General features: G+C 37.9%; 1 protein-coding gene and 1 long non-coding RNA gene across 5 annotated transcripts; one reads left to right on the forward strand and one right to left on the reverse strand.

The window, feature by feature from the left end:
• Positions 1-6,142: 6,142 nt before the first annotated feature.
• ESR1 (estrogen receptor 1) lies at positions 6,143-240,009 on the reverse strand. 4 transcript variants are annotated; one of them, XM_087939400.1, is made up of 10 exons: positions 239,862-240,009; positions 225,582-225,687; positions 149,422-149,927; positions 111,176-111,366; positions 81,938-82,054; positions 62,221-62,553; positions 30,475-30,613; positions 17,935-18,068; positions 13,346-13,529; positions 6,143-12,339 (listed from the first exon to the last, which is right to left on the reverse strand). In XM_087939400.1, the coding sequence occupies exons 3-10, from the start codon at positions 149,853-149,855 to the stop codon at positions 12,105-12,107; spliced, it is 1,767 nt and encodes a 588-aa protein (XP_087795526.1). In that variant the 5' UTR covers positions 149,856-149,927; positions 225,582-225,687; positions 239,862-240,009; the 3' UTR covers positions 6,143-12,104. The 4 variants fall into 4 exon arrangements, 3 of the variants coding, with proteins under 3 accessions (XP_087795526.1, XP_087795524.1, XP_087795518.1); XM_087939398.1 differs by lacking the exons at positions 225,582-225,687; positions 239,862-240,009 and adding an exon at positions 208,913-208,960; XM_087939392.1 differs by lacking the exons at positions 225,582-225,687; positions 239,862-240,009 and having other exon boundaries at positions 149,422-150,002.
• Positions 147,202-187,132, forward strand: LOC148127698 (uncharacterized). Its single transcript, XR_015744727.1, has 4 exons — positions 147,202-147,595; positions 149,889-150,041; positions 182,963-183,080; positions 186,951-187,132. It is a non-coding gene; the product is annotated as an uncharacterized LOC148127698 (long non-coding RNA).
• Positions 240,010-250,788: the final 10,779 nt, after the last annotated feature.

Below are 250,788 nucleotides of genomic sequence, written 5' to 3' on the forward strand. Positions count from 1 at the left end.
TTTAAAATTAGAGAATTTTTTTTGCAAAAATTATTCTTATATTAATTTTATTTTAAAAATTAGCACTCCAAAAAATTAATACATTCTACCTTTTATTTTTTAACATACTTTGAAAAGATAAATGGCTATTCCCCGGACTAGGAGACAGAAATTGGAGAAAAAAAGCAAGTTGAAAAAATTGCAGTAACCTTTATATTTACAGAGATGAACAAAGAGTAAATTGCTATCACCATTTCTATAATAAAATTGAGTTGATAATCATTGTCTGGAATTCTTCAAGAAATTAGAAATCTTTTAATGCAAGAATGGCACAAAATTATAAATATTAAGATGGATACACATGTCACAGAAATATATTTTCCAGTGATCTGTGAGCAAAGCCATACAGAACTCAGCCAATAAAAAGCAGCGAACAGCATTACTTCTTTTAAAATAGTCTGATCTTTATCAAAAGATCATGGATGCAGCACAATTGTCAACAGTGGGGAACTTTTCTGTAGATACATAAGCTGGATTACTCCAGATTCCAGGTTATATATACTTTAAGGCAAAATCTGGTCAATATTTTGTTTGGGGAACCATTTGGAATATTCAGGACTAGTTACTATTAGAAAAGCTCTTTAAGCCATAGCTTAAAGAGTTGCCAAGAAAACTGAGCATGTCTCTGTAATTATTGGGCATCCAATTCAAGGGAGGAAAATTTTATGTAAAATTAGGAGAGTTTCGGCATGAATAGCACTGTGTTTGTGCACAAAAGGAAGAAAGCTTGCAAGCCACCATTCCTCCCCTGTCCTCTTGCCACACCAAACAGTTTCTAATTATCACTTCCATGTATCTGTGGGAGGGTGTTTACTATTCTTTCTTCCTGCCTAAGAGAACACCACATTTAGCCATATCAGCCATTTTCACTCTGGAAATGATGGCTTAATGGGCAGAGCCTGTACTTTAGGAATAAGACTTTCTGAACTCTGAGATAATGTAGAAAATATATGAATCAAATCAATCATCAAGTAAGGAAACGGAAACAAAGAACTGAGAGTAAAGGGGAAAATATCAGTATCTCTGAATAAAATGCAGTTTCAAAGAAATACAATCTATATATAAGGTTGCAAAACTCATCACTTCTGATGGGGAGTGAAAGGACAATATAGTCTTGTGTGCATAGAGTTACCCTATAGTTGCTTGCAATAAATTGGGAAATCCTTCTGATTAACACAAACATGTAAACATGTCTTTTCTCTTCCCCGTCCTTCCACTGGACCTGTCCACTGGATCAAATGGACCTTCTGCTTCAGATTCAAGAAATCTGAATCAAATATGTGCTTGCCATATGGCTCAAGGAGATTAAAGTACAGGATTAATAAATTCTTCAGAACTAGAAATAAATGCTTAATTAGTTCATCATGTCCAAAGCTTTTTGAATTTATAGTTATTAAATAACATGCCCCAACCCTAATAGCAAAATATTTTAGCTATAAATTATAAGGAACCAACAACCAACATCCTTGGATAAATCACAAATATAGTTCTTTTGATCTTGAATCATATGTTATAATACCCTAAAGGATAGTTTCTGTTATCCTTCAACACGTGGCTGACGATAAACAACAATCTCTTCATTAATAATTCAACTACTTACATGATTTTAAATTTTAAATTTAAACCCCTCTGTTCTAACCATTGCTTAATTATTTTATAACAAAAGGAAATGTTTCAGATTAGACAACATGTCAAGGGACTATACATTTAAGAAAAAAATCATTTTGTCAAACTCTTGCTAAGGCTGTTCAAGACCGCAGAATCTTGGCATGGCTGCTTTTAAAGACCACCTCCTGTTATCTGAATCTCCACAGATGCACAGAAGCAACACCCTGAATGAGTCATGCCTCCCCAAGATCTAACATTAAATCTGTTGAAAGGAAAAAAGCAAGGAAAGGAAAACCTTGAGTGATCTTTCTTTTATTTGTTTACTTTGAAAGCAATTAATTATAAACCAGTTGACTTTTTTTGAGCTTTGCCAAATAAATAATTGTACTCATAAAAAAGTGATAAATTGAGTGAGCTGTTGATGCTATGTCTTGTAAAAACTTCAGTGAATCAGTAAAAAAAGAAAGATAGAGAAGATATAGATCATCATAAGCTGTAACTCACATCAGATCCAGCCAACAACAGGCTGAAAAAAAGCTACTCTAAGGAACAGGATACATAGTGCTCAGTAGAGCAGTCCATGGGGTTATTGTGTCTTTGATGTAGGGGTTCTTTTTTTGGCTCTTGGCAACTGCCTGGACTAATCCCTGCACTTTTTTTGGTAAGAGCTCAGCAGTGATTTGCCCTGGCTTGTTTCTTAGGGCTGAAAATGACTGGGCCAAACTCATCCATCTGGTTTTGTGCCTGAAGTGGAATTAGAAGTCACAGTCTCCCAGTTTCCAGCCTGGTGTCTTTAATCATTGCACCAAACTGGCTCCCTAGTCCAATGGAGGAAAAAATAAAAAAATAAAAAGTGAAGATGGGTGACCACTACCATGCATATATAAAATATATGCAATACTTGTACACATAGGTAAAGGTAAAGATTCCCCTTGCGTATATGTGCCAGTCATTTCTGGCTCTAGGGGGTGGTGCTCATCTCTGTTACAAAGCCGAAGAGCCAGTGCTGTCTGAAGACATCTACATGGTTATGTGGCTGGTATGATTAAACACTGAAGGCACACAGAATACTGTAACTGTACCTTCTCACCACAGTGGTCCCTATTTTTCTACTTGCATTTTTACATGCTTTCGAACTGCTAGGTTGTCAGAAGCTGGGACAAGTAATGGGAGCTCATTCCATTACGCGGTGCTAGGGATTCAAACCGCCGAACTGTTAACCTTTCTGATTGACAAGTGGTGGCTGCCATCTTGACTTTTATAACAACCCCACCCCCACCCCCCGCTGCTCAGGGATTGTATTTCTCTTTGTTAGGCAAGCAGTCACTTCACTAGCTAAGGATCCTGCAGACACCAACCCTTAGAAGTTGGATTCTTCCCCTTGGCCATCCTTTTTTCAGTGTTGAATCTTTACATTAACAATGATCATTTCTTGAACCTGTAAAACTAGAAGAGCTGGAGAATCATTGTTGAGGTCATATAGTCAATGATGACCACCTGCAGCCTGGTCATCATTACTTTTGTATATTTTGAGACTCATCAGAATTGAGAATAAAACTTCTTTTCTTCTTCCCAATTTGAACATGTTTTTAAAGCAATCCCACCATCCAAGTTTGTCTTCTGCCCTTTCCTAATTCTTGAGGTTTGAAGAACTTCAAATATAGCATGTTTTTCTGTGAGATTGTAGTGATCCTTCAAAGAGTTCTCCTACTATATATGATTATATATGCGACTGTTCTTTTTTTCCTAAGGACCAACATGACTAAGTTTGCTTTTTAAAATGCACAAAATGGAACTAATAATGATAATAATATACATTGCTGTGGCTTCAGAAGTCAGCTTTGGTCTATAAAGTACTTATTTCTGGTAATATCACTGATCTCTGTCGTAAAGGAAGCAAAACATGCAACAGAAGGCAAGCTTAAGAAGGAGGCGTCTGTTTGCTAAGAAGTTTTTTTCATCCTTAGCCAGAGTCAGATGCAAGAATATGGCTGGATTGGACAGATGGAATATGAACTACAACATTCGTCCCAAGGCATTAAGTAGAATTCTGCATGACAATTATTTTAATCTTATTTCTTGATTGATTTATTTATTGCATATTATACCATTTTATTCTCTCCAGCCTTTAAATGACTCTGTTTTTAATGTTTTGATTTGATTTCTATAACCGCCCATCTCAACTCTGGGTGGTGTACATCATAAAAAGTTAAAACAATACAAAATAAATATATAGGGTTGCAGAGTAAAACTATTTCCATAGATGTTAAATGGGGCCCTTAATTCACTCTGTTTTACATTGCTACAACTACAAAAACAAACAAGTGAGGAACATTTTTTTCCACAAACTTCCAATTTATGGGAAACCCCAACCAATGGAAGCTATAACCAAAGCCCAAACTGGTCTCGCTATTTCAGTGACAGCCTCTTTTTTCCTGGCTTAGTCCCTACAATCCAGAAAATGAAAAGGCAAAGAGAAAACCTGCTATAAACAAAACAAGCCTCTGCATAAGGCCACCCAGAGAATTATCAAGAAAGAAAAGAAAGAAAGAAAGAAAGAAAGAAAGAAAGAAAGAAAGAAAGAAAGAAAGAAAGAAAGAAAGAAAGAAAGAAAGAAAGAAAGAAAGAAAGAAAGAAAGAAAGAAAGAAAGAAAGAAAGAAAGAAAGAAAGAAAGAAAGAAAGAAAGATGGGTCCCAAGTTATAAACTGTTAGTTCCAAAGCTGATGTGGAATTTGGAAGCATCAGAGATGATGGCTCAACAGTAGTATTAATATGTTGTTTGAAGAAAAGATTCTTGATCTTAATCATAGTTAAGTGATTTGTATACAGCGTTACAAAATAAATGACAACCTGATGAAAGCCATCTATTTAGACTGCCAAATATAAAGTTGCTTGAAAGAGATAAATAAACGGCACGGCAATGTTGGCAGAAGCCAAACTTTGCTATGCGTTGCAAACAGCAGATAAAAATCAGAATTTTATGAAATGGCTCTTCATCAGAGTAGAAAGAAACATCTTAAAGGAAAACTCAAAGTGCTCTGTGTTGTTTTAATGTATTTTATTTGAAGAACCAAGATGTTAAAAACCACTATGTTTGTTCTATTAGCATCAATATTCAAAACTAATAGATTCCAGATGGGATGAGTTGGCGCTTTGGGGAGATGGAACAGGTGGCCTTCTGGAGGTTGCCAAATGACAAGTCTTAGCAGCAGCTCCAGCCAATAGGGATGATGGTGAGGGATGCTGGGAGCTGTTAATTTCATGAATGTTGTGGACCCATTAATCAGGAGGTATATGCAATGCATTCATATCCTCCCAGGCCACCGTTAATTTGTTTAATGTATGTATTAAATTTATTTGTTAATAGCTTCATTATAAATTATAGTTAATTTTATACCAATTTCTCTCCTCTCCTTGACCCAATTTCCCTCTTATAATGCCCCCCCCCCCTCTGTTATTAACTGATCTTTTATCTGGAATTTACTAATGGCTATGTTGGTATAACATCTGAAAAACAAAATATTGTTGTGTGTGTAGCATGGTTAGGATAAGACAAGCAATAAACACTTAACTAATAATCATATTTAGCCTAAAACAGGATTTGTTTTCTTCTTCCCAGTTGTTTTCTGTCCCAGATGTAGCATTAATGGGTGGGGAACATCCTAAAAAGCCGTTTTCTACCACGAAGGATGCTTCTGATCCCTTTGAAATAGTCCAAGTAAAGCTATGAAAAGCTTGTGTGCTCTTGCCTAATTATCTGATTCAGAAAGCATCGTTCAACTGTAAAGGAACTACCTGGGATTGATATTATAGACACCCTAAAGTTAACCCCTTCGGAAATAATTTGACCCCCTCAATATTACCAAAACATTTTAAGCCTGCATGCACAAAGGTTAAAATTGGGATATGCCTCGCCTTAACATGACGTCAATTAATCCAATGTGGATCTCAGCTTCTGACCAAGAAGGGAAAGTCACTTTGACACTGGTACATGTCTGAACTCATACAGACCTCCAATCCTGAACTGTATTTCTAAATCTTAGGCTTACAAATTTGTTTTCACAATTATTGATGGAGTAAGGGACAGATGAAGGATGAACAGCATGGGCTTGATGTGAGTAACTAGAGGGTGATTAGACTTTTTGACTGAAACCAGCCCAAAACTGCATATTTAACAAAATCTGCTTTAAGATGATAGATTTCAAGATTTTGCCCCTTTTATCTATGTTTTAAAACCATTGGGACTTTTTCTTAATTGTGTTTTAATTATTAAGTTATTTATGTATTATTAATAATTAAATATTAATTATTATTAATGATTAAATAATTTTTTAATTATTCCTATCTTTTTCTTCACATTATTAAGCATTCTATAACATTATCTTAGATTCAAAGAGAAACAAATACAGCTAAATGAGACAAATGTGAGTGTGAATTAATTAAGCGATTTAACCCCCTCCGAGATAAATTTAAGAAATCCATTGACAAATCCCATTGGTGTCCTTCACTTTTTTTATTTCAACATCAAAGCTGAGAAAATCTTGACAGATCAAGTATCCTGCTGATTTTTTTAAAAGCTGTTTGTAACATTCTTTCAAATGTGCAAAAAAAAAGAAACAAAGGATTAAACCTTTTTTTTCATTTAACAAAGCAACTCTAACAAAACAGATACACCAATTATGATATTATGTGCTTTAGCAAAAAGAGCAGAATAATTCAACAAATACATTATGGCATATGAGCCTCATAATAAAGGGAAAACTTTACAATGAAAAGGTAATGTAGTGCACAAAGCTTCATTTTAAAAAAAGTACAATAATGTGGCATAAAGTAGCCTGTTGGGTTTATTTTCTAACTAGAATCTTTTGACTATTGATATTTATCATAATCCAGCGGGCACTTCAAGACTGAGGAGCAAACGGCTTTGTTTTAAAAGGTGCATTGCAGAATAACATTCCTACTAAAGACAGATTGGCAGCATGGCAGCATATAAATTCAGGCACATTTGAATGCAAAACAAATAGGTTCATTACAAAAAATCTTTCCAGGACAGTGCAAAATTGTAAAGTCCCTCAGAAGGCAACAATTGTTTACAGAACATCATTCAAGACCGAAATACATCCAGAATTGAATTAAAATGAGAGAATGCACCAATGACAGGAAAAAGGGTTTTGAGCATCAAAAGTATTTTTGGTACCTCCAAGGTTTATAGGACAATTATACTTCAACAATGTTAGGCTGATAGCTTAAAAGCATTGCATGAAGTTCAGATCTTGACTAGTGCTCACTTCAGATCTGAAGGATCACGTTACAAAGCCACAGTGCGTTTGAAAAGAGCTTTCAGAAGAGCGAGCTTTGATTCATTTGACTGATTCTGCAAAAAAACCCAAAAAGCTTGAGATCCAAAAGTCCATGGGCTGAGCAGTTGGCTTCTAACTTAGTGTTAAAAGCAATAGCATTAAGAACATGTGTATAAAATAAAGGCTCAGATTCACACCAAAACATGGCAAACACTAGCATCAATATCCAGCAAGAGTTGTGCATAGGACCACTGTGTGAATGAAGACATACTTTGCAATGTTTATTTAGGTGCCTTTTAAACCAGATGGATGCACTGTTTGGTGTAAATAGGAATGCCCATTTCAGTTCAGGGTGATTAATAAGGCTGTGAGATATATATATAAGTTCGAACACAATACAGAAGCCTGATATGGTGCTGAATCAATCATCTGATTGTCAGGGCAAGAAGGATACGGCAATTTGGTGGTGTCCACTTTCTGTAATTATAGCAACATGATTGATTTTATCAATTTTATCAATCATGTCTCACAATGATTGCACAACCCTCAATGTGAGGGTCTCACATTGAGCCCTCACAATGATTGCAATTTTTTTCACAGAGAAGCAGAGGCTTTGTTGTATAGGGTTATCAGATAGCTGAATGGGGACAAATAAGGGAAAGGATGTCACATTGTTTCACTTTCATGGCATCTGTGACAAAAATTGCAGGTGGGGCGGGGGGGCGACCCATAAGCTTAAGCCTGCGTGTACAAGTATATGAAAATAATTTTCCAACATCAGAAAGACTTGTTTTATCAATTGCAGAACGTGCTAGAGCCGGGGTGTCAAACTTGCGTCTTCTCAGCAGCATCATGTGACATATCGGGACTTTCCCCCCCTTCACTAAACCGTTTGGGGCGTGGCTAGCATGTGACCCATCTGGCCTGAGGGCCATGAATTTGACAGCCCCCTGCTAGAGGCATGTAACTGTTTAAGGTCTTGTCAGTTTCAGATAGTAGCCAAGCCAGCAGAAAGGTATTAATCAAGGTCACAGTGTGGAGCTTATTAACTTGGTGTTAACATTCATTAGGGGAGTGCTCCGCTCTGGAGAGAAGCTGCTCAGAAAGTGATAGCTTGTAGATACCCAAAAAGCCAGCGACATTTGATTTGTAAGGCTGTGCCTGCCAGGCAGAGGACCTGGTAATCTTATATTTGTACTCTTGTTCCAGAGCTGCTTGATGTGTCTTTCTTTCTCCTGGCTATCAAAACATCACAAAAGGTGAATGTTTCTTAGCTGGAGCTTAAGAGGACAATCGTGGGAGGGACTGCCTTATTTGCACAAAACATGGGGCAATTTTATCTCAAGGACTTAAAGAGCAGTAGAATCCCGAGCTTTCTACAGCTATGAGATTGCAGCTGTTAATTTGTGTTCTCACGCCATTTTCCTCTCACTGAGATTCCTTCGTGGTGAAGAATTTCTCAATAGTCCCCAAAATTACAGATTCATATCTGGCTGGAAAAGCAGAATGGCTATTGCCATTTCACTGAAGGGCACAATTCTTCAACTAAGTCTCTTCCCCCAGCAGTCAGTGATCAATCTATTTATAGATGTGTTGTGAGTAACGAGAACTTGACCAGAGGGGCTAAGTACATCTTGCAATGCCCCCAAAGAAGCAGTGGAGATGGTTGGCAAGAAATCGGCCTGAGCTAGAATCCATAATGACACTCAGATTTTAAAAAAAGTTTTGCACACAGAAAAATCGTCCTTATAAAATCCCAAATAAAAATTTACAGCTCCCTCTTTTCTTCTTTGAGCCTCTAAATCAGAGGTGTCTGATTTTGGCAACTTTAAGACTTGTGGACTTCAAATCCCAGAATTCCCCAGCCAGCAAGGTCGGTTACAAACCTATATTTGCCTGCTATTAGGAACCCGTTTGAGTCAATGATCTTTGGATGTGGTCAAAAAGCTAAAAGAATTAGCTGCCATGAAAGTCCGTAGTTGAAGGACAAGGTTTTTTGTGTGTGTTTACTCCTAGACCAAGTGAACACTCTCATATCTCTCAGGAATATAAAATTTGATATGCAGTAATGATTTTTAACAATCGCTAAGCCTTAGGCACACATGATTGCATATGAGAAAAGATAGCTGAAAATGGTTTTTTTCCCCCTGTGGTTTTGTTGTATTTTAACCTGTCGACTGGTTATATAGAAGAGCTACATTCAGTTGTCTGATAGGTGAGCTTTGCATGTGTGTATTATATGCACAGAAACACACACACTGCATTCAGTAAGGTGCTTTCAACGAACAATAGCAATAAGGATAATACAATGCTTCCAGCAAACTAACAATAATGACAACTAGATATTTTTCTTACATTTCACATATTTAACAAAAGCAGTTTCAATTCTCAAGCTGGACCTGTCCCAGGTATGCTGGCATTAAAGCTAAAAACATCTTCCCATGCTAAAGGCCTGTTCCCATCCCTTGCCATCTCTGGCTTTATTATTTGCATCCCTTATTTGCCTGTTACTGTAATTTGTCAAGACAAAATCATGGTTTCTGGTTAGGAAAATGAATGTAGTGTACATTACTTAAATAGACTGAGACCAATTTTAATCATTTGCATTGTATGAGGATAGATAGAAACTGAGTTACGGTTATGCATATCTACTCAGAAGTCTACTCAATTGGCATACAAAGGACCTATTGAGGTCCTGTACTTGAAATGTTCACCATTCACTGGGATGGGGAGGAAAGCTTCCAAGCATTCTTTGTAGGTCGTAGATGGAAGTTCCAATCCAGCAGAAGTGAATGGGAAAAACAACCACCACCAAAGCAACAAATACAATGAAACCTTTCTACCCTTAGGGAACCAGTAGAAAAATAGCAAAAGCGTTTTCCCTTATAAAAATAGAAATACTGAATTATATTACTGTAGCCTGATCCTATGCTTATCTATTCAAAAGTATGTCCAACTGCATTCTATGGGGCTGAACTCCCAGTTAAAAATATCTTAGATTTGCAGTAAACAGCTGGGTACAAATGACTAAAATTTTCTTTCTTTAATTATGGCCCTACAAGAACTCTTTTTGTTGTTAATATATCATGCAATATATTACAATATAATATGAATTATGTAATATATTGTATATACAGAATATATACAGTGTGGGCATTTTTGTCTTATTTCAAAGGATACCTCTGTATCCATATTTGGCAAGGCACTTCATATCAAATGTCAAAACAGGACCATTGATTTTTGTTCTTTTTATGTTTTGAAAATAGGTTCTTTATGGTATTAATAAAAAACAAGGCCACTAGCAACCAAGCTCAGGCTACTAGAAGTTTTGGTGGGAGCACTGTAAAAACCAGAGGAGATCCACAACATTTAGGCATGTATTTGGAGAGGGAATACATTTTAACAAAAGTGGTTGCTGCCGATCATCTGTAGATTTTGATCTGCCCTGTCCTGGATGTGTGCACCTTGCCTTGGAAGGAGTCAACATGTGCAGGACCCAAAGGACAGGATGTGATCTCAGTTGCAGTGCACAACTTTCTTGTCCTTTCTTCATTGTTCTCTCACCACTGGTTGTGCCTCAACATAAAGCTGTTGTTTTGTGTATGGAGATTCTCAGTCATCTAGGTCAGAGGTCTCCAACCTTGGCAACTTTAAGGCTTGTGGACTTTCTGGGAGTTGAAATCCACAAGTCTTAAAGTCACCAAGGTTGGAGACCCCTGATCTAGGTCATGTTTGTCCCAAAGGTGCTTTTTTTCAAGAGGCAACTGGACTTTCTGATTCTTCTTTGAAGACGTTTCACTTCTCATCCAAGAAGTTTCTTCGGCTCTGACTGGATGGTGAGGAGTGGAAGGATTCATCTGAGAAGCCAAACATCTTCAAAGAAAAACCAGAAAGTCCAGTTGTCTCTTGAAAAAGCATCTTTGGGACTCTGTTGCTTTGGCAGATATTAGGGAGTATCACATGCAAATGCAGGACCTTGCTCAAGGAGACAGGTGATTTTCCCTACTGTGGAGCACTGATTGTATTAAATAGACCTGGGATTTTCTGAAAGTTAATTTCAGATACCACCATGTGCAGGTGCAACTCTCCCACAAAGTTACCTTCAGTGGAAAGCAAGCAAGTAGAATGGGCAGACTATTCCATTCCTGGCGGTTGGCAGTTCATATGTGATCTGTCACTTAAGTTATGAATTAGATGGTATAATATGTACAACTGATCAATTATATTTTCAGCCAGAGATCCTTGGGTGATTCACAATTAATTGATACAATTTCATACTTTAATCGGGCTATGGTCTATTAGTAATGGTCAGCACCAAAATTCACCCTCAGGCGGATATGGGGAGAAATCTGTAACATTTGGACCCTCATTGTGAATTTAGCGGGCCGATGAATTGAATTATGTCAGTTTTTTTTTTAAATGATAATATGAATTTTCAGTCCACCTGTTTATCTTTACTATGGAAACCCTGTAGGGCTGAGTCAGCCCCCTTGGAGATACCACAAGAGTTTAGCTTAATCTCACAGTTATTTTAAGTTATTTTAAGTTAACTGAGGGGCTTTTTTCCTGAAATAAACTGGAGCAGCCTACAAAGTTTGAGAGGATAGATTAACCTATTTGAATATTGTATATGTATCACTGAAAGGAATGAATCCCAACAGAAACATCTTAAATTCATATTTTCCCTTCTGCTTTCTCTTAGTTTTTTTTTTTTAATGGGAGTCTAACAGAATCTTAGTCCTTAACCACCATTGCTTTGTATACTGTATCTGGGTGGTGTACTTTTCTTGTATCCACCAGACAGCCAATAAAAATTACATGTAAACATCACCTACTCAACTCAGCTGGGATTTTTGCCCAATTGATTTAAAAATGAAAGATCGTCCAACTTCTCTATATGATACCAGCAAACAGAGTACAGGAATCCTTAAGCTTGTGTCTTGCTAACACAAACACACTTTTTAAAGAAAATGAAACCACCTATTATGTCCAAAGTTATGAATTTTTTTGCCATTAATGAAGTTGACCATCATTGTTTTCGGAATCACTGGTGATTGTTGAGTATTGGAGTGCTTAGACATGGTACCAGTTCATCTAAGCCGGGTGATTTTTTTGATGAGATGCTCAGAATCCTGTAGGCTGTTTGCAATCTGATTTCAGACTGCTTCTTGCACGGTTTCTTCTTCCTGTTTGTTCACATAGCAAGGTGGTAAGGAATGCATTGAAGCAGGTGCCATGGCCAGCTGGTTTGAAATCTCCTCTTCACTGTGAGGCGTGTTCCTAGTGGCAGGAGCATGCAGACGGTGAGCATCCAGCATTTCCAGCAATAAATCGTAAAGTGGGACCACGTTCTTGCACTTCATGTTATACAGATGCTCCATCCCTTTATTGCTAGAGGTTCACATAAAAATAAAATTAAATACAATTATCCCAAGAGATTCCAAGTTTGACTCTACTATTGCTTGGGGATTTGTTCTGAATGATGCAAAGCATGTTCAAATATAGCGATGCCTGCCTAAGTGGAGCAGTAAAACAAAGATTCTGGACTATACTGGAAAAGCCGAAAGCTGACTATGGAGAATTTATGCATGCAATTAATTAAATTTAGGGTCCACCCAATTCCGGATTATTCTGTGTGGCTTACAGTTTAAAGAAGGAAAAAGAATCATGCACGTTCTGGAAAAAAAAATACAAAATCAAGCACCCAGTAGGGGCTCAACACACACCTTCCCCAAAGCTTGGGAGAATAACAGGAATTCAAAGACTTCTGGAATTCATTGTGGGGAGAACTGTACAAATTTCAGCGGAGGGAGATAGTATTGCAGAGAGAAGGCATCAGGCCAAAGGAGTCATCTGCAACCCTCAGATTAATACCCCGTTTTAGGGACAGTGGTACTATAGCACTTTTAAAAACAAACACAGACTTTTCTAAACCCATCTGACCTTTACAGTGCATTTGAAACTACTTGGGCATTGTATAATGGATGGATCTGGAATGAATGAAAAAACTGAAAACATACAACAAACAAAAGAATGCAACGACAGAAGTGTAACATGAAATACATTTGGCTGTCATAATAAAATTAGCACATTTAACCATTGCACTATCTGAAGTAACTGAGGTCAAGCCCATGCACCCCTTGAGAACATCATCTGACCCACCTCCCTTTGCCATTTGCAACACACATGAATGCTGAAGTTTAAATGACTTCCAGCATTCTAGCGGCTCTCGGGGGATTTTAAACATTGGCAGACTTTACCTTGGACTGTCAGTTTCTTATGACTCTTCTCATTCCCTTAACTTTAACCATGATAGCACATTTCAGGAAAGGGTCTCTTTTACGCAGAAGACAACACTAAGCAGCCATGTGCTAAAGGCCTCTGGGTAACCACTCACCTCATGTGCCTGATGTGGGAAAGGATGAGGAGGAGCTGAGCCAAGCGCCTATGTTGCTGCTGTTGGGAAAGGCCAGATTTGGCCATTAAATGCATCAAAGTGTCAGTAACCTTATCTAGAACATGGTGGATATGCTCTTTTTCCTCCAGGGATTTCAAGGTGCTAGAAAGAAATGTGTATATCCCTGTGGGAGGAGAAGAGAAGGGTGGAGGGGAGGGGAGGGAAGAGGAGAGGAGAGGAGAAAAAAGAGGGGAGGGGAGGGAGGGGAGAGGAGAGAAGGCCTAGCATTATCAGTATATTATAGCAGATTTATTGATTAGTCTAATGAACACATCATATAAAACAATGTGATATAAAAACATTCATTTTATATCGTATCGTATATAACATCATATAAAATAATATGGTGATATAAAAATATTCATTTAAACAATCAGATAAGAGCATCCCTTAGTAAGCTGATCACAGTCGGATCTAGATAGATAACTCTGAATTGAATGGCTTTAGCTTATAAATGTGGCAGTCTTTCTTACTACCCATGCATTTGAACCTTGGGGGAAGTATGATAAGATTTTTGATGGGGTCCCAATGGGCAGTCTGGTCAATTAGCAACTTTAAATGCTGTTCTATAAATGCTGAAATGTAATTTTGTATACATGTATCTGAGAGTAAGGTCCACAAAAGTCAATGAGTTATCCTTCTCAATAGGAAGAATGGAACAAATGTTCAGTGCAACCTTCCTCAACCTGGTACCTTCCAGATGAGAATGGGATAACAGTTTCTGAAAGTCTGTTTCTGGAAGTCTGAATCCAAACATATCTGGAGGGCACCAGCTTAGAAATTTTTTTCTCAAACTCTCAGTGAGCTAAATAAATGAAAACAAAACATAAAACAAACTTGAAAAATTGCTTTAACACTTACAAATATTATACAAAAATAATATAATTTGAATGGAGGTTCTGGTTCTGACATATACATATACAATAGAAGAAAATAGCTGCATGACCGCTAGCAAGCCTAGACGTTTTGTGGTAAGGTGTGTTCATTCGTTTGCTTGATTTCTATAGCTGCCCATCTTAGCAGATGACTCTGGGAGGCTTAAAATGCAAAGATGGCATAATCTTTAAAGAGCTCCATGTGAAAGAACATCCTTCCTACTGGTATGTCAGACTAACATATTGAATCACAAATGATCAGCCTATGGCTCAACAAAATGAATAAATCGTGATTAAGTTAATCATAGGTTTCTGTATCACAATGGCTATTATGGTAAGAAAGCACTCTCTCAGAGATAGCCATGTTTGAAACAACAAGCCTTTTATTCAGAGAAGAAAAAAAAAGGAACAGAAAGAAAAGAGAGAACCTAACACAAACATAGATCAATCTCACAATAAGAAAGTCACATTGTCACAGGCAACATGCTCCTTTATCAGATCATCAGTATTCTGGCTATATAGCTCAGAATTTGCAGCTGGGTGCTTGGACTACAAGCTGAAACACATTATCTCCAGATAATTCCTATAAAAGTCAGTCTGTCGCTTTCACAATATAGGAGGGAACAGACTGGAAGCCAAGTTCTTAGTGTCATCAGTCTAAGTGCTGAGTATGTGCATGTTCTTTTTTTTATTTCTCTTCTTCTCTAAAGCAAACAATTTGAAATATACATAAAATTGGGTCTTCAGTTTAATTTTCTGACCTTATTTCCTGGTTTCAAAAGCTCCATTCCAAAGAAAGTTACTTATGTGGTCAAGTGCAAAGAACACCCTACTGGAGATCTAAATCTAGTACAAAATACAATAATTGTAAGGCTTCTAAATAAAATCTAAGTACTTATTTTGGGTTGAGACTCTTGCCCAATCGCTATAACCTATGGCACTCAGAAGAGTCCAATGCTATGTTGCAGAGTTGCTTTAAAATGAGATGGGAAGCAAATACATTAAGTATGACATTTTATTTTTTTATGAAAAATATAATTTTATGTAATTAAATGGGCAATATTTATGCACAATGATCAACATCATGTTTGTTACTGAAATGACATCTTGATTATGCTCATATATCAATGTTGTCTACATACCTGGAGAAATTCCACCGGCGCTGTCTTGATTTATGGAAGGTATGTGTAAAAATCTGCTATATACAGTTCGGGATCCACCACATTTAACCCATTTTAACATCAGCATGTTTGCCAGATTTCTTCCCTCTCTCTTTCCTCAATTTTTAGTTGGACAGGACAGAACAAGTCAAAATGCATAGATGGTGAATTGTACTGTCCTTCACAAGATATTAATTGTATAGATCTGTAAAGTTTTTTCACTTGGGACTGTGAGGGACTGCATTATGGACATTTAAGATACAGTAATTTAGGATTCTCACTAAATTATATTAGTAGGTTGTACTATATTTTTAAAAATTATAAATTGCTTTTAACTGTCATTTATTTTAATTGGAAATAGAGTGTGTTCACTTTGGGACTTCAATAGAAAGTAAATACATTATGCATTATATATGATCATTGTATGTTGGATTTAATCCTGCCTTTTCTTTATTATTATTATTTTTAAGACAAACATATACAAACAAAACATAAAAACCATCTTCCATCTTATATACATACATCCTGCCTTTTCTTTATGAGTTTACATTAATAATGTAATATGTAGCCTGGCTCTAAGGTAATTTAACTGCAATGGTACTATATTGCTTTTGATTGCCATAGTCAGAGATAGCCATTTAAAGTTCATTTTCTGCCTCTTGCTCTTGATTTTCTTAATCACAATAACTGCTGTGAATGCTGTCTTGTCTTCTAACAAATCTTCCTCTTCAAGTAGTTTCTAAAATAAAGTATGCTTCACAGTGCTGTATCTTGTTCTTATTTAACATTAGTGTTGCTATCCTATTTTGTATATATTAATGGTAGTTTTGTTTTGCTTTCTGCAAAACAGAAGCACTTTCTGCATTATCTGTTCAGAATGCTGATGCCACAATAAGTTGTGTTTTCGGTTGCTTTGACTACAGCAGCTTCAATCCACGGAGAGTAAGCTAATGAGAACAAAATGACATTCAACAAAAATGAATAAAATGTTACCCCATAAGCATCTAACATCAAAGTGTTAGTTGTAAACAACAAGGGCCAGTTACTGTCCTAATAAGATGGACTTGGAGGTAAGAATGCACTATGGGAGTCCCTCTTGATTTTACTCCACCAGTTGTTGTCCACTATAGGGGATGGTGCTTATTTCCATTTCAAGACCATTGAGTCAGCGCTGTCCGAAGACATTACTGCAGTCATGTGGGCCAGCATGACATCATATAATACTGTTACTTTCCCACCAAAGTGGTACCTATTTATCTACTCGCATTTGCATGCTTTCAAACTGCTAGGTTGGCAAGAGCAGAGGCTGGGACAGGAGTTTACCCCGTTGCATGGCGCTTGGGTCTCAAACCTGGGCTGCCTGCTTTCCAGCTGACAAGCCCAGTGTCTTAACTGCTAGCCACCATGCCGCCCCAAGAATGCACTATACAGAACAGATTTTTTTGACTATTGTTATTCTAGAACAAGATGGTTCTGGAAAACATAGTTTTAACTCTAAAGACTAGTCACTGTACTAACAACAATCAAAGAACTACACAGAATAAAAATATTTTCTTCCTGCAGTTGTTTCTATGGAATTTCCTATTTTGTTCAGAACAGCCCAAAGATGTACATTGAGTGTGTTTTTCATGGAGCATGGGTGGCAGTGGGGAAGAGGAGAGAAAAACTTGCCATTCTTGAACACCTGAACTACAGTAGCCACTGTCCATGCTACTATGTCAAAGGCGAACCACAAATAAGACTAACATCTTAGAAATTCCTTTGCTCTCTTTCACAACTCAGATAACCTCCCCAGGCATGTGCAGATAGTCCTTGACTTACAACCATTCATTTAGTGACTCTTTGAAGTTACAACAGCAGTGGAAAAAGTGACTTATGACCATTTTTCACACTTATGACCACCGCAGCATCCCATCCCATGGTCACATGGTCAAAAACTTGAATGTTTGGCAACTGGATCATATTAATGATGGTTGCAGTGTCCCAGGGTCATGTGGTCACCTTTAGTGACCTTCTGACAAACAAAGACAATGGGGAAGCCAGATTAATTTAATAGCCCTGTTACTAACTTAACAATTGCAGTGATTCCCTTAAGAACGGTGGCAAGAAAGATCGTAAAATGGGACAAAATTCACTTAACAACTATCTCACTTAGTAACAGAAATTTTGTGCTCATTTGTGGTTTTAAGTTAAGGACTACCTATAGATCATATCAATGATAAAAGGAAATAGAACAGAAACTTGACATGCCCACAGCAGAATGCCAGGGATCAAAGGACTAACTTCACAGAACCATCTTCTGGAATCAATCTTCCAAATAAGAATGGCCTATAATATGGTGTCACCTAATAATGCTAGGAAGAATAAAATGGTTAGTGATAACTGAAGCCACTGAGATATCCAAGAAAAAAATAATTGCATTCTTCTATCCTTCTCCTGGAATACGTCATCCATTAGGCTAAGTTTCAACTGTAAAGACATATGTCTTACTTACCAGAATTGAGTAGGATGATAGATTTAAGGCATACAAATTCTTCTCCCTGGACGTTCATCATTCGAAAGCGAGAAGAAGTGGCCAGCAGCATGTCAAATATTTCTACCATGCCTTCAACACATTTTCCTTGATTCCTTCAAGAACAAATAAGAATCTAAGTGGTATGTGTGTGCATGAGTGTTCAACAAAGAGAGCTGAAATATTCATGGGCCATTTGTCCAAACCCAACAACTTTAAATCTTGTCGACCAGCCTCCTTTCCCAGTTCATTCATAACCATTCCCATGCTGACATTTGAATTTGGATACAGATGTTGGATAAGGTAAAAACTAGATTACAGAACACTATGGGATATAAACATGCAGTTCGTAAGTGCAACCATCCATTTTGAAGTTCCCTTGATTCCAATACTGTAATCCAAATACATATATCTGAGAAAACTCCATTTTCATTTCAAAATTCCAAATACTGAATAACATCTATACAAATAATACCAATTTAATGTTTGAATTATTACGTACTCTTCCTATTCTACATATAAATACGCTCACTGTTTAACTGTTTAGAAATTATCAGATATTTTTCCCTCCAACTATCCGGTCTACAAGACCAGGCTGGAAATTTACAGCATTGCAAAGGCTTTCAGTATTAATCCTGACTACATAGCTGAGATAAAGCCACATGGTTATTAAGTCCCAAAAAATGCATTTAAAAATGCTTTTATAGATTGCTATATATAGAAGATTGCTTAGAAGGAATTTCAGCCACATGTCCTATATAACTTAGCTGTCCTCTTTTGCTTTCAAATCTTGGTTCAAAAATTTCTAAGGAGGCCTATTTAGTGATGTCTCAATGCAACACCTACTGTGAGATGATAAATCACATCATACAGTCAGAGGCAGACAGTTCATCCAAGTGACTGAATGCCTTTTCTTATACAAAAATAAATAGACATATTTTAAGTGTGTGGTTAGAGAAGTTTTACAAATACTTTCTTTCCAAAAAAAGGGGATGATTAACAGCATTATTTATGACTGCTGCTTAGACTTCTGAGCAAATATTCAAGTAAGTAGTCAGCCAATATCTTAATGTTCCTGAAAAAAGTACATTTTTAAAAAAGACTGAAAACAATCTTTATAGTAAATCAATCCCTTTGGAAGGTGTTTCTGCTGCTTCAGGGGGTGGCAACATTTCTCTTGAGTCTTCCAACTAGACCTTATTCTGGTAAATGGTAAAGAAAGTCTGCAAAATACGATCCAAAGGACAGAGATTGTGCTATGTCTGTGTGACCCAATAACCAGGGAATTGGGTTAGGGTTTTCACTCCCCAGTCTCTCAAAAGCAGTGTGAGTCTGATCCCTGAATAGATTCACTTTTGCCTACTTGGGTGCCTGAGAACAAAGAACAACATAATTCTTTCAATTGGTTGACAGGAGAATGTGGGGTAAAAAAAAAACCCTGTAAGCTTTAATCAGTGGTCTGCCTTGCCTATGCCCTGAAAGGATGGTAAAAAGATGCACGTCAACAATTTTGCAACAAGATGATTGCTATTATACTGCCACTCCCCGCGGTTTGTTGCCATTAGGATAGGAGATTGGGTTAATTTAGGATTGGTGGCTTTCACTGCTTTCAGATTCTTGCTAGTCTAGATGTATCAATTTCATGTGTGAAATTGACAATGGTTTCCTCTACTTTTCAGAAGGGGATCAGCCAGTTGCAAAAGGAGGGTTACTGTTCCAGTGGAGTTTTTTTTTCCCCTGTGACTTTGGTCCCAAAAAGAAGAGTAATTGATGCCTTTGATTCAGGAGCTAAGTAGCAAGAGCTCTCACCAACTGGGAAGCCAGATTAACACCAAATACAAGATTTCAAATTCTGCAAAAGAAAAGATTGGCTTTACTTGGGCTTTCAAATATATTGTTGACGAGCATATAGCTTTTTGGCCTATGTGGAAGCTACTTGAAATTGGGTTCAGTTATTTATTTATTTGTCAAGCAAGTATTAGATAACAGGTATAAGTATAAGCATGATTATGGATATGAATAAAAAAGAAACAATAGGACAGGGACAGTAGGCATTATTGTTATTGTTGTTGTTGTTGTTGTTGTTGTAATTATTATTATTCACTTAGTTAGATGCTGCCCACCCATCATGACAATGATTTTCTCCTCTTGGGATTTTTTGCATAGCCTCAAAACTTTTGCCACAAGAGTGTCAAATACAATTTAAAGAGTAAAGACGCTTAAGCAATGCTAATTGTTTTCAAAAGCAAGAGATAGCCTGTGGAGGGAGGGGGTGGTGGAAACAGAAGACTTGCAAACCTCTTTCTGCAGAAAGTTTTTTAGAAAGTGCAATTCCAAGTTCCAAATCCGATAGTGACCAATTTTCACACCCCTGCCACTGTTGGAATAGTAAATACCTATTATCTCCCTATTAAACAAGAAGCAGGGAGAGGAAGCATGAGATTTTGTAGAAAGTGATCTACAATGATGGACTGAACGCGGGGCAGTGGTTTTCTTTCCCCAAGAACTAGTACAGTCTAGTTTTATTTCTTTGGCAGTTCATATGGGCAGCTCATCTCAAATTAAACAGTTCAAATAAAACCTCTCTATCCACACAATGTTTTTATTTTCTTAATAAGTTGTTGGTAAATGGGAGAGCCTACTCATTCTCTTCTTTACATTAAGGAATTAAATTATCAATACTGTGTCCTTTTAGGATTCTGGGGGTATTTTAGAGTTGGAATTAGGGGTCAAGGGCAGTGGTGGGATTCAATTTCTTTTACTACTGGTTCTGTGGGCATGGCTTGGTGGGCGTGGCAGGGGAAGGATACTGTAAAATCTCCAGTCAGAGATGGTATTTGCTGGTTCTCCGAACTGCTCAAAATTTCCGCTACGGGTTCTCCAGAACTGGTCAGAACCTGCTGAATACCATCTCTGGGCAAGGGCAATATTTTAAAGCAGGAAGTCTCTGGAAAGCAAGCATCTCCCATTCCTACTTTAAAGCATTCAAACCTCCTCAGAACAGCCTGAATATGCACCCCTCAAAGTGACCATTTTATAAACAAGTTTCAGTAGCATGGTTTTAGAGTGGTAGGAGGATACAAATGCATGCTGAAGTTGCGTGCAGCCTTATAAAATGAGCCACTTGGCCTGTGAGTATGTATGTAATGCATAGGTGGATATAATCTTGGGAGACTGCAATTAGTCTCTTTTTATACAGGCAACATAAAAAAGGGTAGATTTACAGCACTGAGCAAACTGATGTTAAATAATATGAGATTTTGGTGCCCTCAAATACTGTGTAAATAGCAGGTTCATTTATCCAAGCCTCTAATCCAACTACCCAGGGCTAGATAGATAAATATAGTAACAAAGCAGTTATAAAATCACTTTTCGATCTTTCTGATTCCCTAAGCTTTTGTGTAAATCTAGTGGAATTGTTGGAAGCTACAGGTGCATTCTCCTTCCATTCTTCCCTAGAAAAAGTTTTTTGATTTGATTATGAGAAATTATTTTTTATGCAAATATATACATATAAAAATGAATCGGTCTGCATTAAAATCTAAATGTTTTAGGGGGGAAAATAAGTAAAATGTGATTAGTCTGTGCAATCAGCAGTTTATTAGCATATGATAATGCCATAATTTGGCATTATGTTAGAAAAGCATGAGAGGGTCAGTCAGACATCTTGCAAAGTTAAAAAGCTCAAAAATAACAGATGGATATGTTATAAATGGTTTAGGTAAGAGAATTCCTGGGACTTTTATCAGGTTTGCAGAAGACACCCAGTTAGGAGAAGTTGCTAATATCTTAGATAAAAAGAAGATTCAGAAGCATCTAGACTGGATTGATCACTGACATTTAAGAATATACCTATAAAATTCTGCCTTCTAGATATGAAAAACTAAAACCCTAAGTATAGGTTGGGGGAAAAACAGATTTTGCAAATAGTGCATGTGAAAGAGATCTGGGTGTTTTGGTTAGTAAGTTCAATATGAGCCAGCAGCATGATGCAGCTAGTAAGAAGACCAATGCTATCTTGAATAACATTACCAAGAGCACAGAACTGGGGCCTCAGGGAAGGAATTGTTCCACCTTACTCTTTCCTAGTCAGATCCCACTTGCTGCACCCAATTCAGAGAAGGGCTATGAAAATAATAAAGGCCTTGTTATCTAGCCCTGTCAGGAATGTTAAAAAGATTTTCTTATATAATATATGTTTAACTGACAGAAGAGCTAACTGATGGATGCTATGAGAGCAGCTGAAGGGTTGCCACATAGAAAAGGGAATGTTATTTATTGCCCCAGATACACTGGCTTAAACCAGGGGTCTCCAACCTTTTGGACCTCAGGGACCACCAAACTCATAATTTTAAATCCTGAGGACCACTAATATGAATTTTGACTGACGGTGGTTGCTGACATTGCTGGGAAAGTCGGTCCCATTTTCCAGAGCTGCAATAGTCACAGGACTGGCCCTTTGGTCATCCGGGAGCAGCTGCTCGTCCACCCAAGTGCACCAGCCTGCATCAGCATCAGCAAGCCATCAGCATCAGCAAGCCATCCAGGGGCGGATTTCCTTCCTCTACTGTTGGTCTTACCTTCCAGTTCCAGCTTGCGTGGCTCTATTCAAAGTAGGGTTTGCGCTTGGCGAAGGGTGGGGGCCAGTGGGTGGGCAGGCCGTGTGAGCGGTGCAGCCTTGTGTTCCTGCACAGCCTGGATTAATTGCTTTGGGGGGTGCTTTGGGGGGACATTTCTCTGTGGACCACCAAAATTTTCTCTTGGACCATCAGTGGTCCATGGCCCACCAGTTGGTGACCACTGGCTACAGCAAACTACAACAAAATTGGTTCAGGTCCAATATGAAAAAACCAACAAACCACCATCCAGATTGTATAAATTGTCACCTGGTAGACCAGACTGCCACTTGAGGTGATAAGTTCTCCTTCCCTGGAGGATTTCAAACAGAAGCTGGATAATCATCTGTAAGAGATGCTGTGTGGTGGATCTTACACTGATCAGGAAGTGGAACTAATTGACTTCCAAGATCACACCCAGCTCCATGACTCTCAATAAAAGTGTGTAGGCTAAGGATTTCATAGCACTGTAATGCTTTGCTATAATTGCAGGATCATTTACATGGAATAAATCAATGCACCTGATCAGATGGAAAAATGATAGGTAGGGGATTATTACTGATGAATAGCACAGCATAACGAAGCTTCCAGTTTTCTTCATGACTTAACATGGTATTACGGTAAATATTTTATTGGAGTAATCTTGAATAGACATGATAGCTGGTATATTCCAGATGTGCTGAGATTATAATTTCCAGATTTCCCAACCATCCTGGCCAATGTTCTGGCTGATTGGAAATTCTAGGAACATTATTCCCCACACATCCAGAAGGCACCAGGGTGGGAAAGGATAATATACGTTAATGGGATGGAGCACTGCATCTCCCTGTTTTAAATCAGGGTAGCAAGTTTTCAGTTAAATATATAGCAACTTTTGGCATAAATTAAGGGTATCGAACAAGGTCTGGATTTGGAGTTACAGTCAAAATTAAAGTGGAAAAAAACACTACAGGCTGATCCAACTTTGATGTGATGTCCTTAAAACAAGTCAAAATGAGGCTCAGTAGTGTGTGTGGCCTCCACGTGCCTGTACGACCTCCCTACAACGCCTGGGTATGCTCCTGATGAGGTGGCGGATGGTCTCCTGAGAGATCTCCTCCCACACCTGGACTAAAGCATCCCCCAACTCCTGGACAGTCTGTGGTGCAATGTGGCGTTGATGGATGGAGAGAGACATGATGTCCCTGATGTGCTCAATTGGATTCAGGTCTGAGGAACGGGCGGGCCAGTCCATAGCATCAATGCCTTCGTCTTGCAGGAACTGCTGACACACTCCAGCCACATGAGGTCTAGCATTATCGTGCATTAGGAGGAACCCAGGGCCAACCGCACCAGCATATGGTCTCACAAGAGGCCTGAAGATCTCATCTTGGTACCTAATGGCAGTCAGGCTACCTCTGGCGAGCACATGGAGGGCTGTGCAGTCCCCTAAAGAAATGCCACCCCACACCATTACTGACCCACTGCCAAACCGGTCATGCTGGAGGATGTTGCAGGTGGCAGAACATTCTCCATGACATCTCCAGAACCTGTCACATCTGTCACATGTGTTCAGTGTGAACCTGCTTTCATCTGTGAAGAGCACAGGGAGCCAGTGGCGAATTTGCCAGTCTTGGTGTTCTCTGGCAAATGCCAAACATCCTGCATGGTGTTGGACTGTAAGCACAACCCCCACCTGTGGACGTTGGGTCCTCATACCACCCTCATGGAGTCTGTTTCTGACCGTTTGAGCAGCCACATGCACATTTGTGGCCTGCTGAAGGTCATTTTGCAGGACTCTGGCAGTGCTCCTCCTGTCCCTCCTTGCACAAAGGCGGAGGTAGCGGTCCTGATGCTGGGTTGTTGCCCTCCTACAGCCTCCTCCACGTCTCCTGATGTACTGGCCCGTCTCCCGGTAGCGCCTCCATGCTCTGGACACTACGCTGACAGACACAGCAAACCTTCTTGCCACAAGAAGGCATTGATGTGCCATCCTGGATGAGCTGCACTACCTGAGCCACTTGTGTGGGTTGTAGACTCCGTCTCATGCTACCACTAGAGTGACAGTACCGCCAGCATTCAAAAGTGACCAAACCATCAGCCAGAAATCATAGGAACTGAGAAGTGGTCTGTGGTCACCACCTGCAGAACCACTCCTTTATTGGGGATGTCTTGCTAACTGCCTATGCTTTCCACCTATTGTCTATTCCATTTGCACAACAGCATGTGAAATTGATTGTCAATCAGTGTCGCTACCTAAGTGGACAATTTGATTTCACAGAAGTGTGATTGACTTGGAGTTACATTGTGTTGTTTAAGTGTTCCCTTTATTTTCTTGAGCAGTGTATTTCATAGTAATCATCAAAGACATTTGAGTATTTTTGACATTTGAGTATTCACATGACATGTGAATAAGTATCTTTCCAAGGGGTAATTCTGAGGAAGAACTGATTGTAGAGGTTCTTTCACCCGAAATTACATTTTTTTTAATCCACACAATATGGTTGTTGTCTTGCCCCCCATGGGAAGTAACTCCTTCCCCATGTATATCATGGCAGCTGTAATGAGCAGAAGAAGTCACTTTTAGGAACAGGAGGAAGAGTTGCAATCAATATAATGATCAGATAAAGGAAATTTGACATCAAAGCAAAAAAGTAATTTGAGAAGAGTTCTCAGACTTGATTGTTCCTAGGTTTCTTAAAGATAAAAGCAGGGATAGGGGAAGCATATTCAAAAGAGTTACTTTGAGGTTAGATGGGAGGTCTATAAATTTTATAAATACATGCATACATGAAATAAAGACTCAGCAGGTCTCCCAGAAGAAAGAATTTCAAAATCTCAGAATAATAAACAGTTTATGCTGTAACTTTTCTAACATAAATATCCTTGCAAATGACAGATGTTAGGTGGAGAATTCTTTTTACCAAGCCTGCTGGAATAGAGCATGTGGTGTTTTCAACATGTCAAATATTGCCAAGTGAAGTTCAAGAACAAACCTCCTATTTTCATAACAAGACAGCTGACAGACAGGCAGATGGCCTTCTACACTTTCCTTTTAGGCATCCACATAAAACCATTTATATTTTTACATAAATCTAACATGCTGGATGGAGAAAGTAAGACTATTAGGTGGTAATTTTTATAATAATTTCTGAGTTGGAACTTTTTTTAAAAAAAAATCCACAGAATAGAATAATGGCTCCTGACTTATAATTTAGATCATTTGGAGTTAATGAAAAAAAATATTGTCAAAAGAGAAAAAACATGTGAAGTATTTTTTCTTGCTTTTAAGCCTTTGAGTACAGGCAAGACAGGGGGACGAGCGGTCTGCCACCTCCAAGTGGTGTCCCCTGGATGCGCGAAGCCATCAAACGCTGACCGTAACTGAGAGCAGACCCTCCGACGACAGGCCCACGCGACAGGCCGGCTGGAGTACTCAAATGCCGCATCAACATGGTGGAAACGTCCACTACAAAACACACGTCCAATGCTACCGCATTCGGGGGAACCGACGGGCGCAGGAGACCATTGGCCTGCGCCAAAAATCAATGAAATGGTCCACGCGGAAAGCACGGCGCACCTGCACCATGTGAAAAAGCTATGGCGACTGCGTCCGGGTCCGATGCGCACAGAGACTACCCGATCCGTGTGAAAAACGCAAGCGGGAACAGAGGACTGCCAGACGCTCAAGGTGGCCACCTGGAATGTGGATTCGCTGACTGGACGCCGACCGAGATCGCCAGGGCCATGCGGGACAGGAAGCTGGACATCTGCTGCCTCCAGGAAACTCGCTGGAAGGGCAACAAGGCTACGACTATAGACGGCTACAAGATCATATACACCAGCTGTAAGGAAAACCGCGGCGGTGTAGCTGTGGTTGTCAGTCCAAGCTGGCAAAGTTCCGTCGCAGAAGTTAAGCGCCTCACAGAACGACTGATGATAATCGTCGAGCGACCGAGAGGCAGCGCCTACACATCTTGTCCGCCACGCCCTCAGACCGGATGTCATGAGGAGGAGAAGGATACCTTCTGGGAACTGCTCGACATCCAACTCAGGCAGATCCCACACGAAGATGACATCATCATCTCGGGCGACCTGAATGGTCATGTAGGGCGGGACAAAAACGGACACCAGTGCCACGGTGGGCACGGCACAGGCGATACGAATGAGAATGGCCAGAGGATCCTGGACTTTGCCGACTCCCATGATATGACCATCACGAATACCTGCTTCATTAGGCGAGAATCTCAACTCCTCACCTACCATAGCAGAAACGGGAGCCACCACACACAGATCGACTACATCATCGCATTTACGAAGAGCCGCTAAAAACGTGCTCAACGCCAAGGTGTACCCGTACGAATCAAGCAGTCAGCACAGGCCGCTGATGGCGAAGATCAGGATCAGCAAGCCCAAGACCAGGATTGACAAAAGGAATGCAGACCAGCCACGAATCAAGTGGTGGAACCAGAAGAAGATGGCGGGACCCCTCATCAAACCGGAGCAGTTCCTGCAGATGGTCGACGGGCCACAGGAAGCGTGGTCCATGCTGAAGAGCACTGTTCACACTGCCGGCTGCCAACAGCTTGGTTGCACCAAGCCAGGACGGAGACGCATCGAACGAGATACATGGCTCTGGACACCGGAAGTACAAGATGCCGTACACCTGAAGAAACGGCTCTACAAGGCCTTTCTTCAGGACAAGACCAGCGAGAAGCTCTGCGAATACAAGGCGGCCAAAAAGGCAGCCAAGAAAGCAGTAGCGACAGCCAGAAGCTCCCACTACGATGACATCTACGAGAAGCTGAACACGCGAGAAGGCGAGAATGAGATCTACCGCCTAGCCAAAAGCAGACACAGGAAGACCCTGGACATTGACCAGTTTCATGGGATCAACGACAAGGGGAAATTTGATCGTCAACCCCAGAGACGCTGCATGGAGAGGTGGCGGCAATACTTCGAGAAGATCTCCACCGAGGAGTTCCCACACCCACGAACCCCGCGAGGTGACCCAGTTGAAGGCCCAGTCTCAGGCATTTATGCCAGCGAGGTCGCCGACGCCATCAAGGCCATGAAAACGGTAAGGCAACAGGACCAGACAACATCCCTGCCGACTTCTGGAAAAAGGCACTACCGGGCTCGGCATTGTGGCTGTGCGAGCTGTTCAACAACATCGTCTCCACGGGAAAAGTGCCACACGACTGGTACCGCAGCACCACTGTTCCGATCTGAAGGGAAAGGGCAGCCCAGCGGACTGCTCCAACTACAGACCGGTCAGGTTACTGTCACACACTATGAAGATCTTTGAACGCGCCCCTGATAAGCGCATTCGGGACATCGCCGACATCAGCGCAACCAGGCTGGATTCATCAAGAACTGCGGCACCACCGACGCCATCTTCGGTGTGCGGATGCTGATGGAGGCTCACAGAGAGAAGAAAATCCCGCCCCACACCGCCTTCCTAGACTTGGAAAAGGCCTTCGACCGAGTCCCGCACGATCTCATCTGGTACGCACTGCGAGATCACGGCGTGCCTGAGCTGCTCATACAATGGGTCCAACTCCTATACAGATGTCACAAAAGCCGTGTAAAAGCGGCAGCTGGGATATCAGAGGAGTTTAATATTACCGTCGGCGTACACCAGGGCTCTGCTCTCTCACCACTGCTGTTCATTCTGGTGATGGACACAATTACACACGACCTGTACACGCCCGCCCCATGGACGCTGCTCTACGCCGATGATGTGTTCCTGGCCAACCTGTGCAAGGCTGAACTCGAGCACCGAGTCCAACAGTGGCACGACCGCCGAGCAGTTCGGGCCCGGCTGAACCTAAAGAAGTCCGAATACCTGACCACTGACAATGAAATGACAGGCTCCATCCACGTGAACGGGCAGGAGCTACCGCGCGCTCCACCTTCAAGTACCTGGGAACTACTCTGGGGAAGAAGGCCTACTACAAACTGAGGTGGCAGCCAGGATCAATGCAGCGTGGGGCAAATGGAAGTCCGTCACGGGCGCCCTCTGTGACAAGAAGATGCCGATGCGCCTGAAGGCGAAAATCTATAACTCTGTGGTGCGCCCGTGGCCATATACGGCGCAGAGTGCTGGCCGACCACCAAAGAAGTCAAAGCAGACTCCAGATAATGGAGATGCGAATGCTCCGATGGTCGGTAGGCCTCACCCTACTCGATCGCGCAGGAACGAAGAAGTGCGTAGACGGTTCAACGTCGTGCCCATCCCCACGGTCATGAGGCAGTCCCGGCTACGACCTAAACAACGCTGGATGGACACGATCAAGGCCGATCTAGAGATCGCGAAGGCAGACCCGACACGCGTGGCAGACAGAGAGGTGTGGAAGCAGTACTCAAGGACATTAGCGGACCTCGCCCGAGCGCGAGACAAACGCTGAAGAAAAAGAAGAAGAAGAAGAAGAAGAAGAGTACAGGCAAGACAAACAGAGAAATAGCTTTGAAATATGTAACAAATAATGTATTGTTGCTACACTTCCAAATCAAATATCCTACCTTTGCCTAGAATTGTATACCTCATACCAAGAAGAAATTTTCTCTGAGGTTTGAACCTCAATCTTAGCTGCTTTTGATCTCTGCACTGGATTCTTCTTGTAAATAATATTTTAAACAATATTAGTCTTTAAAATTTGGGAACCACATTTTCTTAATTATTTTAATTGGAATTTTTATAGTTTTGAATCATAATACATTTATTAGTAGTATGTTTTATGAATCATATTGAATTCCTTAGCTATCAAATTGCTTTATACCATATAAACTCAAAAATTGTATCTTTTAATATTGGTTGTAAACTGTCTTGAAAGACTTAACCACGGAAGTGCAGAGAGTGAGACAGATTGGCTAATTTTTTCTCCCCACCATCAGAATTAGTGTTCCTACAGTTCAGGAGACCCAACGAAGTTATTTTGGTCTGTTTCCCGCTTCCTTAATTTCATATGCCTAGGTACACTGAGTTTAAGACTACTACTGGAATATATCTATGAAACTTGAAATTTCAACTTTATTATGGCCAACGGCCAAGTATAAAACAATAGAATGTCAAAGGTTTTTCAAAAGTCACCCAATAAAGAGGGAGAAACATACAAAATCAGTCAGAGTATAGTTGTCAACTGCCATAGGTAAAGGTAAAGGTTCCCATCGCACATATGTGCTAGTCATTTCTGGCTCTAGGGGGTGGTGCTCATCTCCGTTACAAAGTCGAAGAGCCAGCGCTGTCCAAAGATGTCTCCATGGTCATGTGGCCAGCATGACTAAACACTGAAGGCACACGGAACACTGTTACCTTCCCACCAAAGTGGTCCTTATTTTTCTACTTGCATTTTTACATTCTTTCGAACTGCTAGGTTGGCAGAAGCTGGGACAAGTAACGGGAGCTCACTCTGTTACGCGGTGCTAGGGATTCGAACTGCCGACTTTTCTGATCAACAAGCTCAGCATCTTAGCCACTGAGCCACCAATTGCCATAGCTGGCACTAATAATCAAAATAATAACATGTCAAAGCTATGAGAGCACATAATAGGCAAACTAATCTTAATTATTTAAATATTATGGCTCCCCATTTGAGTAGGCTATGGGCGGTTTACAGCCTCCTCAGAAAGATATTACATGAAAATAAAGGTGCATAGACTCAAAATAAAATTAGACCCATTATACAATTATCCTATCTAAAAAATATTAGGTGATGCATAAAATAAGGAAGTAATAGTTCATAAAGTGAATCTCAAAATCCAGACATAAAACAAAAGCATAAATATAAGAAGTGATTTACTATTTGAACCACTATAAATGCACAGATTTGCCATATGCTAAATAAAGTGGCAAAATGGATAGAAAATGGTTGCATAGCGTGACGTTTACTACAACAGCAATAATATTACCACATTGTAGACAAACCTGTCCAACAATAAGTTGGGGGCAAACAGCAGCTTTCCGGGATGCTCCATAGATCTCCACACTAGGCCAATCATCAATATCTCTAACCAGGCACATTCTAGTAGGTGAACTTGGTCATGGAGTGCTAAGTCCACAAAGCCTAAAAAAAAAGGAAAGGCAGGATTTATTCAGTAAAGAGAACAATTTATGAGAATTATGAGGTCTGCAAAGCTTTGGTTGACTCATTCAATTGCAGCAGGTTCATGTATTGAAACGAGAACCACTTTGACGTAGCGAATTGGATCAGGGGGCTGCAAATAATTGGTAAATATGGATGAAGACAAGACTGGCAATTTGACAAGTTGTTGCTTTTCTGCACTTTAAAAAAGTAGAGAAACAAATCATACATATTATCACAGAATCATAGGGTTGGAAACAGTACTGGGATTCCAATTTTTTTATTACCGGTTCTGTGGGCATGCCTTGGTGGGCATGGCAGTGGAAGGATCTCCATTCCCACCCCTCTCCAGGGGAAGATTACTGCAAAATCCCATTCCCTCCCCATCCCACTAACCTGCTTTCCAGCTCCGTTCTCCTATGCAGGACAACAAAAGAAGACCCAGTGGATCAGCTGGGACTCGGGAGGCAGAGAATAGATGGGGGCAGGGCCAGTCAGAGGTGGTATTTGCCGGTTCTCAGAACTACTCAAAATTTCTGCTACCGGTTCTCCAGAACTGGTCAGAACCTGCTGAATACCACCTCTGGTTGGAAAGAACTTTGGAAATCTTTCAGTCCAGCCTGCTGTTCAAGGCAGGAGACCTTATGCCATCCCAGTCAAATGGTTGCTCCTTTATTTTTGAAAACCTCCAGTGATGGAGAATCCACAACTCTGAATGGCAAGCTATTCCACTGATTAATTGTTCTCACGGTCAGAAAATGTCTCCTTTCTTCTGGATCTCTCTTTAACAAACTTCCATCCATTACTATTTGTCCTGCCCTCTTGTGTTTTGGAGAATAAGTTGATCCCTTCTCTATGATAGCCCTTCAAGTACTGGAAGACAGTTATCATGTTTTCCTTAATCTTTCCCTTTGATAGGCTGGACGTACCTAGCTCTCTCAACCGTTCATCATACGATTTCAGCTACAGACCCTTTATCATCTTTGTTGCTCTTCTCTGCACACTTTCCATGATTGTGATGTAAACATTAGAAGGCAATTTCCTGTTTTTATAATGGAACCTTAAATAAAATATGTAGTGGAATAATAGTACTTCTACATTTCAAAACTATTACGTTTTATAATGACTTGCTATTCTAAAATCTTAATCTTCCCTGTATTTGGAATCAAGCATGTATTATATGCAAACACCCAAGACTAACAAGTGCCCTACATGGAATTACGTTTGTAAGCATGTGCGCACATAAAAAATGTGCACCAAAGCAAACAAACAAAAATCCCCGTAACAATAAGGAAGCTCCAATCCAAAAAGAAATCCCTTAGGCAGAAAAACAAATTTGGTCATGTTGCCAACTTTAAAAGCTGATACAAAAATTTATGCCACCAGATAAAGACTGAATGCACCAATTATCACATTAAGCAAGAGGAAAACCTTCTATGCACCAATTCCACCTGCACTTTCTACAATTTTGTAAAAAACAAACAAAAAGACTCAAGATCCATCCCACCCCTGAAAGGACCTAACAGTAAAGACTGTAACGATGACACCATTAAAACCAACTTCTTTAACACATCCTTTGGCTCAGTCTTTGTAAACATCAGTGGATCATGCCCAATATTTGCTAGTCGAACCACAGACAACTATAATGATCTACTACATATAGATTTTACAGAAAATAATGTTGAAAAAGCACTACGCAATCTAAAGCCATCTCTATCTATTTGACTGGACGGAATATGTGCCTACTTCTTAAAAAAGCTATCCACTGCCATAGCAGAACCTTTAAGCATAATCTTTGAAAAATCTTTCAGGACCAGTTCCTTGCTAAACCTATGGTCACTAGCTACAGTCACCCCCATCTTCAAAGAGGGACACCCCAGCCTAGTTGAAAATTACAGGCCAATATCTTTATGCTGCATCACCTGTAAAGTCATGGAATCAATTATTAACCAATTCATTATCCTCCACTTAGAGACAAACAACCTACTCTTTAACAAACAATTTGGCTTCAGAAAAAAAATATCCTGTAATCTGTAACTCCTACACTGCAAAAATATATGGACTACACAACTTGACCAGGGCAAAGCAATTGACACTATTTACATAGACTTCTGTAAAGCCTTTGATTCAGTGGTGCACAACAAACTACTCCTAAAACTAAAATCTTTTTTTTTTGGGGGGGTAAATTTTATTTGACTTTTCACAAAGAAATACAAATAAAACATCTTTTTTGAAAGTAGCGTGATCCTGGGTTACATTTCTTCGCACAGGCACAAATTCAGTTTCATGCTCATTTTTATATTCTATTCCATATCTTATTACTATTTTACATTTTCTACATAGCTACTCCCCTCTTTTAATTTTCTCAATTTTATTTTAATTATCTCATCTCAATTCAAATTATTATATTTATACTTTTTGTCTGCCCTGTTTCAATTTCATATTATCTTTTCTCATTAAACAAAATTTCTCCTGTAGTTACTGATTGGAGTATGACGCCTTTATATCTTTTCCCTAGAGTTGTAACATTCAATATAATACATAACTTCCATTCGGATTCTGCTTGGTACTTTCTTAAAATACACACTGTATTCTTAAAAAAAAGAAAAAATTATAAATGTATATAATTAAAAAAACATTCCATTCCAATTCAATTCTATCATTAATATTAATATTCATTAAAGTCTTAACATCTTTAACATTACTTTTCAATTAAATATCATACTTCTATGGGAACAATTATAAGCTTTCCATAGTTAATTCCGCCCCCACACTTATATTTTATAAAACATTAACTAATTAAAATGTTCCCGTTCCTTCCTAATTCAATTTTCTCATTTATTTTATTTCACTTATTTTATTCACAAACGTTTCACTAAATTATACTAACTATTTTATCCCTCATTTTAATCATACATTGTTTCCAATTTTCTAAAGTTATTTCTATTACTAATATAACAATACAATCTTATGTACATTTACAGAATCCCTTTTTCAGTTATATTTTCACCCATTATCTCTAAATAGGTCATGTTTTTCTATATCTTGCTCCGGTCCTTTGTGACTTCTTTTCCTTTCCTTCTTCCCTCTCTTCTTCTCCCTCCCCTTTTTACCCCCTTGTCTCTCTACTTCTACTTCTCTCTTCTGTATTCCCCTCTTCTGTTGCTTTCCAATATTATACTTATTTTTCGAACTATTTTTATTTTCTTTGGTTGTTTTTTCAAGTCTTACATTTTTCATTCTCTTTCCCCCCTTTCCTTTTTCTTCCCCACATAGAATTACTTGTTCATTAAAGATGGCTTCTTCTTTGTCCCAGTCTTCTTGTTTTGCAGGCGTTTCTTGTTGTTTCTCATAGTTCCAAATCTCCATTCCTAAGAATTGAAAAATGAAGCCAAAAGAACCTCTCCCTTCTTGTGCATCCTCTTTGTACTTTTTAAGTTCCATTTTCCATTTTCAATTCATCCATTGTAAAAAAATTTAAACAACCACCTGATTGATTTTAGTCATTCAAATGCAATACACCAAGAATCCAAGGATCACCAAGGAATCCAAATACACCCAAGCTGTTTCTTTTTGCTTTTTTTTCTCACTTTCTCTTCCTGGGGTTTTACTATTTAGTTGCCAAGTTTAAAATGTATCTTTTAGAAGTCTTGTTGAAGTTTTACTGTAAATTCCTTTTAATTCCAGGCAGTCTCCTCCCCTTTTTCCAGATCCTGCCCTTTTATTCTTTTTCTCTCCTTTCCTACTTTTAAAAGCTTTTAAGTATCCAGAAATCTTTATTATCCCTTTGACATTTTATTTTATTTTCAGCTTAATTGCCTGTTAGTGTCAAAACGGATTTTTTTTTCCAATTTCTTATTTAAGTTTCTTAGCTGTCAGTATAGGGAAAGGGAGAGAAGAAAAAAACCCAGATCCTTTCCCTTTTCACTTTCCTTTGCTGCTTCAGAATCTTCTTTGGGAACAGTGTTACTTTTTTAAAAAATTTAAATTCCAGGGTACCTTAGTTGTTGATTGCAGTTTAACCCAGTCAGCCAAAACTTTCACTTCTTATCTTCCTCCTGCACATTCTTTTCTGGTCGAGTTCTTCTTTGGGGTGGCCATTTCTGACCACCGCTGCAACCACCTTTGGGAAAGGGAGTAATGGCCAGCTGAGGAGGAGAAATGTGGCTCTCCTCAACCCTGCTGGTGGTCTCCCCCCTCTTCTTCACCTCTACGGGGTGGCTTAGCCCCAAAACCAGCCGGCTCGGGGTGCTCCAGCGGCGAGCCCAGATCGAAGCCGCACATGATCACGGATTTCGGTCTGTCACCGAAGAGGCTCAAACCAGAACTCCTAAAACTAAAATCTTATGGCATCTCCAGACACCTGCATAGCTGGATAGGTACATTCCTGTCAAACAGGCAACAAATGGTCAAAATAGGGAACATCTTATCAAATCCTGTACCTGTCAACAGTGGTGTCCGCCAAGACAGCTCTCTTTATACTTTACATGAATGACCCCTGTGATCATATTAAGAGCAACTGTGTTCTTTTTGCCGATGATGTAAAATTATTCAACACCATTGACAATACTGCTACCCTTCAAAAAGATCTTGACTGTGTATCAGAATGGTCAAACAAATGGCAACTTCAAATCTCAACAAACAAATGCTCTTTCCTATATATCAGCAAAAAAAATCAGAAAATAAAATACAAGCTGAATAATCAAGACCTTGTTGATGACCCCAACTTTGTCAAGGACCTTGAAGTACTCATCTCTAATGATCTAAGTGCTAGAACCCACTGTAACTACATAACCAAAAAGGCATTAAGAGTTGTTAACCTAATCCTGCATAGCTTTTTCTCCAGTAATATCACACTACTAACTAGAGCATACAAAACATTTGCTAGATCAATACTTGAATAGAGCTCATAGTCTGGAATCCGCATTACATATCAGATATTAATACAGTCGAGAAAGTCCAGAAATATTTCACAAGAAGAGTTCTCCACTTCTCTACTCATATAGAATACCTTATGCCACCAGACTTGAAATTTTAGATCTAGACAACCTAAAACTATGCTGCCTTCAGTCCGATCTAAGTATAGTACATAAAATTATCGATTGCAATGTCCTACCTGTCAATGAATACTTCAGCTTCAACCACAACAGTACAAGAAAGAGCACACAATAGATACAAACTGAAGGTAAACCTCACCAAACTTGATTGCAGGAAATATGACTTTAGCAACAGAGTGGTCAATGTCTGGAATACTCTACCTGAGTAGAGTATTCCAGACATTGTGGTTTCTTCCCCAAACCCCCAAAATGTTAACCTTAGACTGTCTACTATTGACCTCACCCCTATCCTAAGAGGTCTGTAGGGGGCGTGCATAAGTGTACCGTCCCTGTCCTATTGTTTCTTTTTTATTCAAATCCATTTCATGTATTCATAACCATGCTTATACTTATACCTGTTATCTAATACGTGCTTGACAAATAAATAAATAAAAATAAAACATTCACGTACACTACAGGCTTTATACAATTATGATTTTTAAGAGCTGTGGTGGTGCAGTGGTTAAAATGCAGTACCTCAGATCACTTTGCTGACTACCAGCAGTTTGGCAGTTCAGATCTCACTGACACGAAGTTAACTCAGCCTTCCATCCTTTCGAGGTTGGTAAAATGAGAACCCAGATTGTTGGGGGCAATATGCTGACTTTGTAAACTGCTTAGAGAGGGCTGTAAAAGCACTGTGAAATGGTATATAAGTCTAAGTGCTATTGCTATGTATTATTAGACAATCAGAACTTATTTTTAGCTACTAAAAATATGATTTTTTTTTAAAAAAAATTCTCTTTCTACTTCTTAACACTGTTATGTAGAAAACACATATGTTTGTCTAGAAATGCAGAGAATCTCACTGAAAGAACAACTTTTTAATTAGCTTCTTGAGGATCAACAGAATACACTCTGTGGTTCAAAACAGAAGATATGAATTGTGTTTATATATGTCATATCTTCTCCTGTTTTGAACTATATTCAAAATTAAAACTATTTAAAATTTATACACACACACACACATTCCAGATTCATTCTCTGCCTCATTAAATTCTCATTTTTTTTTGTCCTCAGTCAGCCCACATTTTATCCACATGGAATGTTTTGCTTTCCATTAGTAGCGCCCCTTCGTGTCCACAAGAACTGAGTGGTCTCTAAGTATTGGATTTACTACAATGATCCCACATTCATGGTAGGTCCTTTCCACAGGTGCTTGAATTAAAAACAATCAAAACAGTGTGGAATATTAGAATACAGATACATGTAGTCTATGTCCTGAGCAGAACTTGGATTATTTTGAGTGCTGCTATATTTCCTCACAAAAGCTAATTTCCATGAAGGTAGAACTGTTGTCCATATAGTCCTGTCCAGCAACTGCCTTGTTTAATAAATTTAATTTGCAGTTAGGACTCCGATGAAAAATTATTTTTGCAATCTTCACAGGTTTTTAAAACAAAAGAAAGCTGAAGTAAGATCATAAGCTCACTCACAGTTTCACCTAGTGACCGCTTTACTTAATGACCAAGTTGCTGGTCCCAATTGGGATCACTAAACAAGGACTACCTATGTAAGAACTGAACAAAACAAGTTTGTGCAAAAAGAAAAATAATCTATCTAATGAGACACTAAATAGCCCATCCTTACATTATTTGATAATAAAAATAAAACTTTAAGGGTAAGCCAGAATGTAGCCAAGGCAACAGTACCTCCTACATCTAAGTCTACTATAGATTTCTGCTACAGTTTACACTTGAACATTATGCTGATTAGAAGTTTAATAGGATACCTGTAATTGATTGCTCAAAGCAGTTAGTTGTGCAATTGATTGCTTAGAAAACTCAAAGTTCTACAGTTGATTGCTTAGTACTAAGAACAGGATGCTCTGATTAGATCTGAGAACTATATGTCTTCTTCCTGAAGCTGGAAACAAAGCATTTTGCTTGAGGATAGGAACTGTTCCTTCTTCTATTGGAGCTTAAACTGATAAAATACTGTTTCAACTAATCTGTCCATTCTGGTATATCTAGATAAAAATACAGGTATTCCTTTTTCTTCTTCCCATTCTTTGAAATACAGTTTTCTAGTACAATATCTAGAGAGTGCTAACATTATCAAGAATATGAGAAATAATAGCCATTTAAGGAGACTAATATTTACTTATTCAAAAACCTACAGATTAGCAGTTAGTAATAAAACAGAAGAGCCACTAGTTAAAATATTTGAGGCATCAGAGGTGCCTGCTCATATTTCAATCCTTTGAAACATATTTAAATGAAATTGCAATGTACTCACAACGTACTTAATTTGAGGCTTTATTCTAATACTCCTAGCACATCTACTATGGGATTGGCTATATTTTTGCACATCTATTTGAGCATCCTTAGCGGTCAAAAGATATCAGCCAGTGCTGGATCAAATCTAAGCCAGTTTAAGTCAAACTCCATTCAGCTTCCTCTAAAACAAAATGAGAGATCTCAACTCAATGATAGATGATCCATGTATCTGTCCCAAATTGCTGAGTGTGTGGTGGAATGGCAGAAAGCCACATAGACTTTCTGAGTGGTTGTAAATAAAGTAATATGCTAAGCATTCATGATCAAAGATTTTATGAACGATAAAGGGAGAATGACCAAGAAAGAGCTATAAATAATGCACAAATGTCATTTAAAGAAATGCCCAGTTTCTGAAAATAGTAGATGAACTTTATGAATTTTAAAAACATTATTGAAATTCCACACAGAGATTAAATGAATGCTCATGTATTGTACGGCAACTATCTGACAACAAACCATTCAATCAATGAGTTGTAATAAAACAAATAGCATGTATTCACTGAAGTTTGAATTCAGATTAACATCAGTGAAATTACTGTGCAATGGTTTTGTAAAATAATGAATATATTCAGTAGTATAAAATTGAGTATCAATTATCCAATTAGTAGCATTCATGAAAGGTAATTACAAAGATTTGGAGGGTTTAATAATCCTACATGAACAATATAAGAAAACAACCCCTTATATTTCTGTGTGGTATAGATGATTCTTGTGCTCAATCTTAAAAGGGGCAGATATATATATATATATATATTATATATATATAAATTTGAGCTTAAATATATATATATATGAGTTGGCCTAAGTATATCTATTGCATTGTAAGGCTTTTTATCCAGATCTTCAAATTAAAGTATTTATTACATGATGTTAGAAGATTTTGTAATCTACAATATAAAAATATTATTTATAATCAGCCTTTATAATCTACAAGATACAGATCATCATGATTTATGTAAATTGAAAATTGACAGCATGATTTGGAACTAGTATCAAGTTACAAAGAGAATGATGCGGTGCCATCTTGGCTTCAAGAACTTGGAGCTGCTGGGGAAATTTGGAAGCATGGCATCAACCTAAAGAAGAGAAATGTTCTTGATTCTCAAGTTTTGATGCTTGCAGCAAGTTTTTGACCCCTCTTAAATTCTGTGAGGAGAACACTACCAAAATAAGCTGTTTTCTGACTATTGATGCTCACCCAGATCCATTCAACTTCAACTCTCTTCCAGCCAGCATACCCAAAATAAACTGAAGAGCAACATATCTAGAAAGTGTCAAATTGAAGAAAGCTACCTTTCACTACAAAGTAACATGTTTCTTATCACCAGGAATTAAGGTTCATTTTTTCCCATCAGTACACTCGACTAGATTAAGTAAAATTAAAGAGATCTTTGGAAATTATCTAAATTGCAAAATCAAATGTCAGGATAAACCAGCAAAATTTGAAATAATTGGACTGTCAGTCTTCTGTTCTAAATGTGGCAGTTCAAATTTTGAAATAATTGCAAAAGTTACTTTCTAATTTCAAAGGGAAAAGAAAATTGCACTGTTTAGAAACCAGATTGATCAACAGTGTGTCTGTGAATTTGTATCGGAATTCATTTGTGTTATTCAGTGTATTTCAGTATATTCCCCGTAGCTTCATAAGGAAATGGAGGAGAGAATTCCTTAAATTGGAATGTAGACTGAGAAACCGCCATAACATCACTCCCATCACAAGGACAATGACCATTCAATCTATTTTTGGTATGCAAGCAGGGTTGCATCAATAGCTTTAGCACCACCCATTCCAGTCATCCACCTACTGTACAACAGTATTTCTTTCATTTTAAGCTCAAATTCAATCTTTTGGATGGGCTACCTTTTCAATCTGTCTTCCAGACCAGATGTGGTATTCAAGCAGGTTCTGACCAGTTCTGGAGAACCAGTAATGGAAATTTTGAGTAGTTCAGAGAATACCACCTCTAACTGGCCCCACCCCCATCTATTCTCTGCCTCCCGAGTCCCAGCTGATCAGCTGGGTCTTCTTTTGTTGCCCTGCACAAGAGAACGGAGCTGGAATGCAGGTTAGTGGGGTGGGGAGGGAATGGGATTTTGCAGTAACCTTCCCCCAGGAGTGGGGTAGGAATGGAGATTTTACAGTATCCTTCTCCTGCCACACCCACCAAGCCACACCACACCCACCACGCCATGCCATGCCCACCAAGCCATGCCCACAGAACTGGTAGTAAAAAAAATTGAATCCCACCACTGTTCCAGGCCACCAAGAACATAAATCAAATCTACAACTCTGCAGGAGGAAACACCACATTGTTATAATTGCTGCCCTTTTTCAAATGCATCTTCCCACCAGTACAGATTTTTCTCATGTAATTCCACCAAATGTACAGAAAAGGCTGAACCATCCATCAAAGGGTAAGGGTCCCCTCTTGTGGACTGCATTCAGTGACTACATTCTCCATAAGATTTAGCTTTCAGTTAATGCACATAGAGTTATTTGTATTGTTGGTTTTCCTATGCAGCTATCTTTGGCCACAAGAGAAAAAAAAATGATGACCACTCATTCATAAGGGGATATCAAATGTCCAAACATTGCTTCAATTGTTGCATGTTATGCTTCCTTTTCCACTGTGAAAAGTTGAGACCATTAGTTGTGTGTTTTGACTGTGGAAATAACTTTGCCAGAAATGACAAATGAAGCTTTCTGTATATATACAAGACACATAAATATTTCTTGGCTAAATCTTTCCTCTTCTGAATAACACCATTTTAGTTTTGCATGGTCTAAGCCTAAGCCAGCTGTGGGTTATTTAAGGGATAAAAGTATTGTTGACAGTTTTATTGTGTGTATATCGTTTTCTGAATAGTACAAGCAAAAAAAAGAGAGAGATAGCTTGATGCTATCAGCAAATGCAAAGCTTTTAATCCCCATATTTTATTTTTCCTTGATAGAAAGGGGGGGAGATCAAAATTTATGAGTTGCTTTTTGCAGCGCAGAAAAAAAAAACACATTACTATGGGTTGCATGGCACCTGCCTAATTATTTAGTTTAAGCCTCCAATAGGAATCCAAGCAGAAAAAAAAATTGCAGCTTGTCAAAAGCTGAGGCAACGTGTTTCCCCTATATCACATAAAAGTATGGATTATATCCAGGTTCCAGTGATTGAAGCCATCCATGAATATCCTGAAAATATGGGTGAAATACGGCAAGATGGCAGTAACACCATCCAGTCAAAGTTCTTTCTGTTTTTTTGTAATGTGCATCACACAGATATAAAGTAAATAAATAAGCAGTCCTTCAATTGCAACATCATGGACACTATCAGCTTTTTTCACTCTACCTGAGGGAAACATTTGAAGCTATCTTGACACATGTTTCCTCAACTTTACAGATTTCCTCAATCAGAGTTTAGGACAATATTTGAAACAATCTTACTCCTCAGCAAATATTCTCTCCCAGCTCTTTTCCCTGTTTTCAAAACTGTGTTTTTACTTGTTCTTCCTTTCTTCAAAAAGATTTCTCCAAAATTTCCTCCAAGCTGCTATGTTATATATATATAATATATTGTAGGTCACCCAGAATTGCTATATCAGTGAAATGGGTTGGGGTGTGTGTGTCCATGTGTGTGTGTCCGTGTCCATGTGTTTATGTGTATATATAAATAAATATCAGGTCCAATTACAAGTTTGAAAGGAAAAGAAATGGGAGAAAGAGAGCTAGTGCAGTGTGAAGGAACTAAAATGAAGCAAGTGGATTTTTGTGTAAGTTTGAGTTAGTTATTCATTTATTTGTCTGAGTTATAAATGTCCCACCTTCCAGGATTATTTCTCTTTCCCAACTCTATAGTATTCTGGATACATTTTTCTTCTCTTGTATATCCATGTTCCAAAAGGGCGTTTACACAGTTGACCGTTTTACGTGCTAAAAAGTCCTATTTGTGGAAAATTGTGAAAGATAATTTCTATCTCTATACCACATCTTAGGTACAAAACTCCTGGTGATTATTCAGATGGCAACAAAACTCGGTCTTCTAAGTGCCATCTAGTGATCATCCCGAATGTCTGAGTTCTGGTAGATGTAATAACACAGTGACTTTATTTTGTACATAAATAGTCCTATTTTTAAAGTATTGGTACATGTGTGTGTGTAAAAGTGTCATCTGTGAGTGTTGCAGGAAAAATAGTCTGTTGTGAATTGCTAGCTCCAGAACTCATCACCTTTTTTAATATTAAGGGAGAAAAAATGATATCCCTTAACAAAATTGCAGGGAGTTTGTTTTGGGTCCTTTCCTTTTACATCACAAAACAAATCTGTGCTTGTAGAATGAAATCCTTTAAGCCTAATTATTTTGTAGCCTGCATTAGGGTCCATGATCCAAGATACCACATCTGGTGTTAATTATTTTAAAAGGTCATTTGCTATTATGGACTATCCTATATAAAAGTCAGAAAAAACCTTTTAAAGGAAAATGGAGATAGTATTTACAATTGTAATTATAGAGATGGCCATAAAAATTGTCAACTTTGCATTAAGTCCTCTATTTTAAGGACCATGACAACCATTTTATCTAAACTGGTCAAATTATGACTTCAGAGGAAATTTACAATAATCCATCTGCACAGTGTTCAGGGAGACAGACAGAGAAAGAGAGCCTCTTTATATAATCACATATAATTAAATGATTGCTCGTTTCATCAGGGTACTGAAATATACAGGAAGAAAGGCAGCAGCATCTTTGATAAAGACATAAGCCAAATTTAAGCCAATACATAGTTGCTTTCCGTAACTGTTATAGTTGTACAACATTCTTTAGTTGTAATTTCAGTAGTAACAACTGTTCCTCTTGAAAGAGGCTAGATAGACAGTCAAAAGCCAGACAATATTGTCACAGCAGAAAAAGTCTCCTTAATTACAACAATTTATTGTAATATGTTAATACATATATGTATGTATGCATGCATGCATGCATGTATGTATGTATGTATATATGTTATTCAGCTTTGTTCGGGTATTTTCCCACGTCATTATAGTTGTACTTTTAAAGTTGTAGCGACGTTTCGGCAGAATCTCATCTGCCATCATCAGGCTTGTGTATTGTGTTCGTCTGTGAGTCAGGCTTTCACAGCATATACATATGAGAGAGAGAATTTGGTGTAGTGGTTAAGGCACCAGGCTAGAAACTGGGAGACTATGAGTTCTGGTCCTGCCTTAGGCATGAAGCCAACAGCATAACCCTGAACCAGTCACTCTGTCTCAAACCTAGGAAGAAGTTAATGTCAAGCCATTTCCAAAAAGCTTGCCAAGAAAATTGCAGAGACTTGTACAAGCGGTTGCCAGGAGTTAAGAATAGCTTGAAGGCATGAAAAAAAAAACCAGTACAGTATATATCCTTTGACTTAGATCCTACCACAGGGATGCAACCAGTTTAACCTTTTCTTCACAATTTCACACACATAAACGTCCGTGCAAATGGGAATGTACAGAGGTGGTATTCAGCAGGTTCTGGAGAACCAGTAGCAGAAATTTTGAGTAGTTCGGAGAACTGGCAAATACTACCTCTAACTGGAGATTTTACAGTATCCTTTCAATGCCATATCCACCAAGCCATGCCCAGAGAACCAGTAGTAAAAAAAATTGGAATCCCACCACTGGAAATGCATTAATGGATATTTTCCACACCATTATTCATTTCCTTATTTTCAAAGTTGGGCATTTTTGAAAAGTTCCTATCCAGTATGAGTTAACTCAATATTTGTGAAGCAATCTAGACTAGCAATCTTCACATACTGTACTTTCATGCGTTGTAAATGTTTTGTAGGATAAGAGTTTCACAGTTTTGTATTTTGATCCCAGAATAGTAGGCTAAGCATCTCTATTAAAATCCTAGCATAATTTCTAGATTTTTTTTGGTTAATGAGATGGAATCCTGGGCTACAATCAGTCAGCCTCTCTGTTGCCACCTTCCTTGGCCTTCCATTTGCCTACAAACATGCTTAAGTGCTGTTTTTTCAAGAAGACCAAGTTTTAATCACCTCATTAAGCAATATGATTAGTAGAAGGCAAGGTTGCTTACACTTTCCTGCCAGAGACATGTTGCAGAAAAGACACTGTTTATTTTTGTAGTTGGTAATAAAACAACATTTGAATAAAATCCTTCATCTTATTACTATTATCTTATCACTCTCTGTACCAGCCGTAAAAGACAATAGCTACTGAACCTCTCCTTCTGGCAGACAGCGACTGCTACTAAGGGCTTCATGGGAATTTTCTAATAGACAGATTAGTGTCCAGGAGGATACTATTTCAGAATTTCAAACTGGACTCAGGGCACAAAAAATGACTCTTCTTCAATATTCTCATGTCCTATTAAGAATCAGTACATTTCAGTGATGGTATTCAATTATTATTTTTTTACTATCAGTTCTGTGGGCGTGGCTTGGTGGGCGTGGGGGGGGGAGGATACTGTAAAATCCCCATTCCCTCACCACTCCACTAACCTGCTTTCCAGCTCCGTTCTCCGGTGCAGGGCAACAAAAGACCAGCCGATCTGCTGGGACTCCGATCATCTGGGACTTGGGAGGCAGCGAATAGATGGGGGCAGGGCCAACAAGTGGTGGTTTTTACCAGTTCTCCAAACTACGCAAAATTTCCACTACTGGTTCTCCAGAACCTGTCAGAACTGGCTGAATACCACCTCTCTCTCGTACATTTGCAATAAATTTTATAGCAGAAATTTAAAGCCTTATGTTCAGCATAGAGGAATACAGTGGTTATTGTACTGTACATTAATCCCACTTTTGATGGGTCAGGTCTCATGGGGGAGGATGCCAGCACCTGAGCCAGGTTTCAGCTTCCTTAGAAGGAAGTCCCCAGAGACTGATGAATATTCCTGGGCTGTAAGGTTTATTTACCCATAAATACAGGCTAAGTATAATATGTGACACACAATCAAAAGATCCATCCAGAAGTTTTCTTTACCCCAAAAAGAGTGTTCTGATTTTTTTAAAATCTTATCATCTCCTTTCCAGGGTATGTTAACGTTCCTTAAGATTCTATTCTGTTCTGTTCCGTTCCGTTCCACTCCATTCCACTCCGCTCCACACTTATTTGTATTTCAATCATGAGAATAGCATAGAAATCTCTTTTAAAGAATTCCCTACGTACATTTCCTTTCCATCAACCTGAATGAAAATAACTCAGCACACATTTTTATTGTGGAAATAAATCATTTTTCCGATCTGACTTCTTGAAGAACTTAGACTTTTAGAAAGTTTTGCGAAGAACAAATCCATTTTCTCCACCTTTCCTGATGTCCTTAACAGTGACTGTTCAGTAGCAAGCCAGGGTAGCAGCCACCTCTCTTTGGCTGATGGGACACCTTTCATACAGGTAACTCCTCATCAGAACTCCTTGCTTTGATCTTAACACAAATTCAGTTACCACCTTCCTTAAGGTGGGGATAGATCTCTTCTCCCAGACTGAAAAGTAGCCAAATAAAACTTGACTGACCAGTTTTACTACTTTCAAGCAATTTCTTTTCAGCAGCACATTTTGCAATAAAGAGCTAAATTGCAGGCTGATTTCCCTGAGTTTCATTGCAAATACACAGCGGGGGCAGCAAAAGGTTCTCTTCACTATCTTTCCATAAACATGATTAAGGCTTCAATCTTATTAACTATGAAAAAAAACCACGTTGACCTCACTAATTTTTCTAAATGACATGTGCAGGATACTAACACAGATTTCTATAGCAATCCCTAAATTTGCTGCAAGTTTCTTCCAAGACCCCAAAACTGTGCTGCCTTTACTATATGTGTTAGATCACACATTTATCTTGTAGACATAAAGGGTTTTTTTTTTAATCTATAATGTATACCTGCATACTTTAAAAAAAAAAAACTGATTCTCTCTCTGTGAGGACCTTCATTTCTGAAACCACCTTGCATACTCCAGCAATAGTAAATTTTTCCACAAAGAAGCTTTTCCTTCACCCATAATTTCTGGAATGTCCCTCTCACTGGGCTGGATGATTGTCACACTGACATTCCAGGAAATGATGCAGAAGGAGAAACCTAAAACAAATCATTTAAAACAGATGAAGTAGTAAACCGAATGTACCAAAGAATATGGCATTATGACATAGACTGACTTGGCGAAATGCTACACAATATCGAAGGACAGTGTTGTGACCTGGCAAATAATGTCCCCAGAAAATAAGCACATCCTTGGTAGACAGCAGCTGCTTTTCCAGTAGCCATGACCTGTGAGGGAACTGTCATCTGAAAGAGTTGTAGTTGCAGCTATAATGGGAGGAATGAAAACTTTAGAAGTGTTACAACTGGAAGGGAAGCAGCTAGATATATAGAATTTTGTCAAAGAATTCATAGTGGGAAACACTTGAGAGTTCTGTTTAAATTAGATTCATATTAAACACTAGCTTTATCAAGGAGGGGGGGACATCAGCATGTAGCAACGGATTGCACTTATATTTTCATTCTAGAAAGTATCTGAGAGATTTCCTCATTCTCGACTTTTAAAATATACTGCATGTAAATAAAAATAAAAAGTGTTGCTATCTTGGGAAATTGAAGTTTTAGTTCCTAATTTCAGCAAGAAGCATTCATTTCAAAAATAAATATTAGGGAAATGAAAATAACATTTTAATTGGATTTTTTTAAAAAGTAATTAATGTATTTTTGTAACAGTGATCAGTGGCAGCATATTACATAGAATAGACGCAGAAATGTGATCCTTCTGTTTTTAAAAAACACAGATCTATCATATACTTGAAAGCAGCAGAGTTTGATTTAGAAAACTGGACATTCTGTGCTGTACCAAAGAAATGAAGGATATCTTCAGAGTTCATGGCCTAGTTATTTGTTTAAGTCATTGAAAATTAGAATTAGTCTTTGGCAGAGGCATCTGCAGCTCTTTGGTATCTCCTTACAAGTTAAACTTAACCCTGGTTTCAGAATGGCTAAAAAAATCCTTGAGCAGAAAAGCCTCCAGCAAATTTAGGTGTCTATTGAAACAGTTTTTAAAATGCGAAGAATGAACAACTGAAACTGATGTAGCACAGATTCCCGGTCTGATTCAACATTTGATCTTTTTTGGGTCTATGCCACAGCTAGCTCTATATTGTGGGCATTCTTAAAAGAATTTAACAGAGATTTGAAAGTCTTGTGTTTATAAGCAGTCAAGGGAAACAATGAGCTAGGGTGTCGATTTTTTGCAAATCAGGAGCAGGCAATTTTAAAACTCTAATTAGCCTTCCTTTTTTCTTAAAATTCAACAATGATTGCATAAAGATTGTCTATGATTGTCTTGCCATTGGAGTTATATTACAAGAATTGGAGCATTATGCTCTTATTGTCATACTTTTATTGAAAATTCCCAGGATTATTAATTATACTTCATATTTATATCCTTATTGTTTGGAATATATCAGGTTATTTGGCAGGTAGACAGGATAGTGAAAAAATACATCTACGACTACAACTTATTTGCAACAGCAGATGGTTACATGTAATATTCATCAACATTTGAACTGATTCTTTTCTGTTGGAAAAGTGAGAAAGTGTAATTTTGAGAAAGCTGGTCAAATTTTGTTGAGTTGTTTGGTATATGATGCAAGCTTTCAGGCTTCTTTCTTTTCTATTTTTTTAGTTTTTTTTTAATCATATACGGAATTTACACTGCTATTTAAAAATTCAGATAATATTCATTGTTAGTATTTGTAATATCTAAATATACCTTTGCCATTTATGCAGTATAATTGGTGCAATGATACCATTATTAATCTGTTGGCATTATTAATAAAGCAAAAAAAAAGCAAACTATATAGCCTACTTATTTAAAAGAAACCTGTCAGTTTGTGGATTTATAGATGTAAAGACAGATGTAGCTGTACTTCTATCATTCCTACAGTATTTTAATTACCTTATTTTTATCTGTACAGTACAATGATAATTTCAGTGAATTGGATCAATCAAATATTTACGGGGGGGAAAATCTCAACTTATTCTTTAAAAAAAAAAATTTTCAGGCTCAAAAATTGGAGAAAGGAAAAAGCAAAATAATTTCAGGAATTTAACAAATGCAATTGCAGGAAGAAAATGTTTCCAATGCTCTGTGGGAATGTCACAAATGGATGATTTGTGTTAGGATTATATTATTATTAACTCTTGAAGTGGAATTGAGGGTTTCTAATTTGGACTTTATTTCCTTCTTGAAGAATCAGAATCAGGTAATAAGCAGCAGTTCCTAAAAATCACTTGGCTATAACAAACTTGAATTTGTTGTATGAGATCGACGGTAATAAAAAAGTCAGAAAGACTTAACATTGCTCTTCTACAATGTCTCTGAGTTTGGCTTCTTAACCACATGTAACATGCAAGTTCAACGTAATTGTTGAATTTCAGGTGTCCAACTTTTTCAAGGAACTTTGGGCAAAGGATATAATCCTGATTTAATGAATGCACATTTGTGCACGGTTTCAGATTTAAAGGCAGAAAAGCAGCTTAGAGTCCACAGAAAATGTATTTGGTTTAAGGAGCTGCCGATATCTCCTGTCTCCTCTGTCATGTGTGCTTAAACTAATGAACCCTTTGACTCTAAATCATTGCTCAGCTCCAAGAATTTTTACCAGGATAATCAACTATTTATTTAGATGTTTATCTTATGCAGGGCTCCCTCCTCCTCCCATTCCCCAAACAAGAATCTTGAGCCATAGATTGTGTTGAGAGAGAATGGCTTATTGACATAGTTGTTGTTCCTTTAACATCATGATGAACAAATGATAATTTTGGTGGCATTTAATGATTTGAATGTTGGCCACTTGGGTTTATTGTTACAGTGGCATTCACATGGTACCTTAGCACAGTGTTCCCCAACCTTTCCACCTTTGTGGACCATCGGGGAGGGGGAGAGGGGATAGTTCTGCATAAGCAATAGGCGGGCACACACATGTGCTCCCCCGCTGTTCGCACAAGTGGGGATGCGCACACATGCGCTTGCCTACCAGTTCTGCAGCCTGGTTATGAATAACTCAAGACCCGGTAGTGGGCAATGGCTTAGGGGTTGGGGACCCGTGTCTTAGCAAATTCCTTCTGAGTACATGATATGGCGAATGGCCTGAGGTAATCTTCTGTTTCCCAGATATGACCGAAAGACTTGTGACAATCAAGTCAAGACAACCATTCAAGTCGTTCTACAACTTTGTTCTCTCTATGCTCTTTCGGTATTTGGAAAATAGGAGATATGCTACAGGCCACAATCTCATTGGGATTGCAAAAATAATCTTTCAATTCAAAATGAGCAAAGTCCCCTAGGAGTCCTTTTCTTCTTGGTATTGCCAATAATACAGAGGTTTTAAGGAGGAAAAGCCCCAGTGGAGGTGTGGCATCTTGGATGTGGTTAATTAATTAGACGTGTCCTACCTCCTCCCCATGCATACTTTCCTCTCCATCTTGGTTAATTGAATTTTAACTGAATTTAAATGTATGGTTTTTATTTATTTTTTATATTGTAGTTTAATTGTATGACTGTAACCACCTGGAGTCAGTTCAGTGAGATGGGCAGCATAGAAATTTAATAATTTTAATAATAAATAAATAATTTCTAGGTAGTACAAGAGCTGTCAGACTATGTTTTGTCATGCAGTTTCCTCTTGAGACTTATTTCATTGGAAATCTGTAAGGAAACAAGGATGAATTCATCATCTGATTTGGATTCAAATCAGAAGACTCTGCATGTAGCATAATTTAAAAACAAAAATATGTAAATTTAATCCCACATGAATATGTTATCAGGTCTCTATATTATTCTGAGCATTGGACCTTTTGAAAGAATCCTGTTTGAAAAATTTCAAAGGGAGACTGGGGGAATAAGTCTGTTCTCTCCTAATTTCTGTGAAAGGCTTTCATTCACTCAGGAATCAGCTTCATGTAGGAATACAGATTTTAACTAAAAACATCTTTGGAAAACAACATAACGTTTTTAGGTTCATTCATGGCCAAATCTAGAAAAGAGCAAAACAAACAACTGGCTTAATCTATTGCTTGAATGTGGGGGCAGAAGGATGATTTCTGAAAAACAGTGTAGTGTCACTGAGTATGACAGATGTCACTGAGTATATCATTGAGTATGACAAATGTCAGTGGATAAAAAATAACGATAAGTGCAGAATGGCCTTCGTTTTAGATAATGTAACAGCTAAATAAGATGGAGATAGAAGATCGTCCTACAGGAGCATACAAAAATTAATGTATGAAGATGTTCTCACAAATTTTATACATATAACCTGCATACTTAAATCAAGTCCAGAACTGACTATATTTCAAAAAAAAATTAAGATTTTAGCTTTTAAATCAATTGCTGCCTACCTTCAGGGGGTACTCTAGAATATTTTTTCTAGCGTAGCGGATAGAAATATGGTCATGCTCTGCCATACAAAGAAATAGTAAGCAAAGAAAAGAATGTTCTGCCAATGGAAGAAAATAAATCAGAGAAGATTCATGCAAACAATAGATCTTCGGGTTATTACTAAGGGAAACTCATTAAGCATCTCTGAAAAGTAACCCAGAAGGAAGCAGCATGGACTATTCCAAGAGCAAATTCCCCTCAGGATTAACTAATCCCACTTCATCTGTTATACTGGATCTCACACTGGCCAACAGGATGTATTTGGGAAGCTAACAAGACTGGACTGTATCAAAATAAACTTTTGCACTGTAGCTTTCTAACAATCAGCTCACATTGCCAGGAGTTTGATTCCTTTAATCCTGACTGGCTCAAGGTTGACTCAGCCTTCCATCCTTCTGAGGTCGGTAAAATGAGGACCCAGATTGTTGGGGGTGATATGCTGACTCTGTAAGTCTCTTAGAGAAGGCTGTAGAGCATTGTAAAGCGCTATATAAGCCTAAGTGCTATATAAAGCTGCAGCTGATAGTGAAGAGGTGGTAAACAGCCAGTAGTATTTTAGCAGCCACTGATAGCCTGGCTGTACATAAATCTGCTAGGCTCTTTTAAAATTATGCAAATTGATTGCTGTTCCCTCCATTGATGACAGACAATTTCATAATAATACTCTCCGTGACAAAGTACATTAAATTTAATTTAGCAGTTTAATGGACTCTAGATAGCTCAGAGACATTTTTCACCTGGACTTCACCCTCATTTGATGGACTGATAGCTGTTAAATCATGGTTAAATGCAATTGGTACTATTTATGTCAAATAGGTAATTGCACAAATGATGTAAATTGACACAAATAATACATATTCAAGTGTAACAGACACTCTTTGTCCCAGAACAGTCTGTTAAATTTAGGTTTTACCACATTTTGTCTAGCCTGGAACTCTATGTGTTTCATTTCAATGGATGACCTCAAATTTTAACATTGTGAGGAGAGGAAAACATCAAGCTGCTATTTAAGAAAGGCAAAACATCAATGCAGTTATTCAGAGCTTATTACAAGCCTTTTTTGTCCAATCGTGAAATTATCTATCATGAAAGTACATTTACATAAAAACATGAGGAGAAGAGAGAAGGGGAGGGAAAGAAAAGGGAGGGGAGAGGAGAGAGGAGAAAGAACTGGCTGGAGTGGAGATTTTCATCCCTAAGTGTATATTGGAGATAAGGATCATTAGCCTAATTTCAAAATTACACCAAAAGAGAGATTAACTCCAATCTCTGGAGTGATCTGTGTGATCTCCAGCATTTGATATACTGAAACAAAGGAAAACAAGCTGTTAAAAAAGATCTCAGAAATAGAAAACGTAAAAGAATTGGCGCTCCCATCCTTTATGGCTTTGGTTCTTCCTGTCACTTGTTTCAGTCCTGCCCAATGCTGGTATGTAGTCAAATCCTTCACAGATGATTCCCATGAAAATGGAGTTCTCAGTCAAGCGAAGTTTCCCACCCATATTCTAGACAATGGGAGAACTAAACCAAATATGTTTGCCGAGTTTGCAAGGCAATTTATAAAATTTACTTTTCAGCAGCAAATTGTTAATTCATTTTGCACAATGCCACTAAAAGACATTGACAATGACATTGCTTGCATTTTCATCCTTTATTACAGCCAGAAATAAATTTCTTGTATTTCTACAAATGTAAACATTTCACAGCTACCTAGGCTCTGACTGTGCCTAAATGTTCCTTTCACTATGATCTTGTTAAAACCATCAGCAATTTGGCTTTCACTTACAATTTATTATAAATGGACTTTGCTCCCAGAAGCGAAGTTTTTTCTGGTTCACCTCTTCCCCTTCCCTTCCTCATACAATTTGAACAACTGCAAATCTTACCATTCTCACCTCAAAAGCCAAACATAATTCAGCTTTTTTGAAGTTGCTCAGCAACAGCCTTTAAACTGTAATAATCTGCATTACAGACTGTAAAATTAATAGTAGCCAGGTTTGAAAGTCAATAGCAAAGTCTACATTCAACTGGTTTAGGATTATTGAGACTAAGATACAATTACAGTAGAAGCATGCTTGGAATGTAAATCACCTAACAGCTATTTGGGTTGGACAATATATAAACCAGGATAGACATTTTAATACTGCCTCTTTAAGAAAGTGCAAAAGTGTAATTGGGTGTGGTTTCCTCAAACGTCCATAAGATGGAACCAGAAACCTGGGTTGTTTAGTTCCTGTTCTGGTGTTTCTGGAGTCTGTGTCTTAGTCTTAGTCTGAGAAGAGAGTGTGTCTCAGTGAGTCTCTGTTTTTCCTTCTGTTGGAGAGTATTGCCGTTCTTCCTAATTGACTGTTATTCTTGGATTTGATGTAAGTCTGATACTGAACTGTTTTTGATACTGGACTTTGTTATTGGATTATCCCTGGATGAAAACTGACTGATCTTACCTGTGAATGACTTTGGACTGCTTATTTTGAACTTTGCTTAACATTTCTAAAAGTAAAAAAGCTACATTTACTGTACAGTGTATCTGTGTGCTGTGTGTGTATTATTCAACATTACTCTCACTACATCTCCCTTTATGCGCTCATTCTCCTAACAGGGAATTACCTCAACAGAGCATAGAACACAAGAAGCATGAACAGACAAAAGCAGTGAAAGATAAAATGAAATGACTATAAATCGACCTCTTTGGCATCAGCAAATTGAGATGGAATGGGATGGAATACCTTTAGTCAAAACATCACATAGTTTATTACTCAAGACATGAAAAATGAAGAAGAAATAGTTTTATACTTATGAAGAGTATAACAAGAAGAATACCTGACTACATGTAATCAATGACCAAATAATATATAGTAAACTTTATGGACAATCTTTTTATATGACGATCATACAAATTTACACTCCAACCACTGAAGCACAGGATGAAAACAATGCTCCTCTATGACCAAGTTCAATTTGAAATCTACAGAGCATGTGCGTCTTGTGATTAGAGACTGGAATACCAAAGTTGGAAACAGGAAACAGGAAAATGTAGTTGGATTATATGACTTAGAAAACTGAAATGAAGCAAGAGGTCCATTTATTAATTTCTGCCACTCCAATGATTCATAGCTAACCCTGTCTTCAAACAAACAAAATGATTCCTGAATACATGGATATCATCAGATGAAGCATATAGAAATAAAATTTGACTCCATTATTGCTAAAAAGAGGTGGAGGATGTCAATTATAGCATCAAAGACATGGTCAAAAGTTATCTGTGGAACAGGTCATGAACTTCTCACGTGTGGATTACAAGTGACAGAAGAAAAAAGCCAATCAATTTCTACAATATGATCTTGAATCACCATTTTCAAGGAATTGCTTTGAAGTCCCTAACTTCATTGAGGAATTATGGAATGAACTTAACTAGGTCATTAAGGTTGGATATGAAAAGATACTGCCAAAAATTAAGAAAGAGAAGAAAGCAAACTCAGAGCAAACCATGAAAATTGCCAAGAAAAGAAGAGAATCAAAGCCAAGAAAGATAAAAATATCAGAAAGGAACTTAACGAAGAGTTTTAGAGAGCTGTTAGAAGAGACAAGACAGCATATTACAACACCTATAAAGACACTAAACATGAAAACAGAAATGTAAAAACAAGCAAAGTCTTTGAAAAAAAATCTCTGAACGCAAAAGATTGTTCCAACCTCAAATTGGATGCCAATAGACATTCAATGGACATTCAAATTAAGAGAAGGTGGAAGGAATATGCTGAAACACTATGCAATAGAGAAGTCAGTGCCCAAGATATCTGACAAGTTATTCCTTACTTTTAAGAGTCTTTAATATTAGAAGATGATCGGCACTATGGTCCTTATCAAGTTGGAAGGCTATAGAAACTGATTGGATACTCACTGCAAGCAACAGAAGAAGCATCAGTCAAGTTTGTAACCAAGCTATACCAGCAAATCTGGAGGACACAATGGCCAACTGATTTACATTCCAATACCAAAAAAGGAGGCTTAAGAGAGTGTGCAAACAGTTGTACAATATACTTAATTCCACATGCTAGCAAAATAATGTTTAGGATCATCCAATGCAGATAGGAGTCTTATGTGGAAAAAGAGATCCCCTATTTTTAGGCTGGTTTTAGGAAAGGAGCATGAGATGTTATTGCTAATACAAAATGGATAATTGAGAAAGCCAAAGAATACCAAAAAGAAGTCAACGTTTGTTTCATTGGTTACAGAAAAGCCTCTGATTCTGTGGAAAGTGCTCAGGAAAACTGGAATTTTTAGAATATCTCATTGTCTTCATCAGAAACTTATGTACAGGTCAGGAAGTCACAGTCTGGACAGAATTTAGTGAAACAGAATGATTCCATATTGGTATAGGAATGTGACATGCAGGGATGGGATTCAAATTTTGTAACAACCAGTTTTGTGGGCGTGGCTAGGTGGCTAGGTGGGCATGGTCATGTGACTGGGTGGGCATGGCTTTTTGGCACATACCCCATGCTCTGTTTTGGGGCCTTCTGGGCCTCAGGGAAGCCTCCCGAAGAGCGTTTTTGCTCCCAGGAAGTTTCCCTGTGGTCCAGGAAGCCAAAAAATGGAGGGGGATGAGGGGTGCTGCACCTCCTCCATTTTTTGCCTTCCTGGGCCTCAGGGAAGCCTCCTGGGCGAAGCAGTAAGTAAGCAAGGGAAATTCTGGCACAGCTGATCATCATGAGGGGGGAAAAAAAAAAAGAAATACCTTAAGGAGTGACTGGGCAGGGAAGAACGCAGTCAGTGATGTTGGGCATGTGCGCAATGTTGCACATGCATGATAAGGACTGACTGGGCAGGGAGGGGAGGGGCAGGTGCAGAGGGGAAGAGCCAGCCAGGAGCACAATTTGCCAGTTCTCCAAACTGCGCATAATCATAACAACCAGCTCTATAGAACCGGTACAAACCAGTAGAATCCCACCCCTGGAGACATGGCTTAATATTCTCCATTTATTTATTCAAACTATATGTGGAATATGTATTGGGGAAACTGAATTGGAAGAAAATGAGTATGGTTTTAAAACTGGAAGAAGAAACATCAATAGCCTGCACTATGTATTACCCTGATAGCTAAAAATGCGAAGGATTTGCAAGCCAAAGTGCTAAAGATCAAAGAATATGGCAAAATTAAAATTAAAATTACGGTAAATATAAAAAGACCAAACTAATGACAATAGAACAACTAACTTTAGAACTGACAATGAAGATATCAAAATAGTGGATAGGTTCTACTTTTTAGGATGAACCATTAACAGTAAAGAAACAAGCAATCAAGAAATATTGCATTCCAGTACTCAGAAAAGCCGTCATGAAGATCTTGGAAAAGATACTCAAATGCCATGATTGATATCTGCAAAGATCTGAACCATACAAGCATAGTATTCTTTGTGACACACTATGAAAGTGGAAGTTGGACCTTAAAGAATCAGGATAGGAAGAATATTGACACCTTTGAACTTTAGTGTTGGAGAAGATTCCTGAGAATACTATGGACAGTCAAGAAAACAAACTGATGGTCATTGAACAAATCAACCCAGAGTTTTCACTCAAGGCAGAAAAGACCAGACTCAACTTATTCTACTGTGGACACACTATGCGAAGACCAAGCTCTCTGGAAAAGTCCTTAATGCTGGGAAAAGTGGAAGGAGAGAAAAGTGGAAGAGATGAACAAGTTGACAATGGTGATCAGTGGAGAAGACCTATCTATGTGGTCACTACGAATCAAATATGACTTGATGTCACTCAACTAACACAAATTTCTCAGCCTCTAATAAATAGAGAATTTTATATCCCACCCAAGGGAATCACTAAATTTTTTATTTCTTTTTTTTAACAAAAGTCAGAATTAATGAATTTTCTATCAAACTAAATAATGGTTGTCAAAAGAAACGCAGAACTTTTTGGCATAGGTCCTAATTAGAAATGCTTTGGAAATGATTACTTTACTGAAACAGTCTATACTACTGAGTTATGTGTGCTAATACCTTCATTTCAGAACAGTGAGGGAAAGCAAGAGATGAGGTAAACCTTGGCTACAGAGAGAAAGAAAAACCATGGAGAAAAGCAGAAGAAAATAAATATAGAAATAAATAAAGGATATACTTACACTGAAAAGAAGTGAGTTCATTACATTGCTTTATTTCTCACTAAGTGAGAATAAAATCCTCTTAGCGAACAGAAGCAGCTACAGGATTAGAGGTTTTTTTGTCAAAATGAAAAAAGCAGCATCACATTTTTGTGATAGAGACTGTCCCTTTTATTCATGCATGCAAGAACACATGAACAAAAGGAGTTGTACTGCATTGCACCATAGGGATGCCCTGTTCATCATTTTGTCATCCTTGGCCTTTGACCACTCACCAATGGTTGGTGAAGGAGATTTCTTTCTATCTCCAATTCTCCCTTTGAAGATCTTGACTTATTTAGGGGGTTACAGGTTCTGGTATCTTCCAGCCAGAAAGGCAATCAATCCATCACCCAGACTGAAATTAGAGCTTTGAGCTATAGTTGCACTCAGTCTTCTTTACTAGAGTTGTGCACTCTTAAAAAAAAAAAACCAATTCAGAAGTAATTTGGCTCATAGCACCTCACTGTACTCATTAAAGCACTTCAACTTCCTTTCGGGCTTCTAGATTAAAGGTGTGGCTGATTTAACAAACCAATTCAATTAATATTAACAAGACTCTTAAACCAGTTTTGTAGAAGGCTGAAAAAAGTCACACAGTTCTAGAAACAGCACAGATGTGCAGTGCAGTGCACCAAGGATCAAAGCAGTTAACATATTTTCAAACCCTGCACACTTCTTTTGTTGTACTTCCTTTAACATCCTTTTGGAAGTTTATGACCAAGTCTGCTGTAAACCATTCCACTGCCATTATCTCACTGTAAGCACAGCTGCCTGAGGACATAAGGGAGCAATTGGTGAAGGGATGCAAAATTTCAGAGAGTTTCCACCCAACTAACTAAGAACTGAATTAGTTACACTAATTAGGTGGATCCAGAACTATCACCATCTTCCTGGTATGTTACAGAAAGAAGAAATACATTTTTATTCTTAGGGGTATTTTTTAGCAGAGCTAAAGTTCAAATATCAGTTCTTCTCCTCAAATATTGGAAATATTTATAAATTGCCAGATTCACATCAAACAGTGTGTATATGTACATATGGACAAATATATGACCAAATATTTGCCTTAGGGAAAAATAGCTTGTGTTACATAGGGGTTGGGTAGGTTAGTAATCATTTAAAATCCTGGCAAATTTCACTGTGACAGAAAGGAGGAAGAAAAGATTGTCTACTATCCTGTCATATGATATTCTCTCCCTCTCGCTCGCTCTCCCTCCCTCCCTCCGTCCCCCGCTCTCTCTCACACACACATCACATTTGTGCACATGCCTTCAAGTCATTCTTGACTCCTAACAACTGCCTGGACAAATTCCTGCACTTTTTAGTAAGATTTTGGAAGTAGTTTGCCATTGTGTTCTTCCAAAGTCACCCTGCTGGTTTTGTACCTAAAGTGAGACTAAAAGTCAGTCATCTGGTTTCTAGCCTGTTGCTTTAACTATTACAAAAAAACTGGCTTTTATATAAACTCTACTTATGCGATAACCTAACACTTCAGAAGAACTGGGGAAAAACAGCTCATTTTTTTCCTGTCAGAAAAAGTCTCTCAGCAGGAGGAGAGAGGAGGAATAGACTTGGAACAGAAATAGAAGAGAAATGGCTAGCAAACCAAAATGAAATTAAATAATAGTGGGTTCCTGAACAGATGCAGGTTTCAGGCTGATTTAAGAATCCCAAAGAGGAATCAGCATAGAGATCATTATGCCAGGAAGATAACTACATGGTGTAGGATCTGTCTCCTGGTACTGAGATTCAGAGTGAGAAGTGGCTCTGGAGATACCGAAAAGAAGATTTAGGTTAGGATATGGATGGTTGCCAGCTAAGCTTTACCTGAAAGCTTTGGTTCACTCTCTGGGAAATTTAATTACAGCTATATACTTTTAGGATAGAATGCTGCCACATTAGCAGAAGCAGTTTGGTTAGGCAGGGCACTTACCTTGGAACAGAAAATCACATGGACAATACAATTAGGTCATAAAGCAATTTACCACATTTCTTTAAAAGCAGAAGCCAGAAAGGGATGAGAGCTGAAGTTCTGGCTGTATAATCCTTGTCTAGTCAATTAACTGAAAACAATCGATCAGAGAAACTAATATTTTGTACTCATGAAATACTACAAATAAAGAACAAATTGACCTGGTTCACAAGAAGTTTCTTGTGTGCTTGGGTCTGTTCAATCCTAAAAGTTCACAATATTCACAGCAATGTTGAGTATCCAAGCTGAATTCCACCCAGCATCTAAGACAAAAATATTTGTGTTGCTTTAGATCTTTTCCTGCCTGGATTATTAAATTATGGTAGGACATATCTCTGGTAGTAATTAAGAAGTACACAATATGGATTCTAATCTAAATATTGTGTGAATTATTTAAAAAAAATGATTCCCATAATGACATTCTAGCACTGCATTTAGGAATTGCAACTGGATAATTTTTAAAATTTGTTATAAATGCATCCAAAGAAGTAGTAACTCTCACTAATATTCAAATGACCAAACCCATGGTAAATATTATTGTATCCACTGCAGACCCTACAGAACAAATATCGAGGAGTGCAGGAGGATAAAACTGATTAGTGTGGGCCAGAGTCTCTGGGAGTTGGATGGTATATATAGTTACTAAATTATTATTATTAATATTAAATCCAAGGGGTAATTTTCAATTTTGCAATTTTTAAATCAGGATTATTGATGTCAGATAAAAACAAGTCTATTATTGGTTCATCACAATGTTCTTAATTTAATAAAACTGATGGTCAACTAAGACAAATTTAAAAAGAAACAATGTCTTTAGAAAATCAGCAGGTTTGGCAGCTTTTTGTAAAAAAAAATGTCAGGTATTTATCTTTTCACTTCAGGAAACCACAAAAAATAACTACAATGCTGTGAATAATCTTGAAACTTCAAAGCCTACATGCCCAATGTAATGTTTTAAGTTCATTAAACTACAGAGCTACTATAGTGAAAGTCAATAATTACCCAAGTTCTTTAAGACCAATGCCAAACATTTTGCCTATGATTAACAATAACAAACCTCACCTCACAAGCAGAAATGTTTTTTTCCAACTTCTGTAGCTACTTGTTAGTACACTGAGCTCCCACTGAACATTACTGTCTTCCAAAGAAGAGGACGACAGTATTCTCTGTATGCTTCAGCAACAAATTTGGCTTATACATTATAGTTTATATTGGATTCGAGAAAGAGAAACTATAGGAAGTGAATCTATTTGTGTTGCCTTCTCATAGAGAGAATTCCAGGACTGGATGGATCTTTCTTTCTCCCATAATCCCTGTGCTACTTCCTGTGTTGCTGCAAATGTTTCTAAACATCTAACTGGCCGGAGCTGGTGGGAACTATAGTCCAAATTATCTAACAAGGTCAGTTTGCCTACCTCTGAGTTCAACAGATTGCTACACAAATTCATTTCCAACTTGCTACCCATGAAAACCAAGAACATTTTCTAATTGAAAGGAAAGTTATATAAAGTTGCTAGAGACAATTTAGGCCACCCAGAGCATGACCTTTGCTCTATACTGCTTTCTTAAAACATAATTTAGTTGTAATGCTATTATCTACAATGACATATAAGTAAGTCAAGGTAGTCAGCTCTTAAATTATAGTCCACTATCCCAAAATAAGAATCAGATAATAGCAGTGAGCTGCATTTGGAACAAGAGAAAGAATAACAGGAAGAGAATTTGCATAAAATGACTAAAAAAACCCTTCTGGGTGATAAGAAAAGGAATTTGACATTGCTGAAAGCGCATAAAGATGACAACAATCCTAAAAATGGTCCCTAGGATATGCAGCAAAATTAGCCACAATTTAATTCTTTATTTGCTCTCACCTTATAGACAGACTCTTGCCAAATTAAATCTATATCATTCTAATCCAACAGATGTACCCTAGGAAACTCTGGGACATGGCTATGCTAAATCTCTTCCTCAGACTCCAATCCAGCTTTGGGCTGTATTGTCTCTTGTCTCATCCCCTTCCTTGGAATATGCTCTCTTCTTCCTGGGAAAGTGCTATTTCATGGTACTCCATCATGCCACCTCCTCCTTTGGAGACATAATCCATCACACATACAGTTGACAGTCTATGGTTGAGTAAAAATCTGGCTGCCCAACTTCTCTCTGCTTCCAATACTGTAGATCTTTAAAGAGTTTTAATTGTTGCCATTTAGTTACTGGGCTAACTTCAAAAGGCTTGTTTTAATTTTTGAAGCTTTAAGTCCACAGTGGGGTTGGGGGGATTTTCCAACAACTTCGTTGGCTTTGGCTGGATCTGTTGGAAGTTTATAGACATGCCAGGAAATACAGCAGTTCAAAACAAGAAAAAAACATGCCAAATATACCAGTGGTGGGATTCAAAAACTTTTACTACCAGCTCTGTGGGCGTGGCTTGGTAGTCATGGCCATGTGACTGGGTGAGCATGGCTTTTTTTTGCAGCCCCCACCCATTTTGGGGAGCTTCTTAGCCACAGAGGAGCCTCTGGGGGGCGTTTTTGCTCCCCTAAGGCTCCTCTGGGGCTCAGGAAGAAAAGGAACAGAGCATGGGAGGGGCACGCAGCACCCCTCCAAGCTCCGTTTTGGGAGCTTCCTAGCCTCAGAGAAGCCTGGGGGGGGGGCATTTTTGCTCCCCTAAGGCTCCTCTGGAGCTCTGGAAGGCAAAAAATAGAGGGGGGGGCTGAACTCCTCCCTCCATTTTTTGCCTTCCTGGGCCTCAGTAAGGGGAATCCCGGCACAGCTGATCGTATCTACAGCTGATTATTGGGAGGGAAAAAAAGAAAGAAATACCTTAGGCAAATGTCAGGCAGGCGGGTGGGGTGAGCGAGCATCGGGGGGAGGGCGACTGGGTGGGGGGGGGCATGACCAGCCAGAACTTACTAACAGTTCGGTGACCCACGCCAAATTCTTGCTACTGGTTCGCCTGATGCGGTGTGAACTGGCTGAATACCACCACTGAAATATACACTGAAGTCCAAATGTATGGTAAAGTAAGATAGGCCATAGCTAATGGCTGAAAGCAGTATTATGCAAAAACAATTGAAGCTACATTCTTCCTACACCACCTTATCAAGTACACAAAGCCTGTTGAGGGCAGCAGTTCCTTAGTTTTCTAGTTATTATTGCACAACATTTATATTTATCTTTACCATGTGATTTGCAATATGGATTCTGCTTTACAGACCATAACCCATTTTAATTACTAATGTTGATGCAAAGATGTGAAACAAACATCTTATGCTGCTATATACCATATTGTAGGGGAAGGCAGAAAGAACATAGTAAAAATTAGTCCTACATTTACCAAACTTCGGTTGCAATAGATAAAATTTGATCCAGATATCTCCTTGAAGTGGTGGACAACTCAATTGCCTCCAAAAGATTTTTGACGTGGAAGTTAAATTTGAATTAACTTCATCTTAATGCTATGATATCCACAATGATTTATGTCATTTTGAACATGATGAAAGCGTTGTCATTTGTCAAACAGGTGTCAAACATTCATATTGTTCCACATTGGAAAACGTATTACAACATATAGACACATGTGTCTATATGTTGTAATACGTTTTCCAATGTGGAACAATATGAATAGTTGTTCAAATTAGTATTTTGGTAGTATTCTTACCTGGAACTCTTTTGGCCCAGTTGATCATATGAACCAGTTCTCGATCAGCAAGGTTGGTCAACAACGTCATCATTGAAGCTTCATTGAAGGGTCTGTTAGGATCATATTCTGAATAGACAATAGGAGGTTCTGCCTCTAGCAAAGCAGAAACCATCTGATCTGCAGAGAGGGAGAGGGCTGGGCTGTTTTTTTTACTATGTTTGATCATTAGCGGACTTGGCCAGAGATTTGGGCCCCTTGCCTCTGCTACTGTGCCTATATTTCTGCTATCGTGTTCTTCTCTTTGACGTTTGTGCTTCAGTATTCGGCCACCTCTGCGATCTTTTCGAATTCCTGGAAGAAGATATAAATGAAAATAATACAGATTATCCACTGACTTCTCTAATGTGACAGTATTGGAACGTAAGTTTGGAAACTATGCAATGTTTATTTAAGCAGTCCTCAGAAATAAGACAGCCTGAAATTAACAACAGTCCGTTCATAGCATCAAATCTTACAAAACTATCAGCATCTGGATCAGGAGTCCCCAAACTTGGCAACTTTAAGACTTGTGGACTTCAACTCCCAGAATTCTCCAGCTATAGCTGGCTGGAGAATTCGGGGAGTTGAACTCCACAAGTCTTAAAGTTGTCGAGTTTGGAGACCTCTGATCTTGATTATAGAATGCAACAAGCAGCAATCAGAAATCAATTATAGGCATTAAAAACCTAACAAAAGGAGAGAAAATAGAAGGAAACGAAATTCCAGAAAGGAGTAATGAAAAAGAAGGGGGATAGAAATTGGAGTGATAAAAAGAGGGTAAGAATGAAACAGGACCAGGAAAGAAAGAAATATGGCAAGCACATAAAAATGAAATGGAATTGTTTAATTAAAAGACACAGAGATAATGGTTGATTGAAATTTAAAAGATGGGGACTCTGCAAGTATATAAGGCAGTGATGGCTAACCTTTTTGGGCTCCTGTGCCAAAAAATGTGCACGCGCTTACACACTCGTGCTCCTGTGCCAGCACCCAGAAGGCAATGTGCACCCTCCCATGCCCCTACACATGCGCGTGCAATCCACCCACCCGCCACTGCCCCCTTACCTGCACTGTGCCTCACAGCTGATTTTCGGCTGGTTTGAGGCCTTTTTCGGTCTCCCAAAAGGTTGAGGAAGGCTTCTGCAGGCTTCTGCAAGCTTTTTAGGCCAAAAACTAGCCCCGTTTCATCACTTCCTCTTTTTCTGAAAATAACGGATATGACAAAACAGGGCTAGTTTTTGGCCTACATAGCTTGCAGAAGCCTTCCTCAAGCCTTTGGGAGGCCAAAAAAGGCCTCAAACCAGCCAAAAATCAGCTGTGAGGTGTGCACCTGTGCAGTGAGGTAAGTTTGCCTGCAGCTCACGTGCCAGCACAAATGTCTCTGCATGCCACCTCTGGCACGCGTGCCACAGGTTTGCCATCACGGGTATAAGGGTTAGTTTAAATAAATAAGAAATAATAAGTTTGTTCAGAAAATAGTCAATATATATTATTAAGATGGGAGATAGGGACTGATATTGTTCTATTATTGTAGTGTTTGTTAGTTTTTTCTTTTCTTTACTGTATGAAATTAAGAGAGGTAATCAGAATAAAGATATTAACAATACTAAATGAATTAATAACCTATGGCAAACAGAGCAGGAACAATGTTAAAGGGAAAACAATATTAGTTCTTATGAAATGAAGGGATTAATTATGTTGTTTTGTGTATAATTTTCTTAACTTGGATATATCTTTATGTAATAAGAAGGGGAACTTGGAGTCCCAGGCTTAAAAGAAACACATGTAATGTAGTAATTAACAAAAAGTTATTATTGTGGGTTTTTTCTTCTTTTTTTAAAGTGTTAACACAGAATCAAACTCTGGGAATCTTAGGGAGGAATTAATTAGGTGATATGTTAACTACAGGGATGGCAGTTTGAAATTGGCAATAATAGAGGTGTTGCTTTGTTGTTGCTGTTTTTTCTATGTTGGAAATGTGTGAATTTTTGGAATGCTGAATTAAGTATAGATGAGTACATTGCAGACCTGACAGAAAAGAATATAAAATACAATGAATATGAAGATATATAATGATGCACTAAGGATTCTAAGAAATTGATTAAGCAATGTTTTGGAAAGTTCATGAATTAAGATGGAAAAAGCTCGATAATTAAAATGAAAGAAAATATATAAGTAAGATTAAGACAAGTTATCAAATGTGAAAGATGAGTAGGAAATGAAAGTCAAGTTTGTAATGGAAATGTGTTAACCTGGAATTATGCTGTTCATTTAAAAAAGATTTTTTTTCTTCTGTAATATGTGAAAATTGAATAAAACTTTTTCAAAAAGAAAAAAGAAAGAAATCAAATATAGGCTACTAACCAGAGGTGGTATTCAGCAGGTTCTGACCAGTTCTGGAGAACCGGCAATGAAAATTCTGAATAGTTCAGAGAACCCGCAAATACCACCTCTGACTGCCCCTGCCCCCATCTATTCTCTATCTCCAGAGTCCCAGCTGATTGGCTGAGTGTTCTTTTGTTGCCCTGCGCAGGAGAACGGAGCTGGAAAGCAGGTTAGTGGGGTGGGAAGGGAATGGGGATTTTACAGTATCTTTCCCCTGCCCACCCATCAAGCCATGCCCACCAAACCACATTCACCAAGCCATGCCTACAGAACCGGTAGTAGAAAATTTTGAATCCTACCACTGGTACAAACCTAGTTGAGCAAAAAGCATTTTATAGGAGAATTACACTACATTAATTGCAACATTGTAAAGCACTAATTGCAACATTGCAACATTGTAAAGCACTAATGCTTTACAGGAATAAAATGCCTTGGGCCAGTTCTGAAATAAATTATTTCATACCGGTTATTTGTTCATTCAACACCTCATAATGTAGAGTCTAGCCTAATTTTACAGATGATTTCTGGGATACCTGATCAAATCATCTTCTCCTGTACAAAACATTAAAATAGTCATAGACAGCTAAGAATCAATATTCAAATATACTTTCTAATTCTTTTCAACTTTATAACATTTGGTTTTTTAGATAAGTCTTCTCTCAAATTATTCCTTGACAAGGAATAATGAGGAATTAGAGAACAACCTATAGGCCCATGATGGCGAACCTATGGCACGTGTGCCACAGGTGGCATGCAGAGCCATTTGTGCCAGCATGCGAGCCATAGGCAAACTTACCTTATTATGCATGCCCACGTCTCACAGCTGATTTTCGGCCTGTTTGAGACTTTTTTTCGGCCTCCCAGAGGCTGAGGAAAGCCTTTGTAGAGCGAAAAATAGGCTCATTTCATCACTTCCTGTATTTCTGGACATACAGGAAGTGATGAAATGGGCCCATTTTTTGGCCTACAAAGGCTGCAGAAGTTTTCCTCAAGTCTCTGGGAGGCCAAAAAATCAGCTGGGAGGTGCAGTGGAGGTAAGGGGGCAGGGGGGATTGTGCAAACATGTGCAAGGGCATGGGGGAGCATGCATTGCCTTCTAGGTGCTGGCACTTGAGCGCAAGTGCACAAGTGCGTGCACAATTTTTGGCACAGGATAAAGGTTAGCCACCATTGCTATAGGCCTATTTCCTAAATGGGAAAGAACATTGCAGACCCAGACTCAGAAAGAAAAAAATACATTATTATCTGTGAACTTTCTCACAAGTGAAAATTTCATCCAGATTTCTTTCTTAAATACTCAAACTAAGAAAACTTGTTTTATGATTCCTGGAGATCAGGCATAGAAGTTTTATTCAGGGTTGATATTATTTAGTTTCCAAGCTTTGGCATTCTTTTAGAAAATATATTTGTAAGAAAACATATGCCCAAGATCAAGAATGGTTCGATTGTGACAGTCACAGAAAGAAAAGCTAATATTTACTTAAAGTTACAGAGAAAGCAATTCTAAGCTGTATGTATGTCCTCTGATTGAATCATGAAAGATAAAAAAGTCATGAATATCTTGTGAATACTGATCAGAATGTATTATTATTATTAATAATAATAATAGTAGTAGTAGTACCAGTATTATAATTATTTTTCAGCTTCTGAACAGAAAGACTGAAGGTAAGTTTTTAAACTGGTGGGAAATTAAAGGTAAAGTAGAACACAAAGTTTTGTTATTATTTTGATCAGAAGATTAGAAAAATATTTTGACAGATTCTTCTTTGGGAAAAATAGCAGTTCTAAGAAAAGTTTTGGCCTTTCTAGAAATAACTGAGAAAATATGGATGGTGGGTTAAAAAGCTGTATGACAAGAAGGAAATGAGCAAGGATGAAACTCTCCCACTTTCCTGTTTTATTCAAATATTAAGATAAAATCTTTCTTGAATTGATCTTGATTCCTAGTGGTTACATAGATGTAGTCCATGTAGTTCTCTTCAGCAATGATACAGAAATAGACTGCAATTGCATTCTGTGGGAAGTTGTTTACTTCCCAGCTCAATTTCTTTCTTAGGAAATTGGGAATAAATAAATGGCATTTATTTACTTCCCCGTTCTGATAAATCTGTCAGCAAAGGTAGTCCACGGTGGTACAGTGGTTAGAGTGCAGTACTGCAGGCTACTTCTGCTGCCTGCCGGCTGCCTGTAATTTGGCAGTTCAAATCTCACCAGGCTCAAGGTTGACTTAGCCTTCCATCCTTCCAAGGTGGGTAAAATGAAGACCCAAAATTGTTTGGGGCAATATGCTGACTCTGTAAACTGCTTAAATAGGATTGCAAAGCACTGTAAAGTGGTATATAAGTCTAAGTGCTATTGCTATTGCTAGTGTACCAGCAAACTTCAAAGTAGATCCTGGTCTGTTTAGATTTCTTATGTCAGCCAAGGTTTGGCTATGTGTTGTGCTATTAAGAAGAAATTCTAAAAACTAAGGGTGTTGGGAATTGTCATGTTCTTTTGATCAATGGATCATTTATTTATTTGTTGCATTTGTATCCCCCTGCAATTCAAATTTATAGAGCATCAAGGAATATAGAGACAGAACATGTGCCTTTACGGAAGAACTAGTAAAATTAGAAGTACAGGTTGCCTTTGATTTACAACCACACTTAGGACTAGGAAATTTGCTCTGATAGAAGAGCATGGAAAATCACTTTTCTAGCAAAAGTAATTTTCCTCTCTGAAGGAATTCAAAACAATAGTTGTCTTAAGAGAATGTGGAATAAAAAAATAAGCAAGGAGGGAAAATCTGGAAGGAAGAAACCAAGACAGAACAACTTGCTAAATATATTAGCGCATATTTGTACATATTGTTATATTTATGTCCTACAAAGCTACCTATATTGCTTTTCAGTGTGTGTGTGTGTGTGTGTGTGTGTGTATCCAAAACCCAGTTCCTCAAAACAAACAAAAAAATTAGATGAACATAAAATGGTTAGTAAGTTAAGTTCATTATCATTCTTTGTTTAGACTTTGAAACACAAACCCACACTGTTTTAAAAACACATTTTGTAACATCATCATTTAAATAATGCAGATGTCCACAGTTTTCAAGTGGTCCTTAAAGAAAGTAGCTGGGGGTGGGGGGAACCTCTTTTAAAAAAAGATAAACTTTCCTTTGAGATTAATTCTTGATGTCTTCTTTACATTTTTTAAAATAGCAGTAAAGAAGCAGATTACTTCCAGTCTATGTTTATTTTACTTTTCAATCAGTCTTGGTATTCCCTGATAGTGTTCCATACAAGCACTAACCCAGCCTAACTTTGCTTAATTTCTAACATTAGATAAAGTGGGTTGCCTGCTTCTTCCTGTGGAGGAAAGCTAGGCATGAAATATAAATGCCTGGAAAGGATACACATAGAAAATTATTTTTGATTTTGATTCCAAACAAAACACTGCCACTGAATTCATTCAAAATAATCAAACCATCAGGTAAATTATAGATGTCTGCATGGATCCTGAGCTATTAAACTGGATGCTCAATATCTTTATCAAATGTCTACAAATGATCTCCTGCTTCAGCTCTTCAGAACTTGGATGCCAACAGTGGCTTCTGAGAAACTGATTTATTTATTTTTTTGACACTTTGGTTTGCTCCTGTGATTCTCTTATATCTACCCACCCTATCAGGTCCAGAAGAACTAATATGTTGCAGATCCTGCCTGGAATCCAAATGATATGCCTTTTCTACTGTCATCATCTTCCCTGAGATGACTTTAGTCCCATACTTGTTGACCTTTGGAAGCCTCTGAAAATGTGTCCTTTTTAGCAACCTCGCTGTGACCAACTCACCACAGCCAACTTGCCATTGAACACACCCAACTTGCCACAGGACAAGAATTATGCTAATATTGAAGAAATAATGGAATAGAATAATTAAAGAAAGGATGCCAAAAGAGAGACAATTTGAAAGGTAAATGACAAAAATTTAAATCATGTTTTAATTATTTCAAATAATTAAATTGAATTGTTGAATTGTCCCTCAGTGAGTTGTCCCATGGTAAGTTGGTTGTGGCACGTTGTCCCACGACGAGTTGGTCACACCAAGTTGGCTGTGGCAAGTTGGCTGTAGAGAGTTGTCCCCCACCTTCAAACAGCCTGATCACATGCCATGTAGGGCTTTAAATGTCAAAACAAGCACTTTGAATTATACTTTGAAACAGATTGGCAGCCAATGTGGTTCCCAGCACTGAAAGGTAATGGGTCCTAAGGGTACACATGTCACATTTGCAGCCACATTTTACACCAGTTGAAGCTTCCAGATAGGCCTTCCAGAATATATAGAGTACATTAGTAATCTACTCTGGAGATGACCAAGGTGTGAGCAACTGTGAGTAGAGCCTCAGAATCTAGAAAAGGGCATAACTGGTGCATACCTCAAGGCTGTGCAATTACTGGCCATTACTGCCCCTGCTCTTTGAGCAGGAGTTGTCAGTCTAGTAGTTGTCAAACTATGAAAAATTGGGCCACGCTCTCCAATACCAAAAATAGTAAAGCCAGAGATCCAGAAGACCCCCCAAAACCCAGAACCACTCATTCTTGCCAGGATTCAGTTGAACCTATGGTTTCTCACCCAGATTTGTACACCCGCCAAGCATCAGGATAAGACATCAATAGCACGGCATAGTTTATCAGAAGCAGAGATGGGCAATTAGGTATCATTACCATACTGATGATACCTTACCCATTGGGATGAATGATCTCACCTAGTAACTTCAGGTAGATGTCAAAAAAGAATAGAAAGAGTACCAAATCCTGTGCACAAGGAAAATTCTACTAAATCTTATTAAATGATCAGATGGAATTCTCTTTTCTTTTTTCTTAGAGCTAAATCTGTTTCATAGCAAGAAAGAGAGACAAAGTAGAACTATATGACCATTTAATTAATTAGCTTTGCTGCCAATGAGTAATTAAGTAAGAATGCTTAGGTATATTATTTTTTGGACTTATTTCCCTAAAAGAATTTCACCAGCAACATAGACTAAAAGACTAATTCATTTCAAACAATGTCAGATTCTTTATCAAGATTAAAAACCCCAATTACTCATAAATAAATGTACCTTATATTTTAATTACTGTTGGCTTTCCCAGATAGCGTGTAATCATTAGAAAGGAAATACATAAGGTTTGCATATGAATACAGTAAAATGTGCCAATGTGCTGAAAGTTCCAATTGTATAATACATCTCTTTAAAAAAAACCCCACTGACTATTGCCAATGAAACATATCACTGTCTCTGTTTTTCACCCTAGCAAACAAATAAAAAGTTGCATATACTTATAAATTTGGTAGAAATTTCCACTGATAGCTTTTTATGTTGTAATTGTGGGCATAATTTATATATTCCGTTCCACTTGCATCAGCAGTGGAAATGTACTGACTTATAGAAATTTGTATATGCATCACTTGCTCATAAGAGATTTATATGACTTTTTTTTCTTACTCGTTCTCCATTTATCCCATAGAAGGATAGGAAACAAGGAGAGAGCATTATTAATTATCTGGTACTGAAAGGGAGTATGTTAACTTTTTCTCTTGAAGGAAAAAAAAACGAATGTTCCTATTTTTTTCAGTTTATCAAATTTTGTCATGAATTCCTGATATAATAAAAAGAGACAGAACCTCAGCAGCAGACAAGAACAGATTCCTAAAGCTGAAGGAAGGGGCAGCTACTATGCTAGTGAATGAGTCACTTCTGGTCTCTTTTAGCTTTCAAACTGTGTAATTTTAAAAGGGAAGGGAGGGAGGGATGGCAGGAGGGAGGGAGAGAGGGAGGGAGGGGAGGAAGGAAGGAAGCTTTCAATTTTATTTTTTAAAATTGTCATTACCGTATGTTTTGCTGTAATTCTGCTATTCTTAAAAGAAAAACTATGCGAAACTGTTGACTTTAGTTAAACTTTTGCTACTTCTAGGTAAATCAGAATAATTGTTGGACCTAATCAGTATAATTGTTGGACCTAATGTTTTCACATTCTTGGTACAGTACAGTACTGGAATATGTTATAAAAGGGAATTTAAATATAGATAAGTATTAATCAAGTACCTCCTCCAGATTTGCAATTTCTGTTGTTTGTCCTAATAACATTTAGAAATACTCTACAATGATAATCTATTTGAACGTGGTAGTTTCCCTAACATCCATCATTGTCATTACCTTGCTAAATCCAATAATAATATTATATAATTTCCATCTATACACTTTAAATATACGTATAGTTATTCCTTGTTCTCATAGATCTTCCTCGTCTCTAGCCAGCCATAAAATTTATCCCATGTTTTATAGTAATCCGAATCCTCCTTATTTTTTACTTCTTTTGTTAGTTTATCCATTTCTGGACACATTGTGATTTTCCTCAATATTTCCAATTCATTTGGGATAACTTTACTTTTCCAATTCTGAGCAAATGCCATCCTTGCTGCAGTAATTACAGGATCATTAAATACATGTTTTCTTTACCATATTTCCTAACATTAATTCCTAGCAGAAAGAGTTCAGGCCTATGTGGTATTTTAATTCCACACATTTCTTCTATCCAATTATATAAATTTTGCCAATATTTTTGGACCTCTTTGCAACTCCACCATAAGTGATAATAAGTTCCTATTTCTTTATTACATTTCCAGCATGTGGGGGAAAGTTTACAGATCATTTTTGCCAAACTTGATGGGAGTATGTGCTATCTATAAAATAATTTATACACATTTTCTTTAAAGGGTATTGCTAGAATCGTTTTTTAATTTCTATTCCAAAGTGTTTGCCAATTGTCTAAATTTATGCTATAACCAAAATTTTTCATCCATACCACCAATTCCTTTACTATTTCTTCTTCCAATTTAAATTCCAATAAAACTTGATATATTTTTTTATCATCTTCTGCTCTGGTCCTAATAAAATTTCATCTAATTTTGTCCTAGTTCTACTAATTCCCCCTTCTCTCTTATCTTTTAAGTATTTAGATTGGAGTTGCAAATAGGCCCACCATTCCACCTCGATTCCCTAGTTCTTCAACTCTTGTTTAGTTTGTAGCTCTCCTTTTTCATTTAGTATCTCTTCATAGGTGACGATTTTCCCTTGATGCAAGAGGTGTGGATGCATCAATGTTTCCAAGGTTGATAGCCAAATAGGAGTGTCTATATACATTTGTCTTTTTATCTTGTACCATAATCTGTCTCATTTTATGCCTATGCACATAACTATAACCTTTTGATTTCTCTTGCCAGAGGAAGGTGTGCCAACCTGACTGTAAGTTGTAACCTTCTAATATCAAAATTCTTTTATTTTTATGGCTAGTCCAATCTTTTGCCCAAGTTAATATTGAGACTCTGTAGTACAACTCCCAGTCGGGCAGGCCAAATCCTCCTCTTTCAGTAACATCTTGCAGCAACTTTAACTTAATTCTTGTTTTTTTCTTCTGCCATATAAAATTTGTCATTATTCTATTCAAATTGTCAAAAAACTTTTTTTCTAGTTTTATAGGAGCATTTTGAAAAAGAAATAGTAATTTGGGCTGCACATTCATCTTTATTACTGCTATCCTTGCCATGAAGGATAGCCTTAATTTGTCCCATGTTTCCAAATCTTTAGTTATTTGTTTTATTAATGGGTCATAATGTTCTCTTTTGAGTGTTGTATATCTTGCCAAAACAGTAATTCCCAAATATTTGATCTTTTCTACCATTTGAATGCCCATTCTCTTTGCCAATAATTCTTTCTATTTATGTGTCATATTTTTAGTAATAATTTTTGTTTTATCCTTATTAATATTTAGCCCCACAACTTCTTCAAATTCTTCTAAATTGCCTAATAATTTTGGTCCCAAATTTTGTGGCTCCTCTAATAGTAAATCATCCGCGAAGGCTTGTAATTTAAATTCTTCATTTTTTATTTTTAGACTTTTAATTTCTGTTCATTTCTAATTATTCTTGCTAAGACCTTCAATGACATAATAAAGAGAAGTGGTGATAATGGGCATCCCTGCCTGGTTCCTTTTTGAATTTGAAATTTGTCTGTTATCCTCCCATTCACCAAGATTCTGACTTCTTGTTTTTCATATACTGCCAAAATTATATTTAAATTTTTTTGTTCTAGATCCATATCTCTAATTTGCTGCAAGATGAACTGCCGTTTAACATTATCAAAGGCCTTTTTGGCATCTAAAAACATTAATACAATTTGATCACCACTGTGGTCCTCATAATATTCTATAATATCCAGAGTTGTCCTAATATTATTTTTAAGTTGCCTATAGGGAAGAAATCCATTTTGGTCTAAAGAGATATATTCATTTAAAATTTCCTTGAGTCTTTCTGCAATAATTAACACGAAAATTTTATAATCAACATTAAGTAGGGATATCGGTCTATAGTTTCCAGAGTCCCTGATATCACTTCCATCTTTAGGTATAATTGTTATCCTCACTGCTTTCCAAGATTTAGGGATTTTAGCTTCTTCTAACCGTTAAATATTCTAAGCATTTCACTACTTAGCGTATCCTGTTTTGATTTATACATTTCCACTGGGAGACCATCTGGGCCCGGGGCTTTGTCATTTTTCTGCTTATTTATTGCCCAGTGGACTTCTTCAATTGTTATTTCCCGATTCAGGATATTTTTGTCTTCTTGTGAGTCCTGCTTTCTTTAGATATTCTTTTATTTTAACATCTGCTGGATATTACTCCTCTATATATAATTTCTCATAAAATTTTTGAATTATCACTCTTTTTTCTTCCTCTTGGTAGCAAATCTCTTCTTGATCATTTCTTAATTTGGTAATTCACCTTTTTTCTTTTTGTTTTTTCAGTTTATACACTAACCAGCACCCTGGTTTGTTTGCATTCTCGAATTGATATTGTTTAGTCATTTTTAATTGGTGGGCTAACTCTTGTTTCTCTGTTAAGTTTATTTTATGTTTTAATAGTTCCATTTGTAACTTGAGTTGTTTTTCCTGTGGTGTCTCTTGTAATTTCTTCTCCAAAGCTTTATATTCCTGTTCAAATATTTTCCTTTGTTGTTTTTTCTCTTTATTTTTTTTTTCGCCATACATTTTATTGCTACTCCTCTTATCATAGCTTTGACTGTATCCCAATTATTTTGTGGAGAGGTATCTTCCTCTTTATTTTCATCAAAAAAAGTTCTGATTCTTTTTTTCTTTTTGTGTCATGTTAAATATTTCCTCTTTTAAAATTGATCTTTGAAGTGTCCATCCTATACTTTGCTTTTGTCCCTTGTAGCTAAAACTGATCATACTATGATCTGTCAGAAAATTTGGCTCAATACTAATTTCAATTAATTCAGAATTTAATTTGTTGGTCATCCATGTCATATTGAGTCTCGACCATGACTAATGCCAGTTAGAATAGCATGTATATTGCTTTTTCTCCAAATTTCTTTCTCTCCATGCATCACAAATATAAAAATCCTTCCTCAAATCAAAACAACTTTTTGGTAATTTCTTTTTTTCCCTAATTTTGTATTATTTCCCTTATAGTCTAATAATTTGTCAACAACTGCATTAAAGTCCCCCATAATACAAATTTCTTCATATTGCAACTCTTTAATACAATTTTTGGGAAAAAGATTCTTGCAGACCGTTCGGTGCGTATATTACTACCAATAAGATCTTTCTATTTCCTAATTCAATTTCGACCATCAGAATCCTACCCTGATTATCTTTATAAATTTCTTAGCAGGGATCCATTCCTTTCTATAAAATGCTACCCCTTTTTTCTTTTGTACATCAAGAGCAGAATTTTTTTTCCCTAATTTTTTATTTTCTAATAAATATTTTTGTTTTTCTAAGATGTGTAGTTCTTGAAGTGCTATTATGTCGATCTTTAATGCCTGTAGACTTTTAAACAATTTTTTCCCTTTTTACTGGGGAGTTTATGCCATTAATATTCAATGATATCAGTTCACACCTATCCAAATTTTTATTGATTCCTTTGTCTAGTGCTCCTTGTAATTCTAATCTCCTTAGATTCTTTATTTTCCTCTGTGGATTCACTTCTTCCATTCCTTTTTTCTTTATTAATTACTGTATCTCCTTCTATATTTGTTACTTCCCTTTTCCTTCCTTCTCGTCTACCTCTCTCCTGTGTTGCTTCTTCTGTTTCGTCTTCCCTAGTAAATTGTTGATCAAAGAAGTCTTCCACTTTTTCAAGGGTATCCAGCCTAAATCTCTTTTCCTGCCATGTTACCAGAATACCCTCTGGCACCAACCATCTAAAATTTATGTTATATTTTATCAGTTTTGATGTTAAAAACTGGTATGGCCTCCTTAGATCTCTTACCCTCTTTGGAATTTGCTTTAAGACAGTTAGTTGTTTACCCACATATTCAAGCAATTCATCTCTTGTCTTGCATAAAATTTCATCTCGCATGGATTTTTTGACTAACCTGATGTGAACTTCTCATGGGAGGTTAAACCTTCTTGCATAGTTTGTTTGAACTCTATATAGAGTTCATCTATCTCTGTAAATATCTCTTCCTTATCCATCTCTAATATCTTTGCCAGTATATCAGCCATCACATCCAATACATTTTCTCCTTTTTCTTCCTTCAGATTTTGAAATCTTAGGTAATGGGCTGCCTTTTCTACTTCCTCCAAAAAATTAATGACAATAGTGCTATAATATCTTATTTAATCAAGCTTATAAATCTATTAAATAACTACTTTCAATGATTTTATATAATATATACTTTACAATAATAATACTTTTTAGTAATGTTAAACACCTGATGAAACCTCTATTAGCAAGTATTTAAATGTATCAATTTTTCAAATCTCTTAAACAACTTAGCAGTTTTTAATAATATAAAAAAAGAAAAAGAAAAAAGAAAGAAAAAAGGAAAAATGAAAGCAGAGAAGGAAGGAAAGGAAGACAAGGGAAAGGGGAGAGAGCGGACAGAGAAAGAAAAGGAGGGTAATTAATAAATTCAATTTCAATTAAATGATTATTAAAGAAGGCACCGATAAGATTTGTCAGTCTGAGTCCTTTCCCGAAATGTCTTCACCCTGCAACAAAAAAAGGAAGAAAAGAATCGGAAAAAAGAAAGACCCAATCCTCTAGCAGTCACTGTACTCTCCTTTTTTAACTTCGTTGCAGAAAGCTGCTTTTTCCCCTTTCTGCTATCAGTAGATGTCTCCTTTTCAATATAATGTCTCTCTGTCTTCTTTAGATTCACTGTGTCATTCTCCAGCCAGTGTCCATTTTCTTAGGAAAACCTTTTTTTTCTTTTTTCCTTTTTAAGTCAGTCCAAAATCCAAAATCTCAGTCTAAATTCCGAAAAGGAAAAGGAAACAAGGATGATCCTCCAATCCCCCATTAACAATCAATGCTTCCACCAATCACTCTTCTAATTCTCCTGTCCAAGTCAATCTTACTTTCACAGCCTCTGTCTAACAGAGACTACGCTATCAAGTTATTTTCTCACGATCGTATATTTTGATGTCAAAGCAAAACTTAACAGTTAAGCGGCCAGTTGTTTTTTCACCCCCGTCTCTCGTTTGGCTTTCAGTAATCTTCCTCTCGTTCCACTTGTCATGTGTCTCGCAACTCTGTCACCTCCTTAACAAGAGCTGACTCCAATTGCCCAGCTATTTTTCAATACAATTGTTTTGCGCCTCCTCTTAGATTAATTTCTAATTCACTTTCAGGTTGTTACTTTTGTTAGTTTAACTGTACCTTCGTTCCGCTAGTTCACTGCTTGTATGGCCGGCTGTCAAGTGCTCATGGACAGCCATTGTTGGTCATCTGCTCCACCGTCCGCTCGTCCCTGGTTTACTCTGATTTCCACCACGGACCGCCGTCCGTAGCTAATCTTCGGAGACCCCCTCCTTTGGAAGCCCTCCGAGCTTCCTTTAAACTCCGTAGAGTCCTGCAGAATGGGGATAGAGTCCACGTTTCGCAGAGCTACCTCTCACATGTCCTTTCTCCCTGACAGCTGGCTCTGCCCCCATCCTAGCGGCTTTTGTATTGATCCAAATTTTGCTGTTTTCTACTCTGAGTGTATTTGTGCTGTAGACAGTATGCTCTTTATGAAACGTTGTGGGATATTTGTGTTTTTTTCAGAAAAGTATTTCCTCAAGCTACTGTTCCTGTAGTACTACTTAAAATATCACTTAATGCATCATCTTTTTTTTCTATTTGCTGTTATAACATAGGATAATCTGTAGACAATACTATTCAGTCTAGGTTTGTAAAATGTTGCAGAAGAACAGAAGGATAACTTTCTATTAAGTCTATCGACCCTTCTTATTTTTGGGAGCAGTGAGATATGATCAATCATTTTCCCCTGAAAAGATTTTCTCACAAACATGTGTTATTTCTATGGATCTCATTTACAACTAATAGGTAATTATACTGTAAGTCCTCCAAATAAGAATTGCACATCATATTAGAAAGGAGTGATCTTCAGAGTCCTTGGCTGGGTTTCCTAATCAAGGATTTGCAACTTCTGTAAGATCATGGGCTGTATGTAGGCTCCAGAGCCCTCCAAATTTGCACCACTAAATTTTAGAAATGTGGTTTTCTTTTGTCTTATTTTAACTATTTACCTTGTAGAATAGATATATTTGTTCCAGATTTCCTGTACAAATAAGCCAAACAAAATTTATCGTACAAAAATATAAGAAGGGTTTGAAAATTCAGTCTCTTCTAATCTTATATCAGCTATCACACCTCCAGCAGTCCTTGAAAGTTGTGGGTGTTTGTGGGTATGCGTAAATATACCAAAGTGAAGCTGTGGGAAAAAATTGTTCACCTCATTGTAAAACATAGAAGTCATCTAACTTTACTTATAATGGCAAGAATAAACGGATGGAGCAATCTTAGAGACACAACTAAAATGATTTCCCTAAATGTACAGTACCAACATTTCCTATTCTAAATTTTGTATAATCATATGAAAGTAATTTATTATAAACCTGTATGTAGTTAAAAAGATTACAATATTTATTTTTCTTGACCATGTTATCGTGCTGTTCATCCATTCTTGAGTTGACAGAGAATTATATTGACATGAAAATGCTAGGATAAATGTTAAATCACAGTTACACTCAAAACAAAGACAGGTGCTACATATAGTCTAATACCAGCAGGATATAAGAGTTCAGGCCATTCCACAGAATAATTTAAAAACAATTCTAATTGTTTAATATTATGGCATGCATCTATCACAGGAAGCATTAACATGAAAATTCAGGCATATTTACAATCAGCTGTTATTTACTTGCAATAGCATTTTTCTTGTAACCCAGTACAAGGGAGCATCTGTTATTGTGCCTACTTGCAGAACAAGGTGGGAATTGCCAGGAGACTGGCATTTCATACTTCCCTTCAATATTCTGCAGCAGTGCGCAGAAGATTTTCTGAGAAAACTCAGAAAAGATGGTTGTGTAGTTCACTGAAGAGAATAATATCCAAATCCTATCCAGAACAACCAATGGGGTAGCTAAACCATATGATTCTCTGCTGCATGTGAAATAAAAAAAATAGAGGAAGTTCCTAAGGCTGTGGTTAGAATAATGATTAAGTATGCTGCCCGGGGCAGAAGTTGCTTTCATTGCCTATCCCTTATGTGGAGATTGACGATGAGGAATTCTTTCAGCGATAGGTGGATGGATGAGTTATTTTCGTACACAGACCATTATGAAAAATAAGTGTGAGTCCTACATGGAAAATGGATTTAGTTTTGCACATAGACAAAACAACCCCCTTCAAAATGTTTTATTGGAATTTTTCGTTTTGAGTATTTTGCTGGGACAAAATTTGGCATTCACTGAGTTCTGTGGTCCATATAGAACAAAAGCAGGGAGTTTTCAAATGTTCTGGCTACTGGAAACACTGGGAACTCAGAGAAACCCCTTTGCTTATTTCACAGCTACAAAAGAAGCTGACTTCTACTCCCTGCTGATTGTTCCTTTACCACCCAACCTGTCAACCCCAGCATAGAAGGTTAGGGTTAGGCAAAAGAGTTCTTCAACAAACAACATTAACGTTGTACTGGTAATAGCAACAGTTAAGACATTGTATCATTTGTCAGTGCAGTAAACCAAAGAATAAATGCAACATCATGTTGGAAATGCAACATCAACAAGACAAAACAGTATGTTGGTTGTTCACTGTATATATACTAAAGCTCAACAAACCAACAACATCATTATTATAGTCATTGCATTTACAACTTGAAATCTGAAAAGCATAATGATATTAACAACATTTGTGTAATGTACATACTGCAAACAGCCATATTCTCATTGCTTTGCAATTGCCTGATTCTCCTCTGTTTTTTTCCTTATTGTTTGACTGTATATTTTGTTGTTTATTTTGTTCTGTATATTGTATACAATATGCTGTAATCAACTGTTCTGCTTTCTGTTTGAACTATTTGGATGCTATTACAAACCTGTTCTAAAGTTTTCTAAAGGAAATGGTATACAAATATTTAGAATGAATGAAGTTCCCGTTAATAGTCTTCTTCAGCCCCATTGGTGCCCACCACAATTCTGACTTCCAAACCAGCAATCTCTCCCACCAAGCACAACTCTGCAATCTGTGATTTCTCTGCCATTCAGCCCTCTGTTCCTCCACTTGGGAGTGATGGATCAAGATAAGAAATTAAAGATGCAAATTCATGTGATGAATTTGATGAGACTGGATCTGATATAAGCTGTGAAACTTTGATCAAGACAGGCATTTCAAATTCTGTATTTTTATTCTCTGACATCTCCTTATCTGAAAAGGACGATGAAAATCCAGGGCAAGCCAGGAAAACTTCTTACATGGGTCCAAAGATTTAGAGATAGGATTTTCTCTGCTTCAGAAAAGATTCCCTTTACTTCAGAAGAGACTAAGATACCTTCAGAGATATCTGTTTCAATTTTACATTTGGCCTTTATTTAAGAGAGGCAAAGACTTTACTCTAGACTTGACCTTCCTATTCACACTTAATCTCCTAGCCAAATTACACTCAGAGGAACCTTGGTCAGAGAAAAGTGACAAAAGCAAGTTTATAAACACAGAGGCAGAAATGCAAACGCACTCGATCAGCCAGCTGGGTATTTAAAGTAAACGGCTCCCACAAAATACCTTCTGCATTTAGTATATCTTACACATTAGAAAAGTGAAGAGCTGACATAATCATAGATTTTCACTGTGAAGAACATTTAAATAACAAGCACACTCCATGTATGCACAGTTCTTTGAAGGAAAATTTGTTTTGACAATGATGTTTCAACTAATTGGCTCTGCAAATACACAAGTACTGATAAGTGTAATGATGTCCTTTACCTGTAAACCAGTTTGCATTTGAACAGATTTGTTTCATAGATATTATAGAGAGTCAGTTCAGAGTAATACAAATAGTTTTCAGCAGTTTCCTCTTTTACTAATTTAAGTATACTGTAACACTGAAGCATGAAATAATTGAATGGCAAATTAGAATTCTTAGAATCAGTTCAGATGATGCATTAAAATAAATGCATCTGTGTTTCTGGGAAAAAATAAAACATCTGTTTCCTTGTTTTATTTGTCACTCAATATAATCTCATCATACAATGACAGAAAACTGGGAAAGGGTAGATATAAACTTTTGAAGAACTGTTTTCAACAAGGAATAAATGTCTGTCTTTAAAGATAATCCTTGTGAATTAATAGCTAATGGTTTTACTTTAAAACATTTTCACTGAGTTAAATGTGAATCTAGATGTTGCTCTAAAATAATTAATCTCTGCAAGCTTCTACAGTAAGGACTAACCATCATACTTTAAAAAAAAAATTAACTAATAAATGAACCAGCTTCTAAAAGACTGCTTTTAGTAACAATGCTTAAATTTAGTTCTGCTTGGGTAAGATTAAGATTATGATCTTCAGTAACAAAATGAAAACAAATTATGAGTTTACTACTCAGATAGACTGACATGTGACATAGCCTTTAAAAGGAATAGTGGAAAATGTACTAGAAAAGATCACGAGATCGAAGGAATGTTTTCTCTTTCTAATCAAAGTTTATAAAGAATATCAGTTAAATAATTATTTGTAAACAGCAATCTATAGATTAATAATAGCCACTTTACATCTAGGAATAATCAGTCATGTTTATTTTTCTATTATAGAAATTGTATTTCCAGTTAGGGGAAATCACTATTTACCATGTGTGCAACATTTCATCATCAAAAGCTAAAAGGACTGTGTGATTGGTCTTAAGTCATATTCATTTTCACAGCATTTATTGAAAAAGCATTTAATCAAAAGCACTTGTCCTTTTAAAGGAAGATGGTGATCATTAGCCCCATTCACAGTTTGTATCTAGGTGTTACAGAATAGCAGAAATCCTAATATAAATTAGGTCTGATCCAGAATTTACTTTGAGAGGGGAAAAGGAGGGAAGCTATTATATACTCATGTGGAAGCCCATCTGTGGATAAGCCGAACCTCAAATTTTAACAAAAATACCATTAAAAATGTACCATACACACAGTGGTGGGATTCAAATTTTTTTACTACCGGTTCTGTGAGCATGGCTTGGTGGGTGTGGCCTGGTGTGGCATGGCGTGGCATGGCAGGTGTGGTGTGGCTTGGTGGGCATGGCTTGGTGGGCGTGGCAGGGGAAGGATACTGTAAAATCTCCATTCCCTCCCCACCCCACTAACCTGCTTTCCAGCTCTGTTCTCCTGTGCAGGGCAACAAAAGAAGACCCAGCCAAACAGCTGGGACTCAGGAGGCAGAGGAAAGATGGGGTTGGGACCAGTCAGAGGTGGTATTTGACAGTTCTCCGAACTACTCAGAATTTCCACTACCAGTTCTCCAGAACTGGTCAGAACCTGCTGAATACCACCTCTGCACGTAATCCCCTTTTGCAATCGTCTTACAAGCAAAGTCAATGGGGAAATCCAATTCACTTAACAACTATGTTACTGATTTAACAACTGCAGTGATTCACTTAACAAATGTGGCAAGTAAAATCGTAAAATGGGGCAAAACTCACTTCACAAATTTTTCACTTCACAACTTAAATTTTGGACTCAGTTGTGATCATAAATTGAGAAGTTTTCTTTCTTTCCTTTAAAAGTGAGATTACAGAACAACTTCAAAAATAGGAATTCAGCATTAAAGATAAAAGTCAATTAAGCTGTAACCATATGCCAATTTAACTGAAGGTAAATATTACAAGATGCAAGGTGATTAATGAGTGAAAAGTTAGTCACATAGGGGATTTCTGAGGATGGAAAATATTTGTAAAACGGATTAAGATTTATAGGGTCATACATACCACCTTTCATCATTCCAACTTCATAGCATTTTCGGAGCCTACAAGCCTGGCAGCTTTTCCTTCTGTTCTTGTCAATGGTACACTGGTTGGTAGCAGGGCACATGTAGTCATTATGACCTATAAAATCAATGGGGGGGGGGGAAAGATAACATTCTTGTATGCACCTTCACACCTTCTGGTTTAGAATTGGCTGAATAGTTTTCCCTGAAATTCACTATACGTTTGTAAATAAGTTGATTCAGCACTAAATAAACCTAGGACGTGCAATGTTTAAATGCCTACAATGTAAACTGGTATAAGTATGATTGCAGTAGCTTGTTTTTCAGTACCATAAATGGTTACCACATTGTTACTCTTTAGAAGAGCCTAGCAGATTTATTTTTTCCCGATTAGAAGACCATAGCTTATCCAGGTCTACTTACTGTAATTCTTGTGACAATGAATGGTGAATCCCCAAAACATGTACTAGCATTCACCTGAACATTTTAAAATAGGACAGATTTGATTCAAATCAAAAACAAAAAACCAATTTTAGTCATAATACCTTGCTCAACTGGCTACATAGATTAAAGTGCATCACAAAATATTTTACTAGCAGCAGTAATTTTTTTTACCTCAGCTGAGCTGTTAAAGATGATGGGAACTTGACAGAGCCTGAGTCTCACCACATCAAGCATTGAAGCTTTTCTTACTTATTAAGAAACAGAAGTTATACAGCTATCAGATTATACCAGGAACATCTGCTGACTGGCACCAAACAGTGTGAGTTCAATCCTAGGTAGAGGCTAATATTTGGAACAGACTTTCCTGCTTGAGCAGGGGGTTGGACTAGATGACCTCCAAGGCCCCTTCCAACTCTATTATTCTATTAACTTCTACCACTCCCTACTATGCCTGAAAAAGAAACATTCACTGATAACATTTATAAAGCAGCAACAAAATCTCAGAAATTAACATTTCCTTAATATTTCATTCTTGATTTTGACCTATAGTTGGTCATATCCAGCAAAGTATATTTCCCATTTTCACAGGCAAAAAAATCAATATGATGGTTGCAACCACATAACTGAGGTTTTACACACATTTTTGTAAAAAAGGGGGTGCAGCTTTAATCATACAGTCATTCCAATCTTATTGACTTTCTCTTGGATGGCCTTGTCCACAGTGAACAATCCTTAGAAAACAGTACTAATACATAATCATTTTTTAAGAAATCACTGCACACAATGGCTGCTGGTATTCTCTTATAATTCATAAACCATGTGAAGTCACCGATACAAATTCAAAACAAAAATTATATTCCAGACCTTTTTCATAGGTATTGTGTTTTCCACCAGAAGTAACATGTGATTGTAAATAAATGTTCATATCAAATTCATGGAAAGGTTTTTATCCAATACTTGCCACTTATTAATTACTGGATGTAACTCTCTGAGGCTTTTCAAAATTTGGCACCGGATTGTAATCCTTAATTATTAAATGAATGCAGAATAAGCACATTTATTGCTTAAATCTGCTATTTCATCAGTGAAGTCAATGAAACAATAGAGACAATGTTGTGATGTTCCACTTCATTATTAAATCCAAGAGCTGCTGAGGGAAAGGTAGCTTATGAATCTAATGCCTTGATAATTAAGCATGATTGAACATTTCAGTAGAATCATATCAGGCTAAAAGGCAGAAATCTACAACAAAAGTTTTTTTATGAAAGGGGAACAAAGACTCTTCTTGATATTAACAGAGAAATATGGTATACTGCAGTGGTGAGATTCAAATTTTTTTATTAGGGGTTCTGTGGGCAAGGCTTGGTGAGTGTGGCATGGCTTGATGGACATGGCTTGGTGGGCGTGGCAGAGGAAGGATATTGTAAAATCTCCATTCCCTCCCCCACCCCGCTAACCTGCTTTCCAGCTCCTTTATTCTGTGTGGGGCAACAAAAGAAGACCAAGCTGATCAGCTGGGACTCGGGAGGCAGAGAATAGATGGGGGTGGTGCCAGTCAGAGGTGGTATTTGCCGGTTCTCTGAACTACTCAAAATTTCCGCTACCGGTTCTCCAGAACTGGTCAGAACCTGCTAAATACCACCTCTGGTCTACTGTAAATTCTTCCTATTATGATACGGTCAATCTTTTCCTAACAGGAAATTTACTATTAAAAAAATAATTACTCCTATAGACTGCCGTCAATTTCACTTCACAAATCTTCCAAAACATTATAAAAGAGATCTGCAATCCTTTTCAGTCCTGCTGACCTAAAAAAAACCTGGAAAGAGGCGATGAACACCATCAACCAATCAACAATCCTCCCAGTTATCCCATGAGACTATAAAAGAATGCAGAACAACAAAATGTAATCAATATGCTATCCCCTCAATTTTAAAGTAATAAAAATGTCCTTTAAAAAAAAAAGCAAATAAATTAGTAGTGCTTCCCCATCCATTTTTAAGTACATATTGCATCCAACCAATTATCTGGCTATTTATAAATTATATTTAAGACCTATCCAACCACACAGCTGTCATTCTTTCATTTTTTATTTATTTATTTAAAAGCAACTGGGGGCTTTTGCAAGTAAAGGGATAGCTTTGTTGGTACTTCCCAACATGTTTTTTTTACACTGTTTTTAATAATATTTGCTTATTGCAGCTGCATTTTCCCCCCAACAGTTTTCAGAAACTTGCAATTCTGTGAAGGCGCACAGTTGCCTGGGCTAAACAAGAGCGCATGAAATCAATAAGGCTATATCCCAGAGGAGAAACACAAACTGCAAAATGCAAGCTACTGGTTTGACGCCTTGAAAAGATGCATTTTGAAGTTGACACCATAGAAGAGAAAGTAATGGTTGCTCTCAGTTCTGGAGGCAGGGCAAGGCAAGAGTTCATATATTTATTTGCTGCTATATTTTTATATCACCATAGTCTCCAAGGACTCCTGGCAGCACAGCATTAAAGAAATGTTCCTATCGATTGGAAAATCAGACTATCCACAAGCCCACCATTTCAGATGTTGCAAAAGAAAACCCAAAATTTTACTGAATGTCTAATATGGACATTACCAATTGTGCTGTCAAAAAGTCTAGAGCTGCTTTCAAACTGGTGCAGAAAGGTGCACCGCCTTTCAGTAAGATGTCCACTACTATAGATATGTTCCCAAATATGCAAGGTTTTTTTAAAATTAATATTGATTATTATTCACCGTCTTCCTGTCTGTTTGCCATTTGGAGAAAAAAAAAATCAATTTGGAATTCTTCACCATGCCTCCATTATCACTGTCACCATATCAAAACTGAGTTCATTATTTTTATAAAATATGTTATTGATTTGGATCCATTAAGATTTTTATAGCATCTATCTTTTTCCCCCATTTCAGACAGTTAATAAAAAGGCAACATTTCTTTTCCAGATGACAGTGATATATATCTTTTCCTCAGCCCACAAAATGTTGCTGGTCCAATTGGCCATTGGAGATTCCAATCTTGGACTTCTGGCTCACAGTTACGGTATCTTGTCTCCCTTTTCCCATCTGATAGATCACAATTGCTTTCCGTATGTGGCATAGGATCAAACTAACAGCTGGTGTATTGGCGTAAGAAAACATAATTAATCATTCATTTTCATCTTCCCTATGATTACCCTTGAGATCATCCACATTTAAAAAAAAACACATGTGGCTGAATAATAAGTTACATAATTAAGCAGACATGTGGATTGCTTTTCTTAGGTGCTGCTAATGAGTACGTTGATATCTCAATTTTTGAAATGGAATTTGGCATAGTGGCAAAAACGCTACAATAATGTGATTGCCTATAAAAGCTCAAATGGTACAAAATAAATTTGAAGGAATTTACTGCTTATATTATTGTGAATTATTGTACTGATAATAGCATTTTATCACTTGTCAGTGTAGTAAACCAACAGAATAAACTCTATTTTGGAAATGCAACATCAACAAGACATAACAGTGGGGGTGGGATTCTACTGGTTTGGAATGGTTCGGGCAAACTGGTATTTCCAGTGAGCATTTGGCCCCACCCACCCACCCCTGCTCTTTCCTGTGATTTATTTCCTGTTTTTTTTTTAGCACAGCTGATTCACATGGCAGAGCAATTTGCTGAGCATCAGCTGTTTTACTCACCAGGGATGCAGCAGAAGAGAAGTAATTGAATCGAAAATGGGCTTTTTAACATGTAGAGCATGCATGCAAAGTACCAGTATAATTATATAGAATTATTGTGCCTTCGAGTCAGTTTTTGACTTTGGGCAACTGCCTGGAGTACTGTACTCACTGGAGTTCTTTCAGAAATGGCTTGCCACAACTTCTTTTCTAGGACTGAGAGTGACTGATTCAAGGTCACCCAGCTGCCTTTGTGCCTAAGGTGGGACTGGAACTAGCGGTGGGAGAAACAGGCAGAATAGCTAAAACCCAAATGGTAGTAGCTTGCAAGAGTGGGATGCATTCACACAAACGGCTTACACTGAAACTATCCCAGACCTTTGGATGCCTTATTCTCACTCCTGTCTCTTGCTGGTAAGCACATCTCGATCAGATTCCTTTTATTCAGCAAAATCATTTTTTCAGCAGGAATAGGAAGCTGACACACTGATCATGCAATGTCTAAGCTTCCTATTAATTCAACTTTCATTCATATTGTCGTCTTTTCAAGATGTCAGGCAAGAATGATAAGTGAAAGTGGTACACATGCATTTCTTTTTCACATACTGAGGTACTTTTGTAATCGTAAATACACTGGAGTACATTTATTAGAAATATATTATTTGAAAGGGAAAAATTGTATCATAGAATTGCTTTAGTAACAACTAACAATTGTTTGTTGAAGTAAACTTTATCTTATCAAAGAAAAGTATTAGTTTCCTTCTTGCACAAACATTACGAATTATTGAAATAATGAACAATAATAATCAAGCTAAGCATTAGCAACGCTGTTATTTTGCCCAACTGAACTAAACCCTAAACAAAGCAAAAATTGAGACAAATAATGAACATAAAACTTTCTATTCTGAAGAAATGAATTAATAAAGCATGGTGATTTCCCTCATTCTGCTTTCAAATCGATACTTTTAGTTGAATCCCTTTTATCGAGCTGTATTGTTTCCCCACTGATTTCTTACTTTGTGCCATAATAATTTGTATGGCTTCTACTACTGAAATTATAATTTGCATAGCTTCTGATTGTTTATAACCGATTTAACTAAAATTCACTATAACCTTTTAAGTGAAGCAATTTTATGCATACCAAATAAGCACACAAATTGACATCTTACCAAAGAAATGTATAATTTAAAAATAATAGATGTCAGTACTTATGTGTATCTTACAACCAATATGTAGTTTATATTATCCTAAATTAGATAATAACTTGCACCTTCCAGGTAGCTGTTATATTCTGACTGTGTACAAACTAGAAACAATATAATTATTTTATCATTAAGGAAACAATACTAATGCCACAAAACTGGAGTCAAGGTAATCCAGGTGGTTAAACTTATGAGAACAATTATAATTATACTGTAATTCAATAAGGAGGCAGAGAGAGTAGTATCTACAAACTTTATCCCAGATAAAGCTACAGAATGAAAGTAAGTGTGGTGTGGTTATTAAAGTGCTAAACTAATGAGGAGACACATGTTCTGGTCTATCCTTTGACATAGGAACTGGGAATTTGGGACAATTACTTTTCTAAACCTAAGACTGAGACTAGCATGATATATTACAATCAGAGGTGGTATTCAGCAGGTTCTGACCAGTCCTAGAGAATCAGTAGTGGAAATTTTGAGTAGTTCGGAGAACTGGCAAATACCACTTCTGACTGGAGATTTTACAGTATCCTTCCCCTGCCATGCCCACCAAGCCACACCCGCAGAACTGGTAATTACAATCCATAATTTTCAGATGAAGATGACTTTATCCTGCAGTGGATTGATTCAGCCTCCTCCTCCTCCTCCTCCTCCTCCTCTTCCTCCTCCTCCTCCTCCTCCTCTTCTTCACATTGTGTCTTATGCGTGCGCATGCCTTTGTTTTAATCTCAATCTTATCTTCATCTGAATATTCACTAATATTCTGCCTTTCCTCTAGCACAGGGCTGTCAAACTCGATTTCATTGAGGGCTGCATCAGGATTGTGTCTGATCTCAAGGGGCAGGTGGGCATGGCTAGGATGCGCATGGCCGTCAGTCATGAGGGGAGACACCTGTGGGGCCCAAGTGCTCTGCCAGTGAGAACGGGCTTCCGAGCTCCATTTTCAGCTTGGATGGCCCCTCTGCCAGCAAAAATGGAGTTCAGGAGACTGCGTGTGTCCATCCTGACCTCCGTTTTCGCTGGCAGAGGCACCACAGCCAGTCCTTCGTTGTTTCCAGGGTAGCCCTACAGGCCAGATCTAAGCACCCTACAGGCCAGATCTGGCCCACAGCCTTGAGTTTGACACTCCTGCTCCAGCAGTTGAAATCAGTGTATACAATACAGCAATGCCTGATTTTTCCATAATGACCACCCTGACAAATAGCTTAGACTGAAGGCAATAGCTCTGACACACAATGATCTACTGAATTTCCATGGCTGAGGATGGGTCTGTCCAATCCTACTCCAATATATAATTACTACAGTACACCAAGGAGAGTGAACCATTAGGGAAAGGGGAGTGGCTACTGCACTAATTGCATTTTATTTCAGATACCAAACTAACTTTCCTTGAGTCTTATGAATCTTGATCTCATATATAGTCCTGGAACTAGAAACTGCCCTGTTCTCCTCTGCTTCTGAAAACTGTAATATCATTCTAGATTTTCTCCCAAGATTGGGAATTTTTTCTTAGAACAATTGAACAGATATTTGGTACCGTGCTTTTTTTGGTACCAAACATCTGTTCGGGGGGAGGAATATCATGTAGCAATGCCACTAAATCTCCCTAGTTTGAGTTCTGTTCTAAAGAACTATACAATTTAAGTGCAGCAATGGATAATAAAATGATACAACTATTACACAAATTCCGTACTCCAAACCTGACATACAAATGTACAGTGTTGCTTCAGATAAATTTATGAATTATTTGGTTTGCTGGGAAAGTGGCAGGGGAAGAGTCTAATTCAGCCCCTCCCAACTGTGTATATACATCTTAATGCTTTTTAAAGAGAAGGATCCAGGGAGACATGAGTGTTCCAATATTTGAGGGGCTACCACAGAGAGGAAGGGGTCAAGCTATTTTCTAAAACAACTGTAGGCCAGACAAGGAATAATGGATGGAAACTGAATAAGGAGAGATTTAACCTGGAAATAAGGAGAAACTTTCTGATAGTGAGAACAATCAACCATTGGCCCCGAAGGCTGTGGGAGCACCATCACTTGAGACTTTCAAGAAGAGATTGGACTGCCATTTGTCTGAAATGGTGTAGGGTCTCCTGCTTGGGCGGGGGTTGGACTAGAAGACCTACAAGATCCCTTCCAACTCTGTTAATCTGTAAATCTTTTCTTGATATTCTTTACAACTCAGGAGTTGGGATAGAGCATCTGTGCAGAAATATTTGCTTAGCAAAAAAAATGAATAGGGCATTTTTTTCACTCTGTTGGTGCATTCATAGCCAAGGTCAGCCCAAAGATAGATGATATTTAATAAGGTGAGCAATAAAGAGAAGAGTAAACAAACAAACAATAAAAACTAAACAGAACACTTTTCTGGCTAGTGAATTAAGGATTTATTAATATCTCCAAATGGAAAGATATTTACACTTAAGTGAACTAGGACCACACACAATCATGACAATGCTCTAAGAAACACAATCGAGCCTCTTGATGAATTCCAGTTGCCCACTATAATTGCCTTTTGAAATATCTTCCATTAAGTCCCATTTATATTTATTGGCCTAATGTTTTATATCCCATATACAATGACTCTCGGCAAAATATTGCAGTGTTTCAAATTATGTATGTAGCAGACGTTTCCATGAAGAGATCAAATAAGTGATATATTAAATTTTGTATGAAACATTATATGAACTAAATAGAGGCTTTCTATTCTTTACTTTAAATTCGTTTTATTTCCAACCACAAGTTCTTTTATACAGATTACATACTAAATGTTGGTCTGTTGATCTCTACTTTAAGTACATTTGGATGAGGAGGTTTAATTCCTTTTTTGTCCAATGTTGAAAAAGAAGAGCTGGGAGACCGCGAAGAAAGTCCTAATGCCATCCCACGCCTCACCACCACAAGTGTCCTCAGGGCTTTGAGAGCTCACCTGCTGCTCCCCTCTTGAATACTAGGCAAAAATCTGACAACCTGAGGGAGGGGAAGACGCCAAATCATGGCTATTGGATTGTCCAAGTAGTTGGACTTGCAACATTTCTTGAATTTGTGTGTGTGGTGAAACGGGTGCACAAATTTAAGAAATGTTGCAAGTCCAACTACTTGGACAATCCAAAAGCCATGATTTGGAGTCTTCCTCTCCCTCAGGTTGTCAGAACATTTCTTAAATTTGTGCACCCGTTTCACCACACACACAAATTCATGGTGCCATCTTGATATCAGCACTCGGTCCTGTTCTACCTCAACAAGCTAGCACAATTGAGCTTCCTCTCCTTCCAAGTAAGGCAAGTCTAGGTTACTTTTGGGGAATGATAAGGTTTTCTTTCACCTTGTGAACTGTGAATTAAAGTCTTCCTGCTCCTCCACTGAGAGGACAATGAGAAACACCCCATGAGTAAGGATGTTTCTGTGCGTTCTAGTTCTGTCATGACTGTGCTGGGATATAAGCATGGCAGCCAGATCAGGAAGGAGAGCTGAGCTAAAATCAAATCAACGTGGTTGCTATGTTATTGTGCTTCCAGTAAAAAATCAAAAGGATAAGCTATGTTTGCTATCAATTCAAAAACATTCCCCATTTTACATTTAAACCTGCATTTACTGTGGGTGAATACATTATTACTGAGGTACTGTTCAGCTACCATCTCAATTAATTATACCTGTCCTGGTAATTGCCTTTCAAACATCTTGGCAACTTGGTTGTTATAAAGGGGCTTCCTCTCTATCTCTCCCTATTATCTGAAATTAGGAAGTGACAAACAAGCTGTTGGAGAGGGGTGGGCAACAGCCCCTTTACAACCTATGGACTTCAACTCTCAGAATTTCTGAGCCAGCCATGGAAACATGTGTTCAGCAAGGATGGCAGGAGAGCTGAAGAACAGGAAAGACAGGATGAGATGAGATAATGCTGGCTCAGGAATTCTGAGAGTTAAAATTCATAGGTCCTAAAGGAGCTATAGTTACCTGCCCTGCTTTTAGATCTAGAACAGATTCCTTTTTGGCACCATTCTTTGGATGCTGATTCGGATAAAACTAGTGCAGCTCACTTCATCAGAATGCATTGAGTAGCTAAAGTGATGTAAGGTTTAAAATGGGGTAAGGAAGAGGGAGTGCGGACACTGGTTGTTTCTTGAGACTCCTTCATTTGCACCAATGACTATTTGGGATTTGCACCTCTGCTGCACTTCCACAATTCTAGTATGCTTCTGGGATTATCCTACAGCTCAGTTAAGGTACAGGAAGAAATATGGGAGAAAACTTCTGCAGCATTCACACTGGAGTTGCAAGGCAGGTACTTTTCATGCCTAACAAGTGTCACTTCATCCTGCCTTTCTAACTCCTCATTTCTCCTGCCCTCCTTGCCAAAGTCATGTTTCCATGGCACCTCAGCATCATTTCATCACAGCTGTTAAACTGCAGACCTGGAGCAATAACACTGACAAAAGACAAGGGAACGGGGTTGGCGAGAGATACCAGTTTCATTCTCTCTCATTGTCAGCCGGTTGTTCCTAGGAGGACTGAACATCACAAGGTTGGCAAGAGCAGTGAGCAGAGAGAGGACAAATATTTTGCTTTCAGATTTGGGGACATGAAACCAATTACAAACATGCCCTGGGTTCATTTAACAACTTCATTTGGTTGTTTTTTTCTTTCTTTTTCCAATTTTTAAAGGCCATTTGTTCTCTTTCTCCCTCTCCCTCTCTCTCTCTCCCTCCCTCCCTCCCTATCTCTCGCTCTCATATTAATTACAATCATGGCACTATCTGTTTATTATTTATGTTAATCGAAGCTCAATTGTAAAGCTGCTGGCATGGGGAAGATCATCATTCAAGAGAAAGATGAAAAGTGAAAGTGTAAATACTACATGAAATAAATATAGACGTTTTTATATGTGTCTTTCAGACTAACCTTCAGAAACATGAAATTTACATTAAATATATAAGAAAATAAATCAGCATATTGCCCTGTTATTGTATTAATGTATTAATTAATTTAAATTAAATATAAGCTGTTGTCAGACAAGAAAATACTTGTTAATTAAAAATTATTAGGACCTCTAATGTGCGGGTGAGAGGGACAGAAAGCTTTTATCTGTTATTTATTTAACAGAAAACTTTGATTTATTGAATGGGGTTTTAATGATAGCCTTTAATGAGAGGGTATCTCATATGATTACATAAATAAGCAATAATTTATGCTAACTATATTAATGTGAGATGTTGATTACATATGGATTATAAACAATTCATTTTATGAAGCTGCAATAATTTTATACCAAGCATCAATTAAATAGTTATGGATAATTCTGAAATGAAAATAAGAATGTAGCTAGTAATATAGCCATAAGGAAACATTAAAAAAATCAAATTAATAATAATATTATTTAAATTATTATTTAATTAATATTTAAAGATGTATGTGAAGGATTGTTTAGAAAAGTCAACAGCAGCAAATTTATTCCATCTTCCACAGAACATCCTCTCAGATACTTGAAGATATTTCTCTTGTGTCAAAACAGACTTCCATTCTCCATAAACGTAGTCAATACTTCCAACCATTCCCGTGAGTATGTGCTTATCATGTTGGTTGTTTTCCTCTGGACACACTCCAGCTTTCCTGTCTTTCATACAATCTGGTGCCCTGAACTGGATGTGACATTTTAAATCTGGTCTGTCCAATCGAAAATAGAAAGAAAAATGACTTTTCTTCATCTCCATTTAGGTACTCCATTTGGGTTGGGAATGGAAAAGGGAGAAATTAGGAATACCTTACTGTTGGTTTATGTCTTATTTATGATCCACCAAGACACCCGGATCCTATTTGCATGTCCTGCTTCATCATGAGCACACACACCCATGCTGTCTCATGTCTTTGATTTTTCCCGTCCAAAGAGCATTAGACAGTAATTTGCATTTGTCAAGATTTTTTTTGCATCTAGAAGCTATCCTAAATAGTTAACTACAATTAACTGTAACTGTGTGTTTTGTGCAGATTGGATAATTATATTTTGAACCCCTTATTTAAGTCATTTATAAGAGAATGAATATGGTATCATACACGCCCCGCAGTATGCCATTTGACATGGCCATTATTGATATATTCTTGTTAAATACACTTTTGGAACCAGTTCTCTATCTCTCGCTCAGTCTGGAGAGAGTGAAGTTCCCTGAGGATAGGCTCCACCATGAGTCCCAAAAGCTTGGAAGTGTAACCTCTGGTACTGGTGACCAACTCAGATTGGACCCTGCAGATCTCTTTCCATTTAACCATAGCATAATTTAGCCCACATTTTGTTCTAGCAGGATTTCAGGATGTTAGATGCATTTCTGATCTCTATATCCACCACTCTTCTATGGTCAGCTAAACTGGTTCTTCTATCAAAAGAAGGTTAATTTTGATATGGCTCCTGATAAGCAAGGCATTATTTCTAAATGCTTATGAACTGTTAAATAACCTGATCCAGAGTTTTGCTGAGAGAAGTTATTCATGTCCTCTTATTCTCCTTTTAGAAGGCACAGTATTTGCCCTTTTCCAGTCTTCTGCTACCAATCTACCTTCTTTTCCAAATAATGAGCTCACTGTTTGATAATTACACCTACCTTTTATTTCCTCTATGTATTGCTTTTAACTTCACCTCAATCCAAGTTTGCTTGTACAATAATCCAGTAATTTGTGTGACTGTCACATACAAATAAGTGGGATTTTTTATGATTAACAATGGAATGTTTGGGCTTATGAATAATGTACAAAACAGATGTGGGCTGGAAACAGATGTGGCACCTTCTTAGCTGTGACATCTGTGTCTGCAGGATGATATTGGACTTTGTTTTCCTGAAACTTCAGAGTATTGGATTCGTTTGGCTTTCATTCTATCAGCACAGGTCCTGGGTCATTGCCCCTGACCTGGAACATCTGAATAACAATCTACTATTGCCTCAAAAGAAAAGAAAAAAAGGGAAAAAAGGCGCGGGGGTGAATATATGACATACCTTTGAAATCTAGTGATAAAATGGCAGGAAATTATGAACATTCTGTGCTTCTTTTTCAATCAACTGTTTTGATCTATGATTCATTCAGAATATAAAACCATCATTTTTTAAAATAAATGTTGTTATGTCTCATTTACAAAATAGAAAGCTGTTTGCTTTCATAAAATGAATAATCAGTATGTGTTGAGAATATTCTTCATTTTCTGGGCAAAACTTCAACTGTGACTCCAGCCACAAATGTAGTTTTATTTCTTCCAGGAAGCTGTCTTTAAAAAGGGAAAATCTGTCTAGATCATAGACCAACTATTCATGTTCCAACATAAGTGGTAGTTATAAACTACAGCAATGGTTTAAGTACTGTTTGTGATGGTTCCTTTTTCCCTAAATAATTTTTATGCAAAGGAGATTTAATCAAGCAATAAGCCTAAGTGCTTTTGCTTTCTGGCTGCTTCATGGAAACAGCAGCTAAAGCTGAAAACAAACAGCTTTTCCAAAAATACAATGAGATGAATAGAGCAGGAAGGAATAACAAGTGGAATGATGTCTCTAGTTAACTCTGCGGGGCAATAATCAATAGAAACTCAAATTACACAGACTGGCCTTGGGAACAGAGTTGCTACTAGGTTTTCATGCATCAACACAACACAGAAAGGTGCAAGAAAACAATTAAAAATGCTACCTGCATGTTTTGACTTTCAGGAGTCACTACAATCAAGAGAAAAAAGTTGAGCTAGGCATATGACAGGGAACAAATGCAGTCTAGACTAAGCCCTACACGTATTTGAAAAGTTGTTTCCTTTCCTGACATTATTCTAAAAGTCTATTGATCACTGTTCCAGCAAGGAAATGCAAACCAAATGGAATTTTACTTCATTTGACTCATTTCCACTCTTTTTCTCACTGATGCTGTTCTCTAGGATAGCTTTCAATGTCATCCATTCAATTAATATTTTGTGACATTTTGTGATAATAAATACTAATACTAATAAATACTCATCTTTTGGAAGGAGCAACTAAACCTTATTCCCTAACAGGAATGTGAGTAGCTTACATTACAAAATCCACATTCAAATTTGGCTCTTTTGCATTTTAGATATAGTAAGTTATAGGCTAAATTTATTGAATAGTTACTAAATTTGAGCTCAAAAATTCAGACAAATACTAGACATCATGGTTATACAGAGTTTTACAAAGCACATCTGGTACTCTTCTCAAAGGATCACAGCTCCTGCATCTCCTACCAAATTAAGCTAGAATCCATGCAGAAATGATTTCCTAGAAAATTCCAACTAAATCATCAGGAATCATTCAGATATACAGAAGTTTGTGGGACTGCCATGAGTAATTTGGCAACAAATCATAGAATTATACTTCATATATTCCACAGCTATGTTCATGGGAAACAAAGCTATTGTTCTTTGGAGTAAGAAAAACTATCACTTTTTTTTATTCCTGTTCATAGCCCAATCATGAATGTCCTAATACATTTTGCCATGCTTTTGATGTGTAGAAGAGCAAACAGCTTGCTCCCTTCAAATTCCTCTCCAAGTTCTCCACTCTTTGAGAGGTCAGTCAAAGGAGAGATTGCCTAAATAAATTGCTTGCCCCCTCCCCTCAAAGCAGAGACGTTGGGGAAGAGATGTTTGCATAGGCCACCTGCAGCTCCCAAGCTACCTACAGGATCATATTGTTTTCAGTGTGTTCAAGGGTAGACACAGTAAGTAGACACTTAATTATTCTAAAGGGAGAGAGGGAGTAGCTAGAAGCAAACAAAAGCTGAAAGTGTTGAAGAGTTGAAGAGTCTTGTCTCTTTACACCCGGAAAAAATGCAGTCAAGGTCATGTGATTTCCTACTTAGTGACTGCTGTGCTTAGTGACAGAGTTGCCATTAAAAATTAAGCAAGGATTACCTGTTTGCATGCTTATTCTTGGTTGTAAGCCACCCAGAGTTTGGTTTAAGATTGGTGGCTCTACAAATATTTTAAATAGATAAATAAATGGGAAATGACTGAAACGCTTCATTATTTATCATTTGGAGGAAAAGCGTGATCAAGAGAGAGTCTTTCTGCTTCTATTCCTTTCATTCCTTAAATGAAAGTCATAAGAAGAGGCAAAATACTAGTTCACAAAGCTTGTATATTAAAAGTGTTATGTGAGTTAACAAGTAATTTAAAATCTATTGACTTGTAATAATGATGCTAAGAAGGACCTTCTTAGATAATTTTTTTAAAATTATTATTATCATCATCATCATCTAATGAAGTGAGTTGCAGTACAGATGAGTAATGTAATCCGCATTTCACTGCACTGACTTGTGTTAAAAGTGTTTCCTTCAATATATGGTGCATGAAAATAGACTCCGTGTTTGCAAAAGAGTTTTAAAGAATGCAAATGCCAACCTCATTCAAGCAGCGCCAACATTCAAATCCTAGCCCTGTTTCTGCAAAGCAAGAATTTACACAGCATGCATCTTCACACCAAGTGTTGTTTACATTTCTTAAAAACAGAAAACGATGAAAGCACACAGTTGGCAAAAAGAAGAAGTTTTTCCCCCATGTGGATCATTGCTACTACTGTTTAAAAAAAAAAATCACTTTCTAGTATTTAGTATTCTTACTGGATTGTTGTGTTATCCAACCCAAAACTACTTGATTTTGAGAAGATTTTACAAAATTAAACATTTTTTTTCATAGAAGAACAAAATGTTTTCATACCTATGATGTCCATAATTACTGTACAACTCAGCTAAACAAGTGATGTTCATCATCCAACAATTTTTTTAAAAAATAAAATAATAATAATAATAATTAAAAAGCAATAAATACATACATTAAAAAGAAAAAAACATCCTTAAAGGGCAGATTCAATGGACCACTAGATCTTTTTCTACCATCATTTTTCTATGTTTCTATGTCCTAGTTGGGGTGAGAATTGCATTCAGCCAACAACTTTCTCCATGGCTGTTCCACTTGATGTTTATAGGAAGAGAGTTATCAAGCACAATGTAGGATGCTTCAGTTGATGCTCTGTCCCTTTCTATTTAACATTTACATGAGGTCACTGGGCCAAGTTGTCTATCAGTTCAGTTTCAGGTATCATCAGGGGTGGGTTTCTACCGGTTCTGTCCACCTCTGTAGAACCGGTAGCTCTGAAGAACAGCAGACATAGAACCGGTTCTAGGTCTGCTGATGTTTTTGCCCACCTGCCCACCCAGGCTCTTACCTGACCTTTATTTCCTGATTTTTTTCAACTTCAGCTGCCATGCGAGGCACAGCTGCAGTTAAAAAAGCAGGAAAAAAGGCCTTTTTGAAAGGCTGCTTCTCTGCACGCAGCATGCTGATGACGATTTACGCGCCAGCATGTAGGGAAGCACATCTTAAATCACCGAACCTCATAAATGACCGAACTGGTAGTTAACCCTGTCGGATCCCGCCTCTGGGTATCATCACATGATACTCAAGTATAAATCTCATCCCTGAGCTGGCCAAGAGATGCTGTTGAAGTCATGTTCCAGGACCCGGAGACTGTAAGATTTTGGATGGGAGTAACAACTTCAATTCAACCCTAGCAAGACTAAGTCCATGTGAGTGTTTGAGCTACCTGGTGCTAGGGACCTTCTATCTCTAGCCCTGAACAGGTTTGTATAGGTCTAGTGCAAATCGGGGGGGTCCTCTTGGATTTGCAGCTCCTGTTTGAAGAGTAGGAAGCAACTATGACCAACAGGGCCTTTTCACAGGTTCATCTTATGTGCCAGCTGCATCCTTTCTTGAATTGGGAGTTCCTTTTTATTGTCACTTGTTTCTTGGTCACATCACAAATAGACTTTTGCAATGCACTGTAGTTGGAACTGCCTTGAAAACCACAGTTGCTACAGACCACAGTGGCATGGGTGGTGGTAGGTGGGTCACAAAATGTTCATATACTACTAGTGCCCCAAGTACTGCACTTATTACCAGTTTGCTTCCAAGTACAATTCCAAGTGCTGGCTGTCACCTTTAAAGCTTACAAAAGCCTAGTTAACTAAGGGCTGTCTCCCATAGGTACAGCACTCACTGTATGAACTGGCAGTTCTGGCTTGTTTTTGATCCTGTCAAGTGAGCAATTTCATCTAGCAGGACTCAGGAAACAATCTCCATTTTGTTGGCCTTTAAAAGGGCATGAAATTATGGTTTCTCCCCCAGATCTTGAGCTAGGGTGTAGAGCATTTCAATAGAACTATAGAGCCCAGATCGGTGGCTGTGGCTAGCCAATCTTGCCTGATCTTGGAAATTAAGGAGAACCAGACCAGTTGGGGCTTGCATGGGAGATCATTAGGAAAGACTAGATTGGGAAGCTAAAAAAACAAGTGAAGGCAGTGGGAAACAAGGAAACTAAGTCCACAACATCACCAGAAGTTCAGCTTGATAGACGCTTTATCTCTACCTTTCCCCAAAATGTACTTGATGGCAAACACTATTCACGAAAGAACTGCTCAGATTGTCAATGTCTGTTTTTACATAAGCTATGGCCTAATTTTATGTACTATAATAGAACACCTAGAGGATTCTACTCATTGAAAGGATGAGTGCACACTGTCTATTCAGATCTGCACTCGATGGTTTCTATTTTAAGGTTACCTATGTATATCTGCATGAAGGGGAAACTTAGCATGAGTTACTATTATTACTTGTAATAGTTTGCACTTACCTACCACCAAGGCATATTCAGAATAGTTTAAATACATTAACCAGTGGCTGTAATCTTAACATCTGTGCCATAAATCAGAACTCTAAATATTATCTCCATAATAGGAGATTTGAGGAGGTGGAGATGGGAGAAAAGTGTCTTGCTTAAAGTTCCCATTGAACTGGCAACTATCTGATTTTCTGATTCATGCCGCAGTGGCAAACATTGTATTCTATTCTTACCTTGTGATAATTTGAAATCTAACGATTTCAGCGAGAGCACTGTGTACATTTGCAACACTTCATTGCTTATTTCTACCCCTTTGGTTTAATTTGCATCTTTCTGAACTGGACCGAGGAGCCTATTGGTAACCCCAGTGATTCCAGGGATTATCCTGCATTTTATCCTGGGATTAACCTCTTTGTGTTGAATCCAAAGATACTGGGACCAGGGCCGCCAACTAATCAAGTCTATCCTACATGTGGAGACCACTTCAGAATAAGCATTGGAAGTTCCTACGAGATAGATCTGTGTCCAGAAGTATTATAAAATTCAGAACATTCACACATGCAAGCTAAAAATAAACTAACTCTGGCAATACTTCACACTGTCATTGGCTCCAACTCCATTGATAAGACAAGCCACAGTAGCATGACTTAGTGGATGTGGTCTGCTGATATTTGGAATGGATCATCTCTCCTTCCAGGCTTTGGCAGTAAGTTGTATGACTGAGAGGCTTGCTTTTATCACCACTCTTTCTCTCCATGCTTTTTCTTGGAAGACTAGGTAATCAAAATAATAATTATCTAGTCTGATTATCTAGTCAGTAAATCAAACTAACTAGATTTACATAGTGCTACAACCTGTCCCATGAAGTGATCTTTATACATGACTTAATCTCTTTGGGGTTAAATTGGCCGAGTGAATTGACCTCTCCTTTTTGGTAACCCTCCCAGTTAAACACAGTATGGAATGAAGGCCACTGCATATAAAGGATAAGCTGGTTCTAAGAACTTTGAAAAAGAAGGAAGGATACAAATTGGAGACCAACATTGTACATCTCCAGACTTATCTTACCTACTTTGTGGCTAGGTGTTTAAGGCTAGCAGCTCCACCTAACAGAAGAAAGTGATTGGGATTCTCTTGGAACTATGTTCTTGTTCCCACCTGTGCGCACCATAAAAAAGGACTTTTCATCTTAAGGAAGTAATACAGTATATAGTTGAAATATCCAAAGAAACAATGCTAATCATGACCTAGACCAAAGAAAATTACACCTCTTTTTTTTGTAACATGCCAGCTATGTGGGGTCAAATGTTAATTGTCAATGGCCTCTGCAGATGATGAGGTTAGCACAACAGACTCTGCCCTTATTACTCTTGTGCCACTGACTTTCATCCACATTTATATTTTCCACATCAATATGCATTTGCATTTCTTCCTCTCTGTCTCACCCCCTCGCTCGCTCCCTCCCTCCCTCCCTCTCTCTCTCACACACACACATACATACACTTTTAAAATCTATTTGTTAAACAGCACTTGAGCTCAATTGCTAACATAGTGCTATTGTTTTAGCAATACAGTGTTGTTCAAATTATGTCAAATTCATGCCACTTAAAAGAATGCCATAAATTTTCAAAGGAAATAAATTATGCCCCATAATACCAGGCTCAAAATGAGCCCATGTTTCACTGCCATAGTCTAGGTTCTTCCTAACTAAGAGAAAGGAAAAATTATTTCATTCACTTGTTAATAGAAATTAACTATTATTTCAACTTTTCTAGATCACAGTGTAAACCAACATGTAATTATCTTTTCATGTTATTGTTTTTCTGAGTTTTACAGTCACCACACAGCAACAATGGCAAAGTATACATCGAGAAATTTTGCTGATTAAAAAGAAAAAGTGCACAACAACACCAGGCCATAAAAGCGATGCTGTCAAGATTCTAATGGAGGCTATGGCAACACCAGAAATGCAATACATAAATTGACATTTGTTTATGTGCCCTACATAAAAGCAGAAATAACATCAAAAATTATTTATTGAAGTGGGCATTTTTATTTGTTATTTATATGACTGCCTGCTCACTAAGCAACTCCAGGCAGCCAGCTAGATAAAAAGTGACCATAAAAATAACTCTACCTGGAACTCATACAGCATCGTCTCCTGCTTAAAGGAAAAGCAAAGTCTTCAGGACCTTTCTAAAAGCCAGCAAGGTCAGAGACATCCAAATCTTGGGAACAATGCTCATCCGTAGGGCAGGAGCAATGATAGACAAAGCACACTTCATGAGTGCCATAAAATGTCCGTTTACTAGATGAGATTCTGAGCATGCCAGCCCTGTTGGATGTTGTTGGGTGAGGATAAGTTAAAAGGTTTATCAAATATAGCAATAGCACTTAGACTTATATACCGCTTCACAGTGCTTTTACAGCCCTCTCTAAGCAGTTTACAGAGTCAGCATATTGCCCCCAACAATTTGGGTCCTCATTTTACCTTGGAAGGATAGAAGGCTGAATCAACCCTGAGCCTGGTGAGACTTGAACTGCAGGCAGCTGGCAGGCAGCAGAAGTAGCCTGCAGTACTGCATTCTAACAACTGGGCCACCGCAGCTCTTCAAATATCCTGGCTGTGGGCCAAGAAGGGATTTATAGATGACAACCAGGCCTTTGAATTACAGGTAGTCCTCAACTTATAACCATTTGTTTAATGACTGTTCAAAGTTACAATGCTGCTGGAAAACAAATGGCTTATGAACAATCCTTGCGCTTACAACCATCACAGCATCCCTGTACTCTCATGATCAAAATTTGGAAGCATGGCAACTGGCATGTATTTATGATGGTGGTAGCATCCCGGGGTCATATGATCACTATCTGCAAATTTTCCAGAGTCTTCTGACAAGCCATGTCAATGGAGGAAGCCAGATTTGCCTAATGACCACATGATTCACTTAATGGCCATGCGATTTGCTAAACAGCCATGGTATTAAAAAAAGGTCATAAAATCAGACGCAACTAATTTAATGACCGCATCAATTGGCAACAGCAGTTCTAGTCTCAATTGTGATCCCAAGTCAAGGATTGCCAGTATATCCAGAAGCCTAACAATAGCCAGTGTGGCTCATATTGTCATGCACCCATGTTCAGAGTAAGGGAGATGAGAGAAATGTGCAAGAACTATTACCCAAGCAAAGACAGCTGTTACATTGTTCAAGTCCTGAAAACAAGATAATTTTCAAGAGTGGCATGGGTTCCCTGATTCACTGGGATCTAAGAAGGAGGGGAGAGATAGTGTAATAAGACTTGCAAGATTCTGTTTTTATCTCAGTACAATATAGTTCTAGTCTTCCTATAGAGCTGATTTTCTGATCTGGTTCATCTAGTGGAACTGATAACTCAGAACTATCCATGTGCTAGCTGTAGTTTCCAAGCAGTTTTCACAGGTAGCTCCATGTAGAACACATTTCAATATCTGGATAAGAAGTTACCAGGAATAATTGCAGAAATATAAATCCTTCCATTCCATTCTCTGACTATCTAGTCAGAGCTGAAGAAGCTTCTTAGGTGAAGAAGTGAACCGTCTTCAAAGAAAAAACAAGAATATCCAGTTGCTCCTGTAAAAGCACTTTTGGGACAACCATGACCTGGATGACTGAGAATCTTCATATACTTTTAGCTATGCACTTTGGGATGAACTATGAATGGATTTCCAGAAAAATTGCAAAGTACAAGCACCATTTGCACTATTCAGGTGACCCTGAAGACACAGACAAACCTCCAAGTGCCTCAACGACTCTCTGAAAAGATGTAAATAACCAACTGTCTGCAAGTAATACAAATCCTTCCATTCCCCACAATCCAGTCAGAGCTGAAGAAGCTTCTTGGGTGAGAAGTGAAACATCTTCAAAGAAAAAAAACCAGAAAGTCCAGTTGCCTCCTGAAAAAACACCTTTGGGACAACCATGACCTGGATGAATGAGAATCTCCATAAATGTTAACCTGGAATAAGTGACCATGAGTAGAGACTCCCCCTCCCCAAATCCAAGCATAGGTACAATTGCACAAAATGCCATCTTAGGCATGCCTGCCACCTACTGCTAAAGAAAGAACAACAAGTCTAGTAAGACCCAACCAGAACTTGAAATAAAAATATTGGGTCAAATGCCCAAATGACCAAATCAACAACCACTCCCTCCAGTTAGGGTTGAGTCCCAGATTGTTCCTCTCCATTCATTCATTCTGGTGGAAGCTCCATAGCTTTCCCCACAGCAATGGTACTGTGAGTTAGATTGGGCTGAGAGGAACTGGCTTAAAGTCACCCTAAGGTAACTAGAACTCATTGTTTCTAGGTTTTCCAGACTTATGATGATTTGGAGGTTGCACATCTGTAGAACTGCAAAATAATGTCTCTATTTTATTTAGGATTGATTGTTGATTGACTAATCAACCCATTTATCAGTCCTCCAGTATGACTTGTGATATGATAGTTAGAAAGACTATTTGTTCCATGAAACTTTTGGGGGGGTATTATTGTACTGATATTAATTCATATACGTCAATTCTTCAGCCACAGAAAGACATCTCATATGCTGAGTTCTGAAGCTAGATGAAAAATTGCCAGAATATTGTCCCCATGAGAACTTGAGACATTTTACATAAAGACAGGGAAGGAGGGGGGCAGCCTAATGCAGTAGAAAACCAAAGTACATTGAGCAGATATTCCATCTTTCCCTCCTTAATGACTTTTGTAAGCCAGAAAGGCACAAGTAATAAAAAAACAGACAGAAAAAACTAGATATGAAAGACTACATAGATTCCTTCTCCACATCATTTCTTCTGTGAAGAAAGAAGCCAATAATGCATTAAGAATCTCATCCAAAAATTGTTGTGGATGAACTTCATGTCTTCAACTTCATAGTTCAGAAAGAGCAGAAGCATTAGACAGCTTTCAAGTAGAAGCTTTCAAGTACATTAGAAAGAGCAAGATAAATTAGACAGCTTTCAAGTACAGTACTCTTGTTAAATAACTTTTAAGTAACTTTAATATCCATGTCTTGTGAACATTGCAATAGTATTGCCTTGATTTCACAAGTTGTAAGAAAATTGGGGGGAGGGGCAATATGAAGACCCATAGATTGGAAGTACCTCAAGCAACTAATGATTTTCAATTACTTCAGGAGCTGAATAATGGCAGCCATCTTTTTCAGAAAGACAATATGATTGAATATAATATCAAAAAATTTCTTCCATGAGGGTAGAATTGAAACCATGGAGCATACTTCTATAAGGGTGAAGTAATAGAATAATCTGCTCCCTTTTCAATTGCTAAAAACTTTCTTTAAACTAAATTGATGTAAGTACATAGTGACAACAGGTTCTCATGAAATGGTGCTTCTCTACTGTATTCAAAATATTAAGTAGATTATTTATTGTTATTCATTTAATACACGGAAGAAGTGCAGATACACATTCTATCTAACTAAAGTTCACATAGTTTCTGTTTCTATTAAGGAATATTATAGATGTATGTTTAAAAACTATTTGGAAGAACTGCTTCATTTTTGTCATAAGTCACAATCCCTCTGCTCCATATTAAAGCACACCTAACTTTTGTTAGACTTGCAGAAGAATCTGCAAAAAAAGATGCTGCTGTTTTAAAAATTGGATTCATTACAACATTGTTGTGCTGCAACGCAAACAGCTCATGTGGATGCCTGAAAAAAGACATTAGTGCTTTAATAAGTGGCAGAAAAAGTGCTGCACTCATGTGAGCTCTAAAACTTTCTTTCTAAATCATTTTCAGAATGTGCACAATCCTTTCAACATTTTTATTTTTCTCAGGTTCCAGATTTTCAACATGTGCTTCATGAGCTTTCTCAACCCTATGAACTCCATCATTACTGCTGAGTTTATTGCTGAGGTAGGATAAGATATTTTATTTATTTTATTTTTATTTTATTTTATTTGTCAATTGTTTACAAGATAATAAGTATAAGTGTATACATAGTTATGAATACATGAAATGGGTACATATAAGAAAAATAAAAGAAAAATAAAAGAAACAATAGGACAGGGATGGTAGGCACGTTGGTGCGCTTATGCATGCCCCCTAGAGACCTCTTAGGAAAGGGGTGAGGTCAATAGTAGACAGTCTAAGGTTAAAGTTTTTGGGGTTTGGGGAAGAAACTACAGAGTCGGGTAGAGTATTCCAGACATTGATCACTCTGTTGCTGAAGTCGTATTTCCTGCAATCAAGCTTGGTGCGGTTAACCTTGAGTTTGTATCTGTTGTGTGCTCTTGTGTTGTTATGGTTGAAGCTGAAGTATTCATTGACAGGTAGGACATTGCAATGTATGATTTTATATAACATGCTTAAATCAGACCGAAGACGGCGTAATTCAAGGTTTTCTAGTTCTAGAATTTCAAGTCTGGTGGCATAAGGTATTCTACAACGAGTAGAGGAGTGGAGAACTCTTCTTGTGAAATATTTCTGGACTTTCTCAATTGTGCTAATATCAGATACGTAATGTGGGTTCCAGACTGATGAGCTGTATTCGAGTATTGGTCTAGCAAATGTTTTGTATGCTCTAGTTAGTAGTGTGATATTACCAGAGAAAAAGCTACGTAGGATTAGGTTAACAACTCTTAATGCCTTTTTGGCTATGTAGTTGCAGTGGGCTCTAGCACTTAGATCATTAGAGGTGAGTATTCCAAGGTCCTTTACAGAGCTTGGATCATCAACAAGATCTTGACTATTCAGCTTGTATTTTATTTTCTGATTTTTTTTTCCAATATGTAAGACAGAGCATTTATTTGTTGAGATTTGAAGTCGCCATTTGTTTGACCATTCTGATACATAGTCAAGATCTTTTTGAAGGGTAGCAGTATTGTCTGTGGTATTGAACAGCTTTACATCATCAGCGAAAAGAACGCAGTTGCTCTTAATATGATCACAGAGGTCATTTATGTAGAGTATGAAGAGAGTTGGTCCTAGAACACTGCCTTGGGGGACACCACTATTGACAGGTACAGAATTTGATAGGACGCTCCCAATTTTGACCATTTGTTGTCTGTTTGACAGGAATGCTTCTATCCAGTTATGCAGTTGTCCAGAGATACCATAGGATTTTATTTTTAGTAGTAGTTTGTCGTGTACCACTGAATCAAAGGCTTTACAGAAGTCTATGTAGATTGCATCTATTGTTTTGCCCTGATCAAGTTGTGTAGTCCATATGTTTTTGCAGTGTAAGAGTTGCAGATTACAGGATAGTTTTTTTCTGAAACCAAATTGTTTATTGGAGAGTAGGTTGTTTGTCTCTAAGTGGAGGATGATGGATTGGTTAATAATTGATTCCATGACTTTACAGGTGATGCAGCATAAGGAGATTGGTCTGTAATTTTCAACTAGGCTAGGGTCTCCCTTTTTGAAGATGGGGATGACCGTGGCTTGTGACCATAGGTTAGGCAAGGAACTGGTCCTGAAAGATTTTTCAAAGATTATGCTTAGAGGTTTGGCTATGGCAGTGGGTAGCTTTTTTAAGAAGTAGGCACATAATCCATCCGGTCCAATAGATAGAGATGGTTTTAGATTGCAAAGTGCTTTTTCAACATTGTCTTCTGTAAAATCGATATGTATTAGATCATTGTAGTTATCTGTGGTTCAGCTAGGAAATACTGGGCATGATCCATTGCTGTTTACAAATACTGAGCCAAAAAATGTGTTAAAGATGTTGGCTTTAATGGTGTCGTCGTTGCAGTCTTTACCATTAGGTCCTATCAGGGGTGGGATGGACCTTGAATCTTTTAGTTTGTTGTTTACAAAATTGTAAAAAGCACTGGTAGAATTGGTGCTTAGAAGGTTTTCCTCTTGTTTAATATGATAATTGGTGCATTCGGTCTTTATCTGGTGGCATAAATTTTTGTATCGGCTTTTGAAATTGGCAATGTGACCAGATTTGTTTTTCCGCCAGAGTGATCTCTTTTTGGATTGAAGTTTCCTTATTGTTATGGGCAATCTGTTTTTTTGTTTTGTTTTGGGAGTTGTTGTTGGTACATATAGTTTGATGACTCTTTTGACTTCAAGTAAAAATATGTTGTAATGGTCTTCAACAGTATTGCATCCAGTGAATAGAGATTGCCAATCAAGGGATGAGAGATCGTTGTCTATAAGATCATAGTTGCCTTTTTTGAAGTTATAATTGGGGATTACGTCATTGTGGTGGTTTTTGTGTGGACGTATGTTGAGACAAAAGTCAATCATATTGTGGTCACTGCTGGAAAAGGGTTCTTTAGTTTGTATTCCGTAAATTAAATTCAAACTATTGCAGAAGATGACATCGAGGCAGTTTTTAGTCTACTGTTGTTGGTTACTAGTTGTTCCAGTCCCAGATTTGTAACAGCATTGTAGAAGGTTGCGTGTATGGTTTCAGTTGTACATTCATTTAGGGTCCAGTCAATATGAGGCAGATTGAAATCACCAAGAAAGATAAAAGGGTATGGGCAGGATGCTGCCCATGTTAGTAGTGTATTTAGCTTGTTTACATGTTCGATGTAATAATCAGGTGTCTACTGCAGGGTCTACTGAATTCACAACTATTCTATTAGTCCAAGAACCTCAACATTTGTGAGGGAAAGGATAATTATATATAAAGTAAATGTCGCACATAAACAGGATTGCAATTTTCACTTATCCCACATTCTCTTATCTTGAGATCGCTCTCTACATGTTGATGCAGAAAATCAATAAAGAGCAACATGTACTGACATGAAACTATATTAAGAATACACATGGCACCCCTTAGTGGCAATTGAGAAAAGCTTTTGGATGAAACAGAAAATCTTAAAAGCAGCAGTGAAATTATTGTAGCGGAGGGGTGGACTACAACATAAGGAATTGTACTTCCAAAAAAAAAAAAGAATATCTCTGTAACTACAGTTCACTACATGAGAAGCTTCACTTTAAGAAGACAGTGGACGGTAATAGATTCAACTGCAGGAAGCTTTTCGTGAAAAAGGGAAAAGGACTGAGCAATGGGATGTAAGTAGGAACCTAAAGTTATTAATCACAGAAAGGCAGGACTGAATGTGGTGTTGGCAACGATTTGTTCATCCCCAAATCAAGAAACGGTAGTTGGGCTAGTAAGAGGAAGAGAAATGTATGTTTTTATTCTTTCATGGATTTACTTTTTCTTCCATATATGTTCTTTGTTTCTGCCTTAAAGACTTTAAAGCTTTCAGTTTCCATTCATACTGAAAGTCTGCCCAGGATGCTTAGAGAAGGCCAAGAAAGAGGGGGGGAAATGGCAACCCACCATCAAGCTGGTAATACAGATAGTCCTCAACTTTCGACCACAATAGAGCCCAACATTTTAGCTGCTAAGTGAGATATATAAGTGGATTTGCCCCATTTTATGGCCTTTCGTGCCACAGTAGTTAAGATAGCATGATGGTTGTTAAGGGAATCTGGATTCCTCATGGATCTTGTCTGTCAGACGGTTGCAAAAGGTGATCACGTGACCCCAGACACTCATAAATAGGAGAATTGCCAAGGGTCTGACTTTTGATCACGTGACCATGGGGATGCTGCAATGGTCATAAGTCACTTTTTCCAGCGCTGTTGTAACTTTGGTCACTAAATGAACTTTCGTAAATTGAGGACTACTTGTATTTTAGCATAGGAATCTAGTATTTTCAAACATTCTGCCTCACTACCATTAGGACTAAGAATTTTCCAATCAATTAGCTTACTTAACAAATGTTTCCCTTAGCTACAGAAATTTGGGGCTCAATTGTGCTTTTAAGTCGAGGGCTACCTGTAGTAGGTCAGACCAATTGATCCACCCAGTCTAAGTAGTAATTGTGACTACAAACATTGTTGTTGTTTTTTTGGAAGAATTCTTTCTATCCCTTCCTTGAGATGCTGAGGAATGAAATTGGATTTGCTATCTGAAACTTGAAGTGAATCCACTGAGACTGCAAACATTTTCCCCCAAGCATTTTACTTTGTTTTCATTATTTTAGTTGCTCCTATTGCTAACATCATTCTGATAAATGATGATAATTTCATATCAATTCCTATGGATACAATTTATTGAATGAAAACTACGAATAACTGGATACCCCAGATTTAGTTCAGTCAGCTTTAGACTTAGAAGATTTCTAAATCTGACTCTGAAGAATATGTACAATTGGCTCAATATTGGGCGCTCTTTGACTGCTATATAGGTATAAATATTTTTCAAATGAATCCAACTTTTAAAAAACCATTGAGGGATTCCAGATCACAGCATTCATTTTAAGAGTTTCCTTCCTCCCTTCTTTCTTCTCACCAGTATCAATGAATTTTTTTTTCTCCAGTGTCTTATCCTTTGAAGAAAGTTCAGTTGTGGGGAAAACCCATGATACTGAAATTACTTTTGCTATTATATTTTAATTGTCATAATTAAAAAATGCTGATCCATCTGACTATTTCAACTACTAAATTATTCTTTGGATAACACCTCCTCCATGCATGAAACCTGGAACAAATTATCCCTACTTTTAAAAGGTTCTGAGTGGACTCATGTTCAGTAACAATATTTAGAAACTTTTATAAATGTTTATACTTTCAGTACAGGGGCTTTTTTATCTCAAATATTACATTTGATGAGTAGGGAATTCTGAGTTTGCATGTGTATTTGGTTCTGGTCATGTTCAAACATTAAAAACAGAGCTAAGCAATTTTACACCAGGAAAAGTCCCTGATTTAGATATCAACACATAAGAAGTTATGCACAGCTATTTGAATAGGTGGGATCTGGTGCTCATTTCTCTTCTTATGTATTAATTGCTCTGCCAAGACTGGCTATTATAATTTCATTATATAGGAAAAGAGGCGATCCTTTAATTATCTTTATGGTAATTTTTCTAAAGTATAATTTATCAGAAAAAAAGATGGAGATTATGTAGTTAAAGAAAAAAGCTAAATATGTTCTAATTATAAAACTGGATTAAATATGATAATTGTGATACATAAATATGATCCCACCAAATGGTTCATTTGATTGTTGTTGCTGGAGCATGTGGGGGTTGTTATTCCTTTTTTATTGTTTTTATATTGGGTTTTTATCTTTGTAAGCCACCTGGCATCATTAAGAGTGACTTGGGCAACCATATAAATTTTCCTAAATAAATAAATAGTCCAGAGGTGGTATTCAGCAGGTTCTGACCATTTCTGGAGAACCGGTAGAGGAAATTTTGAGTAGTTCAGAGAACCGGCAAATACCGCCTCTGACTGGAGATTGCAGAGTATCCTTCTCCTGCCATGCCCACCAAGCCACGCCCACAGAACCAGTAGTAAAAAATTTTTAATCCCACCACTGTACCTACCTACTACCTCTCTACCTACCTACCTCAGGCTAGCACTTGGGGAGTACCCAACAAGGACCTGGAAGTAATATTCAGATGCCAGAATATCTCTATACCTACAAAGATCAAACTCATGCAGGAAATCTTGTTTTCCCTGAACACTTCACAAAATCAAAGGTTGGATTTTAAAGAAGGAGAATTAGGATGTAGGGTTTCCTGCCTAAGCAGGGGGATTGGACTAGAAGACCTCCAAGGTCCCTTCCAACTCTGTTATTCTATGAGTACTTCATAAGCAATCGCTTCATTTCAGCAAACAGTTTGTGGACTTCTTGGAAGCCTTTCCCAGTTTTGAGTTGGAGTTGGGATTTGTAGGTGTGTCATATTTTAGGGAATCAATCAGAATAGAGCTGGAAGGAACTATGGAGATCTTCTAGCCCAACCCCCTGCTCAAGCAGGAGAATCTATACTATGACAATCATGGAAAGCTTCTCTAGGGAGTCCTGTATTTATTTTGTCTACTATTGTTATAGTAACTGCAACAACACACAACCGCAGGCAAGTATTGAAGAAACAAGCAAAATGGGTATTGGGGGTTAGATTTGTTATTTACAAATCTGAGTCATTTACAAAATACTTCAATACAGATAACAGGCTAGAGTAATCTTTAATTTTAATTTCCAATTCATGCTTACACACTTCAATCTATTCACACTTCATATGTTAAAGGGGAACTAAAGATGCCTTTTCAATATGGTGTGTGAACTATTTATTTTATTTCTTTATTCTAAAAGTTTGATTTTTATGAGCGATATACCGATCCACAGTTTCAATCTGTTCAGTAATAAACAACACTCTCATTGGTTGATGAGAATGAGCATTGAGCAAGATAGTTACATGCCAGGTGTGTTTGTGTTCTATTACCTTGAATGCTCCTTTTAAAAAAGGCTTTGCAGCCCTCGCAGGACCAAACCCCATAATGGTAGCCAGAAGCATAATCATTGCAAACAGCACAATAGCGGGTCTCCTTGGTAGACTCCATAGACAGGTTTCCCCTTTCATTGGTGCTGGTCATTCTCTCTCTGCCATTGTGACGTCTGGTCTCCGAGCCAGGCCTGCAAAAGGAACAACAGTGAGTTCAGCAATGAAGAATAGCTCAGGGTGGAAATACTGGGATCTTAGTAACCTACTTCGGTAATGCAATGTTTGTCAGAAGAAAACCAAACTCAGCCAACAGCAAGATCCCGACATTAGTGAGCCGGTTGGCACTACAAGTCAACACATGAAAATATCATTGTGGTTGGGAGTAAGAATCCACCAAGCTAATTAAATATGATCATTCATTACAAGAAACTGTCAAATCTGGGAGGGGTGGATTGACGCCAACCAAAAACATTAGGCTGTCCCCAGAAGCTGAGTTCATCTCAAGAGAGACTTTACTTACATCTGAAAGGAACTGTGTGCTGAGAACATAATGCAGACAAGACTATTGAAACCATTTCCCCTTTCATGCATAAGCAGCTAAACTTTGCACTTCTATCATCACCGTTACTCTTACTTCCTAATGGTGCATTTGGCTATGTGCTCCTCCAACTTTTTCACACTGATTAATATAATCCAAGGGTCTTGAAACTTGGCAATTTTAAGACTTGTGGACTTCAACTCCCAGAATTCCTGAGCTAACATGACTGGAGGAGGAATTCTGGGAGTTGAATTCCACAAGTCTTAAAGCTGTCAAGTTTGAAGACACCTGATATAACCATTGGAACAATAGATGGAAGAGAGTCCCATTTCCCGAATGACTAAACAAGAAGCATAGGAAGTCAGTTCTTGAATGTCCTGACCAAAATCAATACATTTAGATGGCACCATCATGATTAAGCTTTAGATACCACGACAAGAAGCAGGGGGGATATTGAAGTGGCTATACCATCCAAAGGAGTCCTAGACTTATGACCATTCATTTAGCAACTGTTCTATGTTACGATGGTGCTGAAAAAAGTGACCTATGGCCGGTCTTACCAGACCACTTATAATTGTCACTGTGTCACATGATCATGGTTTGGAGGCTTGCAGCCAGCTCACATTTACAGTGGTTGCTGCATTTGAGGGAAATGTGATTGCTATTTGCAACCTTCCCAATCGGCTTCTGACAAACAAAATAATATTGCTTGGACACAGTTCAAATGGAACTGTGCTTAAAATAGCAGATATTCTGTACTAAAAACATTCTCCTTCATTCCTACCACCTTTACTCATGGTCAAAATATGAAAGTAATGTGCTAATTTCTTATGGTTATATATCATCCTTGGATATCTAATAACTCCACTTGGCCAAAATGAGAAATGTTAGTAATTTCCATTAGAATAAAAAGTAATTTAGTAATCCCAACTAATTTAAAGAGAGATTCATTGTTAAAGAAATTTAAGTACATAATTCTACACATTCCTGGATATAAGTTTCATTGAAATAATTTTGGAGAAACATGTTTACAGTTGAATTTCTACTCAACTCAAATGTACAGTGTAAAATGATACAAACTTCCCTCCCTTTTATTCTTTTTTTTAATCATTAAATTTTTATTTGGGTTTTCACACACAAGTAAAACATCTTTTTTGAAAATAGCATGGTCCCGGGTTGCACTTCTTTATACAGACACAAACTCAACTTCATGCTCATTTTTGTGTTCTGTTCCATATCCTATACTGTTCTACATTTTCTATATAGATTTTCCCCTCTTTTAATTTTCTCAATTTTATTTTGATTATCTCATCTCAGTTCAAATCATTATATTTATACTTTTGTCTGTTCTGCTTCAATTTCATATTATCTTTACTCATTAAACAAATTTTCTCCTGTAGTTACTAATTGGAGTATGACACCTTTATATCTTTGAATTTTATCCATTCAACTCTTGTTTAAACTTCTATATATACCCTAAGGTTATGACATTCAATATAATACATAATACATCCAATCGAATTCTGCTTGGTACATTCTTATAATACACACTATATTCTTTAAGAAAAAGGATTATAAATATATGTAATTAAAACCCTCATTCCATTCCAGTTCAATTCTATCATTAATATTTATTAAAGTCTTAACATCTTTAACATTTAACGCTGCATATCTTTTCACACAAAAAAGGAAGTTTGAGATATAATGGCATTATATGGAACCATATAACATAAGGGAAAGGAATCTAGGAAAGCATCTCATCCATCTCCTTGACCACTACAAGAGCCAATTATTGCAGCATCCCCAAAAGATGGCTGTTCATGGAACGACTGAGAGAAGTACTGCAAAATGGCGATATTACCCTTGACAACAGTAGCTTTTCTGACTCTCCGTACCATTTTATCAAATGATGTCTTAACCTTAATGGAGGAGCCTATCATACAGCTGAGATCTAAGCAGTAGATCCTCCTCAGGTCTTTTTAAACCCTGGAACTTCATGAATCAAAGACAGCACATGTTGAACAATTATACCAACTTGATTGGCATATATAATAACAAACATTTATATATTAAAACAAAATACATTATTCTAATTTAGTAAAAATATGGCATGAAAATAACTACAAGATTGTCCCAAATGACTTCAAAACTTAACTTTTTGTTGTTGTTTTTCAGTTTTCTTCAGAAAAAGGCAAACTTCTTTCTCTCATACTTGGGACAAAACAGAGGTGCATGAATAACTGAAGTGTATGGAGACAGCTCGTCCTCAGCCAAAATACCCAGACGTTTCCCTATTAACTCCTACTCTCAACTCTTTTGAAGAAATATTAGCCTTATTTGCCTAGTTATCTCATTTCTATTCTCCAATGTTCCTGGAAAGTTTCCCACTTTTCTGATACTCATGTTCCTTTGAAGACTGGTTATATAGTGCTGAAAATGGGCTTTTCCAAGTACAATTTTTTAAAAAAAAACTTGGGAAGAAGAAAGATGAAAGACAAAAAAAAAATCATGAAACATCTGGAAGAAAAGCTGTACAAAAAACTGAATGCTCCCACTTATGCTGTGATACACCACTTCGGCTGAGAAATTAGAAGAGTAACCCAGGCATACAACAGGGGTACATGAAACAGAAAGGAATCAGGTTAGCATGTGAAATGAGTTAAATGACACTGTACCTTGTTTTAATCACTGCCCTTGGTGCTCTGTGAGCTTGGTTGTAACTTGGGTAATGAAACGTCTACAAGAGAACAACCAAGCTCTGAAAGCAGCAAGGAGCCCTCATTTCAACCCTGAACTACAAATATTCTTCTTTATTTAATCACTGCATTAGTATTTTACTGTAAAGAACAGTGAAAACACTTGTAGTTCACGGAGAGATTATTCTGTTTTAAAATGTAAGAATAATATGGATTGTCGTTGCTCAAAATATTATCTCTTCTTTCATGAATGGTTTTTAATAATAAAAGATATATTACGTTAAAAATCTTTTTGAGTTTGTGACTGATACCTGTATTTTGGAGTAAGTATCTTTGAAAGTCTTTGTTAGTAAGGAATTAATATCTTTTCTCCCATATGATTTGAATTGGCTTCAAATTTCATCTCAAATCAGTCAATACAAATATATTGACCCATTGAAAGGTAACATAATTATAAGATAAGGATATAGGTTAATTGGCAAGAGTTAAGCCTCCATTTAATTCTCATTATAATTTGCAGAGTAACATGATATTACTTCTGGTAGATTGCAACCTTATGACACAATGAAATTTCTTAGAATTATATTGTAATCATTCATTTCATACTGTCAAGTGCTGCTCTATAAAATCTAGAAAGATTTTGATGATTTAATAGGGGTCATTGTTACAGCTTGTGAAAGAAGAAACTTCTTGTTCAACAGGGACCAATCCTGTTGAAAGAAACTAATCAGGGAATCACAAAAATTATAGTTTCCAAAAGAAACCTGTATTTCTTTAAGTTTCAAACCACTCTATTAACACTGAATTATGTCATGTGTATGAGAAGGGGGAAATCCTTTCATAAAATACATCTATAATTTGATCAGACACAGTTTGTATATTGCAGATTGAAGATTTTCTGATTTATAGATATATTTGAGGGGACAAAACTCTCAGAATTCTGGGAAATTGTGGTTTTTTTTTTTCCCAAAAGCAGGAGAAAAAGTTATTGCTACTTTGGGTAACCACTAGGCTATATAGGTTGGGTGCCTGAACTTTTCCCTGAAAAATTACTCAGGAAAATATCACACGCAGGAGATTGAATGACAACCCAGAGGGGGGACATGGGACATAACAGTGAGCTATAAAGCTGTTCAGTTGGGCGCCTAAGCCTGTTAGATAATTTCTCTGAATAGTATTTTCATCTTTCATGCATTAGAAAATGTGTTGCTCTGCCTAGCAGCTTGGTAGAAATGGGATACAAAAGATTGTGGGGAGATGTTTTGTCAAGAGTTTCTCTTGAAATCCAGAGCTGGATGTGTTTTAAGATGCACAGCCCTCTGATACAAAGTGAATAAAAAGACTTGCTTGAAGAGTATGCATTCATCATATATTATGTCCAGTGGTGGGAGTCAATATTTTTTACTACTGGTTCTGTGGCGTGGCTTGGTGGGCATGGTGTGGCTTGATGGGCATGGCTTGGTGGGTGTGGTAGAGGAAGGATACTGCAGAATCCCATTCCCTCTCCACTTCACTGACTTGCTTTCCAGCTCTGTTCTCCTGTGCAGAGCAACAAAAGAAGACCCAGCCAATCAGCTAAGACTCGGGAGGCAGAGAATAGATGGGGACAGGCCCAGTCAGAGGTGGTATTTGCCAGTTCTCCAAACTACTCAAAATTTCCATTACCGGTTCTCCAGAACTGGTCAGGACCTGCTGAATACCACCTCTAATTATGTCCCAAAGTTGGTTAGCTGACTAGCTGATTTGGAAGGCAGCCTTGAAGATATCAAGAAAATAACTACAATATGTAGGATTGGTCATATCATAACGTTTTATGTGGATAGTGCTGTTTCAGACTGCAAATATGGTGGCATGCAATTAAATGGCTCCATAGCTTTAAGGGCCTTACACCCCACTGCAAGAGTTCCTATGGCTAAGGAAGGGATTAACTTCCCTCATATGCCTGTCATTTATTTTGTGATTCTTGTATATTAGTAGAGGTCCCCATCCTTGGTAACAAGCAATTCTTCCTTCTTATCCAGCACAGCATCTATGGCAAGTCCTGACTCTATTCCCATGTAGTGAGTTTAGATATGATATTTAGGAGCCGTGACCATTCCTGCCCAGAGGAAGGAAAGCAAGTGAGCAGGAAGATGTCAGCAGCTTGTTGTCATTTACCTACTAACTTGGGTTGATGAGTGACCAACAGATAGTTCTGGTACAAGAAAAGCAGCCACGTTGTCTAGGATTCCTGTGAGGCAAGAGTAATAAAATCATCATAGATGGAGTTATGGTCCTTGAAAAAGTGCTCCCCAAAAATGATCCTCTCAAAGAGAGAATCACAGCCTTCTCCTCATTTGTGTAAATATCTTCTCCTTCCCCCTCTTCCTCATAAGAATGTATATTTTATAAAATTAAGCTTCTCAAAAAAATAAACTTCCCCAAGAATGAAATGATATGTTCTAAGAATAATCTGTTATTATTATTTATATACTGTTTCCAAAGTGCTTGGAAATTTACTAAGGATGTGTTCTTACCCTAATCAGCCTACAGTTTAAAATCCAACCCAAGGACAGAGGAAAATAGGGAAGTAACAAGTGGTTTTTCTTGGTAATGCTTACTTAGGCTTACATAAATAGCCTGTTAAAAAGCAAAACTGAAATAAAATTTCATTTATAAAATGGCAAGTATCGTCCACTCTTTAATGGAATGGAGATATTTATACTGATATTTGAACAGCAGGACCAACTATACAGAGAAATTGATTTCATACTACCACATAATCTATTGGTTGTTTTGAGAATCTCTGACTCAGTTATTCCTTGAAATCTGCTACTATGTCTTGCTAAGAAAAGATTAAATTCGGTAAGAACTAGCCTAGAGGCTTTGGAAGACTGAAATTGCCAGGAAATGCAATTTTCAGACATTGAGACATCCTTGATTTCTTCCACATTTACTTATTAACTCCATCCCACCCCCCAATATCTTCTACCCTGGGTTTTCTTTCTTTATTCTTTTAAGATTTCTTCTTCCTTATTAGCAAGAGTGACAGACCAATAGCTATAAAGTACAATTTAAAATCCCAGACATGAAAACAAAAATTGATGTGGTCATCAAGAAAATGTATTCAGAAAGAGAATTTCTCCTTGGGCATCCATTCAGCCTCCTCAAATGTAATAGATTGATAGCAAAAAGTATATTAACAGAAAAATAATTTCTTGTTCAATGTATTATATCTGCATATGTAGTATACTCAGATAATGCTTTTTAATGTCATATGCGCACTCATATACATGAACATCGTTATTTAAAAACCTCTAATCTCTATGCAAATATCTATTATTTAATGCCTTACAACAGTGGTTCTCAACCTGTGGTCCACAAACCCCTGGGAGATGCGGGTTGCAAGATCATCATAGAGGAGCTGTGAAGGCTTGAAGAAATGTTATAATTTCAATCTTTGGTTAAGTCTTGGTGGATCGTGCCATGGTCCCTGACCACAAAAGGTATTTAAAGGAGGTCCATGGTGAAGAAAAGGTTGCAAGCCACTGCCCTACATTGTTTTGATACCTTCAGATTTGAGTTACAAAAAATATGGCCATCAGTTGCTTTAATAAGTACCAAGATAACTCTAAACAATTTTATTAGCAATAAACAATAGCCTGAATATAATTCAATAGCTGGTTTACACCATGAAAAATGCATGTAATTTGTTCTTGATTTGCTTGATTTAAACATTAACAAAGCTGTTTTCCACTAGAGACACTATTTCTTCTCATTTCAAGAGATAAACTAGTTATAGAATGTATGTTACCTCTCGACGGGAGTGACAACTGATAATTCTAGTAAAATCAAGTTAATCACCAGTCTTAGACAAATACTTTATTTTAGGAAGTCTGTGTTTTCCACTCCACTGCCAAGCAATAAAACCAAACATTATGTCTAGACCAAATTTGTGCAAACAAATGCCAAGAAGATCTATGCGTGAATAAAACACCAACCATAAACACAACTTGGAGATGCGGTTCAATTGCATTCAGTAAACCCATCCCACTGGAACTTCACTACCTTCTCACCTGAAGAGTTTACTGGCCTAAGAAACTTTGTTGAAAAGTAACTATAGTGACTAAATGAAGCATTACACAACAAAGTACATGAGACACTTATATAAAAAGAAAAGCGAGCATTTTTTAAATAATGTATTTAGGTTATTTAATTCCAAAATCTTAAAAATGGAAATAGTTGGAGACTATGGGGAGGGGGAGTAACATAATAAGCTCCATTACCTTAAAAATAGGGGTAAAAATTATTTCTCAGGTTGCCAGCAGCATCCAGTTAAGTTTCAAGGCAGAGAGAAACCCCCAAAATATTACAAAATCATACAATGTTGGACTTAAAGGGAATGTTTTGGACAGGTAGAACAAGCCACAATGCCAGCATAATATGTGCATTATTTGTATATTTACAGTTCTGTATTTATCTCATGATGTCTGATGCACGTGTAGGCACTCCATGCTGGTGTTAGGATTCATTACTTTGCCTACCCTGGCTGTAATCACTGATAGTTATGGTCATTGAATCTCACGTTCACATACTGTTTAGTTTGGGAATTCTTTGCCAATAGTTCTCCATTCAGACCTCCTTTGAAAAGCTCAAGTGAGGGAGAAGCCATCACTTCCCCCATTTAACATCATTGCCAAAAAGACATTAAGAGTGTTAACCTTATTTTGTGAAGCTTCTTCTCCGGCAACATTGAGTTGCTAACTAGGGCATACAAAACCTTTGCCAGTCCAATTCTTGAATACAGCTCGTCTGCCTAGAACCCACACTGTATATTGGATATTAACACGATATGTTGAGCAGGTTCAGAGGTATTTCTCGAGAAGAGTACTCAACTCCTCTATAATAGCATTCCCTGTGCCTCCAGGCTTGAAATGTTGGGCTTCGATAATCTGGAACTGCACCGCCTATGGTCCAATCTAAGCATAGTTCACAAAATTGCCTGCTATAACATCTTGCCTGTCAACAACTTCTTCAGCTTCAATCACAATAGTACATGGGTAAACAACGATACAAACTCAAGGTAAACTGCTCCAAACTTGATTGCAGGAAATTCGACTTCAGCAACAGAGTCATCAACATCTGGAACGCCCTACTCAACTCTGTTGTTACAGTCTCAACCCCTCACAGCTTCAGCCTCAAACTGTCTACCGTGGACCTTACCCCTTTCTTAAAAGATCCTTAAAGGGGACATGCATAAGCGCACCAGCATGCCTACCATCTCTGTCTTACTGGCTCATGGGCCCTTCTGGACCACATTTACCACCTCATGTGACCTCCCTCTCATAGCTGCTGTTAACTAGAAAAGGGTACTTTATCTGCACTATTTATTAATGTCAACTATTTCATGTAAAGACAAAGAGTTTGTAAGGATTATGAGAAATTAACCAGGCAGATAAGTTTAAGCAACCCCCTAAGCAGGGATGGGCTGCTGGGGGTTTGCAGGAGTTCAGGAGAGGCCCTAGCTAAGATTCTGTGCAGTTCAGAGAACCCCCCAATCCCACTCCTAGCTGGCCCCTTCCCTCCCAGAGTTCCCACGTGGCCCGTTTTGGATGCCGGTAAGTGCAGGGCGCACATGGAGTCTTGGGAAGGGCAAAAATGGGCCTCCTGGAAGTTCAGGAAGGCTGAAAATGGGCCCGTTTCTGACTTCCAAGGAGCCTCCGAAGCCCTGGGAGGCCATTTTCGCTCAAGGAAAGCCTCTGGTGCCCAGGGAGGGCAAAAATACCATGCCCGCTGTGGTGCAGGAGGCCGACTAGGCCACACCCACAATGGCCATGCCCACCCAGCAAGCAGGCAGAGAATTCTTGCTAAAATTTTTGAAGCCCAGCCTCTGCCCCCTAAGAAACCTACCATGTCCCCACTAAAACTATAGCAGAGCCCAAATGAGAACCATTTCTTTAAAACAGGAGTCCCCAACCCCCAGTCCACGGCATGCCAGCAACCAGGCCACACAAACAGGTGAAGCCCCATCCATGGGATGCAGGCAGCAGGCAAAACCATACCCCCTCCAGTCCAGAGAAAAACTTCTCTCCATGCAACTGGTCCTTGTGCCCCCAAAATTGGGGGCAGCTGCTTTAAAGTATTAACCAGGCCTATTAGATTGGTGTCATCTGTAAACCTAGTTCTGCAAGTATTTTTTTCATTCCATCTCTTGGGTCATTTACAAACATATTGAGGAGCAGCACATACCGAGGATAAAGATCTGGGAAATTGGTATTGCTGTTTACACTGATGCAGAATCATATGTGAATATCAATCAATGTGGTTGTTCAACTAGTGGCAAATCCACTCAACTATATTACCTGCTAGATCCATTTATCATTTTGCCACAAGGATATCATGAGAACTCTTGTCAAATATACTTTACGAAAATGATACATTATATCCACAGCATTTCCTTGGTATACCAAACCAATCTCTATACCCGTGGTGGCGAACCGATGGCACTGGGGTGGGATCCGACAGGGTTAACTACTGGTTTGGTGATTTATGAGGTTTGGTGATTTACGATGTGCTTCCCTGCATGCTGCAGGCGCGCCTGTAAATCGTCATCAGCCTGGTGCCTGGACAGCTGAGCAGCTACAGAGGTGGACAGAACCGGTAGAAACCCACCCCTGTATGGCACACATGCCAGAAGTGGCACGCGGAGCCATTACTGCTGGCATGTGAGCACTCGCCCAGAAAAGGTGTACTGTGCATGTTCATGCATCACCAGCTGATTATTGGGTATCTGGCACACATGTGTGGGGACGCTGTGGCACGCAGGAGACACTTGTGCATGCGCAGAAGCACGTGGCATGCGTGGTGGGGGACATGAACACATGTGCAGAAGCGCGCAGCCTGAGTTCCGTGAATTGCATGAGCATACGCAGGAGGCATGGAGGTGGCCCGCATGCATTGCCTTCTGGGTGATGGCACATGAGCACGAGCAGGCAAGTGCACGGGCAATTATTGGCATAGGAGCCCAAAAAGTTTAGCCACCACTGCTCTATACCTTTCCCTCTCCCCCCTCCCTACTCTCTCTCAAAAAAAAGACAAGATCAGGTATGAGGGGTCTTTGATGTTCTCTGAACTTGGTTGGGTTTTGTTTTTTTTTGCAGACGAGTTACTACCCAAACTAGTTAACATAACCAGTGCCCTGATGATGTTACCTAGTTTGGATAATGAAATGTCAGCAAGAAAACAACCAAGCTCAGAGAGCACCAAGAACCCCTCATTTCAACCCTAAGTTATAAATATTCTCTTTTATTGGCTCTGGATAATAATAGCACAGTGACCATTAAAAGTGCTTGCAAATAAATATGCCTATAGAAGATTGTTCAATTAACTTGTCCCATATGGATGATAAACTAAATGTTTAGTTTAGTTCTAAATTTCCTGGGTGCTGTTTCTTCCCCTTTTGAAATACCCGGAGTCTTCAAAGATTATTATAATGGTTCTGAGAGTTTTAATACATGAAGATGCAGGTTGGTCCTGAAAACTTACATTTATTTGAAAAAAAACAAGAAGGGCAGTGTCACTATACCTTTTTCAATCCTGAAATGTATACTTCTCCTTTTCTTTAGTCATGTTGGAAATCATGTTTTGATAGCAGATGGATGCAAAGAAGTTGTTCCACCTCTTTTATATTGCCTATCATTACTTCTCCACATTTCTTACATGGCAGACCCACAGTCTCCTTGACTCTATTGCCCTTCATATTATATTTGCATTCCTCACCAACCACATCTCATTCAGAGCTTTAGCCTTCCTGACTCCGTCTGTCAAACCACGCCAGGCATGTCAATAAATCTCAGCTCCCAGACTCTCAACCCTATATTCAGGAACATACTTCTGCCAGGAGCTCACATACATGCCATGACCAGTTTAGTCATCATTTTTCTTTCTTTCTTTTCCCCTTCTTCACAAAAGCCAGTTTGGTAGGCCAAGGAAATTCACAGAAATAAAACCTTTACATACTGCATATCTGTTCCAGGGTTTAAATTCTAGGCCTTTTCCAGTCAATGGAAATTTGACCGTCGTGCTACCCTTCTTGTTTATGTTATTCCTTAACTAATGATTTGGTACTGGAAACAGTTTTTCCAAATGCCAGTAAGTCAGATGGTGTCATGCCCTTGGTAGAGTCGGACTCTGAGGGAGAGGAGGAACAGCCAACAGGGAGTGGAGGTGTGGCTCCGGAGGTTGTGGAGGAGGCTAGGGAAAGGTAGAGGCCGGCTGGGCAGTCAGAGGAAGAACCAAGCCCATCCCCTCTTCATCCTAGGACATACAAGGAGGAACGGAGAAGGAAACAACTTGGCTTATGAGAGAAGAAGCGGCCATAATCCCCCTCATTAGTTGCAGCTGGGAAGAATAGTATATAAGAGAGATGATTACAACACAGCATTGCCAGAAGCAAAGTGTGTTTTATTTGGGGCTGAAGTTATCCTGGTTGGTGTCCTTCCAACAGACTGTGCTTGTTATCTCCTTGAAATTGGTAATTACTTATCCTGGTCCATTGTGGAATTTCCTTCATTGTAGTTTGTTTTGGGTTTTTTATTTCACCTCTATCTGATCATTAAGTTCAGACTATATTGCTTTCTTTTAAAGACTATTTTTGAGTAAGTTTTATCTCCAACTAAAAATTATTGAATAGAGGGGCCAAGCTGGAGGCATTAAAGGACATTTATTTACATTTTGGATTTTGTTACATTTGTGTTACACTCCGGGTCATCACAGATGGAGATGATTAAGACAGCATGGAAATGCATTCAATCATTGTACCCATGCAACATCACCCCCTTTAAAATAAAGCTATGCGCATCCTGAAAATTATTGATATTTGATGACATGAAGGGCAACACTGGGTAGGCTAATCTCTTGTGACTTCCTTTACTCAGTTAAGAAGTGGTAGAGGTTTAGCTTTGGCAACAGGATGGGATAGGATAGACTAGAACAGAACAGAACAGAACAGGAGCTAGAAAAGACCTCTTCTAGTCCAGCCCCCTGCTCAAGCAGGAGAGACCAAAGGAAAGTACAAATTGCCTTTATTTCTCTTTATGTTTGATTTAGGAGTTGCACTCACATGCTGGCAGAATGTTATCAAGCTGAAGTGGCACCCTGGCAAAGAAGAGATTGTCAGTGGAAAGTTCCTGAGTGTAGACATACGGCAAAGTGTGGACTTTCCCAAGGGTTGTGTAAATTCTCAGCCTATTTTTGCCAATTTGGGCTTCTACTCCCTCAGAAAGTACAAGTAGGCCTTTTAGGAAAGTTCCTAGATTCATGATGTTATTAGAAACTATTACCAATGGCTGAAGCCCACCTACCTGTATTGGATGCTTCATGTTTGCTTTACTGTAAGTGTGATTTATGTTAGGCTCCTCTTGAGCGTGGTCCAGAAGTTGCAGTCTGTGTGAATACAGCTGCCAATTGGAGACATTGGACTCTTGGTTTTACATACAGTATACCAGTGATGGTTGGCTAGCCAGGTTGGCTACCCACTGGTTGGCTAGCCAGGTTCAAGGCTTTGCTCTTGGAACTTTCTACCCTAAAACCTTACAATGAGGTTATTTGGAAGATCACCTCTGGTCATACAGTTTTGAGTGATCATTAAGATGATCAGAGGATGCATTTCTGGTTGTTGTTTTTTTGTGATGCAATTTTCAGACTCCCGTTTGGTACTTACTTGTCCCTTGATATATTTAAATGCCTCCTACGATGTGTATAAGAGGTCTATCCAAGTTTCCTAGGTAAGTGAATGAGAAAGTAAACTGCAAATGTTTCCTCCTTTTTATAAGATTGTACTTTGCAAGAAACTATTTTGACTGCCATGTTTTAACGTTAGGTTTTTAATATAATGATGTACAACTAATTAAATATTAGATAACGATGTACATGATGTATAGAAATAATATACAGCTAATTACATATAAGATAATATTCACTTTCATAACATTAAATAAAATTGGCATTCCTTAGTATATGAAGCTGTACAATCTATGCATGTTTATGTAAAAATAAGTTACATATATATATATTCATTGGTTTTGTCTCTAATCAAGCAAAGATTGTAGCCTAAAGAGATCTATCTAGACTAGATTTTATAAGGAAAATGAATTCTTGACAAGGAAAAGGGACCTAAAACTACTCACTTCTGACTTACAAAAGCAGCTTACCTCTGCCCATTACAAAACACCAATACTTGGACAATGTTTTTCAAACTATACTGAGGTTCAATAATCACTGAAACCTTACATGAAGAGCCAGGGCCAGAGAGAGTGCGTTTATAAAGATGAATTAATCATTGACTGTGGGATTGGTCTGTCATCCAAAACAAATTAAAAATGCATTATCGAATGTGGATTCTCTGCCAATCCAAGAAAGGCCAATAGATAAATTGAATACTAACCAATGTTTCATATGGCAGAGAGACATATTTATGAAGAGTAATCATAAGTGTAGGGAGAAAAACAGGAAAGAAGGTAAAAGAACAAAAATAGTAACTAAGAAATAAGTTGCATAAAATAATATGGTATGGTATTACAACCAAAATTTTTAAAAAAATATGATGGTGGGGAAGGGATTAATTCAGCCTGATAAAAATTCCAATTTAGAACATTATCATTATTATAACAATTCTACAGTTATTGTAATTTGGTAAATCATTTGTAAATCATCTTTCATATTTGTAGAATTCCACAGTCCATTAAAAATTATGGATACTTGGGAATCCCATATTATATATAGTATATATCAAGAATGAGGATATACTCTTTTTATAACATTTGTTAACATAATTGTTAACCAGGGATCTCACATCAGAGATAAGAGCAAAAAAAAATAGGGTAGCGATATTTATTTATTTAATAGTTGTTAGGCTTATATTGCATCTCTTCTCAATGAGCTCAAGATAGATTATATGGTCTGTCATTTTATCTCCACAACAACCAGTGGTGGGGTTCAAAAATTTTACTACTGGTTCTGTGGGCAGGCTTGGTGGGCGTGTCAGGGGAAAGATACCGCAAAATCTCCATTCCCACCCCACTCCAGGGGAAGGATACTGCAAAATCCCATTCCCTTCCCGCCCCACTAACCTGTTTTCCAGCTCCATTCTCCTGTGCAGGGCAACAAAAGAAGACCCGGTCGATCAGCTGTGACTCGGGAGACAGAGAATGGATGGGGATGGGGCCAGTCAGAGATAGTATTTGCCAGTTCTCTGAACTACTCAAAATTCCCACTATCGGTTCTCCAGAACTGGTCAGAACCTGCTGAATACCACCTCTGACAACAACCCTAACTCTGTGAGGTGGCCTGAACTGAAAGGGAGAATGACTGTCCCAAAGTCATTCCATGAACTCCTGTGGCTAAGGGTGGACTTAATCCCAGGACTCGCCAGTCCTAGTCCAACATCTCTGCCTCACCATGTCAAAGGAAAGGGGATTTCAGTGATAGAATAAATGTCTTTGCAATACCAGTATTGACTTGTAACATCCATTTTACATATTCTAGCTGGAAAACTGGACATTTTAAGAGCTTAAATGATTTATTGTGATAATGTAAAAATAACTAAGTAAATAAGTTTATTTTCCACATTTCCTCTGCTCCTATTACTATGTAAGACATTGTACATCTTGGAGCCAAACCTTATCTTCTCATATTAGCCATCAATAGGACCAGAAGAGTTCATCCAACTGTACCTATTTAACTCCACTGAATACAGTGGAACTTCTCCAGAGTTAAGTGTGCACAGAACTAAAAATAAAATAAAAGATGGCATTTTGTGAATGCTTCCCGCTTCTACTGCAGTAAAATGCAATTAACAGTTATCCAAATCTTTTTAATGCCTCAGTACTTCTGTCATTCCTTTATTATTATAGGTAGCCCTCAATTTACAACAGTTCATTTAGTGACTGTTCAAAGTTACAACAGCATTGAAAAAAATGACTTATGACCATTTTTCCCACTTATGACCATGGCACCATCCCCAGGGTCATGTAACAACATTCAGACTTATGGCCATTGTGCCCATGGTCACATGATCAAAATTCAGATGCTCGGGAATTGATTCATATTTATAATGGCTGCCGTATCCTTTTGTAATCTTCTAACAAGCAAAGTCAGTGGGAAGCCAGATTCACCTAACAACCAGGCCACTGATTTAACAACTGCAGTTACTCACTTACCAACCGTGACACGATAAATAAAATGAGGCAAAATTCACTTAACGAATGCCTCACTTAGAAACAGAAATTTTGGGCTTAGTTGTGGTCGTAAGTCAAGGACTACGTGTCTTATCATGGTTTTGATAAAAGTAGCCTATTGCAGAGATGAACATGAAAAGTCCCATCCATGGGACTTGGCTGGAACTCCATCTTTATAGTTTAAGAGCCGTGGTGATACAGTGGTTAAATGCAGTACTGCAGGCTATTTTTGCTGAATGCAATGTGGCAGTTCAAATCTCAGCAGGCTCAAGATTGACTCTGCCTTCCATCCTTCCGAGGTCGGTAAAATGAGGACCCAGATTGTTGGGGGCAATATACTGACTCAGTAAACGGCTTAGAAAGGGCTGTAAAGCACTGTGAAGCGGTATAAGTCTAAGAAGTGCTATTGTATAGTTAGCTTAAAATGAAATCTGTATGCAACTAGGAGAAAATGGATTATTTATTCCAGGTTGCAAATGTTTACATTTATCTGTAATAGATAGAGAGGAATGACTAAATAAACATGAACAGAGTTCCCCTTTAAACTGTTAATTTTTTAATTGTTCCAAACACAGAGACAGAGAATCCAGGATACTGCTAAAACACACATGTGCGTGCGCGCACGCACACACACACACACACACACACGCACACACAAAACAGAATTTGCAATCCAGCCTTTAGATTGATTTCTGAATCTTTCTCTTGAACTATGTTGAGTACATAGCACATTTCAATATTTATGACAGATTGCTCTGGTATCAGATCATATACCCAAAAACAATTCATGTCTGCCACTAATTACAGGTTGTATTTTTAAAACTAAAACCTTTCCAAAATCTCTTAAACAAGAGGAAAAGTTTCAAAGCCAAGTATTCAGAAGATCAAAGGGTCCATTTTTGTGCAATCTGCTTCCATGTATTACAGTGCACATCTACTGATAGGTAATACACTCCCTACATTCCTTTTGAAATGAGAAGAAAGCTTTTAGCTTTCATACTTTCATTTAATTATTAGTACGGCTTTCCAAGCTTTAGTTTGCTGTTTGTTTTTTTAAATAAAGAAAGTTCTTCCTTCCCCCAGAAAGAGCACGGACAGTTTCTTTAGTGCTTCCTTCCATCCCATCCTTAAAGATTTGCTTATTACTAGTCTGATCCCAGATACACCTCTTAGATATTTTTTCTTCTTATTGTAATATAGAAAGGCTGCCATTTTTATCCGCATATAATGGATATTTTGGTCCTCTCTGAAAGCAACTGCTGCTTTCCAGCTGTTCGAGTTAACTCTGTTTTGCTGAAAGTATATTTTATATTTATTTTTAAAAAGAATTGATTAAGGAGGGGAGGTTGAAAATGATGCATCATTCTTCAATTGACTTGCTAAGATAGAAGATAGCCATCCATTCTTTATTTCTTTCCTCTTATAGAATTTAACTTATGCTTCTGAAGTCTTCTGAAGTCAGTAAAATGAGGAGCCAGATTGGTGGGGGCAATATGTTGACTCTGTAAACCTCTTAGAGACCGTTGTAAAACACAGTGAAGCACAGTGAAGCACCAGACTTGATTGCAAGAAATACGACTTCAGCAACAGAGGGGTCAATGTCTGGAATACTCTACCTGACTCTGTGGCTTCTTCCCCAAACCCCAAAAATGTTAACCTTAGACTGTCTACTATTGACCTCACCCCTTTCCTAAGAGGTCTGTAGGGGGCGTGCATAAGCACACCAATGTGCCTGCCGTCCCTGTCCTATTGTTTCTTTTATTTTTTATTTTTCTTATATGTATCCATGTATTCATAACTATGTTTTTACTTATACCTATTATCTTGTAAGCGACTGACAAAATGAATAAATAAATAAATAAAAAATAAGTATACAATATAAGTCTAAGTGCTATTGTTATTGCTATGCATTCAGTAAACAAATATTTACTATAAAGATTCCAAATCTATAGATTTATATCATTACAGACCTATATCCAGGGGTAGTCTTCTACCAGTTCACCCTGGTTCAGGTGAACTGGTAGCTAATTTTATCATTTTTAATTACTGGTTCAGAGAACTGGCAAATCCAACCCCTGGCTGACCCCACCCCACCCCCTCCCAGGAGTCTCCACATGGCCCATTTTGGATGCCAGGTAAGTGCAGGCCCCAGTCAGAAGCTCGGGGAGGGTGAAAAATGGGCCTCTTGGAAGTTTGGGAAGGCTGGAAACATCCCATTTCTGGCCTCCAGAGGGCCTCTGAAGCCCGGAGTAGGCCGTTTTCTCAAAGCCCGGCTTTGAGAAAAGCCTCCGGAGCCTGGGGGTGGCAAAAGCGCCCCCTCACTGTGGTGCAGGAGGCCAACTAGGCCACGCCTACCATGGCCATGCCCACCCAGCAACCGGGCAGAGAACTGGTTGCTAACATTTTTTAAGCCCACCCTGCATATCCGTTATATACGCAAAGTCTGTCAAAATCATGCCTAACTTTTTCTCACTGCTCAAGACTTCCCATTCTGAAAACTGCATTTGGAGGAGTTTCCTGATTTATACAAGAAGAAAATTAACATGGTTTTGTGTAATATTGAATTCAAGTGTCAATTGCTGACAGAAGGGAGCCACTAGGAGAAAAAGCAGGGGGAAGAGTTGACAGGAGTAAAGAAACATTTGTAAAGAGGAGAATATACCTTCCCACAGGCAAAGATACTGAGTTTTCATTTTTTGGAATATTGCATGTCAATTTGGAAAGAAAAATGGATGTAAAAAAGTAGAGGGGTAGACTGAATGACATACAGGAGGAAGGCCCAGTCAAACTGGCCAGAAAAATATTTTAGAAAATTAAGAAACAGTGTATGTAATTCTTCATGTTTGTTAATAACTGTCCCTAACATGATTAGTCTGGTTTAAGAAATAAAATGAAGCTATGCTGTTATTCTAAATCCTGCCTATTTAATCTCTATTATGACTAAAACCAAAGCTATTTGCATTTTAACTTGAACTGATGTGGAAGGATCTAAGCATGACCTTAATCTTGGCATATTTGAGACTGAAGTATCAAAATACAGGATATTTAAAATGCGTTTTCCATATCTTATCTTAGAAGTTCTACTTTCTAGCAAAGGTGCAGTGAGGACATTCACCAATGTTGTGAAGTTACTTCACAAGTCATACTTCTTTTTGGCTCTGAATCCATATAATTTGACAAGCTGGCCCAGCTTATGGAGGGCACACAATTGACTAACTATCATCACTATCATTTTAGCCATTGTCTATCCACTGCAAGATGAAGGCCTCTGTTGAGGTAATTCCCTGTTAGGAGAATGAGTGCATACAGGGAGACGTAGTGAGAGAAGTTAAGAATAACACACACACAGAACACAGACACACTGTACAGTAAAAGTAGGTTTTTACTTCCAATAAATGTTTAAGCACAGTCCAAGATAAGCAGTCCAAGTCATTCACAGGTAAAGCAGTCAGTGTTCAGTTCAGGGATAATCCAAATATCAAAGTCCAGTATCAAAAAACAGCTCAGTAACACAGGGGTCCCCAACCAATGGTCCACGGACCGGTACCGGTCCGTGGATCATTTGGGACCGGGCCGCCTACTTTGCTTCGGCGCCATCTTGTTCTGACACATCTCACCGACACGCAGCTACAGGCTACTCAGGTGAGTGGCAGGAAAAGGGAGCTGGGCAGCCACAGACCAGCCGTCTCTCTGTCTGACGGCCTCGGCCGAATCTCTGCCTCCCAGCATGCTTGGTCCTCCGCCCGCAGGCTTCCCCGGCCCCTTGCCAAGCGGGTTTTCCACCCCAGCCCAGCAGGGCCCTCGCTGCCTTCTCCTCGCCTGGCCAGCCGGGCTCCTTGGGCAACCCAGCTGCCTCGTGCCGGGAAGCGCGCTGCCAGGCGGGGGCCACGCAGCACAGGGCAACACGCCCCGCCCGGCCCTGGCGAGGGAAAGCAGCGGGCGCTCCCCAGGCGGCGGCCGTCTCTCCATCTGACAGCCTCGGCTGAATATCTGCCTCCCAACATGCTTGGATCCCTCTAGAATGGGTGAAGACAAAATATTTGGGCTGCAGATATTTTGGAAGAAGGGGAATGTGTGGGGATGAGTGGGAAATTGTAGCTATCTGTTTAACATTTTTAAAGTGAAGAGCAGTGTTTCTCAATTTTAAGAAGTCCAGAATGCCGTCTGGGTAATTTTGGGAGTTGAAGTCCACATAATCTTAAAATTGCTGGAGTTGAAAACACTGGATAGGCAAAGGGTTTCTTTGCACTTACATATGTTTAGTGCAATCCTATATATATATATATATATATATATATATATATATATATATATATATATATATATATATATATGACAAATCTTTAAAATGTGTGGACTTGGACTCTCTGAATTCCCCACACACCTTATAATTGTTGAGATTGTGAAAAGCTGAAGACCATATGGGAGATCAAACCCATCCTAAATGTAAAATCTGAATTGCAGATTACTACCTTACAAAACGCTTTTGGAGAAAACATACATGTTGCCAAACATGTATGTTTGTTTAATCATGATCAACTGAATAATGATGACTTTATTGGAGTCTAGTCTTGCATTTATACACATTTTTAGTAATCCTCCAACATTGGTTAATTTTGGTGAGTTGATAGTGTAATAGTAAATAAAATAAAAAATAAAAATAAATAAATAAATAATAATAAATAAATAAAAAACCCTAACCGGTCCTTGAAAAAGTCTTTCTGCGTGAAACTGGTCCCTGGTACAAAAAAGGTTGGGGACCACTGCAGTAACAGACTTACATCAACAATCAGTAACAATCATTAGGAGGATACTCACTGAGACTTGACAACCCAGGTTTCTGGCTCCATCTTATGGCCGTTTGAGAAACCACACCCAATTACAGTTTTAGCATTCTCTTAAAGACATAGTATTAAAATGTCTATCCTAATTTATATATTTCCAACCCAAATAACTGTTAGGTGACTTACATTCCTAACAGCCTCTTCTCCATGTTTCCAACCAATATGGTCTTCAGCTTTCCTTTGCCAGTTGGGCTCAGAATACTTGCTGATGTCATCACTCCATCTTGTTTTAGGTCTCTTTGGTGAGTACCTTTTATCAAGTGGAATCCATTCTAATTGACTAACTATAAACACAGGAAAAGTCTCACCAAAGCAGCTGATGTTTATCTTTAGATCCAACAAGGATCTGCCTGGTGTGAATTTATTAACACACATTAAGGGCAATAATAGAATGAAATTTTTAAAAGTGAGTAATGCAGATAAACAATAATATTGACAGAAATTTGGGAAACGGTCTCGTTTTATGGGTGGGACTGGAGTTTAGAAGGGGAGAGTTTGAATGAAGAACAAGGAGAGAAGTAATCAGCCTCATTCCAGCTGCTTTTCAGTTCTCATCTGAAAATTTCATGGTTACTTTTAATTTTGGGTGGAGAGGGAATCTACTGGGGAAAGGAGATATACAGTTTTATCATGTCTAATTTAGCTCTGAAAATAAAACAGTTGCTAAAATGTTTCTGTGGTTATTTGAATTCCACAGAAATGTTGGACAAAGTCCTCATGGCACTCAAAAGCAGGAAAAAAAACGAGAGTAAAGCATTTCCTGTACCATTGATATATTACTGCTCTACTTTATTTGAACCAACACAATTTGAACAGATGTCCCAATGCATACTTTCATTTTGCTGTCAAAATAACATTATATAACTCCATGCTATATGTTCAGAGGATATAGGCAATTATACCTTTATTTTGTATCCTGGGTAACAGCCCTGCATTGCATATTTAACACTAATATAATTTTTGTATTGTCAATTTTTGAAGTTGGTAGCTATATTGCATCCAAGGTTGGCCACAAGGTCCTGTAAGCTTCAGGAAATGTCCTGCACCCCAAGTGGCACTCTTCCGGTGACCAACTGAAATAGTCATACAAGATTGCAAAATCATGCCAGCTTTCTGAGATCTCATATGAGATTTGCAAAATTCTCATGAATACAGAAACCTCACAAGATGTTGGCATTTCATGAGCCCTCACAAGAATTTTAGGGTTTTAATATTTGTATTTTTATATATCAGATCATAATCTGCATTTGCATAATGGGGCTTGCCATTATGTGAGAGACTGGATCAGTTGACAAATATATTGTTGAGGTCAGTCGTGAAACAGACTCTGTAACCAGGAACCTGCTGGGGTATTTTATACATTCCGCCTAGCAACAAACTAAGGATTGAAAACCTTGACATTGATGCAAAGGAAAATAAAACAAGTGTTTCCTTTTAGTATTCCTAAAATCTTGGCCAAAATTCCAAGAAAACTGGATTGTGAGGGAACCTCAATTTAGACGCAAGGAATGGTCTTGAAAGTCTGGAAGAAGAGCAAATGTCAGATAAAAAGGCCTTGAGCCCAGGCCAGAAAGTAACTTGAAAAAACATCTCAGATAAGCTGCTCCTGAGTTCACATGGAGATAAAGGGAGCGAGGGGGAAAGAACATTCAGACCAGTGGTAGGATTCAATATTTTTTTTACGACCAGTTCTGTGGGCATGGCTTGGTGGGCATGGAAGGGGAAAGATAATGTAAAATCTCCAGTCAGAGGTGGTATTTGCCGATTCTCCAAACTCCTCAAAATTTCCGCTACCAGTTCTCCAGAGAACTGGTCAGAACCTGCTGAATACCACCCCTGATTCAGACTCACAATATTTTGTTTCTATAGCTTTTTTACAATAAAAATAATCCTGACCTATATGGCATTGATTTCTTAGTCTGGTCTACAGTGCTGACATGCAGAAACAAAACATCCATGCCAATTGCAATAGCCATAAGGAAATGCACGTCGCCTCTATTATGAAAAAATAGTAGACAACTTGGCAATGCAGGCATTAGAAAAGATGTGCTAAGTGTAATTATAAAATTGTAAGAGGAAGAAGAAGAAACTAATATTCACTGATAAGTAGATATCAAACCAAAAAAAATGAATTAAAAATCAAGTAATTCCAGGCTGAGATCTCTTTGCCTAAGGGAATTTTTTTATTTGATTTACTGATATGGCTGCCATCTTGCAAATGTAATTCTGAGCAGCTAATAACATGTAAAAACAATTTTAAAAACGGTATTAACGAAGAGAAAAGCCTTCCTTATCTTTTTATAGCTCTTGGCCCAATTGCATCAGAATAAAGCTCAATTGGGTGTGAGAAACAATCCATCTAAAATTATACCACAGGAAATTATGCATAAATGGAACACAAGAGGTTTGGGTTTTCACTCTGGACACAATCAACATACTAATGTTTATTTGTTTAACCACCCATATCACTGAACATTTCTCAGAGATGCACGATTGCTTATCAGTAAATAGCAGGGCTGTGCACTGCTTCAGATTTAATATTGAAAATGTTCTTCAGAATGTGCAGGGGCATGAATGCAGCCTTCACTTGTGGTGAATTAAAATAGCCAGATCTAGCTGCTTTTAAAGCTGACTGCTTCACACTGGGATAAAATAAATGAAATGTTAGGGGGCGTGCATAAGCGTACCAATCGTGCCTACCGTCCCTGTCCTATTGTTTCTTTTTATTTTTCTTATACGTATCCATCTCATGTATTCATAACTATGTTTATACTTATGCCTGCTTGTAAGCAATTGACAAATCAAATAAAAAATAAAAAATAAAAATAAAACTGCTTTCAAACAAACTGTTGCTATCTTTCATAAAGACGCTTAAGGAGATATCAGTATTTGAGGACAAAAAGCCTCCGTTTCAAAAATTCAAGGTGCTAATTGCCAACTTTAAAGTCCTATATGAGTGGGGGCCAGGCTACTTGAAGGGCTGCCTCTTCCCTATTGCACCCACTGACCCACCAAGATGGGAAGGGAGGCCATGTTATGAGTCCCATCAATTAGGGATATACATCTGGTGAGCTCATGAAAAAGTGTCTTCTTGGTGGTAGCCCCTTCCTTAAGAAATATCTTTCCCCCAAGACACAGTTGGCCTCTCATCCTGTTTCTCTGCCCAAAGGTCCTAAAATGTAGATTTGTCAGTAGCCCCAAAATGGAGGCAGAGCCAATAAAGTGGCTCTGATTTGATTGTGTTGTTGTTGCCACTGGGGGGGGGGGCTATAATAAACTATTATAAAATAGTTTAAACAGCCAAAAGTCAACCTATGTAATAAACTATTATATGGTGGATTTTCTAAATCCTGCAAGTACTCAGAGTCACCTATGTGTGAGTCGTGTGGCTACATAAATTTGTTTAATAAGTAAATAATAAATATTTTTTTCCTACTTACATTTCTTTTCCCTACAGAATAGAAATTTCTTCGCAAATTTTACTTTAGTAAGGAATAGAGTTTCCAGTGATCTAAAACCAGCTCAGAAAAAACCCTAGCTTGTAAAGATCACCAGCATCTTAAGATGAGAGACCAGCCAAACCAAAATATGCAAAATACAAACCAAGATTTTTCTATGATATCCAAATCAGATATATTTATCAAGCAATCGCACTCATCGTTGCTCTCCTTCTTGGTCTTCTTTTCTATATTTCATTGTTCTAGACAGAAAACTTCCAGCAGAAGATGTATGTTTCTTAAAAGGAAACATGAAAGAGACAGGCGTTTGAACCAATTTCTCTAGAGTTTATGAGCTCCTCACCAAAACTAGTTTTCTAGTCAAGGTTCTTCAACTTTCTCATGACATTCAGACTCTGAGTAAGTCAAAAGAAAATAGTAGATGATTGGATGAAGATAATCCCATCTCAAAGCTGCAGATCATGCCAGATTTTATACTGTGTAAACACCTTATCTAGGTGTTACACGGCATTACTGAATATACTAACACTTAATTCCCAGAGAAACAGAGTTTTCTATTTCTTTGGGATAGATTTCCTATTCTGCAGAGAAAAAAACATTTAAGAATGATTTCTGAAGACTATTATATTTTTCCAGAAATATCTGGAAAATCTCGGAGTTCAATGCTGCTGGAATCTGTGAATATATATGAGCAGCATTTATTTATTTATTTTGGAGATTTTGCCTCATTTCCAAAAACCAACTAAAGTTTTAGTCAACTCCCCGCCCCCCCCTCTGATTCTTCCAATTATCAATTCACTTTCAGGTGATACATGTTCTCTAATCATAAAATCAGTGGTGGGACTCAATTGTTTTTACTACCGGTTCTGTGGGCATGGCTTGGTGGACGTGGCAGGGGAAGGATACTGTAAAATCTCCAGTCAGAGGTGATATTTGCCAGTTCTCTGAACTACTCAAAATTTCCACTACCAGTTTTCCAGAACTGGTCAGAACCTGCTGAATACCACCTCTACATAAAATGATATAATCCAGGAGCTGCAAATTTAGAACAGCATGTTTCTGAACTTTCTTACATTGTCATAAAATCACATTATGACAATCTTAGAGGACAATTCTCTTGTATTGTGTAACAAACTACTCATACAAGCAATTTTACACACAGCTGAATATGATTTTAATGGTCAGGAATGATGAATGAAAATTCATTGAGGCCTGTATAAACCAATAAAATAGTAAACAACATTTGGCCTTTGATCGTTATTCTCCTCTGTAATCATCATTTCTCAAAGTCTCTTCTATTCCATTGCTATTTTTACTTTCCTTTTTTATTCAAAAGCTATTGCGAGCAAGCCAATGATTGTGCTCTCTGTCACCAATCAAAAAATTCTGGTAACAGCATCTGAGGCAATATCATCACCCAATTAGCTGGCCAAGAAGAGGGTATAAAAATGGCATTCAATCACTGTACTTTCCACTTCATGCTGTGGTTGACATTTGGTGCTTTGCAAAAAAAAAAACACCCTTTTCAGGGATGGAAGCACTGACAAGATGTTCTCTGCTCACGAAATCATTTACAGTAGCTTAATATGTCTGGGGAAGAAAGAGATGTCAGGAAGCAGAATGGGTTCCACCAACTACATTCCACCCATGAGACAATAAAAACCTCTGCAGCAGTCCAGGGCTTTCGCTGGAAACTGAGTCAGAATAAATCAGGTCAACTGCTGAATAGAGACGGATACTGAATTAGTACAAAGTGTGCTTGTAGAAATGTCTTATGTTAATTGCACATTAGTAGCAATTAAGAAGATAGAAACAGTTCACATGTGTATTTTACAAACACTTAACAACCCTTCATCCAATCACTTTGATGCAAGCTGGAGTATGTTTTTCCTTTGAGTTCAGCATGAAGATATTCTTGCTCTAGGGAGTTTTTAAAATTCTAAACTATTTGTTTCTCATGGCTGCATCATGGATTAAGGTCATAATATACAGAAGTATTTAATTCTCATGTTTTAAAAATTTTTAAAACAAGGTCCAGCCTTTTTGTAAGAAAATATTTCTGTGTTCTGAATGTTTTGGGGCTATAGTGAAGTCTACTTTTTCTTCCTGCTATGTTAAATCCTTTTAACATGGATAATCGGTGTAGCATAATTCACTTAATTAGCCTTTAATCATTAATTTAATGAGCTTTAATGTTATTTCAAAGTACTGTATGATTTTATAGGATATTCAGTATCTAGGTCAATTTTAATGAAAACCAAATTTTGTCCATATTTAATTTAAAAATGTTCTCTTGAATTTCCCCACTCAAATAGTTCAACTGATTATTTCCTTCTGAATCAGAAAAGGGAATGTTTTCTTCAATAGGAAATGAATGATGCTGGTCAATTTCAAGTTTATAGATACTATGAAACATCTGATCCTATATAGTGAACTGATAGAAGCAAGCAAATGCATCTGTATTTATAGCAAACAGGCAAGCTATTGAAAAAAAAGAGCTTTTTCTAACTTAATTTTCTCAACATCCATTGAACTACAGTTCCATCAATTCAAAATCCAGAAGGACTCTTGACTTAGGTATCAAGTTGGAGGAGAATTCATTAGTCTAAATTCTAAAAAAAAAAAAAAGCAGCAAGATCCCCACAAGCTTTACCAAATATTGCTGATAAGGTAGTACCCTCTTAAAGATGTAGAGAAGTAATATCTCTTTCAGGCCACTTCTCATAGGATAGTTAATTCAAAATTCCAAAAGCAAGGATAATGTTCTGATGTCTTTGTATTGAGATATATTGAAGTAGGATATATCTCATCATTATGGAATTAGGCAACCTTACACAAATAGATCAGGTGTGTCAAACTCAAGGCTCGCAGGCCAGATCTGATTGAGCTCTAGTGGCGCAGTGGTTAGAATGCAGCATTGCTTGCTAACTCTAACCACAGCCTCGAGTTCGATCTTGACAGGCTCAAGGTTGACTCAGCCTTCCATCCTTCCAACTTCAGTAAAAATGAGAACCCAGATTATTGGGGGCAATATGCTGACATTATAAACAGCTCTAAAGCACTATGAAGCAGTGTATAAGTCTAAGTGCTATTGTTATTGCTGTTTTTAATTCCTTTGACTCCTTTAATGATTAGTCACAATTCTTTCCACCCTCCCTGCATGAGTGTGCACTATGATTTTTGGATTGCTATGTACTATATTTTTTTCTTACTGTAGACTTGCCAAATGTCTACATAAAAATGTGATGTAGACCAAAACAATATTTCAGAACATCAAACTCATATCCATGATCAAACCACCCTGCAGGCATGGAGCCTTACTTAGGACTTGCAATGGAAAAGGAAAGCTAAATAAAGCTGTTTTTTTTTTAATGGATTTGATGCTTATGTTAGGCGGTATAACACCTTTCAAGATTAAACATTTAGCATGAAATGCTCTATTTTTTTAAAAAAAACAGCTATTTTGTGTGCAAAATGGGATGCTTCGAGAATTTGTGAAGTGTTTAGAGCTTGAAACCTCAAACAGCTCACTCACTGCTTCAAACAACCCACTCACTGCTCAAAACACTATTTTGTCCTGGAAATTGAAGCATCTTATACTCCAAATACAAAATACAGAATAACAGAGTTGGAAGTTGTAGGTTATCTAGTCCAACTCCTTGCAAAAGCAGTAGATCCTATACCATTTCTAACAGGTGGCCGTCCAGTCTCTTCTTGAAAACCTCCAGCAATGAAGCACTCACAACTACTGAAGGCAAACTGTTCCATTGGTTGATTGTTTTCATTCTCAAGAAAATATCTCCTTATTTCCAGGTTGAATCTTTCCTTGATCAGTTTCCATCCATTGTTCCTTGTCTGGTCTTCAAGTGCTTTGGAAAATAAGTTGACCTGCTCCTCTCTGAGACAGCCCCTTAAATATTGGAACACAACTATCATGTCACCCCTGGTCATGATAGCAAATAGTTGCTTTGAATTCAGAACAGTTCTGTTAAAATGTTATTCAATTACCTATTTAATTCCAAGCTTTAGAATAAGTAAGCTATATTTCCTGGATGGCTCAAGAGACTTGTTTTTCCCCCCAAAATTGTCATGAATAGTAAGCAAGTTTTGAAGTATTTTGCAGATGTGATCTTAGTCCTCATTGCTGTACAGTATTGGTCCATGTTATGACTTCCATATTACAGTTTGATACTGAGAGATATCAAGCAATATCCAACCAGACACATTCCATACACAATCAATATGTTAAAACCAAAGAAAAAGAACTTCCCAGACACATTAAGGTCCATAGAATGTCCATAGATGGCTAACAAGGTACAGTAGTTTTCTTTCTAATTGCATCAAATATTGTGCCATCATATTTTTTCAAGGGATTCCCTTTTAAGAGTATAGTTAGGCTCAATAGTTGAACGTAATCTTCTTCTGTATAGTTATGGCATCTAGTCTCAACACAATATAAAGAATAACTTATGCATTTAATAACAAAATTTGATTTTGTTTGATTCAACTAAATATTGATAAATAACTTGGGCTTAAAGGTGGCAATAAACATTTCAGCATTTCAGAATGATAAGGAAATGATGCCTGGAGATTTTAGCAATCTTTTTTGAACTGGGGAAGGGAGAATGTTGCCTGGCAAGAAATATGACTTGCTTTGAATGAAGCTGTTAAGCTTCAGATTTATTTCATAACCACCATCCTCGTGCTCAGTTCTGTGCCATGTATGATTGCCAACACTGCAACAGAAAATACTTCTAATTCCAATCATATGGCTTTTTATATCTTTTTATACCAGCTGTCTATCCAGATACACGAGAGATAGCTGGAAACTGAAAGTCGTTTCTAAAGTAAAACAAATGTGGATTGTAGTGCTTTGTTTCCAATTCCCCACATCAAAAGATTTTTTCCCATGTAATATTTTAAGCTACTACTAGTTAAAAAAGAAATTTCCTTGTGACAATTTTATTTCCGAATTCTTTGTAGATTCCCTTCTTCTAGTTGACGTGGAAAGGATGCCAACATTCTAGATTTTTTTAGTGCAACTTTTGAAACACAGCTCTTCACAGTTACTATTTAGTATCTGGACCTCCCTGAAATAACAACAACAACAACAACAACATCATCATCAACAACAACAATAATAATAATAATTCCTGCAATAACACCAGCAGAACTGCAAAAACCTGCTACTCAGTACATCGTACATCTAAAATGTACATTTAAAAAGATACTTAGTTTGATACCTAGGCTGCTGGCTGCAACCCATATCAACCATCAGTTCCAGTCAATGATATTTGTGATACATTTTTAAATGTTCAGTTGGCTGTTTCATCTTTAATAAATAAAAGATATAATAATGTAATAATTTGCTTAGCAGGTGAGGTATGAATCAGGCTGGATTTGATACTTAACAATTATCTCAAGGTAAAGAATCTTTCAGTATTAGTTGTTTTAGGAAGTAGGATTGTCATGCCTGAACCTTTTTCTTCACAATATATTTCTTCTTCTGCTTTTATGAGAACTGGGGCCCAGTTAACATAATTTATTCCTAGGGATTTCAGAGTTGAGTGCATTCCACAACTAATAAATCTGATGGCCCAAATATGTCATCTAATCACAGAGTTGGATGGGATTATTTGATTTATTGGGGAAAGCACTCTTTTTTAATATCACCTCAATGGAACACTTTTTCTAAAGATTTTTTTTAAAAAAACTCATAAGATAAATTTAAGCATTAAAAATATTTGCTCCATATATGCATGCATTGTACACACACCAGGGTCCTGATTACTGCTTTTTTGAAAATTTTCATGAAATGATTTCTTAGGCTGTTTCAATTTGTTTAAAACATTTCTACTTAATGCATTGTTTTATAGAGTTTTAAGATGTGTAGAGCATCCTGATTGAATTAAAGGGGGAAAGTTTAGAAGTTACATTGTTTTCACAGCATTACTTCTATAACCATTTTTCATAACCATTTTTCTATACTTCAAAAGACTTTCTCACCATTTTCATTACATAGCACTTTGGAGGCTAAAGATAATCATGTTTATGTTGGGGGAAGCTCCACAGTTCAATGGGATAAATCCTTAACATCTGAATTCTTAACAGCCAGAACAAATGAATTGTTTGTCCATATAATAAATATATACAGACTTTTACTTTCTGCTAATAGTTAATTTTTGCAGGGGTTCGGAAGATCCCCTAGCTAAGATTCTGCACAATTTGAAGAACCCACAAATCCCACTCTTGCTTGGCCCCGCCCATCTCACCCACCCCTCCCAGGAGTCCCCACACAGACTGGTTTGGATACAGGTAAGTGCAGGGCACACATGGAGGCTCAGGAAGGGTGAAAAACGGGCCTCCTAGAAGTTTGGGGAGGCCAGAAACAGGCCTGTTTCTGGCTTCCAGAGAGCCTCCAGAGACTGGGGAGGCCATTTTCACCCTCCCAGAGGCTCAAAGAAAGCCTCCAGAGTCCAGGAAGGACAAAAACACCCCCACCACCCCCACCATTAGGTGCAGGAGGTCAACCACACCATGCCGACCATGGCCATGGCCATGCCCACTGAACAGAGAACACATTGCTATTTTTTTTTGAAGCCTACCCCTGGTTAATTATGATTCCTCTCCAGGAACAGATGCATGACAAAGATGGAGAAGAATACTTCTACTGTGAGCTATGATAATTCCCCATGCATAGGCGTTAGTTTATCTATGCTTATAGTATCACGTATGCATATTATTCATACAGTATATTAAGAAGCTTTAGCCCTACTGCAAAAACTGTGAGTTGGGGTATAGGAGAGTTATGGGGAAGGAGGAGAAAAAAAGAAGGGGGGAAGGTTCTTTGCTGTTCAGAGAAGAAAGTAAAAATATAATTTGTGCCTTTTGCATTGTGACAAATTATTTGATGCTCCACAAATTGTGCAATCTAAACTATAGTGGACACTGCAAGCAAAATCGTATGCTTAAAATCTTGGCTGAGCAATGCTGTTTCAAAGCCCAAGTGGTGGAACTGGGAACAGGTCAACTAATACTAATATTCATTTTGCTAATGGGCAACACTATTAAATGTTAATTATTAATGAGCATATATTTTGATCAATGTTGTGTAGCATATTGGTAAGCCAAATATCCTGACAAAGGCACCTGCGTTGATATTTTAATAAATACTAATGAGTGGAAATTAGCCCAAACTCCAGCCCAGTTGAGCTTTTTTTAGTCTTATTAGCTTCAGTGGGACAAATGTAAGTAAAACACTGGATTTTAAAATGCTTAATTCTGTTTCAGTTATGTCCAGTAACAAGTTTAAAAATAGGCATTTGGCCATTTCAAACTGCATTAAATGTTGCGAAAGACAACATTTCTAAATAAACAAAAGTGATCATAACTTTTAAATACAGCAGATTCTTGCATTGTTTTCACAAATGTAATATAATGAACTTGCACTAAACTTAATCCTATTAATTAGAGCCCCATTCAATAAAATAAAAATGAACTTACCTATTCTCTGATGGCCAAAATATTTATGCAAATTGTTTTCCTCTTGCAAACCCCCCCCCCCATTACTAACATTATTAATTCCAAACTTTTATACCTAATGATTTGATTAAACTAGAGTGCCTATTATGACTGAAAACCCAAGACATATGAAAAGTATCAGATTTAGGAAAGCTGTGGACGCTTTACTGACCCAACAATGGGATATGATATAAAGACTTCCTGATCTGGTAGAAGGATACAAACAACCATAGACATAATGATACAAGTTAATAAGGATTTTAATAACAAATATCAAAATAGCGATGGCACTAGCAATAGTACTTAGACTTATATACCGCTTCACAGTGCTTTACAACCCTCTCTAAGCATATTATCAAATCAGCATATTGCCCCCAACAATCTGGGTCCTCATTTTACTGATCTCAGAAGGCTGGAAGGCTGAGTCAATCTTGAGTGGGTCAGGATCAAACTCGTGGCTGTGGGCAGAGTTAGCCTGCAATGTTGCATTCTAACAATTATGCTACCATGGCTCTTTATAATAAACGTTGTTGTCTAAGGTGCCTGGTCTGTGGCCTGCATGCATCACGTGCTGGCCATGCCCATGCCCGGCTTAGCGAAGGGGGGCAAAGTCCAAATAATGTCATGTGACACTGCTGTGATGACTTGAGTTTGACACCCCTGGTCTAAGGCATAATTATTTATTTGGACTTTTTTTCATCCATACTTTTGAGAATAGAAGATACTCAATTTCTTACAGGAAGTATAACAAATGGCACAAATATGAAGTTTTAATTCCAATAGCCATTGTGACTGAAGCCACACAGCTGCCAATGATATGGCCAGCCACATCTCCTATCTTAGTTATGGCTAAGCTGCCTCTAGAAAGCATTCCACAAAAAAAGCAGCCATTCAAGGAGACCAAATAAAGATTTTTCTAGTTCAGCTTCACCTTGGTGAATATTCCCAACTTGAAAGTGCAGTGAAAGACCAATAAAGGGGAAGATGCAAAGAATTGAGAAACCATCTAAAGATAAATCAGCAAGCCAAAATATGAGTAGCAATAATACAGATGATCAACAGATTAGTACATGGGAGGCCAAAATTCTAAAAACAAGCAGCGGAAACAGATGTAAAATGGTGATTCCAAGAGAACAATCCTGTTGGGTTCCATAATCCATGCAATACATGTTTAAATAAGATCGTCATGGCCCCACAGCCTAGGGCAATATTTCTCAACCTTAGAAACTGGTTGGATTAGGAACAGGATGCCTGGCTGGGGAATTCTGGGAGTTGAAGTCCACACATCTTGGAGTTGTCAAGTTTGAAAAACACTGGACTAGGGATTGGCTGTCTAATTTAGATTTAGATAATTTAACCCTGATTGTTTTTGAACAATTGGGAGACATTTGCTGTTCTACAGCAAATCACTTAGAGTTCTACCAATAAATCCCACTCAATTACATGCCCTAGTGACTACTCTGATAACCTGGACAATGAGACATTGCAAAGCTTCCTTTCAACTAAGAGGCCACTGAACAGCATATACTTTAAGATCAGGGGTGGTATTCTACCGGTTCGGACTGGTTCAGATGAACCGGTAGTTCTGGTGATCATTTGGCCCACCTGTCCCTGCCCTTTTCCTGTGTTTTATTTCCTTATTTTTGAACACAGTTCATTGACATGAGCGGATTGCCACACATCAGTTGTTTTACTCACCAGGGCTGCACCAGAAGGTAAGTATTATACTGTAGGTAAAAATGGTCTTTTCTAAATGTTACACCGGTTGAATTGCACCACTGCTTAAGATCCAATCACTAGGTGGTCAGTGGAAAGTTACAGAAAAGCAACGGTGAGCTGAGAATTCTAGTACATATTTATTTATTCATTTTATTTTATTTGTCAATTGCTTACAAGATAATAGGTATAAGTATGTACATAGTTATGAATACATGAAATGGGTACATATAAGAAAAATAAAAGAAACAATAGGACAGGGACGGTAGGCACGTTGGTGCGCTTATGCATGCCCCCTACAGACCTCTTAGGAAAGGGGTGAGGTCAATAGTAGACAGTCTAAGGTTAAAGTTTTTGGGGTTTGGGGAAGAAACGACAGAGTCAGGTAGCGTATTCCAGACATTGACCACTCTGTTGCTGAAGTCATATTTCCTGCAATCAAGTTTGGTGCAGTTAACCTTGAGTTTGTATCTATTGTGTGCTCTTGTGTTGTTATGGTTGAAGCTGAAGTATTCATTGACAGGTAGGACATTGCAATGTATGATTTTATATACCATACTTAGATCAGACTGAAGATGGTGTAATTCAAGTCTGATCTAGGTCTAGAATTTCAAGTCTGGTGGCATAAGGTATTCTACAATGAGTAGAGGAGTGGAGAATTCTTGTGAAATATTTCTGGACTTTCTCAACTGTGCTAATATCAGATACGTAATGTGGGTTCCAGACCAATGAGCTGTATTCGAGTATTGGTCTAGCAAATGTTTTGTATGCTCTAGTTAGTAGTGTGATATTACCAGAGAAAAGGCTACGTAGGATTAGGTTAACAACTCTTAATGCCTTTTTGGCTATGTAGTTACAGTGGGCTCTAGTACTTAATTCATTAGAGATGAGTATTCCAAGGTCCTTTATGGAGCTTGGATCATCAACAAGGCTTGACTATTCAGCTTGTATTTTATTTTCTGATTTTTTTTTGCCAAATATTAGATAGAGCATTTATTTGTTGAGATTTGAAGTTATTTAGAGGTGAAAATTTTGTTTACATCTCCTGTGTTTTATTTATGAAGCATCCAAAGGTAGGAATCAATACTCATGGTTTATTACAGAAACAGCCAGCTGTAATGTCATAGTATCATCAAAGCTAATGGAATAGTGAACGGGGAGATTCGAACTAGGTTAAAAAGTGAACCCAATCTTCATCTGTACCAAGTGAAAATAGTTGGATACATATCTTGGTTTTTCCCATTTTGTAGCCAGGAAAAGAAAAACCTTGTAGAAGACAGAACATTCTTCTTTGGCTGCCACCAAGAGCTAATTTCACAGAGTTTGCGGGGAAAATGAAGGTAATGAAGTTTAAAAACAGCATTCCTCTACTATCTTTATGATCTCTGCGTACTGGAAAAAGTGAATTCATAGCAGACTAGGAGAACAGAAAAGTGTCAGTAGAAATAGTAGTTTATCAATGTTACCAGTGTACATATTTCAGGCAAATGTGATATTTTAAAAAAAAATCATAGTCTACAACTATAACCTTTTATAGAAGCATCTTCATAAGAGACTCCTGGTAACAAATATCAGTAGTAACAATGTCTTTTGTTCCTTGGAGACAGCTCTCAGTTACTATATGAAATTTAGAATTAATCACAGGAAAACATTTTTTTTCTACCCAGATGCTATGCAACTCTATATTGGTCACTTTGTGAATCAAGAATGCAAGGCTAAAATCTCTCCTGTTTTATTATTTCAACATCTAAAGATACAAATAAATGTTCCAGCTTTATTATAGTAACATCTAGTCATAATATCTAGTACTCTACTTAATTTGCATTAGATAAAAATTCTTAGTCAAAGCACAACCTCTGAACCTGGGAATAATTCATTTCTAGCCCTATAATTCAAGGAAAATTGTGACTATACAAATCATTATGGCATAGCAAGGCTGTAATCGAACAAAATAGAATTTGTTTTCAAATAAACATGTTGGGGGTGGAGGGAGAGAGAGAGAGAGAGAGAGTTCTATAGAATATAAGCGCACATTTCAGGGAAATTTCTTTCTGAATAAATTATTTTCAGGATGTGTTATATTAATATTACCAAAAATAAAATGAAATGAAAGAAATCTTCAAAAAAAGAAAACCATCATAGGAGGAAAATACAAAAAAGAAATTTCCTGACCACAAACATAATAAATAACACTTTATCAAGACTGAACTATTTCCTTCAAGTCTAATAAAAATTAACTTTAAAAAAACAGCACCAAATATATAAGAGACAGATAGATAAAATAGTAGTCATGTCCTCACTCTTTTTGGAAATAAATCTGATGGTAACTTGGGTTTATTTCGAAATAAACCTGTGTAGAATTGCACTGTACAATTATTAAAAATATCACTGGCCAATTCAAGAGACAGGTGTTACAATCACTGCATGGCTATTAAAGGAATATAGAATATATAGAATATACAAATCATAGCAATAATTTAACTTTATATCACAGTCTTTAAATTTACCAAGAATATTTAATTAAAAAAATGAAGAAATGTAAGATTGCGAAATCCTTTGGACCTGAAGAATGTCATAGCAACAAAACGCAGCACACTCCCTCTTGCTCCTCAGGCAAAAACGAGAAAGCAAAGACCTTTCAAAATATACTTATATCCTCATATTTGTTAAAATGTTCCCATTATCTGAATTAGAAAATTACACCACAATGAAATATTATGCCCCACTACAAATGATAAGATCACATCCTAGAATATCAAGTATTTTCTCTTCCCTTTCCCTGTAAAAATCTATGGAGGAAAGAGAACTCAGATCCCCAGGTCCAAGTAGTTGTTTGGGTAAAATTAGAATAGCAAACACCTGGGTAACATCAGAGGTAGGTGTTCCTCCTAAATTCCCTGACTTGTTGAAAGCAAAGATATATGCCCATGTCAATATGTTGGCAGTCAAAGACCTTAAAATGCCCTACACAGTTTTTCCCTCCAATGAAGAGAAGCAGCCAGCAATTCAGGTGATCTGTTCCCCATTGTCCTTACATCTGCTTCCTGTACATGGAAGGAGAATGTTATCCTCAGACTCAAACAAAGAAGTATCTAGACTTAGCCTTGTCTTTCAGTTCCTTTAAACTGCCTGAAGTAGTCAATGGTAGAGAGCCATTCTGGATGATAGTTGTCTGAGGACACCCATCACCTTCTGCTACTATCAGCAAAATCCCCACTTTTGAGGATTTGGCCTAATGGAATTACAGGCATTGGGCATTCCTCAAATGTAGTACTAATCAACTGCTGTTTTTTTTTTTTAAGGGCTGCCAAGAAGACAATTGCCGAGAGGGAACATGGAGTGCTTTTCCTCCACCCTACATAGATGTCAAGATATGGCCATTCCTCAAAATCCACAAGTGGTCTCACTACACATGGCATATCTTCCATTCAGGTGAGAAACACTTTCAGATCCTTTCTTCCTGATTTTCGGTCTTTCATCTTGTAGTTAAAATAAGTTTTTCTTGTTATCCCCACAAAATGAATGGATCGGTTGGATCTGTTATTGACTTCTTTTTGAGTAATGAAACATCTTCCGGCAAACAACCAAGCTCAGAGAACACCAAGGACTATACAGTTTCTATTTATTTCTTTTTCTGCAACTGTCATTTCACCTGTTTGGTTTCATTTCTCACCAATATCTAGGAAGAGTGCAATTTGTAATATTAGCTAAACATTTAAAATTAGTGAGTTCGAGGGTTTTTTTTAAAAAAAAACATTCTGCGGTATAAATAGGGCACAAAATCAACCACATACCAATTATGGTTTGTGAAGCAGAAATCACAAATTTTCTAAAGTGTCTAGGAATGGAAAGTGAAAAGCAAAATAACTGAACAGTTAAACATTTAACATTTAATTTCCACCTATGAAAATTAAGCCCATATTTTATTGCAGAACGTTAAACAAAATAACAAATGGAGAACAGATCCGACTGGGATATTCTTTTCAGTAATGCAGGCATATTTTTATGCATTTATGTTAAGTTCTCCTGCCTATTCTGTGCGCATGTTTGTCCCACTGTCTTTTTTCCAAATTCTCATTCAGGAACCAGTGGAGGCTCTCTTTGCTTCTTCTTTTTTAATGGATAGTAACTAGGAAGACAAATAGTTATGAGATGAACTTAAACTTTCTACACTACATGTGGCGGTCTTCACTCAGATTAGGAACACCATATACTTGCTTTTGAATAATTAGAAAGTAAAAGAGCAACTGCACACTGCAAATCTAGCATAATAGGTAGCTTGATCCTAAATCCATTATGCCTAGTGCATACATCTGCGTTTTTTATTTGAATTCTGCATTAGCTACTTGTAAACCTGACAGAGTGAAACAATGCCTACTATGTTTCGTTTTTATTATCTTGACACCATTGCAGCAGCCACCTACTTCAAAGATCTCCAGAGCCTCTTTACAGCTGCAGGCCTATAGTGATCTGGTACTCCCCCTTGTTTTCCTAAAAGTGTGTGTGTGACAGTTTAAAATTAGGTCTTAGCTCTTTGATGAGAATATTTGAGTTGTAGGGAAAATACATTTGGAAAACACTGTTTTAAATCACAGACTTTCTCTCTGCGTGCAGAAAGAAAGTGCCTTCCATTCCAAAGCCTTAAGTGTACTTTCCAAAGGCCGTTTTATGCTCTCTTCATGTCATTTATATGACTGTTTGGGAAGATGAATCATCAGGTATCCTGGACGTTTTATATAAAAGTCAATCAGTGCAATATAAAGGCAGACAAGGAACAAAATATTTCTGACAACGGAGTGCAAATTCAGCTACACAAATTCAGAGCAGGAAGAGCCTGGAGTGAGAGTAGTCAAAACCTGAAGTTTGCATCGTCCACTTTAATTTCCCGGCACCTCCACTCTGGGGAGGTTTTGTTTTGCTTCAGTTTATTGTTTTCATAACTCAGTATTGGGGCTTCTGTTCTGGTTTTTCTCCAGGCTACAGATTTGCTGTTGGAAATCTGATTTGTTTTTCATAAGCACTTCATTTCTAGCATACACAGCAACAACAGTTGTTTAGCAGTCATAACAGAGATTTTAATTTTCAGCATGCTAATACAATCTCTAATTATTCAGCAGTGACTCAATCATCCTGAAGGCATACCCATTCTAACAATGAATTTCCCCCTCCCTTGCCTTAACTCTCTTTTTCATATTGTATTTTTTTTAAAAAAAAGAAAGAAAAGAAAAAGAAAGGAAGAAAGCAATGATGGGACTTACCTGTAGAATGCTGTGGGAGCAGCTTCTCTCATGGCGAAACTGGTTGCTTCGTTCTCAAGGTAGTAAGGTACCTGTTGACTGTGGTGATGAATAAAAGGCGAAAGTTGTGGAGCCGACTGTAAAAAGACAACAGGGCTTGGGGGAACATTGTTCAGGGAATGAAATCCTCCCAGACTGCTGGTGCCAAACGATTCACTCGCAGGGGCATAACTGAGGCTGGTTGAGCTGTACACTGGAGCGGCAGTGGAAAAATCATAGGCAGCACCGTCTGGGTAGTTAAACCCCCCAGTCTTGCTGCTGTCCACATACATTTCGCTGATCGGTCGTTCCAGAGGAATCTTCAGCTGTGGTCTGCTGAGAGGCTCTAATTCATTGCCTTGTATTTGGTGCAATAAGGCAACCCCAGAGCTTTTTGTGTGAAGGGTCATGGTCATTGTCAGTGGCAGTGAACAAGTCGCATTATCTAGGCTCCGTGCTTGAAGAGGAATCAGCAGCCGGCTGTCCACCTGGAAAGGGAGCAGAAATCGAGTGGAAACATTTGCCAAAAGTGTGCTCCTCAGCCACGTTATGCAACCATGCATGTATCCAGCTTATCCCAGCCAGAAGAAGACACAAGCAAGGTGAGTGTAAGCACCAGGAGCTCTTTGGCTTTCTCTTTCTGCTTCAGAGTCTAACTTTTCATCTGAGCTAATATGCTTTACAAAGGTGCTGGCACTGAGCCAGGTATTTGCCTTCCCTGACATTGGTTTAAACATCACTCCAAACACAATTGCTTCTGGATCTCTACCAAATAATTGTTCCACTATTCTAGTCATTTAATTTTTCACAATATGTAGTTCTAGTAGTCAAAAACAGGCACGGGAGAAAAGGACAGAGAGGCGCTGATTCAAAAGCTCTGTCCGTTTACACTGTATTTAGTAATAAGCTGGCTCCAATTTATCTCTGCTTATCTAGACTTCTTGTTTTGTTCATTTTCGTGTTTGCTAGAAATATGTAATGTGTACAGTGCAATGACCCTGAGGAAGACTACAGTGTAACAGAGATACAGTATGGCAAAGTGTGTTTGTGTGGCTGCACTTGCTCCTGGGTGCAGCCAGCCACAAATCATCAAATTCCAGCAAACAGAAATGAAAGGGTGGACTATATCTATGTAGGAGAAAAGGCACACAAACAGACTTGCTTGCTGCAATTATCCTGATTTCTGTTATTTAGCTAGAGCCCAGTGCTTTTTTTAAAAAAAAGGAAAGGAAAAAGAAAGATAAGTTAAACTTGCTGTTGTCTCATACTTATTATCAACACAAGTCTTTGATGTGAATTTAAAATGAAGCAAAATATATAGAAATGAAAACTAAACATGCACCGGTCGCATAATTGCACATTAGCTATAAGAAGAGAAACCAAGCAAAAAAAATATTCATTTGGAGTTTTTTAGTTTTCTATTGCATATTTAGTTTTGAGATTAAAAAATATCATTTTGGAAATATCAATGTAAATAGATTTTGGCACACTCAAATAAAAAGTAATTAAAACAGAATTAGAATATTTATTTTATTATATCATACACTTAACTCTATAAAAAATTATTTGTCCAGCCTATTTTTGCCAATAGAAAACTATGTACTTCTACATCATTTATAAATGTCTATAGTAATATAACAGCTGATAAAATGTACTTTTTACCTAATACTAAAATATTCAAATTTAGTTAGCCAATTTGAATTAATCAGATTAGGTTATTTCAAAGAAGATTTTTTTAAAATTATGTATTATCTCTTGCTTAGTTGACACATACTATACATGCACAGGACTGAACTGATAATCAGTTCTGATAGGAAATACTTTTGAAACAATGTTGTGAATTATCACAAAAATGTCTCTGTTAAATAAGCAACATATATTTACCAATTCTGCAAGACACAGGTTAACAATATCTGAAGTCCAATGAAACCCTAGATTTTCTCAAAATATAGTAAAAGCAATCCCAACATGGCATTGGTCATAACTATAATTTTTCATACAACTGCTAAAACATTTCTAATTATCATGACTGAAAATTATTTCAAGTATTATTCTAAATCTGAAGTCTTGATCTATTTGTGTAGTTTCTATTGGTCTCATCTAGTTTAAATTTTGAAAAGAAAGAAAGAAAGAAAGAAAGAAAGAAAGAAAGAAAGAAAGAAAGAAAGAAAGAAAGAAAGAAAGAAAGAAAGAAAGAAAGAAAGAAAGTCACATACCTGACTATAGAGAGGCAGATCCTAGAGAAATTCTACCAATCTGAATACAGTACAAGCATGTTTCTGAGAACAAGTGAACCGATCAGTATGTAGATCTGACTCTTCATGTATTGACAGTTTTCATGAGACAGCAATGAAACTCCCTGCTCACGCATCTTCTGAAATTTGAAACGAAATAGCATTGCTACATAAAAGCTCTAAGTTAAAGGCTAGCTAATGCATGCAGAAAGTTTATTTGTTCAGCCAATCATGTAATGTAGCAGTATTATACTCTCCTACAGAAGACTAGTTAAAGAAACAGATGTTTCAGCTGACAATTATTTTGAAGCTGGAATCAATCCTGTAGCAGAAGGTTATAGATTACCATAAATGCAATTTCATAATCTCTTAATCGTTTAACAAGATCTGTGTTGTTTTTTTAATGCAGTTTTATCAAGGTGTAAGAAAAAAGACTCACTTTGAAGTCAAGAGCAAACAGGAGGCATTAAGGTGTCCACAGAATAGGAGGTCTAGATAACTGGAAAGAGATTATAAAATAGTTGCAGTTGTGAAAGAGTGGGAAATTCAGGCTCCATGAGTAGCATCTAATAATGTACCATCCCTAACATAACAACACACCAACTGTTGCTTGTATCCTAACGATTTTTTGATTGTTTCCTACTATGATTTGATTGTTTATTGTACCCTATGACTATTATTAAATGTTGTACCTTATGATTCTTGACTATTGACAAATGTATCTTTTCTTTTGTGTACACTGAGAGGATTTGCACCAAGACAAATTCCTTGTGTGTCCAATCATACTTGGCCAATAACGAATTCTATTCTATTCTATTCTATTCTATTCTATTCTATTCTATTCTATTCTATTCTATTCTATGCCAATTTTGCTGAAATTGACATTCTGTATAGCACAGTTGAAATGCATGTAGGCTGAAATACATTCATTGAGAGCACAGGGAAAATGGAAGATGCTACTGAAAGCAAAGAAAGCAAGGTAGGCAATGGAAAGACAAGTCAATGGAAGAACGGGAAGAGAAATGGAGAAGAAATTAGTGCCTCTGCTTCAAGGGGACACCCCCAATGTCTTTAGGTCTACCTTCTTGCTCATGAAGCTATGTATCTCTCTCATGGGGAGAATAAAAGCCTTCTCTGGCCACATGGTTGTCCATCCCAGTGAGGATTTAAGAAAATTCAGAACCTTAATCACTGGAGTTTCCATGGACAGGGAGACTGGTAGGGGTAAAATTTAACCACCTCGTACCATCTCAGGAGAGGTGGTAGGGACAATTCCAATTGGTTGGCTCCATCCACACCTGCCTACTTTCTTCCTTTTAGAGATTGAGTCCCATGCCTACCAAGCCACGCCTACAGAGCTGGTAGGGAAAATTGTTGAATTTCACCCCTGGAGACTGGGTATTGCAGTCCTCAATCACTATACAGGTAGTCCTCAACTTATAACTATTCATTTAGTGACTTTGAAATTACAACTGCACTGAAAAAAACTGACAAAACTGTTTTTCACACTTACAACCATTTCGGCATCCCCTTGGCCACATGATCATAATTCAGATACTTGGCAAGTGGCATGTATTTATGATGGTTGCAGTGTCCCAAGGTCATGTGATCATCTTTGACGACCTTCCGATGGCCAAAATCAGTGAGCAGGCCAGATTCACTTAATAATCGTGTTACTAACATAACAACTGTAGTGTTTCATTTAACAACTGTCACAAGAAAGGCCATTAAATGGGGCAAAACTCACTTAACAACTTGTTGTGGTTAGCTGGCAGCAGGTGCGGACGGCTGAGGAGAATGAGGATTCACATGAGGGGCCAGGACCATTAGAGATTGGACTGCTGCCTTCAGAGATTGTGGGGGCTGGCAGCAGCGATGAGGAGGTTCCCGAGGAGCCTGTGCCAAGTGCACGTGTGTGCAGGGCTGCTCACAGGAAAGAGCAGCTGCAGCAGCACGGGCGATTCGGGAGTAAGGCTGCAAGGTAATGGCCCCTTCCTTCAAGAAGATAGAAGCCAGCTGTGAAAGAACATACTTTGCAGAAGACAAAGGCATTTTGAACTCAGCCTCATGGACATTACAGTTGGTATTTGAAGACTCTTGTAATCTGTTTATTATCTTTTGTTTTTTGGCAGACTTGAAAAAACTTGGCAAGGCTCTTTCTTGTTGGAGGTAATTAATTGGAAGCAGCCTTTTACCTGTGAAGAAACAGGATTCTTAGCTGAAACATAAAATGATTATACTGCTGCCTTTGTCTTGTGTTTGTTGTCTTGGAACCAGGTTTTGGGTCAGAACACAACTGTCTTGTCTTAGCAACTGAAATTTTGGGCTCAATTGTGGCCATAAATACAGGACAACCTGTATAAAGAGGAATGGGGTGGGGGGGACAGAAAAGGGCTAGTACTCTAAACAGGTCCAAAAATCAGAAACTTAATTATGTGGGACTGAGTACCTCAGAACTCCATGGGACTTATGGCAGAAGGAATGCATAGGTGTCCTTGAGTTTACAATCTCCTGTGTGAAAGTGAGTAAATGTGTGACAGAATAGTAGCTAGTATGTGAAACAATGGTTTGTGCAGACCCGCACATGAGGTGCCTTGTTTCATTGGCAGTTGGTTTTAATCAATTGCTATCATACTGTATACTGCATGAGTCAAAAAGAAGACTGAAAATATTTACAGACCCCTCACATCCCGGACATAAACTGCTTCAACTCCTTCCCTCAAAATGAAGTTATATAGAGCAACTGCACACCGTAACAACTAGACACAAGAACATTTTTTTCCTGAAAACCATCACTCTGCTAAACAAATAATTCCCTCAACACTGTTCAACTATTTACAAAGTCTGCACTACTATTACTGTTAATCTTGCCATCATTCCTTATCACCCATCCCCTCCCACTTGTGACTGTACGACTGTAACTTTGTCGCTTGTATCCTTACGATTTATATTGACTGTTTCCTAGTATGATTTGATTGCTTATTGTACTCTATGATTATCATTAAGTGTTGTACCTTATGATTCTCGACTCTTGATGGATGTATCTTTTCTTTTATGTATACTGAGAGAATTTACACCAAGACAAATTCTTTGTGTGTCCAATCACACTTGGCCAATAAAGAATTCTGCTCTATCCTATCCTATCCTATCCTATCCTATCCTATCCTATCCTATCCTATCCTATTCTATTATTTCAGTTAATATGCATTGTAATTGTTTTGGGGACTCCTGCCTTTTTTTTTTAGTTTTGTGTATTTGAATGTACACATTTGTAAACATACAAATCTGTCGCATATGCACTTTTGTTTTGGGTATGACCTGGATTGATTGTGGTGGAAGTTGTCTACTGAGCTGAAAAGTTAAGGGAACAGGGCGGAGGCAGTCCTCATTTACTGACAGCAATAGGGACTAGGAACTCTTTTGCTAAGCAGCATAGTCACCAAAATTGATGTCATGTGACCGCATCAACTTCTGACAACACTTCCTTGAAGCAAATCAGCCACAGTAATTAACTGCAAGGTCATGTGACTTGCAATCTCCTGCTGGCTTCCCCATTGACTTTTCTTTTTGGAATCCAGCTGTGAAAGTCTCAGTGGGTAATCATATCAATGTGGGATGCTGCAAATATCATAAATGTGCACTAGTTGCCCAGCACCCAGGTCACGATAATGTGACCTTGGGGACACTGATGGCCACAACTTTGAGGACCTGTCATACGTCCAGTTCTTCAGTGATGCAGTTGTTTGAAAGCAACAGCACTTACCAATAGTACTTAGACTTATATACCACTTCACTTTACCTCTCTAAGCTATTTACAGTGTCAGCATACTGCCTCCAACAATCTGAGTCCTCCTTTTACTGACCTCGGAAGGATGGAAAGCGGAGTCAACCTTGAGCCTCATGAGATTCAAACTGTCAAATTGCAGATAGCCGGCAGGCAGCAGAAGTAGCCTGTAGTACTGCACTCTAACTAGTGCGCCACTGCGGCTCATAGAATAGATACTGAATGAGAGCTGGCTAAGCGAGGACCACATGAAGCTTATAGGATATTTGAATGGGTTTGCATTCATTTTTCCCACTATCGTTCTCAGAGGGAGAGTCATTTTGAAATTCAAAATGAAATTCCTTTTGGTAGTATATTCTTTCCTGATAGAAATGTTAAGACTTGACATCGGTCATTTGCTCAAAGGCTGCTAAAGTTTTTGCAAAATCATGTGTATGATTGGAGTTGAATCATTTGTTTCAAAAGTTAACAACACCCAATATCCACAAATATTTATAAAATCAAATAGATTTAAACATGGCAATAATTTTTAGAATTGTCCATGTATTCATTCAGACATCCACTGCAAACAAGCTTTTATAAGTAGATATTTATGCTTATTGCCTACAAACTCAACAAGAGCAAACTACTGAATCAATATATGCATAATGGGGGAATAATAACCCACCACATATTCAAAATAAAACAAGTGACTAATGAGGTCTGTTCAAGTATAAGTAGCTACACTTCTTGAGACAAAGCAGAAAAACAAGTAATTTATGACAGAAGATGAAAACTGTTTAAATATATACCTGCCTTGACACATGCAATAATCTACTGAGCCAAAGAGAGTTTCTGTATCCACTTATTCCTTTGCTACCAATTGTGTACTTATTAATAGCATTTGAGAAATAAAATATGAAATAGTGGGACAGCTGAGAAAAATAACCTGGCTGAGGCAGAATGGCTGCCAAAAAGGTTTACTGAGCAACTTGTTCTTCTCTACAGGTCTTTTCAAGCATATCCTTGTTAAAAATACGTTCTTTCCAAAAGCATTCTCTTGAGTAATGTGGTTATGTTTTATGAGCTTCAGAAGATGGGTTTGATTATGTTGCTTATAATTCCATGGTGGTTGTGACTGTAAGAGTATTCAGTCCTAAAGTGTTTTTTGAAATATTACCCACAAGAACCTCACGAAAAATGGAGATTTAGGAATCAGCCCAGCAATGTGGGTCTTCAGGAACAGATGTGGAATAGATTCAGGAATAGATATCCTGGAAACAATGGGTGAAAGGAAACAGGTATTTTTGAATGATGATGGTCTAGGATGATAAGACTGACTGGAAGCAGCACTGGACCAATTCTTAGTTTAGTTGATGTGCTCAACTAAATTAGGACTTCAGATCTAGACTGCAAAAGCTCCTAGAGGACAGCAAAAATAGAGGAAGTTCTAAACTATCCTACCAGTACAATTTCCCTTTTAAAAATACTAAAAAAAACCAGTCCTAAAGTCTCACCTGAGTTTCAGCGTATATATTTGACTAACAAACTAATAAATTCTCTGTTGGGTCATCTTATTTAAGGAGGTATGACCTAGCTAGGAAGTCTTTGACAACAAAGTTCAAATGAAGACATGTCCCCTACGTGTTTAAGAAAAATGTTCAGTTAACGAATGTAACTTATTTTAGCTTTAGAATTTTAAGTTTATCACTGTTTAAATTAGGCAGCTAAAGAAAGAGTTATCTTTACTAGAGGATAATTATTAGTCTTTCTATCAAACGAGGAGTCTTGTGAAACCCTAAAGACTTATAACACAATTGCACAAATTGTCATCATAGTCCACTTAATCAGATGCATGGAAAAGGCAATAGTCAATCTGTAGGTTTTTTTACATGTCACAAAACTCCTAATTGCTTTTACAAGAAAGGAATATCATTAAGTATTATATATAACCCAGTCATAGACCTTTCTGTGCACTTTCTCATTATCTCTCTCACATAATGTAGCATTTTTAAAAAATCAACAAATAACTGCACACTAAATAGGTTTTTACCTTAACAAACCTGAAAACAACTGATGTGATTACTTAGCTAAACTTTATAATTTCAGAGGTGAGAAACCTATTTTAGGACAATGCTACAGATGTTTTAAAAGAATTTGCTTTAAACCCTTTGGGGGCGGGAGAATCACAGGGATGTTGCTGAGCAAATATTAATATATGGAATAAGAATGAAGCAGACCCTATTCCAGCATTTCCATAGGCCCTGAAAAACAAATAATTAAGATTCTACTCTTTCATGTGTGTGTGTTTATTATATACTATAATGTTCTAGGTAAGGTTGGGATATGAACTCAGTAAATGTGAAAATAACTACATGTATCTTTATTATACATTATATCTTCCAGCTGGAAGAAGAGAAAGAAAAGGAAGGGAACTATCCTGATTTTAACTTACATTTATGCTAGGAACAAAACATTCTTCAGAGCTGAGCTGTCAAACACCCAGGCCAGGGTCAGATGTGTCATGTGCTGGCCACGCCCATACCCGGTTTAGCGAAAGGGGTAAAGGTCCTGATATGTCACATGACATCGCCATGATGACATGAGTTTGACATCCTTGCTCCAGAGCAAAAAGCTTGAAATGTGACATTTTGATATGAACAGAGGATATTTTACACCGAATCATGCTATTGATTTTTGTTCCCTTTTAAACAAGATTACATTGATTCCAATAATTAAGTAATGATTGCCATGTTTATCCTGCTCCATTAATATCTAAACGTCTAAAAAAAATTGAAAGAATAGAAAGCTATAGGATTATAACTCTCCAGTGAAAGGAATAGGCTTTTTCATTTCGTTTCATTTCCATCACAGGAAAACGGAATCACAATTGCTTCCATTTCATTAAAATGACAAAGACTCGCACAAATGTTTGCCTCTAACATAGCAATGCCAAGATGATGAAATGTGTTTTGTAACATGATGGTGCAAGCTCTGTCCTTTCATATTTGTGTTGCGATGTCGCCTACAAATAAGGGAGGAGTTGAGTTTGCATTGCAACAACACAATTTTTTTTTTCTCACATCTCCAATTCCATCCTGCCTGTGGACATCTATAGGGAGTTAGACGTCAGTTCTGGACTACCATGCTATGAAACAGGATAAAGCTTGCAGCATTAGAATGAGTATTGTGATCAAGTTATTTCTACACTCATCCACTAAAATATCATATGAAATGGCAAGTTGAACTATCATAATTTTTCAGTAGAAAATTGTCACTTATTCAGAGACACATACAAATAGACCCTCCAGTTTGCTAGCCATGATGAGTTACCAAACTGCGCCAGACAATTTGTCTCAGTCCCATTCATCATTGGAAGGAAAACCACAAATAAGCAACTTGAAGTATGCAACAAAACTCTATCATAGTAGTAAGATATAAAATTTAATTAGTTCCCGATTCTGTCTGAATTTCATCTTGCAGATGCTGTCTTTAGATCAATGATAATATACAAGATCATTATGAATGAATTCAGTATGAATGAATGAGACGATATAAAGCAAAAAGAAACGTAAGCTAAGAGATAGGGAGCAAAACTGAGACCAACAACACTGGTTTGTTGACTGTACTAAGAGTTGAATTTTCCTTTTTCATTCAAACTACAAAGTATAGAAAACTCATTATGTGTGTTTGTTGTTTTCTAGCATTTGCTCCACTTGATAGCAGTGTCCTCTTGTTTTGCATGGTGCCCTCTGCTGTTCACACCCTGAAGCAATCAATGCACGTTGTAGCAAAGGGTTTTGTCTCTCAGCCAGCTGTCACAGAGCCTGACAACACTTAAGGCTTAGAAGGAATGACTGACTGGCACTAGTGCAAATGTGGGAGACATTAACATTTTGAAGGTTCATAGCTAGAGAGGGAATAATTAAATATCCCCTTACACATCCTGTGTGGACCTGATCCGCTTCAGACAGGGTCACTCAGCTGGCATCTGGGCCTAAAGGACAGTTAGAACCTGGCCTTCCTCCTTAAGCATCTTAATCACTGCTCCCTACTGGCTTTCAGAAGGCCCATATATGTATCCTAGTGAGCATGAGAAGTCTTTTGGTGGCAACATCAAGTAACTAAACTTTCTTTCCAACTGAATGACATTTGGTTCCTCTTCTCTTCAAGACTGCCTTTTCTTAGAAGAACTAATGGTTCTATGGGGCTCAGGGTCAAAAGGAGAGGCTCCACTAAGTAAGTAGTCAGGCCATGCAATGCTTCACAGTCTATTAAATTACAGTTGATTGGTTTACAGTGGTGCGATTCAACTGGTGTAACAACTGGTTCGGTGAGCGTACACTTCGCACGCATGCTCTATGTTTTAAAAAGCCCATTTTCAACCTTCTACTGCAGCCCCAGTGATTGAAACAGCTGAGGTGCGGCAAAACCGCTCTGCCGCACAGATCAGCTGTGCTAAAAACACCAGGAAATAAAGCACAGGAAAGAGCAGGGGAGGTGGGCGGGGCCAAACACTCACCAGAACTACTGGTTCGCCTGAACCAGTAGAATCCCACCCCTGATTGAATCTCATTATTTGAGGTAAGGTTCTTTATAGGACTTTTTTGTGTGTAAAGTTGTAGATACTGATCCATTGATCCCAAGGGAAATATACCTCACTTCTTTACTGTATGAGAACTGTAACAAGAAGGCAGAATTTCATCTTGTTCGACCTCAGCTGGAAATGTGAACATCAAGGCAAGTCAAATTTTTCCACAAATGACCACAGAAGTGCTGCAAGTGTTGATTTGGGGGGTTACAAATACATTTTAGCAAGTAGGCAAATTTGCAAATAGAAGAATCTGCAAACAATTATAATAATTCAGTATAACCCCCCCCACACACACACACACACACATGCCATGCTTTAAGGCATACAGAAATGCAAACATTTAATTATTTATGGCATTTATGAGATTTATGAGATTTGAGATTGATAAAATGCCCAATTTGCTACAACACCTGGCAGTTTACAAAGTAAAATAAACACAATATAAGCAGAAAATAGATCATCAAAGCACAGTCTAGAGATAATTAACAATCGGTTAAAGGACCAAAATAGCCCCCCACCAAGGGTCTACTACCCCTTGTAACTCAGTCTGGGGACAGAGCCAGGTTTTAAAGTCTTGTTTTAAACATTGTTACAGTGGGAGCCAACCCAGCACCTGTCTGCAACTTTTAAAGCAGCTATGTCTTTCCTTGGGATAGTGTCTATTTTATTTATTTTAGGATTTTTAAATGCAAAAGTCAGTTTTGAAGTCTAAACCAAATGGGAATTGTGGCATGTAATATTTTCCTCCCCATATGTAAGTCCCCTGAAATCCACATATGAACACATACACAAGGAAGTACTAGTAAATCTCTAAGTGCCAGATGGGAGGCACTAAATTTGGAAAGTTCATAGCTAGAGAGGGAATAATTAAATCTCTCCTTACACATCCTGTGTGGCCCTGATCCACTTCAGCCATTCTCTATTTTTTTTATTAAATAAAAAACAGATGCAGATATACAGCGAGGCTTATGTGACCTTCCAACAGCTTTCTCATAATAATACTATATTTTCCTGGTGAGCCTAATAAATTCCTTTCTGTGATGTTGTGTTGTGAAGGCTGGGATTTGAAAATCAGCTTATAAACATTTCAAAAACATAAATCAGGCATGACTTCGTTTAGTTATTATTGGACAAACCACTATTCTTGTCTCTCACTCACATACACACACACACAGCTGCAATATGGAGTAATTCTTTCCAGGGATTCAAGATTATTGTAAAGATTACTAAACCAACTACTTCAAAAGGTACAAAAGGACAGGACTAGCTTCACTAACACAAGATTTTATATCTTCAAAACCAGAAGGTTCCCCCTCTTCCAAGAATGTAGTCATTGTTATTGCAACTCCTAACATGGAAAATGAGTACATGAGCATCAACAACACCATCTATTTGACTAGCTAACTTTAGAGTGGTTTTTTTTTTCTTGATCCCAAGTGGAACATTATCTACCTTTTCCAATAACAGGTCTTACTATGTGCCTGATTTTGGATGCTTTAATGGAGCTACAATGGCCACTGTTTATTTCAGCTATTTGAACATACTCCAAATTCCATATGAGGAATTTGGCCCCCAAGACAATACTTTGACAAGTTCACTTGATTGGCCAGGGGGCACAGATATATAACCAAATGTGTATAGGGCTCGGCTTCTTGTCTTTACAGATAGTCCTCAACTTACAAGAGTTCATTTAGTGACCATTCAAAGCTAAAAACAGCTCTGAAAAAGTGACTTATGTCCATTTTTCACACTTACGATCATTGCAGCACATCCCTATGGTCACAGGACGAAAATTCAGATGTTTGGCAACTGGTTCATATTTATGATGGTTGCAGTGTCCTGGGGTCATGTGATCAGCTTTTGCAACCTTCTGACAAAGTCGATGGAGAATTCAGATTCACTTAACGGCTGTATTACCTTAGCAAAAGAAGAAGGGCCTTCTCCATGGTGGCTCTCTCTCTCTGGAACATCATTCCCCCAGAGATTAAAATGGCCCCCTCCCTAATACTCTTCCAGAAGGCACTGAAGATCTGGTTCTGCCAGCGGCCCTGGGGAATCCAGAGCAGGACGGAGCCCATCAAATGGCTCACCTGATCTGCTGTCATTGAGGTGGGAGTTAGGAGTGATTTTTTTATATATATTTTATTTATTTATTTCCAGATTTTGTTTTATTGTATTTTATTTGATTCTTTTTGTTAGTGTTTATTGTTTTTTATCGTAAATATGGTTTTACATTCTGTAAGACCCCACGAGTCATCATGGGCGAATAGGCGGCAATATAAATTCAATAAATAAATAAATAAATGTAATGATTCATTTCACAGCCATGGCAAGAAAAATCGTAAAATGGGGCAAACTTCCTTAAGAAACGTTTCATTTAGCAATATAAATATTGGGCTCAACTGTGGTCGTAACTCAAGGACTACCTGAACTTAATAATTATTATGATAATTTTCTTGGCTTCTACATATACTTCTAATTGTTTTAGAATGGTTTGCTGCCAGCCACTTGGTTCAAATAGGTGGCTACAGAAGATAAATAAATAAATCAGCATACTGATGACATGGCATCCAATGCTGATGGATTTCCTCCCCCAGTGGTTCCATGTAGTTGTTGTTTTTTTTAAAAAAAGCAGAAAGACGGCAGAATGAGACTCTAGGGCTAGACTACTCTGTCCCAGCAACACAGACAGTAATCAGCCCTAGAGGAAAGAAAAACATCATAATAAACTCCCACTTTGCAAGTTGGTACCATATTACATCTTCTTGTAACATCTGCTTGTTAGAATATGTAAAAACATTTTTCAAGTAGGCTCACATGGAGACCTGAGATTTGATTTCAGTGTATCACTGATATCATTTCATCTCTTATGAACACTGATGGTTGTACTGATATTTTTTTTTCAAAGTTTCAACCAAAATTGAGAATATTCCAATTGGATAAATATATTGCTGAACTAGAAGTGACAGTAAGTTCAGCCCACGTTGTTAAATGTATGTGATACTGGGAGCATTAAGGGAATATAGTTTTCCCTATCCTGTAATAGCATTTAGATGTATATATTATAGAACTCTCTGAGTGGTTTACAGAGTCAGCCTATTGTCCCCAACAATCTGGATCCTCATTTTATTGACCTCAGAAGGATTGACGGCTGAGTCAACCTTAAGCCTATCAAGATCGAACTCCAGGCTGTGGACAGAGTTATGTTGCAATACTGCAATCTAACCACTGAACCACCAGGGCTTAATCGTTCAATGACCAATCCATTGCTAGCCTTTCTAAATATGTCTTAAATCTGATCTGGAATTCAACAACTCATGGCTTACTATAATCTACAATCCCCTCTGCTATGAAACCAAGCTGGGAAGGAAGGCTTAGATAGGAAATCAGCATTTCCAGTGTCATAAGAGTTTGGTGATTGTGCTCACAAAGGCTTTCTTTGTGATGCAGAGATATGTGTAAAAGTTCTTTGTTTCTAAAGCAACCAGATTTGCAGGAAGTATGAACTCAACAACATTACCTTCCAGAGTAGGCATCAAATGTTCCTTCTATTTAATAGTACTGTATGGTTCTTCTTTCCTGGAAAGCTTTCCCAGAGTAATACTACCATTCTTGTTTCATTCAGATCTTCCTGCATCTAAATGCTGAAACGTTTGTTTAAAGTTGATCTTCTAAGCAAAAGTGAATAGATTTGCTCTTACAGATTGGGAAATATCTTTTTTTCCCTTCCACTACAGATCATCTCAATCCACTTCTCCAAATCTGCTTGACACCCTCAGCATAAGTTCAGAGCAGAGTTTGACTCTGGGAGGAGGGGTAAAGAGAAAGAATGATAACTTAGGGAGGAAGGAAAGGTTCACTGGATACTGTTAACTGTAGAATATTTTCCTCAGCTCACATTGGAACAAATATTTGCCTTCTATTGCCTTTTCTGTTTCTGCAAAGTTTTATTAATACATAACTGTTCAGCTGAGTTTCAACACTGCTAAGGATTTATTACATCAAATAACAAGCAACTCCTTCTATACCATTCCACTACTAAGCATCACATATGGCTGAAATATGGAATCAATAGTGTATTTTCCAAACAGTAAGTTGGAACAACAAATCGATAAAAAACAAAACCAAACCAAAAAGACTATCCCATTTTTGCACTGACAAAGGAGCTGGTAAAAATAGACCTTGTTACTAGCTATTTGGCTTTTTAATGTGTTGTGTAAACACAAGAACGTATTTTCATCTCTCAAGTGGAACAAATAGGGCCTTAGTGTTTCAGTAACCATTTCTTTTCTTCTTCTTCTTTTTTGGCAGAAATCTCAATTCACAGATCAGAAAAGATCAAAGAGCAGAGTGCAGTGCCAAAAGAGAGAACGTCAGGGTTACTTATTACTTTAGGATTGTTTTTTTTTCTTTTTTTTTTGGTTTGCATTGTTTTTGACCCATAAAAGATGGTATCGCTCTAGGTTTGATTTGGCTTTTTGGATAGGACGGCAAAAACTGCCGGGTTCCCTTGCCTTCAATGTCTCCCAGCCTTTCCTTCTAGCCCTCATGCAGTCACATACTGCTTTGAAGTATCTAAAGTGCCACTTCCTGCCATAATTTCCTAATTACTAATTCTACCCAATAACCATTTTTCATCCTTTTTGGCCTCTGTCGCCCTGTCTACCTGATCCTTATGTCCTCCCTATGAACTTTCCTTCTCTGCATTTCCTTTTTTCCCCTGTCTCTTCTTCCAATCTGTTTTGCCCTCTTACTATTTTCTTACCTTATTTCCTGCAAACAACCCACATTGCTTCTCCCAACTTGTCATTAACTTCTCAGATTTCTGTAGCTCTTTCTATCTGCCCCTAAAGGACAGAAATGCAGCTTTTTTCCTCATCACAGAGAAAACACTGTGATCTTCAAGGTCATACTCCCTCTAGGTTTTTTTTTTAATAAATTGTCTAAAACACCTCTCTCTCTCTCTCTCTCTCAATGCCCTCTGTTGACAAAGAAAAAAGCTACAGCTTGTTTTATAATGTTATTGCACCACCTTTTATTTTATAAAATAAGAGCAAAAAAAACATAAACATTAAAAAAATCTAATAATAATTAACTCCCCCCCCCCCAAATCCCAAACAATTAGAAATATAAAATGTGGCCATAGCTACTTTGGATTCTGTTTGCATATATTTTAGAGGGAAGGCCTCAAATGTTAGTATGGCTGTCCCGAAAGTGCTTTCTCAAGAAGCTTCTTGGATGAGAAGGGAAACGTATTCAAAGAAAAACCAGAAAGTCCAGTTGCCTCTTGAAAAAGCACCTTTGGGACAACCATGACCTGGATGACTGAGAAGCTCCATAGACCTCCAGTATGGCCATCAAGCAGGGGTGGGATCTGACTGGTGTAACTACCGGTTTGGTGATTTTACATTTTACAGTTGGCCTTTAAAAAGACTTTAAAAATTTAGCTGTGTACCTGGGCTGGGATTCTAAATATGTTAAGGGTTCTGTTTCTTGGATTTATGGTTAACTATCATGGCTGCCAGAGTATTTCTTTTTTGGATTTTTTTTTATTGTTTTTATTTTTTTAAGAATTATAAGCCAGCTAGTCATTTGGCTGAAATGGGTTGCTATAGAAAGTGAATGAATGAATGAGTCTGTGAATTAATGAATGAATGAATAAATGAACAATTAAATAAAGACCTTAAAGACTTAACTAACCATAATTTCCCCTCTTACTATCAAATGTAATGATAACCAGTATATTAGTTTGCTCAAAGATACCATATTCCACAACTTTACTTAGATATTGCACAATATGCTTTAGGAATAGGGCTACACATTGCTTTCTTTTCAATTATGAAAAGGTCTTCTGGAGTTTGCGGGCCCACAAATATGCCATGAAGCTGAAATTTCTTAAAGCAGCTATGTCTTTTCCCAAAGGATCCAGAAGAAAGATGCAGTTACATTAAGAAATCAAACTCATAAACAATTTGGACTCATTCACTCTGAAGCATTTTTTGAAATAAAATACAAAGCATTGCACAGCCATTCTTATAAATGTGCTACAAGTTCAGCTGGAAGCAGAAATGTAATACGTCAAAGCAGCTGGAAGTGAGAATAGACAGTGACATTGCACACATACAGTTATAAATAATTACTATTTTATAATGCCCATTCTTTACAATATTTATACATGTCTCTTCATTCCAAAAATCTTGAACAGAATATAGTTTAGGACAGCAGTGCTTTATGTTTTTTTAATGGTGTGATAAACAAGTGGTTCAACTCTTTCATTACTCAGTCACAGAAAATAGCTGTCTATTTAGGTGCACAAGAAATCATTAAAACAACAATATAAGAGGATATCAAAGTTCTTTATCCTGAGACAAACCTTCCAGAATTTAAAAAGACTAAGGTTTGACAACTGTTTATACTGTATTTTCTCCTGAGTCCCCTTGGTTGTTTAGGTGCTGATGAATATTCAATAATCTCAATTAAAATTTTCTGATGATTTTAGCATGAAAAAAATTAGAATTGGATAGGCCACTAATTTATTTATAATTCTTCTGGTTGTTGTTTTTTTAAACTCTCAGCAATGTTCATGGCCACTTAAAACAATATGAAGAGATATTAATCAGACTGACCCCAATCAGTTCGATAATTAAAATATATTTAAATAGGATGGTATTTCTCTTCATCCCTTGTGAAGATGTGAGGTTAGCTAATTGGACAAGAGCTTGGGAACAGAGGCTCCCAGGAATGTGCAAGAATCTGATGGCTGCAAGTTGTACTTATATGATAGACTAGAATAAAATAACAGTTGGGAGGAAATCTTCTAGTCCAACCCCCTGCCTAGATAGTAGTCAGAGTGGTAGTTTCCAGTTCTCCAAACTACTCAAAATTTCTGTTACCGGTTCTCCAGAACTGGTCAGAACCTACTGAATACCACCTCTGCTTCTCACCCTCCGAAGGCCTGAGTGAAGAGCCAGACCTTCCCAGCTCTTTTAAACAATGACAGAATTGGAGACATTCAGATCTCAAAGGGAAACTCATTCCAGAAGACAAGGGCTGCTACAGAAAAGGTGCCCTTCTGTGATCTAGAGAGACGACATTGTTTAATCATAGGAACACGTCAACCCTGCAAGATCAAATTACCCTGACTGTCCCTCAATTAATCTGGCCCCTAAAGCCATGTAGATCTTTACAAATAACAATCAGTACCTTCAATCGCACGTGGAAGTACGCTGGCAACCAGCGCAACTCACAAAGCACAGATGTTACACTGACATCTGAAGGCACGTCCATGGCTGCTTATGCTGTTGCATACTGGACCAGCTGAAGCTAATTAAAGTAGAAAAATTATCCCACTCTTAAAAACCTGATGGAAAAGATCTCTAGGCATGAAAAAGGGTGGGCAAAATCTGTTTCTTAGCCTGGAGACCACTATCTTCTCCCGCCAGACTGAAAGGTAGGCCTCCGACACATCAACAGAGCTTCAACCAATTAGAGATATTAGAGTTCCATTATAGTGTTGATTATATGGACCAGTGAGAAGGCATTGATGAACAAACTGCCTTACAAAACAAAAGCATTGAATTTTTATTTCTAAACACATACTATATGTAAGAAATACCAACAGACTGCTGTTAGATAGCTTATATCCAGAAATGTCTGTCTCATGAAAGAGAGTATCTTTAATAATAATTTAATAATGTTGCACATCATGTAACAGGAGAACAAGGAAAATAGATGGCCATATATCTTTGGCTGTTTCTTTACAATATGTCAAACAATTCTCACGGAACATATCCAGTTCCATGAATAAGAGCTGTGTGGAAATCCTCTAGTCAAGAACAATAAAAGCACTTTGGTTCTGGCAACCATCCATTCCACTTCCATTACAGATGCTTGGTCTTGAATGATAAATGGTTATCCTGAGAAACAGAATGATTTACAATAGGTGGATATGACAAAGGCTTAAGTTGGTTGGGCTTCTCTTCAATGTGGCAAGATGAAGTTAGAGTAATATGCTCCGATTTGGTACTAAAGGATTTCAAGGGGTGTAGCCCAGATTGAAAGATTTAACACTGCAGGCTTATACATGCCTGGCCCTCAGATGTAAAATGGGTTGGCTTCATCAGGGTTTATTTCAGAACAAGGTTAATTCCTTCACTAAAGGTTGTTCCCAAATTTGGTCCCTACAAAAATGTATCAAATTATGTAATTAAAGACTCAGGAAATGGAAGAAGTGCTTACAGGTAGTTCTCGACTTACAAAGTTTATTTAGTGACAAAGTTACAACAGCACTGAAAAAAAGTTATTTATGACTTGAAGTGGCTTTTCACCCTTACGACCGTTGCAGCATCTCCATGGTCACATGATCAAAATTCAGACGCTTGGCAACTGGTTCATATTTTTGTCCTGGGCTCATGTAATCAGCTTTTAGGACTTTCTGACAAGTAAAGTCAATGGGGAATCCAGATTCATTTAACAACCATGTTACTAGCCTAACAAATGCATAACAACTGTGGCAAGAAAAGTTGTAAAATGGGGTAAACTCACTTAACAAAGGCTTCATTTAGTAACACAAATTTTGAGCTCGGTTGTGGTTGTAACTTGAGGACTACCTGTACATAGTTTTCTATCCCATATACCAAATTGATGTGACTGGCTTCAAGTATGGATCTGATATAAAAAAAGGAACAACAATTACAGCTTTCCTTCAAGCATCAATACTTTAGCTAATATAGATAAGCATTTCTAAAACAATATACAATCATAGCTTCCAGGTAAGTGGCTGCAGGCAACAAAAGATAGCAGTCTATTAAAAAGCAGCCAATTCGCGTTTCTGGTTTATATTATCTTCAATTCTTCAGCTTTTATTTTTATAACATTTCTACATGTTTTCTCCAAGGTCATGTGGTTGCCTATATGCTATGGAATAAAACATCATTCCAAAATAGCTGCACCTGGGACTGATCACACTGTTGACAGCCAACAAAACAATGACTCGTGAGACAAATTGGGTGGGGAGTAGAATTAGTAGGTAACTAATGTTTGCCTCTTAAGATTGTTGATATGCTGGATCATTGTAATTTTTGACTTCTTGGGCTTCTGTGGTAGTACCCATCATTCTTATGCTTTAAGAGGAAATAGCAGATTGAATTTCTGTGGTGTTTTTCTTCCTACACACTACAGCTGGCTGATTCTGCTACCACATGTGATATGTAAACTTCCTCTAGAGGTCCCTGGCAAGTATTACAAGCTTTTGCAACCTGTGTGCACCTGTGTAATGGAACTTTAAAGCCAAAGCTTTAGGATGAGGGTCTGAGGGTTGAGTTACATGTATTTGTCTGAAGTGATGTAGGGTTTCCTGACTAAGCAGGGGGTTGAACTAGAAGACCTCCAAGATTCTTTCCAACTCTGTTATTCTATATTCTTGAGGCTTTCATTTAACCAGGACATTTTTTCAGCATGAATCCAAAGTGTATATACATGTATGTATACATAAAATATGGAACATATGCATATATGTGGATATGTAAATGGTTTAGATTCATGCCTTGTTACTATAATACTTTATAGTGGACTATACATAATAATAATAATAATAATAATAATAATAATAATAATAATAATAATAATAATAATAATAATAATAACAACAACAACAACAACAACAACAACCCTTGGAGATGTGCCGCTCATTAAAAAGCAGCCTCTTATAGAACAGTTGCTCTCTGAAGCCAAATCCAACCATTTGTTAAATAGCTGGATTATATTACATATACACCTTTGGTTCTATATGTTTGAAACAAACCCCCAGAAATGTCTGACTGGAGTGCCAAGTAGAATGCTTCCATGGGTAGAAAGAGGAGAAGATGAACACCACAGATTCTCTGCAGCCCACATTATTACTTTTTCCACTGTTTTCCACTCTGCAGCCCACACCACTACTTCTTCCACTATTGTACAATATCTTCCATCCAGTGGAGGTGATCTTTGACTTACAACCATAGTGCACCTGGAATTTCTGTTGTAAGCCAAGATACATACGTGTCCAATCCAATTTTACAAGCTTGTTTTGCAGTCCAGAAATGGGCACAAAAGGCCAGAAACTGGCAAAAAACCCCATAAATCACAGGTACATGACTACAGAATGCTAGAACCAATCATAAAAAATGAGCTGGCTGCCAAGCATGTGAAAATGCAGTCATGTACACATGGGGTGTGCCATCACCACAATTCCAGAACGTGGGTTATAAGTACCTTTGGGGAGAATCCATCATAACTTCAAAAGGTTGCTGTTTGACTAGTCATGAAGCAAGAATTATTTTGTGAAGTGTAATTTATTGGGATTTATATGTACTTTTTTATTTCTGCCAAAGGGATTTTCTTCAAAAGTTGTCAATCCTTGGTTCTGTCATACATTTGACAATTTTTTGGCTAGGATATAGCAAAGCCAAGGTTCTTCCTCCTCCATATACACATATAAAATACATAGAACTTAAAATATTAAGTACACTTTTCAAATCAAATACCCTTTCCTTGTAATCACTGTCCCATCTCTGCCATAGTTTGAACTGTGGGTGTTTGGCTAGGATACTTGACAACATGCTTTATCACAGTGGTTGCCAACTGGTGGCCTGGGAATGACTGGTGGTCTGTGAGAAAACTTTGGTGGTCCTCAGAGAAATGTCCCCCCAAAGCACCACCCTAAAGCAATTAATCCACACGGCGCAGGAACACAAGGTTGCACTGCCCACATGGCCCACCCATCTGCTGGCCCCCATTCTTTGTTATAAAAACAATTATCACACATATTCTGGAATGCTAATTAATACCATGGGTTTTGAAGAAAGGAAAGAAATTCAGCAATATATTTTTAAAGAAAAAAGTCTCAATTTTTGCTTCCTCCTCTTTCAGGGGGAAACAACATTTTTTATCTATGTCTACAATTGGAATTTTGACTGCATATTGAGGATTCTTTTGGAAAATGCTGCCTTAGAGTTGGCTTGCCTTTTCATGAAATAATTCACAGGAAGGTAAATGTTGTTTTTACAAAAATTTTATAAAATCTTTTTGTTTTGTTTTTTAATGTTTTCCCATCCTACCCCTTTTCCCATCCTATCCTCTAACTAGCCAGTTTCCTTTTCCAAGAGAGGAGAATGGATGAAGCTACAATAAATGTGCAAGAATCCACACACAAACACTAAATGGCAGCAACAAATTCATTTTTTCTGCATCTTTTCTGCCATTTAACAATTGTCTAGAAGAGTGATTCTCAATCTTGATACCTTTAAGTAGGGTAGACTTCAACTCCCAGAATTCCCCAGCCAGCATGATAAAGCACCCAGAGGACATCAAGAAGGCTTCGTGAAAAAAAAAAATCCCTTGTATTTATGTTTTATACATAAATGTTTTATTTTCTATGAACCCTAATTAATATAAAAATAAACTGCACTGGGAAGTGAGAAATGTCACTTTAAATCTAAAAGGACTTCTGATAGAAGCTCCTTTTCATGAAATGCCTATTTTTAACCAATTGATTATATTTTCAAGCAGTAGTCCTAGTGCGTTACAAATTACACTGTTTTGTGGCATGATCATAAGTTCATCACTTCATGCAGCCCTACCGGCTTCTGTATGCATACGTTCTGCCTGTAAAGCAGCATTTTATTTTAACCCACTGAAGTGCAATATCTGGATTTTAATTAAAATGCAAATCACCTTACAAAAAGCTATTCTTAAAAGCCAAGGTTCTAGCTTAGATTTATGTCAATTAAAGCATCACCAAAAGCTTTGAATTGTTTCCAGCGCATGGGTGGATCTGGTCCCAGAACAGCTGAGCCATCTTGTCAATGACACCCTCTATTTTTAAATCAGCTTAACTCTTACCATTTCATAATTATTTTTTGACAAGGGGATATTGCTCTGGGTTCAGAATTATGAGAAAATAAAAGTAAAATCCTAGGAGTCATCCAGTTCTTGGAATCTCATAAAACATCCTTCCTTCTTTGCAAGGCTAGCATGAAAAAGAGTGTTTGGCATTTGTTCCAAATTGCTAATATTGCTGCTACAAAGCAATTGCATTTGGGTGAGTATTCTAGAAACACATTGATGTTACCAAAAGGAATAATGAGCTACTATCACAAAACTCTGGAGTTGGGTCGGTTTTTTTTTTTTGAAGGCTTTTAAAAACATTTTAATTTTACTAAGTTTTTCTCAAATGAAAGCCCTGTATTATTTTTCATTCAAGAAACAAGTTGTTTGACTTCTCATACAAGTTCTTTATTAAACATTTTCCTCCTCCTAATTCAATAAGTATTTTCATAAACACATAGCATGCAAATTATAATTTTAACAAGGGGCAAACATCTTCATATAGAATACCCTTGCCTACAAAGCTATTCTTCACTTAATTCAGCAACATTTCAGAATATTTGCACAAAGGCTTCTGTTTGTCAGTGAAATTTCAGCTAGGTTAATTGTTGTTTAAACAGGTACCATAAACCTATGTATATTGATTTACTGATTAAATTCTTTGTCTGCTTCTCATGGAGCTTCTTATAAAATTATGTTTTTTGAGAATAAATACAATAGTCCACACCTTTTATGAGGTAGGAATTGTGGATGAGAAAGGGAGCAAGTGACAAGTCAAGCTATTTTCTAAAGCACCCGAAGGCCAGCCAAGGAATAATGGATGGAAACTGAACAAGGAGAGATTTAACCTGGAAACAAGAAGAAACTTTCTGACAGTGAGAACAATCAGTCAATGGAACAGCTTGCCCTCGGAAGTTGTGGGAGCGCCATTACTTGAGACTTTCAAGAAGAGATTGGACTGCCATTTGTCAGAAATGGTGTAGGGTCTCCTGCTTGGGGTTGGACTAGATGACCTACAAGGTCCCTCCCAACTCTGATTATCTGTTATCTACAAAGCACTGGTTGAAATGCAAACTCAACCTCTTGTTGAGGGGTTGTGTTCCATTTTGTGATTTTCAGATACAAAAAGGTGGATAAAGCAACTTTATCATTTTGGCTTCATTGTGGTTAGGTACAGATATCTGGGTAGGGAATAGCATAACACCTAAAAAAGAAATTGCTAAATGCTAACAAGAGCTAAGTTTTATAGTTTACTTACTTATATATTAGTGAGCTCATTAACTGTGCTAGTGTAGTCACCCCCAAAACACCATCTAAACAGGCATAAAGGCATCAACTGAACATCCAGCACTGGAGCATTTGATAGTTCCAGTACGCTTAACCTTTTAGATAGCTATTAATTGGAGGATCTCTCTAGCCATAGATTCCACACATTTCATATAATTATTACACTCGCTCAGTACCACACATGCTTTTTCCCTCAAGCTATAGAACATTTCCACCTTCTTTCATCTAATAAGACATAATAGCAGTTTATATAACAGCAGCTTTTTCCATAAAGCAATTTCCAACTAGTCTAAACTAGTCTGACAACATTTCAGTTATCCATTACTATAAGTGTGAAGTGTACCTACATGAAGAAGATTTATGATGAACCTGGTGGGCTATATTTGGTTTGGCCTAACCGTGTTAATGGCCAGGCAGTCATAAAAAGGACAGAAAAGAGTTACTGAAGAAAAGAAAGCCTGTAGCATGGGAAAAAATGGTGCAGGATTCTTAACAATAAGCCAAGCATCAATGGAAAAGAGCATTAAGTAAGTAACTAGAATACAGTACAATAAATTCCAAGAATCCATGGTACTTGCAGGGATGGTGTTTTCAAGCTCGGAGCCAAATCCTCAAATCCCATAAGGAGTCTTTGAGTAAGGGATGAGGAATGGGATACCAAATCCCTTTTGAGTGAAATACTTCTTTCCTCTGTCAGAGAAGGGGTAAGATTCCCAGGGAGCATACATGTGGAAAAGGATAGGAATGAACTCCTATTTTGTCTGCAGCACAATGAGTTAAAAGCAATTAAATGTCAAGCATCTTGTTACTTGCTTGCTGACAAAGAGTTTTGCACAACAGACTGTCAAGGTTCTTTACTGAGCTTGCAGAGTCACGAAATCACTAGACAGATAGTACCATTACCAAGGATAATAATTGGGAGTCTATAGCATATCTGGAGTAATCATTTTAAAAGCCATCAGAATATTCAACGTCCTTCTCTTAAGAACATATATGTTCCATTCCCAAAAGGTCATTCAACAGAAAATTGAATACGATTCTGAGAACAATTCATGTCTCTCAAGAAAAAAAAAAAAACAATCCGAGAGGCATGCATCTGCAGTACAGATTGTTAGCTGTTCATTTGTAAAATTTTAAAAGGTAATAAGCTTTTGACAACAGTAGCTTCTGTGAATTCTCCTCCTCCTCCTCCTCCTCCTCCACCTCATGTTGCTTCTTTTGCAAGAAGTAATAATAAACAGATATACAGTGGAACCTCGGGTCATGACCGTAATCCCTTCGAGGACTTTGGTCGCAACCCGATTTGGTTGTGACCAAAAGCGAGACTTACTACGCATGTGCGCACACAAAAAATGGCACGGAAGGGGAAATCGCTGTGGCAGGGAAAATTGCCATGGCTGTGTTTGATCGCCAGAGTCGAGCATTTTGTGGATTTTTTGGTCAGCACTCAATTTGGTCATGGTCAGAAGCGTTCGTGACCCGAGGTCCCACTGCACTGTATTTCTATTAAATGGTACATGCACTGTCCATTATTCTGGGCATTCTCAAACTCAAAAGAGCTTTTCCTAAATCTCTGCCAGAGAATTTCCAACTTCTTGGGATCTTTGTACACATAATTAGCATTTTTCAAAGGTATCACAACTTTGTATAAGATTTGCTTGTATTTCTGATCTCTTACAAATAGGCAACGATGCAAACTCTATGCCTGCATGTGAATCACAATGCAAGTATGAAACAGCAGAACTTGCAGTGGGACATTATAAAGTACATTTCCCCACTTTAACATCATCATGAATTTGGAACAGATGCTGATGGAATGTGAGACACCCATTTAATGTCCACTCTAAAAAGAAAATGTGCTTCTCAATATTAAGCAGTTTTTCTGACCAGCTCTTCATATTCAGTGCTTCAAGTGCAACTGGGTTTATAATGCCCAACACCTGGCCTTTACATAGTTGGGCTGACCAAGAAGGCATACTTGGTCCTGTGTCATATACCAACAATTATGGAAAGTGTGTGCTATATGCCAGCAGGGTTGAGGAGAGCCGCATCTCTCCTCCCCAGCTGGCCATTACTCCCTTTCCTGAAGGCGGTTGCAGCGGTGGTCAGAAATGGCCACCACAAAGAGAACTCGACCAGAAAAGAATGTGCAGGAGAAAGATAAGAAGAGAAAGTTTTGGTTGATTGGGTCAAACAGCAAAAGCAACAAATAAGGTACCCTGGAACTGAAACTATTAAAAAAAAACAATAACATTGTTCCCTAAGAAGACTTTCAAGCTGCGAAGGAGAGAGAAAAGGGAAAAGATTTGGTTTTCTCCTTTTCCTATACTGACAGCTAAGAGACTTAAGCTAGAAATTGGAAAAAAATCCACCTTGACATCAATAGGCATTTAATGCTGAAAACAAAAAGTCAAAGGGATAATAAAGATTTCTGGATAATTAAAAGCTTTTGAAAACAGGAAAGGAGAGAAAAAGAATAAAACGGTAGGATCTGGAAGGGAGGAGACTGCCTGGAATTAAAAAAGAACTTACAGCAAAATCTCAACGAGACTTCCAAAAGATACACTCTAACTGAAATATCACAACAAAAACCCCAGGAAGAGAAAGTCGAAAAAGAAATAAGAAGATATAACTCGGGACTATCTGGATTTCTTGATGATTTCTGGATTCTTGGTTATTGTTTTGAATGACTAAAATCAATCGGGTGGTTGTTTAAAACTGTTTAAAATGGGTCCACTTTATAGAAGAACTGAAAATAGAACTTAAAAAGTACAAAGAAGATGCACAAGAAGGGAGAGGTTCTTTTGGCTTCATATTTCAGTTTTTAGAAATGGAGATTTGGAATTATGAGAAACAACAAGAAATGCCTGCAGAACAAGAAGATTGCGACAAAGAAGAAGCCATCTTTAATGAACAAGTAATCTTAGATGGGGGGAAAAAGGGAAAGGGGGAAAGAGAATGGAAAGTTTAAGATTGGGAAAAACAACTCCCCCCCAAAAAAAAATTGAGTGAAAAATAAGTATAAAATCAGAAAGCAACAGAAGAGGGAAATGCAGAAGAGAGAATTAGAAATAGAGAGACAAGGGGGTAAAAAGGGGAGGGAGAAGATGAGAGGGAAGAAAGAAAGGAAAAGAAATTATAAAGGACAGAAGCAAAATATAGAGAAACAGGGCCTATTTAGAGATAATGGGTGAAAACTTAATGGAAAAAAGGGATTCTGCAAAGGTACATAAGATAGTATTGTTATATTAGAAGCAGAAATAATTTTAGAAAATATGAAACAATATATGATTAAAATGTTTGATAAAATAGCTATCGTAATTCAGTGGAATGCTTTTCAATAAATAAATGTAACAAAAGGTATATTTAATGATTTATAAAACTTATGTGAAGAGAAATAAGGGAAAAATTAATTATGGAGATTATATGTGTTTTTAAGGAAGTATGATATTTAATTGAAAAGAAGTTTTTAAAGATGTTAAGATTTTAATGATTATTAATGATAGAACTGAACTGGAATGGAATGAGGGTTTATAATTACATATATGTACAATCTTTTTTTTTTAAGAATATAGTGTGTATTATAAGAATGTACCAAGCAGAATTCAATTGGAAGTTATGTATTATGTATTATATTGAAGGTCATAAACTTAAGGTATATATTGAAGTTTAAATAAGAGTTGAATGGATGTAATTAAAAGATATAAAGGTGCCATACTCCAATTAGTAACTACAGGAGAAAATTTGTTTAATGAGAAAAGATAATATGAAATTGAAACAGAACAGACAAAAGTAAAAATATAATGATTTGAATTGAGATGAGATAATCAAAATAAAATTGAGAAAATTAAAAGAGGGGAAAAACTATATAGAAAATGTAAAATAAGATATGGAATAGAATACAAAAAGGAGCATAAAATTGAGTTTTGTGTCTGTATAAAGAAGTTCAACCCAGGACCATTCTATTTTCAAAAAAGATGTTTTACTTGTACTTTGTATGTGTGAAAACCCAAATAAAACTTTATTAAAAAAAAATACCAAGCAAAACCACACAGTTGTGCTTTAAAGTAACTGCCTTTACCACGATGCTTATGATTGTCTCCTTATAGTTACACATAATGCTTCAAGAAATGAGGAGTTCAGCCATTTTTGCTTGTTGAGACAGAGAGGAAGAAGAGAGGGCAAAAATAACAGGAGATAAAAAGAGGAAGAATTTATGAACATAATTGAAATGAGAAGAATAATATCGGAAAGAAGGGATTATTCCATATGGATTTCAATCTTGATCTCTTCTAGGGGACAATGAAAATAAAAGTATTTAATCCCATTGATTTCAACAGAAAAAGATGTATTTGTAATTAGAAGGATAGTCACAGATAATGTTCTATATACTGTAGTTTAAAAAGTATACTTTTCATCGGAAATATATCCCATAATTTGCTGGCTATGTTACTATTGTATAATCCATTTCCCATACCCAGAAGATAAAATAGATCAAATGTATTTTGGAAATACTTAAATTTGAAGTATTTTAAATAAATATGAAGGTTTATGTCCTACTTTATGCTATATAAGTAGTACTAGTATTTTTCAAATTTCTATGTGAAGAAAACATTAATGAGAATTAAAATTATAGTTTTTCCCCTTCATAGGCCACTGATAATCTTGCCAATAAAAGCAGACAAAGTAAATCAAGTTAAGATTTTTTTATACTCATAAATCATTGCATGAACCAATGGAGCAAGGAAAAAGAAATACAATTTCTGCCTGAAATAAAAATTTCGAAATTTCTCTTTCACTGCTTGCTTCTTCTTATACCTTCCCTTCCTTTTCTGGAGTGGAAGAAGAGTGTATTCTTTAAGTAGCCCATTATTATCAACCTACAACCTTATTTGGAATATTCTTTCTTCTTCAAACTCTATTTGGAAGAATGTTCAGATTGTGTTCAGTTCAAAGAATAATAGCAAGCTTCTGCTAGAAGGGCATAACATTCCTTTAAGCAATGTGGATGAAGATAAGTAAATAAATTAATTGCATTGCTACATTATTAGGAAACAAAAAAGCCACCAAGTCATTTTGAAGACTGTACAGGCATACTTCAGGGATATTGTGGGTTTAGTTCCAGACCATCACAATAAAGCAAATATTGTAATAAAGCAAGACATACACAAATGTTTTGGTTCCCCAGTGCATATAAAAGTTATGTTTACTCTATACTATAGTCTACCAAATGTGCAATATTGCATTAGTCTAAAAAAGAACAATGTACATACCTTAATTAAAAAGTATTTTATTGCTAAACATATTAATCATCATCTGAACCTTCAGCAAGCTGTAATCTTTTTGCTGGTGGAAGGTCTTGTAAAAAAGAAAAGTCTGAGAAGTGTAATAAAGCAAAGCACAATAAAACAAGGTATGCCTGTATTTCTGAAAGTCCTTCAAGTTTTAACATCTTCAGAATCCAATTGTCAAACTTACTTCTAAGATTATTATTTCAGGCTCCAACTTTTCCTTCCCCATGGAGAGAAAAGCCCCATGGAAGACTTTTTCAGTAAATGTCCTCGTTCAAGCATACTAAAATATTTCAGGTCAGATGTTGTGTTTTGGGTAACAAGCAAATGAGCCAGTTTGACTTAGCCCAATCAATGCTATTGCTTGCCACAGTAATTTTGTCCCAGCAACTCACCTTACAGGCCATCTGTGAGGTAGGGATAGGAGTGTTCAAAAAACAACAATGATGATGGCTATGACTGTAACCAAAGGCTCACCTCCTTTTTTGTGGATTGCACCCAGAAATTTCTGCCAATAGCACATCAAACTACTGCATAATTGGCAATCTTCAAACCTACTTTGAAGCCCTATTGCTTACTTAGAAAATGTAACCTGTGAGGGGGACACAAACATAGGGGGGGAAACAGAATCTAGGAAATGTGGTCCTGTATCCAAGTTCAGATTTGACAATGGTAGGAATATCTGGGGAAAAGAGGCCAAATTTTAATGGTGGAAGCTAATTGGAAATGTCATGCCCAAAGACCCATACATATATCTTAAAGACCTTTATTTTTATGCTTGTATATAAATCAAGTTGGTTGAGAAATTGTTAATGATGCCATCAACTTCTTTTCCACTCCAACTAAAATACAGAAAAACAGAGTTTTGCTTTTGTTTTTTCATCATGCTGTATTATTTTCATTGAGTATTGCTTTAAATTTTATGGAATATTGATGAGTACTTTTAAATAAGAAATAGTTATCTCCAGTAACTAAAGTAATGGAAATTGATAAAGAGGAGAGAACAAGGGAAGGGAAAGCAACGAGTTGAGACGAGACGAGACAAGACAAGACAACTAAAAAGCACTATTTTATTTCTTTTTTGCTTTCAGGTCACTAATAAGATAAACAGGCAGACAGGTAGACAGACAAATGAGCAAATCTAGAAAACACCCCTGTAACCTAGTAAATTTTCTAAACAAAGCTGTTTTAGGACTTTGATTAGCTTTTTCATTACATTTTTATTGACTATAGTTTTATACAATCTGACACCTTATAGATTCATTCAGTCACATGGGGTACAATCTAGAGGTCTTCCTAGACTCAAGGCTCCTGCTCATTGAGAAGGTTTGAATAGTTGAATCTGGTCGACCAACTGCGCCATTCCTAGATGAGGAAACTTCCTCAAACAGTCATTCATATCCTGCATGGGTGGCCAGTTTGCTTCCAGGTGCAATTCAAATTGTTGATCATTACCTATAAAGCCCTAAAAGGCTAAGGACCTGGTACTTATGTGAACACCTCTCTCCCATAGGATCTACCTAACTAGTTTGTTCTGACAAGATTAATAAATTCCAGATTTCTCTGATTGAACAATGCCATCTATTGGGAACCCAAAAGTTTGCTTTCTCTGTTACAGTGCCTGCCTTATAATTAATAATGCTGTAATCACGATTCCCAAATTCCCAACTGAGTTTTTTAAAAAGGCAACCTTGTGATCCCAATAATGGGAGAAAAACAATTTTTAAAAGTGTTTTGAAAACAAGATGCTTTCCCTAATACAAGTGCATACTCATATGCAAAATAACTAAGTTGGCAAATGAGAATTTTCTTTATTCATAAAATTTAATTGTCTAGACAATGCTCTATCACATATTAAACATTAAGAGAGATTGTAATTCAGTTTTCTGAACTATAACTTAAGACAAAATAGGTTTCAAAATACATTCTCAAATACTTTTAAAATATTTTTTGCAAGGTTTGCAACATAAATAAGACGTGTCTTGCCATAGTTACTCATATTTACACATCCACAGATACATTGTCAATGCGTTATTTCTATTTTCATTAGTTCTTCATATATTCCTTCCTTGCTAAGATATCTTTTTCTACCAACATTTGAATAGACAAGTAGGGAAATGCTGAGACTAAAGATATATTCCTTCAATATTATATGTATGAAATGTATTCTAAGAAGATTGTTCACTGAAATTCTATTCACACCTTTATTATTTGCATCTGACTAATCCTAAACAGTATGGTCAGCAAAGCAAACATCAGAAATGAATCCTCCTAATGTCATATCTGGATAGCAGAGAAATCATAACTGAGATTTCCTCCCTTTTTTATTCTAAAATGATAAACATTTCACAGTGACAGCAGCAAAAGAAATTGTCACAACATGAAACTGAAAGCTGTAGTATGTACCCTTGGCTACACTTCCTTATCTTTCTGGGTTTCTCTAATATAAATAGACTTTCCTCTATGTTCAGTCTGCTAAAATCTTCCACACTGAGGGTTTTAAAAATGTTTTTCCAAGTATAATAAACTAATTGACAATGCAGTCTGTTCGATCTTAGTCCAGCTGTTCTAAATTTGACCTATTCCAGAGGTGTTAAGTTTTCATTTTGAAAACTCACAACCTTCAGAACTGCCTAATTCCCAATTGGGAAAATCATGAATCTGGGAAGACATTGACTACAGATACCTAATCTGAACATCTGATTTTCTTCATCAAAAAATTATAAATAAAACACAGTATAGACATCACAATCTGGTTTCTAGTCATCCCCAACTTTCCGTCAGTTGAAGATTATTATCTAGAAAATAAAGTTTGTTCTTGCTGAGTCAGAAATTCATACTTATTTATAACAAATCATAAGAGTAGTTGCAAATTTGTAGTTGTAAATTTTTGCAAAGATTTCCCATACCTTATTTTATAACATTTGAAATGAATCTAAAAAATTCTTGCATTTGATCAGCTTAACATAAATCACTTCATTGTAACAATATGCAATATAATTTTCTATTATACTGTTCAAGTAACATGTGATACATAGGCATTTTTTAAAAAAATAAAGGAGAATTTCTACTTTATCACAGTTACTATCAGAAATATCTAGTTTTACTATCTAGTATAATACCTGATTAAAACCCCTGGCAGTTCCTTTTCACAGCAATTGTAACTTTTTGAAAAAGCATTCATTACATTATTGTCACTGGTAGACAGAATTGCTAATAAACTTATGATTCATTACATGAATAATCTGCAAATATGTTCCTGAAAACTATTTCCAAACCATTGGGCTCAAAGAAACTAATTTCTACAAACAATTAAATTGGTAGAGAAATTATATGATTACACCATACATTTTAGACAGGCTAATTATTTCTTGAAATGAATTCTGTGCTTCTAGAACATTAAAAGTGTCTTCTTCATCAAGCATGTTGATTTCACGGTGTTACAGGACTACGAATGACCTTTTAATAAAATGTATTGACTCATTTTATTTTTAATCCACTCAACAACTTCTTTGGATGAATCACACAAAAACAATCTAAAATAAAAACAATATAATTGCACATAGGAAAATTATAAAGCATATAAAATACCTATTCCATGGTACATTAAAATTATCCATTAAAATTCTAAATCCTAAATGCCTTGCAAAAGAATCATGTCTTCACCATTCCAGCAGTGGGATCCTACCTGTTCCACTATTGGCTTGGTGATCATGTGCGCACCTAATGCACGCAGGCAGCTTTCTACACACCAGTTGAGGCCTGCAGTCCCAATCAGCTGAGAGGATAAAGAAAAGTGCAGGGGCGGGTGGGAGGACCGACCCTGCGCTTTTTTTCTTCTTTCTCCTGTCAGCTGATCGTAGGTGGCTTTTTTTCCTCCTCTCAGCCAATGTTGGAGGCTTTTTTACTACTGGTTCAGCCAAACTGGTAGGAATTTTTGCTACCGGTCCAGCTGAACCAGGCTGAACCGGTAGCATACCACCACTGATTCATTCTACCTCATGGAATAAGCCCTGCCTATTTTTTTCTGCCCACCCAGTATGATGAATCAAAGTAGGTGCACTCTATGACCTTATCAACTGATGAGGGTCACCTTGTAGCCCCCAGGAAATACCTTCTATGTGTTGCACATGCCCCTTGCAACAATTTCCCCAGAGATTCACGCCACTCCCATCTTTGTGATGTTTAAGAAACTGCTACAACTTTGCTTGCTCTCTCAGGACTTAGGATATTTAGGGACCCCACTTTTTACCATGTCTGATGAACGGCTTTATGTACAGTTTCCCATGGTTCTTTTTTACTTATCTCTCTATATATGTTGCATTTCTTATTTTATTTGTAAGCTGCCCAGAATTATCAAAGATTTGGGTGGCCTCTACATGTGAATTTAATATATATAGTAATGTATATATCTATATCTATATCTATATCTATATCTATATCTATATCTATATCTATATCTATATCTATATCTATATCTATATTACAGATATACTACAGAAGCCTGATGATGGCAGATGAGATTCTGCCGAAACATTGCTACAACTTTAAAAAGCACAACTACAATGACGTGGGAAAATACCCGAACAAAGCTGAATGCCATACATGTAAGTACCTGTGAAAACTTAAGAATATATATATATATATTTGTTTTCTGAGGTTCTCGCGGGTATTTGTATGTGGATCTTTGGTTGTTTGGGTTTTCTCCCGCGTAAGATTCGAAGTATCTAGGCAACGTTTCGATGAAGTCTCATTCATCATCTTCAGGCTTCTGTCTCCGGCTCTGTGCTTCTCAGAGTAATGTGAGATTGCAGCTGCTTCCTCCTTTTAACTGCCAGTGGGGTGGGACTTGATTGGGTGGGGGCTTGGCTGTGTTCTGATTGGGTGGGGGTGTGTTCTCATTGGTAGGGGTTTGGCTGTGTTCTGATTGGTTGGGGGTTAGCCGTGTTCTGATTGGTTGGAGGCGTGTTCTGTTCAGGTGGGGGCTTGGTTGTGCTCAGGTTAGTCTTAGTTGCTGGGGATTTGAGCTGGTGAGTTGTGATCTTGCTGTTTGGCTTCGAGTTCGTGGTCCTTCTGCATCTTCATAGTGGGTGTCGGTTTGCTTCATGTATGGCTCGGAGGGGTTTGAAGTGGGTAGTGATGCAGCTGCCGTGCAGCTTCTGGTCCATGGTCGTGTCTCATCTTCTGAGTGGGTGGGAGTCTGTTTTCTACATGGAAGTGTGGTGGTGGCATCTTGTGTGGCTCTCATGGGTGTGGGTCTGGTGTCCTTCTTCATGTTAGGTACTCGTCTGTTCATGAGGGCGGGTTTCCAAATGGCTGGAAGGCGGGAGGTGTCATCTCGTTTGTTCATGCTGTGTGGGCGTTTTTCTATCTCTATGGCTTCTCTGATTATTCTGCTGTTGAAGTGTTCGGTTTTGGCGATAGTTCTGGTATTTTTAAAATCAATTTCATGTCCTGTGGCTTTGAGGTGTTGGACCAGGGAAGAGCTCGTTTCTTCTTTTTTGATTGAGTTCTTATGTTCTTCAATGCGTGCACTTATTCTTCTGTTAGTTTGTCCAATGTATGTGGTAGGGCAGGCAGTGCAGGGGATTTCATATACTCCTTGGTTTTCTAATTCGATTTTGTCTTTGGGGTTTCTTAGGATGGTGGATATTTTTCTGTTTGTGCAGAATGCTGTTTTGATGTTGTGTTTTTGGAGGATCTTGCTAATTTTGTCTGTAGTGCCTTTTATATATGGGAGGAGGGCTTTGCCGTTTTCTTGTTCTCTGTCTTGGATTTTGGTTGGGGTTTCTTTTGGATTAGGTGGGTAATCTTCTTTCTTTGGAATCCATTGGCTGCAAGTACGTTGGTGAGAGTGTGTAGTTCGGTTTTTGGTGTTGTTCATCGGCTAAGCATTTTGTTCTGGAGATGAGTGTCTTGGCTACGGAATTGATCTGTGCTGGGTGGTGGTGTGAGAGTGCATGTAGATAGCGGTTAGTATGTGTTTTCTTCTGGTAGATGGTGTGTCCTAGGGAGCCATTGGATCTTTTGTATACCAAGACATCTAGGAAGGGAAGTTGGTTGTTGGCTTCTGTTTCCATGATGAATTGTATTTTGGGGTGTAGGCTGTTGAGGTGTGTGAGGAAGTTGTTCAGTTTTTCTTTCCCATGTGGCCAGATGATGAAGGTGTCATCTACGTATCTGAGCCAGAGTTTGGGTTTGTGGTCGTATTTTTCTAGAGCTTGTGTTTCAAAGTGTTCCATGTAGAGGTTTGCGATGACAGGTGAGAGGGGTGGTCCCATGGGTGCTCCTTCTATTTGTTTGTATTTTTGTCCATTGTAGGTGAAGTATGTATTGGATAGGCAGTGGTTGGTTAGATCTAGGATGTGCTTGGGGGGGTTGTATTTGTTTTGGATGGCTGTCAAGGCTTCTTTTATTGGCACTTGGGTGAAGAGGGATATGACATCGAAGCTTACTAGTAGGTCGCTAGGTTGTAAGTTTTGTTTCTTTATGATCTCGATGAATTGGAATGAGCACCCATGGGATCACCCCTCTCACCTGTCATCGCAAACCTCTACATGGAACACTTTGAAACACAAGCTCTAGAAAAATACGACCACAAACCCAAACTCTGGCTCAGATACGTAGATGACACCTTCATAATCTGGCCCCATGGGAAAGAAAAACTGAACAACTTCCTCACACACTTCAACAGCCTACACCCCAAAATACAATTCACCATGGAAACAGAAGCCAACAACCAACTTCCCTTCCTAGATGTCTTGGTATACAAAAGATCCAATGGCTCCCTAGGACACACCATCTACCAGAAGAAAACACATACTAACCGCTATCTACATGCACTCTCACACCACCACCCAGCACAGATCAATTCCGTAGCCAAGACACTCATCTCCAGAACAAAATGCTTAGCCGATGAACAACACCAAAAAACCAAACTACACACTCTCACCAACGTACTTGCAGCCAATGGATTCCAAAGAAAGAAGATTACCCACCTAATCCAAAAAGAAACCCCAACCAAAATCCAAGACAGAGAACAAGAAAACGGCAAAGCCCTCCTCCCATATATAAAAGGCACTACAGACAAAATTAGCAAGATCCTCCAAAAACACAACATCAAAACAGCATTCTGCACAAACAGAAAAATATCCACCATCCTAAGAAACCCCAAAGACAAAATCGAATTAGAAAACCAAGGAGTATATGAAATCCCCTGCACTGCCTGCCCTACCACATACATTGGACAAACTAACAGAAGAATAAGTGCACGCATTGAAGAACATAAGAACTCAATCAAAAAAGAAGAAACGAGCTCTTCCCTGGTCCAACACCTCAAAGCCACAGGACATGAAATTGATTTTAAAAATACCAGAACTATCGCCAAAACCGAACACTTCAACAGCAGAATAATCAGAGAAGCCATAGAGATAGAAAAACGCCCACACAGCATGAACAAACGAGATGACACCTCCCACCTTCCAGCCATTTGGAAACCCGCCCTCATGAACAGACGAGTACCTAACATGAAGAAGGACACCAGACCCACACCCATGAGAGCCACACAAGATGCCACCACCACACTTCCATGTAGAAAACAGACTCCCACCCACTCAGAAGATGAGACACGACCATGGACCAGAAGCTGCACGGCAGCTGCATCACTACCCACTTCAAACCCCTCCGAGCCATACATGAAGCAAACCGACACCCACTATGAAGATGCAGAAGGACCACGAACTCGAAGCCAAACAGCAAGATCACAACTCACCAGCTCAAATCCCCAGCAACTAAGACTAACCTGAGCACAACCAAGCCCCCACCTGAACAGAACACGCCCCAACCAATCAGAACACGGCTAACCCCCAACCAATCAGAACACAGCCAAACCCCTACCAATGAGAACACACCCCCACCCAATCAGAACACAGCCAAGCCCCCACCCAATCAAGTCCCACCCCCACTGGCAGTTAAAAGGAGGAAGCAGCTGCAATCTCACATTACTCTGAGAAGCACAGAGCCGGAGACAGAAGCCTGAAGATGATGAATGAGACTTCATCGAAACGTTGCCTAGATACTTCGAATCTTACGCGGGAGAAAACCCGAACAACCAAAGATCCATATATATATATATAAAAATAAATGAACTACTTTTATCTTACACATACAAGCTTAACAAGTAGGAAAACTGTCATAAAATAAAATAGTGCTACATAATTTAAGAAAGAGAATGGGTACAGTAAAAATTCAGCAGATGGACTGTACAATTCCTTTCCAAAAAAAACAGCATGCTATAGAAATGAGCAACACTGTATTCCAGAAGTCTGCTGATGTTAAGACCTGTTTTTTTCTGCATTATTGTACTAGAACAAATATGTTCAATAGAAATATAAATTAATTCTGTGAGTTCTGTAAAACATACATTATTTTTAGAAATGAATATTAAAATATCTCTTTTACATTGCTCTAAATTACAGTTTTATAAGCAAGAATATATGGAGTGCAAAACTCAGCAGCAAATCTACATTCATCTAATGGTACGTTCATGGGTTGCTTTTCTTTTCTATAATGTATATTCCTTATTCTTATCTTCAAAAAGGAATATTCCACTAAGAAAAAGCTGCAATTTTCAATGTTTGTAGCTCCGGAACAACCAGATATGTGCAAAGATTATGGCTGAAAAAAAGATCAGGAGGTTGCCTCAAACAACCACAGAGACCCACAACAGAAATTGCTGGCAACACAATATAATTTATTCTGTTTTGCCTCATAAACTGAAAGCAGTAAACAGCAATAAAGCAACGTTGTGACTAAAACATAAAGGTATCTTGTCTTATTAAAGAATAGCACTAAGGGCATGCGATGTATTCCAATTTAAGATTCAATTTAAGATTTAGACTGCTATCACCATCACCTATTAATAAATTGGGAAAGACTCGTCTATTAGTGATTAATTAGAAATCTTGCTTTCCTCCACTCTGACCTTGCAAAGGAATGTTCTTGCATCAAATTAGTGAGATAGGACTTCTCTGAAAGAGTTACCATGCCAATCTCCTTACTTTATAAATACAAGAATTATTTTTGAAAAATAGGTACAAATATGTACAGCAAAAATAGGGAAATTGTCCAGACATTTATTTTAAACCTATAATGTTAGCTTAGCCCAAGCTTGGTTAAATCCTAAACTTCCTCCTTGATCTTCCTCCAGCATAAAATAAGAAAATTGGATTGAAAGGAGCTGGTCATTATATATGAAACAAAGTCTAGTTAATTTTAACCAGAGATACATAATTGGAGGTTGGAATGGGAAAAATACGTGATATATTGGGAGTAAACACATTAACTCGAATTGCTTTAAATTTTAAAGTAAATGCAAAAGCTGTGCATAGTCCCAAAGAGATTGCAGACTCCCTTTAAACTATTGTTTATTACAATAGAGAGACAATTTGATCAAGAGATTGTGAGTTCTAGCCTCACAATACAAAACCAGCTGGGTGTCCTTAGGCCAGTCACTCTCTCTCAGCCTTAGGAAGGAGGCAATGGCAAAACACTTCTGGAAAAAAACCTTGCCAAGATAACTGCAGGGACTTGTCCAGTCAGTCTCCAAGAACTGGACCTGATTGAAAAGAAGGGAGAAAAAGTACTTATACTGTAAGCCAGAATCACCCCTTTATTCAGCCAGATAGATGGACCATAGAAGCAAGTCATATATATAAGGAATTGAAGTCAGTCTTTGATGAATGGTTGATAAAGGGCATAAAAATAAAGGCTTGGGGAGAAAAGCAAAGATGAACTTAAAGCAATTATAATCCCAACTATAACATCATTGGTCAGTAATATTTCACTCTAAAAGCCAATTGCATTTTTTCAAGTCAATTGTATTCCTTTATTTTTAACGCATCCCAGTTTGAACCGATCCAAATTACTTTGCTAAAAAGTTATAAATAAATGTCCTACATGTGAACAGTTAAATGTATTTGATCAATTTTTCCTCTCTTTTTTGTACACTATTTTTCTCTCTCTTTTTGTTGCTATGTGTGCTTTTGTTTTGTTTCACTTGGTTTGTTTGTCGTCCTGTTTTCTGTTTTATGATAAAACAATAAAAAAGATTTTAAAAATGTAAATTTACCTTAAAAATGGGCAAGATTATCGATCCCTTTACTAAACTAAGGTCCGGCTGCCCAGATGAATATTTTATCTCTTATCTTTTGTCTGGTTAAAAACACAAAGGTGACATATTCACTTGCAAAATTTTAGTATCTAGCAACACATGCTTGTAGCAGTACAATATCTTTCAGAAATGCTTGTTGAAGAAATAGAGGGTATTGTACGCTTAGATTTTATTAGTATTAGCTGCTACATTTAATGCTAAATTTGTTTTTATTTTCATGCATTCTGGTTTGTGACCATAATAAAGTGGTGGGTGTTTGTGTGTGTGTGTAAGAAAATAAATGAATGTGTCTACAGTCATTATTATTATGTAATGCAGGATGGGTCAAAAAAAGTCAAGATAGCAATAGCATTTAGACTTATATACCGTTTCATAGTGTTTTACAACCCTCTCATAGCGGTTTACAGAGTCAGCATATTGCCCCCAATAATTTGGGTCCTCCGTTTTACCAACCCGAAAAGGACGGAAGGCTTGAGTCAACCTTGAGCCAACCTTAGTGAGAATCGAACTGCTGAAGTGCTAGAAACCGGCAGTCAGCAGAAGTAGCCTGAAGTACTGCATTCTAACCTATAAGCCTTGGTGGTGCAATAGTTAGAGTGCAATACTGCAGGGTGCTTATGCTGACTGGCAGCTGCCTGCAATTTGGTAGTTCAAATCTCACTAGGCTCAAGGTTGACTCAGGCTTCCATCCTTCGGAGGTGGGTAAAATGAGGACCCAAATTGTTGGGGGCAATAGGCTGACTCTGTAAACCACTTAGAGAGGGATGTAAAGCACTATAAAGCGGTATATAAGTCTAAGTACTATTGCTATTGCTAACCACTGCACCACCACGGCCACAGATGCCACGGATTGTGGCATTACGGTCATCCAGGACTCCCCCTTGACTTTTTTGACATCTTGCATATACACCCCTGGAGATCCTCACAGCCACCACAGTGTTTACCTTACCATTCAGCAAAGTGAATAATGCAACATGAAATATTTCTATAGCCTGTGTGTTCAGTTCATACCATAAAGTAGACACCTCATATTGCCTTATGTACACTAAGTAATAGACAAGAGAGAAAAGAATTTAATCACATCTGATCCTCATTGAAAGTTCAGTTGAACTTTTTTAAAAAAATATAAAAGCAAGGCTCCTCCACTTTTCTCAGCTATTCAGTCCAGACACCACCTGCAAATATACCATTGCTTTATTTTGTAGATACTTCTCAAAACTAACTTCCCTTGACATCAGCTGGCAATTGATAGAGGTGGTGGGATATATATTTTTTTTGCTTTGTTTTGGAAAAGAAATGTAGTCGTTTTCTCAGGTGGCAGGAAAATTATTTCTTTTTAGTCCTTTACAATAAATCTTTGAATTGCATGTTGTTAGCGCTAACTGAACTTCTGCACAGAATTTCTTCTTAAGAAAAGAAAAAGGAGCAGCCATGGGGTTTTTGCCACGCTCACAAGGTAGAAGAATGAGCAGCAATAATTTGTTGTTCAAAAAAAAAAATGAAATGTTCTTTGCTTCAAGTACCTGAAATAGTGGCTGAGCAAATAGTAATGAACATCTTGTCAAGGCAGAATAGCTTTTCCCTATGTTGCCCAAAGAAAATTCTGTTATAAAACAAGGTTGGCAATCCTTATTTTTCTAATACTATTTTATGCACAGTCTTTACCATTTTACTTCCTTCCATCCATGACATGCAGTCAGTGAAGTTAAGTTTTTTTTAAAGGGATACTGAAACTGCAAGGAAGTTGTTATTGTTATTGTTGCTGTTGTTGCTAGTGTGCTGCCTGGCTCTCAGATGACTCTGGTGGCTTTCCATCCAAATCCTCCCAGGACTAACACTGGCTAACTTTTCAATAGTTGTCAGTCATTGAAATTTGTCAGTCAGCCTCCCGAGTTCCAGCTGATCGGCTGGGTCTTCTTTTGTTGCCCTGCACAGGAGAACAGAGCTGGAAAGCAGGTTAGTGGGGTGGGAAAGGAATGGGATTTTGCAGTAAACTTCCCACAGGATTGGGGAGGGTAGGGGGCTTTTATAGTATCCTTCCCCTGCCATGCCCACCAAGCCATGCCCACAGAACCAGTAGTAAAAAAATTTGAATCCCACCACTGGTTCTGGTGACCAAATAGAATTTCTTAAAAGTTTTATTCAATGTATTTCACTTCGTTTATATTACAGATACTTAAATGCTTGGATTAGCCATACACAGTTTTGGTGCCCCCCGACAGCCACGCTGTCTGGTTAACCTTAACATATTTGAAAGACACTAGGTTCGGGAACATCTTGACTTACAAGATGATCTTTTATTTGCCTAGGGCAGAGAACAACTATTAAGAGTATTCTCTATTGTAATCCATATCACTCCAATACTTTTGTACTTTCGGCCCTCATACTATTATGTTGGGAAATGCTAATGCAAAATAATTATGTCCAACTAGTAGCTGCATGCTAATTAATATCTTTTCTCCTGTGCTTCTGTTTCAGAGCTACAGGTCCAGTCAACTCTAATTATCTTTAAAGTCAAGTTGCTGATCCACTGTCTAAGATACTTGGGTCTTTTTTGCCCGTAAGGAAGCCTGTGTGTGTGTGTTTTCTTTTCCTGAATCATCTCATTGCAAAACAAGCAAGCCACAAAAAAAAACCTTAAATAACCATCCTTCTCAGAAAGAGAGGGTGAGTAGTTTAAAGAATAAAACTATAAAATAAAAGCACTGAGTAGTAGAAGCAGATTGACAAGAAGGGGAAGGTATGGAGAGGTACAGTAAATGAATTTAGCATAAGCTGGTTTTGATTGTTCTTCTGCATCTTTTTCTTATCTCAGGCCTTTTACTTTGATGGCTTACCATTTATTACTCCTTTTCCAGTCTCTTAGTAATGTACCTTGCCCCAAATGGGAACAATGTATTGAGCATGTATGCATGTATGTATTCATATACTGATGTTTTTAATTTCTAAATATGTTGTTATGAGGTGAAACAAGAATAGAAATCCAGCAGAAGTGACTGATGGATCACAATGCTTTAGATAGATAGATAGATACATAGATAGATACATAGATAGATAGATAGATAGATAGATAGATAGATAGATAGATAGATAGATAGATAGATAGAGGATAGAATTATTTATTGGCCAAACTTCTGGTTTGTCGGCTTCGGTGACAGCAGGGATTCGCTTTCTCTGCGATCCCTGGTGTGCTAGCCGCCTTGGTGCCTCCGATCCTGACGGATTTGGAGGCTAAGGCTGCCCCGTTGGGGCAGCTGAAGAAAGGGGGGATCTGGATGGGGGTGAGGGGTATCGCAACCCCCCCCCCACAGCCGGCAATAACCCCCTTCTCTCAAGACGGTGGAGCGGCGGTCTTTATGTCCGCCATAAAGAAGCCGGCAACTGGATAAAGAATGTGCAGGAGGAAGGAGTTTTAAAACGAAAGTTTTTTTTGGTTGAACTGGGACCTTAAGGACATATTTAACACCTGGGAAAGTATTGGCTTGGAAGCTATAATGTTCCCGATTGATGTTTTCAGCTGCGAAGAAAAGTGACGAAAAGGGGAAGTTACTCTCCCTCCCTTATGGAATTAACAAATGGACAAGGGAAACCAGCCTTTTGATAGAAGGTAAAACCTAAACTCCTTTGTTATAAGTGGGAAGGGAGAGGCTTGGGAAAACAAATTTTTACTCTAAGACTTTGCTGGAGGAGATGCCTTGAAGATAAAGAGAATAGAAATTAATTCTAAGAAAGATTTAAAGCACAGATTGGACGTTTTTTCTTTCCTAATTTGACTTCACACCTAGAAGAGAAATTGTAACAAGAAGAAGCTTGTACTCTGCCTGGATTGTTTGATGACTGCGGGATTTTGGGACTTTTGGGAACTGTTTTAAGTTTGGAAATAACTGATTGGCTTAATAATAAGAAGAGGATACAGAAAGAGAAGAAGAAACAGTTCAAAATGGCTCTATCTCTTGATGAACTAAAAAAACAATATTTAAAAATAAAGAAAGAAGGCAAAGATGTTATGGGAGAAGCCCTTTGTTTCCTAGATATGGCCCTTGTCATGTGTCAGCAAATTAAACAACAGCTGGAAGAAGCCGAGGAAGAAGAAGCCATTTTTAATGAACTAAACGGTGTGACTAAGAAAGAAAGGAGAAAGAGAGGAGCGAAAAGGAAGGACTTAAGAAATAAAAAAATGTTTATGAAAGAGAAAAAGAAGATGCAAAAACAACAGAATGCTAGAAAGCAAAAGGAAAGAGGAATGCAACAGAAAGGGGAAATCAAGAAGGCAGAGGTTTGGAGAGGAGGGGGTAAAAAGTTTAGGCGGGTTAAGAAGGAAAGGAAAAAGGGGGGAAAAAGTTACAAAGATATAAAACAAGATGGAGAAAAGAAAATTTTTTTTAGGGATAATGGGTAATATATGGGTTTTTTTAAAAAAAGGGGGGGATTCTGCAAAGTACACATGAGTATTGTAATAGTGGTATTTGTATTATAAGTAGATAATCAGAATTTTTTAAGATTTAATAAAAGACTAAAATATCAAGGTATAACTTTAAAAGGTTTAATAATGAATGATATTAAGTTTTAATAAAATACTAAAGGCAATGTTTAAAATATTAGTTTAAATATAGAGTTTAATGGATTAATGTGTTGACTGTTATGGATTTATTATTGTAGTATTGGTTTCTGAAATAGTAAAATGTACTAAGCAGAATCTGGTTGGGATTTAGGTGTTATTTTAAATTTTAATTTAGGGGAATGATAGAAAGGCACCATACTCCGATTAGTGATTCCAGGGGAAACTATTCTTTTTTAAAATTGGAAATGAGACAGATGTAAATGGAGAAATGGACAAAAGATATAAAAATATTTTTCTTTAAAGCAAGATTAAATATATAAAACAGAATTAAGATGAGGCAAAAGTGGAGAGGAGTTATATAATAGATATAGAATGGTAAACAAGATAGGTAATGGTATATAAGAAGAGCATGAATTCAACTGAAGTCCATACAAAAAGAGGTAATCTGGGGCCAAGTTACTTTCTAGAAGAAAGTTTTATGTTTTTATGTCTATGTTTTATGTGCGTGTGTTTAATTAAGAATTAAATAATAAATAATAAAATCTCGGAGGAAGACTAGATGAGAATAATTATAAACAAGCTAGAGGAAAATATAAATGTGATGATTGAATAGCAGATAAATTAGAAAGGAAATATGATTGAATAATGATTAAAGAGAAACAATATGGAATTTGGTAAAGGGAATTTACGTGTTTATATGGAAATGGGATAAATTATAAGTACGTGATATAAAACAATATGTTACCTGCCTTGTAAAGATCTACAATGGAAAGAGGTTTTATGTTTTTAATGTTTAATGATGTTTTGTTTTGTTTGTTTGTTTGTAAAATCAATAAAACTTGTTTAAAAAAAAAAGAATTATTTATTGGCCAAGTGTGACTGCACACACAAGGAATTTGTATTGGTGCAAACGCTCTCGGTGTATATAAAAGAAAAGATACATTCATCAAGAGTCAAGAATCATAAGGTACAACACTTAATAATAGTCATAGGATACAATAAGCAATCAATATAAGTTGTAAGGATACAAGCAACAAAGTTACAGTCATACAGTTACAAGTGGGATGGGATGAGTGATAAGCAGTGATGAGAAGATTAATAGTAATAGTAATGCAGACTTTATAAATAGTTGGGCAGTGTTGAGGGAATTATTTGTTTAGCAGAGTAATGGTGTTCAGGGGAAAACTTAATGTTGCTGAGATGAATTTTCACCCCTGCAATCATTAGGGTGACAGTGCTGCAGCCAGATTTTTCTCATTGCAAACAAATTCTAAAGATTATAGATCTATAATAATGATTAAGACACTACGATAGAAACTGAGAGACCCTGAGTTCTAGTCCCACCTTAGGCATGAGATCAGCTGAACGATCTTAGGTCCGTCACTCTCTCTCAGCCCTAGGAAGAAGGCACTGGCAAACTAAAAACATTGCAAGAAAATTGCAGGAACTTGTCCAAGCAATCACCAGGAGTTAAGACTGACTTTGAAGCACCTCCAAACCAAAACAAGTTTTAATTAATATCTGATGTGACAAACTCACCTGAAACCTTTCAAGAACCATTATGGCATAGTTGTTAGAAGGCTGGATTGTTCCTGGGGAGACTCAGGTTCCAGTCCACCCTTAGCCACAGAAACGTATTGGTAATTTTGGGCCAATTATTCAGAATTTCAAAATCTAAACCTTTCTCTAAAAACATAATTGTTGTAGGGAAACGTGAGAGAAGAGTGTGTTATGCATCCGGCTCTAAGTACTTGAAAGACACTATATAAGCCTACAGTTGCACAGTGGTTAGAATGCAGTATAAATTGTAATATTGTGGGCTGACTCCACTCAATGCCAGGAGTTCGATTCTGACTAGCTCAAAGTTGGCTCAACCTTCCATCCTTCTGAGATTGATAAAATGAGGACCCAGATTGTTGAGGACAATATGCTAACTTGTAAACTGCTTAAAAAGTGTTGTACAGCACTATGAGGCAATATATAGTATGTCTACTTGCTATTGTTAATAAATACCTAAATAAGATTAACCATATAAAATCTTGCAAAATTATTCTGATCATTTTAACAGTGTCTGAAAACTGGTTTCCATTTTAAGGGTTCAATGGCTCTCATCTGGAAGAGGCAGATGCTTTGATGTTTTGCCACACTAGACTTTTTATTAGAACTTCAATGCATTGATTGGGAAGGGAGATAAAATTGACTTGTTTCTGAAACCAGATCGCATTTATCCAAATGTAAAGTGAATTGTATCCTGCACTGTAAGACTTCAGAAAACACATGCAAACAGCTGTCTGTATGATTTGGCTTTTAGTGCAAAGATCCATGTTTCCAAGAGATTGCAGAAAGTAACTAAAAGTACTAGAAAGTAACTAAAAAGTTCTTTGCCCTAACATACTAGGTGGTGAATTGTTTCTAAATGGGAAGTCGCTCAGTTGTTGCAATTCTGTGTTACTCTCATTCCTTTTATATTAAGCAATCTTAAAGAGAACTGTTAAGATCTGGAAAGAATTTCTTTCAGTCTGAGGAAGCTTCCAAATAGCTTGATAAGATGGTTGAAACCCCAGAAATACTTTGATGCCAAAAGGAAGGAAGGAAGGAAGGAAGGAAGGAAGGAAGGAAGGAAGGAAGGAAGGAAGGAAGGAAGGAAGGAAGGAAGGAAGGAAGGAAGGAAGGAAGGAAGGAAGGAAAGGTTAGGTATAACTTCAACTATAAAAAGTAGTCTGCATCTGCACATTTGGCTTTTTAAAAATTGGATTACATCCTTAGTTGTTCATTTTGGGTGGTACATAGTTGGTCTCCCCAGTTTGATAGTACACAAATAGGGCTTACTATTCTTTAACAATTATGGAAACAGTCTTGTGTCTTTTTTCTAGCTGAATTCAGATTAAAACAACTTTTTCCACTGTTGTGCTTTCAGAGAGACAGAGGCTCATAAATACATACCCATACAAAAATAAAGATTTATGTCTTCCTAGCAGAACTGTAGCAGAGCAGTAATTCTTTGCTTTGAGAAGTAACGGCCTCATACAATGAATAATGCTTGGTAAAAACTGGATCTGTGTTTCTCCAACATTTTGCAGGGGTCGTTCAAGGTTCCTTGTCCTGCAGTCCTTGAGCAGTCAACATCTTATATATCATATCCAAGATTTTTAATTTAAAAGCCTAAAATTTATCTTTTCTCTTCAAACTCTGATTACTTAGCAAAATAATTGGGAGTCAATGGCCGAAGTAATTAATCCTACAGTTTGTATTTGGAGATTGAAAGCACTGACTTGTCCATTTGTTTTGTCTAGTTTTTGGACACTTCAGTCCAGGAGTACATGAACCTTCTGCCACAATTCATTTTGGTTTTGGCCCTCCAGAGTTTCTGTGCTAATATTCATGTTTCCCACATTATGGAGAAGAAAATATCCAACCGGGTATGTCCTATTTGGCTGTGGTTCTATGGAATTAATAGTTTCAGACTCACTGTTAGAAACTTATTTTAGTATTTCCTGATTCCATACCCTTGGGATCAGACAAACATTCACTATTCTATTAATTTGATAGGAATTCTTGAGCATTCAGCTATTTAATAAGCAATTAAAACATTTCTTTCTAAAGGCATACATAAGCATAGCCTTTATAAATTCCAGAAAGGATTATTATATGACAAGTGTTGTTTATTTTTGACAATAATAGTTAAAAAGAATAAGTGTAATATACAGATTTCTTTTTAAAAGCTGCTTGCTTATATTGCTAATACAAATATGATTTCACGAGGAATGCATTGCTAACCAAAAAGATGCCAAAGGAAATGAATTCCAAACAAGTAACAACTCCAATAAGAGAAGTCAAAATATTGCACTTAGCCTTCTGTATAGATGAGACTCCATATAGAAGTTATCCCACTGACACACAGAAAAAATACCAAACAATAATTGTCATGAGAACTATAAAGACTGAAATACAAAATGCCTGCCTGCCTGCCTGCCTTTCCATTTAAGAAAGATAATTTTGCATCCAAGTCAGAAGTAGCTAATTCCAACAGAATGGTTACTTGGGAGGCTCTGATCATGGCTTGGCATACCACAAAGACAAACATACTGTAGAGAATTTCCTGAGATTTATGGTATTTCCAGAACAGCCAAATTAATGTAATAAATACTTATTTGAGAAACATGCACTAAACCTCCAAATGAGCCAAAGCTATTTGTTTCAACCACTCCCACCACAATTTTTTCTCATTAAATAAAGAATTGCATCCAACCATCTGAATTTTGCAAAAAGTACAATCCAAATGGCCTACTTTGTATTAATTCCTGGGTTTTACTTGCCTCTAAATGAAACAGGGCGACAGGACAAATTGAGAAGCATTCCATTTCTCTTCTCAGGAACCTTTATGAGTCCAGTTTTCACCCTGTGGTTGTAACTCACAGAACTGAAAAAGGAGGGGCTCTCTGCCAATTTACAAGAGTTGATAAGGCATAGGGTGACTATTTAGACAATTATTAGACTTAGTTAAGAGAACAAAAATTGCAGATGCGGGGGAGCACTTTCAAAATATTATTTTTCAGGTGAACCTGCCTGACACTGGAAGTTAAATCAAATAAAATGGGTGGAAATGCTTATTTATTTAGCCATCTCCTTCTCCTGTTTTTCCATGTCTTCTTAGTCACAGAAAATCAGATTTTAAACAAAAAGAAACTGCTATAGAAACCAAATCAATTGATTATGCAGGACCAGACTCAGTAAATGTCTAATTTAATGGGTAACAAAATATATGCATACCATTCAAAATAACAAACCAAGTTAAAGTCACCCATGTTATACAACCAGATGGGATTTGACTAACAATAGGTTAATGAGATCTGCACACAGAGAGAATTGAAGGCTTTCTCTATTACTCTAAACAGGTCATGTGTAAAAAACCAAGATAATAAATTAGTACACAAGTTAGAATATTCTGGGATGGGAAAGTGATCAGTCAGCATTCTAAAAGACATATAGAGGACAAAGTGAGTCATTAAGCACAGAAACTGTAAAGTTTGAGCATGTAAGCCAAACAATAAATTAAATAAATACAAAATGGATACATTTTGCTATGCATGTTTACATGTAGTCTTGATTTAGCAATTATAATTGCACCAACTCAGTCATTAAGCAAAGCAATCGCTAAATGAAACTGCAATTGTGTTTATGACTTTACTTCAGCTTTCCATTGCTTTATAGACCTCATAGGTTGCAAATGCAAGGACTGGTCATAAAGTTACTTGCTCATCATCAGCATAACTGCAAACAGTCATCAAAAAAAGCAGTTGCTAAGTGTTGTATCAATTCTAGAACTGGTATCGGCTCCTGCAGTGTAGATTCACAGTAATTGCTGGATAAACTTTTTTTTATTTCCTCTACTCTTTGGATACAGAATCATTATTCTACAACACTCAGATGATGAAGGGAGTCATAGTCTAGTTTCAAGACAGATAAGCAAGGGTATATACATTTATAGTCCATTAGTAGCTCAGGGTCTCAGATATAGTTAATATTATCAACGTCTTCGCTGGGTTCTTGGAATTAATTCAGAATTTGGTATTCTAATTCTTACTTCCAGCAATTGATTCCTATTATGTACTAATTATTGTTGGAGTCTAACTCTGTGGAAATGCCAAGTCATTATCAAAACTTCTGAAATTGAATTTACAGCACACCGTATCAGCTTTATTTCACAAACCCAGGGTCCATATTATTCCCAACTGACCTGAAAAGCTTCTAAATATAGATTCAAAATCCATCTCTCTGACTACTGGATCAAAGATAATCACTCAGTGTACATAATAAATGTTTATGTCAAAGACTAAATCAGTGGACAGGGATAGAAGGCTTATTGTGAACAGTATTCACAGTTGTCCCACAATCGTTGAAAAAATAATCATTAATGTCCAGAAAAAAGCACATAGATAATAACATCCAGAAAAACAACAACAGAGGATCCCCATTCATGGGGATGGAGATGGTCTTAAGAGACTTCCTAAAATCTTGAAGGGTAGTAGCTCATCCCACTGAGAATGGCCTGTTCCACCCCTGACAGAAGTAGAAGCATGCTGAAGGTCCCATCGGCCAGGTTATTCCAGTCCGCTTCCTGACCTTCAGCAAGAGACTAAAGACCCGGCTCTGCCAGTTGGCTTGGGGTTCAAAAAGAGGGGCTTCATGTTGGGGGTGGTTGATAGATTAATATCAGATCCTACCTCCCCACCTGTTCATCCTACTCCCTCTTTCCCCATATTTAGCTATTGTATTTTGCCTTTTAATATTTTTGTATTATTTTATTTATATGGTTTTATTTTTTAATATTTCTAAATATTATCCCATGGTAAGATGGGTGGCAATAATATCTACATTACACACACACACACACACACACACAGTGTTTCCCCAAAAATAAGCCCTAATGTGATTTTTTTTTCCAGGCTCATAATATAAACCCTACCCCCCAAATAAGCCCCAGTTAAGATTGTCAGCTGCACGGCCACCTTCAGTACCATAAATAAGACCTAATTGGAAAATAAAGCCTAATGCATCTTTTGGAGCAAAAATTAATATGAGACCAGGTCTTATATTAACACACACACACACACACGAGAGGCAATGCTGTTCCAAAGGGAAGGGTCCACAACAGAAAAGGCACACTTCTTCAGTCCCATAAGATGCCCACATTTAATTGAACATATCTATTCTGCCTGATTGTACCAGGAAGGCAAAAACTATTTTTTTTTGTAGCAGTGCATTTCTGCAAATAAAAACCAGCTGTGTAACTTCCACATGGTCTTCATGGTTAGCCCCATGTAAAGCACATTTCACTAGTCCAATCCAGGTCTATGATTAGAGCATGAATGATTTTTTTGAAGGAAGGGGCACAACTGACACACAAGACGTAGCTGTGCAAAGGTGCATGATAGTCTTGGATCAATGAGAGTGATAAATGAAGCAAGAATCAAGTGTCATAAATAATTATTTTTCTTTCTTGGATAAACTGAGATTGCCTTATGTAAACAGCAGTTATAATCTACCAGATTTTCAATGTTATTAAGGGACCTTGTATTTTAATATCTCTATTTGCGTGGAATAAAAAACATCTTATCTCTATCTGTATGGAATAAAAACATTTTCATTATTATTCCCTCAAGGCTCATCTCCTGATCCAGTATGTGTCTATTTTAAAATCCTGGCAAGGTCTTGAATCAAGCTACGATAAGCAAAAGCTAACTTCTCCAGCTTTAAAAATTGCTAGATGTTATTTGGACATTAATAGGGGATTAGTTAAATTTTAATTGGAATCCACATAAAAGATTGATGTTATGAACTAACTTTAATCTGGATATGGGAAGGGGGATGTTTTATTGAAAGTGTTTGGCCAAAGGACCAAATCAGTTGATTAGCATTGAGTATTTTAAGAATTTTTGAAGGTATTATTACATACATATCCCATCACCTTTCTAATATAAATCAATTATTGACAGAGCAATATGATCCCAATGTTTCAGAGGAATCCAGATACTTGGATGTTTAATAGATGCTGCATTTGAAGTAAAGTCAATAGTTCCATTTTATATAAAATTAAGGAATATAATGAAAATGAATATATGTGACCCCCGAAATATGTAATAAGAATATCCAATCTTGGAAAATTATCTAGTTAAGCTTTAAATGACAAATGTGCTTCTTGTCACTTAGGGATGAAATTAATTTTTGTTTCATGTTTACTGAATACTTTAAAAAGGATGATCTGAATTCCTGCACTGGCATTGCTGGAACTTTGAGGGCTCCTTAACATATGATCTGATCCTATTCTCTTTTGGCTCCCTTTTAGTCTCAAGCTATGGTGTATTTTAATACAATGTTGGAAGAAAACACTATTTTGAAGATATAAATGTGATGTTGAACTGTTGATTGAATTTCATGTTCGATCAAATCTGGAAATCAACTAAGAGAATCATACTTTGAAGGCAGAAGGAAAACAATGCTGAAGGTGTCAAAAACATAGATTCTTTGTTAATTTAAAAATATTTCTACAGTATAGAAATGAAAAATGGAACATATTGCTGTATTTCTTAGATTTAGCAATAGGTTAAATTAGATGTACATTCACAGTACAAATATTTTTTTTAAGTTCCATACATATTACTTACTTTTGCCTTTATATTGTTATTGTTTGCTATTTTTGTATTATATTTGTATGATTACTTGCTTTATATTTTTAAAAGAATCAAATATTATCAGGACTTGCCAGAGAAGGTATATTCTCTGGTGGTTTGAGTCCTATCGCTGCGTGACAGTGTGAACTTCAGTTGCTTGCCTCAACTCCTACCAACCTAGAAGTTTGAAACGATGCAAAATTGCAGGTAGATAAATAGGTACCACTTTGATAGGAAAGCTACAGCATTCCATGTTTTGCTGTACACTCTGTGCTGTGGTTTGATGTCATGTTGGCCACATGACTGCAAAATCATCTTTAGACAATGCTGGCTCAATGGCTTAAAGAAACAGAGATGAGCAAAAAAAAAGACATGTCTAGTGGAGGAAAATCTGCAGGAACACCTTTATCTTTATATTTTCTCTTATGAATCACTCTCCTTAATAGCTTAAGCCAATTCCTTGCAAACAGCTTTTGAAATTTATCCAATGAAGGAGAGTTTACTATTTCCCAAGGCTGACTATTCTATTGTTGAACACCTCTCACCCTTCCATTTAAAATTACACCATGTTGTATAAATCCATCATTTTAGGGCTTTTTTTATTTTTAATATAAATAGAAAGAGCAGCATATTCAATATTCATATAAACAGTGTGTTTTCTGCTTACAATTCTTTTGAGATTATTATTATTATTATTATTATTATTATTATTATTATTATTCTCCAATAGTAATCTCATAATGGCAGTGCTTTTCTCCCACATTAATACATATGAATTATTAATACTAATCAAAACTAATAAGTTATAATAATCAACCTTAATAGTAAAATTAATCTTTCTTCTGTGATTTTAGAAGTTCTAACTTCTATTTCTCTTATTTAACCATCGATAGAACAGATCCTATATCTCAAAATATTCAATGTCTTCCTTTTCTTTAATTTCAAGTGTTAGTTTATTCATTTCTGCACATTCTAAGATTTTTGTTATTATCTTTTTTTCTGCAGGGATCTCCTTGCCCTTCCAATGTTGTGCAAACACAATTCTGGCCGCTGTTAACACATGTACTGTTAAATATACATTCTTTTTACTGTATTTTTCTGGTATAATACATAATAGAAATATTTCTGGTTATAAATCTATATGTTCCTTCATCATTTTTTCTATTCAGGTGTGTATTTTAGTTCAATATTTATTTTGCTTTCGGGCATGTCCACCACATGTAGTAGTACGAGCCCAGGATTTGGTTGCACATCCAACACTTGGCAGACATATTCTTAAACATTCTAGCTAATCTTGCTGGAGGGAAGTGCCATCTATAAAACATTGTATAGGTTTTCTTTATATGCTGTGGACATTGCCAATTTATAGTTTCTATCCCACAACTTTTGCCATTTGTCCAATTCTACAGAATACCCAAAGTTTTTAGCCCATGATGCCATGGTTTCTTTTACTTGCTCCTCTTCCAGTTTAATAGTCAATAGATAATTATATATTTTTAATTAGTTTCTCCTCCAGTCCTGTTAAGATTTGATCCAATTCTGTTGGTTCTTTATAAAAACCATACGGTTTAGCATCTTTATAATATCTAGATTGTATCTGTAAATGCAGCTATTTTTATTTTATTTGGTTGTTTGTTTCTCAAATTTGTTTGCCGTCTGTTTCACAGCTCAGGCAACTGTGAGTGGCCAGAGTTCCTATACCATAATATGTACATCACTGGTGGACTTCAATTTTTTACTACCTGTTCTGTGGGTGCGGCTTGGTGGGCATGGCAGGGGAAGGATACTGTAAAATCTCCAGTCAGAGGTAGTATTTGCCAGTTCTCCAAACTACTCAAAATTTCCCCTACCGGTTCTCCAGAACTGGTCAGAACCTGCTGAATGCCACCTCTGGTGTACATTTCATCTAAGCTATATTGAGATGCAAAGGTTGATTCCGCAGCTGTGGGCTGCTGTTGATTTGTGTCCATTAATCACTTGTGCCAAGCAAATCCTCATTTGTTTTCTCAATTTTTAAATATTTTCTTTTTTTACTATAAAACAAAGGATGATCAGATATGTACGTAAATGAGTAAGTAATGCACTTATCAAGCTAGAACAAGACGACCTGCTTCCCTGCAGCATTGCCCATTTAAAAAAAAACCACTGAAACCAAACATAGGTTGTATTTCCTACTGAGTATGTAGTACTTTCCTACTAAGGTTGCCAGGGTTATTGTATTTTTCTCCATTTCTTTCCTCTGACCAGTTTTTCTCTTTCTAATTTAGAGGAGTGATTATTAATTTATGCAGATGACAAATGCTTAAACAAAAGTATTCTGAATATTTTATCTACATTTTATCATCCAGGATAAATAAATACACATTTTTCTTATTCCCAACCAAGTGAGACTCTGGGAAAGAAAAATATCCTGTCAGGGAAGTAGAAGGCCCCTAGCAATACTAAGACTACTATAGGATAATGTTTGAAGCAACTTGTGGGATTTGTTTTCTCACACTCCAGGAAGAAGAGAACAGCAGTTGTATAAAGAAAGTTGTTTACATATTTTTATCTTTTTCTACAAACCAGAGGATCGATCTACTAGGCCAAATTAGAAAAATATTTTTTAAAATGTATAGCATGCCTTGTACATTTACAACAACTCGAGGCATGATATAAAACTAATAATGCAGATCCAGATTCAATCTTCTCTCCAGGTTTCTACCTTAATCGAATTTCATGAAATATTTGCTGAGGGCCTGAATATCTTGTATCATGACCTTTGGGGTTGTGAGCACTTTTAGAATCTTGAGGATGTATTGAGGGATAGCGAATTGTTGTGGGGGGCAGTGTGTATGCCAGTGCACATATGCATTCTTGCATTTATGCCTTCATGTGATTTTGCTGCTCCTTTCATCTCATCCCATATAACTTGTCCTATGTTTGTATATTAAACAGTCCCATTCAAGTCAAAAATTGGTTTCCCCCACAATTGAAAAACCAGTAGGCCGGGGATGGGGAACCTTTTATGGCTCACTCAGGAATTCTGGGAGTTGAAGTCCATAAGTGCTAAAAGAGCCAAGTCTCCCTACCCCTGGCATAGAGGATGGCAATGGTAGATCATTTTTGTATTTTACCAAGAAAACTACAAAGATAGATAAGACAAAATAATTGATGGTATAGAACAAATTGAAATGGACTGGAGTTCAGTCAGAAGACCACACTCTTTACTACTCCAGAGAGGAAAACGAAGGACGAGTGTTACTTTCATAGTCTGGAAGAATATATTCCAGAATCGCATTGGCTAGAATGCCATCAATGATTGAATAGTATCAGTTAGGTTTGTAGACAGTGTATCAATTATATATACAGACAATTGGCCAGGGGCTGATGATTACAGAAAAGATCAAATATTCATGTGCAATGTACAAGTTAGACTAAAGTGGAAGAAGAAAGCCAATCAGCTTTCATGATATGATCTTGGCCATGTACCTACCAATTTCAAGAAAAACATCAGGAACAAAATGGGACTAAGTTTAAGTTTAGTTATAGGGACCAAACTGATGATAACAGATATAACAACCAGCCTTAGAATTTACAATAACCTTGTGCATTGGATTTGCTTACCATTAAGAGTTGAGATATGGGATGATGGGATTTATATTTACTAACTAATGTTATATTTTTAGGACTCAGTATGGATTTTTTGCTGGATTACTTATTGGACTTGTCAATAGGTGGCACCTGAGTTACAACCATAATGGAATCTTCCCATTGCATTTGTAAATTGTGACAATTGTTAATTAGATCATCCATGTGACCGATCCGATTTTACAACTTTTTTTGTGGCAGTCATTAGATAATAACCATGGTCATTAAGCAAATTCTGCAGTCATTAAGCAAACCAAATAAATAAATAAATGCCAGATTTGGGCAAAAACACCATAAAACACAGTCACATGACCGTACGATGCCTCAAGCAGCCGTAAATGCTAGCCAGTTGCCAGTTGGAACTTCAAATCCAAATCGTAACTATCCCCAGGGATTTCTGTCATGACTTCAAATGGACACTAAGTAACTGGTCATAAATGGAGGACTACCCGCATAATTAAGAGTTGAGTTATAGGATAAATAATTTTATATGTGTTAATGAAAAAGAGGTAAAGAGATAGTGAAATTGTTTATATTTGTAAGGAGGAGAATGGAAAGTCACTTTCTTGGGGTTTTTTCCCCTATTTTTTCTTTCTTGCATCTTTTAATTTGTTTCTCTTTTTCTTTTTTCTTTACTTTGTGTTATCATTTATTATTATGACTAACACTTTTAATAAAAATGTTATTTAAAAAGTGTTGACAGTGAAGATACTGAAGCTTCTGCCTTTTTGGATCAAAAAAGATACTCAGATGCTGAGATATGTCTATGCTTAAAAAGTTCAGGATGGTTTTTGCTGTGACATTTTTTGGAAGTAAAAATGGACTTTGAAGAAACAGGATAGAAAGACTACTGATGGTTTTGAATAGGTGTTGAAGAAAACTCTTAAGAATACCATGGATAGCCAAGAAAACCAACAGATGGATCATCAAACAGATCAATATAAAGTTCTCACTCAAGTACAAATGATCAGACTCAAATGATCCTAATTATTTGGCCTCATAATACTGGAAGAAATAGAAGAAAAAAGATAAATGTCCAGCAGCAAAATGGATGGATTCCATTACCCAGTGTTGGTGCACCAAGGGAACAATGCATGCTTGGTTACAACAATATATGTACTTTGCCAACTGCACCATGGATTAACAAAAAACAACAATTCAAATCAAGGTTTAACACATTTTATAACTGCATTTGCTACAACTGAATTCTACATTGACTCTCTATGACAACAAAAGAAAAAATCTGAATCAAAGTAACTCATCCTTTGTACCAAGGGGGTAGGAAATCTCACTTTTATGGTGTTAGGCAAATCATTTTACATACATGGCATGGTGGCATAATGATTTTGCCCATCGGTTACAAAGCAAAACAAGTAATTATGCGGGATACCAAAGATTCTGACTGCTATGAAATTACCACTTGGCTTTGACAATATTATTGGTTTTTGCATATACTCGGGAACATTAAAACTAGAAACGGTCTTTTAAAACCTCCTGCAGCCTGACATCTGCACCAGACAGGGAATGCTGTATTTCCTTGTTTCCTCTGCCTCTTTGTATTTTAAAGACCAGGGCCAGTCCAAGACATTGGCATCCCTGAAGTATATTAGCAGATACTGTAGTTCTTGCTAATATTAAGGTATAATAAAAAGTAATAGAGAATCCCAAAACAAGCTGTCCCACCCAAGCTTTAGAGTTATTTTAACCAAGAAAACTTTGTTGCCTTTTTTTATGTTGCCCCAGACTTGCTGTTTAGGGAAACGCCCCCCCCGCCCCCCCCCTCCTTAAAAGAAGGGTTACCTTTCATTGAACTGGATCTGGTAATTCTACAAAAGCCATTTTTATTGGCATGCATGGTCTACTGGTTGCTGGGTCTTGTGCACTATTTGCTGAATGATGGTAAATAGAAACATCTGTTGCAGTTGCAACTATAGAGGCCTCCGTAATCATCTCAGATATTAATATAGTATTATCTTAATCTTGTGATTCAATCAATGCCTAACATTACAGAGCAAATGGTATCCTCTATCCGAAACAATTGAAATATTGGAATCAGTCATGGGATTAAAAAAATTACTACCGGTTCTGTGGGCGTAGCTTGGTGTGTGTGGCATGGCTTGGTGGGTGGCTTGGTGGGTATGGCAGGGGAAGGATACTGTTAAATCCCCATTCCTGGGGAAAGGTTACTGCAGAATCAGTAACCTCCCCATCCCACTAACCTGCTTTCCAGCTCTGTTCTCCTGTGCAGGGCAACAAAAGAAGACCCAGCCAATCAGCCGGGACTCGGGAGGCAGAGAATAGATGGGGGCAGGGCCAGTCAGAGGTGGTATTGGCTGATTCTCCAAACTTTTCAAAATTTCCGCTACCGGTTCTCCAGAACTGGTCAGAAACCGCTGAATACTAACTCTGATTGGAATGTTTCAAACAATTTCTTTTTTATAGACTTAGCCACTTTTTATTTTTGCTAAAGGCAATATCTCTGTAAGCTTATAAACTTTTTTATTGCTTCGCAAAGAAAACAGTCCAATAAAATATATTACATTATCTGTTTCCAATTTGGGATTCAGAAATACTCAGTTGCACTTGAAAGCTAATAGCATCAATATGATTTAGTGAAGGAAAAAAATAGCTAAATGCAAGGAAATCTATTTGGACAGATATGTCATTTCAAAAGACCAGTGTTTACCAAAAAGAGATGTGATTGCTTTTCATACAAAAAAAACATATGAACAGTAGAAGATCATCAAATCAATTTGAGAATATATCAGGACAAATAGGGAGGAACTCCCACACCACACACACACACACACACACACACACACACACACACCAGAATAAGATATCGTCTTCATTCATTGTTTGCTTTAGGCAAATTTTATATTTTTTTATTCCTGATCTATCTATCTATCTATCTATCTATCTATCTATCTATCTATCTATCTATCTATCTATCTATCTACCATGTTTCTCATATAATAAGGCTGGGTCTTATTTTTTTTTTGAGCCCCGAAAAAATGACTAGGCCGTCTTTTTGGGAGTGACTTAATTTCCCCCCCTTGCATCTTCGGGCGGGCGGCAACGGCTTGGATGTTGACCTCGGCGTTGGTGGGGCACTTCGTATTGGGGTCAACGCAGGCAGCACCATATCCGGGTGTGCAACAAAAGTACTTCCTAATGACAAGCCCCCCCCCCCACCATTCCCCCCATTTTGCATGTTTTAATATAGGCCTTAATTTGGGGGAAGGGGCTTAATTTCATTTCATGCCTATAAAACATGCTGGGACTTCCTACTGGGGGAGGCCGTATTGTTGGAGAAACAGGATATCTATTATATAAGCACAAAAGCTACATCATTTTCAGATCTGATATTGTTTATGTTTCTCTTAAATTAAATGTGCTAATAATTTAAGGCCAGAATTTTGAAGCCACTGAGGAATAACATGTTGTCAACTTTAGCAAATAATCCTGATTCCAACTTTATGTGCAATTGGCTAAGACTGGATCATGGGATGTTTATGATAACCATTTCCTCTCTTGCTCTTAAGGTAGAGAAGAGGTGGGAGTGCCTGTCACACAAATGCTCGGCAAGTGACAATTGTCAAGCTCTTAGACCAGATAATTGGAGGAAGATTGTTAAAACTGGCATTTCTCTGTAAATCCCAGCTTCTGAATCTCATTCCTCTAAAAAAAAAACCCAATCAGCCAAATTGCAAATGCACAAGGAAGATTATAAGGAAAAGTGACATTACAATAAAACTATTTTTAAAAGAAACCAGGTAAGTCTTCTTCTGAGCACCACGAGCTGTGTTTAGCCTAATAAAAGCCAGGCAAGTCATAAAAATATAAGTCTGAGGAGCCGTGAACCCGAACAGCGGAACATGAAAAGGCTGAGCTATTCTGACTTACTTTCATCTCAGAAAGAAGTTTCCATTCCTCCTGCTGTGTTGCAATTGGCTGACCGGGTCACATGACCTTGACACTAATATAGAAAAGCTTCACCAGAGGGAGACTGAAGCAGCAGAAAGCCGAGGAGTGAAAACGTGGAAGAGCTTCAAAAATCTGTATGACCCACAAACCAGATGGACCTGAACATGAAGAGTTTCTAAAAGACTCTCTGCCACATTCCAATACACTCCCTAAGCAATATCTTTCTAAAATTCCTGTTGGATCTCAACTTCCAGACTTATGTTTGTCCCATCTGAATTTTGTGTTGTTATTGCAAAAGACGTTTTGGAAGCTCTATCTCTTTATTGTCTCTCTGATGTTCACTGCAGTTGTTACAGCTTAATTACCCAGCACTCTGGGAGAAACTACTCAAATTACAATCACTCAGGCTATAACTAGCTAAGTGACAATGCTTGCACAAACTCATATTTATTTGATCTCCTTTTCTGCTTGTGAGAATGAGCAAATGACAAAAACTTCATATTTAATCTCTTTGATAAAACTGCCTGTTTCTTGAGGTGATCTTTGAGAGACCCCTCCTAATGTGCAAGCAATTTTGAGGTAGATTGGTTGCCACCATGGAAAGATATGATTAAATTCTGAAACCTCCTTCCAAGAAATGCTGCATCACTCTTTAACTTCTTTGCAAAAAGTTATTAAGAAGTCCATGAGAATTAGTTACTTCCTATTTTAATTAGTAACTGTTCGAATATTTGTTATTGCTAGATGATTATTCCCGCTTGCTGTTTTGCATATTTTCCTGCACACTAAGGATTGTTGAAAAGGTTAACTATTTGGTATATACCTGGAGAATAAATTGGACAAAAGTAATTCAAACAATTAATTTAAAACTTATTCATGTTGAGAGTTATTTTAAATTTTTAAGTACAAATTATAAAAATGTATGAATGCATGCAAAATTGTTAAAGAATCACGACACAGAGACACACACCAACAAAATTCATAATAAAAAGATAAATTAAGAATTATAAATAGAGCTCCAAAAACAATGATTTTTCAAAAGGCTTTTTTTTTCCTGTACCTTCTAAAACAGACAAACAAAGGCACTTAATTTCAATGTGACAAGCTATTGAGACTTTGGAAAAAGTGCAAAGAACAACAGCTAAAATGATTAAAGGCCTGGAGATTAAAACGTATGAAAAATGGTTGCAGGATTTGCATTTGGCTAGTCCAGAGAAAAGAAGGACTAGGAGCGACATGATAGCCCATTCCAGTATTTGAGAGGCTTCCACAAAGAGGAGGGGGCCAATTTATTCTCCAAGCACCAAAAGCAGGACAAGAAACAATGGATGGAAACTAATCAAGGAGAGAAGCAACCTGGAATTAAGGAGAAACTTGCTAACAGTGAGGACAATTAACTAGTGGATCAACTTGCCTTCAGAAATTGTAGATGCTTCATCATTGAAGGTTTTTAAGAAGAGACTGGACAGTCACTTGACTGAAATGGTATAGGGTCTCCTGCTTGATCGGGGGCTGGATTAGAAGACCTCCAATGTCACTTCCAACTCTATTCTGATCAATTGTATTAGCAAACTCTTACTGCAGATCAGGTACAGATAGTACTTGACTTATGGCAACCATTTAATGTTACTACAGACTGGATGTACTTATGATCTAGTTCTGAAGTTCTGATGCCTCCCTCCTGCAGTCGTCGTGTTGGGTGCTTGTCAATGCAATGCCCCACAGTCACATGATTGTGTTTTATATCATTTTTGGCATTTATTTCCAGCTTTTGGCAAAACTGATCCCTTGTAACTATTGGTTCACTTAACAATTGCAAAAGATCACCACAAAAAATATCGTAAAAGCAGGTAGATCATGTGGCTTTATGACCCTCCCAACTTACAATCTATTATCGTTGTAAGTCGAGTATTATCTGTATAGCTTTCCAGAATAATATAATACTTTTTAGCCAATTCCTATACCTAAACAATCCATAGTTCTTGATAGAGTACCAATCATCTTGAACAATATTAGTAACCAGTAGTAGTATTCTACAGGTTCAGCCCGTTCGGCTGAACCGGTAGTAAAAAATGCTACTGGTTCAGCCGAACCAGTATTTCTGACGATCAGCTAAGCAACAATCAGCTGTGCCGCGCGATTTAGATTGGCTAGAAAGCAGGAAATCATCAGATTTCTTGCTTTCTAGCTAATCTAAATTGCGCGGCACAGCTGATTTCCCCCCCCCGCTTCAAAAGGCTTTTTTTTCTGTTCCCAGGAGGCTTCCCTGAGGCCCACTAGGCCAAAAATGGGGCACTGGGGGGAGTGCTGCACGCCTCCCCATGCCCCATTTTTGCTCCCAGGAGGCTTCCCCGAGGCCCACTAGGCCAAAAACAGGGTGCAGGGGTATGCAAAAGAAAAACAGAAAGAGAAAGAAAGAGGGAGGAATGGGAGAAAAAAAGGGAAGAATGGGAGAAAGAAAAAGAAAGAGAAAGGAAAAAAGAAAAAGAAAGAAAAAAAGAAAGGTGGGAGGGGAAAAAGAGAGGAAGGAAGGACCACAAACCTTGGCACTAGATGCAACTTCAGAGGATGCTTTGAAAGAGCACAGCACTCCAGGGCTGGAAAGTACCTGGAGGTCATCTAGTCCAACGCCCGTTCCAGAAAGTGAGTTTCTGTCTTTGAAAACCCCTCGTCACATGACCACCCGGTCACATGACCACATAGCCACGCCCACCAAGCCACACCCACAGAACCAGTAGTAAAAAAATTTGAAACCCACCACTGATTAATAACTCTGCTGATACCAGCCCAAACACAACTATAACAGGATAAGACTAAACCATATTGATCTTCAGCAGCCATTTGATTACAACCAACCAATATTAAACGTAGTCTAAATTATATACAAACTCTTTTTTTGCATATTAACCTCAGTTTAACAAAATACAAAATGGATTTCATATTGTGTAATGCAATCTTCCACTGATTTACCATTCAAGCTTCTTATTCAAAAGTCTTGATAAAAACTAACATCAAATTGACCAATTTCTTTCAGCTGAAGTTAATAGAATACTCTCTCCTACTTCTGGAAAAAGCAGATATAGTTTCATTTAGGGAACTATTTCAAAAAAGTTACCAGTAAGAAAATACTAAAACTAACCTTAGATGTTAGAACAAACAACTCTCTATTTCTTGTATGTCTGCTTTTTTGTTTTTCTCAAGATTGTTAGTTCCCCTTATTTTAAATTACAGTAATGCAACTATTTCACCCTTGCTAGAAAAAGAGGTAAAAATTATATTTTCTATTTTTTCTACATTTCAGTAAAGTCCCATGAAAATATCTGATCATTTAACATTTTCCCAATAAAAGCAAAGAACAGTAGCTTCAGATTTTTTAAAGTATCTACCAAATCACTTCTGTGTTGGTGCAGATATAAACAGACCTATGATCCAAAGCACAGCACAGCGCAGCACAGCCACTAGACATTTATCTAGATTCAATTTGCTTATTAGCTAGCTAAATATTTATCTACTATATAAATACCCCAAGCACCATCTAGCCAAATGTATGCTAAAATGTTCACATGTTAAGTTTTGGGGTATTAGCTTCATCTGCTTATGATACTCAAGTTATACCCACAAATAATTTTATATTATAGCTAACTGAGCAGTTATAATAGGCAGTTTATTTATTTATTTATTTAATTTATATTCCCGCCTATTCATTCATGGTGACTCGAGGTGGCTTACAGAATGTAAATTACAATAGAGAACTCTGATTCTCTATCCATTGCTCTGAGATTGCTATCAGATCTCACTGTTAATCTGTCACCTCTGTCCTAGGCCCATTGTACACTGTCAAGTGACTCTATAGTTTACACGAAAATTCATTCTTCTTCTGACTTCGTCTATAGATTTCTGAGACCAGAGAGGATTCTAAAAGTTTCTAAAGCATGCTGGCTTGGAAACTCTGAGAGCTGGAGTCCAGACAATTTAAAGTTGCCAATGTATCCATACAGATCTGCTGCCTCCACTGAAGAAAACTGCAGAATTCCAATGATAGAAGAATTCCCCTGTGCAAATCTGAGATTGCAGAATGACGGTGATTGTACTTATTTCTCATATGTTATACAGGTAGTCTTCAGTTAATGACTCTGAAAATTGTAAAAGTAACTTTACAATCCTTATAGTCCTTGCCCTTACAACCATTGCAGTGGTCCTATGGTCAGATGCTCTGGTTTTGCTAATTGTTTTCTTCCAAAAGTGCCACCAGAAAAATTCCAGAAATGGATATAATTTCAAATAGCTAAGCTTGAAATATTTGTGGAGGCATTAAACGTGAATCAAAATCACTAGCGATGTTTGAATGTGCAAACAGCAGGGAACTACTGCTTGTATTTAATCTTTAACTTGCCCACACTTGACGTTATCCAACTGTGAAGTTCCCCGATACTTGTAGGCTTCCTCCTGATAGTTTAGCCATTTGAATTTCAATTTCATTACTGTTTATGCGTTTACCCTGGCTTATTGCTACTGCAGCACTTTTCTCCAGGCCAAATTCCACTGCTCTATCTGTAACACTAAAAATGCTTTTAGTGTTTCTCAAGTTTTTTCTACTGTTCTATTATACTGGGTTTCCATTTTCTTTTTTTTCTTTTTTTTTGAATCTCTTCCAGTTTTGCATCCCCGAATAATTTATTTTTGGTAATGAATCTTCTTTGATCTGCTAATTGTTATTCAATGATAATGTCCCGATAAATTCTTTTCCACAGTTCAAACATTTGCTTTAAGGAGGCTCACTTTGTATGTTGTGATTTATAATAGGTGGCTGTAGCATTACAATTTTCAAATAAAGTATACTTTTGTCTTGTCTATTTTTTATTTGATTTGTCAATCGCTTACAAGATAATAGGTATAAGTATAAACGTGAGTAGGAATACAGGAAACGTGTACGAATAAATGGGGACGATAGGACAGGGACGGTAGGCACGACTGTGCACTTTTGCAGCCCCTTAGAAGAACAACAACCCTTGTCTACGGTTGTTCTTCTTCTAATCATCCTACAGGTCTAAGCCTTGGTTGCCCAGCCATACCTCTTGAGTCCTGTTGGCCACTTGCTGACAGATGTCCAGAAACTCTTAACATCTGATGTGACTGATCTGGTATAAGATTCTTTTTCTGTTTTCCATTAACCATATTAAATGAGTTGATGGATACATAGTCTGACTCTTCTGCTAAGATCTGTCTAATGTGGCAATCCTTCTAGCAGGATACATTACCACCAGCCTAGCTCTCAATCTCATCAGAACCACACAAGCCCTCCCCCCCACCGCACCCATGGAACAAGGGTGTATCCATGGAGGGGACTGTTAGTATAATTATGATTGGTTGCACAGCCAGCCAGATGTTTAGACCAGATTTGACACTTTTAGCCACTTATCAAGTCCTTCCCAAGGACTTGGGATAGAAGATGTTGTTATATGATGGTATTAAAGGCCTCATTGCAGGATGTGAGCTGTTCCAAGTAAAGGTGCCTTTTGCAATTGACTGGTGGTGATGTGGTCAATGCCAATGGTATTCAAGTGGTGCTCCAGGTTTTTTGGGGGAATTGCTACCCTGGAAACAATGAAGGAGGGGCTAGTGAAAACAGAGCTTAGGAGAGCTGCGTACAGCCCTCATGAGCTCCGTTTTCACTGGCAGAGGGTTGCAAGGGGTTGTCACAGCCAAAAACGAATCTCAGGAACCCGTTTTCACTGGCAGAGCACTCAGACTACCTTAGGTGCTCCCGACACAAGTGATGTTGAGCTGGCCATGCCCACCCTGGCCATACCAAGCCTGGCCTCCCGGGGTCAAACACAACCTTGATGCAGCCCTCAATGAAGTCAGGTTTGACACCCCTGCATTAGGGCAAGCTCTTCTCGGGTTTTTTTTTTTTCTGTGACTGTTAGATTATTGTGGGCTCTTGCCACTCTTCGACCAATTGTTTCCTAGGCAGCATCTCTCCTTCTCTTTATTCAAGGCTAATAAGGCATTCCATTACAACTACACCATGAGTTATAATAGGGCAGGAAGCTGTGCAACATCTGTACACCCAGGGGTGGGATTCTACCGGTTCTGTCCATCTCTGTAGAACTGGTAGTTCTGAAGAGCAGGAGACAGAGACCATACATAGAACCGGTTCGATGTCTGCTGCTGTTTTGGCCCACCGCCCACCGAGGCTCTTACCTGACCTTTATTTCCTGCTTTTTCAACTGCAGCTACTTTGCGCGGCACAGCTGCAGTTGAAAAAGCAGGAAAAAAGGGCTTTTCCAACCGTTGTGCACTTGCACGCAGCACTGCTCAGCTGTCCGGGCAGCTCAGCAAGTCGTAAATTGCACTCGCGTGACTTGCCTCTGCGCGCACGATGCAGAGCAACAGAACCGGTAGTTACACTGGTCGGATCCCATCCCTGTGTACGCCACTATGATTTTCCTGCCGCTTGATTGCATAGACTCCATTCCATGTCTTAGTTAAACATAACCCAATAAAACCAAACACCTGAAAAATTATTACTTCTCCATTCTCCGTGTTAGCATTCACCCACTGATTTAAATATGCTACTGGGGATACGTTCATACATATTTTTTACTCCCATCTGTTCTGCTGAAACAAGACCTACGTCTTCTATTAAAAGATATGTGCATGTGCTTGAAACCTTTTTTTCTAAGTCACTTCCATGTGTGAATTATATTGGAAGTTATTAATTGTCTAATGTTGTGATTATAATGGATTTTTTTATCCCACCTACTAGCTCATTTACTCTTCATTCTATCTAACTTCAGCAGCTAAAAGGATCTATTCCCATCTACACTTCGCCATGCATGCAGAGATAAGCTGAAAGAGATATATATTTGAGGTAACACTTTCATTAGCTACAGAAAATGTCACCTTTAGGGAGAGGCATTGGAATAGACTGCAGAAAGATATGGGTTGTTTTTTTTCCAGAAAACCCAAGCTTCATTAGGGCAGGAAGTGATACAAACAGCAGCAATAGGTTAGTATGGGGGTGGATTAAAGAACATTTTGCTCTCTAGCCACAATTTATCTCTATTGCATTGGAAAATTTCAGTCTGCAAATGTGCTGAATTATCTTACTAGAATTTACTCTTAACTACTGGTCTATATAGAACTTAAAAAGGAAACTGCAAAATGAGGGGGGAGACCACTATAGGGGCCGGACAAACCATTGTCCCTGTCCTGAATTTTGTAGCTGCCAAAGCTTTCAGGTTTGAAATCCCCCAATGGCTGCTTTCCTGCAACAGAACATTTAATTTGCTATTGCAGATGGCACTGGATATCTACTGTAACTTTGGGCTTAGAACAGTGGTGGCTAACCTTTTGGGGTTCCCATGCCAAAAATTGTGTACGTGCCAGTACCCAGATGGCAATGCACATGGGGGGCTCCCACACCCCCTGTGCATGTGTATGAGATGCCCCCACACACGCTGTGATCTCTGCGCACCCCTGCCCCCGCGCATGTGCACCAGATATCTGACAATCAGCTGGCAGGCGGGCGGGCAGCACGCACACATGCACAGTGGGGCTCTTCTGGGTGAACTCTCACGTGCCAGCAGAAGTGGCTGTGCATGCCACTTCCGGCACACGTGTCATAGATTCGCCATCACGGGCTTAGAAGCTAAGCACAACTGGGTTTCTTGTGGTGTAATGTGAAAGACCAGATTTGTAATGTGTAATGTGAAAGATTTTGAGGAGTTTGATGACATATTTCAATTTCTCCTTCATATTTTTTTTTAAAAATGCCCTAATGGTTTGGAACTTATTCCAAAGCCAGTCTGATTGTTTTTTACTCTTGCTTGCTGAATAAAGGAAAAGGCAGGGTGGAATCTTCCCATAGCTGGATATCTGAGAAAATCTCAGGCTTTTGGTTCCCATCCCAGAGCCATGCGACGCTCTGTCAAGGTCACGTCTTGCAGTCTTGTGGCCATGGAAGCAGGACCATGAAGTCACAATGCCAGGTTTTGAGGGCGGGGGGAAACCCTTAGGCTGTCATTTGTTGGGAGCTTCTGCACAGAACTTAGCACTAGATACTGTGGAAATTGGCCACCCTTGGGGTATCTCTGCTGCTATTATTAAGGAGCTCCTGACAACATATAAGCGATTTGGATATCATATTGTTTAGTAAGCATGCTTATTATGGTATGCTTTTAAATCTGTTTGCTTGACTTAATAATAAAGCTTAACACCTCTTTATTTAAACAGAATAGAATAACAGAGTTGAAAGGGATCTTGGAGGTCTTCTAGTCCAACCCCCTGCTTAGGCAGGAAACCCTATACCATTTCAGATAAATGGTTATCCAACATCTTTTTAAAAACTTCCAATGTTCGAGCATTCACAACTTCTGGAGGCAAGTTGTTCCACTGATTAATTGCTTTAACTGTCAGGAAATTTCTCCTTAGTTCTAAATTGCTTCTCTCCTTGATTAGTTTCCACCCATTGCTTCTTGTCCTGCCCTCAGGTGCTTAGGAGCAGGGGTCTCCAACCTTAGCAACTTTAAGACTTGTGGACTTCAACTCTCAGCATTCCTCAGCCATCTTACTAAAAATTTACTCTTAACTGCTGGTCTATATAGAACTTAAAAAGGAAACTGCAAAATGAGGGGTGAGACCATTATAGGGGCTGGACAAACCATGGTCCCTGTCCTGAATTTTGTAGATGCCAAAGCTTCCAGGTTTGCTTTGCTGGCTGAGGAATTCTGGGAGTTTAAGTCCACAGGTCTTAAAGTTGCCAGGGTTAGAGACCCCTGCTTTGTAGAATAGCTTGACCTCCAAATCTTCTTTGTGGTAGCCCCTGAGATATTGGAACAATGCTATCGTGTCTCCCCTGGTCCTTCTTTTCTTAGACTACACATACCCAGTTCCTGCAACTGTTCATATGTTTAGCCTCCAGTCCCCGAATCATCTTTGTTGCTCTTCTCTGCACTCTTTCTAGAGTCTCAACATCTTTTTTACAATGTGGCGATCAAAATTGAATGCAGTATTCCAAGTGTGGCCTTACCAAGGCATTATAAAGTAATATTAACACTTCACATATCTTGATTCTATCCCTCTGTTTATGCAACCTAGAACTGTGTTGGCTTTTTTGGCAGCTGCTGCACACTGCTGGCTCATATTTAAATGGTTGTCTACTAGGACTCCGAGATCCTTCTCACAGTTACTACTATTTGCTGCTGTGCTCATTGTCTGAATCCCAAAGAACAAATTGCCTGGGCATCCGATCAGTGCCATGACACTTGGCAAAACAACTTACTTAAATACTATAGTAAACCATCAAGCTGACTGAAACTAGAATGGTAATTTTTTTAAAAAAAGCATCTTGTGAAAAGGCAAGAGCAAACTATTTTAAAACTATTGCCAAAATGTCCAGGAATTTACCAGGAGTCCATTCAATTCAAGAGTTTTCGGTTCAAAAACAAAATCTAAAATAAGCTTCTACTAAGTTCACCACATCTATTCTGAGTTTCAAAAAATTTCCTCTAACACCCTCCGAAATGATGTGGACATTCCGAAGTGCCCTTTCTACTGTCCCCACAGGCCAGAAAGTAATAATAGAAAGCAGATTCTGCCCAGACCAAAATCCTTTGCCTGCTTCTGTTCTATGATTTCAGAATGTACTTTCAAAGTTCTGTTTTCTCTGAGCAACATTTTTAGGTAAAGCCTCAAGACAAGTTAAAATAAGAAAACCCACAGAACTCAAGAGGGTTATTTGAAAGTTCTCTCTCTTGGATGAACTGGCCAGTCAGAGTCCAATTTTCAAAATCAAGGCTTGTAAGAAATGAAACTAAGGACCAACCAAACGGTTGGACTCAGCAAAGCAGAAAATGGTACTTGTTCGACAATCAAAGTTTTTTTTTTTCCAGGATTGGGAAAACAATGTGTTTCTATCTACATTATTATATTTTTTTGTACATTTTCGGTAATATCTAATACTCTGTGATATATGCTAACCATATCATTTAAAAAAAAAACACACACGAGTGCTTACTCATAGTAAACAAAAGAAAAACACTATTCCACACAATACCAGAAATATTTATGCAAAACATACTTTCTAATTAAGTATCATATTGCTTTTAAGTATAGTTTTAACGGTAAAGCTCTCATCTTCAAAAAAAAAATTCAAAAATTCTGCCACCGATTCTCCAGAATTGATCAGAACCTGCTGAATACCACCTCTGCATACATGGCACCGCCTATCTTCCATTATTTTTCCACTAGAATTAGAGCAGGGGTGTGAAACTTGCAGCATCACAGTGGTGTCACATGATGTATTGCAACTTTTTCCCTCTTTGCTAAACTGGGCATGGGCGTGGCCAGTGTGGGATGCATCCGCCCCCTGAGCTGCAAGTTTGATAGCCCTGAGTTAGGGCAATCAATAAATTTAAGTAAAGAAATAAAAGGAATATGTTCACAACACCCATGTCACTCAAATAAAGAGCTGGAAAGGATTGTCTGGACCTGGCTAAAGAAATAAAGTGTGAAGTTCTTTCCTAAAAGCTTCAAGAAGATTGCCCACCATTGTAAAAGTATGTGTCAAATGGTGGTAATTACAAAAGGAAGTCGATAGGGCTCATTTTAAGAAATATTTTCCTGTTTCATTTATTAAAATATTGCTATTTAAAATAAAGATATCAAAGGGGAAATGTTATTTTTCATTCATCTTTCATATATCTATAATATTCTCCTAATCAGTTAAGGAACTTAATCAAAACATGAGAATGTTCACAGTACTTCATTACACCACGATCAAGTTCATTCATAAAAATCTCCTTCCTTCCTTCCTCCCTCCCAACCTTCCTTCCTATAACCTGATATCAGCTGTAAAAATCTCCTTCATGAATTATGTTTTGTTAAAATATAAAGTTATCTAGATTAAAATCTATGTTCAACATTTTTTATGCATTATTTTGAAATTCAAATAATAAGAAACATTGAAAGATAATGTGGTACTGGCAAGTAAAATTTTATGTTTCGTTGTTATTACTTTGCTTGCCTTCCAACTGGATGCTCATAGGATTACTAACTTAGACTTCCTGCAGCTAGTGAAACAAAGTGGACAAAAAGAAACAAGAAGAGATTATAACAAGAGAATTTGTATTTGCTTCTATATAGGCTTGGACTGGGACTGGACTGGACTGGGCTTGGCTACTCTAGTGAAGAGAAAGACCAGGGGACACATGGTAGCAGTCTTTCAATATCTGAGCGGCTTCCACAGGGAGGAAGGGGTCAAGCTATTTTCTAAAGTGCCTGTAGGCCAGACAAAGAATAATGGATGGAAACTGAACAAGGAGAGATTTAATCTGGAAACAAGGAGAAACTTTCTGACAGTGAGAACAATCAGTCAATGGAACAGCTTGCCCTCGGAAGTTGTGGGAGCACCATCACTTGAGACTTTCAAGAAGAGATTGGACTGCCATTTGTCATAAATGGGGTAGGGTCTCCCGCTTGGGCGGGGGGTTGGACTAGATGACCTACAAGGTCCCTTCAAACTCTGATTATCTATTATATAGTACATACCCCAAAAAGTTGACAAATGAAGAAATTCAAAGATGATAAATATTAAAATAGTACGTGTTATGGGATAAGACTAAATAATATTTTGTTTGATTAGATGATTAATAGCCAAAAGGGAATCCACAAACTTATAAAAAGCAAGGCGGATCTCTTTTATTCCTATGTTGTTCTGCTTTTGAGTGCATTGCCAGCATAGGAGATTTGATCCAGATCTGTATCTTGTAAGGGTGATCAGGAAAATATTTTTCATCCTTTGTCTCCTGTCTGCAATGCAAGTTCACACTGAAACAAATATCATTATCTATAGCTGGATCAATAATAAAGAAACAAGAGCTTTCAGTTTGCATGACTTTTAATAAGCAGTAGGCAGAACTTGATCCTGGGAAAGCAATTCTCTAGTTACCTTGAAACAAACCGCATAATTTGATAACTGTTTGACCATTTGATACTTTCTCTCATGTGGCATTGATTTTTCTCTTTGAAGACTGAACCTTCAGGCTTCATTTTAGGCTATCAAATAAGATGAAAACCAATTGAAGTAAAAAGAAATTAATTCTGTTTGAATACAAACAATTAAGCTAACAGGGCTATAGATCAGAGGTGCTATTCAGCAGGTTCTGACCAGTTCTAGAGAACCGGTAGCAGAAATTTTGAGTAATTCAGAGAACTGGCAAATACCACCTCTGACTAGAGATTTTACAGTTAGCCTTCCCCTGCCACACCCACCAAGCCACGCCCACATAACTGGTAGTAAAAAAAATTGAATCCCACTGCTGTTATAGATCATACTGTAAAAAATCAGATCTAACCCATATATACTGTATATTATTAAAGAGATTTTCACTTTCTTTTGCAGAATTGTACAGTGCCGTGATGGCAAACCTATGGCGTGTGTGCCACAGGTGGCATGCACAGCCATTTATGCCAGCACACGAGCTGCAGGAAACTTACCTCACTGCGCATGTGTGCGCTTCACAGCTGATTTTTCAGTTGGTTTGAGGCCTTTTTCGGCCTCCCAGAGGCTTGAAAAAAGCCATCTGCAGGCTTTGCAGGATGAATAATAGGCCCATTTCATCACTTCCTGTAATACCGGAAGTGATGAAACGGGCCTATTATTTGTCCTGCAAAGCCTGCAGAGGCTTTTTTCAAGCTTCTGGGAGGCCAAAAAAGGCTTCAAAAAAAATCAGCTGTGAGGCACAGTGCAGGTAGGGGGGGGGTATTGCATGCACATGTGCAGGGGGTGGGGCCACACGCATTGCTTTCTGGGTGCTGGCACGTGTGCAAGCGCGTGCACAATTTTTGGCACAGGAGCCCAAAAAGGTTAGCCACCACTGGTATAGTGCGGTATAGTGCAATCTGAGACTGACTGAGGTGGAAGGTTGTGTTGGGTATTCATCTTGCAAGGTAGGAAGGTATATTATACATTACTCAACTGATGAATTTTCCGATCTAAATGGTGTAATCTAAACGTGAGAGGTTCTATTATCTCCCCAAAATAAATGAACTGGTCCCAAGTCAGCTGTTATCCATGAGATTCATACCTCACCATCCATAAACTGCACTTGTTCCAAGAAAACGGAACATGTTTTGACTTATGAAGAGGGGGAAAATGAAATGAAAAGAGAGAAAGATATTACCTTACTATCAAGTTAAGTGTTCTATGTACCTGTATAGTTCTTACAAATTTATCTTTACAGATGATGGCATAAAACAGAGATCTCCAACCTTAGCAACTTTAAGACTTGTGGACTTCAACTCCCAGAATTTCTCAGCAAGCTTTGCTGGCTGAAGAATTCTGGGAGTTGAGGTCCACAAGCTTTAAAGTTGCCAAGGTTGGAGATCTTTGGCATAGAATGTTAACTTGGACCCAGCAAATAATAAATCATTCCCATTATTGCCTATCTTGTGGGCAACAGTTGGAAAAGAGTTCTTCTAAAACTCAAGATGACTCCATGAAACAAATCAGTAGTCCTTGATTTACAATTACAATTGACCCAAAAATTTATGTAGCTAAGCAAGACAGTTGTGAAATGAGTTGTGCCCCATTTTATGATCATTTTTGCCAGGGTTAAGAGAATCACTTAGGTGAATCATGTAGTCATTAAGCAAATCTGGCTTCCCCCCATTGACTTTGCTTTGTCAGAGGTTCCCTAAGAAGGTTTGAAAATTACAAATTTCAAAATTGGCAAATTACAACCCCAGGACCCAGGGATCTTAAATGCATGCCAGTTGCCAAGCGCCCAAAGTTTGATCACATGACTGTGGAGATGCTGAAATGGTCATAAATGTGAAAACTAGTTATAAGTCATTTTTTTCAGTGTTGTTGTAACTTCATTAAATGAAAGGTTATAAATTGAGTACTATCTGTAGTATATTGCAATAGACTCTATGTTCTATTTGTATATTCTCCCTAATCCTGTGCAGCCTAAAATTCTCTTTTAGGGATGTTTAGTTAGAACCTTGATAGCTGATCTTCATTACATGAGTTCAGCTGAAATCAGTATTTTTGAACTTAGTAATTGCATTTCAAGAATCTCTTGAGCTCCTTCTTACCTCTGGGTTGATTCAGCTAAAGAACATAGCTATTTCAATTTTCAATTTTCCAAGCTTAAATCACAGATGTTTCATTTTGGAGACCTACAATCTCACTCTCCTGGGTATTTGGATTGAACGCACCAACTCAAAAAAAAAATGCCAAAAGTTATTTGCTCATAGTTGGCTTGAAAAGCATTTTAAAAAACCCTTATAAAAATAGATTAATTTCTTTCCACAAGATTACGTACATAGAAAGGCACAGAGATCCATACATAACATAAAAAATATATTTGTCCAGCAATAGTTTTATATCTGTGATTTATAACAAAGCTTATAAGAAATGCTTATTCTTTTTTCAATATTTCACTATTTTGCTGGAAATATTTCTTCACTAAATACTAACAACTAAAAAATTAATGCAAATGATCTGCTGTGGAGAATGAAACTTCATTTGGTTTTGAGTTGTATCAAGATACATTTCTTGCCTTGCTGAAATACAGTGCATTACACTTAGGGTAAAAAATTGTAATCCCAAATTATCCATATCTCATAAAATATATTGAAGGAAAATTGCTAAGGGTATAATATCATTGCAGAAACTATGTCTTAGAGCAATTGTCTCATTCTTTTAAGACTGATGGGCAGATTTGAAATCTTAAGATAACATATTGTGCATACTCACATAAAATAATTTATCAGAAGCCTGACAAAAAGGCTACCTTAAAGAGCATAGCTAGTTAAAAAGCACTGATTAAAAGAATACTACCTGTTAGTACTTCCAAGTGCTCAGATACTCCTTATTAACCTTTTTGTCCCTTTTCTGCACAGGTAGGCATACCTTTAAACAGCGCTGAGCAGGGTCTGAGCATTACATTTATTTCTAACAAAATTACAGGATTTGCCTGGAGCTTGATGAGCACCAAGATAAATTACTGCAGACATGCCAAGCATCTTAAGTACTAGGCTAGCGACTTCAGTGGTAGAAGCTATACATCAGGGGTCTGCAAACTTGACAGCTTTAAGACTTGTGGACTTCAACTCCCAGAATTCCTCCTCCAGTTATGTTAGCTCAGGAATTCTGGGAGTTGATATCCACAAGTCTTAAACTTGCCAAGTTTGAAGACCCTTGCTATACATTCTCAAAGTAGAAGCAGAGAAATAATGTCAAATCCCCATTTCTGCATTTTTGAAATCTTGACTTCAGAAAGGAGTATACTTAGGACTAGCATTCATATAAATGGAGCTCAAGAATTGGTGAATCATAAATCCCAGATTTCATGATTAGATCAGCAAAATCTGGCAATTTTCCCTTCCGTTGCTTGTAAAGGAAAGGGAAGATTGTGAGGTTTGTTTGTTTGTTTTTTCAAAATTAACTCTAAGAAAGCTACAACCATCTCTCCATCCCCATTTTCATCCTGGCAGATGCAACCAGCAAATCAGCTGGTGATGAAGTCAGTGGTGATATTCTAACAGTTCGGTCCTGGTCTGCCGAGCTGGTAGCGCTGATGAGCAGCAAAGACCGAACTGGTTCTCACTGCCGCTTTGCTGTTGGGCCTGCCTGCCCGGGCCCCCTACTCACCTTTATTCCCTGCTTTTAAAGCGCAGGTGCTTTGCGCGACACAGCAGAGTGTCATGCGGCAGCTGCTGAAGCAACCGGGAGAGTGCAGGCTTGCAGGAGGTGAGTTGGAATGCCTCTGTGCCTGCACAAATGCCTCTGCACCTGCGCAAAGTGTGCATTTGGCATGCGCGCGAGCGCAAAGTGTGTGCATGTGCCCAAAGCGCGCCCACCAAGCCATACCCACTGAACTGGTGGTAAAAAAACTTTGAATCCCGCCACTGGATGAACTGTACCTTCTACATCAGAATTAGGACTGCTTTGCTTACAAATCAACCAACCTACCAAACAATTGAGAATATTTTCTGATGGCGTCTAGGGAAATTTGAGGACTGAGAAGAAGTCTGACCTTGATGGCATTATCCAAAAAGCAGCAAAAAAAAAAAGTCTTGGTCAAGAAGCTTCTTTCTTGGAGTCTAACAGGGGATCTTTGGGATCCAAGTTCATCAACATTTTTCTGACTTACCAAGTTATCTTTGACCGATCTGATCTGTAAGGGGAAATAATTTGTCTCTCATTGGGAGAAGTGAAAGGAAGAACACCAACAGAAAGATAGAGATAGAATAGTGTGGCACTTCAAGCCTGACAGGTCACTGTAGAAATAATAGTTTGACTACATAGTATTCTTTGCCTCCAAGCCATCCTCTTGCATTCTTGCATCAAGGATGATGATCAATGAAATATAAACCAGGCAGAATTACAGTTCCCAGGAAGAGGAACTGGTAAACCAACATGAAAAATCTGTCACTAGTTATCTAAAAAGGTTCATGGAGTATAGATAGACGAACGTAACCTGCTCATAATTGTTTCAATAAATTTGTTCATTTTCTTCAATGAATTTGTTATTTCAGTGTACTCGTTGTCTGTACTGAGCCTGCCAGTTTGATTTTCTCTTACATTTAAACAAGAACAGATGTTGGAAGACAAATATAAAACTCATTTACTTACCTATCTTTTATCTGACTATTCCTATTCCTTTGGGAGCTTAAGGTGGCTTACGTGTGCCTTCTCTAGATTTCTTCTTTACAACAACAGACTTGTGAAGCGAGTTGTGCTGAAATATAAAAATTGACTCAAAGTCAATCAGTTCCATGGTGAAGTGAGCAAGTGAACTTGAACTTTTCCCAGTTCCAGTTCAAAATTTTAATCACTGCTCTCCTTGCATCTGTTGACAAGATTCTACAATTGACTGATCTGGAATAGCAACACATGGTAATGGTATATCTATTCAGCTATGCTTGCATAGCTATTGCGGTCTTTAGAAAACTGAAGGATTATATTCTGAACATTCCTGAAACATATGAGGTGGTGGTGGTAATGCATTTATCATAAAACTCAGAGTAGTAATTGTTTAATCAGGCCACATATTCCAACAGTCTAAAGTATCTTAAAAAATTCTTGATATCAAAGTTCTTGCATATTAAAGTTTTCTTTTCTACATTCAGGATTAGCTCTATAGAGCCCTAAGGAGATCTGGCAAAGATTCCAGAATCTTCAGAATGACATTTTCAAAAAGCTGAAATAGGTCAATGTACAATGTACACTTGATTGTGTCAATATAGCATTCGTCGTACATAATGTACGCCAGCAGACAGTCCACATTTATTACTTCCCTGTTGCAGTTTCTCAGTGAGGCATTTCTGGGCCTGATGCCTTCCACGTGCATTTGGATTATAATTCCCATAATGCTAATTGTCCTATTGAATGATATTGACTTCATATATAAAGATTGGGTGCATTTATTTGCTTAGAATGGGTGTTTTTAAAAGAACCTGTCAGCTTAGGTATAGAAGATGACAGATTTAGCAAAGATTGCTTCCCCTATGGATGTGCAAATAATTACATCCAACCTGTAAATGGATTCTTTTTCTCATGAGCACTCAGTTCTTGGTGCTCTCTGAACTTTGTTGGTTTTTCTTTGCAGAGGTTTCATTACCCAAACTAGGGAACATCATGGTGAGGTTACCTAGTTCAGGTAATGAAACATCTGCAAGGAAATAACGAAGCTCAGAGAGCACCAAGGATCTCTCATTTCAACCCTGAGCTACAAATGTTCTCCTTATTGATTCTTTTTTCTCAGCTGAATAAGAACAAGTTAGAATTAACACTTACGTGTGGTTTCTAAGGCTCTATAAGTTCACTCAGTATGTAGTCTCTGATTTCTTTGCCTATTAACTAGGTGTCAATTTCCAAGGCTAATAATAATATGCATCTACTGGAAGCATTTCAATAAATCCACATGTAAATTGAGGGAAAATCAAGGGAAATGGAGGCAATACTGCCTCTCTGATTCATTTTCCATTCAGGAGACACCAGTTTGCAAAAGAGGATCTCTTCTATCCACATACACTCTTCAAGCAAATTGAAGCCCTGGCCTTCCCAAGCTTTGGAACCACATAGCCAATCTCCAGAGGAGAATGCCTTACATTGCAGAAAGCTTCCCTCAGTATACCTGGATACTTTGTGAGACCCCAAGGAGCTTATTTATAGTCTCTTATTCCTCCCTCTATTACTTAAGAAAAACAATCATTGTCTCATGTGACTTGACTCCTAGAAACTTCATTCACATGGTCATGTAATAGTATTTGGCAATAGTAGGAAGTGGCTTGCCTTTGCCTTTTCTGGATTTTATTTTATGTTTCCATTTTACACCTACCAATTTATTTGCCCCCGATGGTCTCCTATCCATGTACGAAACAACTCTGCTTCACTTCTTCTGAGATCAGTTCAAATCCCTAAACTGAACTTGGGACATCTGCTCCCCTAAGAAATAGTGACTTTGCTGAAAATGTAACTGATAATACAACTTGAACCTCTGTACTGGGCACTTGTGGCACTTTTAATACTAACAGTTATCTATCCTGAGAGAACATCTCTGATATCCTAAAATTTATTTCTAAAAAAGTGTGAACAAAAGAAAAGTAGGATTTTTTTCACATAAAGTGTTCTGAAAGACATGTCCAGTTCACATTTCTGTCAGTCCATTGAGGTGGTCCAAACAAACAGAACTAATTATGAATATAACACAGTAACAGAATCTTGCACGTATGAGAGTACATTTTATCTTCCTTGCTTTTACTTTCCCCCAAAACCTTCTGAGACATTTCTACCCTCGCCCCTCCTTCTGACTCAGATTTTGTTTATCAGAGCATTGTCTAGGCTACAGCTTTTCCTCCTGTCCCCCAAAGGTCATTTTTTTAAAAATGCTGCCTTTTTTCATGTACAACTCAAGGAGGCAGACATACCAATTGTTCTTCCTTCTCTTATTTTCCCCACAGCAACAACCTTGTGAGGTAAGTTGGGCTGAGAGAAAATGACTGGCCCATGATCACTCAACCAACTTTCATGCCTGAGGTGAGACTAGAACTCACAATCTCTTAACCACTACACCAAAGTGGCTTTCTATATACCATTACAATTTCCAGCCACCACAGTTTTTTTTCAGTAGGCTTTTTGGGAAGTAACAACTTCATATATGTATACATTTTAGTTGTGCCCTTCCATACATCAGCATGGCAACACAAAGATATAAATCATGAGCTTCATTGTTTACCACTTTGCTTTCTGCCTGGGAGAAACTACTTTATTCCTGTATGAAACCAGCAGAACCAATGATACTACATCCCACCACACACAAAATATACAAACAAAACACAGAGTTTGAGGTAAAGCCTGCAACAGGATTTTAATCATTGCCAGAAGGTGATAGTTCTCAGGTTTAGACCTTGGAGGGGGTGGGGAGACACTTCTTAGAAGTATAATCATTTTTAGTGCTGACTTGTTAATAATTTTGATTATTTAATTAATTGGTTATTTGCCATTAAGTCATTTTCAACTCCTAGCAAATACATTAAAGCCTTCTCCAGAGAACTAGGTCTTTCCAAAGACCTAGTGTCCAAAACAGGGAGCCTTCTCCTGGTAATCTGTGTTTCAAGAGAGAACTGGGGATTGAGTTGTTTACCAACCCGTCAATTTATTTTCTTGGCTGTCTATAGTATTCTCAGGCATTTTCTCCCACACCAAAGTCCATACTGCTTCTTAAAGTTCAATTGTAACTTTCACTGAGTGTCACAGAGAATACCATGACTTGCATAATTCTGAACTTTGTAGGTGTAGACAATTTACAGCATTTGAATATAGAATAGAATAGAATAGAATACTTTATTGGCCAAGTGTGATTGGACACACAAGGAATTTGTCTTGGTGTAAATACTCTCAGTATACATAAAGAAAAGGTACATTCATCAAGAGTCAAGAATCATAATGTACAACACTTAATGATAGTCATAGGGTACAATCAACAATCAAATCATACTAGGAAACAGTCAATATAAATTGTAAGGATACAATATTAATTCCAAGGCCTTTGTGGCTGCACTCTACTGAGTTCTGGTAAATTTTAGTCCCATTTTTTTCACTGAGCTCTTTTAGTTTTTGTACTAGGGCTTGCAGGAAACTTTTACATTTTCAGCTACCAGGGTAGTCATCAGCATATCACAGATTATTTATATTTATTCCTCAAGTTTTTGTAAGAGATGACCAGACTGAGCCTGAGGGAGGGGTCAAATATGTCATCAGTCATGAGTCCCTTCTAGACATCAAAGTCCATCCCACCTTGAATTCCTGTGACTCTTATCTACCACCAATTTGCTTGGACTGTTAGTAATTCAGATTCTTGTAGAGAGCTTGCAATAAATCTTTATACCCATTTGAACTGCCTGAATCTCCCAATTTCCCTGGCATTTGACAATTTTAAAACCATGCTTATCTTCTTCAAATCTTCAAATCTAACTTCCCTTAACATATATTCAGCATACAGGCACTCCTTTGCTAACCTGAAAACAGTTTGTTTCACCATGTTCTGGCCTGACTGTGACTTTCTGATATGTTCTCATCAAGTTTCTCATGAAGATAATGAAATGTTCAAGGATTCCCATTAGTCTGAGCACTTTCCACAGCTTGACATGATCAACACAATCAAAGACTGATGGAGCACATACTGATTTCTTTTTGGCATTGTTATTTTAAATAAACATAATTTCAAAACACTGCAGGACATAGCCAAACCTTCCGGAATGATAGTGGTATATACTATTATAATGCAACTAAACTGTGTATTCAAAGGGCATGATCTAAATCAGGGGTTTCAAACTCGTGTCATCACGGCATCATTACGTGACATATCGTGACTTTTTTCCCCTTTGCTAAACTGGGCGTGGGCATGGCCAGCACGACACATCCAGCCCATGGGCCACAAGTTTGACAGCCCTGTTCTAAATCTTCTTTTGAGATGACAGCCTGAATTCTCAGAGAACCTTTCTATGTAAAATAGACCCATTTGAGGTATTTTTTTCCAGATAGTTCTTAAGATGCCATCACCCAAATGCAACAGTTTGAAAAACCTTTGTAAACCATAGGGTGTTCAATCAGAATTCACCCACCCCAACATTTGCACTCTGGGAGAAACTGTTGTGATCCTTCCTTTATTTATTGTTCAAATTTGTAATGCTACCTAATTCTAGGAAATATGTGATATGGAGGCTTTTCAGTGGCAATACCTCATTATGGAAAGGTCTCACCTTAGAAATCAGGTTAATCTGCCTTTTGGAAACTTTTCAAAATTATGAATTATTGGAGAGGTCTATAGCCAATACTACTACCCAGGATTGTTAGATACTATTTTATGTTCGTGGTTTCATAATTTGATGTGCTATTTAACCCTATGATAGATGTTTTGATACCAACTGCTTTCTCTTTTTTTTTTTTTTGGTTGCCCTTAATTAAGAGAATCAGCTTGATTACAACAGGTATACATTTGATAAAATAAATGACAAATAGAGGAAAACTGGTTATTTCATATTTCGATGGGAACTTATCAATATATTTTGTCTATCATGGCATTGGCTCTTAAAAATTATGCAATGCAATTCCTGCAAGCCAAAAGTTTAATATGAAAAGATGGATATGAAATGCCTATTATTAAATTATTATAAGTCTTCAAAGATGAAATCATCTTTGGTATCCAAAAATAAAAATTGGCAAGATTGTCCATCCCTAATCTGAAGTAAGAAGAATGAGGAGCAGAATCCATTTCATTTCACGATCTTCACAATGGTCTGAGTGTGAAGGTACAGAATCCTACAAATATTTCAGAAGCTTTAGGAACTATCTGAATGCCTAAAATATCAAATCAAATCTCAGAAGCTTTAGGAACTATCTGAATGCCTAAAATATCAAATCAAATCTGAGTACTATGGGTCTGGTTGACAATCAAGTTCATTACAACACTTTTAAAACAGACAAATGGCTATTTTCCCATTTCTAGACCCTTAAACAGTCTATAGTTGCCGAAAAAGAAGAACCTGCATTGTGACTGACTATAGACGATTATCACACATTGTCAGTAGCAATTCACATAGATATTTTATTCATAAAAAAGTCCTGCATAGAGGCAGCTAGTGAATCAGGAGGGGAAACGTGCTAAAGCATATCTGATCATTTATTTTCTTTATGTCAATAGAAGCTGAAAGCATACAATCTACCAGACCTCAGAACAACAACTTTGTGCAGTCAATCTTCTGACTGCCTGGAGAATCTCTGGAGTTTTCTTAACAGATAACAGATAATCAGGGTTGGAAGGGACCTTATAGGACATCTAGTCCAATCCTCCACCCAAGCGGGAGACCCTACACTATTTCTGACAAATGGCAGTCCAATCTCTTCTTGAAAGTCTCAAGTGATGGTGCTCCCACAACTTCCAAAGGCAAGCTGTTCTATTGGTTGATTGTTCTCACTGTCAGAAAGTTTCTCATTATTTCCAGGTTGAATCTCTCCTTGTTTAGTTTCCATCCATTATTCCTTATGGCCTACAGGCGGTTTAGAAAATAGCTTGACCCCTTCCTCTCTGTGGCAGCCCCTCAAATATTGGAAGACTGCTACTGTTATGTCCTGAGGACTCAAGGAGTTCTCACTCTGGTCCACTCACTTTGTGTGGGCGATATTCCCCCATTCCCATTGGTTGGTTCTCCCCAGCAGCCAGCTATAAAAGCAGGCTGCGGGGTCCAACTGGTTGCTGATTGCTGCGAGCCAGTTCCAGGCTTGGCAAGCACGGTCAGCCCTTTATTTGTAAAATAAAGTACTGTTGCACTCATGCTCTGGTTCAGCCTTTCATTGCTCAAACTTAACACTGGCGACGAGGATGGGATGGCTACCAGATGCACCTTGCAACCGCTGAGTCACTAGCCACCGATTCGCAGCCCAGAGAGAGCGATCGGCTGGCGATAAGGGAAACGCTGATCCGCAGCCAGAGAGAGCGGTCAGCTAACAAAACGAGCGATCAAAAAGAGCAAACGCAGATCCGCAGCCAGAGAAAGCGGTCTGAGTCAAAAAGTTAGAAGCGTCTGTAGCCGCTTGTTAGCCCCGCTACGGGGAAAGTGAAGCGCTGCGAGCCGCAGCCGCTCTGCATTTGGCGCGAAATTCAAACGGGTGTCATTTGAATTTCGAGCCAGTAGGAATCACAGCACAGCGCTGTAGAGAGTCACTAACGCCCACTTTTTTTGGCGCGAATCTGACACCTCCAACGGCTAGCAGCCAACGTGGTAACCCAGAGAGAGAAAGAGAGGTTAGCAAAAAACCTCTCCTGAGCTGATATCACTAGTAACTCATGAGCGCTCGTAGTCCCAGAGAGATTTTTTTCCACAGGTAGCCCAGCTGTTCCAGCACCATGAGTTCCAACCCAGTATTCCCAGCGTTTAAACCAGACGAAGAGAAGTGGGAATCGTATAAGAACCGTTTCAATCATTACATCGATGCGGTCGGCCTGTCGGATGCGGGAGAGCATCGGAAAAAATCCTATTTCCTAATCTACTGCGGAGCCACCGTTTACGATACCGCCGCAGCACTCGTAGCGCCGAGAGAATTGAAAAACGTTCCGTGGTCCGAGTTGCTTGAGATCCTCACTAACCACTACGCTCCCAGGCCTTCACAAATCGCCAGGAGGTTCACGTTCCGTATGAGGAAGCAATCAAGTAAGGAGACCATCAATCAATATATGGCCGCCCTCAGAACAGCAGCCCTGCACCGCGAGTTTGGAACATACCTGGAGGACATGCTCCTCGATCAATTAGTTTGTGGGGTCAAGGATCTCAACCTACAGAGGCGACTGCTAGCTAAAAAGACCTCAACCTTGCGCAAGCGTAGAGGAGGCCCTAGCAGCCGAGCTAGCAACGAACTCAGCCACCGAAATTCAGGGCCCAAGTGCCAAGCTAGCATCGTTCCCAGTCCATTCCGAAGAGGTGGAAGCGGAGGAAGCCCACAATGATGAGAACGATGTCCATCGCCTCACCAATGACAGACGGTCGCAGGTAGGGGCCAAACAAGAATACACCGGTCCACCCAAGCACATCACGCTGTGCCTAGCCTGTGGGGGATCACATCAAAGGGCCACCTGCAAGTTTAAAGGAGCCGTTTGCAACAACTGCCATAAGAGGGGGCACATTGCGAGAGTCTGCCAAGCCCCCAAAGCGCTGCACACAGACCCCGTCCTCGCACTCGGGACCACAGAGGCAAGTATTAAACTGTCGCACGCACCGCCTTGCCAGGCGTACTTGCCACACTGTTAGTAAAATTTCTCTCTCCGTTTCCCTAGAAGGTAAACCGTGCCACATGGAGGTGGACACAGGGTCAGCGCTCTCAATAATCTCGTGGAACACCCTCAAGAGACTCCACCCCAGCCTATCTACTACCCGGCTTCAGAGATGCCAGTTCGGTCTGAAGGACTACCAGGGAAGGCCATTCCCGTGATCGGCAGAGGCAAGTTCTTTGTCAGTTTTAGAGCTTTTAAAGGCCACCTACCTCTAGTGGTAGTTAACGGCAATCTACCCACCTTATTGGGGCTCGATTGGTTTCCCCACCTCGGCCTAGGGTTAACAGGAGTCCATGCTGTCTCAACCTCAGACACTGACTCCTTATTCACTGACTACGCAGATGTGTTCAGCGAGGAGCTGGGGTGTTATAATGGAACCCCCATCTCGTTCACCGTTGACCCCCAGGCAGTCCCAATCAGATTAAAACCACGTAGAGTTCCATTTGCTATTCGACCAAAACTAGACGCTGAATTGGATAAACTACTAAAACAAGGGGTCATTGAGCCAACAGATTTCGCCAAGTGGGAGACGCCCATTGTCACACCCTCAAAAAGATGGTAGCCTGAGAATTTGCTCGGACTACAAGACAACAATCAATAAATATTTACAAGTTAGCGCCTACCCTGTGCCCGTCATTCAGCACTTATTGCACACATTCGAACCAGGGCAGTATTTTTGCTAAATTGGACATGTCTCAAGCATATCAACAGTTCCCTGTTGATAACCAAACAGCGGAACTTCAGACCATCGTCACTCACAGGGGTGCCTTCCGATGCAAGCGTCTCCAATTTGGCGTAAGTGTTGCCCGGGTATTTTCAGTCCCTCATGGAGCGGATTTTACAGGGCCTCCCTGGTGTAGTACCCTACTTCGACGACATCTTGGTCTCGGCCAGGGACAGACCCCAACTCTTCCAGAGAGTGCGAGCAGTGTTAGAGAGGTTCAGACAGCATGGCCTCAAGTTAAAAAAAAAAAAATGCGCCATTGCCACTAGACAGGTGGACTTTCTGGGTTATAAAATTGACGCCTCTGGCATTCACCCCCTGGAGTCCAAGGTCAGGGCGATCCACGAAGCTCCCACACCGACCTCCAAAACGGAGCTACAAGCTTTCTTGGGGCTCCTAAACTTTTATGCATCCTTCTTGCCCCATAAAGCCTCAGTAGCCGAACCCCTACACAGATTACTAGACAAAAAGTCACCGTGGCACTGGGGGCACAAAGAAGACCAGGCGTTTAACGCCGTCAAATCACTACTTACGTCAGAGGCAGTGCTCATCCAATTCGACCCCAACCTTCCTTTAGTACTGGCAGCAGACGCATCCCCTTTTGGAATTGGGGCGGTCCTTAGTCACCGACTCGCCAATGGCGCCGAGGCCCCCATCGCCTTTTTCTCCAGGACGCTCTCGGCCACGGAGCGAAATTACAGCCAAATAGACAAGGAAGCCCTAGCAGCTGTTGCAGCCGTGAAAAAGTTTCACGAATTCCTTTTGGCCACTTCTTGAACTGGTCACCGACCATAAGCCCCTCCTGGGCCTACTGGCGGCGACAAACAGACACCTCAAGTCCTCTCCCTCGGATGACAAGGTGGACACTTTTCCTAGCGGCCTACTCATACAAACTTATCCACCGCCCGGGCAAAACTCTATCCCACGCTGGCGCGCTCAGTCGCTGCCCCTTACCCGCTCCGGCTGAAGACCCAGCTCCTGTCAATGCCATTTTTGAAATCACCCAGTTGGACCTCCCCATCACCGCCCTTGACATCGCCGCCAAAACCAAGGCAGACCAAACGCTCGCCCAGGTGCTCGACTGGGTGAGGAGGGGGTGGCCGGGAGGCAAGGTTGATAACAAATTCGCACCCTTTAAGACTCGCATGCAGGAGCTGTCCAGTTTGCAGGGTTGTCTACTGTGGGGCACTCGAGTGGTCATTCCGACCTCGCTGTGTACCCGAGTCCTGGAGGCGTTGCACGAGGGACACCCGGCATTGTGAGAATGAAGGTGTTGGCACGCAGCTACGTGTGGTGGCCGGGTCAGACGAGGACATTGTCAATTGGGTAAGTTCCTGCAGCATTTGCCAGGAATCCCGTCCTGCTCCCCCATCGCCACCCCTACCAGATGGGAGAGCGCCAGCGCCCTTGGTCTAGAATCCATATCGATCTGGCGGCCCGTGCATGGAAAGATGTTCCTAGTGGTCGTGGACGCTTATTCCAAATGGATAGACGTGGCACAGCTATCCACGACCACCACACTAGCAATCACCAATGTGTTAACGCGCCTGTTAGTTACACATGGACTACCCGACTCCTTGGTCTCCGATAATGGCCCACAGTTCGCATCAGTAGAATTCAGCTGTTTTGCAGCCAACCTAGGCATTCGCCACATTTTAACAGCCCCATTTCACCCTGCGAGTAATGGGTTGGCGGAAAGGGCCGTCAGGACCACCAAAGAGGCCCTCGCTAGGTTTGGCAAAGATGACTGGCACCACAAACTCTCACGGTTCCTGATGAGCCAGCACTCAACCCCCTGTGCAGTCACCAATAAGTCCCCAGCGGAACTTCTGATGGGCCGGCGCCTGAGGACTGTATTAGATAGACTGCACCCACAATACTGCCCTGACTCTCCCCTCGCTTCCACTTCGGGGTTAGACATTTTATGTTACAGGAGCCGATATTTGCAAGGAATTTCGCTGGGGACCCACTTTGGATTCGGGCGAGGTCATCGCCGTCACCGGGCCGAGATCGTATAGAGTCAGGCTGGAGGATGGTCGCGTCTGGAGGAGACACATAGACCAACTCAGAAGGCGCCTCAGCAACCTCGCAAACAAGAATCCAGAGTCTCCAGTCGAAGGGGAACCGTCTCATCCACCGCCCAGCCACATCGCACCCAGCGACCAGTCTGCGCCAGCGGTCGTTCCGGTCAGCCCAAACTCGGACAACAGCGCCCAGAGAGTTGACCTACCTGATCCAACCCACGAGAGCTCGACCCCAGAAACCAACCCGGTGGTTTCCGAGGATGCCCAGTCCAGAGAGAGTATTGGCGACACTATGCCAGCTCAACCGTCACAGACTGATACCGAACAGACAGACAATGTTCCCGAGTTGCGCCGCTCCGGGCGCCAACACAAACCCCCCATCTACCTCAAGGACTATGCGTGTTCGCATCTGGGGGGAAGGGGTGTTATGTCCTGAGGACTCAAGGAGTTCTCACTCTGGTCCACTCACTTTGTGTGGGCGATATTCCCCCATTCCCATTGGTTGGTTCTCCCCAGCAGCCAGCTATAAAAGCAGGCTGCGGGGTCCAACTGGTTGCTGATTGCTGCGAGCCAGTTCCAGGCTTGGCAAGCACGGTCAGCCCTTTATTTGTAAAATAAAGTACTGTTGCACTCATGCTCTGGTTCAGCCTCTCATTGCTCAAACTTAACAGCTACCATGTCTCCCCTGGTTCTTCTCTTCACTTGGCTAGCCAAGTCCAGTTCCTGTAACCGTTCTTCATACGTTTTAGCCTCCAGTCCCCTAATCATCCTGGTTGCTCTTCTCTGTACTCATTCTAGATTCTCAACATTTTTTTTATAATGTGGTGGCCAACCTTCTTGGCAACATTTTCAGAAATGTCTTTCCACTATCTTCTTTCTATGGCTGAGAGACAAAGTCACCTAATGGCTTCATGCTCATGGCAGGAATAAAACACACAGTTTCTCAATTTATAGTCTGGTGCTTTTAACCCACTACATCATTGGTTATCAAAGTGGGGCCTAGAAGTCAATAAATACATATTTTAACACATTTCAGTTTTAATTTTTAACACAATACATATTGATAGACATAACCCTCAGAAACCAAAGCGCTTTGGGCGCTTAGTGGTTTTAGGAATGTAAAGGGGTTCTCTTTTTTTTTTTAGTTTAAAGTTTTACTGAGTTATAAAATATCGTAACATACAAAAGTAAATAGAAAAGCAGTGGGGAGGAACAGGGGGAAGAGAAGTGAGGAAGGATAAGAAAAGAAAAAGAAACATTGACTTCCGACTCTCCCTGTTGCAGTAAAATAAGGCATTAACATCTAATCACAGGAATGTAAAGGGGTTCTGAGACAAAATGTTTGAGAATCACTGCACCACACTAAACTGGCTTTCAAAAATGTGTTGCAGGTAGTCTTCAACTTACGATTACAACTGGGACCAGAATTTCCTTTGCTAAAAATGGTGGTTGTTGAGTCGCACCCAATTTTATGACCTTTTTTTTGGTCACAGTTGTTAAACAAATCACTGCAGCAGGTGTGGTCGTTAATTGAATTTGGCTTTCCCCATTTACTTTGCTTGTGAGAAGCCAACGTAGAAGGTAACAAATGGTGATCACATGACCCTGGGACACTGCAATCATCGTATACTGTATACATGCCAGTGGCTAATTTTGATCCTGAGACAGTGGGGGATGCTGGAATAGTCATAAGTGGGAAGAGCAGTTGTAAGTCACTTCAATTCAGTGCTGTTGTAAACTTTGAACATTTGCTAAACAAAACAACCAATTGTAAGTCAACGACCGTACTACATGTAATTAAAGCTGATGTTCAGTTGATGATGGGGAAGTAACTAGAAAATGATTGTCAACTGAAGAAGACAATGTGTAGCCAAGTTGGCAATTCAGGTTAATTCATACAGTGTGCCAATATAGAATGTGATGTGTCTAGTTATGGCTTAGCTTGTTGTGCAATACCCAACATATTGATTTGGAAACTTGGGTTTATATAGCTTTAGGTAATGTTTAAACCCACCAATTATTATTTTTTTCAATACACAACGGTTAAAACAAACTAGCTTAGTGTATGTATAAGCTAACTAAGTACGGTGCTATTTACTAGAAAGGAAAAATATTCATTTTGAACAACGAACATTGCTATGTAATCCAAAATATATGGCCTTCCCATGGCTCTCCTATGTTGCTTAGAGTCCCTGCAAATGAACTAATATATAAATTTAGTAAATAAATAAATGAGTCTAATTATGCTGTGATGCCTAGGAGGTAAGTATATTTTTATAGAATTTCTCTTAAGCTGCCCAGAGTGACTGTATAGAGGAGATGGGAGGCATAAAAAAAATTAATAAATAAATAAAATGTTAAATCTTTACTAGGCCATGCAGAGTGAGAGATAGGGAGAACGGTAAGTTTGTCTAACCATTATGGCAGAATTTTCTGAACACTTCAGAGATTGCCAAGCTAAACCAACATGTGATAAAAACTGACCCTGGACCCATTTAATTAAGTACTGCCTAGGGAAATGAGAAACAGATACTTGATCATCTTTATAAATATAATTGAGTCTGTTCTAAATTTCAACCTTATAGAAATAAGGTGGGTTTTAAAGAAACTAAATTAACACAGTTTCTATTTTATTCCATGTTTTCCCTGAAGTTTTAAGAGATTTTATCATTGGCAATTTCTTTTTTCCTTAATGATTTACAATGCATTGTCTAATCAGGAGATGGTTCCTCTAAATTCCTTGGGTTTACCACAAAGAAATATAATCTGCTTCCTCCCCAAGTTCTTAGAAGACATCCATCCCAACATTTAAATGCTCTGCATACCACTTAAATGGTTTTCCACAATGTGATATTATGCCAGTAAACACATTTCCAATTAATCATTTAGTCTGAATACTTATTCCAGGGAACCATTTGATACTAGGTTGCCAAGCAATTAAGACAACAACGAACCTTTCTATTGAGGCATTATGTGGTGAATTTGATTTTGGCTTTGCGGGGTTGTGTGGACCCAGCCATTATAGCTAGTAAACCGAACTTTGTTTTTCCTGTGATATATGAAGTGAGTCACTGAACTCATTCAAGAAAATATGCTTAAAACAAATCATAAATTAATGCCATGTATGACTGCCTCCATCAAACAACTTCAAACTCATTAGGTTCAAGTCAATTTGGGAGCTGGCTGATGAAAGAAATTTTTGCAATGCCATGTCAGCCGATGCCAGAGTTGTCTCTCAATGATATTTTTTTTTAAAAAAAAGTTGTGTCAAGTTGGAGCCTGCTGGCTTGCTAATTTGCTACATTTTCTTTCCACACACCTGCTTAAAAAGTATGTAATACTTACTAAACTGAAAAGTAACTGAATGGTCTTTTCTGTTTAAAGACAGCTTTACATGTGCACATGGTTTCAAAGTTGCTTAATGTGTGAACACCAAAGCAGTGGACTTAGTTCTGTGTTCATTCATAAATAGCTAAAAAGAAAGGTGAGGTTCAATGTATCATTTTCCTGAGGTGAGTTTCACAAGAGAGCATGTTAGCAGAGTTCTAACGCCAAACTGTCATTCCCTCCTGTGGAAAAGGAAGTACTTCCCTCTCCCTATATTTCCAGTGAGTACTATGCCAGAAGTCTGTTTTCCATAGCAGGAGAAAAACATTCCCAAAATCAACACCACAACTGGCAGAAGGGCGGAACATGCCTGCAGCCCTTACAGAAAAGGGATAACTGAAAATTAAACAGACAATTAGACTGGGGTGAACTTAAGTTATAGCCAGTTGTTTTTCAGAAAATGTACAAATACAGCAAACATCCTACTGGGAAAGAAAATGGTTACCTACTTTGACAGGATCGTCTGAATTGCTACCAGTCTTCTCATGTTGAAAAGAAAAGCAGAAGCATAAGATATTAAAATGTCTCTCCCATTGAGTGATTCCTGCCACACGTGTGCTGTATTTTCAGCTCTGATGAGATCTGCTTGCTGGCAGCTACCAGGAGGCTGATACAACAGGAAAATGAAGACATGTCATGGCTGAAAAATAAAGTACTAGCACCACCATATGCTAGAGGCTGGAAAATTGATCACAGCCCAGAAAAAAAAATACCGTTTGTCCAGTTTTCATTGTTTATCTTTTCTTTTAAACATCTGTGTATGTGTGTGTTGTTTGTTTGTTTGTTTAATTGCAACTGCAGGTAAAGGCAATATAAAGCAATGTTGACAGGATTACTAATTTCCCTTCCCATGATATAATCCAAGACACTTAAAAATGCATTAACTGGGGAACAGGAGAAAAGTGAATGCTGCAAAAGGTGAATATTAGATAAATGCCCAGATAGTAATAAAGCTTTCTATGAGTCAGTGTGCCAATGCTATGTCTCTTTGGAGGAAAAGTGATTTATAGCCATTTTATTGCCCTCTCCTCACCCTCCCCTCTCTGCTTGCCAAGGAGTACAATTTTGCCCAAAATGGCTCTTAAAGGATTAACTTTCTATTTATTTGCCTATGGAGATTATCAGTCATCTGGATCATGGTTGTCCCTAAGGTGCCTTTTCAAGAGACAAGCAGACTTTTTTGGTTTTCTTTGAAAACGTTTCACTTCTCGTCCAAGAAGTTTCAGTCAGAGCTGAAGGAGCTGCTTGAATGAGAAGCTAAACGTCTTCAAAGAAAACCAAAGTCCAGTTGCCTCTTGAAAAAAGGAACCTTTGGGGCTTCCTACTTATTTATAAGCCCTTTCCATCTGTCACATGCAGGGCCCATTTCTGGACAATTTTAATCCAGTTTACCTTGGATATAAGCAGAAGCTGTGGAGCAAAAAGTAAGCTCACAATTTTATCTTTCCAATTTAAACAAGAAAGGAAGGGATGACCACAAGCTGATTTTAAGCTGAAAAGTCTGGTTTCTATCTTTGAAAGATCTTTTTAGCATGTCTTTTTAAATTGCTCTTCGTGTTCTACTGCTTTCATACTTTCCTCACTAACCTTTTGTTATTTTGAGATTATTTGTGCAACACTTTTGGTGGTTTTTAAGAAAACTGTCTTCTAAAATCCTATATTTTATTACATAGCACACAGCTGCAATATTTTGAGGGAGCACAGTTCTGATGTGGATAAATTATAAATTAGCTTGTCAATAAAAAAAAAATTCCACAGACGATTTTCAGTTACAATTATTCAAAGTAACAGGACTCAAAAGGTTAAGGTTTGCCCCTGTTGGATAATTGCTTACTACTTAGATGCAGTTACAAATAACAAAGTGATTCACTTTTATCCCTAAATTTCCCAAAAGCAAAATAATAACAACATTCTAACAACTTCTATTTTAGTTATGTTTGCTACACAAGTAATGGAAAGCAGTAATGAAATCACACAGAACGGGGAATAAGAAATAGTGACTATTCAGAGTTGATGATAACTAGAAGCTTATTAAAATTCTTCTCTCCTTTCTATTTTCAATACCTCTAATCCTCTGTTATTTCACTCATGCATTTCTTTGAAACTTGACTTAAATATAGATAGATGAGAGAGAAGGGGAGAGAGAGAAAATTTCATTTCATTCATATTCAAGGCAATATCTTACAATCTGCACCTTTGCTCAGCTGCAAACAAAACTGAAGATCTCAACGTATTTGTTCACTTCAAGTTTCCTTTGCTAATCCACATATATTATCTCCTCTACCTGTGTTCATGCACAAATATCATAAACATGTCATAATCATGTCAAGGCTCATAAAGGTTCCTTATATTTTGTAGATCAGCTCTATTGCTAATCCAAAGATTTTGATACCTTCTCTTTATTATATAATAAAGAATATTTTATCCCTATTCAGGACTTCCCTTGCTTTGATCAGCTTCTTGAATTATTTATTTTTAAACAGATGCTTTTCATCACTTTACCATGTTTTAATTACATTCATTGTATCCATTGGAAACCATTTTTATATTTCTGAATGAAAAGAAATGTTGTAAATAAATGAATGAATATTTTATAATTCAATCTACCTAATGCATGTCCATTCCAAAGCTTTGAACAAGGTGTGCTGAAGAAATATTGACAGAAACTTAAATATTTTAGACACAAAACACAGAACATGCTTAATTATTGATTAGCATCCTTAAACAAACTTAGATAGAATAGCTGATTCCAGTTATAATAAATATATATATTAATGAACTTTAACAGATATTGCAGTCAGCGAACAAAGGCTATAATAACTCCCATGATTTCAAAGTGTTGACTTTTGACTGATCGCTTGAATTGTTCAATTAATTGAGTAGTAAAGATTTTATTGAATAAGTCTACAAACCATTGTAAATATACTGTAGGTAACAACATTACATACCTATCATAAAGGAGACATTATTAACCCTAAAAATTAATAAATTATACTCATTAAAATGTAAATCTAAAATGTAAACAATAACAATATTTAAAAATTAGGTTAATTTTATTATTTAACCAGATCCATTTCCTCTTGTGAACCATGTAGTCGACAGAGAATTGGAAACAGTGAAAAAGACTGCTATGAAATCAGGTTAATGAATGAATTTCTATCAAAACTTGGTACTGAGAAATATTAATCCTATTCCCTGATCTCGATCTCAATGACATTTTGCCTCTACATTATTACACTTTTTAGAATTTATTTATAATTTTTAATTATGTTTCCAGTCAAGCCAACTTAAACATTACAGTAGCAATTGTTTGCTTAGTGAGAATACATTGCTCTGCCATCTATTTCTTTATTCCTGTCTGTTTTTATAAAGGTTTTTTTTTTGGTTAGAAATCTTACCCACTTTCATAAATTCTGCTTTGGCCAAACAAACAAATATATCAGCAATTGTGACTGTATAAAATACACCAGAATTTTGGATCAGGTATTTCTGAACTGAAAACAATAAATTCACCTACTTTAAATTGTTTCAGGCCTGATACTATTGCAGAAGTTGACAACAGATACTTACTTTTTAAAGAAGTTAGACAATGTATTCCAAAGAGCAGTGTTTCTCATCTTCAACAACTTTAGATGTGTGGATATGAACTCCCAGCATTCTCCAGCCAGCATAGGAATGCTGGGAGTTGAAGTCCACACATTTTAAAGTAACTCAGGTTAGAAAACTTTGCTATGGAATAAGTATCATTATAGTTATATAACTCTGTATAACATTTATAAATGGCATTTATTTTTTTTAACCAGGAAAACATTGTTTCCTTACCAATTGTGCAGTTTAAGGTCTGTTGCAAACCCTGAATTAAATCCACCAAATGGCTTCACTGAGGTTGGGATGTTTAAATTCTGTTTACTACTTATACAACTAAAAAAGCTACATTGGTTACAGATTCAAGTAGCCTGAGAAAGTCTCAGCTTTTGTTTTAAATAAAATTTCATTTAAAAAAAGACTTACGGCAAGAATCAGATTGGAGGTCATGACCATGAAAATTGTCAAAAGCCAGAAACAGTTAACACCAATGAGAACTTTTTCCTCTTCCTGGATGCAGGTGAAACGGTCAAATTAAAAATAATATATATTCAGCATACAAAGTTCTGACCTTTTATCATCAAATTGTGATTACTAGTGCATAAAATTTTGCTCACAAATCCATCTTTATCTAATAATGATATCTTCAATGCCGAACAGAAGCTGGATGTGAAGGGGAAGCTTTTAAATCTCTATTCAAGCTATTGACTGAAAGCTGACACCAGTTTATCACTAGCTTAGCTGTGTCCTGTCCCTGACATTTCTTGTGTTTTTTTTCAGTTTTTCTGTTTTTTAAGCCGGATATATAGCCCACTTCACCATTTTATTATCACAAAAATACTCTTTTTATTTGTGTAGAAATACATTGTTGTCAGTTCCCAATATTGAATCAATCTCTCAGTAGAAAACCTGATATTATTTTTACACCATCCTATGCTGTCTATAAATTATTTCTTTCAGTCCTGAACATTTCTCCCCTTTCAGAGTATCTCTCCATCATTTTCCTCTGTCTAAAATTCAAGGTAACACTTTCTGGTTGTAGTCAAAACAGACACACATTATTATTAAATTGGATGATCAGCTTGCAATCAAAGTGTGCATTTTGTTCCCTGATTATATTTCCATCTCTTCTTGTAGTTCTAGCAATCAAGTTAACTGAGCATTTGGGGGCCATATATATTATAAGATACAAGGCTTCTGTGGGTGAAGAGAGAGAAAATTTTAACAAGTTATTACAAAGGGATTTGATTGCCATGGTATTTCTGAAATTTGTCTCACTGAGAATCACAGGCAATCCTAAACCAGTTACTAATAATTGACACCTCTAGGTCATACACACAATTAGCACCTCTATTCGACAGACAGACAGACAGATAGATGGGTGGATGGATGGACAGACAGACAGACTCTATATTTTTTACTCAAGATTTGGCACTCAGCTTGATGTCCGAGGTGACTGTTCAATTCACATAAATGGCTGAGCAACCACTATTCATAATGAACTTTGAGCCTCTGTTTTGATCCACATGGGTTGATACACGGGTGAATGAATAAGTTCATGGAGCAACAGACCCAAAATTTATCATTTATACTTGCTGACATTGATGTTCCTGTTTCTGAAGTTCCATACTGCTTAGGAATAATATTATATCTAAACACTAAACTTAGGTAAAATATCTTCCCCAACATTTGAAATTGTGACTTGTACTTGATATATTTATTTAAGCTACAGTCTAGCATGTTATTCAAAGCTAGATGTGGAAATTAATAAATGTTATTCGTCGTCTATTAAATTCTCATTGATATTTTCAGGGCCAGCCTGAAAATAGCAAAGGACTGTCCCACGGTGCCTCTGCTAGCCAAAACAGGGCACCAGTGCCCCCTGCACCCTGTTTTGGCTGCCAGGATGGTGCAGGAAAATAGTTGGGAAAGAAAATAGTTGTGAACACAGGCAGCAATCAGAAGAGAAAAAAATTGGTCTTCAGGAAAGCATTTTTTTTTTCAAAGAAGGAGGTGGCCAAAGAGAGCAAAGTCCAAATATAAGGTGCAGGGAGAAACGCTGTCACAAAAGAAATATGGATGGCGTAGGAATGAGAAAAGCAGTTTAAAAAAACAAACTGTGGACTGAATAATAAACTCCAGTTGCAAGGAAATCCCTCTTCCAGGGTCAATTTCTCAAGGCAGTGAAATTGGGGACGTGATATAATTCTTTGCACTGGCAGGTTCAAGAGGCTTCTGAGTTGGGAAATTTTGACCCCTAATTTTGCTTCACTGACACTTGTTGAGAGGACTGCAAGACTTCTGATCTGATGGCAGAAAAGACAACAGAAAGGATCCTTGACGCTACACGGACTCAACTTTAGCAGCTTTAGTCTATCAGAATTTTGCCTACAATTGAGTTTGACACCCCTGGCTTAGACAAAAGTTGAAGATTTATACATCATTTTTTTTTCAGCTTACTGGTTTCCTAACTATAGAATTGATGTACTTCATGCATATTTAGCTTGAGAGGTTAACAAGTGAAATTATGGTGTCTGGATTCAATCAGCAATGCTTTTTGCTTTGGAGTTTTGTGCCTGATCTAAATCCCATCAGATTATCATTTTACAAACATGAAACAAGTTACAAAATTAACTGGAAATATTTGGGAAAACAATTTGATCAGAGAAATAACTAAGAAATAAAATGTCAAAATATTATATACTGTGGACATCCCTTTTGAAGATATAATTAAATGAAGATGACACAATGATAAGGCAATGTAGCAGGATTGAGGCTGTTTACAGTTGATTTCAAAAGAACACTATTCATTCCTGTAAATAGTAAACATTTCATTTATATCACATCAAGTTTGCTAGATGTCCCAACCCTACAATCTATTATTCACAACTGGTACAATATTTTAAAATAAATAATACTTTCAATATACTATAACATAGAATAAAATGTTTTTTTTAGATAAAGGTGTAAAATATACATATATACAACTTACCAGCTCTGGGTGATAGGACTACACCATTGCGAGGTGCCAAATACCAATGCACATAAAAGTGGTGTCAAAGTATATCTACTGTAAGTTGGAACACCTTTTTCTCTAAGAGTTTGGAAATTCTCGATGCGTATGTAAAAAAGGAAGCTTTATTTAATTTCTTATCTTGAGAAGTCCATTATGCTGGGAAAAGTGGGTGAAAAAGAAGAGGATTGTCAGCAGCAAAACAGATGGTCTTAATTTATCATGGCAGTGGATGCACCATTAAAAGAGTTAGGACCAGGTTGGGGATGGACTCTCTTGAACAAGTTCTATCTATGTGATCATTAAGAGGCAACACTAACTTGATAGTACACAATCAATTTCATTTCCAAAAAATTGTAAAGGAGGAGGAAAGGGATAAAATAGCATTGGAAGAGAGTGTCTTCAGCCAACTGCTTTATAATGTGGTGGGATTCAAATAATTTAACAACTGGATCACCCAGGGTCAGGTTAGCTGTCATGGGAGGCATAGCCCAAACTGACGCTGGGCAAGCCAGTTGTTAAATTAACCCCCACAAACACTATCAAAGTGGATAGGTAGTCCTTGTTTTATGACCATGATTGAGCCTGAAACATTCCCTTGTTGAATGAAGCAGTTGTTAAGCAAGATGTATATGGCCACAATCCTGGCTTTCCCAGGATGGTCGTTAAATGATCACATAGATTATTAAGCACAGTGGGTGGGAGAAGCTCTGGAAGTCCTGGGACAGGCATACAGTGTCCACCAGTGACTGGAAACCTGCTTTGGACCAGGAGGCCTCGACCAGCTACAGTACAAGGCTCCTCAGCTTTTGAAAGTTGCTCTGAGTCAAGAGACCCGGGGCTTCTCCTTGCCTCATCACATCCAGGACATCCAGGCCTTTTCCCATCCCATCCCATCCAAGAGCTGGAGCCATTCTCATGATTGCTTGGAATGATTATAAGATTGAAGCCTGCTTGCAGAATGGTGGAAATCGACTTCACTAGAAAGGCCATGCCTCCTCGCAGAAGCTGATTATGCCTGCCAGCAACTGCAGAAAGATGAGGGGAGCAATTTACATGTGCTATGGGGGGGGGGGGCTGCAAGGCCATGGTGGAACGGAAAGCAGGCCTGGGCCTCCAGGGCTTCATGGAATGGGGAGAAGCCCCAGGTATCTCAGCCTGAAGTAGTTTTCCACATGCCACCGGGCCCTGTACAGTAACTGGTACGGGACTCCTGGGCGTGATGGAGTAGGGAGTAGGCCTAGGCCTCCAGGCCTGTAGCAGCTTTGCACAGACTCTTTGGCCAGGTGGGGATGGGGGAAAGATAGGTGGGTTGGGACAGTTTGCAGCACCCTTGAATCAGGAATAAATGCTGGCAGATTGCCTGAATTTCGTTCGCATCACTGCAGGGGCTCTGCAGCAGCTGCAACTTCAGGTATAGGTTGTAGGTCCTGTTGTTCAGCACACTGTAATTTCAAACAGTCATTAGTGAGAATTGCCTTTGATATTCCTGTTACAAAAACTTAGCCTTGCTTATTTTCAGATCCCACTACCTGTTTTGTACTGGGCTCTCCTACCTCTCATAGCCAAGTAATTGATGCATGATGTTACAAGGGGTTTGTTTTTCAATCATCTTGTCATAGGAGCTGATACTGATTTGGAGGAAGGAGTGCAGAGGGAATGGCCTTTAGAGATAGGAGGAAGAGCTGCTAAGGCAATGGCCCAATAAAAGGGGCCTGAGTCTGGGGCAAGAATGTAATGTATGCAAAGTCTCAGACAAGCTCCTCCCCAGTTCAAACAATGATAAAGGGACTTGCACGATTATGTTACTATAGTTCTACAATTAAAGCAGTATTCACCTACAAAGCATTGGTTTTCTAATTTGATTCACCTTGAAGGGCTAAAAGGATGTGACCGGCCCAAAGACACCCAGCTAGTTTCCAAGCCTAAAGGAGAATTGGAACTCAGATCTTTCAACTCAAGTCTGGGACCATTGCCACTCCAACTCTTCAACAGAAACTCTTCCACAAAATTCCTCACTTCCTTGCTGACAACTTTCCCCTTTGCTAAGAGGGGGAAGGCATAACAGGGTCGACTATACTTGACATGATGCTTATGGAGCAGGGAAATAATGTTTCAGTTGAACAATGACAAAATACTTGCTAAAAGAAAAGTATGACCACTCTATTCATTTTTCTGGCAAAAGAGGAGGACTGCAAGCACGATGAAGAGCCTTCCCTCTTCCTCCCTCATTTCTGCCAAGAGGGAGGAAAAAAACCAGTGAGTCACTTGCCTTCAAAATGACAAGCCATAGTTAAAGTCAGCAAGCTCTTTATGGTGAGATCGCTTTTAGTGTCTCTTTGAAAAGTACTTGTCAAGGAACAGAGAAGAATCACACTGCCATTCATGTCATTTCATTTTCCAGTTTAAAAGAAGGAGGTTTGGAGGAACTTGGAGTAAGATGTAAGTGGACCAAAAGTCAGGGAGAATGAAGTAGCATATTTCCTTTGACTATTATTCTGCCGTTTATTGTAAATGATTATAATATATATAAAGACAACCATCACGTAAACTAGAGGGAGGAACCATAGGAGTGTATGCATTGCATAGGTGTGTTTATGTGTATGAATATGTAAATAGATGTACATACATATATCTGTTTCAAGTATCATATATTCATTTCAAGTGAAATGAAAGATGTTCAACTGGAGAACTGAAGTCAATCAAAGCTGACAGTTCTGTTTTGATAGGCTAACTCTTTTAGAAGCAGCTTGCTTCAAAAGTTGGGGTACATATATATATAAACCAGTGAATTGCTCTACATTCTTATGAAAGTCTGTAGGCATGAAAATAGCATATCTGGCAGTTCTGTGGGAAGCTAGCTTAAAGGAACTAATTTTTTTAATAATCTGGCAATTAATTGGGCAGCTCTGCACAGCCAGCCAATAAAAGTCATAGTGTAGTTGAAATGCCCTTTTAAACCCTTCTGCAATAATCAAATAATTGAGAAAGATACAGTCTGTATACATAAATAATTGTGAAACAGACAGACTGCTATTCAGAAACATTTTACTGCTTTTTTAGAGAGATATTAATGTCCAGGTGTTTTTTGCCAGCCACACTGCAGCTATTTAATGTCTTTGGTTAAATATTTGCTGTTCCCAGAAAACTCCTTTAATGGCCCTTGATTTCCAGAAAATGAAATAAGTAGACATCATTAAGATTTAGTTATAACATACTGCACCTGAAACTCCACATACTTCTCCTTGACAAACTGGAAGGAAATTTTTGGACCATCAGCAACAAAATTCTCTCAAAGTGGATTCTTCATTTTGAAATCAGCCTTCATTCCAGAAATGGACGTTTGGTTAGAAGTGCATATGCATACATACATTCATAATACATACACACACACACACAACACTGGGATTCAGCATTCGTATTCTATATAAGCAGAGGAATTTTTATTCCAAGGTGCACAATTCTCAGGGCTAATAAAATTATTAAATCTTAAGTACTGTATTCTGTTTCTTTATATCATTTTTAATCCACTTCCCATTAAATTTAATTACATCTCGGGGGTGGGGGCGGGTGTTGTTCACCAAAGTTAACAGTATGTCCAAATCACATCATGTTCTGACCCTATTTGGGTGTTCAACAGCTGACCTTTATCAGATTGGCAAAGCCTTGGCTGATCATTCTGTTCAAAGATGCCATCTGCTGCCCTAGGGGCTGAGGGGAAAATATGCCTGAATTACAGGTGATTCTCCGCTTTAAAACCACAATTGGAACCAGAATTTCTGTTGCTAATCAATTAAAGTGATTTTAAGAGAATTATTTTTAAAAAAAAAAAATTTTTTAGCTCAGTTGAGTGTGCCACACCTATATTAGGATCTTTTTGTCATGGTTGTTAAGTGAATTGTTGCAGTTGTTAAATGAACGATGTAGTTGTTAAGCAAATCTGGCTTCCCTCATCGATTTTGCTTGTCAGAAGCCAGGTGGGAGTGCTACAAAGGACAATCAGGAGAAATCTCAGACTATCATAACCATCATCAGTACAGGATTGGACTGCCATTTATCAGAAATGGTGCAGGGTCTCCCGCTTGGGCGGGGGATTGGACTAGATGACCTACAAGGTCCCTTCCAACTCTGATTATCTGTAAACTCTGTAAACATGCCAGTTGTCAACTACCAGAATTTTAACCACATGACCATGGGAGTGCTACTATGGCTGTAAGTGTGAGGATTGTTTGTAACTCACTTTTTTCAGTGCCATTGTAACTTTATTGTCATTTATATTCCAACACATAAATAACAAGAAAAAAATCAAGGAAACAGTCGGTCCACTAAAGAGAGAAGACGGCAAGGAAGTAACCAGCAACAGAGAGAAAGCAGAACTGCTTAACTCATTCTTTGCATTGGTCTTCATGCAAAAAGAAGCTATAGCTCAACCCACCAAAAACATAACTGTAAAAGACAGACCAGAAATAAAAGTTAAAATAAGCAAAAAAAAAAAAAATAGTAAGAGAACACCTGTCTGATCTTGATGAAAACAAATCACTGGGGCCTGATGGATTACATCCCAGAGTTTTAAAGGAGCTGGCAGAGGTCATCTCAGAACAATTGCACCATATCTTTCAAAAATCCTGGAGCACCAGGGAACTACCAGAGGACTGGAAAAGAGCTGATGTGGTTCCCATCTTCAAAAAAGGAAGAAAAAAAAAGACCCAGGAAACTATAGACCAATCAGCCTAATATCAATACCTGGGAAGATACTGGAAAAGATAATTAAAAAACCA

The sequence above is a fragment of the Pseudonaja textilis genome, chromosome 1, assembly GCF_049901715.1.
Source record: "Pseudonaja textilis isolate UNSWEBS1 chromosome 1, rPseTex1.2, whole genome shotgun sequence".
NCBI classification, from domain to species: Eukaryota; Metazoa; Chordata; class Lepidosauria; order Squamata; family Elapidae; genus Pseudonaja; species Pseudonaja textilis.

Excerpts from the sequence above, each read along its gene's own strand:
- ESR1 (XM_087939392.1), bottom strand. The coding sequence starts at position 150,002 with ATGCATGGTTGCATAACGTGGCTGAGGAGCACACTTTTGGCAAATGTT. Across the intron at positions 62,554-81,937 it reads AGTTGGAATGATGAAAGGTG|GAATTCGAAAAGATCGCAGA; the intron begins GTATGTATGACC and ends ATCTTCTTCCAG. Across the intron at positions 18,069-30,474 it reads CCCAACTTATTGTTGGACAG|GAATCAAGGAAAATGTGTTG; the intron begins GTTTGTCTACAA and ends TTGTTCTTGAAG.